General features: G+C 44.9%; 3 protein-coding genes across 8 annotated transcripts; 2 read left to right on the forward strand and 1 right to left on the reverse strand.

Moving 5' to 3' along the window:
• Positions 1-9,106: 9,106 nt before the first annotated feature.
• On the forward strand, positions 9,107-12,439 carry LOC309350585 (uncharacterized protein C4orf36 homolog). Its single transcript, XM_081877552.1, has 4 exons — positions 9,107-9,248; positions 10,441-10,573; positions 11,255-11,412; positions 12,136-12,439. The coding sequence occupies exons 2-4, from the start codon at positions 10,509-10,511 to the stop codon at positions 12,276-12,278; spliced, it is 366 nt and encodes a 121-aa protein (XP_081733678.1). The 5' UTR covers positions 9,107-9,248; positions 10,441-10,508; the 3' UTR covers positions 12,279-12,439.
• A 6,357-nt stretch (positions 12,440-18,796) lies between these two features.
• SLC10A6 (solute carrier family 10 member 6) lies at positions 18,797-24,249 on the forward strand (the record flags this gene model as incomplete). Its single annotated transcript, XM_081877524.1, has 5 exons — positions 18,797-18,958; positions 20,959-21,047; positions 21,402-21,577; positions 22,214-22,371; positions 24,059-24,249. The coding sequence occupies exons 1-5, from the start codon at positions 18,847-18,849 to the stop codon at positions 24,247-24,249; spliced, it is 726 nt and encodes a 241-aa protein (XP_081733650.1). The 5' UTR covers positions 18,797-18,846.
• A 1,445-nt stretch (positions 24,250-25,694) lies between these two features.
• On the reverse strand, positions 25,695-198,673 carry PTPN13 (protein tyrosine phosphatase non-receptor type 13). 6 transcript variants are annotated; one of them, XM_081876584.1, is made up of 47 exons: positions 198,232-198,673; positions 145,939-146,058; positions 126,350-126,519; positions 123,687-123,752; positions 120,514-120,699; positions 116,589-116,682; positions 111,592-112,152; positions 105,480-105,575; positions 104,131-104,227; positions 95,732-95,951; positions 93,794-93,868; positions 93,424-93,598; positions 91,370-91,523; positions 89,216-89,354; positions 86,744-86,896; positions 85,284-85,466; positions 82,642-82,804; positions 79,376-79,799; positions 77,215-77,312; positions 75,743-75,832; positions 75,255-75,362; positions 73,502-73,633; positions 70,137-70,600; positions 67,901-68,029; positions 64,491-64,584; positions 63,976-64,061; positions 62,701-62,863; positions 60,200-60,414; positions 60,009-60,107; positions 58,503-58,867; positions 57,124-57,298; positions 48,721-48,879; positions 46,788-46,959; positions 46,481-46,691; positions 45,584-45,654; positions 44,936-44,997; positions 43,826-43,937; positions 42,599-42,733; positions 40,807-40,889; positions 40,257-40,312; positions 38,948-39,051; positions 36,754-36,902; positions 35,211-35,301; positions 32,167-32,504; positions 30,279-30,494; positions 28,647-28,709; positions 25,695-26,668 (listed from the first exon to the last, which is right to left on the reverse strand). In XM_081876584.1, the coding sequence occupies exons 2-47, from the start codon at positions 146,051-146,053 to the stop codon at positions 26,588-26,590; spliced, it is 7,392 nt and encodes a 2,463-aa protein (XP_081732710.1). In that variant the 5' UTR covers positions 146,054-146,058; positions 198,232-198,673; the 3' UTR covers positions 25,695-26,587. The 6 variants fall into 6 exon arrangements, with proteins under 6 accessions (XP_081732710.1, XP_081732709.1, XP_081732707.1 ...); XM_081876583.1 differs by having other exon boundaries at positions 40,807-40,886; positions 67,886-68,029; XM_081876581.1 differs by having other exon boundaries at positions 67,886-68,029.
• Between the last annotated feature and the right edge of the window lie 64,730 nt (positions 198,674-263,403).

Raw genomic sequence — 263,403 nt, forward strand, 5'->3', positions numbered from 1 at the left:
TGCTTCCCCCACTCCAAAGTTTAAACCCGGGTTTCCCAAACTCTGATCTCCAGCTGTTTTTGGACTACAACTCCCATCATCCCTAGGTAGCAGGACAAGTCTTCAGGGATGATGGGAATTGTAGTCCAAAAAAACAGCTGGAGACCCAAGTTTGGGAAACCTTGGTTTAAACTATCCCCTATTTAAGGCAAAAAAAAATTCCTTCCAGTAGCACCTTAAAGACCAACTAAGTCAGTTCTTGGTATGAGCTTTCGTGTGCATGCACACTTCTTCAGATACACTGAAACAGAAGTCACCAGACCCTTCTATATAGTGAGAAGGTGGGGAGGGGTATTACTCAGAAGGGTGGTGGGAATGGGTGATTGGCAGATAGCTGTGATGAGCCTGTTGACGACTCTTAACGACTGCAATAGGTCTTACAGGAAGAAGCAAGGGGTGAAAAGGTGAAAAATGGCTTTGTCATGTATAATGAGATAAGAATCCAAGGTCTTTGTTCAGGCCAGGTTTCTCCATGGTTTTAAGTTTGGTGATACAGTGGTGCCTTGCAAGACGAAATTAATTCGTTCCGCGAGTTTTTTCGTCTTACGATTTTTTCGTCTTGCGAAGCACGGACTTTGGAAAAGCTTAAAAAATCACCAAAGTCTTCAAAAACCTCAAAAAAGACTACCACACCGCGTGCTATGAGTTGCTCCTCGAAGTGAATGCACGGTTTTAAGAAAAAGGAAACAAACTTGCAAGACAAAGGAAACAAACTTGCAAGACGTCTTCATCTTGCGAAGCAAGCCCATAGGGAAATCCGTCTTGCGAAGCAACTCAAAAAACGAAAAACTCTTTCGTTTTGCGAGTTTTTCGTCTTACGAGGCATTCGTCTTGCGAGGTACCACTGTAAGTTGTAATTCAGCAGCTTCTCTTTCCAGTCTATTTCTGACAAAGCCATTTGTCAGAAACCCTATTTAAGGGTTTCTCTTTTATGAACCCTATTTAAGGGTTTCTCTTTTATGAACTGGGAGGTGTGGGGAAGGAGAGAGGCTCTAATATGGGCAGAGTAAATCTGTTTTAAAACAAGCAATAAGAAGGTGGCAACTCTGCATTGAACATTAGCTGGTCTAAATAAACATTGTTTTTTGAAAGATGAGCTCAAAAAAGCAAACATCCCCGGCAGTGACAGATAATGTCACTTGGGTAATGTACATTACTGCTTCCTCCAGCTCCTGTGCTCTCCCACTGCTGGTGTTTGAAGCCAAGTGCGCATGACGTTTGCCACAATCCTTTTTTTTTTTTTTTTTTTGTTCAGAAACACACCTGGTTGATGCGCTTTCCCTCACAGCAACTTCCATCCAATTCCAAAATCTCAGCTGCGGTTAGGCTGAGGTGTGTACTTCTGAGGCAGCCATTGCACATGTGTGGATGTTTCACTGAATAGCAGTTTGGCTTTAGGAAATCAGGTCATGCGCATCAGGCAACAACTTCCCCACTCCCTCCCTCTCTGGTGCATGCAGGGGGCGAGGGAAAAAAAGTGACTTAAAATGCAGTGTGGGACAAGTAACACTTGCCCCAAAATGGAAAGAAGCAGAAGTCCCAGCAAAGGAAGAATGGATGGAAAAACTTATGGAATACAATGGTACTGTTGTGACGTGGGGTTTGTGATTTCAGCTCTCTTGACATAATATGCTGGAGACAGTTCTCTAGTAACACTTCTTTATTAAAGCAACAAGACTGAGACCTGAGGAGGGGAGAGCTACATTTATAGGGACAGGGAACTAGCTAGAAGGATACATTTTGGAGGGAGCAATATCAGGCAATCACAGTCCTGCCTTTTGGAGGAAACCAATAAGACAGAGGATCCAAATACAGCAGCTTAAATGAACCAATAGTAGCTGTACCCTCTGGAACCAAAAGGCAGTTACTTTACCCTAATGCAAATACAGACAATAATAATACAGATATAAAATCCTTTGACTCAATACACAACAGGTACCTCAGGTTGCAGACACTTCAGGTTACAGACGCTTCAGGTTACAGACTCCGCTAACCCAGAAATAGTACCTTAGGTTAAGAACTTTACCTCAGGATGAGAACAGAAATTGCACAGCAGCAGCAGTGGGAGGCCCCATTAGCTAAAGTGGTACCTCAGGTTAAGAACAATTTCAGGTTAAGAATGGACCTCCAAAATGAATTAAGTTCTTAACCTGAGGTACCACTGTATACAGAAATGGCGAAACTTACCGGAAGAATAAGAAACCAAGACAACAAACTTTTTATAAAAGAATGGAAATGGTTTGTTGAGTATTTAAAGACAAATTGTAAACAGATGAGAACATTGGCAGGATTATTGTAATAACCTGCAGTTTTATAAGAGTATATATTTAAAGTAGATGAATAAACAAGCAAATTAAGTTACTTTGGATATGAAGAAGGTATTAAATAATAAATGTAAGGAACTGCAGAAAGAGGGGGAAGGAAGTCAAGTTTTGAAAGGTTAAAATGATTGTGAAGTTGATAAGCTTCAAAAGCTTGAAAAGTATAAATAATTTTCTTTAAAAAAATGCAGTGTGGGAGGCAACCTTACTGCATTTTAAGTTGTTAATGTGCATAATAGAGTCAGAAGGGACCCCAAGGGTCATCTAGTCCAACCCCCTGCAATGCAGGGATCCCAGCTAAATAATCCCTGAGAGATGACCATCCAACCTCTGCTTAAAAACCTCCAGTGAAGGAGAGAGTCCACCACCTTCCTTAATCTCAGCTCTGAGCCTCATGAAACGCAGCTCTCCTAACAACAACTTGGAAGTACAGTGGTACCTCGAGTTACAATGCCTCAGGTTACAAACGCTTCAGGTTACAAACTCCGCTAACCTGGAAGAGTTACCTCAAGTTGAGAACTCTGCCTCAGGATGAGAACGGAAATTGGGTGCCGGCGGTGCAGTGGCAGCAAGAGGCCTCATTAGCGAAAGCTCACCTCTAGTTAAGAACAGTTTCAGGTTAAGAACGGACCTCTGGAACGAATTAAATTCTTAACTAGAGGTACCACTATATATACAATTATGTATTGTGTGTATACATGTCTGTTGGTTCAGGCAGAGGGACACCCAAACTCACTCTCTCTCACTGGGCACTTGGAAATGGAGTTGTGGCTATTTGTGTCTTAACAAACCTGGCCAAGTGAGTTATGGAGACTTGATTTATTGGTTGAATATCTAACAGTGCTTCCAAACAACATGTATCTTGAGCATTCATCCTGATTATTATTTTTTTGCAGGGAGATTAGACAGCTTTGGTTGTTTAACTAAAGTTCATTCTGATTTGTTTACAGGGTGGTTAGATGACCTAACAAAAATTAAAAACCAGGTGTTATCCCGCACTTTCCGGTGGTGTTTTCCCTTCGCATTCCTTATTGCAAAAGGTAACTGATTTTTTAAACTGTATTCTGCTTTTCTCTATAGGTGCATGAGAGGGAGAATGGCTGCTGAGAGATACTCCTTTGGATACTGCTGAGGACAGTCTGTGTCAGCATGATCTGTCTGAAGTGAAGCAGACAGAAGGTGATCCCTAAAATACAGTGGTACCTCAGGTTAAGTACTTAATTCGTTCTGGAGGTCCATACTTAACCTGAAACTGTTCTTAACCTGAAGCACCACTTTAGCTAATGGGGCCTCCTGCCGCTGCTCACAGCCGGAGCACGATTTCTGTTCTCACCCTGAAGCAAAGTTCTTAACCTGAGGTAATATTTCTGGGTTAGCGGAGTCTGTAACCTGAAGCGTATGTAACCTGAAGCGTATGTAACCTGAGGTACCACTGTAGGGAGAAACTTGTGCTCTATATAAGGAACAAAGTGAATAAACATGAGATTGTAGATGTTAAGTTGTGGGTGAACATATCAGATGACACAGCGATTCTTCAAACAGCTCTTGTTTATTCACAGGCCAGAACAGAACTGAACTGAAGGGTTCAGTCAGCCAGCTTATATAGAGCTCCAGTACAACGTTACTGTAACATGTTTCTAAAACTATCCAATCACTGAAGGTCACTTTCGATCCTTCATTTGCATAACTATCTACAGTATCCCCCTGCTGGCCCAGGGTGAGAACTTCAGTACATAACAGTAGATATGTTCTTCCCAGTTATATGTTTATGAAAGCAAAGTTCTTTTGAAAGTAAAGTTCTCTTGAATATAAAGAGTCTGGACATTGCATATCATCAAAATACACAACATCTACTGTATTTAAGGCAACCTGTTGGAAGGCTAGAATAGCTTCGGTATTTCCAAGTTAAACCCCCTGCTTTTAACAGCTTTCTTTTCATAGAGCCAGCTATGAAGAGATGCTGAAGGCAGCAATATTTTTGGGATGTGTCAACAGTGTGATACATAATTTAAAATGTGTGCTTGCTCAGAGCAGCAAAGTTACTCAAATATGTCTTCCGTTAGGAATTTCAGCCTCCCTTTCCAGCTGGGATGAGGCGCCACTTTGGACAATGTTATGCCCTTTGTTGGAACAGCACTGGGAACAAAACAAATCCATCTCTTGGCTTACTTCAAGATTTCACTGGCACAACTTCGGGCTGACAGAAATTTTGAACGTTCTGTTCCATTAGACTGACAGTCTCATTCTCATCTCTCTCTTTCTCTCCAGCACCCTCACCTCAAGCTATATGCATGCAGGGCAGCAGACTGAAAAGCAAAATGACAAAGCCGGTTTTGTGGAGATCAATCATAGGTAAAGTGACCCCTGACCATTAGGTCCAGTCGTGGCCGACTCTGGGGATGTGGCGCTCATCTCGCTTTATTGGCCGAGGGAGCCGGCGTACAGCTTCTGGGTCATGTGGCCAGCATGACTAAGCCGCTTCTGGCGAACCAGAGCAGCACACAGAAACGCTGTTTACCTTTCTGCCGGAGCGGTACCTATTTATCTACTTGAACTTTTTGGCGTGCTTTCGAACTGCTAGGTTGGCAGGAGCAGGGACAGAGCAATGGGAGCTCACCCCGTCGCAGGGATTCAAACCGCTGACCTTCTGATCAGCAAGTCCTAGGCTCTGTGGTTTAACCCACAGCGCCACCCACGTCCCAATCTCAATAATTTTTGTTGTTGTTGTTGAGTCGTTTAGTCATGTCTGACTCTTCGTGACCCCATGGACCAGAGCACGCCAGGCACTCCTTTCTTCCACTGTCTCCCGCAGTTTGGTCAAACTCATGCTGGTAGCTTTGAGAACACTGTCCAACCATCTCGTCCTCTGCCGTCCCCTTCTCCTTGTGCCCTCCATCTTTCCCAACATCAGGGTTTTTTCCAGGGAGTCTTCTCTTCTCATGAGGTGGCCAAAGTATTGGAGCCTCAGCTTCACCATCTCAATAATAGCAAGCAATAAATGGTGTGTTGTATGGGCACAACTGGCCACCCTGCTTGGCAACAGCTGGAGCTCAAACCTGTCTCAAAAGCATCAATCCATCCAAGCACAAGGGAAGTATCAGCAAAGCTCAAGGAGAAATTCTGAGGTTTGCAGAACTATAGAAAATCCCTGCAGGGGGAACCTGCAGCCCACTCACAAACCCCTTCCTTTAAACCTCCCCCCCCAAAAAAAATCACTCCATAAACCCACCCATCCAATCCCTTGCCAAGAAAAACAGGGCATTTAGGGAAATAAATTTTACATTAGCATTGCAGTCCTAGAATTTGCACACCCACCCATGGTTACCGATCACGTGCAAAATAGACTTAGCCTGCCCAATGTAATTAAAAAGTCTGTATATTCCTTCTCTTGTGTCTGGGGGGGGGATAACAAAAAAGCATCTTGCACTAGAGGAACAAAAATATAAACTGATTCAGGTACTTTGCAATAATGGTTCCATATCGTTGCTTCCCAAATGACACAGATCTTTTTTTTAATTTATTTGCTACATTTGTGCACCTCAAATGCTCTAAAATGCAGATGCATGCACACAACGCCCCCTGCAATAGATATTGCTTGTTTACCTGTAATTCTAAAACTGCTCTTGGGTCAAAATGCCATGGTTTTTGGAGAGGTGTTGTTTACAACCGTGAGTTAGCAACAAGGGCACTATCACCCACCCGCTTCCATGGGGTCACGAAGAGTTGGACACGACTAAACAACAACAACAACATTATTATTATTATTATTATTATTATTATTATTATTATTATTACAGTGGTGCCTCGGGTTAAGAACTTAATTCATTCTGGTGATCCGTTCTTAACCTGAAACTGTTCTTAACCAGAGGTACCACTTTAGCTAATGGGGCCTCCCACCGCTGCCGTGCAATTTCTGTTCTCATCCTGAAGCAAAGTTCTTAACCCGAGGTACTATTTCTGGGTTAGCGGAGTCTGTAACCTGAAGCGTATGTAACCTGAAGCACCTGTAACCTGAGGCACCACTTTATTATTATATAAAATGCAAGTAGCATAATGTGCTCCAGGACTAAGAAGTCATTCCCTCAGAGGGACTGAGGTGAATTTTGTGGGAGTGGATCTCCATCCATATTTTCTTTCATGTATGTGTTATGTGCTGATGACGGTACGTGTTAGAAGTGTTGAAGGGTATAAAAAGGGTTTTTGATAGGGAGTGGAATAGTCCGCATGGCTAGAACATTTTATTTAATTGCCTTAAGATCTCCAGAAGAGGCTCTTCCCCATGTCCTGCTACTGGGAGAAGTTCCCAGTGGGGTGTGTGTGTGTGTGTGTGTGTGTGTGTGTGGTGGGATACAGCCCTGTCACTTTGGATCACCCTTATTTCTATACTTTGAAGATTATTATTATTATTTAGAATTCAACATTAACAAAGAAAAAACTCCCCACAGTAGTTGCTACCTCAGTTCCTTTACAATTAACCATTTTAACAATATATAAATTGTAATAATTTTTTTTTACATAACATCACTTTTAACTCACTGAGGTTTTCATATTACACTCTTATCTCTTTATCTCTTTCTTAACATATCAAAAAGAGAAAGACCAAGATGGGAAACACTAATAAAAAAAAAGAAGAGAAAGAAGAAGAAGGAGAAGGACGAGGAGGGAGTGAGGGGAAGGGAGAGAGGAAAAAAGAAAAGAAGAAAAATAACACAAAACAAAACAAACACATTTGGCTTCCGATTAGACTCATTGTATTATTATTTCTACAATTTTTTCACACACAGTTCCAAATTACTGTATTTCTTTCTTTGTTTTTGTCAGATATCAAAAAACATTAAGTTTGTTGCTTTGCAGGGATCATTCTATTTCTGCCAGGAGATATTTGTTATTGTAATGCTTTTCCAAATACTCTTTATAGATTTTCCATTCTTTCTGTGCTTTCTGTTTTGGATACCCTCTAATTCTCCCTGAAGATTATCTTTTGAGGTTTACCTCTGCACAGGGCCGGCTTACCCATAGGCACTAGGGGTGCATGGCGCTCGGGCACCAGGCTCTCAGGGGCGCCAGGACAAGAGTCCGGGGTGGAGATTTGGAGTCCGGGGATTGAACAGCCAGGCCAGCCGATAGCCGCTGCCGAGTAGAGCAGAGCTCGTCGGCTGGCTCTGCCCTCCTGCGCACCTGGGAGTGGCGGGTCATCAAGAGGTCCGCCCAGCACACGCACACTGCTCACAAGAGGTGCACAGCTTCCCACCCAAACCTCTGCGGGGATTGTTCCTCTCCTCCCTTCATCCGCAGTGGCATGGGAGAGAGTTGCGTGCCCCCCAAAAGCTCAACAACTCTGAGCTGCCCCCCCCCAAAAGACGCTCAACAACTTTGGCCTGCCCCCCCCAAATGGGGGCGCTGGACAGTTTTTTGCACTCCAACGCCGCATATGCTAAAGACGGCTCTGCCTCTGCACTCCCACTATCGTTAAGGGAGTGGCAATGAGATACAGGACCTTCTCAGTGGTGACATCAGGCCTGGTCCACCCATGAGGCAAGGTGTAGCAACTGCCTCAGGCAGAAGGATCTACAGGGGCAGAAGGTCTGGCCTCCAAAGAATGTATCTGCTGCTGCTGCTGTTGCCACTGTGGCAGCAATGGCTGCCACACACTCTTTGGAGTCCATATTTGCTGCCTCCTCAGCAGCCCTTCCCCAATGGCGCCTTTAAAGCTAATTTGGAGGTGCTGATGGCCTCCTTTTATCCCTATGGGGGGAAATGGCAGAGGAACCCACCCTCTGTGATTCAGAACAGGCCCCCTTCTGCCCCGTGTACAGCCTTCCCACCTTAACTGTTGGGTAAGGTTGATTTTATTTCCCACCCACCTCTTATTCCCGGAGTATATCTTCACTCCCCACTTGTTCCCTGGTGTGGTAAAAGCCATTTTGTAGTTCACCTCAGGTGCCAAAATGTCTGGTGGGAAATCCAGACTATGGAATGCTCTCTCCAGGGAGATTGGCCCGGCGATTATTTTGTTATCTTTCTAGCACCAGGCAAAATCCTTTTTATTATCCTAAGACTTTTGTTAAATTCCTAATCCTTGACGTAATTAATTTCATGCTGCCTTTATCTGAAATGTGTGCTGCATATATTTTTATCTGTCTATCTATAGTTCGTGTATCCATTGCATTTTGCTTTTATGTGTTTGTAAAGCCGCTCGGAGGGAAAACTTTTTTTCTTCAGAACAATCCACAACAAACAAATAGACAAGCAATACTAAGATCAGACAGAGGATCCGGGTGGCGCTGTGGGTTAAACTACAGAGCCTAGGATTTGCCGATCAGAAGGTCGGTGGTTCGAATCCCTGCAATGGGGTGAGCTCCCATTGCTCGGTCCCTGCTCCTGCCAGCCTAGCAGTTTGAAAGCACCTCAAAGTGCAAGTAGATAAATAGGTATCGCTCTGGTGGAAAGGTAAACCGTGTTTCCGTGCGCAACCCCAGAGTCGGTCACGACTGGACCTAATGGTCAGGGGTCCCTTTACCTTACTAACATCAGAACACTATAAAACATTGGTCATTAAACATAAGTTGATTCCATTTATGTTGATTGGCAAAGTGGAGTCTCAAATAAATCTTGGTAACCTTGCCCCAGTTTTCTAGGGAAATGTATGACAAAGTAATAAATACACCAATATCAGTTTGTAGTATCGCCTCAGTTTATTTTAGCATATTTGCCTCCAGCCATATGCCTGACAAATACAATACTCTTTATTACATCAGAAGCAAACCTGTGGGAAATGTCAGAGGCAACAGGACAGGCTTGAGGGCAAAAATTAAGGTCCTCACGAGAAATGGACCTGTGAGGGGGAAGAGAAAGTTACTAAGCTGGCCATCATTGATTATGAAAAAAGTGAGTAGCAAACACAACAGGGAACCATTATTGCCAACCCAGCAGGAAAATTAATTAAGCTATTTATAATAAATGACAGACTTTTGTTCATTGTTTTATACAGACCCCAAGTGCCTTTATAATTACAATCCTAAACACACTTTAGGGAGCAATTTCCCCTGAATATAGTGTTATAGGAAAAATGGGGTTTGGCTTTTGCTGCCCAGCTCTTCAAGGGACTGAGTCCCCTAAGTCAAACAAGAACTTTTTAATAGTTGCCCAACCCCTTAGCCAAAGACCAGCCAAAGAGTCTTACACATGTCTCCTGTCTGCCAAGATAACTGACAATGTTTTACTGATTGCATTACCTGGCCACCTTTTTGATATGGTAAATAAATACTTTAGTTCTAGAATCCACAAAATACACAAAATACGCTCTTAAGACAGGGTCTGAAGGATTTGTAAGTGAAAAGAACTACTGGGAAAGGTTTTTCCAAGATATTTCCTTCACAGAGGAAATGTTTGGGTCATTAAGAATCAATATGGCTTCAGGATTGCTCTCCTGCACTATTTGAGACATGTGGTTTAGATCCTTATGCATGTGTGTTTTACCTTGAGCACATTTATTCTATATTTGAGACCTTAGAATTCTTATAACAATTGCATGATCTGCTTTTGAGTAAATATATTTAGGATTGCAGTGTAGGGCACCTACAAAGCTGTCTTACAACAGGAGTAGGAAACTGTTCTCAGTGTTAGAGCCACACTCCCTCATACTGGGGTGGGAGAGGGGCAACAGTTGAGACACACCATTCTCCCCCAACTCATTTAATATCCCCAGCAACACTGTGAGGCAGCTTAGGCCAAGAGGCAACAACTAGCCCAATGTCATTCAGTGAAATTCATGGCCAAGTGGGAATTTGAAGTGCCTGGCCTATATATTAATTTCCATTCTTTCTTGTACGTATTGTATAGCACAATGCTAGCTTCCCCACAACTTGCCTCTGAGAAAATTATAGTTCACCATGAAATGGACAGACCATGTAGGTCCTGCCATGTCCCAATACACAATTTGTTGAAAGCTTTTTCATTTGCAATGAAGTTGGGTGACTCTGGCGGGTCATTAACGCTGCAATCACCACTTACTAAAGCTAGTAGCAGCGTCTTTCCTGCCCTTGCATGGATAGATGTTCCACTTATTTTTCTATTACAGGTGAGCACAATAGGATATCCAGCTGTTTCTGAAGTGCAGGTGTAAACACACAGCACCTTCCACCCATCATGGAATTTGATTTTCACAGGAAGAAGAAAAGAGAATCTGTCTTGAAAGACAGTGGTTATAAAGTGTATGTATTTTTCACTGCATTGTTCAAATAGAGTTCCTTCTATCTTAAAATCTTCAGAGACATGTACAGATTAGAACAGGATCACTATCCTTTCCAGGCTGCTGGACGCATTTGGAATCTTGACAAATATTTGTGGGGACCAGTCACAAACTCGCTGCTGTGAGGATGTGACACAACCCAAAATGGGCGGCACACCTAAAAGAGCAGAAAAAGAGACAGGACCACAAAATGATGTGGGCAAACCCCTCCCATTAGCACACACCTCCATCAATGGGAAAAAGACACCTAGGTCAGTCACTGTTGCACTCACACACAGAAAAGGTTTTTTTGCAACTCTGTTCTGCTTGGAACAGAAGGGAGAATGGGTGTCCAATCTTGGCATTCAGTGAAATGTGTGTATGCTTTAAGGAGAGGTGTTCAGTGTGGACAAAGTCAAGCAAACAGGAATGGAACAGGGGGAGCAAACAGTCTTTCCGTCCTGTACATTATGGATTTTTGAGGAGATATTGAGTGAAGCCTTTTGCAGGTGCCATATTAGGTAACTGGCAGGGATTTCCCTCTGGTGGCGAAAGCAACAGAGGAAGAGGAGTGTTCTAAAACCAATTTAGGCACAATTTTATATGCACTTTTTGGAATTCCCTTGCCAAATGCATACCTCTAATTGTAATGCTGACATTTCAGGCACAACCGTTTTGAATTTGCTGAACTAACAAGGCGTTTGTTGCTAGCATCTGCAGAAAAGATCAGCAACCCTCTCCATCATGACATCTGTTGGGGCTCTCCCTTCCACCTGAGGCCTGTGAAAACTATTTTGAAAGCGCCCATCCCTTCTGTACGAGGTACATACAAGGACTTTGTGGACCGGAGGGTGCTGGGGTTTCCTTCTTAATTTAATTGCTTACTCAACACAGAATTAATATGTGGAATCTACTGCTAGGAGAGGGCCATTGGTTTAATTCCATAGTCTATGGACCTACCTTTAATCTAAACAAGCATTCAGTGACCTCTTCCTTAATTTTGTACCATATTCATTTGCAAAAGAACTTTAAATATTCAGTTACAGGCAGTGGTGAGAACCCAATGTTGTGTTTTTATCTTAGGGATAAGAATGTTTGCCAAACAAGAATGGACATTTTCTGTGATTCCCCTTTGTAGAATTCTGTCCCCAGGGAGACTCACCTGGCATCTTCATTACATATCTTTAGGTGCTAGGTAAAAATGTTTCTCTTCAATCAGGCGTTTGGCTGATTAACATCCTATGGCCTTTTAAATGTGTCTGAGGGAGGCTATGTGTTTAGTTTGGCTTAGTTTTTGTTATATTATTTTTTTAAAAAAGTTGTGAATTGCCCTGTGATCTTTGGATGGAGGGCAGCATACACAATTTGATGATGATGATGATGATGATGATGATTATGATGGATTGCCATCAGCCCTGTGTCCAACATAGCCAATAGTGAAGAACAATTAGAATTGTAGTCCATCAACTCCTGGTCTACATGTCTAAAGAATTGTGTTTCTATGAGAATCCTGTTCCATTCTTCTCTTTTGTTTCCTAATCTTAGCAATAGAATTCAACAGGATTTTGCAACGCCAAAGACTTGAGAAGATTGAACTTCACTGCAAGTTAGCACAGCAAGTGGAGTCCGAACTGAAACGCAGGATCTATTTGGCAAGGAGACCACTGCCACCAAGTGGTCCCAACTAGGTTTGACTCGTGTTTATGGTGGTTATATCAACAGTAGAGAAGCTATTCACCACATCAGTGCACAAAGTGAGCAGGCTAACAAAGGGCTTTCCGCAGCCTTAATAAGATCGTGTGTATCTAGTAACGTAATTCAAATTATTAAAAACCGAATTGGAAAACCAGTCCCGAATGCCTAATGGTGGTCAATGCAGGGAAGGCGGGACAAAGAACGATGCTATGGTCCTGGTCAGATGTAATGATAAATAATGGTTTATAAATGCATGCATGAGCTTTTGGCTCACTTGCTCCTTCTTCTGCTTCTCTTCCAGCTGCAAGGAAGAGATAGGAAGGCTTCACATACTATTTCCCCTAATCACAGTTAGTGGAATGGGCTGCTTCATGCAATCTTCAACAGCAGGGATGGGCAGGGGCATTTTTGCATTCCAAGGGCCACATTCCCATCTGGGTGACCTTATGAGGGCCATACGCCTGTGGTGGGCAGGGCAGAGGGGAAAGTGGGCGGGGCAACAGGTGTGAATTTTACCTTTGGAGAATAGCCTAGTTTGTACAAACACTCATTTACCCCCTTCATCCAGACAGGCAAGAGGCGTTATCAGAGTTCATCCCAGCCAGACAAAAGTACTTGGGGTGCAAAATGGAGCCAGTGAGAGATATGCCCTAGGGAAAGTTCTGAGGGCCACATGAAGAGAAGTAGAGGGCCAGATTTGGCCCCAGGTCTGACACTCCTTACCCCTGTTGGAACAGCAAACCGCACACCATAAAGAAAGTTGATCTGGTCTGGTCAGAAGAATTGCGTAGGGTTGGGGGTGATCCAGGGATGCCATGAAAACATTACCCACTTGATCATTTAAGGTCCAGAATTTATCATCACCGTATTGCCATAATTTTATTAGCTGGGTGTGCTGTGCCTTTGATTTAAACAATTTTTCTTATATCAATGACTTTAGATAGCAATACTATTAAAACAGGCTAATAATGATATTCAAAATATTAAAAGAGAGCGAGAACTTCAGTAAAACAGAGCCATATTTTCCTCTATTCAACTTTCTAAGGGCCAAATGGGCAGGGCCTGGGACAAAGTGGGAGCAATATAAAAGTCTTACCTTTGATACAAATAAATGACGCATTTGCTTTGTGTGGGCTCCACCTCCTCTTCCAGCCATCCCTGTCCTCCAGTCATGACCTTTTTGTAGTATGATATTTCCAGCCAAAACATCCATTTTTTGAAGCCCACCCCACAGATCCAGATCTTGCAATCATGATTAGGGCAAACAAGATGTGACATTTCCCCCATAGCTTTGCATTGCACAGCTGACCGACGTTAAAATAATTTGCTGTCTTGAGGAGCCTAAGCCAGATAGGGGATAGGGGCTTAAAAATGGACCCCCTACAATAATGGAAACTAGGCAGCTGCTACTTGCAATGGGAATAAAGGTCCCATTGGTGCCAATGCAAGTTTTCTTCCCATTGTGTGTAACAATTTGGGAGCCTCTCATTTCAATCAGGATCATGCCGGGAGTAAAGGATTAAAGTAACTTCCTACTGGGCCACAATCCTGATAGACCGGGACATTCGCAGGGAAAACAAAATGCTTGTTTACAAAGCTATTGTACTACCGACCTTATGCACGACCACTTATAAACGCCATCTCCAATTCCTCGAAAGATTCCATCAAAGGTGTCGCCGAAAATTTTTACACATCACTTGGGAAGACAGGCAAACTAATATCAGTGTAATGGAAGAAGCAAAGATCACCAGTGTTGAAGCATAGAATCATAGAATCATAGAGTTGGAAGAGACCACAAGGGCCATCGAGTCCAACCCCCTGCCAAGCAGGAAACACCATCAGAGCACTCCTGACATATGGTTGTCAAGCCTCTGCTTAAAGACCTCCAAAGAAGGAGACTCCACCACACTCCTTGGCAGCAAATTCCACTGTTGAACAGCTCTTACCAGTGGCGTAGCGTGGGTTGTCAGCACCCGGGGCAAGGCAAGTAATTTGCGCCCCCTAACCCGTGGATTTGCGCCCCCTAACCCGTAGATTTGCCCTAACCCCAGATGTTGCGCCTGGTGCGGCCGGCCCCCCCTGCACCCCCCACGCTACGCCACTGGCTCTTACTGTCAGGAAGTTCTTCCTAATGTTTAGGTGGAATCTTTTTTCTTGTAGTTTGGAACCATTGCTCCGTGTCCGCTTCTCTGGGGCAGCAGAAAACAACCTTTCTCCCTCCTCTATGTGACATCCTTTTATATATTTGAACATGGCTATCATATCACCCCTTAACCTCCTCTTCTCCAGGCTAAACATGCCCAGCTCCCTTAGTCGTTCTTCATAAGGCATCGTTTCCAGGCCTTTGACCATTTTGGTTGCCCTCCTCTGGACACGTTCCAGTTTGTCAGTGTCCTTCTTGAACTGTGGTGCCCAGAACTGGACACAGTACTCCAGGTGAGGTCTGACCAGAGCAGAATACAGTGGCACTATTACTTCCCTTGATCTAGATGCAATACTCCTATTGATGCAGCCCAGAATTGCATTGGCTTTTTTAGCTGCCGCGTCACACTGTTGGCTCATGTCAAGTTTGTGGTCAACCAAGACTCCTAGATCCTTTTCACATGTACTGCTCTCAAGCCAGGTGTCACCCATCTTGTATTTGTGCCTCTCATTTTTTTTGCCCAAGAGCAATACTTTATATTTCTCCCTGTTAAAATTCATCTTGTTTGTTTTGGTCCAGTTCTCTAATCTGTCAAGGTCGTTTTGAAGTGTGATCCTGTCCTCTGAGGTGTTAGCCACCCCTCCCAGTGGGTGTCATCTGCAAATTTGATCAGGATGCCCTTGAGTCCATCATCCAAGTCGTTGATAAAGATGTTGAATAAGACGGGGCCCAAGACAGAACCCTGTGGCACCCCACTAGTCACTCTTCTCCAGGATGAAGAGGAACCATTGATGAGCACCCTTTGGGTTCGGTCAGTCAGCCAGTTACAAATCCACTGAGTGGTAGCATAGTCAAGTCCGCATTTTACCAGCTTCTTTACAAGAATATCATGGGGCACCTTGTCAAATGCCTTGCTGAAATCAAGGTAGGCTACATCCACTGCGTTCCCTTCATCTACCAGGCTTGTAATTCTGTCAAAAAACGAGATCAGGTTAGTCTGACACGACTTATTTTTCAGAAATTCATGCTGACTATTGGTGATCACAGTATTCCTTTCTAGGTGCTCACAAACTGTTTGCTTAATGATCTGCTCCAGAATCTTCCCTGGTATTGATGTCAGACTGACTGGGCGGTAATTATTTGGGTCCTCTCTTTTCCCCTTTTTGAAAATAGGGACATTTGCCCTCCTCCAGTCTGCCGGGACTTCGCCTGTTCTCCGGGAATTCTCAAAGATGACTGCCAGTGGTTCTGAGATCACATCTGCTAGTTCTTTTAATACTCTTGGATGCAGTTCATCTGGCCCTGGAGACTTGAATACATCTAAACTAGCCAAGTATTCTTGTACTATCTCCTTAGCAATGATTCTTCAACTTCGTTGGACTGGCCATGTTGTGCGGATGCCTGATGGTTGTTTTCCAAAGCAACTACTCTATTTTGAACTTAAAAGCGTAATGGAAAGTGTAATGCTGGTGGTCAACTAAAGAGGTTCAAACACTCTCTCAAGGCAAATCTAAAAAAATGTAGTATAAACACAGACAACTGGGAAACACTGGCCTGCGAGCTCCAATGAGAGAACAGCCTTTACCAAAGGTGTCATGGGCTTTGAAGACACTAAAACTCAGGATGCAAGGGAGAAACGTGCTAAGAGGAAGGCACGCTTGGCAAATCCACACCGTGATCAACTCCCACCCGGAAATCAATGTCCCCACTGTGGAAGGATGTGTGGATCCAGAATTGGCCTCCACAGTCACTTACGGACTCATTGTTAAAACCGTGTTTATGGAAGACAATCTTACTGGGCTATGAGTGATCGCCAAAGAAGAAGAAAGAAGATAGCTCAGAATCCTCAGCACTGACCATTTCTCAAAAATCAGCTATGCAATGTCGTTATATGACAAATGTCAAATCTCATTTGGCCCTAAGTTAATCTGATTAGTAAGGGCTTGCTGAGGTAGTCAATGGCAACAGGCATTCTCTGTGTGTGCTGTTGTTACCTATTAATTCCCAGTAAAGGTAACCTGATGGGATGAACTTCAGCAGTTCCTAGCACTCAACTGCAAAGGAGAAGACTGGGACTAATGTGGAAAGAGGATGGCAAACAACTCCGGTGGCATCCCGTATACTAACAACGGAACAAGCGGCAATACAGACGGGCAAGATTATGGAAGTACAATATATGATCTGGTTTTTTCCATTGTGATAGCAATTATCACGGGTTTTATTCTGTTCTCCATGGGTTGCGCTACAGATATGAAGAAGATGTGGGGCCACATCAAGAGGCCATCAGGCATCGCTGTGGGGATGATGTGCCAATTTGGGCTGATGCCTCTGACAGCCTATATTTTGGCTATCAACTTCCCTGCGAAGTCAATCGACACGCTTGCCACCTTTATCATTGGCTGTTCCCCTGGAGGTTCCCTGTCCAACTTCGTCAGTTACTGGATGGATGGAGATATGGATCTCAGGTAGGACAACACAATACAATTTCTTCTGCACATAGTGAAGGAGAGAAGCATAACTTAGCAATTCTGTTTCTTGGCAGGCTGGTTGCCATGTACAAGTGGCTGGATCCAAACCATGCCTAATTTGTCCCATTGATTTCAACAATGGATTCCAACCCGACTCAATCTGGCCCTGTATCTAGCACAGAATGTGCTTTTTCTTTCCTTTCCTCATTGGGGAGCATTCAAATGTGCAGTCTTGCACCTGCAAGCTTAAGTGTCACAATCCAAGAAAAGTCATGCCACATGTTTCTGTTGTGTGCACATATCTGCTCTTACACTCCAGCATTCCTATGTGCTACAGAGACGTCTTTGGCCATGTTCGCCAACAGGCTTTGAAAGGGATTAGGTTGACATGGGATGTGCTTCTGTGCAGAACATGTGCTTGGAGATGTTTGTGAAGCAGTGGCCTCTTATTTTTAATATTGTGACTTTAAGATTATGTACCATATAATCAGGAGATGACGCTAAATGATTCTGGATTATTTGGCTGTATCAGTCTTTCTGTAGTAGTTTTATAGTTTCATAACTGATTCACAGAAGTGTGTTAGATACTGTTTGTTTTGCAGTGTAATAACCAGGGTATCTGTTTGCCTGTAAAAATGAAACAAACAAAAAAACAAACAAAATGCCCGGGGGGGGGGTGGGAATTAATGTCATTGAATGAATGAATGAATGAATGAATGAATGTCATTGATGTATAAAAATATGACCATGGCAAATATCTGGGAATTCTCTTTCTTTAGGCCTATATCCTTTCTCAATCTATTCATTCATTTCTCTAGAAGCTACTTTCCAACGTTCTGTCACACTACTGTGTGACCAAGAAACAGAGCTCAAGATGCAGATGAAGCTAGGATTAGTTTTCAGCGACTAAGGCCACCCCACCAGGGTTGAAAAGCAGGTTTACTCAATAGTACGCCTCTTTATTTTCTCCCATATAAGTGAATGATTTCAACTCACGCCTATAAGGGAAAGCGAAATACTGATAAAATATTGCAAGGTGGACAAAAGCTTTTACTGCTGACCTCTGGGTGGTGATACAGCCCTCAGAGGACTGCAATCCATATCTGCTTGCACAATACACAGACTGCACCCCCAGCAGTATAAACTCTTTTCTGTCATAACAATGCCTTTTGGAAAGGAGACTTTTGCCAGGATAGAGGTGTGTGTGTGTGTGTGTGTGTGTGTGTGTGTCTGTGTGGAGAGACCTTTGCATAGCACTCTTGTTGTACAATGGTAAGAATCACACCCAGTACTATTTTTCTAGAAAAAAAGGTGCTGGAACTCACCACAAATGCCTCCCTTGTTCTCTTATAATGGCAATGGTGCCCACCTGAGAGGTGCAGGAACTGAGTTCCGGCAAGTTCCGGCTGGAAAAGAATCCCCTGCGTTGTTCCACTAGCATTTGCCTCTGGTCCTGCCCACCTGCCAACTCCTGTGTAGGAAACCCATCACTTGGTAAACCACTTGGAAGGGTTTTTGTGTTTGTGTGTTTACAATCAAGAGGTGTATAACTTGAAAAAATAAGTACCTCGGGTTAAGAACTTAATTCATTCCAGAGGTCCATTCTTAAGCTGAAACTGTTCTTAACCTGAGGTACCACTTTAGCTAATGGGGCCTCCCGCTGCCTCCGATGCACGATTTCTGTTCTCATCCTGAGGTAAAGTTCTTAACCCGAGGTACTATTTCTGGGTTAGCGGAGTCTGTAACCTGAAGCATCTGTAACCTAAAGCGTCTGTAACCCGAGGTACCACTGTAATAATATGAATGGTACACACACACACACACACACACACACACACACACACACACACTCCTGTTGGGGAGCTTGTCACAATAGATTACATCATTAACTTGCCTGCAGACCACCTCTTGCTCCCACCCAAGTCTCTTTCACTCTATTACAGCATCAGCATGACGGCCCTCTCTAATATGGCTGCACTCGGAATGATGCCTCTTTGCCTTTTTATCTGCACACGGACCTGGGAATCTGAAGGTGACATCACAGTTCCATATCAGGCCATAGGTATGTTTCTTGCTCGCCTTAAAACGTAGGTGACAGAAGTTGGGCTATCCCTGCCCAGATAGGGGCGCAGCTGTGTCACCCGAAGGCAGGCTACCTGAGCCCCAAGCAACAGCAATGGACCCAGGAGGAGCCCCAAATTGTGAACTTGCTCCTTCAGGGGGAGTGTAATATTGGCAAAACCTATTGGTGTTTCGCAACTTTCTGACTAGTTGCAGGACCTTAGCCAGACCTAGCAGAGTACACGCAGAATCCATGGAATCAATTGGCGACTTGGCTGCAGACAGGATAGACGAAGCAGGAACCAGGAACTTGTGGTTAGGTGTTTATTATATACAGTGGACTATTTACAGGAACAGAACACGGGTCTTTTGCTAGCTCTCTCTGACACGTCTCACAATTCCTGCACTGACACACTGAACCACTGAACTCACGAACTCACACATTCCAGTTAGTACGTCATTAATTATCACTCCCTTGAGAGAGCTTAACCAATCAGGGAGCGGTCTCCATGTCTCTGTTATCACCAGGCAGACTTACTCCTTCAGATTGCCTTCTGGCTGTCTGCCAAACCTTAATTGACTCTGTGTGAGTAGCTGCATGTACACAGTTTCCCAACATGTAACTCCATCAGGAGCAGGCAACCTCCCGTCAATCCAGTCTAGCGAACCATGCACAAACAGGGCCTCCGTCTAATCTGGGTTGAGCTTCAGTTTGTTGCCTCTCATCCAGTCCACTACTGAGACAAGACAATGGTCCGGCACATCCACAGCGCCACCTGCAGATATAAAGGAGAAGCAGAGCTGTGTGCCATCGGCATATTGCTGACAATGTACTCCCAACATCTGGATGACCCCACTCAGGCGGTGGTTTCATGTAGATGTGAAACGGCATGGGAGACGAGGCAAGGTGAGGTGACTGTCTCAGGAGGCAGGATCGTCCCTTCTTTGCTGGCAGGGAGGGGCAACATTTTGTGGTTCACCTCAGGTGCCCAAAAGTCACGAACCAGCCCTGCTTAGGAAGCCCACATTGAAGGCTCCATGGGGCCAAATAGCTCTCTCCAAGCATCGGACTCTGGAAACAACCAACCAAGTAGCTCTGGAACAGGCGCAAAGTGGTGCCACCCACTCCTAACTCTGACTGCTACTTGGGAGGAATACCATGGTCAGTGATATCTAAGGTCGCTGAGAGGCTGAGGAGAATCAACAGAAACACATTTCCCCTGTCTCTCTCTTGAGAGAGATAACCTTGTAAGGTGACCAAAGCAGTTTGTGCCAAAACTGGGCCTAGACCCTGATCTAATCTAGATCTGGATCTGGTCCCAGGCCTGGATCTGGTCCAAGAACCTCACCCAAGAAGGGAAGATTGGCAACTGGCTGCAAATTACCTCAACTTTCTGAGTCCAGGGAGGGCTTTTTAAGCAGTGAACATCCTCTCCCGCGAGGAGGCATTAATCACCTCCCATGCCCAGCCAGCTGTCCCCCTCTCCCTGGTAGTTTTTATCAGCCAAGAGGGGCAAGGGCCCAGAGCGCAAGTGGTCTCTGAAAGCCCCTTCTGCATTACAGTGGTACCTCGGGTTACATATGCTTCAGGTTACAGACGCTTCAGGTTACAGACTCCGCTAACCCAGAAATATTACCTCATGTTAAGAACTTTGCTTCAGGATGAGAACAGAAATTGTGCTCTGGCGGCAGCGGGAGGCCCCATTAGCTAAAGTGGTGCTTCAGGTTAAGAACAGTTTCATGTTAAGAACAGACCTCCGGAGCGCATTAAGTACTTAACCCAAGTTACCACTGTACTTCCCAAGCACCTGAAAACCAGCTGAATAGATCTACATTTGACTCCTCTCTTTTTTAGGGGCAACTCTTCTTAGCCTTAATATCTACTGTTGGTGACATTTCTGTTAAATATACAAGGCGCCTGCACAGCACTTTGCAAATGCCCAACAACTAGCTGAGCAGACCTACATTTGACATGCACTAACCTTTTCTTCCCCTTTTTAGGGACAACTCTTTTCAGCTTTGCTATACCCATCGCTTGCAGTTTTGGGGTGAAGTATAGGTGGCCCAGGCAATCCCAAATCATTCTCAAGGTAAACTTGGGAGGCAAAATCCTGTTGAGGAATTAAAAAACGCCTGCACGGAACAAAAGCAAGCAAATATGTACAATGTATTTCACCCTATTTCCGCCAGTCCACTCAAGGCAATTTACAATCCAAATCAGTTGCCATTGATGTTATTTTCAAAAGGGGGAAAGGAAAGGAAAAAAGAAAATGGACGGGGTGGCAAATGCTAACTCAATCTCAGATGCCAACTCTTCCTGAATGATTACATAAGGATGAGGGTAGAATTGATGGAGATGGTTCTGGGAGGAGGAAGAAGGAGCCAAGTGATGAAAACCCAATAGAACGACATGCTCCACCTTTCTCTTTGTCCATTTGTAACAGGTCGGAAGCACCATTGGAGGCTTTCTATGGGTAGTCCCAACAGTAGCCTACTTACTGACATTTCAAGGTTCTTGGATTGTGGACTACTCTCTTCTGATAGTTTCGGCAGTGCTCCCAGTGACTGGCTACCTTGGTGGCTTTCTGCTGGCCCTTCTCACCTGCCAGTCTTGGCAAAGGTACCCAATAACTTGATTATTTATTTGCAGGAACTGCTTAGAGCCTGCCCTTTGATCAACACGAGTCCAGCCCAGGGTACAAGAAATAAGAATGCAGCCCGATAGTGTGGGCAAGATGCCTTGCTTCTTGGACTTCTGTGCTTCCAAGCTGATGTAGGGTGGCTTGGTGGCTCCAGGGGTGTTGTGAACACACCATCACATGTTCAGATGTTGTCAGCTGCCCTTGAAGAGGTGGTGTGGTGTGGGTTGCTCCTTAAAAAGGAGGCAGTGTAACAACTATTGGCCAGTCACCAACCTTCCATTTTGGGTAAAGGTGGCAGGAAGGGTGGTGGCAGGGATACTTAAAAGTGTTCCTGGATGACACTGATTATCTGGATCTGTTTCAGTCTGGGTTTAGGCCTAGAATGGAATCAGCCTTCATCACTTGGAAGGGTGACCTGTAGCAGGAGAGGGACAGGGAGACTGCAATCTTGTTGTGCTTACTTGAACTCTCAGCAGCCTTAGATACTGTTGACCATGGTATCCTCCTGGACCAACTGACTGGAATTGGCCAATTTTGGGAGAGGAGATTTTTTGGACCTGTTGAATCTTCCCCGAAGTGACCGTTAGAGAATTTCAAAATCTTTGTGCTTCCAGGTGTCGGACGATTTCTGTGGAGACAGGAACTCAGAACTTGAACTTGCCCATTGCTGTGTTCCAGCTGTCTTTCAGTTTCCAGCATTTCATCCAGATATTTCCATCCATTGTGATCTATAGCATGTTTCAGTTGCTAAATTTATCCCTTATGGTTTCAGGTAGGTAATTCCATTCAAAAACGTGCCCCGAGGAAAGCGAAAACAACTGGGGAGTACCAAAGACAGGTCTAATGTATAGAGAAGCAGTATTCAGAATAGGAAAAGGGCAGTTGTTGTTTACTGTTTTGTTGGATGAGGTCCAGATGTTCTTATTTTATTGCTGATCCAAAATGTTTAAATAAGTGCTCAAACTGATGAAATAATTGGTGGGGGATGCAATTAAGAACATTTATATTAGTTTTTTCCCCCTTTCTTTTAATGAAATCCCTTAGAAAGACGTCACACATTACATTTTTTAACGTAAAGTATAGATGTGATAAACACATATATTACTGGTTGTATAAGAATATAGTTTTGGCCACAGCTACCTATGCCAAGTTTACATTTGGTAGCAAACACAGGTGCTCCTCTGTATAACAGGGAAAACCAGTGTGGAGAGTTAAAAGCACAAAGTTTTATTTAGAAGTCCTTAGTGAGAACCGAAGAAGAGCTCAAGCTACTCATTCGGGCCAAAGGTCTATCTAGTAGAGCAGCCTTTTCTCAGCCACATGCTTCTGAGAAGCCCTGAAAGCACCATGTGCGTGCAACAGCCCTCTGCCCACTTGTGCATTGCAAGGGGTTGGGCTAGATGATCCTTGAGGTCCCTTCCAGCTCTGTGGTTCTTTGGTTCTACGTGCTCCCCAGTATTTAGCAGCTGGTTGCCCATGACGGTAGGGGGTGGTTACAGCGGTACCTCAGGTTACAGACGCTTCAGGTTACAGACTCCGCTAATGCAGGAAAAGTACCTCGGGTTAAGAACTTTGCGTCAGGATGAGAACAGAAATTGCACGGAGGCGGCACAGCGGTCCCATTAGCTAAAGTGGTGCTTCAGGTTAAGAACAGTTTCAGGTTAAGAACGGACCTCCGGAACGAATTAAGTTCTTAACCCTAGGTACCACTGTATACGTTTTCAATACTGTTCATGCCTGCAAAAGGTTTTGGGCAAACATACCGGTTCATTTCCAATTGGTGCACGTCTTGTAACTTCCCGTTGAAACCCTGTGACTTTTTATAAATGTTCTGAGGTGTGTGCATCTCGCTTTTGCTGCTCTATAGCACAGGAGTGCTCCTTCAGACAATAATGCAGTAACATTGGGCAAGTACTGCAGTACAATGAAGAAAGTGGAATTATGCATGGGTGGGTCCAGAATAAATCCAGCATGAATGTTGACATGTTGTTGCAGAATATGCCCACCCCCACCCCCCCACCCACAACCAGCCCAGTGTGGGAGGGCACTGAGTATTTCCATCCTTGACTATCACTCAAGCTGTCTCCTAAGGTAAAGGTAAAGGGACCCCTGACCATTAGGTCCAGTCACGGACTCTGGGGTTGCGGAGCTCATCTGGCTTTATTGGCCGAGGGAGCCGGCCTACAGCTTCCGGGTCATGTGGCCAGCATGACTAAGCTGCTTCTGGAGAACCAGAGCAGCGCACGGAAACGTCGTTTACCTTCCCGCTGGAGCGGTACCTATTTATCTACTTGCACTTTGATGTGCTTTCGAACTGCTAGGTTGGCAGGAGCAGGGACTGAGCAACGGGAGCTCACCCTGTCACGGGGGTTCAAACCGCCAACCTTCTGATTGGCAAGTCCTAGGCTCTGTGGTTTAAGAGACTCCTAAGTCATTTTATTCATTTGCTTTGCACGCAGGTTATCAGATTTATAAGAAATGTCTGGGAAGAGCAGCAGCAGCAGCAGCGGAAGACAATCTGATCCTCAGGTCACAATGTCAGGCAATTTGGGCGGTGAAATCAACTTGCGATTTGAAAAGGAGCACGAAGTGGAAACTAGTTTCAATGTTCTTTAGCTTCATCAGGAAACTATGTATGATGGCTGTGTGATTCGAATCCTATCTATTTAAAGCACATGATTAAATTTTCTGTTTTTACAATTGAAAGTACTTATTTTTACATCCTTAAGATATCAATGACTTCCCTTCTTCTCTTTCCATGGTTCATTTTATGTATCCTAAATCCCTGCATATTTCACAGAAAACTATACCAATCAGTATTCCATTATTACATCCATCACAACTTATTTACGCTGTTGAATTTATCTTAATGTTGCCACTGTTTTCAGCTGTACACAGTTATTTCCCATATATTCAATAAACATTTTCCAATCTTCTCTAAATGTACGGTATATTCTTCTTGTTCTCTTATTCTATATGTTAAGTCTGCAAGCTGCGCATATTCTGTCAACTTAAGTTGCCACCCTTCTTTGGTTGTAACCGCGCACGTTTTCCATTTTGGGGCTAACAAAACACAGGCCACAGTAGTGGCATACATAAATAACATTTTTTGACACCTGGGGATTTCAGTCTGAATTGTCCCCAACAGAAAGGACTCTGATTTTTTGGGAAAGTACTTTTAAACGTTTTTTTCAATTCATTATGGATTATTTCCCAATACTCTTTTACCCTTTTACAAGTCCACCACAATTCCTAGCACCCTCAACAAACTACAGTTTCCAGGATTCTTGCACCCAGGGTAGTTACGTGCTTTAAATGGATGGTGTGTACATATCCGTAACAAGATCTGCACTACTACATAGGCACATGAATGCATCTATCAAGCACTGTCCTTTTGTTTAAGTGTCCAGGATGTCAATTTGATGCCTCATCAAAGAGTAAAACACACACACACACACACACACACACACACACACACACACACATATGTGGTACCTCGGGTTAAGTACTTAATTCGTTCCGGAGGTTCGTTCTTAACCTGAAACAGTTCTTAACCTGAAGCACCACTTTAGCTAATGGGGCCTCCTGCTACTGCTGCTGCACCGCCGGAGCGATTTCTGTTCTCACCCTGAAGCAAAGTTCTTAACCCGAGGTACTATTTCTGGGTTAGCGGAGTCTGTAACCTGAAGCGTATGTAACTCGAGGCACCACTGTATTATGGTTGCCACAAGCCAGAGTGTGCAATGATTCCTTTCACAGTTATGATTAACGAAAAACATGCCATCTAAAAGGTCACTTCCAGCATTTTTCCTAGGCTGGATAGTTCTCTCTGTATGTTTCTCCAAGTCTTTCATGCTTGGTTTGCTTGTTCAAATGCAGAAAACTTGGGAAGGTTAACAGTCAGAGTTAGTTAGATTGCATATTTATCAGGTCAGCTTCTGTAGGGCAAAGCCATAAAAGGGAACAGAGTGTCATCTAGGCATGGGCGGCCTGTAAGGTCTGATGCCACCCCACCCAAAACTTGATCAAAGCAAGAAGGATCTGAGGCTGAAGAGAAAAACAGGTCAAATTGACAGAAGACGTATGAAAATGAACTCTCTTTTAAAAGTGTTTTATTTACACTGTGGAGACGTCCCAGCAGTTATAAGCTTAGACATCTGATAATTGAACTTTTTTTTGTAAAAGTATATAAATATATACACAAGACTCTATATAAAGTAAACATTGTGTAATACAGTAAACGTTTGCTATTTTTCCTTATGCTAGTAAGTTGTTCTGTAAAGCTTAAATACTGATTTCAAGTATTTTCTATAAAAAGCTCTACTGTATTAAAAATGCTGGGGGAAAAGGACTGCTCTGCTATAAACAAAACGCTTAAAAACAGACTAATAAAAAATTACCAGTAAGAAAGACCACCAGGATAAAATACTGTTTTCATTTCCCAACCGCCCATCCCTTGCGTCAGAAATATACTATAAAATAGTTGGGAGGGAGAGAAAACGTAATACTTCTTTAAAAATAGGAAGCAGGGCTCCCCCCCCCCGCTTTTTAAAAAAATGTGTCAATTGCTTATAGTTCGAAAAAGCTGCAAAAAAATTGCAGTGTTATTAAATATATATGGCGCACAAAGACCCCCCAACCTGTTGAAAAAAGAGGGGGTTATAGTGGTACTCGATAGAGATTGGAACTGGAATCCTATTGGCAGAGCTCACCTAGGACATAGCTACACTACACACGCACAAACGCACGCGTGCGCACACGTACTGGTTTCACACCAATTTAACTGCCATGGCTTCCCCCAAAAGAATTACTGGGACTTGTAGTTTGATCAGGGCGCTGAGTATCCCAGTCTCAAGTCACCAAACTACTGTTCCCTTAGGGAGACCTCACACAGACATATAACTTGTTTTAACTCTGTAGTGTAGATATGCCCAAATTATTCAAGAACCTCATTTCCCCCCTTAAATGCATATTTGACTTGTAACAGCTTAGTTGCTTCTTGGCTTTTCTTCCGCTTGGAGCCGTTTTAGGACGTACAGGATAACTTGATAGCAGAAAACGTACTGGTCCTGCAAAAGGAGGAAACGGCGTGTAAACTCACGGGAACACCAATTCTGAACTGCAACAAAGCAGCTGTAATAGAGTCCACTTAAACACAGCTGCATCCTAATCTTTCACCCCACAGATTACACTGGCGTAGAGCCTTTAACTGGGTCCATTCTCACAACCTCCAGGGCAATTCTGCAAGGCGGTTCGGAAGAGGGCTGAAGTCACAAATCCGACCCCGCAGTCCGCCCCCCTTGCCTGTCGCCAACCATCCATTCTGCTCGAGGGGAACACTGCAAGACCAGCATTATTAATCTAGTGCAAAAAACCAACAACAACAAATAGGAACCTGCTTTGTTCAGTCAGTGCCCTGCTAATGGGCCCAAACCAAGAGAATAGGAACTGTGAAGGCCTTATGCCATTTTGTATGGAAGCTATTTGAGGAGAGGGACCTAGCTCAACTGTAGAACAAGTTCACTCCCTTGTGTCTCCAGGCAGGGCTAGTAAAGACCCGTTTGACACGCTGGAGAGCTGTTGTCCATCAGAGTAACCAATTCTCAGCTAGATGTACTAATACTGTGACTTATTATAACACAGCTGACTCTGCTTCTATGTTCCTCTGTCCATGTGGCCTAGTAACTGGGACCCCAAACACCCACAGGTACCTGCAGGGGCCTGCTTCCAATTTTTGGTCTTCTGGTTTTGCTGGTTGCGGGAGCTTTCTTTTTGGGGTGGGGATACTGTCTGCTCTTTGTTTGCCTGTTGTTTTTTTGGGAGGTGCCTTTGTAGGTGCTTTGCTGATTTTTCTATGGGGGGGGGAGGGCTTGCCCATCAGCAGTCCCCTCCCCACCCCATGAAATGGATACATATATTTTTGTGGTGCCCACCCACAACTTTTTCTTAGAACCCCAAAAGGCTGGTGACTCCTGGTCTAAATGAATTAGCATTAGCTCTCCAAGGCTTCAGAAAGGTTGTTTTCACAGCCACCTGAAGTTGTTTTCATGCCCCTGGGTGCTTTATGCTCTGTTCTCAAGGAATTTCCTGTGTAGATGATTGGATAAGGATCTTCCTTCAACTGAAGTCATTTCCAGCCAATCTCTTTATGGTGTGTTCATTCTGATTTGTTTGCATGACTGTTACTGAGCATCCATCTGGATTTGTCTGCATGAAGGCTATACAACTTCCTATCAATTGACTGTCATAATAATAATAATAATTTATTATTTATACCCTGCCCATCTGGCTGAGTTTCCCCAGCCACTCTGGGCGGCTTCCAATCGAGTGTTAAAAACAACAAAGCATTAAATATTAAAAACTTCCCTAAACAGGGCTGCCTTCAGATGTCTTTTAAAGATAAGATGGCTGCTTATTTCCTTCACATCTGAAGGGAAGGCGCTCCACAGGGCGGGCGCCACTACCGAGAAGGCCCTCTGCCTGGTTCCCTGCAACGTCGTTTCATCTCACATCATGCATTTTTTGTCACTTTCCTTACCTGGTTGTTTTTTAAAAAAACTGGTTTTGTTGCACAAGAATGCTTAGATTGGAAAAAACAAAACTGGCTGGTATGCAGTTGAATCCCACTTGCAAAACAGAGGCAGTCTGGAGACAGGCTGAGCCAGCCAGTCCAAAACTGTCTATTCTAACAAGCTGCATCAACAGCTCTCCAGTTACTTTGGTGGAAGCTGTTTCCAGCATCACTACTCCAAATCCTTCAAGCAGCGATGCTAAGGACAGAACTTGGGCCTTACAAATGCATCGTGATCCTTAATTCCCTCCACATTCTGGTCTCATGGATTAAATGGCTCAGATTACACAAAGCACCTGCAAAAGTGCAAATGCACTCGTAGGTGCCAAACCTGCCTGCAGAAATATGCAGTGTATCCAAGTTCCTTGTTTTGAAATTTCCTCGCCTTCCTGCTCTTTGATCTGCCGTTCAGAGGGATACGTGGGAGAAAAGCTCCCAAAGAAACCAGAAGCGAAACTGAGTTAGGACACACGTACCTCCGTTTGCACCATGCCGTGCCTCTGCAAGCGCATTGTGCGCACCACGTCAGAGATGTCAAACTGGCAGAGGAAAAAGAGGAGAAGCTGTTAGGCACCACTGGTCTGGAAAGGAACCTGCTGAAGTGTTCTAGAAGAGTGCACCAGTGCGAGGGCTAAAACGAGGACTGCACACACGACATACAAATAAACCTCATTTACAGTACATGGCTTTCCCCATAGGATCCTAGGAACGGGTGCTTATCTCTCACAGAGTTACAGTTCCCAGCACTCTTAAGAAACTCTGTCTCCAAGGCAGTCTGTACATGTTCAGCAGCAGTCTTGGCTCTGGGCCTTTGCAAAACACCTCTAAGGCGAGGGGGAGATTTGCAACAGGGCAGTGGCAGGTGGATGCCTAAGCTCCACAGAAACCCATTCTTTGCCATGACCCCAGACCAAGGCACTGACTCAGTGGCTACAGGGACCCTAATGAGAAGTTCCATTAGGTTTCTGACTCTGAGGCAGTCAGTGGTGATCAAGGGCTGGCAGGAAGCTGCTGAATTAGATCTCCAAATCACCAAAGCCTATAGAACCAGAGCCATTACCCTCACCATCCCCTGAAGAACTAAGAGCCTCCCACAATGCCTTGCCAGCAGATTGGTCCAAGGAATACACTAGGCAGGAGGGCTATGGAGCAAACAGAAAGTGTCTTCCTTCAAACCAAAGGGCTGGCCCTTTAAGAGTTTGCAGTTCTCCAACATAGGAGAGGTGGGCTGAAAGCACAAGGCCTCAGTCCTTTTGGGAGCAAGTTGCTTACTTGGAACTCTCCATGGTGCTGTGGCAACTGGCCTGCTTTTATGTGCCCCAATGTGCTGCTCAGAATAGGGCACTCTAAATAGCCGCCTTCCAATGCAATAATGCAGAAATGTGCCAGTAACCCTGGGGTGGGGCAGGTGATTGCAGGTGAACATTTGCAGGTGGGGGAATGATTAAGAATCCCCCTTCCCATTTGCTGCTTCTCCACTGTAAGCTGCCCGCTCGCCCTGCTCTTTGCAGATGTTTGGCAGAAGCCAGTAAAAGTAAAAGGTAAAGGCAAAGGACCCCTGGACAGTTAAGTCCAGTCAAAGGCGACTATGGGGTTGCGGCACTCATCTCGCTTTCAGGCCAAGGGAACTGGTGTTTGTTTGCAGATAGCTTTCTGGGTCATGTGGCCAGCATGACTAAACCGCTTCTGGCGCAACAGAACACTGTGAAAGAAACCAGAGCGCGCGGAAACGCTGTTTAGCTTCCCACTGCAGCGGTACCTATTTATCTACTTGCACTGGCGTGCTTTCGAATTGCTAGGTTGGCAGGAGCAGGGACCGAGCAACGGGAGCTCACCCAGTTGCGGGGATTCGAACCGCCAACCTTCTGACCGACAAGTCCTTGGCTCTGTGGTTTCACCCACAGCGAATCTAATTGAAACATTAAAAGCTAGGAAGAAAATGCCACCTATGGTAGTTAACCTGTGAATTCTCTGTATATATCGAAATTGAAACTATACTTCCCATGGGGATGTTGTCTCTTTCGTACTCATTGCATTAGAAGAACGGTGGATGCAAAATAAGCAAGCTAGCCAAATAACTGTAGGAAGGAGAATGGATAGTCACTCACCTCAAGATCCTGGCTGATCAGTCCCAACACCACGTCTATGCAAATAAGCGTCCCTGATCGTCCAATGCCTGCGCTGCAATGAGTGATGATCGGCCCTGATTTGTGGATGTGCCTCATGTAGGATATGAAGGTGAGCAAATCATCTGGCTGAGAAGGTGTGTCATGATCTGGCCAGGCAGTAAAGTTTAGGTGGAAAATACGCCGGAGTTCGCCAGTCTAGATTTTAAATTAAAACAAAAAACCCCCAGAAAGAGCAAGAATTGAGGCTTCTGTGAAGGGTACCAAGTCTCTAAGCAAATGCAAAAAGCTGCCACTTTTCAAAAACCCAACAGGCAGCTATCTCATGTAGAGCTTTCTCCCTCCTCTATTTGAGTATTGTTAATGTTGTTCACTACCATTTATACAGCTGGAGTTTTTGTTTGTTTGTTTTTCCATGGACATTATGTTACATGAATATTACCGTATTTTTCGCTCTCTAACACGCACCTAACCATAACACGCATGTAGTTTTTAGAGGAGGAAAACAAGAAAAAAAATATTCTGAATCAAATGTTGTACTAAACTATTTAATAAACAACTGGTATATCAGAATCATATTACAACCATGTAAAGTGAACAGCAGTCAACAGTGGCATTAAGAACCATCATCACTGTCATTAACAAATGAAGAGAGACTTTAAGGTTTGAGTACTCTTCTAGTCTTCTGTGAACCCCAAGAACTAATCACTGCTAGAGTCAGAATTTATGAAGTTCAGTTGCTCACAATCACTGACATCACTTTCTTCACTTATCTTCATATAAAATGTCATCTTCTTTTGCATCCAAACCATTGCTAATGCCACATTTTTTGAATGACTGTGCAACGATTTCCTCCTTCACCGAGTGCCATGATGTTTTCACCCATTCACAAACTTCCTCCCTTGGAAGAGGGAGGGAGGGAGGGAAGAGAGATGGAGAACTCACATTTGTCCTAGGCAAAGCAGCCAACTCCTATGGGCCTAGGTGCCTTCACCCCCCCCATTAAATATTTGAGGGAGTCATCCCCCACCCCCCATTGTTGTATGTGAGGTTGGGCTTACCTGGCTGCCCCCCAATATTTTTTGAAGTTGGAAGAGGGAGGGAGGGAAGGAAGAGAAAGGGGGAACTCACATTTGTGCAGCTGCCTTGCCTCAGAGCAAAAAGAGGAGGAGGAGACTCAGGGACACGAGCCTTGTAAGCCGCTTTGTTTGAATTTACCGGTGAGGTGCTGGGGGAGGGACGGAAGGGGATGCCCTCTTTGTCCCTCCTTCTGGCTCATTGTAAAGAAAGCAGAGTAAGAGCCGCTTACATTTGTGTAAGGGAGAGCCATAGAGCAGGCAGACAGGAGAAAGAGAGGCTGTCTCCCTTTCCCCACCTTGGCTTTTACACGCTGCACGCAGCTCTTGCCGGCTTCCGAGCTGCCTCCCTTCTCCCACCTCGCTAAAAAGCCATAGAGCAGGCAGACAGGAGGAAGAGAGGCTGTCTCCCGACACTCAGCTGTTGCTCAGCTGTTGCCGGCTTCCCAGCGAGCCAAGCGGAGGAAGAGAGGCTGCCGAACAGCCAGCAAGAGCGGCTCCTCCCGCCTGCATTCGCTCCATAACGCGCACACACATTTCCCTTTACCTTTTAGGGGGGAAAAAACTGAGTGTTATGGTGCGAAAAGTACGGTAACTTATTATATTCCCTTTCCCTCGTGGTATTATGTAGTATATGTTTTCTTTGCTGTGGAGACCTTTGGGTGACACGCAACTAACACGTTCAATAAATAATACTAGGAAAAAACCGAAACAGCAAATCTGCACCTGGCACACTTCTCAGCTCCCCTCTCCCACAAAGCCATTCTGCAAAGTGTGACACCCTGATCCCTTACCTGAATATCCTCTAGCTCCATAACTCGAATGACAAAGCCTTTAAGCTGTTGCAGCCTCACCAGAGCGAGACGGAGCTTATCGCTGATCATCGTGGTTTTTCCAAGGATGTCGGGCCAGTACCTTTGACATTTGACCTTTTCGCCTTCTATTTCCTGGGTCATCATGGCGACGAGAGTGCAGTTCTGCTCCCAAGCCATTTGCCAGAAGTCCGCCACAGTGGTGGGGAGGGGTCCTTGGCAAGCAATGTAAACATATTCCTTACTCCCCACCAGCATCCGGATAAAACTGGCATTGATGTAGCCACCTTCGGCCCCCAGGGGTACCCTTGTGGTGTCATCTGCAATTCCAAAAACAGAAGAACCAGGAATTTAAAAGGTGTTTTATCACCGCTGCTCTTATTGCTGCTGCTATGACATCTATTAGGAGACATGGGTGGCGCTGGGGGCTAAACCACAGAGCCTAGGACTTGCTGATCAGATGGTCAACGGTTCGAATCCCCACGACGGGGTGAGCTCCCGTTGCTCAGTCCCTGCTTCTGCTAACCTAGCAGTTCGAAAGCGCGACAAAGTGCAAGTAGATAAATAGGTACCGCTCCGGCAGGAAGGTAAACGGCGTTTCCGTGTGCTGCTCTGGTTCACCAGAAGCGGCTTAGTCATGCTGACCCCATGACTGTACACCGGCTCCCTCGGCCATTAAAGCGAGATGAGCGCCGCAACCCCAGAGTCGGTCATGACTGGACCTAATGGTCAGGGGTCCCTTTACCTTTACGACATCTATTTGCATGAAGTTTTAGGAAGTTCAACGGGATAGGACTCTGTCCGCAAGAGTCTACAATCTTTAATTTGACACGGGGGGGGGGGGACACAACAGGGGAGGGAGGTGTAAACATGGGAAGAATAATTATTTCAGTTACATATACATAGGCTTAGTTACAGTACAGAGACTAGTGAGCTATGCCAAAGACTCACAGCATAACCTCAAACACAACAACACGAAATCACATTATTTCATAGCTTCTTCAAAATGCCTTAGCACAGCTGTGGACGCCATGCTAAAAAATGTGGGAAAGCAGGTGTGCAAGTTCCTTCCTAGTGTAGTCCAAAAGGCATGTGCATCTCCTCAGCAGTGAGGGCTCGAACTCCAAATATGGAGAGAGGTCACTTAATAGCAATGTTCTCCCCCCTTGGGACATTTACATGCATGAAAACTGCACACTCAAGTCAGATCCACACACCTGCTTCCTCCTCTTCTCTGTCAGTTCAGAAGCTGCTTCCTAGATGCGAGTCAGAATAAAGTGCATTGAGAAAATGGGGAAGAACGATGTAAGAAATGGCTTGCAAGGTCAAGCCAAAGGTCAGCTTTACTGAATCCTGCACTCTTGTCTCTAGCAATAGCTAACTGGACAGCCCTGAGAAGCTCTCAAGTGGGGCATGATAGAGAGTACCAGCCCCTGTTGGCTTGGCCCCAGCCAAATACACCACATGCAGAAAAACCAACATTTTTCAAGTACACCTCTGCAGTTCCTTGTTAGTAACTTGAGGCTATAGTCCTTCAGGAAGAACTTCAAGAACCTTCCTTTGGAGGTGGCTTCAGATCTTGGATCTCTTGAATCTGAAGCTCGTTATTTTGATGAGGATTTTCATACTTTTCGTGCATAAGGGGGCAATGATCCTAACACCACTTCATACAAGTAGGAATCACATCCCGGAAAATAAACATCTCAATATACTGCAATCTATAACACCGTACTGTTTTCTATTGGGAAATTTGATGGAGCTCTGCATTTCTGGAACTTGCCTTTCCCATTAAGTATCTCTTGGGAAATGAATATAGAGGGTGAGCAAGAGAACAGTGAGATAGTGTGTAAACTCTGCCCAAGCAGAACGGACACTGGGTAAAGGTTAGTAACCAGGACAGGATACTAAATTATTTGCTGTACAGTCCATGCATGTGTCACAGTGACCTAGCCTTATGTTTTCTTTGGGAGTCCTTTTCTTAAAGGGGGCATTGGCTCAAGTGAGATCTTTTAAATATATCTGAATATAGTGGCACATATTAACTGCTCTCAGGAAATAGACTGCATGGGATTCAGTCTCAAGAGACAGATAGGTAGCCGTGTTGGTCTGCCATAGTCAAAACAAAACAAATTCCTTCCAGTAGCACCTTAAAGACCAACTAAGTCAGTTCTTGGTATGAGCTTTCGTGTGCATGCTATGAGCTTTCGTGTGCATGTGTATCTGAAGAAGTGTGCATGCACACGAAAGCTCATACCAAGAACTGACTTAGTTGGTCTTTAAGGTGCTACTGGAAGGAATTTGTTTTGTTTAGTCTCAAGAGAGTTTACTTGGCACTTACGGTGTCAAACAGAATGCCGTTACCACCTAAACACCTAATAGTAGGCACGCAGGGCTTGCACCCCAGGGGCAAACTGGATATAATGAGGGCAGCAATATTTCTCGTTCATGTAGCTGCCTTGGTACGTCCCACAGAATTGTTGTCTTGGTGCTTAAACGCAGCTTTCCAATTTGGCACTTCTCCAGCCCTAAAGAAGCTTTCTTAATTCAAAATATCCCCCCAACATCCCAGCTGATATCAAACTACGGCTCTTGAAAGTAACCAAGCAGATTGTGACCCACTAAGCCACCATCCTCTATGGATGAGAAAAAGCGGGGGGAGAGAAAGGGTACCAAACCCCAAGCAGGAAGTGAAACAAGATATTTATCAAGTGTCAGGTGGGCTACTACTTATGCAGGGCTGGTGTACCGTGTTTTAGCTGGTTGGATAACCATTTTGGCATGCCTGCCACTGATCCAAGGTCCACATGCCGCAAAGGAGCCACCCTACTCATTCGCTTTCCCCTTCATCCTCAATTCACCAAATCCCACCTTGGGGAACATCCATCGCACCTCTATTGAAACAATCAATACAGATTATCTCCTAGCACAGAGAATTCATGCGCAGTTACCAAGCTGAGGGAAACCCTTCAGGAAAGGATAAAGAGACAAATTAAACTACAAATGGCCTTTTGGAAATCAGGACTTACAAGGCAGTATGTTCTTATATCTATTCTTCTTCCTGTTTTCCTTGGTTTGGCCCACCAAACACTGATCCAAGGGCTTTAGGTCTTGAAGATTCTGTAATGAGACGTCTAGTTGACTAACATCATTTAACAATACATGTAAATGAATTTTTTTAGAAAAACAACAACACCAGACTGAACCAGGCTTAAAGTATGTGTAAGCAGATTAGTTTTTATGGTGTGCGTGTAAGAAAACATGTAAGAATGTAGGGGAATAAAACAAAAGCAAAGGACCTGGGAGGGGTGGCTAACACCCCAGAGGACAGGATCACACTTCAAAACGACCTTGACAGATTAGAGAACTGGGCCAAAACAAACAAGATAAATTTTAATAGGGAGAAATATAAAGTATTGCACTTGGGCAAAAAAAAAATGAGAGGCACAAATACAAGATGGGTGACACCTGGCTTGAGAGCAGTACATGTGAAAAGGATCTAGGAGTCTTGGTTGACCACAAACTTGACATGAGCCAACAGTGTGACACGGCAGCTAAAAAAGCCAATGCAATTCTGGGCTGCATCAATAGGAGTATAGCATCTAGATCAAGGGAAGTAATAGTGCCACTGTATTCTGCTCTGGTCAGACCTCACCTGGAGTACTGTGTCCAGTTCTGGGCACCACAGTTCAAGAAGGACACTGACAAACTGGAACGTGTCCAGAGGAGGGCAACCAAAATGGTCAAAGGCCTGGAAATGATGCCTTATGAGGAACAGCTAAGGGAGCTGGGCATGTTTAGCCTGGAGAAGAGGAGGTTAAGGGGTGATATGATAGCCATGTTCAAATATATAAAAGGATGTCACATAGAGGAGGGAGAAAGGTTGTTTTCTGCTGCTCCAGAGAAGCAGACACGGAGCAATGGTTCCAAACTACAAGAAAAAAGATTCCACCTAAACATTAGTAAGAGCTGTTCGACAGTGGAATTTGCTGCCAAGGAGTGTGGTGGAGTCTCCTTCTTTGGAGGTCTTTAAGCAGAGGCTTGACAACCATATGTCAGGAGTGCTCTGATGGTGTTTCCTGCTTGGCAGCGGGTTGGACTCGATGGCCCTTGTGGTCTCTTCCAACTCTATGATTCTATTCTATTCTATGACCTGAGTTTTCAGAGGGGAAATGTCCACTGAGAATCAGAGGTGAGTGAAGCAGACCTGTTTGCATTCCCATGTTATCTCCTCTCATATTCCGAGAAGAGACATGACAGCCGTCCCTCAGGGCCTGTCACATTGAAGATGGAGAAAGCCGGAACCAATGGCTTCAAGTTACAAGGAAGGCAATTCCTCCTAAACCTCAGGAAGAACTTTCTGACGCTAAGAGCTGTTTGACAGTGGGGTAGTCTCCCCAGGGAGGTTGTGGGTTCTCCTGAACAGGAGGGTTCCAAGCAGAGGTTGGGTGGCCATCTGTCATGGATGCTTTAGTTGAGATTCTTGCCTTGCAGGGGGTTGGACTTGAGAACCCTTTGGGTCCCTTCCAAGTCTTAGGATTGTGTCCACAGCGCAAGAGAGTGTACACTCACCTCAATCTCTTTTGAAGGGACGCCTTGTTCCAATAGGCCTCGCAGCATCCGGATAGTTGACTTCAATTTGGACCCTGTATATTTGCCCGAAGGAAGGACTTGGACAATCGGAAGTGCAGCAAGCTCTTCGTCGGTGACTAAAGGGCAATCTGGCATGGGAAGGAGATGGGATTTATGAGCGCCTATAAAAATCCACCCAAATCCAGTCTTATGCTGCCACCCCATGAAATATAGCAGCAGTTGCCTGCCTGGCAGCACGTGCCACTTTCAAGTTGTCAGCGGCTGATGAAAACATATCATGATTATTGCTTTTGTAAAGGCTCCCCGTAAATAACTTGGGGGTGGTAAACAACCCCCCGTTTCTCATTATCCCTCCATGCTTGGTGCTTCAAAGGTTGCCACCGACAGCGCTTTTCTCAGATTTTTGTGAACGTCGGCTCAAATTTAACAGAAACTAATAAATAACCATCTGCATTGTTAGTGCTCCTTGCACAATGAGTGCAGTGCAGACCCTTTATGCCAGGCAAATTCGCTGCGTTTTGCAGACAAGGTAGATTGGTTTGTAAGCCGTAGTTTTACAGCTCAAACATTGGTGCCAAGTGGTTGAGGGGCAGTTCTTGAAGAGACAAGCACATTGTGTTTTAAAATCACATGTTTTACCCCAAAGGTTCCCAAGAACTGTGTTTGCGAAGAGTGCTGTGGGAGCTGAGCTCCAGTTTCCAGGATTCTTTGGGGGTATTCTATGTATTTTATTTATTATTATTATTTATTAAATTTCTATACTGCCCCTTCATCCGAAGGTCACAGCGCGGTTCGCAATATAAAAAAAACCAAAAATGCATACCATGATAACAAACAAAAACAATAACCCCTCCCAGTTTAAAAGGCTATAGATTGTTTAATTAGTCAAAGGCCTGGGAGATTAGCGGTTAGATTACTGCAACATATTATATGTGGGGCTGCCTTGAAAGACAGTTTGGAAACTTCAGCAGGTGCAGAGATTCAGCAGCCAGAGTTGCTCTCCGGAGTAAGATGTGTTGAGTATGTAACACAATCCTGGCCTACTGCACTGGCTGCCAATCAGTTTCTGGGCCCAATTCAAAGTGCTAGTTTTGACCTATAAAGCCTTAAACAGCTCAGGACCGCCTCTCCCCATATGAACCATCCCAGACACTGTGGTCATCATGTGAGGCCTTTCTTTGTGTTCCTCCTCCACAAGAGGTCTGGAGGGTGTCAACATGAGAACGGACCTTTTCTGTAAGGTGAAAGTAAAAGGTTTTAGGTAAAAGTAAAGGGACCCCTGACCGTTAGGTCCAGTCGCGGATGACGCTGGGGTTGCGACGCTCATCTCGCTTTACTGGCTGAGGGAGCTGGCATACAGCTTCCGGGTCATGTGGCCAGCATGACTATGCTGCTTCTGGCGAACCAGAGCTGTGCACAGAAACGCCATTTATCTTCCCGCCGGAGCGGTACCTATTTATCTACTTGCACTTTGACATGCTTTCGTACTGCTAGGTTGGCAGGAGCAGGGACCGAGCAACGGGAGCTCACCCCGTCACAGGGATTTGAACCACCGACCTTCTGATCGGCAAGCCCTAGGCTCTGTGGTTTAGACCACAGCACCACCCACGTCCCCTGCCTTTTCTGTGGTGGCTCCCTATTTGTGGAATGCTCTCCCTAAGGAAGCCTGCCTGTTGCCAAGCGAAAATGTTTTTCTATAACTAGGCCTTCTGCTGATTGAACATTCCATGGCCTTTTAAATGTGTTTGTGGGAAGGGGGGCAGGTTATTGGTTTGTTGTTGTTTTATTATGTACTTTATGTTCTCATTTTGTATTTTTATGTTGCGAACCACCCTGTGATCTTCAGAGGAATTGTGGTATACAAATTTAATTAATCATCATAATAACAACCACCCACTTTTTAAAGAAAGCCAGGTCTTTGTGATTAGGGAAGTGATAGGATAAGTGTGGGGTGACTGAATGATTGACAGAAAGACTTAAGCACCCAGCAAGGACATCGCTGTTCTATAACCGCCCCGTATAAGAGTCAGAACAATTGTTTAATAAAGATGGGACAAAATCTAACCTCTGTATAAACTATGTGGAAGCAAATCAGAATGAATACTGAATAAACAGGTAATCTGCAGAAGACCAAAAATATTGCGAATTGGCCCCTCTCTCTTTGATTGCTTACCTTTAACAGACTGATGCTGGTTTATTGATTCAATCGGTAACTCGTCACTTCCCCAGGTAATCTCATCGTCGTCTCCCTGACCCACCAGAGGCCGCTGGGGTAATCTTAAAAATACAAACATTTCCTTAAAAAGACCCAAAACTGTGTCCGCATTCCCCCACCACAAGGGACAAAAAATTATCTTGAGAAACAAAACGTTCCAAGCAATGGAAGTTCAAATGAAAGTAGGAATTACCAACTTAATTAGATTATATATGCCAATTCTTAGTATGATTCATGTGAGGAAGGTAGTTTCCATTTGCGTTTTTATGGCCATCTTATTCGACATTCTACGAGGGCACAGAAAATGAAGCATAATCTGCAGAAGGCAAAGGAAGCCTGACCTTAACGGCATGCCACATGAAATATGGAATGGAACATGGAAACATATGCCCATTATATCCGGCCCCACCAGCACGATACACTGGGTGGCTTCCCACAAAGAATTCTGGGAACTGCAGCTTGTTAAGGCTTCTTCTGAGAGTTGTTAGAAGACCTCTCTATCCCCACACAGTGCTAAAATTTCCAGAGTTTCCTGGGGAGAGGAACTGATCATTAAATCACTGAGAACTGTAGCTCTCTGAGGGGAATAGGGTTCTCCTAACACCTTTCAGAAAAAGGGATGCGGGTGGCACTGTGGGTTAAACCACAGAGCCTAGGACTTGCCGATCAGAAGGTCGGCGGTTCGAATCCCCGCGACGTGGTGAGCTCCCGTTGCTCGGTCCCTGCTCCTGCCAACCTAGCAGTTCGAAAGCATGTCAAACTGCAAGTAGATAAATAGGTACCATTCTGGCAGGGAGGTAAACGGTGTTTCTATGTGCTGCTCTGGTTCGCCAGAAGCGGCTTAGTCATGCTGGCCACATGACCCAGAAGCTGTACGCCGGCTCCCTTGGCCAGTAAAGCGAGATGAGGGCCGCAACCCCAGAGTCGGCCACGACTGGACCTAACGGTCAGGGGTCCCTTTACCTTTACCTAAAACCTTTCGGAAACCTTAACTAACTACAGTTCCCATGACCCTTTGGGGGATGTCACGCCTGTTTATAAAGTGGTATGATGCTGCTTTAAATGCACAGTGTAGATGGAGCCCAAGCTGTTGGGTTCCATGCAACAGCAAGAAACACCCATTTCAAGTATATCACTAAGTGTGGCTAAGACTATATTATCACACGGTATTTGTATTTCAATTTTTTGAGCTATCAAAACCAGTAAATATGAGCCAAATTAAGGAGGACTGGCCTTGTGTATATCTCCATTTTTTAAAAAACCTCACCTTTCAGAAATCCTTTTGTTATTACAATACTCTTCACAGCCATTTATTTGGGGTGGCTAAGGAGAAAAACAGAACATTTGTAAAATAAATTATAATTACATAGCAGGGAACTAGCAAGGTAGAAAACTTTTATGCAAAAAAATCTGTGCCTTATTCTATTCAGTTCTTTTCTTTGCAACGGGAGAACATAGAATAGTGTCACCTCCCTCTTTTTGCTGCCTACAGCCACCATTTTGTGCTGACAAAAAGACGCTGATAATACTATGCGAATTGCCAGACAGTCAATATTTTGGATGGCTTTCAGTCACATATCAGCAGATTAGGTTGCACAATTTTAATCATTTATATTTTCTTTTTGAAGCTGCCCTTTACCGTAAGGTCCCGGGGGGAGGTAAAATATACAATTATGAAAACAAATAAAACAATTACAGACAAAGCAAAAATAAAAAAGTGAAAACTATTAAAAATAGCTGCATATATACAACAATTACACATATAAAACCAGTGCAATTTTTTAATAAAAAAAATCCTGCTACCATATTTATTTTACCTCTGGGAAATCGTCAGGCAATGATGACCCATCACAGTCTGTGTCTTCTGATTTCTCTTCTGCAACTTTCCCATTTGCCTCTACTGGGAGAGAAACATGGCGTCAAAAAATAAGAAAAAAAACACACACAAATGATCAGGACCGATAGGCTTTAATCACTCACTAAATGCAAGTGTGTGCCACTATTTAACAAGCCTTTATTTATTTATTTGCGGCTATTAGCCCATAAAATATGTACAAGGTTAGGGCTGTGGGGGAGGGCAGGGGGCTGCTGGAGATTTCCCCCGGTTGAACATCTGCCTGCCACACAATTAATAAAAGACACAGGAGACCTGCCAGAAAAAAGAATTCCTTACTACATCCATGAGGCTAACTTTGAAAAGGTCCAGCTGCTGCTCCTTAAATGCTTAGCTATCTGAATAGTATTGCCAAGCACAATAATTAAGGGTAGGAAACAACTATCAGCAGCTGAAACACAGACACTAAAAGAACCACTTATTTCTTCAGCAAATCGTTTGAAGGGAAATAAGCTACCAACTTTGGTGAAGGGATCTATTTCTGACTTTCCTATTTCTGAGCCTTTTATACTTTCATTATGCTTCGTTAGTTTTTCTGCTTGTTTGCTGTCACCAGATGTTGGCCTGAGTGTGTGTGTGTGTGTGTGTGCGCGCACACACACACGAGCACTCTGACACCTATGTGACGTTAACATATGAGAGTGCTGGAGGTGAAATAGTTAAACAGGTTACCCAATCAGAACCCAGGGGGGTGGAGTCAGAGGGACTATAAAACCAGCTCTGGGGGTGTGTGTGAAGGGGAGTTCGTTGGGTGGTTGGTCGGAGTGGGAGTGAATTGGGATAGAGTCTGTGGGTAGGTTGAGTTAGTGTAGCGAAATAAAGTTGAGTCAGGAACAGTTAGGAGCTAGGAAGACAAGTAACTATCTGAGAGGTGATTTAGTGAGTGAGAGCAGGTAGTTGAAGTTATTGGTCTGGATAGGCACCCCATGATTGTAATTGACCAATACCATTTATGAAACCACACGCTTGTTAAACTGCAATAAATAAACAAAAGTTTATGTTCCAATATAACCCTGACTGGACTCAGTATTGTACCAGGTAGGGCCTGGGTGGTGGCAGCGAGAAATAAAGTGGTGGCACAGGGATCAATAGATGGTGAAACGTCCAGGGACCCTATGTGATCGCCACAACCTCTTCCTCCCAGCCTGCTCCCTCTTCTCCCTCATCATCGTCCTACCACCAATCCCCTGGCTCCGAGCCTTCTTCCCCTGGGGGTTTCCTTGGGGGTTCCCCAGCTGGTGCCTCCCACCAGTCCTCTGCATCTGGCCAGTCCATGACTCATCATCACAACTGAGGCACCACCACCAAAAAGCCCCTTCTCTCAAGGAAAAAAAATGTTGCGGTTTAGCAAGACTCACACAAACATTTCAAATACACAACACACCGGTGTTTATTTTCCAAGATACCCTGAAATGGAAGCCTCCAACTTTGAGCCTGAAACTACATCAGACAGAACTCTGCAACTGTTAAAGATCAACGATTTTGCCAACGGTTAAGCAATGCTTATCAGCAACTTCTGGCTGAGAAAGCTTCCCTGGAAGTTAATGAGCGTGCAGACCGAATTAGCACTAACAAGGCATTTGCATCACAGACAGCGACGACCTAGTAAGAAATGAGTTGCAGGCCTAATAAAATTCAATCTTGTGAAGTACATCAACTCTGGAATGGTCTCTTATTGGTGGGATTTTTTTCACCGATGGCTCATTTGACTGTACCTGGCAGGTGGTTCCCAGATGCGGCGTTACTACGGTTTAGCAGGTTCTGGGCTTCTTCATCTACAACATCTAAAAGGTACTGAATGACTTCGTTGTGATCGTCCACATCGTAAGAATCATCATCTTGCACCTCTGCTTTAAATAAAACAATGTCACATAGCTGTTGCTGACAGGGAGAAGAAAATGAGGAACATGTGGAGTTGCAAAGCCCCGCTCCCCTTGCTGAAAGGCAATACAATTTTTAGATAATCTCTTCTTTGTTTCTCAGTGCTAGGTAATCCTTGAAAAAGAAGCAAGCGGATTCACTCTCCCCTCCCCTTCCTCGGAAAAGAAGGAAATCATGATAGGACTGTGTGATCTATGCAAGTTTACTCAGCTACCATTGCTTGCGTTCATCTAATTTACCCTTGTCTCTGTTTCTCCATGTTTCTCACACCCTTCCTCTGGTGTAATCTGGAAATCTATATCGAAAGCTCCTTGAGGAAGAGGCCTCTTCACAGCAAAACACCCGGACAGCACTTTGGGTGGTAAACCCATTGAAAATCACGGACTTAACAGCCATACTGATTACTGCATTTTTCGCTGCATAAGGCGGACCTGACCATGAAGCACACCTACTTTTTTTTGGGGGGGGGGGTAATTCAAGGAAAAAAATATTATTTAAAGGGAGCGCTGAGCAGAGCCTGTATGCATCCGAGGCTCTGCTCAGTGCTCCCTTTCATGAGCCACACACACACTCCACACAGCTCTTTAAAGGGAGTGCGGCTCTTTGGGGCTTTTGCGGGAGGTGAGGGAAGTGAGAGCCGCGCTCTGTCCCTTCTCCCACCTCCTGCAAAAGCCAGGGATAGCCGTGCGAAGCCTCCCCAGGGCTGGTGGGGCTGGCGGTGGGGGAAGCCCAGCTCCCCCCCCCCTCCAGCCCCAGGGACCACACATTCGCTCCATAAGATGCACAGACATTTCCCCTTAGATTTTAAGAGGAAAAAAGTGTGTCTCGTGGAGCGAAAAATACGGTAAGTTCAACGGGTCAACGCTAAGTAAGACTTGATTGAATAGCATCCAAATAAATATACAGTTCTAACAACATTATTGTTCAAGAACATTATACTGAAGCCGGACAATACAACTTAGAATACTTAGGCACAGCACCCTCATTCATTTTACTGTTTCAGTGCACTCCTAAAAAGCTTTTGTAAGAGACACAAAACTGTCCCACTCTGTCATCCTTACCTGAGTTGTTACTGTAGCTGGAAAAATCAGAGGCCTGACTACTAACGTCTTTAGATACGGTGACATTCCCTGGCCCTTTTGGATAGTGGCTGTTGTTCATTTCACCATTAACCTAACAAAACCAAGAATCATAAATCAGTTTTCTCTTTAAGCATTGCTGGCAATTTGGATTTAGGTGTTTTGGCCCCACGATTCAGGGAAGTATACAGCTCGCTGCTGGAGCACACGTGTAGCTCGCAGAAGGCCCCAGATTCAATCCTTGTCATCAACCAACTAGGTATGACATGGTTCAGACAGCGCCAAACCATGGTTTGGCATTACATGAAAGAACCTTTCTCCAATCACATGCTCCATTTCCCACCCTTACTTGCTGACTGACCAATTAAAAATGGTTTGCTATTAACATCTGAACTAGGCAAACTGTGGTTCGTACAAACCATAGCCTATATCCACAAACCAGAATTGGGAACCATGGTTTGATAGTGGTTTCCAGTTCTGCTTTGCAGGCAAAACCTGCCAAGTTCAGGCCTAAGAGTCGACTATGGTTTCTCTCTGAATTCAAAAGCAGCGATGGTACAAGGAAATGAGGGAAGCTGCACTTTTAGGTAACGCTAAACAATTGATTGAATCGGTTTACAGAAAGACAGAAGAAGGAGGCTAGTCTGATATCATCAAACATGCAAATTTTAAATAAACTTTTCCAGGCACTTCAAAACTTGACTAATCTAATATTTTTTAAAATCCAGTAAATGGTATTATCTGATTCATGTCTACTTCTGCTTAAATACTGGGTATTTAATATTCATTAATAACTGAACAGTCAAAAATGCTGGGTGGGAAGGTTTTCTCCCACTGGCAGAAGGAATTTCCTCTGTCAGAAACAGATTTCATCTGCCAGAAGAATACGCTTTCTTCAAAAGGAAGGAAATCTGCTGGATCCAGCTTCAGCTGTTGACAAGCTGAAGACCATGTGAACAGCCAAGATCACCACTGATGTAAATTTGCCCTGCGCAAAGCTGTTCCCCTTTAAAACACAAACATTTCATTGTGCGGCACAATTCCTCCTGCTGCAGCAACAAGGGGAGAGAGTAACTGTTCTCAGTTACTTACTTTTGGTGCATATGCCTCAGGTCCTATTTCTGCTTTGCCATAGGGGTCTCCAAGTAAATGACCTATGAGAAGAGTGTAGAAATTGCATGATTTGTTATTTTCCAACAAACCAATAGGTATCAAATTATAACTTGAAATTTAGCCATCTTGCGATTAAAAGTTATTATCTTTCTTAAATGTAATTTTGAGGTTGTTGTTGTTGTTGCGGCTGCTTTTATTTATTTATTTATTTATTTATTTATTTATTTAAATTTAAATACCATCCTTTATCAGAAGATCCCACTGGTCGGTGTACATCATTAAAAACGCATTACGGAGCATCAATGATAAAAACATAATAAAAATAGAAAGCAAACTGATGGACAGCCTAATAATAATAAAATAGTCATCATAATAACACTCTTCTCCCCCACATTTTCACAAGTCATAGACTATTTAATAACCACAGGCTTGGGTAAAGAGGAATGTTTTTTCCTGGTGCCTAAAGACATGTAATGATGGCGCCAGGTGAGCCTCTCTGAGCAGAGCATTCCACAGTCAAGGGAGCCACCACAGAAAAGGCCCATTCTCTTGTTGCCACTTTTGAGAAACTATGCACAGCACAATAGGAAATCAACTTGTAAAACTTGTATACATTTATGCCCTTACCATTATGCTTTATTGACCTTGGACATGAGTTATCGGGGCCTTTGGACCTTGGAAACACTGGATGGCCATCCCTGAGAAAATAAGAAACTCTTAAGCACAGTTTGTACAAACGGTTCAAAATATACCTGAAATCTGTCTGTAGTCAAGACGTGCCATTCTTCACCACATTATTAACTGGGAAGAGATCACATGTGATCTCTGTGCTGGATTGACCAAAACTTTCAATATACATGCTTTAATTGATGGTTTGCTTTTAGCTGCATCCTTGCCTATGTTCTGGAACATATGCAAATATGAAACTTGGTTATTCTTATTTTCGTTACTCTTTTCTCTTAGCACTACAAAAAAGGGGCATTGTGTTATGGGGCCTCTGAAACATGACACAGTTTAAGGCCTCAGCATGTCTTAATCTGAGCCCAAAATATATGTACCGTAGATTCTGGCGTATAAGACGACTTTTTAACCCCGGAAAATCCTCCAAAAAGTCGGGGGTCATCTTATATGCTAGGAATGGGTTTGCTGGGCAGCAGCAGTGGATGGTGGGCTCCACGCCAGGAGGAAGCTGCCCAGAGAAGCCAGCTTAGCATCGCTGGGCAGCTTCGCCGGGCATCTTCCTCCTTGCGCGGAGCCTGCCGCCCACTGCTGCTGCTGCGTATAAGACTGGGCATATAAATCGACCCCCCAAATTGGCAGCTGCCAATTTGGGGGGGGTCATCTTATACGCCCAGTTGCCTAATATGCTGGAATCTACAGTACATTACTGAAATTAAGCCGACCGGGCTCTTGTCAGGTGCCTGGAAGGAAGACTGCATGTAGGCCACCTTGAGCTGCATCATGGAAGGAAGGCAGGAATAAAGAAAATAAACAGTACAGCATTTAGCCATTCCTAAGAAGTACCTTGTTGCTTTCAACACCACTGTTGGAAGCGACATCTCCAGCGTCCTCTTTGCTTCTTTCAAAGTCATGCCCTGGGTGCTGATCCCATTAATGTAATGGATGACATCCAAGGCATGAAGAGTCCCTTCTACGGCTGCGGCAGATTTTGGAGCGATATCGCTAATGTATAACACTTGATAAAGGCTGTCGTGACCACCTGCAAGGGAGATGCCTGGAGGGGAAAAGGAGAAGAAATAGCACCATACATATTTTGCTTTTGCAAAACAAAAGAGGACGGATGGGCAGATGCCATGAAAGTTTGGATTACCCAGTTCTTCTTTATGGCATGTCAAGGTAATGTCAGGCAGTAGATGTGGCAGCATGGGAAACTTGGGCGACTCCAAAACACGCCCAAGCACCAGCCTGACTGTTTTTGGAGCAGCTCGGAGGAAACTGACAGCATCTGTGTGGCTCATGTTAGTGACATCTGTATCATTAACCTGTGAAGATGAAGATCAAAGAAAGAGAGAGATCTGAGAGGCGGCAATGATTTAAACAACCTAAGCAGCATTTCCAGACAGTGAAATGATTGTCTGACACTATTATTTTACTTTTAAGAGACAATTGTTTAGGGAAGTTTTTAATGTTTGATGCTGTCATTGTTTTTAATATTCAGTTGGAAGCCGCCCAGAGTGGCTGGGGAAACCCAGCCAGATGGGCGTGGTATAAATAAATTATTATTATTATTATTATTATTAATGCCTGTCATGGTTGAAATATATAAAAAAATTGTCCAGTAGCACCTTAGAGACCAACTAAATTTGTTCTTGGTATAAGCTTTTGTGTGCATGCACACTTCTTCAGATGACTGTCATGGTGATTGGGGAGGGGGGGAGAGGGGGCAGACATGTTATTTATTTATTTATTTATTTATTTCACAAAATTTATATACCAACTGATTGTAGAATCAAAGCTGTTTACAAAAACACATGGGATTTGCACAAGGACCCCTGCAGGTGAGATAATCTCTCTCTCTCTCTCTCTCACACACACACACACACTGCAAGATACAAAGACTGAAGTTTGGAAGAGGGAACTACAAACAGTATGAATTAGGATACTAGCATCTTCTCGGTGAAAATCAGTTAATTTATATCCCATTTTTTCCTCATAAAACACATTCAAAGGAACTTGCAAGAAGCAAAATTAGAGAAAAGGTGCACGGCACTAAATAGTATGTAACGGCACCAAATAATACATAATAAAAACCAACATCAAAGCAAGCACTCAGAAGGATAACATAAAAAATGCATAGAGGCAAATCACCTTGAGAAAGTCTAAATGCTTGTTAGAATAATACTTTTGAAAGGAACCAGCAATGCGCCCTTGGAAAGGACGTGCACAACCAATGCGGCCGTCACAAGCTATTGTTAAGTAAACTGTTCTTGCACTGACAGCCACTGTAGCTAAATATAAACTAACAAGGCTATCATGGAAACTTTTAGGTTTGAGATGTTGCTCCAGCAGACCAGGCTATATGCACGGCCACTGCAAATCCTTTAGCCCACTGCAAACATCTTTAGTCTGCTGCAGCAACAGCCTCAGTGCTGCTGTTTTGCCTTTCCCCCAAGTTTTATCTTCTAATTTTATTTATTTATTCAATTTATATACTGCCCTTCAAAGATAGAAGGTAAAGGGACCCCTGACCATTAGGTCCAGTTGTGACCGACTCTAGGGTTGCAGCGCTCATCTCGCTTTATTGGCCGAGGGAGTCGGCGTACAGCTTCTGGGTCATGTGGCCAGCATGACTAAGCTGCTTCTGGCGAACCAGAGCAGCGCACAGAAACACCGTTTACCTTCCCGCCGGAGCGGTACCTATTTATCTACTTGCACTTTGACATGCTTTCGAACTGCTAGGTGGGCAGGAGCAGGGACCGAGCAACGGGAGCTCACCACGTCGCGGGGATTCAAACCGCTGACCTTCTGATTGGCAAGTTCTAGGCTCTGTGGTTTAACCCACAGTGCCACCTGCGTCCCATGCCCTTCAAAGAAACAGAGCATAATAACAAGAGGAAAGCTTTTGCCTGGCACCTAAAGATATGTAATGAAGGCGCCAGGTGAGTCTCCCTGGGGAGAGTATTCCACAAATGGGGAGCCACTGTTCTCGTGTTGCCACCCTCTGGACCCTTCGTGGATTTGTTTTGCAACATAACAGGAAACAAACCAAGCGGTCCTTTTTCTTCTGCTTCATCCCAACTCACCTTGATCAGTCGATCTCCGGGTTGTAACCTCCCATCACTTTTGGCAGGGTCTTGAACGACGTCATGGATGTAACAGCCAACGTTATCATTGCCTTTGGTCACAGTGAAACCAAGGCTACCCTTCTCTGATTTAGTCAGGACAACATGGAGCTCTACCTCCTGGAAAGAAGCACATTTTCAGCACGTATCAGACTGAGAACTAGCAACACAATACACATACACAGCTACATAGATCTGCATGTGTTATCTATCTATGTGGTGGTATTTGAGGAATGCAATTTCTGTGAACAAACCAATTTGCACCTCCTGGACTAACGTGCAGATCAGAACATAACTCTCCCTTAGATTTTCCTCTGAATTTTGCAATGCAGTTGTTGGCTCAAAAATGTTCTGCCACATTTTAAAAACAGTATACAGTGGTACCTCAGGTTACATACGCTTCAGGTTACATATGCTTCAGGTTACTGACTCTGCTAACCCATAAATATTACCTCGGGTTAAGAACTTTGCTTCAGGATGAGAACAGAAATCGTGCTCCGGCGGCTCGGCGGCAGCAGGAGGCCCCATTAGCTAAAGTGGTGCTTCAGGTTAAGAACAGTTTCTGGTTAAGAACGGACCTCCGGAACGAATTAAGTATTTAACCCCAGGTACCACTGTATTTTAAGCATAAAGAATGTTTAGAAATATGCAAATTGAGACAAAATGGATGGTATTCGGACTTCCGGTGGAGCGCGGAACCGTTCGCAGGCGAGGGTTCTTTCTGCGGAGGAAACCCTAGCTGTTTCGCCTAAAATAGGAGGTTTTTAGGGCGCCAAAACCTCCCGTTTAAGCCTCTGGTGGGTGTCCAGAGGTCCAGGTGCTCGGCAGTGCCAAGCAGCCGTTCGTCCGGTCGTCAGGTAACCTTTGGAAAAAGGTGAAGAGTGCGACGGAACGAGCGGTAGGCAGTTGAGCAGCCATTACAGCGGCGATTTCAACGGCGACTCAGCGAAGCCCCGAGCCTGCGTGGGATAGCGCTCCGCTCTCGATATAAAGAAACTCGGACTCGTAAAATAGATATTTATATTAATAACGAGTGGGTCAACAAGGAAGTTTCCGAGTGATAGGAGGGAAATTCGAGTTCGGCGGTGGTTTTGACTTCATTTAAAAAGACGCAGCGCGGCGAGCAGAGCCTAAAGAGAAAGTAAGTTGCCGCTAGCGGTTACTGTTTCCGTCTCCCTCAGGACTTATAAGTTAAAAGTTTAAAAAGAAACCCTTTCTTTCTAAAGGAAAGGGGGGAGTCAAGAGGGAGCAGAGAAGAGGCGTGATAGAGGGGAACCCAGTCTCTAGAGTGTAGGAGACCCCGGAAAATATAGAGAAGATCGACGTTTAGAACCCTGTGGAAAAGTTAAACAGTGAGAAGACTCTCCGACGCCATATTAATTGCGGAGGAAAGGAAGGCAGAAAAGGAACGGAGCTGCAGACGCCATATCTAAGTGGCTTTAAAAAAAGGAAAAACGTTTAACTTTGGGGGTATAAAACATCATAAAATAACCCCTAGCTTTGGGGGGCTACCTCACCCTACTACCTTATGTTTGCTGTGTGCCCACTCTTCTTCCACTTTTTTCTTCTTCTTTTTTTTTTTTTTTCGGAAAGCTAAATAAGAAACTCTCCTGGGGGCGAAAATAGACCATCTATCACGAAGGTAGGTGCTTAACACTGCACTGCCTTATTTGATAACTGAGGAAATTTCTAGCTGAGTTTCTCCTGGACTTTCTTTTTTTTTTTTGGACTACCGGTAAAGCGATAGCTTTGCAGAAAACTCACTTTACTTGCTGGACTAATATCTCTGAATACGAATGTTTATTAGTAAAGAATAGGTAACTTGAAAACAGTTAATATATTAAAATTGATATCTAAATTTGGACTATATATGAAGCTTTAAGTACTGCCGTCATATCGCTCTTTATCATCATTATTGGGACTGGCACGGACTCATAAATCCATAAAGAAGGTCCACGGTCATTAAGACCCCGGTTGGATTAGCCCGAATAGGGGCAAGAAGACCCCGGTTGGATTAGCCCGAATAGGGGCAAGAAGACTACAAACTGACTATTTTTAAGAATCAGCGATCATACAACTTGCCTTGACATTGGGGGGGGGGCAAGAGATAACAGACCAAATACTATAAATAGAGGGGAACTGGAGGTATTATCCCGCGCTCTGGCTTTTCTGATTTGGTTTTCTTTTTGACTTTTACTATTAGCAGTTATGTTCTCTATTATTGGCATATGATGGCAGATGTTTGAGATTCGATATATGCTCATTGGTGGTCAAATGTATTTGTAATCAGTAAGGATAAGAATATTAGACAGGTATAGTTTAGAGGAATATTTGTTATTCAGAGACCAGTGATAATGTCATACAATCAAAAAAAAGGGACGGAGGGGGGAACCCCAACAGATAGGAGAGCATCAAAACAAGAAACAGAATTTAGAACAGAAATATTGAGGATGTTTGCAGAAATAAAGCAAAGTGAGAAAAATTTAGAGACAAAATTAGAACAGGTAGACAACAAAATTGGAAAAATGGACAAGAAAATCGAGGAGACAGTAAGCGAGCTTAAAGGACAGATTAAAGAAGTTGCGAAAAGAGTAGACGAGGGATTTAAAAAGACTAAACAGGAAATGAAAGAAATGAAAAGAGAAGAAGAAAAAATGAAAAATGAAATAGCAGATTTAAGTAAAACACAGGAAGAATTAAAAGATTCTATCGCAATGAATGAATTAAAACAAAGAGAAGTGAACTTAAGATTTAGACAGATCCCGGAACTACAAAATGAAAATATAAAGGAAAGACTAATAAAAGAGATAGCACAATGGATGGAATTAGAGGAGGAGGAGGTGGCAAAGACAATACAAAACGCCTACAGGAGGAAAATTAAGTCAAGTAAAGTAAAGAGATTTCCTGGGGATTGCCTAATCACATTTAAAGATAGAGAGATGAGAAATTTGATTCTACAGAGGAACAGAGAGAAGAGACTGTACATTGACGGGAACTACGTAATTATTTTCAAAGATATACCTATAAGACTCTTGAAACGGAGAGAATCTTATAAACCACTGGTGCAACTGCTTAAAAAAAACAGGATAGATTTCCGCTGGGAATTTCCGGAGGGCGTCTCTTTTTTCTATAAAGGAGTCAAAAGAAGATTAACAAGCCCAGAGGAAATAGGAAAGTTTACCAGAAGATACAAAGAACTTCAACAAGGAGAGGAGGAACTGAAAGGAGCTGAAGGTGGAACAAGACAGAGGGAGGACTCAGAGCTGGGAGAAGAGGAAGAACAGATTAGAAGAAAGTTGGAGGAAGACGAAGAAGAGGAAGAAGAAGAAGAAACAGAAAGGCTTTAGCTAAAAACTTAAACTTAAACCCAAATCTAATTAGTGGTTAACACTTTAAAAAAAAAAAAAAAATGACACTAAAATTATGGAGTTGGAACATCAATGGGATGAACGATAAGAAGAAACGGAATGGTATTGAGCATATATTAAAAAAGAAAAACCTAGATGTCATATGCCTTCAAGAGACACATGTGGCTAAGAAACACAGGAAAATTTTGATCAATAGGAGGCTAGGGAATGAATTTATCTCCTCAGATAAAGAGAAAAAAAGGGGAGTAGTACTCTATATTAAAAATAAAATCGAAGCTCACCAATTATTTAAGGGTGAGGAAGGGAGAATAATTGCGGTGCGCATTCGCTGGCAAGGTGAAACAATGATAATAGTAGGGATTTATGCACCTAATGGAAACAAGACACAATTTTTTAGCTCATTGGAAGAAAAGTTATTTGAATATGCGGACCAGAAAATTATTATAATGGGAGACATGAATGATGTGACCTCTACTGAAATGGACAGATTAAGAAAATCAAAGAACAATGAAGGAAAACTTCCCAAGACCTTTTTTACGTTGATTAAAAATTATAACTTAATAGATATATGGAGGTTGAAACACCCCCTAGAGAAACAATTCACTTATCATTCGGAACCGAATCAGTCGTTTTCAAGACTTGACCAAATATGGATATCGAGTGAGCTGACACTAAGAATAAAGAAAATTGAAATTCAGGCCAAAGTTATATCAGACCATAACCCAATAGAAATGGAGATGAAGGGAGTAGAAGAACGGACTTTCAGATGGAGACTAAATGATAATCTATGGGATGATCAAAAATTTACTGAAAGAATACGGAAGAAATTAGCGGAATACTTTTTGGATAACTTAGATAAAGGGGTGAAAACAAGTACGGTGTGGGATGCAAGTAAAGCTGTAATGAGGGGCCTCTTCATCCAACAAAACGCATTGAAAAACAAGATTAAGGAAAAGAGGTCAAAAGAGATTTTGGGACAGATTATGGACTATGAACAAAAACTGATTAAAAAACCAAACAACGAAAAGATAATGCAGGAAATAAAATCCCTTCAAACGCAATTCGCAATGATAATTAATAAGGAGGTTGAGTGGAATATCAAAAGATTAAGACAAAAAAACTTTGAATATGCAAATAAGTCAGGAAAATGGCTTGCGTGGCAAGTCAAAAAAAGGAAAGAGCAAAATACAATTAGTAAAATAATAATAAATGGAAAAGAAACAACTGATTCGAAAGAAATTAGAAAAGGATTTCAGGATTTCTATGAGCAACTGTATAGGTTCAAGGAAAGGAACAATAAGAGAAAAATAGAAAGATACCTAAAAGAAAAGATGGTGAAGAAGATGTCATCAGATCAAAGAGAACAGCTAAATGTCCCAATCCGTAGAGAAGAGGTAGAAGAAGTGATAAAAGAATTAAAAAGAGGAAAGGCCCCGGGCCCAGATGGGTTTACTTCAAGTTACTATAAAGAAATGAAAGATACGCTAATGACGCCGCTAACTGATGTAATGAATAACATCTTGACAGGAAAAGACATCCCTGGCTCCTGGAAAGAGGCCCTTATCACAATCATCCCAAAACAAGACTCGGACCTAACTCAAATCAAGAACTATAGACCCATCTCCCTATTAAATACGGACTATAAAATATTCGCCGGAGTTTTGGCTAAAAGATTAAAAAAGATATTAATAAAGTTGATACATGAAGACCAAGCGGGCTTTCTCCCTGGAAGGTTTATAAGAAACAATACGAGAAATATAGTTAACATCATTGAATACCTTTCTGATAGATGTGACAAACCAGCAAGTTTAATTTTCTTAGACGCGGAGAAAGCCTTCGATAATGTAATTTGGGAATTTATGTTAAAGAATTTGGAAGCTATGGAGGTGGGACAAAAGTTCTTAAATGGGATAAAGGCAATTTACACAGAGCAGAAGGCGAGATTGATAATTAATAATGTGATTACTGAGGATATAAAAATATGTAAAGGAACGAGGCAGGGCTGCCCGCTCTCGCCTCTGCTCTTTATAACGGTTTTGGAGGTGTTACTGAATGCAATCAGACAAAACAAACAAATTAAAGGGGTAACTTTAGGCCTTAATGAGTATAAGGTTAAAGCCTATGCAGATGATGTGGTCTTAATGGTGGAAGAACCTATAGAAAGTATAAGGGCGTTTCTGGACGAGGTCGAACAATTCGGGAACCTTGCAGGTTTTAAGTTGAATAAGAGTAAGACTAAGATGATTATTAAAAATATGGAGCAAGATAAGGTTATAACACTGCAACAACAAACTGAAATTGAGGTTGTCAGAAAGATAAAATATTTAGGTATCTGGATTACCAACAAAAACATCGACCTATACCAAAATAACTATGTACCGGTGTGGAATAAAATTAAAAAAGATCTGACGCTCTGGACCAGGATGAAACTATCATTCTGGGGAAGAATCTCCATGGTGAAGATGATGCTGCTACCCAGGTTGTTGTTCCTGTTCCAAACACTGCCCATTTTAAAAGGAACAAAGGACTTCAAAGAATGGCAAAAAGCGATTTCTAGATATGTCTGGGAGGGGAAGAAACCAAGAATTAAATTTAAGTTGTTAACAGACGTAACAGAAAGAGGGGGCTTTGCCTTACCAGACATGAGACTTTATTACGAAGCATCATGTCTGTGTTGGTTAAAAGAATGGGTAAAGTTAGAGAACAAAGAGTTATTAGATTTGGAGGGGTACAACAACAGGTTTGGGTGGCACGCGTACTTATGGAAGGATAAAAAGAGAGTGCATAGGGGATTTGGTAGCCACATTTTTAAAGGACCATTAATAGAGGTTTGGGACAGATATAAAAATATATTAGAACCAAGAACACCACACTGGTTGTCCCCACAGGAGATGATAGGTGTAAAAAAAGTTAACATGAAGGAAAAATGGGGGAAGTATGAAGATATGGTTGTTTATGAAGGAGGGAAGTGGAAAGTTAAACCATACGACCAGGTCAAAATGCTCACACAAGGTTGGCTGCATTACTTCCAGATAAATGAGATGTTTAAAACAGAGGTGAAGGAAAGAGGTTACGTAGAAAAAGAATCAATATTCCAAAAAGAGATAATAAATAGTGATTACAAAAACCTCTCCAAAATGTATAAACTACTGCTGGAGTGGAATACGAAGGATGAGGAAGTGAAGTCAGTGATGGTACAATGGGCGAGGGATTTAAGGTATAACATCCAAATGGAAGATTGGGAAAAGCTGTGGAGAGTGAATATAAAGTTTACAGCCTGTACACTACTAAAAGAAAATGTAATGAAGATGCAATACAGGTGGTATATGACTCCTGTAAAATTAGCTAAGATGTATAAGATAGACAATAAGTGTTGGAAGTGTAAACTTATGGAGGGGACGTTTTATCATCAATGGTGGGAGTGCAAGAAAGTTAAAAGCTTCTGGGAGGACGTATATAATGAACTGAAAAAGATGTTAGGCTACACTTTTGTAAAAAAACCAGAAGCTTTTCTACTTTGTATTATGGGAAAGGACATCAGGAGAAAGGACTGTAAACTATTCCAGTACGCGGTCACAGCAGCCAGAATTGTGATAGCCCAGAGGTGGAAGCAGGAAGAAATGCCAACAGTTGCAGAGTGGAGAGCAAAACTGACAGAGTATGCTGAGTTGGATAAATTGACAGGGAAATTAAGATACCTAAAAGACCAAAAGTTTATTGAAGATTGGGGGAAATTTGTGGGTTATCTGGAGAATAAATGTTTTGTAAATACAACGCTAGTGGGTTTTAAAGAGGCACTGTAAAGAACTAACAAGTATTGTTCAAATCGAAATAATGTATAAAGGGAGATATGCATGGCAATATGTAAGGATGGAATGTGTTTCAAAGACTCAAATTCGAAGGAATGTCAACGTCGCTGAAGGAAGTCAAAAATGAATGGAAAGTTCTGTATTTCGGATATATTGTATTTAGAATGAAATTAATAAAAAACTGAAAATTGAAAAAAAAAAAAATGGATGGTATTCAACTAGTCTTTAATCAGAGAATACCCACTGAAACAAATGGCTCTAACTTAGTCATGTTAATCAATGAGAACATCAACCAATATTTTTAAATATGGGTTTCTGTTTGGATTCTTTAAAAAATTGCAGATTAATGTGTGGAAACAGGACGGAGAAGATCTATGAATGAATATGTGCAAAACTGACATGAGACAGAAATAGACTGATCCACTCGTTCCCAATACACAAGGATAGTTCAAGATAGCATGACACAAAGGAGGAGGTAACTGAGGTCAGGTATTCTTGTCACAGGTGTTTTTTGGGCAGTTTCTAAGCGGATGCACTAAAAATACAGTGGTGCCTCACAAGACGAAATTAATTCGTTCCGCGAGTTGCTTCGCCTTGCGATTTTTTCGTCTTGCGGAGCGCGGATTCCCCGGGTATTAATGGCTTTAAGAAAAAGGAAGCAAACCCGCAAGACGTTTTCGTCTTGCGAAGCAAGCCCATAGGGAAATTCGTCTTGCGAAGCACCTCAAAAAACGGAAAACCCTTTCGTCTAGCGAGTTTTTCGTCTTGCGAGGCATTCGTCTTGCGGGGCACCACTGTAGCTTCTGCAGTTTGTACCTGGAGCCCATTTGAAATCTACTTGCAGATATTTCTTTTTAAATATGAAAATTTGATCCAATAGGCAAGGAAACATCCCTGTTTGGATCACCTGGTGTTTTCACTTTTACCTAAAAGCATCTGCGATGGGGTAGGGGAGGTGCCAACTGACCAGAGCAGCAGCAGAGTATTTCAATAAAAATAAAACAACATGTTACAGTACACACAGAATGAAGTAGGGTATAGAGTTCTGATCTGCAAATTGGCACAGACGGCGCAAAAGTCCACTGGGCTGCAACCGGGTAAACTGTAGTTTTGCCGTGTCTGCACAAACCTAAAGAAACACGCAACCCCCCCCCTCAAACTACTGAGAAGGAAAAGTGTGACATTACTGGTTCATATTCATCGGCGTGTTTTTCAAGCTGGCTCAAAAGCGACGCAAGGCCTCCTGGCGCTGCCACGAGCTCAGAAACGGAGCAGCTGTATTTCTCGTCCGCTGAACCAGATGTGAAGGTTCGACATCTTGATATTGGTGGCAAATCCATTGGGAGAAGAGACGGTGGGTTACTAAAGGAAAAGGAAAAGAAGACAAAGAAGGGAATCAAAATTTAGGTTGGCTCCAATGCCTCTGGAGGAGGGTTGAAATTGCAACGGTGGCAATTTATTGATTATATTTTTAACCCATCTCTTGATTCTGAAATGGGATCCTCAGGGCAGTTCACTGGTTTAAAAGACCATCCACACGGCCAAAGCAGAGGAGATGGAGGTAGCCACACTGTAGCTATGTGTTTGCCCTGTTCACCTACATGGGAATGTAGGAGTCAGACCATTATCCATTTAGCACAGTGCTGTCTGCATTGACTGGGCAGGAGTCTCTCCCAGCCATACCTAGAGATGCCATGGATTGAGCTCAGGACCCTCTGCATGGAAAATCGGTGCTCTGCAAGAAAAGCAGGACTGGGACATTATTTTTCAATCAAAAGTGGTGTGTGGGTGAAGGGAGCTGAACCCTCAAGGGTTTGGTGAATATGTCAATTTTGGTTTCTCTCAGTTTCTAGCTTTTCCAGTCTTAAGTTGTTCAGCTCTCCATACTTCCACTTCAGTTTGCAAATTTATTTCTTAACAGTCCTTGTGAAAATTCACCAGTGTTTTCCTGAAAATAACCTCTAAAATACACACTTCTCTATATGCAATTTTACCAAATGCACACATTCTTGCAAACCAAATCCCCCTAATGGAATGCATGTATATCATTTCCACTATAAAATACACGTGTTTTATATTTACCCTAGTATATCTACTTTTGGACACATTACCTGGCCAGAGAGCTGCATTGCAAAATTCAGAGGTGCAAATTTTGAAAGGTGACTTTGTTTTGGTTCGTGTGTTGCTTTGGAAAGCATGATTTAGTAAACTCGCCTTCAGATGCAAATGGAGTCAAATTTCCCCTCCCTCCCTACCCTAGAGTTTACCTCTCTGCAGTTAATCGGCCCAGGCATTTTTCTCTTAAGTCAGTCCCTTTTCAGTTATCAGAACAGGGTTTGGAAGAAAGAGAGGAATTTGTTGCTCTCTTGCTGCAACTGCAATCCCACCCCCAACTGAAACGGATGCAAAAATTAGGATTTCACCTCAAACCCCATTTTAGACATGAATGGGGAATGTTAGGTGCACAGCAAACATGGTTTCCCCCTTCGAGTCTAGCAGGACTCACAACTTATCATGTTAAAAACAAAACTATATTAATTTAACGAAACGAGCCAACAGCACATGCCTGTTCTCAGTTTCTGGTTTCCCTGGTGTCTCATGCGGAGCACAATATATGGTGCGAATAGTTTCCTCTTGGCTGCAGGGCGTTTCATAAGGACTAGCTGCCTCCGCTGCTGATTTGTTGGGGTTTTGGTACAGGGCGGAGCTCCACTTTGTGCTCGCTATCTGGGCCGCATTCGCAGGAAGCTCCTCCCCTCCACTCCCGCTGCTGTCGCTGTAGCTGTCCCTTCGAGAGGGGGACTTGATCCGCTTCCTGCCCTTGTCCATGGCTTCGTTTTCATCAGAGCTGTCGTCTTGCTCCCCGTTAGGTTGCTGAGGGTTGCCTTTGCTGACATCAGGGAAAATCTGCTGAGGGGAATGGATAGGAGTCTGGAAGAAAAAGGACAAGGAAGTATGGCAGAAACAGGACCACACATGTCGGCTGTGGTTCCAGAGAGCGGGTGTCACTATCGTGTGTAATGCACATGTAAGCCCCCACTTGAAGCACCCAAGTTTTCATTGTTTGCATAAAGTACTTTGGAGGCTATTAAACTCCTACACCAGATTAGTAAAAACACTTTTTGTTTGGGTGAAGCTTAAAAGGACCGCCTCTCCCCATATGAACCAACCCAGACTTTGCGATAACATCCAAGACCCTTCTTCTAATGCCTCCTCGATGAGAGGTCTGGAGGGCGGCAACACAAGAACAGGGCCTTTTCTGCAGTGGCTCCCCGTTTGAGGAATGCTCTCCCCAGGGTGATTCGGCTGGCGCCTTCATTATACATCTTCAGGCGAAAACATTCCTCTTCAACCAGGCCTTTGGCTGATTATCACCCTATACCAGTGGTGTCCAAACCTTTTTCAAAGAGGGACAGATTTGATGAAGTGAAGGGCCGTGGGGGCTGACCGTGGGTGTTGAGCTTTTTTTAGGATTGAAGTTGAGGTTTTGTTTTAGGATTTTACCCCAGGAGGAAATAAACCGCCACAGGGACCGATTTAAACTGACTGACAGGCAGGATTGGGCCCTCAAAACAGACTTTGGACATGCCTGCCCTATACCCTTTTAAATGTGATTGCAGGAGGAGGGGATTATTGGTCTGTTTTTGTTTTTATTCTATATTTTGTGTTTTTTATATTGTAATTTTATGTTGCAAACCGCCCTGAGAGCTACGGATGAAGAACGGTATGCAAATAATAGTAGTAGTAGTAAAATAATAATAATAATAATAATAATAATAATAATAATAATAATAATAATAATACAGTGGTACCTCTGGTTACATACTTAATTCGTTCCGGAGGTCCGTTCTTAACCTGAAACTGTTCTTAACCTGAAGCACCACTTTAGCTACTGCCAAGCACAATTTCTGTTCTCATCCTGAAGCAAAGTTCTTAACCCGAGGTAATATTTCTGGGTTCACTGAGTCTGTAACCTGAAGCGTATGTAACCTGAGGTACCACTGTAATGGAATCTTTGATGCACCTTTTCATAAAAAGTCGCTAACAACATCCAATGTGCTACCATTCTTACCAGCAAAGAAGGGTCAATTTCGGGTAGTATCCCAGGAAGTGGCCTGCAGAGGAGAAGGGTGACTTCGGGAGATGTTCCCCTAAGAGCTGAAATAACCTCCTAGATGTAGAAGAGATTCAAAAATCAGGCACAAACGCTGAACAGGAAGGTGCGTCTACAACTGAAACAAGCGAACAGAAAGAGGTGCTGACCTGTTGGGACAATCCTTTTAGAGACGCTCCGTTCACTTTCAGGATGACGTCCCCAACCTCGATCTGTCCGCTTTCTGCAGCCGGTTGCCCTGGGAAGAGCTTTTTAACCCTGACTATGCTGGAACCTGGCTGCTCTGGAGAAACGCTGTCCTCTCGACAGAAACTGAAGCCTAGGCCCGAGCTGTTTTTCACCAGCTTCACCTCAAACGTGTTGTCTGCAGAAAAGAAATGCAAGTGTCATTGCGGCGCTTGATCTCACTCGCTGGTCATGCTTCAAACACTCTCCTCAGGCACCAAGATGCATAAGTACACATCCACAACAAATGGAAAGCAGAAAAATCGATACTCACGCAGCCTAAGATGCTCTGGTTGCTGCAGAAGTATGAGAACAGAACATTTTTATACCACTCGTTAGAAACTTGGGACAAGCTGTCCATCAAGCGAAAGCAGCCAGTACTCCAGAAATTAACTAGACAAGGCTACTTCCACACCATTCATTTAAGCCACTGTGATACAACTTTAACAGCCATGGGTTCACCCAAAGAATCTTGGGAACTGAAGTTTATTAAGGATGCCGAGAGTTGTTAGACCGTTATTACCTTCACAGAGCTGCAATCCCCAGAATTTTCTGGAAGGAGGGGTTGACTGCAAAACCGCTCTGGGAATTGTAGCTTCCCAAGATTCCCTTGGGGCAAGCTATGACAGTTGAAGTGGTACCATAGGGCTTTAAACATAGGTGTGGACGCAGTCCGAGCCACGTGGAAGAGTGCAGAATGGAGGGTGTCAAATGTGAACAATAACTGAACCTTCATAATTTAATTCCTTTGGAACATAGGGCAAGTGATAACGAAAAACCAAACCAAACAACCCAGGATATGAATAAACAGACGAATAGTTAGGAATTCTTTTCTTCACACAAGGGGCCTGGTTTACTTCCAATGGCAACAAAGTCTCAAGTGGGAAAACTGAAACGAACATCAGTAATGACAACTGGAAAGGTTGATGAGAGTTGTTAAGAAGTCCGCTATCTCCCCCACAGAGCTACAATGTGCTTTAACAATCAATCCTTCCCGGGGAACTCTTGAGAATTGTAGATCTGTGAGGGGAACAAGGGCCTCCTAACAGCTCTCAGCACCCTTAACAAACCCTTAACCCCCATCATTTAGCCCAGACACTGAGGTCCAGCTCCGAAGGCCTTCTGGCGGTTCCCTCACTGCGAGAAGTGAGGTTACAGGGAACCAGGTAGAGGGCCTTCTCAGTAGTGGCACCCGCCCTGTGGAACACCCTCCCATCAGATGTCAAGGAAATAAACAACTATCTGACTTTTAGAAGACATCTGAAGGCAGCCCTGCTTAGGGAAGTTTTTAATGTTTGATGTTTTATCGTGTTTTTAATATTGTGTTGGGAGCCGCCCAGAGTGGCTGGGGAAACCCAGCCAGATGGGCGGAATATAAATAAATAATAATAATAGTAATAATAATAATAATAATAATAATTATGGCGTTCCCAAGATTCTTTGGGGGAAGGCGAGACTGTTTAAAGTGGTGTCATAGTGCTTTAAATGTATAGTGCGAATGGGGCCATAGGAAGGGGGAAAATGGAGAACTGGAAGTGATGAAAACAGAGAACAGGTAGGTCAGGTAGGCAAGGAGAAGCGGGCTAATAATAATTACGGTCATTACTGTTTCATCCAAATGGTTTAATTGAGCTCATGAACCAGCCCTGTAGGGCCACTATTATGTTAATGGACTGAATAGAGTGAAAGATTATGAGTCATTGCAAGAAGGGGAGTGCGTGTGTGTAAACTTAATAGTGTTTAGTTTATTTTTAAAGTTATTTTGTTAATAATGATTCTAAATGCCCTAGTGATTTGTTAATCATAAACAGTGGTACCTCGGCTGTCAAACGTAATCCGTTCCAGAAGACTGTTTGACTTCCGAAACATTCGACAACTGAGGCGCAAAAGGCGGTCAGCAAAGTCAATGGAGAATTTTTTTTTTTAATGCAGAAGCCGTTTGACTTCCAAGGCACGTTCGAAAACGGAAGCAATTACTTCCAGGTTTTGAACGTTCAGGTTACAAAACATTTGGCTTCTGAGATGCTCAAAAACCGGGGCACCGCTGTACTATGACTCACACTGTAAGTGTGGTATTAGCCTATTTATTTATTTATTGTTACTAGTCTGTTACTAGTGTTTTATAAATGGCAATTGTTTTAATGATAATCTGTTAATTATATGATATGATTCACACTGTACTTGTGATATTCTATTCTATTATTGTTATTTATTCATTGCTTGTAAGCCACTTTGGTATTCATTTGACTGGAAACGGAATAGAAATACAATCAATAAATCAATAAATCAGGCAATTCTACTCAAAGGGCTGGACACTGCAGTCATTCTAATGTCATGTTATGCCTCGGTCCACTGGCCTGCCATTTTAGAGATAAAAATAACCAATTAAGGGTCAAGCCCACTTTGCATTCCGACAGAATCTCACCGTCAGTGACAAAGTTGTAGTCTCTGGCATGCGTCATTTTCTTCACTGGTCTCTCTGGGGCCCCACTGTGATTGGGCTGGTTTGGAGGTGTGCACTGTGGCGTAACTGGAGCATGGACTCTGGCGGCTGGAGGCTGGCCCTTTTCCAACACCAGGCGAACCTCCTGCAGGAACAAGCGTACAGACACTTAGCCGTGGAAATAAAAGAAAAGGTCAGCACAGGATGAAGTATGCAGCACCAGGGCCTTTTTAGTGGTGGCTCCACACCTGTGGAATGCTCTCCCCACAACTGAGGTGCATGTCGCCGCACCATTGTTTCCTTTTAGGAAACAGGAAAAGACACAACTCTTCTGACCAGCTCATGGATGAGGGTATCAGCAGATGAAATGATTTGTGAATAATTTTCTTGAATGGATAACCAATTCACGTCGCGAATCTCCTAAGAAATGAATGCTTGCATTTGAGTCTTGCCTCTGCCAGTTGTTGTTGTTGTTGTTTAGTTGTTTAGTCGTGTCTGACTCTTCATGACCCCATGGACCAGAGCACGCCAGGCACTCCTGTCTTCCATTGCCTCCCACAGTTTGGTCGAACTCATGCTGGCAGCTTCAAGAACACTATCCAACCATCTCATCCTCTGTCGTCCCCTTCTCCTTGTGCCCTCCATCTTTCCCAACATCGGGGTCTTTTCCAGGGAGTCCTCTCTTCTCATGAGGTGGCCAAATTATTGGAGCCTCAGCTTCAGGATCTGTCCTTCCAGTGAGCACTCAGGGCTGATTTCCTTAAGAATGGAGAGGTTTGATCTTCTTGCAGTCCATGGGACTCTCAAGAGTCTCCTCCAGCACCATAATTCAAAAGCATCAATTCTTCGGCGATCAGCCTTCTTTATGGTCCAGCTCTGACTTCCATATATCACTAACCTCAAATAAGGAAGTACCCCTGCATTGCAGAAGCAGCCAGAATATGTGGACGGCACCAGGATTAGCTTGACCTTTGCCACACAGTTCTGGAAGAGCCACCACATACCTTTGAAGATAGCAGCTGCACAGCCTAACGTTTCAAAAGCCACGGTTCCTGGGAATACTCTGGCATCTGCTGCTTTTGCCACACAGGGGAGAGCAGCGGCTGCCAGAATAAGCAAGCCACTTCTGCCATGACTGAGAATGGCTTGGTGGATGGTGGCAGAAGCAATAGTCGTTCCTCCTCCCAGGAACTTCCTGCAACTTAGAAATGCAACATAGGAATTGGCCCCAGAGAAACAAGGCTGTAAACCTCCTACCTGGCCGGTATTCCTCAGGATTTCCACAGCTTGTTTATGGGTAGCTCCTTCCAAAGTAACCCCGTTGACAGAAAGCACACGGTCACCTAGGAACCAACAACGAAGGGTTATAGCAATCCCGTAAGCAGAGGCTAAGCACAACCCTACGAAATATGTCTCCTCTCCTCCAGTCAACAGCCATTCACTTGAGAAAGACTTGTGCAGGATAAAGCACCAGTGGAATGAAAACATGAACAGAACCTTCTTGGCCAGGTCAAGGGTCCGTCAAGACCAGCGTCCTGTTTCCAATAGTGGGCAGCCAGATGTCCCTGAATCTGACCAGCCATCCCCGTCCCCAGCATCTGATCTCCAAAAATATGCTGCCTCTGTACACTGAGGTCCTAAACAGCTACCGAGGCTGGTAGGGTCTTCATAGGCCCAACTAAGTGCCCCCCTTTTCTCATATTCTCCAAGAATCACGGCTATTCAGGAAGCTGCAAAACCCCAATGTGAAAATAAAGGTTAATTATACTTGCCTTTTTGAATTCTACCATCAGCTTCAGCTGCTCCCTTAGGAATAACAGCTTTTACATACAGGCCTCCATGCCTCACGTTGGTGTTCACACCACCCTGCAGATTAATAAATTGGACGAATGTTACGACCTTAATGGAAAGTCAGATATCCGAAACCAAAAGCACCAACCCAATCCTTTAAAGGAATCCAGAACATACTCATGCAGGCTATCAGCAAGGACAAGCGGCAGCCGAAAATGAAACCCAGAAGGAATTATTTTCTTTTCTTTTCTTTTTTGAGCCCCATGCAAGCAAAGAGATGGTTTCCAAGGCTTCTTCTGGGTACAGAATTCTAGTTTAAAGTTCTGGTAACAGAACTATTGAGAATATTTGTGAAGGTTAACAAAGCATGAGTCTGAGGGTCCATCATGCATGTCATTCAGATACAGACAGACACAGAGAGGGGAAAACTAAGGTGCACTGCTTCTTCTTGAGTTGTGGAAAGCTGAGTTGGGGGGAAAAAGGAAACTTCAGTAGGCTAGGTGGTGGGTTTCTTCTAATGTCTGAAAATGCAGTTTGCTCACCATTTCCTGCTAAGTTTACTGTGCCTTTAACTGCTGCACAACAGGCAAGAATCCAACAGGTGAAGCTTTCCCTACTGCTGCATCTCCAAAAAGGGAAAAGCTCAATTGTTGGATTTCTTTTTGCGCAACATTGCAGAAAGCACAATCGGGGGAGGGGGGAACCTGTCCACTTTAAGAAATGTAGTTCTTGAGCAAGAAGGGGTCTATGAATCCCTAAACTGGAAGGATCTGAGGCTCTTCAGAATTGTTGGCCACCCACTCCCATTGACCCAGCCAGCACGGCCAATGACGATGGGAGGTGTACCTCAGTAACAACTGGAGGGCTACAGGTTCCCCATCTCTGCTTTTAGCAAAAGGCTACTCCTTCCTTAAGAGTGTCCACTTCCTATGCTTTTAAACTAGCAGGCTTATTTTACGTATGCTTAAAGGTAAAGGTAAAGGGACCCCTGACCATTAGGTCCAGTTGTGACCAACTCTGGGGTTGCGACGCTCATCTCGCTTTATTGGCCAAGGGAGCCGGCGTACAGCTTCTGCGTCATGTGGCCAGCATGACTAAGCTGCTTCTGGTGAACCAGAGCAGCGCACGGAAACACCATTTACCCTCCCACCGGAGTGGTACCTATTTATCTACTTGCACTGTGATGTGCTTTCGAACTGCTAGGTTGGCAGGAGCAGGGACCGAGCAACGGATTTGAACCGCTGACCTTCTGATCAGCAAGTCCTAGGCTCTGTGGTTTAACCCACAGCGCTACCTGCGTCCCTTTTTAATGCTTACTTTTAAATGTATGCTCAGTAGGTTCACTCCTATGTAGGTGTTAATAGGATTCCAAGCTGACAGCATTTAGTACAGGGCCAGCAAAACACATTTGCTTTCTGTTTCAGATTAGCACCAACGTGCTCACAATACTGTGCAAGTGTGCTACAGGGAAGCAGGAAATGTGTTTTAATTTTTATGGCAAACTGATTTACTTTGAAAAGGATGAGAACTCTAGATTATTTGGACAAATGCCTTGGGGAATATGCCTGAGCTGATCTCCTTGGGTGAGCCACAAATACCTCTTCTAGTGATCTGCATTTACTCAACTCTCCTTGTCCAAACTGCTTTCCAAAATTATGAGATGCAATCCTTCAATCTGATCTTTGGAAAGTGAACCAAAGATTGCCATTAAAAAAGCACTTTCAGACACCCCCACAAAAAGCAATAAACACAAGGACACGGCATTGTATACCCGCTTTCGGAGTTTTATCTTTAAAGTGACATTGTCAAGTAGTTGCAGCCCATTAAGTATGAATGATCATGTACAGAACTCAGCTTATGTTCTTATAAAATTGAAAAGGCATGCCAAAAACTGAGGTTACTGCTGCCAGCTTCTAACCCAGAAATGGTCAATATGCTGAGCAGTCAAGAGTCAATGCAATTGCAGGTTCTTCTACCCTGTTCCTTCTGCCCCCTCCCCAAAGTTACTGGGGTGGGGTGCAACTAAAACTCTGCTTGATACAACAGGCAGAGTGGGGTGTTTGCGCAAATGAAGGGATGGAGGCAGAATAAGGTGAAAGAAGGCATAGCTGTGCCACCTCCCTCAGCATCCATGAGTTACAACTCAGAGAAATTGTGCATAAATATAAATATTTGGTAGTATTCTGCTTCGCAACCAGCAGAGGGAACTCAGAGGATGTGTGACAAGGCTATATCGACTCCTCTGGCGATGCGGTCAGGTGCCAATAAATGGCAACAGAACCACATACAAAGTCAAGAGTTAAGCTTGAGAGGTAATTCACTGATTTCAGCTGTCTTTCTGCAGGGAGGAGAGTCACAACTGCAAGTCTGCAGTGTTCTAAATACAAGTAGGGAAAGTACGCATTTTTGTTGTTGTTGCTTCCACCCATGGTATGCATAGTAATACATTAGGAAACTCGATTCTGATCTTAGCCGTAGTTTACGCATGAATTAGGGCAGCTCTGCGCATCATGAGTGCTGTGGGAAATACTGGTATTTCACACAGGAAATACATAAAATGTGGATGCCCTACATGAGCATCTGGCAATAATGCTGGGTGGGAAAATTGTGGTCCTCCAGATGTTGGACTGCAACTCCCATCATCCTAGAATCTGGCAATTTTGGTTTTTCCTCAGTTTCTGATTTTCCAATCCTAAATTCAGTTGTCCACAAAAATTTGCATTTTTTTTAAAAAAATCACGAACTTTCACCACTATTTTTGTGAGAATTTCTCCCAATATACATGTTGGAATAATTTTTTTGCTGAATGTACATGCTTTAGAAAAGCAATGTCCTCTCAAATAATGCATGTTGAATGTTATTTCCCCTAATAAACACATTTTTATGGACACTTCACCCCAGTGTATGCGTTTTTGTACACATTACATTGCAAAAGTCGGGGAACTGCAAATTTCGAAGGATGGCTGTATTTTGGCTCCTGCATCATTTTGGAAAACGAAAACAGGGAGGTTTGCCTTTAACTGAGAACTCAACTGAATTGCTCCCCCAAACCTAGCTGGAGTCCAACAATATGTGATGCACAACATAGTTTGCTTTACTGTGATGTATGAACCAAGTCACTCTGTGTGTGCATTTTTTTCCGAACAAAACATAACACTCGGGTTTCTCTTGATGTGCAGAACTTGCCCTGAATCCTTCCCCTTTGCATGTAATGTCATGCAGAACCTCAGCCTTGAGAGTTGTTGAGAGAAGTTAAATATTAGCAGCAGGTTTAACTACTTGACAGTGCCTCTTTAAGGTCCACTGCTACCCTGTAAACCATACATTTTTAACAGGTCGCTTGGAGTGGAGGAAAAAAGAGAAAACAGGTAAAAACCTTGTCAAACAGTACCGTGACACTTATTCCCAAGCCGTTATCATTTTTGGCCAGTTCGACCTCAAAGATATCTCCAGGTTTAAGAGGCGGTGAAGAAAACTTTTTAGAATTCATTGAGTTGGCCAAATTCATGAAGTAAGGCTCCTTTACAAAAAAACAGACAAAAAAACAGAGAGAGAGGAAAAGACAAAAAAAAAAAGAGAGTATACCCTGTTAGAGAAGTGATTTGTGATTAGGACTGTATTACATATTCAGCAGGGATAGACAAAGGTTTGAAACGGGGGTAAAATGAGATTACACGAACATAAATATTTACACATGCACAAACACAACGCAAATAAAAAACAGGAAAGCACTCTCGAAATCTAAGCAGATATATCCAAATGAAACTACCATTTGATGCAGTGTTTCAGGCGACATTCATGATGTTATGGATCAAAGCGTCTTCAGCGACAGATCTCCCAGAATGAAGGAATCAATATGCCAATATTTGCTTGGGTCAGATACACTGCCAAAATTGCTTGGCGTGATGCAGCCATGTGTGGGCAGTTGATCTATAAAAGCATTATATGCCTGAGCAAGCGGTCAGCTGACCTACAGGACCCTCACGTGACCCAGTCACAGAAGGCACCAGGTGGGCAAGTTTTGGCTAAGGAGCAGGAGGGGTAAGATAAAGGATGTTAAAATGGGATTTTAACATCCCCCCGAGGGGAGCGGGATATTCCAGGATCAGACTAAGAGGGAAATAGTAAAGGTAAAGGGACCCCTGACCATTAGGTCCAGTCGTGACCGACTCTGGGGTTGCGGCGCTCATCCCGCTTTATTGGCCAAGGGAGCTGGCGTACAGCTTCTGGGTCATGTGGCCAGCATGACTAAGCCGCTTCTGGCGAACCAAAGCAGCGCACGGAAATGCTGTTTACCTTTCTGCCGGAGCGGTACCTATTTATCTACTTGCACGTTGACGTGCTTTCGAACTGCTAGGTTGGCAGGAGCAGGGACTGAGCAACGGGAGCTCACCCCGTCGTGGGGATCCGAACCGCCGACCTTCTAATTGGCAAGTCCTAGGCTTCTGTGGTTTAACCCACAGCGCATGTAAATAAGCTCCTATTTCTGCTGCCTAGGAAGGAGGCATAAAGCAAGGAGATCTCTGGGGTACTCCATACACAGGGGATGGAGAAATTCTCTATGTCACCCAAAGAAAGCCTTTGCCCAGACCACACCTACTCCACATGGACTTTCTTTCCACCCTTGGGTGTCCTTATCTGAATGGAATATAGCTCCATCACGAAAAACGGTCCTTGCCTGTAAACAAATTCTGTGACTTATAGAGGCAACAAAAATTACCCTGATAGGGCTGCAGCAGGGCTAATAGTCCAAGTGGGTGGGGGAGAAGTAAAATGAGAGGAAATAAATGTCGCATAAATGACTCATGTCTTGGCCTACTGAATTCGCCACGATTATCCCATAAGGCAGCCGTCGCCACCTGGAACAGCATCTAACTCTCTATAAAGCATTTAGCGTGCTGCTGTCCTGTTTACCAGCAACCCTCCTGTTGAGACCTCAATAAGCGGAGACATCTCAAGTGTCCATTTCCCAGGCAGGTGGGGATTTGCCGGGGTGGGGAACCTCACGATAAGTAGTGCAAGCGTGCTGAAATGGGCTTTCCAGAGGGCTCTTTTGAAACCAAAACCAAGCTCTTGTCTTCTCTTTTGCTGATCACATAGGCTAATATACACTTGCAAGGAATTTCTCCTTGGGAAAAAAAGCCCCCAAAGCGTTAGTAAAAGGTGCCAGAGCGGTTAAGCAATGGAAGCGCCGGTGGGCGATCCCCCCTAGTCCATCTCACTCCCTTGTTTTAATTTTGAAATAAACCGGTAATTATAGTAAGACCTCATCCACACCATGAATTGAAAGCACTCTTATACCACTTTCACAACTGTGGCTTGCCCCAAGGAATCCTGGGAACTGTTAAGATTGCTAAGAGTTCCTAGGAGACCCCGTCTCTCCTCACAAAGCTACCATTTGAAGAGGTTGAGCAATTAATCCTCTTTCCCAAGGAACTCTGGGTACCAGCAGCTCCATGAGGGAACTAGGGGTCCCCTAACAACTCTCAGCCCCTTAAGAAACCAGTTCCCAGAATTCTTGGGGGGGGGACCATGACTGTTTAAAGCAGCATCATGGCGCTTTAAAGGTATGGTGTGGATGGTATGGAGATAAAAAACACACAAAGTGGTGTAGAAATGGACTATGCCTTTTTGGCGGCTGCTGTTGCTGGTTCCTGGCTGCTGGAGTAAGTGGCTTCATCCATGTCAGAATCTCCTCGGTCAGAATACTCCACGGTTTCCGCCGCCCCAGACTTTTTGGCCTTTGCTGTGTTTGCCTCCGAAGATGCTCCGCTTCTTTCGCTGAATTTGGAAAGGGCAAGCTGGGAATCGATGCAATTCTGGTATTCCGGCTGCGGCTTGTCGCCGATATGGTTACCGAAACCACCATTTGTTTGGCTCTGGGACAGGCTGGCGCTCTCGGTCCTGGAGTCTTGGGAGCTGAGGCTTCCGTCCCGTTTACCCGAGCCAAGGCCAGATAAGCTCCCAGAGGTAGGCCTCTGCTGGCTCAGTGGCCGGTTGTGTTCCTCTGAAGACGACTCTGCCTCATTGTCTGGTGTCAGTGGCGGCCTTTTAAAATACCCCTTTGTGCCACTGAGGAGATTTGATGGTGCTAAGGAGAAAGGGAAATTCCCAATAGTAAGCATTATTTAAATAACCTAATACAGTCGTAAAGGTAAAGGTAAAGGGACCCCTGATCATTAGGTCCAGTCGTGTCCGACTCTGGGGTTGAGGCGCTCATCTCGCTTTACTGGCCGAGGGAGCCAGCGTACAGTTTCTGGGTCATGTGGCCAGCATGACTAAGCTGCTTCTGGCGAACCAGAGCAGCACACAGAAACGCCGTTTACCTTCCCGCCGGAGTGGTACCTATTTATCTACTTGCACTTTGATGTGCTTTCAAACTGCTAGGTTGGCAGGAGCAGGGACCGAGCACCGGGAGCTCACCCTGTCGCGGGGATTCGAACCGCCGACCTTCTCATCGGCAAGTTCTAGGCTCTGTGGTTTAACTCACAGCGCCACCCGCGTCCCACAATACAGTCATACCTTGGGTTAAATATGCTTCAGGTTGAGCGTTTTCAGGTTACGCTCCGTGGCGACCCGGAAGTAATGGAATGCATTACTTCCGGGTTTTGCCACTAGTGCACGCGCAGACGCTCAAAATGACGTCACGCGCATGCACAGAAGCGGCGAATCGCGGCCCGTGCATACGCAGACGCAGGTTGCGTTCTACTCAGGATGCAAACAGGGCTTCGGAACGGATCCTGTTCGCATCCAGAGGTACCACTGTACACTGGTCAGTTGAGACATACATATCTCAGCTTAATAATCCAAAATATGCACAGGTCTTGTGCCTGGGTGCTCCACCCTACAGCCAAATCCTTCCCTCTTTCCGTCTCAGCCCTACATGGGCCACTAGAAATCAGAAACGTGCCAACCCTACTGAGTTTCAGACAACTGGTAAAAACTGTCTTATTTCATGAGGCCTTTGCACCCAGAATGCTTCTCAGATGTTTCATGTTTTATTTGCTTTGGAGATTTAAATTTTAAGTTTCGGAGGTTTAATTTAGTTTTAAAATTTTCTATATTGTATGTTTTTATTGCTGCACACCACTGTGTCGTGAAAGGTGGGAAATAAAATTTCAAGCCAACAAGCAAATAAATAATAAATAAAATACATTATGCTGCAATTTCCTATTACATCTGAACTGAGAATCTGATTGCCAAGATCCTAAATCATGCTTGGAAGCTGGATTTAAGATCATTATCTGTTCTGATCTTGGTAATCCCACTTCAGATATAACAGGGAGCAATGGATTCTTGATGCGGGAAATGTTGGAACCACAATGCATCAGGATGAGACAAAGGAAGGTTCATCCGAGGATGGAATGTGCAGGTACAAAAATCCTGTGTGGGCCTCAGTTTCACCTCACATTTTTAGCTTTCAATACTCAAACCTGCCAGTATTAAAGGTAACGCTGAGAGGATTTACAGGCCCAAGAACAAATGAAAGACGAACTCCAACCAAACATGGCCAATGAGATGATTTGGAGGCTAGCATCAGCCCTGGAATGGATGGACATGTCAATTTCATTTTCTCTTCAGTTCTTAATTCTCCACATTTCTGCTACAGTTTGCGAATTTATTTTTGAAGTGCCCTTGTGTGTGGATCCAGCACTTTTGTGTGGATTTCTCCTGTATTTTTATAAACAATTTTGCCTCATACATGTGGTTTCTTCCAAAGCAATTTCCCCTAATATTTTTGTATGCTATTTTCACTAATATATGCATTTAGATGCACACTTCAGTATATGCATTTCTTTGTACAAATTACTTGGCTGGAGAACTGCATTGCAAAATTCCAAGAAGTGCGAATTTTGAAGTACTGTATGGTCAAGTTTCAGTTTGTGTGTTGTTTTGGAAACTGCGAATCAGGTTTAGTTCACTTTTAAATGCAAATTGACCTGAATTTCTCCTCCATCCCTAATTGGCACCCAGGTCAGGAAACTTTAGGCCAAACTGACCCTTTCCTTAATGGCCTTTTAAGCAGGTTATAAAAACATTTTTGCTTCAACAGGCCTTTAGTCTGGTTTCCCCTCATGCGAAGCCTTTTGGAGACTCCTAGCTCTCTGCTTTTACTACTTATAAGTTGTTGGACTTTTGCTTTTGGAATTTTACTGTCTGCTTTTAGTGACTGCAAGTGTCCTTGTGGGCCTATCTGGGCTGAAAGGCAGGGTACAAATATTTAGACAGACAAACAAACAACCCTGATTTAATGAGCTATGTCAGCTTATCAATTCCATCCACCCCCAGCGATCTGCAACTTTGCTCCAAAGCTGTCCCTTTCCTTCCACCCACAAGCTAATTTTATCGGATGATAAATTATGCTAGCTGGGTGTTAATTGGCAAGTTTTAGTGTTGCAGAACCCCTGGATATGTGGCTGAAGGTGTAGCCAATTCCTGCTAAAACCTGCTGCACAACAGTGCCTTAAGGGGAACATGGAAATTTCTTTCTAATTGCAACAACAAGAACAACTGCAACTGGGTTGAGCTATTGTGTATAGATGTATGAAAGGAGAAAAACTGAGCAGAATTTGCAGATTACACCAATTATTTGTCTAAGACAGGGGGGTGAGGAATTTCTGGCCAGTGGGTCAAATTTGGCCCAGCATGGCTGTCTTCCCTGAACCATGCCTACCTACCTCATATGTGATGTCAGGTGTGAGGCAGGTACAGAAGTGGCTGGATCAATCACACAGCTGATCCCTGCAGAAAGTAGCCTTGCTAGAGCTCTGCTCTGTGCTTTGGCAAGAATAGGTTTATAGCAAATCCCTTTGTGCTGTGGTTTCCAAGCACCCAACAACCAGGTGACTATTAGGCACTTAGGAAGTGCTGCACAAGGGACTCTGACAGGTGGGCGGGATAATGCCAATTGATTGACAGGTGGGGGGCAGACAGCAATCTTGCCCATCAGGCAAAGAAAGGTCCTCACTGCTGATAACACTTAGTGGAATACCTTTTGTATGCCCCTCCTTAGGCTGCGAGATGACAAGGGTCACTTCTTCTGGAGCATGCTCAATAATTTCCAGCGCTGTGTGATGGCGGACCCCTTCCAAGCTCACACTGTTCACTGATATCAAGCGGTCCCCTATGGAGAGAGATTGATTCAGAGATCAAAACAATACATTTTCAAGCTTTTACAGAGGGGCCATGAAGCAATCCACTGACTGCTGCAGATGTTCAACATCCATTTAGTGCTTGGTGCAATGCAAACGGTGGACAAATCTGGCAATTTCAGTTTCTCATTTTTCCAATATTAAGTTTGGTTTGGCTCATTTCTGCCTATATTTGCGTGAAAATATGGTAAAAAGGTAAAGGACCCCTGGATGGTTAAGTCCAGTCAAAGGTGACTATGGGGTTGTGGTGCTCATCTCGCTTTCAGGCCAAGGGAGCTGGTGTTTGTCCACAGACAGCTTTCCAGGTCATGTGGCCAGCATGATTAAACAGCTTCTGGCGCAACAGGACACTGTGATGAGTGCCAGAGCGCACAGAAACACCGTTTACCTTCTCGCTACAGCGGTACCTATTTATCTACTTGCACTGGTGTGCTTTCGAACTGCTAGGTTGGCAGGAGCTGGGACAGAGCAATGGGAGCTCACCCTGTCATGGGGCTTCAAACCACTGACCGTCCGATTGGCAAGCCCAAGAGGCTCAGTGGTTTAGACCACAACACCACCCGCGTACACACACACACACACACACACACACACACACACACAGAGTCTGCATGAAAATTCATAAGCATTTTCACCAATATTTTAAAAATTGTATGCAGTTCCCCTTAGCATATGCATTTTCCCAAGCAATGGCTCTCATGATGCCTTGAATGGGAAAGTCTTGTATCACATAAGTTCTTCACTGGTTCTTTTGGACCCAGATTTAAATCATCTCCACACGGCCATTATGCTTACTGTGCGACTATCTTGGGCTAGTGACTATCTCTCAGCCTAACCTACCTCACATAGTCATCATTTGGCTAAAATGGGTGCAGGGAAAGGTGGGATGAAAATATAATAAGGATAAAACAAGAGTGATGGGTATTTAGGATACCCCTTGTGGTTATGTTTTGGTTGTTGGTGGTTGTTGGTGTCTAAATAAAAAACTTCAAAGCAGCTGTGTGGGGCTGTTCATTTTCCCAGAGAAGGAGTTTTTTCTTCCTTGTCTCTTCCCCTACACAGCACCCTTCTGAAGTTGCTATTATTAGCCCCATTGGTTCTGGGGAGGGAGGGAGACAGGAGATAATACCCACCCCCTACAATGTTTCCCCAAGCAAATTAGACCCCACCCCGAGGGGTGTTTCAACAAAGGGAGAGAATGCTAATGGATCTCTCTCACATCACCGTCTAGTTTGGTCCTGATAAGAAGCACTGAAACTTTATTTTCCCAAGATGAGCTGTTAAGCTATAAACTAACAAACCAAACAACAGGCAGCCATCAATTGCAGATGGTTAGCAATATAGCTCGCCTACATAAAAAGTGTAATTGCCTGATAGGGCCATTCGATGCATTTCATTTTCCAAAATTAGCGGCAAGCGTGTCTTCCAATCACTTCTAATGTCATTGCCAATGGCAACATTCAGTATTTCAACATTAATACATATGCAGTAACTTTTGTTCATTATATTTGTTTTTTTAAGTCAGTGTTTTTAATATTCTGGGAGTATTTCTACTGCTTTCTTTCAACATACAGTAGCAAGCCTAAGATTTACCTGGTTTTAGTGATCCCTGCAAATCCGCTGGTCCTCCAGGAGTTATCGAGTGAATGAAAATCCCAAGGTCAAGCTTTCCAGTTTTCTCCCCACCAGTGATCTGAAACCCTGTTTAAAGCAGTCATTTAGTAAATTTTGTAAAACATTCATGGCAATGTTTCATGAGATTTTCAGAGACCCATTGACCATGGTTTACTAAGAATTTCATATTGGGTGTCCTCCAATATCTTAGATAAGGATAATGGTCAGTTTACCCCAATGGGGAATCTAGAGGTAGGGCATAAGACCATACTGATGACTTTATATCATCAAGTGTTAAGTCTGTTCCAATGTCTGATAGCTTTCTAAGTCTGGGGACATTTCATTCAAAAACAAAGGCATCTTCCAGACTGAACTCCACCACAACCTGCTCCACCTAATCAAGCGATATGCTCAATTTTTGTTCATTTCTGTCTTTACAGATGACGTTCAAAGTGACATCAACTCACCTAAGCCATACTTCTCATCTTTTTTCAAGTTTACCAAGCTGATCTCCCTTTCTGGCACCGACAGTGGATTTTGCTTTGTTTGTAGAACGTCTGTAGGGAAAGGGAGGTGGGGAAGTCACTGAGATACAGGAGGGTATATTTATTTCTTGGAACATGACATAACATGAAGGACTTGAAACCTTTCAAGTCAAGCTTCACTTGAATTTGCTGTGTAATTAAAAACAGCTCTTCTTGCATCTCAAGAGGGGCATTAATGATAGGGCTCAACACGGCTTCAACATTTTGGGGAAAGGAAGTTCTTCTCCTTCCTACATGAAACACATCCTTTAGGACATGCAATCTGGTGAACATTTAACAATTTTATCTCCACAAAGCAATCAGGCCCCGTTTTGAATATGTGTATATTAATGCATGCAGATTGCATCTAACTCAGCGCCTTTGCACGGTCTTCCAGAGTCAGATATTCCTCATGCAAGACAACTTATGGTTCTGGAAGTGATGCCACGCTACAGGGGCTTCATGTAGTGGAAGAACTAGCCAGGCCCATGCAGGGGGAGGGCAGCTGTGTCCACTTGCCCCGGGCCTTGGAGGGCTAAGCTGGCCAGCCCCCCCCCCCGCTAGACTTTCACTGTGATGCCAAGGCCAGTTCTGCATGGGCCTGCTTCCATAATATTCCATAATATAAAAAGGTAAAGGGTCCATTAGGTCCAGCCGTGACCGACTCTGGGGTTGCGGCGCTCATCTCGCTTTATTAGCCGAGGGAGCTGGCGTACGGTACCTATTTATCTACTTGCACTTTGACGTGCATTCGAACTGCTAGGTTGGCAGGAGATTCCATAATATAATGGAACTATATTAAACAGGGGCACAAGATGAGTGACTGGACCAGTGTGTGAAGTCCCCTGATCTCTCTATTTTAAAGGACTCATAGCTCAGTGGGAGAGCCACATGCTCTGCATGCAAAAGGCCACAGGTTCAATCCCCGACATCTCCAAGTAAGGCTGGAGATTGTGGAGTGCTACTGCCAGTCAGTGTTGGCAACACTGAGCTAGACAGTCCAGCTGTCCAACTGGTTATCAAGACAGCTTCTTACATTCCTAATCATTGCAGTGCAACTGTTCCTGTTGCAATGTTTATCTAGGAACAAGCTATCTGCTTTTTATAAAGAGGAGCTGTGGTACTTAAGTGCTTCAGTGGGGGGGGGATCAGTATCACCAAATATGACAGTATAGAATCACAGAATTGCAGAGGTGGAAGGGACCACGAGGGTCACCTAGTGCAATGCCCTGCAACACACCCAACAAGGGGCTCGAACCCACGACCTTGAGATTAAGAGTCTCATGTTCTACCGACTGAGCTATCCCAGGATTAAGTCTGTACACGGTTCAAGTTAATTACTAATGGACCTTTAAAAATCCAGTCACAAGGTCTAAATTTCATCGTAAAAAAGTACTGAATCAAACAATGCTGACCTACAACATAGGCTTGGCCAGTGTCTTCAGTGGATGAAGAATCAGATTCATTTTTCCTTCTTTCTAGGCTGGAATTTAAACCTGCATGAGAGTGTGAACTAAAGGTGGTTGGGAAACGGCGAAAGAGAAGCAGTGAAAGGGGAGTGGAGAGGAAAACAGAACATAGAAGGGAACAAAGGAAAAAGTAAAAAAATAATAACGATATAAACATGACAAACAAAACACAAACTGGTGTAAAGGTAACACCACTTCTGGGCGTTAAGAATGCACCAGTGGAAATCAGTGAACATGGAGATGTTTATTCTGTGTGTGTAGAATCAGAGCTCCATGGAGATGTTTATTCTGTGTGTGTAGAATCAGAGCTCCATGGGAATAAGTACGAAACAGCTGGTTGCGAAGAGATTTTAGGATGATGAAATGAAAATGAATCCTGCAGTTTTGCAAAACTGCAGTATGTACTAACAGACGGTGGCCCCTGACATCTGAGGCATGGGTCACTGAACTGTAAAAAGCTTAGGAAAATACAGTGGTACCTTGTTTTGAGTCCCGGACGCTCGATGAAAAGTACGCTCGACAAACTGCCACTCTGAGCACGTATGCAGAGCAGTTTGCGCTTCTGCGCATAGCACAATTTAGCTCTTCTGCACAAGCGGCAAACCTGGAAGTAACCTGTTCAGGTACTTCCGGGTTTGCCGCGGACGTTCACTGAAATGGACACTGGACTGGGCGAACTTATACGGAGGCACCACTGTATAACAAGGTGAAAATGCTGCAAAAATGCTCAGGAATTCACTTTCGATCCAAAACAATTCTAAAAATGGATCTCTGCTTACTTTTGGCCTGAAGACACCAACCGTTTAATATAGCCCAAGGATCCCAGCAAATTGACTGCAGGGCATTAGGAAATGCTGTAAATACAAGAGAGGACTTGGAGAACTTCTGTGGCAATGGTAACCACCCTCCCTAAAAACGGTGTACACACGTTAACCAGAGTTTGCCATGAGGACAGCAACAGAAAAAAAGACCACTTCAAATGCTGCAACCTCCATGCGAATGCCACTGAGAAATGCTTAGCCTGTGGCAGTGGCAGTGTGGCAAGGGCAAAAATGAAAAGCCTCTTATCCCATGCTTTGTCCCAGATGCACACACTGATTTCACTCCGCACAGGTGGCACTGCCTATGTTTCAGGCTATGCAAGAGAGACTTTAAACGAGGGGTGGGGAACCTGTGGCCCTTCAGATACTGATGGATCACAACTTCCACCAACCCCTGACCAATAGGGCCAAGGTGGCAGAGGCTGATAGGAGCTGGAGTCCCACAGCATGTGGTGGGCCACATGATATCAATTTCTACTTTAAACATTACACAGAGCACCTTCAAAGGGATGTACAGGTCAAATCTGTATCCAGGGCAGCTGTTTACCAGCTTCATCTGGTACGCAGGCTGAGACCCTACCTGTCCGCTGACTGCCTCGCCAGAGTGGTGCATGCTCTAGTTATCTCCCGCTTGGTCTACTGCAATGCGCTCTACGTGGGGCTACCTTTGAAGGTGACCCGGAAACTACAACTAATCCAGAACGCGGCAGCTAGACTGGTGACTGGGAGCGGCTGCCGAGACCATATAACACCAGTCTGGAAAGACCTACATTGTCTCCCAGTACGTTTCCGAGCACAATTCAAAGTGTTGGTGCTGACCTTTAAAGCCCTAAACGGCCTCGGTCCAGTATATCTGAAGGAGCGTCTCCTCCCCCATCGTTCTGCTCGGACACTGAGGTCCAGCACTGAGGGCCTTCTGGCGGTTCCCTCACTGCGAGAGGCCAAGTTACAGGGAACCAAACAGAGGGCCTTCTCGGTAGTGGCGCCCGCCCTGTGGAACGCCCTCCCATCAGATGTCAAAGCGATAAACAACTACCTCACATTCAGAAGACATCTGAAGGCAGCCCTGTTCAGGGAAGTTTTTAATATGTGACATTTTAGTGTATTTTTCATCTTTGTTAGAAGCCGCCAAGAGTGGCTGGGGAAACCCAGCCAGATGGGCGGGGTACAAATAAATAATAATAATAATAATAATAATTATTATTATTATTATTATTATTACTACTTCTGAGTAGCTACCTACAGGAACGGCCATGTTAAAACCAGTCTGCAAGAGATATCCTTACTTGTTGAGCTTTGCTCCTCCAGCCGCTGATTCGGCGTCAGATTTTGGCACCTGCTGGAAGATCTTCCCCATCATTTCCTCCATTCTCTGCGAAGAGGCGTCCACGGGGGCGATAACGTTTTTCCGAAGCGGGCTGACAGACACCTGGCTCTGGGTCAGGTCATGAAAGGATTTGCTCATGATTCTGGGCCTTTCCTCCCAGGGCAGCTTCTCGTTTTTGTCCCTGGAACAGCTCTGGGCAGACTGGAAGAGGGAGAGTTCGGAGTACGAGAGCTTCTTGAGAATATCTGCTTGCACCGACAACGGCCGGACGGCGAGCCTGTTCAGTGTGCTGCTGGCCAGGCTGCCGGTGCTGATGGCACGCCCCATGTTGAACCCTTTGACAGAATCCGTGTGGAGGTTAAGGCTCCTAAAGGACGCTCTCTCTGCAAGGAGATGAAAAACTAGTTTATGCACTTAAAAGAAACACACCTCAAAATGGGAACCTCCTTTTCTTGATGTATATCTTTTTCTTGATGTGTATTTCTGTCGTCTTTATGAGGATATACGTTTGATTTTTATTACACCTGTTTTGCAGAAGTCTAGGAAAGAATCGGAATACCATAGTTTAAAACTACTGCTAGAGGACAAGAATCCCAAGATTACATTAAATGCAGCTAAATTTTGTGCGTCTGCAATCAATCGCAGCAAGCAAGTGGTATCCCATAATGACCAAACCCCTAAATGTTAATTACAGGGGGTACGCTAACAATTAATTTTTAATTTTTATATTTAAATCCTTGTTATATTCATATTGTCTCTTGTATTTTTGATATTTTTTATGATCTGTGATATTGTGTGTGTTGACACTGGTCTGTGACCGTATTAATAAATTCATTCACCTCAAAATGCCTTCTGTGTAGAGTGGGAAATCTAGAAGAAATAAATATGGCAGCTGTGACTCTTAAAGCTCTACGGGGCTCCAGTGTTTACCAATTCAATACACTCAGTAGCCACAATCGAACAGTTACTCTAGATGGGTGATTTAAAGACTGTGACTTCCCCCAAATTAATCCTTGTAACTGCAGTCTGTTAATGGTGCTGGAAATTGTAGCTCTGTGAAGGGTAAGCTACAGTTTCCTGGGATGATTTTTTGGGAGAGGGATGCCATGCACTTTAAATGCATGGTGCACACACAGCCCTATGCGCACACACATACACTGAGTTAATGTTTTAAAAATAGCGTTTAGCAGTGGGCGCTGTCTTTTTCTAGGACAAAAACCAGTCACTGGGCCCCACAATCCAGGGGGAGAGGGGCTGCCATCAAAGCCCGTCTGAAAATTGGATGCTTGATACTATAGCTCAGCTGCGCACCAGTACAAACAACAGTGATGCTAATAATTACATTGTCCGTACTTAAAAGACCTACACTGGCTGCTAATTTGTGTCTGGCACAATTCAGAGCTGAATCTTCAAAGCTCTAACTGGTTTGGGACAAGGTATCTGAAAGCCCATCTGCTCTCACATCAGCCTGTCTGACGTTTAAGATGTTCTTCAGAGGACCTGCTGTGACTGGCTCTCTCTTTTGAGGTAGTAGTGGAGGAAACAAGAAACAGAGCTTTTTAGGTTGTGGCACCTCACCTTTGGAACGCCTCTCCATGTTTTTTCACCCCTGCCCTTTTAGGATAGAGGCTGCCATTTTAGATTACCCCAAATGCCTCACTCTCAAAGGTTTGTTTATTTTTTAAAGAGGGAGTGTTAGTGATGGCTGCTACAAAAAAAAAAAAAAGGGTGTTTCCATGCTTTTGTGGCTGCTAACATTCTCTGAATGAGGTACACTGGGAGATGTAAAATGGCAGTTTCAAGAACTCCAGCAGATTCCAGAACACTGCCACACCTAAATTTGCAAAGTCTCCTGAAATGCAAAGGAGGGGAATCAGTTTTGCCTCCAAACCCCCTCTCCAAATCTGAGCTGAGCTTTCAGCACCCGGTCCTAAAGTAACCCAACTTCACAATGCCATCCTGTTTTAGCACAGACAGAGGACTTCTGGCTGAGGCTAAAACTTCTGTGCATACTTTTCTTTGGACTTCAACCTCTGACTGAGCATACAGAAGTATGTGTCGTGAGGTTCTACACACCTTTCATTGCGTCGCCTCTCTCTTTTATCTAGCATGAAATGTCTTCAGCTCTTTGAAGCCTTTCGATGTAACACTTAATCTTCGTCTAATCTCTGCCAGTCCTCTTTTGCACTTTTCAAGAATTTGAATCTCTTGTATTTAAGCTCAGTGCCCAGCGCTGTACACAAGACTCGCCTTACAAAGGTTTTACATGAAAGAAACCATTATCTCTCCATTTGTAACTAATCCTCCTCCTCCTTAACCGTAAGACCTTGTCAGCTGGGTTTCTGGCAGACACCATGGGCTGAACAGTCTCCACCGAGCTATTGTCTCTTTGTCAGCTTCTCACAACAAATATGTACTATATACACAGGTGGCAAGAACTATTATTATTATTAGCAGTCAACATTCATGTTAATTTTTTTTGCCCATATATGCTTTATTGCTCCCTACATTTTTTTAAGCAATTAAATTTAACAGCTGTAGTTGATGGCAGTTGTATGCAAACACCCCAAGTTGTTAAGGGCCTTCTAAATTAATGCAAAGACTTTGAACCTGGCCTGGAGACCTAATGGAAGCTTTTGAGCATCTGAGTTAAGTGCTGTTGTTCTCAGAGTTGTTCCCAATTGCAGTACAATGGTCCCTCGTGTTACAGACGCTTCAGGTTACAGACTCTGCTAATCCAGAAATAGTACCTTGGGTTAAGAACTTTGCTTCAGGATGAGAACAGAAATCGTGCGGCGGCAGCACAGCAGGCCCCATTAGCTAAAGTGGTACCTCAGGTTAAGAACAGTTTCAGGTTAAGAATGGGCCTCCAGAATGAATTAACCTTATGGTTTTGACTTTTAAAATGAGGCTGTATTTTAAATTGCATTTTAACCTGCATTTTAAATTGTTTTTTATCTTTTTCTTTTTCTTTTCTTATCATGTTTTTACTGAAATTTATTGGTGTTAGCTTCCCTGAGCCTGGCTCTGGCCGGGAAGGGCGGGGTATACATAAAATTATTAATTATTATTATTATTATTATTATTATTATTATTATTTTCTTAACCCAAGGTACCACTGTAGCTCTCTCTTCTGCAAGCTGAGGTCCAACACACAGATTGTATACAGATTAGCAACAGCAGCAGGAGGAAGAGCAAGAGGGCAGCACCAGCCATTGTGTTTACCTATTTCCTGAGCATCTTGGTTACTTTGCCTGGCTCGCATCTGGAGCTGAAATTTATGCTGCGAAGAGCAAAGCTGCAGCAAGTACTGGCAGGTCTTGCTGGTGTCAGTTTGGAAGGCATGTTTTATACCATCAGATGTGTTCTGCAGAGTTATCTTCCTCTTCTGTAGCAGGAAAAACAGGTAAAAGGCAGACACATATATATGATACATTCCAGCTTTGGGGCGATGCAAATCATTATTCAAGAACATGCATGCAGCCAGGCCCTGTGACCAATAGGACTTTGCAGGACTTGGGCCTTCCTAAGTTTGTTCTGAAGAGGCCTCGCAGGTGAGGCCAATTGGTAACTCACAGCACCTGGTGGCAAGAGCCGGGAAGGGATATAAGTTCACCATTTCCCTTCGGCTCTTTGCCACAGCAACACGTTCCCTGCCCTGCTGCATTTGGCTTTGTGACTCCTTGCTTCTTGATCCTTGAACCCTTGACTTCATGACTCCTTGCTTCCTGACCCTTGGACCCTTGGCTTCTGGACTCCTGGCTCTCTGACCCTTGGACTCTTGGCTTCCTGACTCCTGGCTTCTGGACCCCTGTTCCTGCTCCCACCCCGCCATCTTGCCCCTGGTCCTGATGTCCCCAGACATCATGCATGCAGGTGTGCATATTCAATGACTGCACTGCTGTAGCGACACTGTACATTACTACAAAACCTGAGGAGCAGAAAATGCAATTATAGCTCAGCTAGGTATTATGCAAGGGTTATACTGCATGTGAAAGTATTCAAAGTGCAGACAAGCAAGATCAAGATCATGGAGTGGAGTGGAGGTTTAGCGCTCCTCCGGAGGTCCTTTTTATTGTGCATTCATGATGGTTTGTGCTCATGATTGTATCAGGGCAGTTATATGCAATTCCACTTTCAATATCATTTCCGCCTGGAAAGGTTTCAGCGTGGACACACTGCTTTGTTTCCAGCTGGTGACTGCTGAATTCCTCTCCTATTTCATACCACTAATGTTCTGGGTTTTGTTCCACTCTCGTTGCGCCACAGGGAATGTGGGACCCACCAGATGGCAATAATGTGGCAACCCTGGGGAAGTATCTCAGAACAAAGAATAAACCGGAATGGTGTGTGGACGGGCCCAGTATAAATCCACCATTTTTGTGTTAATGACATGTTGCAGAAAGTACCCGTTGCGCAAAACACCAGTTTGGAAGGATTCTTAGTCCTTTCCTCCAATCCTCTTTTTCCAAATCTGCTATTTGCTGCAGAAGTGAAGCTTATACTGATGCTAATAACAGGTTTTTCCCCCGGGGGGACTGGAGTGTACAGGGAAAAGACTACTCTCCCCTTCGTGTGACACATTCCTGCTCCTACCCACCCATCTCTGAGGCTAATCTCCAAATGATTACACAAACTTAACATCATATGTATTTCGGCCCCACAGGTATTGTTTTTCAGTATTCACCATTTGGTGCTCGGAATGAGGAACGGAAGAACGAAAAGGTAACACTAAATTGAGCATCTTTTCAACTCCATGGCTTGAAATCAATGAGATTCAAAAGTGCTATAATATTATCTGGATTCTGCTCTTTACACTAGAGAGAGTCAGAGCCAACCTACAGATTCAGGGCGAAAAACACACACCATGTCACACAGGTCTCCTGAGACTCCGCCACCTCAGAATACAGAGGGGGGCCCTGTATGTCTGAGAGCTCCTGCTAAAAGAAAAAGGGAAAAGCTTCCCTGCATATAGAATGGTAGCTTAGCGGGGAGAGAAAGGCCAGTCTAAATGCCTATCACGAAGAATTTTGGCAGTGGCGGAAAGGATGCAATTATGCATGCAACCCCCGTCCCCCCCATTTGCATTCTGAAGTGGTACAGTCTCAGAAGGACCATACCGTAAGGTTCCTCCCACTCCATTATCAGTCTTCAGTAGATGAGATGGCTCCAACAGCACAGTGGCAGATCGGCTAGCAAATATCCTCAACTTCTCTAGCATGATACGGCCTGGCTTGCTACTCATCTAGCTTTTATTACTAAACTATTTGCCACACACTATGGAGCACATGGTATCTTCCTCTTGTTCCCTTCTGGCATGCTGTCATGTGGACACTGTAGATACCGTATTGGCCTGAATATAAGCCGCACTTTTTCTCCAAATTCTGACAGCGAAAAGTTAAAACTGCAGCTTATAATTTGAGACCTTCCCTTTCCCCCCAACAGCTCTGGGGAGGGCTGGGAGCAGCAGGCGGGCTGCGCACCATTGCCCCACACTCCAGGGCTGTTCTCTTGGGGGCGGGAAGCAAGGCCGCTTTGCCAGCGGCCTCCCCCCCCCCGAGCAGCCCAGAAGCACGGGGCCACAGTGTGCAGCCCGCTTGCCACTCCCAAGCCTCCCCCGAGCCCCTGGAAAGAGGGGGGAAGGCCCCCGGCAAAGCAATGTGACCCCCCCCCAGAAGCAGCCCGGGTATTGTCTTTTTTTTCTTTTCCCTCCTTCAATTTTAAAGGTGCAGCTTATTTGTGGGTGCGTCTTATATTCACGACAATACGGTAACTGGAGTTTTGTGGGTGGGTGAGCAGGCATGGAGTTGTCCAGTCTGTGATTGTACCGGTGGTGGTGGTGGGAGGAGGAAATGTTACCAACGTACACTGAAGGATATTTTTTTTGTTTCTCTCCACGGGAAGCGGAGGACAGGTGTGCGGGCTCCATTGTGGACCTCAAAAATGAGAACTCCTTTGGGGCAAACTCCCAGCAAAATCCCAGTCTGAGATTTTTTCTCTGGCAACACACGGTGGAAATGAACGCCGTATTCTGTCAGCCTTTGGCAAATCTGCACAACGAGAAAGGAGGCACAGAAAGAAAGAAATGTTTGTGAGAAAAGTTAATTTGAGGATATTGGTGAGTGTAAAAATGATATTGTGGAGTTCAAAACAGAAAAATGTAGCCTTACAATCGGATTCACCCTCTGTTTTTGTTACTTTATTTCACATAAAAACAAATGTGAACATACAACATTGTACTTTAATCATGTTCAATAACAAAACTGTATGTATGTGTGTGTGACTTTAGTTCTACACCGATGAATGCATATTGAATCTGCAACAAATCACTTCAAATAGATAAATAAATAAATACATATTTTAAACACATCTTATTTCTTGGCTGTTACTTTGAAAAGTAATTGCTATGGCTACCTCTGGCCAGCTGCAACCTACGTGTAAGACGTCACTAAAAATCAGAAAGGATTTTCCGAATTGTATGATGTGGCTTTCCTATACTTCAGGAGTGTTTAACCTTTTCCAGTCTGAGGGCCACATTGCCTCATGGGCAATCTTCCAGGGGCCACACGCCAGTTGTGGGCAGGACCAGAGGTAAAAGTGGGCGGAGCAACAGTTGTGACCCTTACCCTTGTACAGCGGGCTGCGTTTCTGCTAAACAAAAGCCAGAGTTCTACATGCACACTTCTTTCCATCCAGGTGGCGCTGGCACCACTCAGGGACACACATTCCAGTCATTCAAAAGCAAATAAAGGAAGGCGAAGAGCAGGACCAGTATAGGGTGTGCTATGAGGAGCATTCAGCGCAGGTGGCGGTGTGGGTTAAACCACAGAGCCTAGGACTTGCCAATCACAAGGTCGGCGGTTCGAATCCCCGCGATGGGGTGAGCTCCCGTTGCTCGGTCCCTGCTCCTGCCAACCTAGCAGTTCAAAAGCACCTCAAAGTGCAAGTAGATAAATAGGTACCGCTCTGGCAGGAAGGTAAACGGCGTTTCCGTGCGCTGCTCTGGTTCGCCAGAAGCGGCTTAGTCATGCTGGCCACATGACCTGGAAGCTGTACGCCGGCTCCCTCGGCCAATAAAGCGAGATGAGCGCCGCAACCCCAGAGTCGGCCACGACTGGACCTAATGGTCAGGGGTCCCTTTACCTTTACCTATGGGGAGCATTCTAAGGGCCAGACAGAAAGAGCTGGGGGCCACACTGAGCTCTCAGAGCCTGAGGCTCCCCAACCTTGTTACATGCTCTTCTTTTCACCCCTTGGGTTTCATCTGCTTGGAAACCTCTAATGAAAACGAGTGTGGTGAGCTCCACGCTTGACTTCCCATACTAACCTTCAGAAATTCAAGTTCTGCCTCTTTTTCAGAAGCACCTGCGTAGTTGCTATGCAGTTTTGGCAATTCTTCTTTCACATTAGACAGGTCCAGATTTTCCAGCACTCTAGCTGGTAAATAGTGTTCTGTTCTGAAATAGGATAGGCCATGTACCTACGGAAAAAGAGGGAAAGAAAAGAAGTAGCATAAGAGCAAGGTACGAATCCACAGGCACGACCCAACCTGGCTGCTGGCTGGATGATGTGCCACCCTGGTAATGCCAGAAAAGCAGAGATGTGGATGATGAGGAACGCTGTGACGCACCTCCCTAGTTGCTAGCAGCAATCCTGTTCATAAAAACATTGAGCAAGAAGCACAGAATCCAGCAGGGAAGAAAGTGGCAAATGTAACCCCCTTGGCCCTCATGTATACCTTGACCCTCAGAAGACCCAAGACCAGGTGCAGGGAAACGTTGGCCTTCCAAAGGTTGCTGAACTACAACTCCCATCAGCCCCAGCAAGCATGGGAGTTGTAGAGTTCGGCAACCCCTGGAGAGATGAGGGTTCCTCACCCCTTGGCTCAAGACCTATGTGAAGACGACATATTGCAGTTACCTTAAACCAGGCTTCCTCAAACTAGGCCCTCCAGATGTTTTGAGACTACAGTTCCCATCATCCCTGACCACTGGTCCACCTCGCTTGGGATCATGGGAGTTGTAGGCCAAAAACATCTGGAGGGCAGAGTTTGAGGAAGCCTGCTTTAAACTGAAAGACAGGATATACCACTGCAAAATGAGAGAACTGCTAGTGGGCCACAAGAAATAAGAATGCCAAATAACTGGATGCTTCCAAGAGCCCTAAATAGAAGAGATTGACCACTGTACTTCCTTGAGCAGCAGAATCGTCCAACCCAGCTATGCCTGAGCATCACAGGTGATGGACTTGTTCAATCATGGTATGGAGATACAACATGACTGCCCACCCTCAGATGGAATGCTGTGTTTCCACACGAACCCCTGCTCTGGGCTTGCCTCCTGACCATACTGTCAGCGACATCTGATTTGGGAAATGGTAGTCCTAGTAGTCGGATGTGGCCTCAAGTTTGTCCTCCTGTGACATCAACAGGAAACCCTCCTCTGCTTTTAGCACTGAATGAAAGACCCAAAAAGAATTGGATCACTTTGACTTAAAGGCCTTGAATGGAGAAGACACTGGCCCCAATTTGCATGCAAACCCTAAAGATCACTGCTTCCAAAACAACAGGGATTTTATCTCCCGGCTGGTGGGTCGCTTTCACAGAATGGAAGATGGCAGCAGGATCCCCAAGGATGCGATCTATGGGGAGCTGGCTTCAGGCACCGGGCCTACTGGTGGACCAACTCTGCATCACAAGGATTTCTGTAAATGTGACATGAAGGTTGGCAACATCAAACCCACCATGTGGGAGTCCCTTGCAGACGACCGCAGTGCCCGGAGACAGACAGTCAATAATAATAATAATAATAATAATAATAATAATAATAATAATAATTTATTATTTATACCCCGCCCATCTGGCTGGGTTTCCCTAGCCACTCTGGGCGGCTTACAACAGAATATTAAAATACAATAATCTATTAAACATTAAAAGCTTCCCTAAACAGGGCTGCCTTCAGATGTCTTCTAAAAGACTGGTAGTTGTTTTTCTCTTTGACATCTGGGGGAGGGCATTCCACAGGGCGGGTGCCACTACCAAGAAGGCCCTTTGTTCCCTGTAATTTGGCTTCTCGCAGAGAGCAAACTGCCAGAAGGCCCTTGGCACTGGACCTCAGTGTCCGGGCAGAAAGATGGGAGTGGAGACGCTCCTTCAGGTATACTAGACCGAAGCCATTTAGGGCTTTAAAGGTCAGCACCAACACTTTGAATTGTGCTCGGAAAGTCAGGTTGTGTATCCACAGCAGTGACCCGAGGAGGAATGACCGCTGGGAGGAGTGCGGAGAGAAAATATGCCATGATGTCTCTGCATCAGCAAAACCGGATGCCTTCATCTGCCCCAGCTGCAACAAAACAGGTCTCTCCTTTATTGGTCTCTACAGCCACTGTAACTCTCCAACAGTCTGACTTCACCCCTGGGTGCAGTCTTTCATTGTCTACCTAGACAGACGGGATGCCAACCATGGCAGGTCCCTTCCGCATGCTTGACAGGATGGATGCAGCCAGCAGGCTAGCCACCCTTGCAACCAAACCATGGTTCAGCACCAGGTGCTAATGCAGCCAGCTCTAGTTTCTAGCTCCTAATCCTCGATTCTACGGCTAACACACGATTCATTCCTGAAAGCTTGTTTGTGTTCTCCCCCCTGCGCTTCAAAACAGCCGATCAACCGAACCAGTAAAAATCTGCATTTATATAGCCTTCTAGATTTTAAAACAACTGAGATGCATCAATCTACACAGCAGGCTCAAGAGCTGCAAAACAGAACCAGGAGGCTGCTCACAAATGAAATATTATCCTTACTTCAGCCTGGTAATCTCCATATTCTGCCTGGAGGGCCAACGAGGCCAGCAGCAAGGCTGTCTCCTCGTCACAGTGCATCTTCTCCTCCAGGATATCTTTCCTTAACTGCAGGTAATACTGATGGCACGTCAAAGTATGCCTAGTGGAAGAAGAAAAAGGAGATGGGGCACTTGAGCACAGTCCTTTCTCGAACCCCCATTTTAGAGCGTAACCTAACGTTACCAGATTTTTTTCAATGAATCTGGGGACACTTTTCAACTTCCTACTAAATAGATGGGTTTTGTCAGGGGACTGATTAGTAAATCCGGGGACTTGTTCCCAGGAAACAGGGATGTCTGGTAACTTTAGCGTAACCAAGTTCATAGAACACAGCCAGAGAGATGTGCATGGAAGATGGTTAAGAGATGGGAGAAGCTTCCACCAATATCACACACTGTTAGAATTTATTTGCATATCCCCTTTCAGCCAAAAAAGGGGTCCCAAGATCGCCAAAAGGAAAAGTGTGGATGGAAGAAGAAAAAGAAGAAGAAGAGGAAGAAGAAGAATGGGGTGGGTTTTTTGGGGAAGACGTCTGTGCTTGAATTTGTTTTAGGTGTGGAGATCAATGTATGCTGATCAATGCACAGTCTTCTCTGTAAGGCTCCATTCTGATGACAATATTATCATCATTATTACTATTATTATTAATATGCCGCCTATCTGACTGGGTTGCCCCAGCCACTCTGGGCGGCTCCCAACAAAAAAAAACAGTAAAAGCACAATACAACATCACACACTAAAAACTCCCCTGAACTGTACTGAAACAATACTGTATTTATTTATAAGCACACTTTTACATGGCCTTTTGGTTCTAAAGAAGACACCTCACCCACCACTGATGATTAAAAATCTCATTGCAATTCAAACAAGAGTGCATTTCTAAAAACCCAGATCTGCAACAGGCAATGTTAAAATGCACTGAACATGGATGGGGGTGCTTTTCCAGTTTGAGGGCCCCATTCCTTTCTAGGTAACCTTCTGGGGGCTGCTTGCCAGGGGTAGGCAGGGCCCGAAGCAAGAGTGCCTGGAACAACAGTGTTAATCTATGCACACAGCCTCTATTTTCCATCCAGGCAAGCAAGAATTCAAGGCTGCATCCCTAGCCTGACAAAAGCACTCAAGCAAGGAATTAAATAGGGCTGGAGAGGGGTGGCTTGGAGAGAAGGGGTGTGTGTGGCCTTGGGAGAGTCCCAAGGGCCAGACAGAAGGGTCTCAAGGGCCACATTCAGCCCCAGGACCTGAGGTGCCCCATCCCCGCACTAAACGTTTGTTGGAATGAAAGCATCTTAACCACCTGCTTAACAGATATCAGTTGGGTCCAGTGAGTTACCCAACCAGGGTTCTCATCATCAAAAATGTAGGCTCAACTCACACATAATGCTTCCAAACTTCCAAGCCACAACTTGTGAGGACTGGGAACAAATTTTGTATTTATGCCATCTCTTTGTGAGTTCACTTTGCCACTTCCATGTTTGAGCAAAGCACAGCAGCAAATTATGGCCGGTGCATGGAAGGCATAAGGAACCTAAGGCCTTGGGGGGTCAAGTGTGGCCCTCCAGGCCTCGCTATACGGCCCTCAAAACTCTCCCCAGGCCACACCCCTAGCTTTGCATCCTGAGTACTGTATTTTTGCGCAGCTAAAATGTGCCCTAGGACTCTGACAACCTCTCTTGCCTATTTTGATGGGAGGGTAGAGAGGTGCGTGCAGAAACCAGCCTACTGTAGGAAATTTAAGATCTGAAAACATTCTCAACATTTAAATCAATGTTATAATTATTATAATTGGTAGCCAAGCCATTGTACATCAAACATTACTGTTTCTAAGGGAAAGGAACAAAATAGAAGTTGTTCTGCCCGTTTTTGCCTCTGGTCCTGCACACCATTGGGAGGCTGAAAACAGTTTCTCCAGCCTTCATGTTCGACCTCCAAACCAGAATGGCAAATCAAGATCGGAAACCGATTTTCAATTCTTGGTTTGGAGGGCGGTTTGGATGTAACAGGAAACCATGGTTTGCCTGGGTGAGGGGTGCAAGGTTTTCAGGGAGAGCAGATGCACTTAGAAGCACACTGGATCCCTCAGGAGAATGCATGTATAGCAGTGTGGGTCATACTCACTGTATCAAGCTAATATCATCCACAAAGAACTTAATGCGGAAGAACAAAGTGAAGTTGATTGCATTCTTGCTCTTTTTCTTTGGTTCTTCTTTCCAGCCTTCAGGAGCTATTTTAGTCAGTTTCAACTCGGGGTCGATGAAGAAAAACTCATTTTCTGTCATGAAAAAAAAGGGGGGAAAGGAGGAAACCCTAAAATAATTAATAAGGAATTATTTTCACTGGCAGTTGTTCCTTTCACAGAACTCACGTTGGGTTTTCTCAATTTCCGATTGGTCATTGAGTAAAATATATGAATGAAGCCTGCATTTTACAGGCTTTCTTTGGGCTGTGTTCACCTGGAATAGGCACCTGCAGCCCATTCAGAATTGAACTCTGCCCTCCCGTCTATCAGCTGTCATCACAAGGCACTCCAGCTGATTGACAGGTGGGCATGGTGTGGGGGGAAAAGGCCTCAAGAGGCCAAACTGGATCCTCTGACAAGCCAAGACTGTCTTTTGGGAGTTGGAGGTTCTCCACCCTTGACTAGATCAGGGACATCCAACTACCGATAGACTGTGATCTACTCACAGTATAAAAAAACCCATTGTCATAAAAAGACTGGCAGTGATCTACCCAAGTTGTGGAGCTTTTTTTAGGAAGCCAAAGTTGGTGGGGGTTTTTTTGCTTTTTTGTACGGAGATCGCTGAGGAGCCAGAGGTCAACCAGGATCTACCAGGAACACCCCCACGATCTACCAGTAGATCATGATCTAGCTTTTGGGACATGCCTGACCTAGATCATCTGGGAAAATTTTTACTTGTGGCATCACACCTTACAGAAATTGTCCCCCCTGAACCTGTTTGTCTTGGTAACATCAGCACATGGCTTGTATCAGAAAAAAATTGTGCAGGAGGAAATTAGTCCCTGCCTTTGCACTATGGTCTCAATTGAGATCAGCGGCTGTTACTGGAATCTTTTAGAGTAGAGGTTTTCAACCTTTTTGATGGCTCTCTTAACCAACTGCACTCTTTCTGAGGCACCCCTCTGGGGCTGCGGAGCCCTGTCACCTGCAGAGCTGGCAGCCTCTCACCCTTTTCCCAACACCCTCCCTTGTGGAGTGTTCCCTGAGGCTCCTCTCCCGTCTCCTTGCAAGTCCTCTGGGCAGCTGCTACTGCTGTCCCAGGTCTCTTGAGCTGCGCCCCCCTGCCCCAAAGAGAGGTGCCGCCCAGAGGCACCATTCACCTGTGGAGCCAGGGCTGCTGCAATAAACAGCTGTGCAAGCCTTTGCGAGGCAGAGACATGAGAGGGCATCAGAGGAGGGAGGGAAGGGAAGAGGGACAGAGGCCAAGGTTGTCCACGGCCCCCCTGACCATCATTCAAGACACCCCAGGGTGCTACAGCACACTGGTTGAAAACCACTGTTTTGGGGGAGGCTAAGATGCTCTTAGGGGATGTGGGTGGTGCTGTGGGTTAAACCACAGAGCCTAGGGCTTGCCGATCAGAAGGTTGGCAGTTCAAATCCCCGCGACAGGGTGAGCTCCCGTTGCTCGGTCCCTGCTCCTGCCAACCTAGCAGTTCGAAAGCACGTCAAAGTGCAAGTAGATAAATAGGTACCACTCCGGTGGGTGGGAAGGTAAACGGCGTTTCTGTGCACTGCTCTGGTTTGCCAAAAGCAGCTTCGTCATGCTGGCCACGACCCGGAAGCTGTACGCCGGCTCCCTCGGCCTATAGAGCGAGATGAGTGCGCAACCCCCGAGTCGTCCGCGACTGGTCCCTTTACCTTTACTTTTAAGATGCATAGCTGGCAACGTTTCCTTTTTTTAAAAGGGAAATTCCCTTATTCCGAATAGGATTCCTTGCAAGAAAAGGGGAAAGTTGACAGCTATGTTAAGATGCTCTTACTCATGTACTTTATTAATGTGTAGTTTGGCTCTGAGATGATACGGAAATTCCATTTGTGATTACTGGTCTGTGGTTGCTCACTCGCACATGCAAGTCACCACTTGATGCTGCTGTCATCAAGTGATGAGTGCACACATGTGTTACACCCCCCCCCCATGAAATAATGCCCTTACCTTTTAAAGTGGCTAAGCCAAACAAATGATGCTCCACTAAGCCAATATGGGCCACTACCATATCAAACACGTCTTTGCATACTGTCTTGGTGTCGCAAGTCAGCTCCAGCCTCTGCCCACTTAAAAGCATGACATTTACTTTCCGGCGATTGTCTTCATTCTTCCCTTTCTTGTTCTGTATTTCATGAAACAAATTGCAAAGGACTGTGTATTTTTGGGTGCCAAAACAGAAGAGGACATTTTATGGGAGACTAAGCAATTTAACATGTTTTGGCGAATTGGCTTCTGGTTTAAAAGGTGTCTACACATTAGTTAAATAAATAAACAAATATGCCAATACAGTTAAGTGTTATTTTTGTTTTTAACTTACCAAAATTGACTTTGGCAGGTCCAAGGAGGTGAATGGATCAACAGTTGTTTTCACAAACTCAGGACCAAAGAAATTCTACAAAACACAGAAATTATTATTAGTAAATTGTTTTTGTTTTTTAAAAAAAGATGCATTAACAACGCAAAACTAAAGACTTGGTAGCAGAGATACCAGCAGCTATTGGTAGCAGAGATATCAGCAGCTAAATATGTGGGGATTGCAAATTAAAGAATAACACTTTATGTATCTGACAAAGCTTTCTGTTTGTCTCCAAGTTGCCACAAATGCTTATGTAGAGAACCGACAGCCTGGTTGGGCTACCTTAACATCCCAGTGGCGTTTCAAACCATCTACCTTCAAGGAACCATTTTCACATTGACATGTCTGCCATGTAAAACCCAGGCAGAGGGTTCCATTGGGTTGTCTGCCATGGAAAGCCTGGGCATTGCAGAGGACTCCAAGGCACGATGTAAGGTATACCGCTCAGTTCACACACAGCACCGCCCAGACTTTTTCTGCTCACCACCATTCTGTGCAAACTTAGCAGTACGTCCTTGGAACACACCCAATGCTCCTCTTTACGGTGGAGTATCAGTAGTAAGTTGCTTTACAGTGTTTTTAAAGTTGCGTTTTAATGCTCTAAACCGCACTGGGACCTCAGGGTAAAGGGCAGGCAATTAATAAGTACCGTATTTTTTGCTCTATAAGACTCACTTTTTCCCTCCTAAAAGGTAAGGGGAAATGCATGTGCGTCTTATGGAGCAAATGCAGGCCGCACAGCTATCCCAGAAGCCAGAACAGCAAGAGGGATTGCTGCTTTCACTGCGCAGCGATCCCTCTTGCTGTTCTGGCTTCTGAGATTCAAAATATTTTTTTTTCTTGTTTTCCTCCTCCAAAAACTAGGTGCGTCTTGTGTCCTGGTGCGCCTTATAGAGCGAAAAATACGGTAAATAATAGGAGCAAGCAAGTTGTATTTCAGGTAAGCTTGTCTGTCATTACTATCTCCTAATTGTGGAATTACTGGTAAGGTGTTTTTTTTGGGGGGGGGGGAATCGAGGCTTGAAAACCATATGCAGTCATGCATCTAATATACCAGGAAGTCATTTAGACTGTGCTCTCAGGATCCTTTGCATTGTCTCACGAGTTGCCTTGGAAGGCACTTGAATCAACAGCCGCAACAGGCAGTAGGCAGCCTGGAGACATTCTAGGAAAACACTGACTAAATAGCTCTCCCCATTTCTCAACATGCCGGTGTCAAAAAACCAGACACGGTAGTCCCAACCCATTTGCTTAATCACCTCCATTGCTGTTGGGACACGCAGGCCTCCCAGTAAGAATCTAAGGAATGCCTGTATGAATGATATTTTTTTTTACAGACAAACTTTAAGAGAACATAAGGTCACCAACCACCAACACATTTTTTTAAAGAAGCATATGTTCTCCTAAATGTGAAGCACTTATACAAGCACATTTAATTCAAAGAATGGAGAGAGTATAAGCATGAGCACTGGAGACACGATTACTGAAAACGGCCACTGAAGACTGAGCTGCTGTCCATGCAAGCAAACAATCACTTTGTAGCCCAACCTGAAGTCAAAAAAAGTGGTGAAATGGAAGTCTCTCTGTGTGCATTTTTAGTGACTTTGGACAAAGCAGGAGGAGAAATCCTGGTACTCTGTAGCTAGAGATTTGCACTTAATAATAATAATAATAATAATAATAATAATAATAATAATGTTTATATACTGTCCTTCATCATAAGATCTCAGGGCAGTGCACAGTATTAAATACAAGATAGAAACAAAATTAAAACAAAAATTAAAATTAATTAAAACAAAATCAAAATTTAAATTTTTAATTAATTAAAACAAAAATTAAAACAAAACAGTGACTTATGCGTCTGATGTTCCCTCAACAGTACAGATGCCTAAACATTACCCTTAGTTTCCTTTGGGTCATGGCTGTTTCCAATGCAATTTCTCTCAGGGGGTCCCTTGTCATGTCAAGCACCGGCGACCTCACCACTTCTCCAGGGTAGAGACTTAGTCGAGACTGACGGAGGGCCATTTTTGCCTGCAGCTGCATCATCTCCTCCTCTTGGCGCTTTAGCATTACTTCTTGGCTCACCAGGTTGCCTTCAAGTGGCGCTTCGTACTGTCTAATGATGAGGAAGAAGAAGTGGGGGAGGAACGTTGACTGGCCACGAAGAAACACACTCATCAGGCACGCTAGGAACATAAGACCAGCTTGATCAGGCCAAAGGCTCATTTGGCCCAGCATCCTGGTCTCCCAGTGGCCAACCAGAAGCCCATGGGAAGCCTGTACGTAGGACCTGAACGCAACACAGCACTCTCCCTACTTGTGATTCCTAACAACAGGGATTCAGAGGCATATCGGCTCCATTATGGGAGGCAGGACACAGCCATGAGGGCTGGTAGCCACTGATAAGTTTTATCCTCCATGAATTTGTCTAATGCTCTTTGAAAGCCATCCAGGTTAGTGGCCACCATGACTTTTTGCAGGAGCAAATTCCACAGTTTAATGATGCTGTCAGAGTCACCCGTGGTCCCAGCTCACAAGAGACCAAAGTCCACTCCAGCTTATGTACAAAAGCTTTTATTGAAGAACATTATTAGCTTTACATCCGAGCTCCGTGACTCTACGTCTGTTACGCTTAGACCGCTGAAGTCCCCTCTGAGTCAGTCCCGCCTCTACACCAGTTTAAGAGGCTTGTACTGGTCCACCTCTTTCTCTCTTTCCTTTTCCGCAGGGTCTTTCTGCCCCCCTGTGTTCTCTCCTTTCGGGACTCTCCAGAGGCTGAATCCTCTGCCGCCTCCTCCCCCCTCCTTCGGGCTTTGGGACCAGGCTCCTCCCCAGGACTCTCTTCATTTCCGCGCGCCTCCCATTCTGAACTTGGCGCGCGTACGTTGCTCCTGACCTTCCCTTCGACAGTTACACTGCCCTCGATACTACTTTCCTCCCCTTCCGGCAGGACGTTTTGCCCTGATCTCCTTCCCCTCTCTGCTTCCTGTTCTGCTCCTTCTGACACACTGGTCACTCCTCCCCCCTCACTCCGTTCCAGCGGAGCAGCCGGTCTCGCTCTCCAACTCCCACTGGGGGTTCCCCCTTCGTTTCCCTGCTCCTGACTGCTTCCCCCTCTAGCTCCCCTTGGCTTGACCAGAGGGGCTCCCTTTTGGGAGTCCTCCGATTCACTGGACGGACTCATGGACAATCTTGGGTCATTGTCATCCTCTTCCTCGTCACTCTGGAATCCTTCCCCCTCACTCTCTGTCTCCTCCCTCATCTGCGTCTCTCTCCCTGAACCCCTGACAGATGCGCTGTTTGAAGAAATGCTTTACTTTGTTTGCCCTGAATCTTCTAAAACACAGCACCAAAGATGCGTTTTTAAAAATGCACATTTTAGGATAAAATGCTTAGAAATGTGTATGTTTTTAAACACAGAGATAAAATGAATACAGTGGTACCTCTGGTTACGTACTTAATTCGTTCCGGAGGTCCGTTCTCGACCTGAAACTGTTCTTAACCTGAAGACCACTTTAGCTAATGGGGCCTCCTGCTGCCGCCGCCGCGCCACAGAAGCACGATTTCTGTTCTCATCCTGAAGCAAAGTTCTTTACCCGAGGTACTATTTTTGGTTTGGTGGAGTCTGTAACCTGAAGCGTATGTAACCTGAGGTACCACTGTACTTAATTGTGAATCCACAATATGTATTTATCTTATGTACATATTTATCATAAATACAAAGGTAAGTACATATTTAAACATGAACTTTTGTATACATTTCCATACAGGAAAACACACACATGCATGCAAAAACACAGAGAGATGAACTTGTAAACATGCAAAATTCAAATGGAGTAGAAATGGACTGACCCTTAGTAACTACTACACATGTGGCCAACTGTGGCTCCTGACACATTTGTCAATAACTTGTTTGTTTGCTTCAAGGTGGTGTACATGGTTCTTTTCCTCCCTATTTTATCCTCACAACAACCCTGTGAGGTAGGCTAGTCTGAGAGATGGTGGCTGGCCCAAGTCATCCAGTGAGTTTCACGGCTGAGCAGGGATTGGAAACTTGGTCTCTCATAGGTCCTTGCCCAACATGCTAACCAATATGTCAGTGCATAAAATCATCACAGATGACTACACCCAGACGGCATATAAATTATTACACCAAGATACCTTCTGTGTAGGAATCTCGTAACACATGAAGCAGTCTCTCAGTATAAAGAACTAAACACCCACTGTAAAAAAAACCCCGCTTTCAACTTTCTTCCATAACAATACCATCTATGGCCTCAAGGTCAGACCTAAATTTATAATGCTACCTCTGAACTTTTTGGCTTAGCTTCCGAAGTCAGACCATAGGAATTACTTATTAACTTAGTGCTGGTAGGATTACCAGTCAACTGGAAAATGGGATTGTGGTGAAGGTAAGAGCTGCAGCAATGCCTCTCGCCTGATGAACTTGCAGAGGCACTGCTGCGCATTAGGATGAAGGGAGGGAAGCCAGGGTCAAGGAAGGAGTAAAGCAGAACATTCAACCTATCATAATAAAACTGAAGTGACCATATCCCACAAGGGGGCTGAGGAAGAATGCTTCTGCCCCCCCTTTAAGAGCACTGAAGAAGACAGAAGTTTCATAGGTCCAGCATCTCCCACCACAGTTATCCCACCCTGTTATCACAGGGAACCACCAGAGCTGAAAACAGCCCTGTTTCTTGTGGAACAGGCATATTCTGAGCAGAAGCTCTCAAACCACACAGAGTTACTATGTGCTGAATCCATTATTTCTTTCCCTCACTGGTTGGCCCCATAACAGGCCAACGCTAAGAAGAGAGACACAACCCAAAACATTTTTTAGACTGACAGCAGTAAAAACACTGGCTTAAGTATCAAATGTTTCTGTTCATTTTCTCTGCCTTATAACTAGACTTCTTCCAGTTCGGAGAACTCCCTCAAAAATATACTAAGATAAGGGGGTGCAGCTAATTCAGGCATAGTGATAATATCTTCAAAGGGTTGTAACTGGAAAAGGGTGGGGGGAATCATTGCAGATGCTCAAAGGCATTAAAAAAAGGCAGAACTAGCCATTGGTTGTAGTCATCCTGATCTTGAACGGCAAAGAAATGATTAAGAACTGGAGGAAAGGTTGCAGTCAATAGGACTCTTTCCTGTGGGTGGATAAAGAAGGGTGGGGCTGTTTTACAACAAAATAGGGTGTAGCAGCTTGGTTTAAAAAGAAAAAGTATTACAGCTTCACTTAAAAGCTGTTTTTGTTGGTATTGAAATTTCAACAGGTAGATTATTGTAAATATGTTAAAATGGTTTCTCCTCTGAAAACTGATCACAATGCTGGAGGAATCAGAAAACATGTTTTGACAGACTCTCTACCATCCTTAAGGGAATGCCCATGTCCGTGCCCGCTGCACTGAAAATGACAACAATGTGGTCCTCCTTGACCCCAACGATCATTTATGTCCCAGCTGCAGTTCTTATAGTTTCACATAGCTTAATCAGTCACCACCTGCCTCTGTAAGGTAAAGGTAAAGGGACCCGACCATTAGGTCCAGTCGTGGCCGACTCTGGGGTTGCGGCGCTCATCTCGCTTTATTGGCCGAGGGAGCCGGCGTTTGTCCGCAGACAGCTTCCGGGTCATGTGGCCAGCATGACTAAGCCGCTTCTGGCGAACCAGAGCAGTGCATGGAAACGCTGTTTACCTTCCCGCCGGATTTACTGCCCTTCAAAGATAAAAGGTAAAGGGACCCCTGACCATTAGGTCCAGTTGTGACAGACTCTGGGGTTGTGGCACTTATCTCACTTTATTGGCCGAGGGAGCCGGTGTACAGCTTCCGGGTCATGTGGCCAGCATGACTAAGCCGCTTCTGGCGAATCAGAGCAGTGCACGGAAACGCCGTTTACCTTCCCGCTGGAGCGGTACCTATTTATCTACTTGCACTTTGATGTGCTTTCGAACTGCTAGGTTGGCTGGAGCAGGGACCGAGCAATGGGAGCTCACCCCATCATGGGGATTCAAACCGCCGACCTTCCGATCCGCAAGTCCTAGGCTCTGTGGTTTAACCCACAGAGCCACCCACGTCCCTACCTGCCTCTGTACCTCCTTCCAAATCAATTTATTAGAGGGACAGTAAACCACTGCACTCTTCAAAAGGATTCATAGCTGTGCTTCGTCTTGAGTACAGTCACTCAGCAGGGACAGAACAGAAGCTCACCTGTTGAATCCCAAGGAAACATGTCCCTTGGCATATTGGCCCAAAACAGTGCAAGGCATGATGCTCAACAGCAAGTACCTCTTAAATGAGCACATTAATAAATTGAGCTCCAATAAGTGCATGGATTGAACCAGCTACAGTCATACCTCATGTTACGTTTGCTTCAGGTTGAGCGTTTTCAGGTTGCATCCCGTGGCGACTCGGAAGTACCAGAATGGGTTACTTCTGGGTTTCGCCGCTCGCAAATACGCACACACGCAAATGACGTCACGCGCATGTGCAGAAGCAGCGGGTTGTGTTCTTTTCAGGTTGCGAACGGGCCTCCGGAAGAGATCCCGTTCGCAACCAGAGGTACCATTGTATTTGTGAAATGTTCCGATTCACAAAAAATTTATATATATATATGTATGTGTGTGTGTGTGTGTGTATATATATATATATATATATATATATATATATATATATATATATATAATATAGTATATATAATATATATATAATATTATATATATATATGTGTGTGTGTATATATATGTGTGTGTGTGTGTGTATATATATATGTGTGTGTGTGTGTGTGTGTGTATATATGTGTGTGTGTGTGTGTGTATGTGTGTGTGTGTGTGTGTGTGTGTGTATGTATGGCATGCACACATGCCAAGATTTTACTGCCACTGGAGTTTGGCTCCCTCCAGTTTCCAATTCAAGACTCAAGTGCAAGACTGGTTCCTGACGTCTACATGGATTGAACTGACATGGATTTCAAGTGAGACCGATTTCACTATGAAGCAGTGGAAAGGATCACTGCATGCAGAAGGTCCCATCATCTCCAACCTGTCAAAACCCCAGCCTGTATTGCCAATTGAAAGTATTGCTCCTGCCAGTATTTGAGGGGCACCAGGTTGGATATCCCTGCTGTGAACAATACTAAGCTAGATGGACCAATGGTCTGACTTGGTATATGGCAGCCTTGTGTATTCAGGTGATGACCTTTGGTCATTTGCTTCAGTGTCTCCACTCCTACACATCCTCTGACTTTTCTGGCAGGTGACCCAAGGCGACACCTACATGCTCACAAATTTTCAGACACGTATTTCTTTCCTGTAAGTGGGAAGATAAGTTTCTTAACCCCCCCCCCCATTTTTTTTATTTAAACAGTTGCAGAAAAGTTCATGTACGCCCACACGTTTCTTGGAGAATTAGTCAGAAATAATTCTGCCTCAAAATTTACCTCAAACAGATGAAACCTTGAACTGTTCCAAGTTTGGACAAAGGTGGGATATCAGACTGTAAACCATTTTGCAAGGGAAGAAATTCACTAATCTCAAATTCACTAAGACAAACTGGATGGTGCTCAATTAAATTTTACTCAGAGTAAACACGCTGTAATTCATGGACCTATGTCGCCGTGTTTATTAATTTAATGGATCTATGCTGAATGAAACTTAGTTGACTGCCACCCAGTAGTCCAGATGTAATGAGGTCACTCAATAAACCATGGTTTGAGTTTGAAAGGCCGATGAGCTTCTGAACTATACTCTCCAGCCACCTCCTCCTCACATGGTTGACTTTGGTAGAGACTCCATGATCTCTTAAATCAGTGTTTCCCAACCGGTGTTCCGCGGCACACTAGTGTGCCGCGACACGTTGCCTCGTGTGCCGCTTGGGAAACACTGCTCTAAGCGAGAGGGGACTCTGCTCAGGCTGCATCCGCCGTGCGCGAGGGAGGCGCTTCCTCTCGTGAGGGAGGCGAGAAGAAGGGAGGCGGGGCCGAGCAGGCGGATTGGCCCGGCAGCGGCCGTGACGTCACCCTGCGCGCGGCGGCAGATTCGAAACTCCTCAGGCGCAGGCGCGGCTGGAGCAGGAAGGCCGCTCTGCTTGAGAGGAAAGAGAGGGAGCCGCCGCCGCTGGGATGAAGAACACCGTTCCGCGGAGCACCGTGAAGAAGCTGCTGAGCAAGCACAAGCCGCACTTGCCTCAGGGTCTTACTGCCCACCCGCCTCTGTTTCCTTGCTGTGCTTGCTCAAACGGAACAAAGAGCAGGGAAAGCCCCTCCCCTCCAGGCAAGCAGGCAGGAGGGAGAGAGAGAGAGAGAGAGAGCGTGCGAGCTGGCTGGCTTGGGTGAGTAGGTGAGGGAAAACTTTTGCCTTCCTTTCCTCCCTCCCCGTTATACCCCTCTCCTGCATTCTTAGCCAGCTGCTTCTCTGCACACCCCTCTCGTGCTCCTTGTCCGTTCTGTGTTTTTCCTTCCCTCCCCACTTAAAATGTGGTTTAAAAGCATGGATCCACATGGATCCTCAGGATCTTTGCATTGGGTCACCCCAAATTCACCAACAGATCACATAGCATGTCCATGGCTACAGCCTGCCCTCCAAAAATCACGCACCCACTGTTGCCTGGGGCTGCAGTGGTGCAAAAACGTGGTTACAAAACATGGATCCACATGGATCCTCAGGATTTTTGCATTGGGTCACCCCAAATTCACCATCAGATCACATGTCTGTGGCCACAGCATGAAGCACAAAAATGATACATCATTAATATTCACTGCCCACGGCGGCAGCCAATCGGCTGCAGCAAAGGGCGGGCCCTCACAGGTTCACTGAATAAAGTATTTTATAATTTTTCATATTTCTGTTTACTTACTATTTCATAATAAAGTAATTATAAAATACTTTATTTGTGTTTATTTGATTCCTATTAAAGAGAGTTACTTTATATATAGTCAATATAGGCACAGAGTTAATTTTTTAAACATTTTCTAATGGTGGTGTGCCTCGAGATTTTTTTCATGAAACAAGTGTGCCTTTGCCCAAAAAAGGTTGGGAAACACTGTCTTAAATCACAGTAACCCATGATAAACAAACTAGAAAAGTGAGGTTCAAGGCCCTGTCATGAAGGATGGGAGAGAATTTAGTTTGGCCTGCACTTTTAAGAGAGCCAACCCTAATCTGCACCTCTTGGGATTACTGCTCGGATTCCGCACTTCTCTGAATTTTGCAATAAGAGTTTTCACGTCAAAAAAGTACCAAAATATAAGTTTTAGAAAAACATACAGTGACAAAAAGTACTCCTTTTCATACCATTGTATTTTATTTTATTTTTTAAAAAAACCCCACGTATTAATGCAGAAATGGGATGGAACAGACTTACAAATGAAGCTATGTGAAATTCACCTGAATTGGAAATCCATCCACTCTCCCTACAAAACCAGAATTACAAACCAGGAGACTAAGAAACCAGGAATTTCCCTCTACAACCGGGTGCATGAGAGGAGGGTGTGGGGCAGGAAGGTGACTGCTTACTCATGGCCAAACTATCTGTGCTTACTTCTGAACTAGGCCTGGAGATTCTGTATGGTTTTTGTTGAAACCACGATTCCTCCATTCTTCTCACAGTGAAGCACTTCTTCAGACAACGCATATTTAAACTATGGCATTCGCTCCCACATGATCCAGTGACATGTGGCTCGGATGGCTTCAAAAGAGGATTACGAAAATTCATGGAGAATAAGGCTACTGATGGCTACTAAGCACGATGACTTATGTTCTACCTTCACCACTGAAGGAAGTAAGTAAGGTAAAGGTAAAGGGACCCCTGACCATTCAGTCCAGTCATGGACGACTCTGGGGTTGCGGCGCTCATCTTGCTCTATAGGCCGAGGGAGCCGGCGTTTGTCGGCAGACAGCTTCCAGGTCATGTGGCCAGCATGACTAAGCCACTTCTGGTGAACCAGAGCAGAGGACGAAAATGCCGTTTACCTTCCGGCCGGAGCGGTACCTATTTATCTACTTCCACTTTGACGTGCTTTTGAACTGCTAGGTTGGCAGGAGCAGGGACCGAACAATGGGAGCTCACCCCGTCACGGGGATTCGAACTGCCAACCTTCTGATCGGCAACTGAAGGAAGTATATGCCTCTACATGCCAGCTGCTAAGAGTTAGCAGTAGGGAAGGTGATATTGTGCTTACCTCCTGCTCCTGGACTTACCACAAGCATCTGCTCGGCCACTGTGAGAACAAAATGGCTGACTACATGGGCCATTGCCTGATCCAGCAGACTCTTAGACTCTCATGCTTTTTTTTACCTCAGCCTTTGTCCATGTATTCGACCTGTTGAAGAAAGATCATCTGCTCCTGGGGAAGGGCCACTGGAGTCATCTCTCAATGCTTCAAACCTTCTCACTGGCATATGAAAAAGAAACAAGACCAAAAAAAAATGTCTCAAAGCTTGTTCAGGAAATCTTACTGCAGCATCAAAAATTTCACTGGATGAAGGTGTCCACTTTTCAAAGCAGTAGTACATCCATGTTACATCTACAGAGGCATGGTAACATTGGAAACTGGCATCGGTCATATTTTTAAGAGATTGTCCATTACTCTGTGGTTACCATGTGGTTACCTTTGGGCTTTGGAACTTTTGGGCTTTGGGAACTACAGGACCTTAGCAGGTAGTTCCATGCCACCAAGCTACAATTAACAGAAAACCTTGACAGCTGAACTGGAATAAAGCCAGTTTGCATTGTAGATTAAAGTACTCTGTTGCAACAAATATCCCTCCATATTTTTTTTGCGGTTCAGAAAGTGATTCGCTAAAAAGGGTGGCATGACGATCAACTGATGGGAAGATGTATAACCTCTGCGCAAAAAAATCAGGAGGAAAGCACATTGCCATTTAACTTTTTCACATCGAATCAGAAATTCTCAACAAAGAGCAGACATTGTAAAACCTCAACTGTGGGCAAGCAAATCAGAATGAGTGCTTAATAAACAAGTTGTCTGAGGGAGGCCCTTCTTGTCTCTTCTCTCTCTTTTTCTGTTGTTTATTTCCCCATGTAGCCTACCTAGTACTTTTCCCATAACCAATGATGTGGAAGGAGTAGACAATAGTATTAAATCAATGGTTTGCAATGAGGTGGGAGGAGCTTCAACACTAAATATGATTTTGACACCTTTGGTGATAAAAGCAGTGATGCTTTTGCTCAAGTCACAGCCCATTAGTTGAAGACCTGTGGTGTAGAAAAAACACAACCACACGCCATTTTTTGGCATTCATATAGCTCTTAAGGTAAAGGTAAAGGGAGCCCTCACCATTAGGTCCAGTTGTCACCAACTCTGGGGTTGCTGTGCTCACCTCGCTTTACTGGCCGAGGGAGCCGGCGTACAGCTTCCGGGTCACGTGGCCAGCATGACTAAGCCGCTTCTGGCGAACCAGAGCAGCACATGGAAACGCCGTTTACCTTCCCGCTGGAGCAGTACCTATTTATCTACTTGCACGTTGACGTGCTTTCGAACTGTTAGGTTGGCAGGAGCAGGGACCGAGCAACGGGAGCTCACCCCGTTGTAGGGATTTGAACCGCCAACCTTCTGATCAGCAAGCCCTAGGCTCTGTGGTTTAACCCACAGCACCACCTGCGTCCCTTCATATAGCTCTTACCTTGTCTGAAATCTGCCTCTGAAGAAATGAACGACGGGGTCTCACTTTCTGTGCTGTATATGTCACTGTGGTACGATTTGTATCTCTGCACATGTTCTGAAAGATTTTTTGAAGAAACACAGAAGGGTATTAACAATCAGCAGGGATATGGCACCCATTATACATCATATGACCATTGCACATGCTTTATAAGATGTGGGGGGAAGTGCTGGCCATCGATGTGCTGTTCTGGAACTTGTCGCCACAGAAAATTGCCGAGGCACAAATGGTTCTGCAAAACATTATCTTAATTCTGCAGTCCTCTCGGCCAATTTACCAATACAGAGTAAACAGGATTGTTTACTCTGTTCTGGTTCTGACAGTCTGTCTCCACCACCACCACCCTCACTTTCTCAAAGGGTTAGTGCAGATCTAACTCAATGAAAAAGAAGCTGTCACTGGTTGATGCTCAAATCTTCTGTTTAAATCTCCCCTGTTCAAGATATGGGATTTCTTCTGGCCATGGTTAAGGCTCCCCCAGTTCAGAAACTAAGTTTAAAAAATGGTATGTGTACTAGAATTTGGGAATTCCCTTTAAGGTAGTTAGCAGCAATCAGACATGTTGCAGAATAGGGGTCGGCAAGGTTTACGTCGCCTGGGCCGGTTCACTCCAGCGATTTCCGGCGTCTGTGCAGGCATGATTTCCGGAATCTGCGCAGATGCGATTTTTGGCATCTGAGCATGCGCAGACGTGAATTCCAGCACCGCGGAAGCAGGTCCCTGAGCCGTGCTGCACCGGTTTAGTGCAGCACGCAGGGATTCACCAAGCGGGCGGCTCGTGGGCCGGTTAAATGGCCCCCATGGGCCGCTTGTGGCCCATGGGCGTTAGGTTGCCTACCCCGTTGTAGAACCATAATGAAACTTGAGAGGGGTGGAGCCCGGGAGGGGGGAGGAAGCATGAACTCCTTTAACCTGCTCCCAAATTGCTCTGCTATGGTTAGCATCAGTGCAGGCCCCAAATGTCATTAATTATAATTGATGTATTGACTGAAGAAGATGAGACATGAACTCAGAGGAAACCATTTGCTATATCCATCAAGCAGTCAACAACGATTATTAACAGAATACAGATAAGGTGTTGTTTCAGTAAATATCGAAAACTTACTCTCAGTGACCTTCTGTAAAAAAGTCTAGTAAAACAAATCAAATTAAGATAGGTCTATTGTTCTAATGGCCTTCTCTTGAGCACCTATAGGCCTTTGGGTAACCATTATAGGAAACAGCATGTGGACCTGATCCAGTAGGACTCTTTTATGATCAAGTAAACCTTGACAATGGCGTATAGGTTTACACTTTTTTCTGTTGTAGAAATAAGCTTGTAGTATGGCAACAAAGAATGAACAACACCAATCATTATATCAAACACAACAGAGTGTACACTGATATCTTCCTTCTGTTGCTATGTTTATCCTTTATTATTGCATCTAGGGTGGAGCTTAGTAACATGTAGGACATCTCAACCTTTCCTCAGCTGCTATGGATCTACCTTGAATTAGAATTTCTTAGGATCAAGTTAAAACTAGCAAATGCTCACTGAATCTGTGAATTAAACCTACAGAGTGTTGTTAGCCAGCCAGGACTGACATGGACTAAGTAATGCGGCTGGAAAATCAATGTGTGTGCCAATCTATATTGAATTTGCACTTGCTCTGCCTGGTTGTCATTATCAGGAAAGCACGTGCTCCCAGAAAGTAACAACCTCGGCTGAAAACTAACAGAACACATCACTTATTGAAGGCAATGGATGTAAGCTCCAAAGTCGTAATATGGACAAGAGCTCAGTGCCGCCAAACACCAAGAGCAAAAATAACAAGGGCTATGTTTAATAAGGTTCAAATGATCTGTGCAGAAGTTCTCAAAAACATGATGTTATACAAATCACCAGTAATGCAAGTGTGTGTGTGTGTGTGTGTGTGTGTGTGTGTGTGTGTGTAAGGAAAGAAGATAATTAAAACAAGCAATACCAAAGGGGCGGGAGGGAATTGTTCTTTAAAAATGGGAATAACCCAAGTCTGTTAAATAATGAAAGCAATCTGTGCCTCAGTTCTCTAAAACCTATTTTTAGTTTTTGAGATGCCACAAGTTCTGCTTTGTTCCATTTATGCTGGTTTCCTCCACCCTCCCCCATGTTTTATGGTTTCATGCTTTACTTTGGATTTTGTTTGCTTCTTTGCTTCTTTATTTTTAACTGCTAGAATAACTTTATGTTATGGGGTTGGAATACAAACGCCATAAATACAGAAACAAAACAAGGTACCGTATTTTTCGCCCTATAGGATGCACTTTTCCCCCTCCAAAAATGAAGGGGAAATGTGTGTGCGTCCTATGGGGCGAATGCAGGCTTTCGCTGAAGCCTGGAGAGCGAGAGGGGTCAGTGCGCACCAACCCCTCTCACTCTCCAGGCTTCAGGAGAGCCGCAGCGCCAGCCCCACAAGGTCGGGGGACAGCGCTTCTCCCCGCTGCCTGCCCCGCAAGCTCCGGGGACAGCTGGGAGGCGCAGCGTGTCTTCCCGCTGTCCCCGGATCTGGTCTGCAGGCGGGCGGTGGGGAGAAGAGCGCTTCTCCCCGCTGCCTGCCCCGCAAGCGCCTGGGGGGGGGAAATAATTTTTTTTTCTTTATTCCCCCCCAAAAAACTTGGTGCGTCCTATGGGGCGAAAAATACGGTAAATGCTTTTGTGAAACAGTTGTTCGTATCTGTATATTTATTATTAATAATTTTGGTAATAAATGTTTGAAGTTTCCCACCCCACCCCACCTTTTTAAATAATCTGTGGTAGGCATTTTGGATCTAAATTAAGATTGGGAACAAGTAGATGACTGGGCCTGATGAGAAGTGGAGTACAACAACATCTGGAGAGAGACATATTGGCTACCCTACTGTTCTAGATTTTTTTTTTTTTTTTAAGGAGATGATTAAAAAGATCAGGTATCTTCCCTTCTCCCCCCACCTCCCGCCAATGTTGGTCAAAATATATAATGACATTAGCTAAAGCTTTTAGAAAACAACAATATAACATTGAGGTTCCTGGCTAGTATCATTTAGAAATCCTAATATCTGGAGCTAGGAGTGGCTTCTCCTGAAAGCCAATCCCCTCATGTTCTATCAAACCCATTCTGTCCCTGAAACAACAGTAGTCTGTGTTGCCAACTTCCACAGTCAGCAAAATACGATTAACCCAGTTCAAAAGACCACACTAACCACAAAAAAATATGCTTGGACCACTGCTGGATTTATGACTGTATTTAAAGGACAGGGATTGTGTGTCTCTTAACCAGTAACCGTTGCATACTGTGCCATACTTGCTCATGCATGAAAAACCCATGTTAAACTCATGGAGCCAAGCATTCCCCCTTCAAAACGACACAGAACAGAAACTTATTGGGATAAATGGTAATCACTCTATTTTACGCAGGAAATAACACAGCTACAGCTCAAGCAGTAATAGTTGAAACATGTGCCCCTGTTCTATAGATACCCTCACTGCAACACCGCAAGCCTAACCACACGTACAACTTTTACTTGAAGAAAATGCAATTTTGGGTGGTGAGCGAGCATCACAAAACATTACATGAAAGACCGAGGAGAAAATACGCTAGAATGGCATCCGATTTCAAACATGCTATACTGACAAATTCCAGATGCTAAGAATCATTGGTCTACCCCATTCCCCAACTGGTGTTTTCTCGTGGGTGTATTCTGCAATGTGTTCTTGACACAGTAATAGCACATTTGTGGTGGACCTATTCTGCTTTATTAGTTGTTCTGTGATGCTTCCCCAATGCTGGTGCTGTCTAGAAGGGCTATAGAGCATGAGTAGGCAAATTAATGCCTGTGGGCCGGATCTGGCCCAATCGCCTTCTAAATCCAGCCTGCGGACGGTCCAGGAATCAGCATGTTTTTACATGAGTAGAATGTGTCCTTTTATTTAAAATGCATCTCTGGGTTATTTGTGTGGCCTGCCTGGTGTTTTTACATGAGTATAATGTGTGCTTTTATTTAAAATGCATCTCAGGATTATTTGTGGGGCATAAGAATTTGTTCATTTCCCCCCCCCCCTTCAAAATATAGTCCAGCCCCCCACAAGGTCTGAGGGACAGTGGACTGGCCCACAGCTGGAAAAGGTTGCTGACCCTTGTAGAGCAACAAAAGTGGAACACACACACACACACACACACACACACACACACACATATAGGGCGGGACCATTTTAGGCATGTCCAATTGACGCATGATCGCTCACATGCAAATTTTGCAATTCTAAATTTCCTGGAAAGGAAACAAGCAAAATTTGCACAAACTGTTGAGGGTGTTGATAAGAAGGAAGAAGCTTCTCAAATCATAAGCTTGCCTCCATAGAATGTACTAAGATTCTAACATTATTGGCGGGCTGTGTGTGTGACAGCTGATTGTTAATTTTAATATTTCAGAACGGAAGCAGTATCCTGTGGGGTAGTTATTATATGACCAATTGCCATCTCGGCTCCTCCCCTTCCAAAACATTCCTTAAAGAGGTCATTCTACCTGTTTGTTATGAAACACCCATTGTGTAAAAGAACAAAAGTGTTGCACTTGAACATGCATACTCTTTCTTCCTTTTGTATCCTAAGTCTCTTAGATTATAAACTCTTATTTTTTCTCAGGTGTGAGAAACCTCCAGTTCACAGGTTGAATTCAGCCTTCAGGCCTCCCCACCCTATCTGGCCATCTGGTTTTGCTTCAGGCTCCTCCTTGGCCATCTCCCCCTGACTGGAATGAGTCCAGGAACTGTGAAAATCCTTCTTGTTCCCTTGCCTTGATGAAGGGTGGATAATTCTGCAGGATAATTCTGGGAGCGTTTCGGGGAAACAGATGTGACCATGTGCTTTCGGTATTTCAAACACTCTGGTTAGTAGGAATGATAATACTCTTCCCCTCTCGGTTTTCCCTTTGCAAGCATGGTACTACAGGCAACACGCTTTTCGTGTGACTGATATGTGCACAATCGCACACGCGTGCACGAAGCCAAACTGGAAGTGACCTGGAAACGTCATAAGAGACGTCACTCAAAGGGTAGGGTGGAACGGGGTATTTCGGCTGCACGCAATGGCACGGAACACAACCCCCGTGCAAATCGGGAGTTGCCTGTGTGCACAACAATCACACATTTCATTGAAGCTGAAATACAGGAAGAGGTTGCATTTTTCGCTCCACAAACAGTACGGGCACAAGAATAATAGGAGAAGGGAAAGAGGTGATCTTGGACTGGCAGGAATAAGCCTAAGATGGACTCATACTTATGTGTTACCACACCACTTCTTTCAAATAACTGAACACAGATTATTTCAGCAAGTCTTAAAACGACCAGTGGCCTATCTCCATAGTGCAGGTGGGAGATTGGTAACTGTGGCTTCCCTAAGGTCCCCTAAAGAGCTAAAGACTTGGTTGAGATTTGCATCAGGGACTTCCTGGCTTATGCCCTTATGGCATTTCCACACACAAAGCTTAAGCTGCCAAAATTGCCTCATAATGTGAAACCTAAAATGCGCAGTGTTCTTCAACCTTGGGTCCCCAGGGATTGTTGGATGATCACATTCCCAGCCAATGGTTCCAGATGATTCAAGTTGTAGTCCAACATCATCTGGGGATCCAAGTTTGAAGAAGACTGGGCTCGAGTACACACAGAAATGGAAAATGTCTCTCTTCCTGTGGTCTGCACTAACAAGGAAGCAAATGTGAACACAAACTACAGAGGGAAAGACTCCATGTTTAAGGTCACAACTACATCAAGACATTTAAAACACTTGTATACCAACTTTGAAGACTTATAGCTTCCCCCAAAGAATCCTAACAACCCTCAGAACCTTTAACGGACTACAGTTCCCAGGAACAGTTTATCAAATCAATCATACTTCCCAAGGAACCTCTGAGAATTATAGCTCTGGGGTGGGAATAAGGATCTCCTAACACTCAGCACCCCCAACAAACTACATCCCCAAAAGTTCTTTGGGGGAAGCCATGATTGCTTAAAGCGGCTTGAGACTGCTTCAAATGTGTGGGTGGAGCTTCAAATGTGTATGGCACAAAATTCACTGACCTTCAACATTCATGGCTCCTCTCAGCAACTGCAACTTCTTCTGCCTCTCTTTGATCCTGTCAAAGGCACTTGATAAGGCTGCTGATGTCGACGTCTCTGGCACATAGCGCCCCTGATCTAGTTTTTGAGGGCCAAATATATCGAGGGCTATGCTCCCGTCGGAGTATCTGCCCTCCTTGTTTCTCGTAGCTGCCGAAGTCCGTACTGGGATTGTCCCTGCATGATGATAGTTTTTGCGGGAATCCCCAACTTGGTCTTTCTGGGCAACTTTCTCAGCTGAGCAGAGCAGATCTGAGGAGGAAGCCCAGACTTTCCGCTTGGGGCCAGCATCTGCTTTCCTTTCCAAGTCACTAGCCCTACACCGGTAAGGGCAGCCGGCATCCATGTCATCTTCACGGCCAGAATTGTAATCGGAGGAAGCGCCCTGGCAAAAGTCTTCCTCGCCTTGAAGACCTCTGAGAGACAAGAACCCCATGGACTTACTAAGCCTTTTGCTAAGCATGGTCTGTTCAAAGAACGGAGCTGGGAGGACTTCTGGGCCATCAGCCACTAAGCTTCTTCCTGGAACAAGAAGAATCCATCTTGGATATGTACAGCTTTTTCCGCTTTTCAACAAACAACGATGCTTTAATTGCTTTTTGAAAGGTTGTACAGAGTAACAACGAAAGGTTTTCTTTACAAAGCAAGTGTGACAGCTTCATATATGTATGAATTCAATGGAAAGAAATGGCAATATTATGTTTTGCATTTATTTACTGCAGAAGTAGACTTAAAACACAGCTTCATGGACATACAATGGTAAACTCGGGTTACAGACACTTCAGCTTACAGACTCTGCTAACCCAGAAATAGTACCTCAGGTTAAGAACTTTGCTTCAGGATGAGAACAGAAATCGTGCAGAGGCAACGTGGCGGCAGTGGGAGGCCCCATTAGCTAAAGTGGTGCTTCAGGTTAAGAATAGTTTCAGGTTAAGAACGGACCTCCAGAACGAATTAAGTTCTTAACCTGAGGTACCACTGTATCTGCCATTTTTCTCAAGACGATGGAGCGGTAGTGAACAGGGAGCAAAAGTTAGCCTCTGCCTTGATAGCTACAGTTCTCTAAAGGAGTGAATGGCAAAGACTTCCACTTAACGGCACTGTCAAGGCCTGCAATCCCAAATCCATTTACCTGGGAGTAAACTCCGCTGAATTCAATAGGACTTATACATCAGAGTAAACATGGTTAGAACTGCGCTGTAAATCTGTCCTCTGCCATTAAAACTGGGACTTAGCAACCCAGCTACCCACCTCCAGGAATCCTACAGGTATTAGCATGAAATGTATGTCTGCTTAAAAAACAACAACACAACTATGGTGCAATGTACCCCACAGGGGTTCATGCAGTATGATGGACACTTTGGTTGCATATATAAGGTAAGATTAGTTGCCATATTCTGAATAGCAGAAACAGGTGTGTTCTCTCAGAAAGAACTAAATTGCCTCGAATATGCCACAACAAAAACTGTATTTTTAATCTCTTATCCCCCTCCCCCGCCAGAGAAATCCCTATGCTTCTCCCATGAGAAATCCTAAGTTTCAGTTGCTTCTCAAAGACACATATAGACATAATAAATTCCTGACAGCAATACAGTGAAACTTCGGTTGTTTCAACTTTAGCTCATTGTCTTTTCCTGTCATGAAATAAAAAATGCAACTTCCCTATAAAATCCTGCCCATGTACCTCACAAAGTGACCACAGAGACCAGTCAGTGGTAGATTGAATTTTTTTAAAAAATTCAGTTAAGCACTACCACAAACCACCAAACATTCTTGAACTTTATTCTGGGACAGCCTCCTGATTATTGCCAATGGCTCACAGAGATGGAAATTTCGATGGAAGTTTTGTGTTGTGAGCAGCAGGAAAATACATCTTGTTTCCACATGGAAACAAAAAGAAAAAGGTCAAAGGGTGCATTAGAAGGACGGGACTAGATTCAGTCCAAGAGATAAATATAGCCTCTATCCCCAAACTGTCAAAGATAAAGTACATCAACAGCATACGCAGTTATATAATGCTCAATCAATTGTCATCGCTGATGCAATCGCACTGCCAGCAAGCCATGGCCTTAAACCTCAGACCAGTTTCAAAGTAGTCACACTGATGTTAATGGATTTACACTTGAGCAAGTCTAATCCCTCTCTCTTCTGATGCTCTTGGGACTTTTTACTTCCTTGACATGAGATTGTTTTGTCTGTCAACTCCTGATTTCTTATCAAAAGTGCTCTCTTGATCCATCTTCTCTGCCATGCCTAATCATCACCATCCAATTTCCCTTAATTTATATTTTCTGCCAAATGTCTTTAACATTTACTCTCTTTCTCTCCCTGCGGAAAACCTTACTCCTTATTCACCGCAGTTGTGGTTTTGAATCCAGCTTCCCTCATTATCTTGACTGCTCTCAACGATAAGCTGCTAACGATATTCTCTTAACAAAAAACATCAAGGCTCTGAGTCTGCAGATTGCAGCAGCTGCTTCTAATACTGTCAGCCAGTCTCTTCTTAATTCTGGTTTTGGCTTCAGTTTCTGGAGTTCTCTTCTAGATCTAGTTGTCCATAGGTCTTTCCAGCTGCTCTCTTCAGAGCACCACTCCACCTCCTGCCCACAAGGAAGAGAGTGCTGTATGCTGAAACAGACAAGGTTTTCAGCTGCTGCCAAAAGGGCATCACTATAGTACCAGCCTCGTTTCACTTAGGTAGTCAGTTGCACATTCTAGTGTCCTTTGAAATATTCCATCCCTCTTTTGCTCTTTACCGGTGTCTTCCAAGAGAAAAGGAGGGGAAATGGTGAGACTGGAGAGGTGTTTTGGAGGGTAGAAGGCAGGACTGTCAAAACAGGCTAAGCAGGCACATAGTAGAGGGAGGATTAAATGGGGTTGGTTGAATGTGGGGTGGAGGGTGGGAACGGGACATGCAGAAACAGTGGAAAGTGGAATTGGAACATAACCTTTCCCCACTTTCATCCCTTCCTTTCCACAATTCCTTGTGGGTCCACACTCCCCCCCCCCGAAAAAGATGCCAAGTTTTTGGGATTATACTCTGAAGGGGCTTGTTTATAGAGTCCCTCATAAGATTTTCACTAAACAGCAGAGGAATTAAGTTATTAAGTTCTGTGTACATTATTAAAAGTAATTGTAACTATTGCTCTACTTTAATAGTGACACCCTGATACAAATTCTGCTATTTAGACACATGGGTCCCATTGTTAAGGAATTCACCATAAAGAATTAGATAAATATTTTAGCATCGCTTCACTCTGGAAGAAAAGTGGGGTGTGTGTGTATATATATTTTCATACTGAGTATCAGTCTAAGAAATTTGCAGCTAGCATATAAACCACTCACTATTCATCTCATGGTTACAAGCATTACACCACCAGAACAGCCAAATAGATCCTGCTTTTTATTGGTTGCTTAATCTTCACAGGGGAGAAGTGCCCTGAAATACTTGTTAAACACTGAAGATAGATGGCACATAAAGTAAGAGGAGGGAATTAACAACGTGGATTTAGTTCAGGGGGGAAGAAAAGGAAACACATAGGCACACACCCCAAATAGGGCCTTCACAAGACCTAGCTTATGCTAGGCCAGACTGGGCAAGGTGAGGAGCAGATTCTGCCTTCCTAGGATACTGAATTATGAGTCTCACAAACTCGAAAGCCAAAACGTGGGTTGTGTTTAATCCTGACTAGCTTTGAGCTTTCAGGCCTTTCCAGGAGCTATTTGCTAGGGACAAATCTCACAGAATCATAGAACTGTAGCCCAACGCCCCTGCAATGTGGGAATTTTTTGCCCAGTGTAGGACTCGGAATCATGGACCTGAGATTAAGAGTCTCATGACTCAGGTTAAAGTGTGGGGCGCCCACATGATTCTACATCTGTTCACCATCATGAGAAGAAGTGGGGGAGTCTATTCCAGGCTACAGCACGGCAGGTGTATTAAGGAGGAGAGAAGTGTGTATTTATGGGAGATAACTGCATTCAGATTAATCTATTCTTTTATGTATAACATTTCTATGCCTTCCTCTTCCCAAAGAACTGTAGAGTGGCCTATGCGGTACAGACCGGGAGGTAATTATTTTTCCCCCATCTGAGGATATGGTATGGAGCAGGCATAGACAAACTTTGGCCCTCCAGATGTTTTGGCCTACAACTCCCATGATCCCTAGCTAACAGGACCAGGGGTCAGGGATGATGGGAATTGTAGTCCAAAACATCTGGGGGGCCAAAGTTTGCCTATGCCTGGTATGGAGCATGTGAAGTACTAGGACTCTTATTGAACTGAGAATCAAACTAGATGTGGCACATACTTCTCTATTACAAATTAGCCGCCACAAATGTGTATGTTTGAGCATGGGTCCACACATGTGCATGGGGAGATTCCCCTCCCCCACCTTTCTTCTCACAACACAATTCAGCCGAGCCCCCTCCCGCCCCACTCTGAGCTGCTATTAGCTCCAGGGGAGTCTTAATTGGATTGTGGAAGGGAAAGCTACCTTCTCCGCTGAAGCTCCTATCATGATTGGCTTTTTTACTCTTTAAAATCGAGACACGCTAGTTGCACTCATGACATTAGCACTGCATCTAGTTTGGCTTCAAGATGCTTCCCTGACCAAAAAAAATATGTGTGAACATGTCTTGTACTGAAGTAGCCATGCAATCGCTCCTCCACAGCTCCAGAACTATGGGGCAGTATCCAATTGCGCTCACTACATCACTGCAAGGATTTACACTTGCGCCACAGAACTTTCAGATTTTTGCCACATCACCGGTGTGCCACTTAAACTGCGGCATCTAGCTGTGAGGTGAGCAATCTGCTTTCAGGGGCAAAAACCTGTCAAGCTGGTCACAGCACCAGGAGCAGCTCTGCTTCCTTCGTTGTACTTGTCTGCAAGGCAGATTAAAAAGCACTCTGCATTTCCCCAACATTAACACTCCCTTCATTGCTAAACACTCACCTGTGGGAAGTCCTTTCCCTCTCAGCCTCTCCCGGATGGCCTGGCTCCTGTCAGTCTGCACCTTTCTGTCCCCAGTGCAGGGAAGTTGATCCACCTGTTTAGAAAAAAAGAAGAAGCAATCAAGCAGATCTGAAAAAACCATACACATTATTTCAAACCATTTGCAGCATTTTATGCATTATATGCTTCCATGTTCCTTTCAGACCAGAACTCAGCCAGCTCTTCTAGGGTGGTTGAATATTGTGTTGTTGTTGTTGTTGTTGTTGTTTAGTCGTGTCCGACTCTTCGTGACCCCATGGACCAGAGCACGCCAGGCACTCCTGTCTTCCGTTGCCTCCCGCAGTTTGGTCAAACTCATGCTGGTAGCTTCGAGAACACTGTCCAACCGTCTCGTCCTCTGTTGTCCCCTTCTCCTTGTGCCCTCCATCTTTCCCAACATCAGGGTCTTTTCCAGGGAGTCTTCTCTTCTCATGAGGTGGCCAAAGTACTGGAGCCTCAGCTTCAGGATCTGTTCTTCCAGTGAGCACTCAGGGCTGATTTCCTTCAGAATGGATAGGTTTTATCTTCTTGCAGTCCATGGGACTCTCAAGAGTCTCCCCCAGCACCATAATTCAAAGGCATCAATTCTTCGGCGATCAGCCTTCTTTATGGTCCAGCTCTCTATTGTGCTGTAATGCATGTAAAACTCGTCAAAGACTCATTCTGCTTCCTATGCCTAACGTTCTATAGCACGAGGCAGTCATTAGACATTTTATTGCTATGGTTCTCTGCTTTGGCATATATTTTACAAAGTTTCTTTCTGAGTACTGGTCATTGACCTTAATATAAAGAGATTTCTTGGTTCTAGGTTCAATTCCTGACATCTCCAGGCAGGGTTGGGAAAGGCCTCCCGCGTCTGAAACATGAGAAAGCCACTGCCAGTCCGTGTTGACAGTAAAGGTAAAGGGACCCCTGACCATTAGGTCCAGTTGTGGCCGACTCTGGGGCTGCGGCGCTCATCTCGCTTTATTGGCCAAGGGAGCCGGCGTACAGCTTCTGGGTCATGTGGCCAGCACGACTAAGCTGCTTCTGGCGAACCAGCACAGCACACGGAAATGCCGTTTACCTTCCTGCTGGAGCGGTACCTATTTATCTACTTGCACTTTTGACGTGCTTTCGAACTGCTAGGTTGGCAGAAGCCGGGACCGAGCAATGGGAGCTCACCCCGTCACAGGGATTCGGACCGCCGACCTACTGATTGGCAAGTCCTAGGCTCTGTGGTTTAACCCACAGCGCCACCCGCGTCCTGTTGGCAACACTGAGCTAAATGGACCAATGGCTTGACTCAGTGTCAGTTGGCTTCCCGTGTTCTTAATATCACAGGAGAAATCACCAGATTGCAATTGACCTTGCAGGCCTGAGGCTGCTGAACAAGCAGGGAAAGCTGGTAATCAGGGCAAAACACACAGCCCTTTGCGCCTTGTAATTATTTGGTCAACAGAAATCGAGACGTGCTGGTCAGGAGCCAAGGAGAGGGCTAACACTGCGGAAGCCGCATCTTGCATTGACTCACAGCTTTTGTCAACATTCTGCATGACACACATCGCACATCCCTAAATGTCTCCTTGCTACATGGTTTGAGCCCTGACTGCACTTGCGAGTTTGTCACTCCCGAATTTAAACAAACAGAACAGTAAGCAGTGCAATTATTTGATCCTATCAGCAGCATGTCTCCAGCGTAATTTAAAAAGGCAAGATGCTGCAGGCCAAATTTTATCCTAGTTTATCTTTGGCGAGTTTTGCCAGCATAAATCTGAGGCATTGTTACACAGTAATAACAGGCCTACGAGATCTGATGAATGAATTGACTTACTGGACAGAATTTAGACATACAAAGGAGGATATAGGCTAATGTAGTTTGGCATCATTAATCTGTCAGGGATATCCATATGCTCCGCCTGCCAGGTTGTGCGTAGTCATGAGGTACTTATCAGGGTCAACTCGACTTTCTTCAGGGCTGGAACTAAGCTGAGTAGGTGTGCAGAAAAAGTACTGTATTTTTCGCTCTATAGGACGCACCGGACCATAGGACGCACCTTGTTTTAGAGGGGGAGAACAAGAAAATAATAATCTCCCCCTCTCTACTCAGTGCCTCTTCAGCGAAGCGGCAGGAGAAACAGAGCCCCTTCCATTTCTCCTCCCGCTTGGCTGAGGGGGCGCTGCGCAGCTCTCCCTCTCTGCTGAAGCCAGGAGAGTCTTGCTCTCCAGGCTTCAGCGAAAGCAACGTGAAGCCTCCGGAGCGCGGAGGGAGTGCTCCCTCTGCGCTTCAGAGGCTTCACGTTGCTATCACTGAAGCCAAGGAGTTTGCATTCGCTCCATAGGACGCACACACATTTCCCCTTAATTTTTGGAGGGGAAAAAGTGCGTCCTATAGAGCGAAAAATATGGTAACTTAAAGGCCATCTCAGTTTAAGGCAAAAGATTCCCCTCCTCAGACACCCTGTCGCAGCTGTGACTTCAGCTGATTAAAATGAGCAGCTGAAAAATCGGAGCGTGCTCATCTGAAGCAAACCTGGGAAGTTCCAAGGAAAGCAAACATGACCATTCTGGAGAAAGTCTAGAATATCTGTTGGCTCCCAGCCAGGTGAAAGGAAAAGTCTGAGGGAAGTTCTTGAGGGGGAGTGAGTAAGAGGGGACCCCATGTGTGTGAAGGCGGGGGGCTCCCACTTCAGAGCTTCACCGTCAAACTCTTGGAGGATGCTAACCTATGCAGAGGTGACATGAGATGAGGAGAAATTTGATGTCGTTTGCATTTGAAGGCAAACCTATCTGATCAGCACTTCCTGAAATGATATGAGAACCAAAACACAGCCATCTTTTGAAATTCTCCAAACTTCCCAGCCAACTAATGTGTACAAAAATGTATGTGCTGGGGTAGAGTGTGCATAACAATGCATATAATTGTGAAAATAACATTAAAAATCCTTTATATTAGGGGAAGTTGCTTTGAAAAAAATGTATATATTAGGAATACAAACATATACATAGGGGGAGAAATTTGTACTCAAACTCTGATGAATTTTCATGTGGACTTCTTTTTTTTTTTTTAATAATGCAAACTGATGTGGAAATATGGAGAACTGAACATAAGACTGAAAAGAAAAGAAAAGAAAAGAAAAGAAAAGAAAAGAAAAGAAAAGAAAAGAAAAGAAGGGAAACAAAAGCTGACAGAGTCACCGATCCCTAGATGTGAGGCAGGGGGCGCTTTGCACGCCCATCATTTCCCCCTCAAGTGAGGGCCTGAGAGCAGCAAAAACTGTCTCCTTCAAGTATGCCAAGGGGACAGAGAAGAAGGGTTGTATTTCTGTGTCTTTGTAACAGGAGGATTTGCATGTTACATGGGGCACTGCAGATGGCACTGAAGCTTACAGTAACATGTTCCTCAGCAAGTAATGACGGCTGTGGAGCATGGGATCTATAGTCTTACGTCGTTACACCAAGGAAGGAGGAAGAACTACAAATCCCATGATCCCATTCTAGACAATCCCAACCACATCTTAAAGGCAGGTCTTCAATACCTTTCCTGTGTCTAGCAAGTCTCCCCTATTTTGGGTTAGCTTCTCCCCTTTTGCAAAGATTTGGGGCATTGGCGATGAGCCTGGGGTGTGTGTGTGTGTGCTTTGAGCCTTCAGAAAGAACTCCAGGAAAAGGGGAATGGTTTTCAAAGCAACGTGTGTGTGTGTGTGTGTGTGTGTGTGTGTGTGTGTGTGCACGCGCTCTCCCATCACCAGCTCCCTTGCAAATCTATCACGAGCCCTCTGAGATCCTGTTCTGAAATTTGTGTTGAAAACTCTGTTGGATGTTTCTTTAAGGGAGGCTGGGAAGGTGACTTCACAGTAGCTCTGCCAACTTTCAACGGTTGCTCAACATGCTCGTAAACACTTACCCCAGACAAACTCCCCAGAACCAGTTTCACCAACTGTTTCACATATGAGAAGGAAGGGGCACAGCTGCTGTTCCGGATGTGAGCACTGCAAGCATCCAGAACCGTCCGCACAGAGACACGGGCATAAACAAGGTCTTCGCACATGCTAAGCAGTATGCTGTTCAAGTGATCCCCAAGTTTAATGGGCTGGTGGTGAAAAAAAAAGAGCAGAAAAACCTGGTTAGCATCTGCCTCCTCCTCGTTTTCATTCTCTCTTAATAGATCATGCCAATATCTGCCTTATAGTGACCCGACTCTCAGTCCACACTTGACCGGCAGTGGCTCTCCCAAGGTTTCAGTCAGGGTCTTTCCCAGCCTTACCCAGAGATGCAGCAGACTATTATTATTTATTAAATTTATATAGAGTGCTTCATCTCAGGGCGGTTCACAAGATAAAAATACAGGATAAAAGCACAATATAAATGGTTAAAGCACAAACAAAACAAAACTACTGCAATCTTAAGCCCTGTAAGAAGGATTGCACAAAAATATATGGAGGCAAGTCATGGAAATATGATGCCGATAAAATTGTTTATATTGCTAGGAAAATGTTTTTGGTAAACCAGTAAAAAACAGGAACTAGTAGTTCACACCTCTGCGGTTTAAATAAGTCCACAACTGTATGGTTTAAATAAGATGGGGTGATTATAGGCAAAGTGGAGATGAGGACTCTTGATAAGCTATAAAATATGAAGTTGCCCTTCTATTTGTCCACATAGGCTAGTATTGTCTGTGCTGACTGACAACAGCTTTCCCAGGTCTCAGATGGAATCTAACAGACCAGATCCAGGCATTTTTGGAAGAAACTAATTTTCTGGATCCATTTCAGTTGTGGTTTAGGCCCAGTTTTGGCACAGAAACTGTTTTGGTCGCCCTGTATCATCTCTGTCATCTCTGTTGAGAGAGAGATAAGGGAACCATGTCCCTGCTAATTCTTCTTGACCTCTCAGTGGCTTTTGATACCATTGACCATGGTATATCCTTCTGGAGCAACTGTCTGAACTACGGTTGGGTGGCACCGCTTTGCGGTGGCTCCAGTCCTACTTGGATGGTCGTTCCCAGAAGGTGTTGCTTGGGGAATGCTTTTTAGCCCCATGGAACCTTCAATCCTATCCCCCATGTTGTTTAACATCTACATGAAACCACTGGGTGGCGTTATCTGGAGGTTTGGTGTATGTTGTCAGCAGTATGCTGATGACACTCAGCTCTATTTCTCCTTTACATCTGCAGGTGAGGCAGTGGAAGTGCTGGACCAGTGTCTTGCCTCAGTAATGGACTGGATGAGAGCCAACAAACTGAAACTCTATCCTGATAAGACTGTGGCACTGATAGTGGGTGGTTCCCTAGACCAGATGGGTGTGAGATTGCCTGCTCTTGATGGGGTTACACTTCCTCTGAAGGAACAGATTCGTAGCTTGGGGGTACTCCTGGATCCTTTGCTGTCGCTCGAGGCTCAGGTGGCCTCAGTGGCCCAGAGTGCCTTCCATTAGCTTCGGCTGGTGGCCCAGCTAAGCCCCTATCTGGACAGGGATAGCCTAACTACTGTTGTCTTTGCTCTGGTAACCTCAGTGTTACATTACTGCAATGCTGTAGGGCTACCTCTGAAGACGGTTCGGAAACTTCAGCTAGTGCAGAATTCAGGTTGCTCACAGGAGCAAGATGGTTTAAGCATATTACACTGATCCTAGTATGACTGCACTGTCTACCAATTAGTTTCCAGGCCCAATTTAAAGTGCTGGTTTTGACCTATAAAGCCTTAAACGGCTCAGGACTGCAATATCTTGAGGACTGCCTCTTTCCATATGAACCTACCAAGACCCTGAGATAATCTTCTGAGGCCCTTTTTTGTGTGCCTCCTCCTCAAGAGGTCTGGAGGGTGGCAACATGAGAACGGGGACTTCTCTGCAGTGGCTCCCCGTCTGTGGAATGCTTCCCCCAGGAATGTTTGCCTGGAACCTTCATTATATGCCTTTAGGTGCCAGGTAAAAAAAGTTCCTTTTTAACCAGGCCTTTGGTTGATTTGATTGACAACCTATGCCCTTTTAAAATGTGGGGTGGGATGGGGGTTGATTGGGTTGTTGTTTTGATTCCGATTATGTATTTTGTGGTTTTATACTTTGATTTTATTCTGTGAACTGTCCTGAGACCTCCAGGTATAGGGCGGTATATACATTCAATAAACAACAACAACAACAACAACAACAACAACAACAACAACTCCATCTAACAACTGTTACTTAACCCCTTTAACTGGAGATCCTAGGGACTCCGCACAAAACATGTGGTCTGCTGCTGAGCTATGGCTCTTCCCTTGACCCAAACACTGTTGCTACATCTGTCCTGAAGAACAGAAACGGGCAGGTTCTCACAGACATGTTTTACCACTGCCTGCCATTCAGTTGCAAGTCTGCAAAGTGCAGCATTCCAGCTGACTTCAGGTAATAGGAAGAGTTCCATTTGCAGTAACTGGTTCGTTTGCACGTGGAAGATACCACTTGGCACTGCAGATAACCAGAAATGCGTGCAGATGTGTGAACCTGGACCTAAGTACGTCTGGATCTACTTGGCCGTAACACAGAAACATGATACGAAGGGAGTCAGAAGGAAGGAAGCAAACTGACTGGACAGCTGGAACCAGCCTAGTGTTGTAATTAGTGGACAACACCCAAACAGCTGGAAACTGCTTACATTTTTTCCTGTATTACTAGTTGATCATCTTGTATATTCTGTTGGAAACCCACACTCAAGGGTGTACACCCTCGGTTGATAGGCTGACTTCCCAGCCACCAAAGGCTTTGAGTTTTGTATTTCACTTTCAGGCTTTCAAAGTGGGTGGTTATCTTCTGATGAGATGCCCTGTCTAGCACTGCACACTATGACTATTATTTTACTCTGTTTGTTCATTGGCAGTAGCGTAAGTAAGAAAAGTAATACTCTTCCCATTTGGCACCAGTTCCTCCCATCTGTGGTCATGACATGCTGGGATGGAGGAAAGGTTAGGCATTCTACCTTCCGCTTTCTACTTCTCCCCAGCCGTTTGCCTCCTCCCAATACCACTTTGCAGCAAGAAAAGCAAATAGAAGTTGCCTGGTAACATATTATTACGCCCCCAATAACATCCCTTCACTACTCACCTGGCTTTCCGGGACATCATAGTCAGCTCCCCAATAAAGTGTCATTCCGAGAGAATAGATGTGGATCTGCAACACAAGAGACATGTGTGGAATTAATGGTGTAGCAAAGGCATCTAATTGTGCTTGCGATGCGCAGGGAAAAAAGAGAAAGGAGGGAGTTAATACAACATGGAGTCTTGCAAGACACTTGAGAAAAACCCCAAGATGTCTTATAACCACATGAGATGCATTTTATGTGAAACAGCTGCTGCAGAAAGTGATTTCTTATGAGAATTGGCAGTAATATATAAAACTCTTCAGTCTGAGCACACAGAACTAACAACTCATTTCTTAGAGATGTTTTTCCTAAAACATGTCTGGCTCTCTTTTTTACAAGGCAGGAGCGGATTTCAAAATCTGCACATCCCTCAAATGAGCTACAAAGCCGAGTATTCCTGGCAACAATAGAGTTAATGCAGTTGTGGGTTTGTTTGTTTTTTAGTTTGAATTTAGCAAGTGACCAACAAGGCATTCTTTTGTCTGTCCAGCAGCCTGCCAGAAATTTATCACCGAGTACATCATTTCTTTGGTTTAGGAATGAAGTCATAACCCAGAGGCTCATGCAACCCTGTCATTGTTTTTCAGGAGGTCATCATAAATGGGAATTTGCTTTGGCTTGTAGCACTTTTTGTGGAACATGCTCAGATTTCAGGAACAGGAGCTGAAAATAAAAACAGATTCCCACTCAGAAGCTCTCTTGATGAACTATAGCCGAAACAAAGCAAAATATTGAAAGCCATAAGTAATTAGAAGACACAGTGTGCTTAGCAGCACAGTATTATGAGATGGACTTGCTTTCTAATTAAAATAATAATATGTGCTTTAAAAGATTATTTTTTCACGCTCTGTTATTGACCTGAATCTTTATTTTACTCCGAACTAAGGAAAAAATTAAGAGGCAAATAAATTGAAGACACAACACTGATTTCCTTAGTTACTTGTCCTCAGATAATGATTCTGTTAACACAAAATGAACAAATCATGGTTTGCTCATCATTAACATGCCTCAGGCTTGCACACTCCCACCATCCTCCCTCTTAGGTAAAGGGAAAGGACCCCTGACCATTAGGTCCAGTTGTGGCCGACTCTGGGGTTGCGGCGCTCATCTCGCTTTATTGGCCGAGGGAGCCGGCATACAGCTTTCGGGTCATGTGGCCAGCATGACTAACCTGCTTCTGGCGAACCAGAGCAGCGCACGGAAATGCCGTTTACCTTCCCGCCGGAGCGGTACCTATTTATCTACTTGCACTTTGACGTGCTTTCGAACTGCTAGGTGGGCAGGAGCTGGGACCAAACAACAGGGATTCGAACTGCCGACCTTCAGATCGGCAAGCCCTAGGCTCTGTGGTTTAGACCACAGCGCCTCCCATTTACCTTCCTGGGTTGAGCAAACCCTAGTTTCTCAGTATGTCCAGTATGGTTCATGCAAACTATGGTTTGGCTTCAAAACAAGAAGCAGAAACCCAATTCAAGCCAGAGTTTCCAATTCTAATTTGATGGCAAAACTATGGCTCGCATACACCATAGTTTGTAAATAATGACCAACTGTGGTTTGCTCAAAGCAGGAAGTGGGAGAGGGAAGGAAAGAACAGAACAGAACAGGGAGAAAGCATACAAGCCTGAGGTACAGTTGTGATGTTCAAACCATGATTTGGCTACTATGCACCAGCTAAGTCAAAATCCTTTAAATTACTTGATTTTCTGGTTGTGGACTATATTTTGAAAAAACAAACGAATGGGGGCGGAGGAATGATGAGTGGCACGCGAAAGGGCTCCGGAGAGGGGCTGCTTTAAATGGCGCTGCTTGAGGGGGGCGCTCAGCCAACCGTGGCTCCTGTGTCTTGCAAGCGGCAGGGGCTGGCAGCGGTGGGACGATGAACGGTGTGCAAAAGGGCTCTGGAGAGGGGCTGGCAGCAACAAAGCCCAGCTCCCTTCCTCCTCTAGGCAGGGCAGGGAGAAGCCAGGAGGAGGGAGGGAGGAGGCGCCGCTGCTGCCCTGTGAGGGAGAGGGAAAGAACATGCACACTGGTAATCCACGCAGTGATTCCCGGACCATCCGTGCACCGGATTTAGAAGGCAACTGGGCCTGATCCGGCCTGCGGACCTTAGTTTGCTGACCCAAGTTCTACTCCACCCACCATGCATCTGTTTAGTGTATACTTTCATATTCCATCCTTCCTCCAGTCTGGAGTGGCTATCAGTGAATAAATAAAAGCAACATGGGTGGCGCTGTGGGTTAAACCACAGAGCCTAGGACTTGCTAATCAGAAGGTCGGCAGTTTGAATCCCCACGACGGGGTGAGCTCCCGTTGCTCGGTCCCTGCTCCTGCCAACCTAGCAGTTCGAAAGCACGTCAAAGTGCAAGTAGATAAAAAGGTAATGCTCCGGCGGGAAGGTAAACGGTGTTTCCGTGCGCTGCTCTGGTTCACCAGAAGCGGCTTAGTCATGCTGGCCACATGACCCAGAAGCTGTACGCCAGCTCCCTTGGCCAATAAAGTGAGATGAGCGCCGCAACCTCAGAGTCGGCCACGACTGGACCTAATGGTCAGGGGTCCCTTTACCTTTACCACCCACGAAACACCATTAAAAGGAAACACTACAGGTGAAGAGATCTGATCGCAGTACCTTTTCAACATCAGAAAGAGACGACAGCGATTGATTCTGGAGGACTTCTGGTGGCGTGAATGCTCGCAGGTCTTGGCTGGAAACATTTTCATCTGTGAAGGATACACTGCCGGATGGAAGAAGCAGGAGAGACCATGGGGAAATGATGAATCCCAGAGCAGTGGGATCAGCTGTAGGTGGAAGGAGGGAACCAGCGTTAATTAAGATAGCAGACACGTATTAAAAAAGGACTTTTCATGCATGCATTTAATTACCATTCTTGTCCCAAGGCACCTCTGGTGCACAGACCTAATTAGTGCCTCTAATTAGCCTCCTTATTTGGCTCGCAAGGTCATTTTGGCTAAGCCACACCCATCAGCCCTGTCCCTGATGCAGGGCAGGTAAGATGCAGCTGGGCTGAAAGGGGGTTTGCAGGCACTCAAATATCAGCTGCAAAGCCCCAGTGAACAACACTTTGAAAGCAACAATGACCAAGCTGATTGCCAGGGCTTGCAAAGCACTGTGAACTGGGCCTCAATATGCACTGCCAATCAGCTGATCATTGGGGCAACTCCCTTTGGAGAACTTCCAGGGCTGTGAGCGCTCCCAGGTTTTGGTTGGCCACAAGCACCCAGTTGACCACTGTGAGGAAAGGATGCTGGAATAGACAGGCCACTGGGCTGATCTAACAGGGCTCATCTTATGTTATTAGGCTGAGCCTTTACCTGCATGGCAGGTAAACAGCATAGGCAAAAACAGTTCACTGCGATGAACTGATGTTACTGCGATGTCGGGTGACTGACAGCTGCACACCCTTGCACACTTATCAAATGCCTAAGGTTCGGGCTCAACAGCTACTCATCCTTGTCCTATAGTTTTAACATCTTTCCTTCTGCTCCTGGTTTTTGCTGCTCTCCAATTACACAAAGGAGTTTGCTACCTTATTCAGATTCAGTTGCCCCAAAACAGGGTTTCTTTTTATCTGCATTACAGTGGTACCTCGGGTTACGTACACTTCAGGTTACATATGCTTCAGGTTACACACTCCACTAAGCCAGAAATAGTGCTTCAGGTTAAGAACTTTGCTTCAGGATAAGAACAGAAATCGGGCTCCGGCGGCGCGGCGGCAGCAGGAGGCCCTATTAGCTAAAGTGGTGCTTCAGGTTAAGAACAGCTTCAGGTTAAGTACAGACCTCCGGAACGAATTAAGTACTTAACCCGAGGTACCACTGTATTTGAGTGACTTTGCTAGCAGTCTGCACCCCTCCTTCCCCAACCCTATGAAGGCAGGAAATATTTTCATACGCTGTATTTTATACAGTGGGACCCAACGCCACCTTGAATAGATGAACTAATGTTTCTTCTCCTGTCATTTTGTGTGCGCAATTACTCAGAAAACATCAAAGCCAGAGCGGAACGCTCCAAATTGGAATACCTTTCCTCCCTCAGGTTTCCTTTTTCGGCTTGAAAAACTAATCCGTCAACTAAAAATTACTGCAACGGTGCCTGTCCGGACTAATTCTTAAAGGCAAAACTTAGAACCTAAATTGGTGTGCTGGTGGGAATCTGTGTGGCGAAGGCGAAGTGCTGCACTCTTCACAAGAACTTTCATTCATGCTCCCTGAATAATGTTGCCACGAAGAAAAGCAAACTCTGAGATGATTCAGCCTACACTTGACCTTTTAAGAGAGGAAACCTTCTACCCCCAGAAATGGCAAGCCTTGGAAACAATAAACTTCTCTGTAGAGAACTTGACCAAACTGTCAGCCACGCCAGTATGCGGTGTTTTTTAGTTATTGCGGAGGTTACTTCCTGTCTTAAAGGACCCAACACCTCTGGGGGGTGGAAATCGTCTTGTCCACTCTTGGGACAGGGTGGGACATTTTTACACCATCTTCATCCATTTTTAGAAACTGTGAGTTATCGCCATTATATAAGATGACAGGAGAAGAGGACATGTATAAACCCAAGTGGTAGATTGCACACAGAGTGGTCAATCATAGCTCCCCAAAACTTGTAACTCAGAAGAGGTTCATTGTATGCAGTAGGGGAAAAAATACATTTAGGAGTATCATTCTTCCATCAGAAATAACCGATACCGAGAAGGGCTAAGCTCAGTGACAAGAGCACATGAGCATATAACCGCCCCAGTAGTAGCATCATCCCAAGCACAACTTATCATAAATGCACAATAAGAAAAAGATGTCTAGAGGGGCCCCATTGTTGATCTGGAATAGTCAGGTTGGGCAGTTGTAGAGCAACTTGACAACTGGCTATAGAAGCTACATCGAAGGGCTTGCTCTCCCAGTCTGTTTCCTGCACAGCTTCTTTACTTTTGGGCTAAAAAGCAAGATCATGACATTTCACATGTCGGTATGGAACCTTAGCCATTGGAAAGTACCGTATTTTTCGCCCTATAGGACACACTTTTTCCCCCTCCAAAAATGAAGGGGAAATGTATGTGCATCCTATGGGGCGAGTGCAGGCTTTCGCTGAAGCCTGGAGAGCGAGAGGCGTCGGTGCGCACCGACCCCTCTAGCTCTCCAGGCTTCAGGAAGCTATCCGCAAGCCTTGGGAGCCCGGCCGGAGTGCCCGCCGGGCTCCCAAGGCTGCGGAGCACGCCCTGTGCTTCGGGCAGATGTCCGCAAGCCTTGCACACCCGGCAGGAGGTCCCACCGGGCTCGCAAGGCTTGCAGGCGGCAGCCTGTTCTGGGGGCTGGGGTCGGGGGAAGCTTGGGCTTCCCCCACCCCAGCCCCGCGGCTGGTGGGGGGAAAATATTTTTTTTTTAATTCCCCCCCCCAAAAAAACTAGGTGCATCCTATGGGCCAGTGCGCCTTATAGGACGAAAAATACGGTATCTGTAATCTTGAGAATCTGCCAGCCTCCACCTCCTGGCTCTGCTCAGATACTATTTTTTCTTTTTAAATCAGAAGTTTTGAAATTCATCAGTAAAGTGTTATCAGGATCTGCATCTGCACCATTTAAGTGAATTTGCTAACGGTCTGCACCCCTCCTTCTGCACCACTATGAAGACAGGAAATATTTTCATATGCCATACTTGGTGCAGTGGGATCCAACATCACCTTTAATAGATGAACTAATGTTTCCCCCCCGAACAGTCGTACCTTCGAAGTTGAATGGAATCCATTCCGGAATTCCGTTCGACTTCCAAAATGTTCTAAAACCAAATCGCAGCTTCTGATTGGCTGCAGGAAGCTCTTGCAGCCAATCAAAAGCCATGGAAGCCTCGTCAGACATTTGGGTTCCAAAAGAACAAACCAGAACAATCACTTCTGGGTTTGCGGTGTTCGGGAGCAAAAACGTCCTGAGTTCCAGGGAGTTCAGGATCTAAGGCACGACTGTATTTTGAGTTTGCAATTTCCCAAAACATACTATAGGACTGCGATGATAGGATGAAGGTCCCCAGTGCCATCAGGCAGTCTTTACAACTAGAGTTTCAATAGAGATTTTTTTTTTTTACTACAACTCCATCACCGTTTGCAACACTGGCTGGGTCTGATGAGGGTTGCTGCCCAAAAACATTTGAAGGGCACAAGGTCACAGAAAGAAAAGGTATACAAGGCCAATGCTTGCAAAGAAATATTTGAAGATCAAACTAGAGCTGCAGAATAGACTTTAATCTGAATCCAACCATGGCAAAAAGAAAATAAGAAGATGGGTTTTTCTTCCTCTTCTGGGGTAGCCTGCTAAATTTGCCAAACTGAAACCAGCCAAACACACAGACAAATGCAACTGCTTGCCAAATTTCTTGAGAAGCAAGCACAAAAGGAACATAACTGCGAAAATGTGAGTGGGGAGGTAGAAAGGAAAGTATGAAAACTAACTCCTTCTCCCTTGTTCACTCACGGACTCCAAGATAGTCACAAAAGAGACAGTTCCAACATTCAGAAAACAATAAGTGGTACAGGCCTCCCTGAAAGCAGAAAGTGAACTTCACCAGGGAGAAGACTAGGCTAGAACCATTAGACATAGCATGCTACTTTTTCACGTACAGGAAGATTTTGATGTGTGGCATCAATCAAATGTGTCATGGGCTCATCAACTTATGTAGACAGCTGCACCACATTCTGCTTCAGGTATGGGGAAGCACTGAAACATGCAATTCTCAACCACTTTCTTGATAGACGCTAAGATTACTGCTCTATGGAAACAGACCTGTCTCTTTCTATGCAACCCTTCTTTGGCTTCTTATATCTCTCTGGGCACACCTGACAATAATACTCCAGAACACATGGACCAAACTGCATTTCTCTCGCTGTGGTTCTAAATGTGCCCTGCTCTGACTGGGACCAGCCCTCCACTGGCCCCTGCAAAATGAATCAGGAAGTGGCTGTAGGTAAAATGGTCAACAAACCTTTCTTGGCTACTGACCTGGCTGGCTTTGTGCTAAGGATTTTACGAACACAGAAAGCCACTTTTTACACACAATTACCGGTAATTTAGTACCCCTGCTATGGCAGCTACATATTCCACCTTTGCAGCCCATGCTCTGCAGCCTGGATATTGCTGTATGATTTCTCACTTCCTCAAGGAAAGGGATAAATTCCAGGGTCAGCAAGCACAGAGGAAAAGTAAGTGTGAACAAGCCCTTAGATTTATTCCTTTATTTATTTGTGCTTGGTACTGTTGGGGTTTTTTAACCCATCCTGGGCAGTCAAAGTGAGGCTCTGAAACCTCAAGGTACCTTCAACTAACCCTCCACTCTCCCTCTGCCTTTCTGCCCAATTTAAAAATGCAAAGTAATGTTTTATTCGCCTGCCCCTTCCTAAGCGGTCCCATGTGTCATTTGTTACAGGGGACAGACCTCTCTTTGAAATGCTGTTCAGGTCTAAGGTAAAGGTAAAGGGACCCCTGACCCTTAGGTCCATTCGTGAACATTCGTGAACAATTCGGGCTGCATGCTCATCTCGCTCTATAGGCTGAGGAGCCGCCAGCTTCCGGGTCATGTGGCTAGCATGACCAAGCCGCTTCTGGTGAACCAGAGCAGCGCACAGAAACACTGTTCAGTCCTAGTCTAGTTTAAAGTCAAAGAACTGTAGGAGCAAGTGAGCAGGGCATATCACCCAAATAGCAGACCTGGTCGCAGACCTCCTCATTAAGGCGAGACGCGTTGTATATTCCTATTTAAATCACAGCAATTATTTCTAAATGTCCATCTCTATTCACAGAACTTCACGTATGCAATGTTTAGGCAAATCTGTGCCCTCTTTCCAGATGACACATTTCCTCTTTTTGGCGACCCGTTAAGTCACCATCATATTCTTCTCCTTAGTTCATGGTGGGGGTGGCTCTCTTTTAAAGCCCTGAAGAGAGATCTCTGGATATCAGGAGACCATGTCCCAACAATCGGCTCCCATCAGCCAAGTAAGCATTCCTAACAAAGGAATAGCTGGCAGGCAGCCATGTCCATGGCCTATGCTCCTGGGTCCTCCTCTCGCATGCTTGCCTGGTCTTCTTTTGCCTCCTACACTGCCTGGCCTCTCGCCCTGGACTGAGTCTTGCCCCAGATCAAAACCACCCACTGCTCTGTCCCTTGTCGAAGACTGCGAACAGGGCTGTGCACTCCTTAACTCAGCTAAATGTCAATTAAACAAAGGAAGTTGCTTGATAATATGCCCCAAGAGCCTCCTGTTGTTCCCCTTCTAAATACCTTGTACCGTTGCATCCTCCGCAGCAACAAGGGAGGAAAACAAAGTGGTTTTCCATTTGGGCCCTCCCACTCAGAAGTTCTTTGATGCAGTGTGTCCATGTATAAAGTGATTTTTAAGTTGAGTTGTGCTTTTTTAAATACCTCCCCCCCAACCCCCAAAAAGTCACTCCTCTCTCTGTCTCTGCACAGTTCCTCTCAAGTGACTCTCTCCTCCAAAGTCTTGCTGCTGCTAAATCTCCCTGCTCTCCTCACCCTCAAAATGCAGGAGTTCTTCCAGCGAAAGGGAATTTTAATCTTCTTTCCAGGACCACTGGAATTTTTGTTTTTTTTTTTTGTTTTTGTATGGCCGTTGGTCAGTTGTGTGTCATTTTCAGCAATTAGCTACCAGATCGGTGAGCTAATTCTAGAGCTATGCAGCCTGGTCACAGAAGCCTTGTGAGTTTTAATAAGCAGTGCCAGAAGACAACTAAGTTTGTTTGGTTGGGTTTTTTTAAGCGTATATTTATGAAGGCAACGCAGCCTCATTATTCCAGCAAACAAGGCAATGGCACAAAACAAAAAAAACAGATGATTTCTTGCAATCTGTTTGCATGTGCCACGAAAAGGCAACCATTTCACAATTCAAGAAAAGCCAGATTTATTTTGATCACGCTACTGGTGCAAAGCCATTCCCCTCGCCTCCCTCTGTGTCAACTCAATGACAGCATAGCAGTGAGCCAGTATGCTCTTGCTTAAGCTTCTCAGCCAGCCCCAACCCAAGAAAAAGTGAACTGGGTGAATTAGAGTCAGTCGCTCGCAGCCTAACCTACCTCGCAGGTTGTTGTGAGGGTGCTTTAAAATTTTTAGAAGAAGGGTGAGATGAAAACACAATTAAACAGTAACTGAGCATACCTCAGTTACTAAAAAGCAGAGACATCACCTTGCCAACAAAGGTCTGTATAGTTAAAGCTGTGGTTTTCCCAGTAGTGATGTATGGAAGTGAGAGCTGGACCATCAAGAAGGCTGATCGCCGAAGAATTGATGCTTTTGAATTATGATGCTGGAGGAGACCCTTGAGAGTCCCATGGACTGCAAGAAGATCAAACGTATCCATTCTGAAGGAAATCAGCCCTGAGTGCTCACTGGAAGGACAGATCCTGAAGTTGAGGCTCCAATACTTTGGTCACCTCATGAGAAGAGAAGACTCCCTGGAAAAGACCCTGATGTTGGGAAAGATTGAGGGCACAAGGAGAAGGGGATGACAGAGGACGAGATGGTTGGATAGTGTTCTCGAAGCTACCAGCATGAGTTTGACCAAACTGCGGGAGGCAGTGGAAGACAGGAGTGCCTGGCGTGCTCTGGTCCATGGGGTCACGAAGAGTCGGACACAACTAAACGACTAAACAACAACAACGAGCATACCTCTGCTAAAATAACCTGTGGCCACCCATACGAAACAGTGGGCAGATTCCGAAAATCTCTGCTTGTAATATCTTTAACAGAGTCATCTTTTTTGCTTTCATGCTAGACATGCAGTGGGCACTGTGAACCCACAATCAACCCACTCAGCCATGTAGACAGGACAGGGTGGGCGATGGGTGGTCCCAGCACCTGGCCTTGATATTCATGCTTTGGGTGCTGGTGGCCTGCTCCCTCTTTTATATTAGAAGCATGGCATGTACTCTACATGTGCAGATCTACTCCATCACAACAAACAGGTTGCCAGGATGTGCATTTACGTGGGCCAGCATGGTGTTGTTGTGCAGCAGTTCTCAAACTGTGGTCCACCAGTGGTCCGTGAGCTCCATTCAGGTGGTCCATGGCAGATCTGTGGGTTTGTGGTTGAAGATGAGAGACAGCACATCCACTGCATGTAATGTTCGTACTCATTTTTAACTGCATTTTTCCTGATCCTTTAATTTCCTACATTGTATTATTACTATTATCATTGCTTAAATTTGTATGCTGCCCTTACACCCACAGGTCTCAGGGCGGTTACAACATAAAGTCACAATACAAAAACACGTAATGGAAACAAAAACAAAAACAACTACGTATTCCAAAAGCACAACATAACAAAGATGCAATTAAAAATCACGCAGCATTTAGCACTGTGCATTGTAATTGCTACAACACGGAGAAAAGGAATTCTGCCAAGACCCTTCGCAATTTTCAAGAGGCCTTTGGGGGTGGGGACGACAGTTGGGAACCACTGGTATAGTGGTCAGAATGTCAGACAAGTCCTGGACAGACCCAGACCCAAATCCTTACTCAGCAATGAAGCCTAACCTACCTCATAGGGTTGTTGTGAAAAACACAATGGAGGAGGGAGTAATTTTGCACGCTTTTTCAGGTGCTCCTAAGAGGGGAAAGTTATAAATACAAAGGTGGTGCACTATCTTTCTAGGTCCTCTGATTCTTTAATTTTCAGAAGTAGGGAGCCCTGCACTGTAACCTTCCACTTAAATATGGAAGCTCCCACCGCCATGCTATGATCGCTACAACTCATTTAGGTTTCTTATACATACATATGCGCTCACTTACACAAGTTTGCAATTACTGGGTTACTGGTAGTGAGTACAAGAGGTCAAGTGGAACATATTCAAAGGTTTTATGTTGCTAGGTAAGCACGATAATTGTAAAGGATGGATTGAGTTGTCTTTATTATTCTTACATTCCCTAACAAGGACTTGACAGTTTGTACAGAACCTCCCTGTTTCGCAATACGAGTCCTGGACAAGGCAAGAGCACTCCCTTTCCTTACAAGAGTCGGCACCTCCCATCCACCTGTCACGGTGGCATGAATGTATAAGCGGCACCGTGAATATTTACTGATTCAGTGAATCTCCTGACACGTCACGGGCACAGAGTTGTGCGAGGTTGGTTGGCACTTGTATGTGTTCACGCAACAAGACTGACAAGATTTTGTCACAATTACCAGGTTCGCCATAGCTCAGGCAGACACACAGCGTACTTTTCTGTCTATAAGATGCCCCCATGTATAAGACGCCCCCTATTTTGGGGGAGTGAAATTTAAGAACATGGGGGGAAATGGCACAAAGTTGTTGAGCTTTTTAACAGAGGATTGCACAGAGTTGTTCAGCTTTCTTAGGCGGGGGGATTATCGAGGGTTGTTGAACTTTTTTAAGGGGGAGAAGCTGAAAATTGCTCTCCCGCACGCATTGCAAAATCTGCCTCCTGTCTGTCCCCTCACCGGCAGAAGCTGGCAGTCGCCCGCCCAATTGCCGCAGCGTTGGCCAATGAACACCACCCATTGACCCAGCAACCAATGACACGCACAATAGCAGCCGACAGCCACAACAGCAACCAATCAAACGTCCATCCTATGTATAAGACGGCCCCATGTTTTTAGCTTGATTTCTAAGGGAAAAAACATAGTCTTATACACAGAAATGTACGGCAATTCCTATTCAAATCTCCTATGCCCACAAAATTAAAATTCTGGAATACTAGGCATTAAATCTTTCTTCTTCTTTTTTTAAGCCATGGAAGGAATATCCCTCATTCATAACTCCAGGCATTTCCTAGCTGGAGGAACAGGAGGGTACTTAAGGAACGTGACAGCCACAGAAATGTTCTCAAGTGAAGCACAACCTGCTATTAGCTTGGAAGGGAAAACCCCACACTCAACTCTCCAACAACAGCGCCATATGACCAAAGGAGCAGACAAGGAGCTGCAAAATCGCTCTTAAAAACTTAAGATCAAACAGCAACAATGCCACTATAAACGGTAAGGGCAGAAAGGCTCCATTAAGAGTTGCCTTCTGCAGTTTTGGTAAGCTATCCTGTTTAAAGAGGCAACACCTAACTGACTTTTCAGAGGAACAAAATAAAGGAAAGACCTGCTCTTCTACCTACACCGATGCCCACAACACATAAAAGAAACATCACTGGAAAGACCTGTTATTTCTGACCTCATGCAGTATAAGCGTACAAGATACAGCATGAGTCTGCAAGACACAGCATACACCCTCTGAATGACAAGTGCTAATGCAGGTAATTAAACAGGTGGAATAATAGGACTGGCCCGGGATAGGCATCTTTGTGCAGATTAGCCTGGCATATATTTTGATGTTGAAATGGAGGTTAAAAATTGCCGGCCTTTCCCTCCCTGCTCAGAGACTAATGCTATGAATTAGGGCATGGAAAACTGTGTTAAATGGCTTGCTTTGCAGACCTGCCAAGGGGACCTTGTGTGCCTCCTGCAGATGCGCCTTCTTAGAATCCACATTTCTCATGTTGCGGTGATCATCAGCGGCTGAGATAACTTTGGAGCTGACAAAGGACAATGCTCAAAATCGTAGCCTCTGCATTCAGAGTCAGCATCCTATTCAAGTAACTGTGAACTCTGAGTGAGACTCCTGATGTAGATGGATCAGTACCTTCCACGCACAAATCCGAAGATTTCTGGGGAAGTGTGTGTCAAGGAGTTTAAAAACAGAATTCCGGGGGCGGAATGACATATCCGAAGAAGAGAGAAGGGGAGCACTCCATACTGCAACACTTCGCTGCAGGTCTCACTTGCATCTCTTGTTACCAAGCGCAAGAGACAAACCACAGGTCCGTAATGCTGACGAGCTTTTAGGCGCATTTGGCTGGCAACTGCTGGAGACAGCATTTTGAGCTTGATGAACCTCTGATCTTATTAAGCAAAGCAATTCTGGCGTTCTTATAAATGTTTCTTGAACGTAAGAGGCTGCCTTGAATCGAGTCAGACCACTGGTTCACTGAGCTTAGTACTGTTTGCTCTTGACTGGCAGTGGTCTTATAACGTCTTTGGCAGGAATCCTTCCACCAGAGACCCTTTAGCTGACAATGCTGGAATCGAACCTTGAACTCTCTGCGCACAATGTGGTTTAAAACTGAGCTGTCATCTAGTCCCCTCCATCGACAGTGGTACCTCTGGTCGCAAACGGAATCCGTTCCGGAGGCCTGTCCGCAACCTGAAAAGAACACACCCCGCGTCTGAGCATGCGCGGGTCACGATTTGCCGCTTCTGTGCATGCGTGTGACATCATTTTGCGTGTCTGCGCATGCGCGAGCGGCGGAACCCAGAAATAACCCTTTCCGGTACTTCTGGGTCGCTGCGGGACGCAACCTGAAAACGCACAACCTGAAGCAAACGTAACATGAGATATGACTGTACTAACGTAAGCAAGGAGGCATGTTCTGTTGGCTCACCTTCAATTTCAAGTTTCGACGTCACCCCAAATGCTGTTGGGTTTTGCATCATGATAAGTACTGAACTACACAACTATCCCGTAAGTCAGTGCATTAATTGCTCCCTTTCACAGATGACATCATGGAGGCCAGATTATCAAGACAACATAAGGAGTAGAATCATAGGGTTGGAAGGGGCCCTGAGGATTGTCTACCCAGTGCAGTGCAGGAATATGCAGCTGGTCCATACAGGGATCGAACCTGCAACCTCATGCTTTTAACCAACTGAGCTACCCAGGCTGAGCAACATCCACTGCCTGACCAAAGGAGACCACAACTCCTAATCTACTTTTGTTGCTTATAAAAACCAAGGACTATTAATTTAGAAATGTCATTCTTACAGCGGGGAGGGGATGGTGTGGAGGGTTGGATTACCTTAGTGGAAAGCACTCAGGGGCCACCTTCCAGCAGTGGCTGGGGCCTGACCCAAAAGTGGCTGGGGCTACATAAACACCGAACACACAATTCACACACAGGCGACATTTTTTCATCTCCGCCAAGCTAAGCAGTTGGCTCCTTACCGCTCTCGCCCTGACCTAGCCACTGTGATCCACGCGACGGTCACCTCCAGACTGGATTATTGTAACTCGCTCTACGTGGGGCTGCCCTTGAGACTGACCCAAAAACTCCAGCGGGTGCAGAATGCCGCAGCGAGACTCCTTATGGGGTCTTCGCTGCAAGATCACATTCATCCGGTGCTATACCAGCTGCACTGGCTCCCGGTGGAGTACAGGATCAGGTTTAAGGTGCTGGTTTTAACCTTCAAAGCCCTATACAGCCTAGGACCCTCGTACCTACGGGACCGCCTCTCCTGGTATGCCCCACAGAGGAACCTACGGTCTTCAAATAAAAACATCTTGAAGGTCTCAGGCCACAGAGAGGTTAGGCTGGCCTCAACTAGAGCCAGGGGTTTTTCGGCTGCGGCTCCAACCTGGTGGAACGCTCTGTCACAAGAGACAAGGGCCCTGCAGGACTTGACATCTTTCCGCAGGGCCTGCAAGACAGAGCTGTTCCGCCAGGCCTTTGGTCAGGGCGCAGCCTGACCCCCTCCTTTGGCAATCTTTACAAAACTTTAGTTTATGGTTGCCATCAATTTTGATTTTAATTGATTTTTATAATGTTTTTATAATGTTGCACTACTTTAGTGTTGTTAGCCGCCCTGAGCCTGGCTTCGGCTGGGGAGGGCGGGATATAAATAAAATTTATTATTATTATTATTATTATTATTATTATTATTATTATTATACACACACGCACCTCTTGATTACTACAACATGATGTACATCATCAATACTGGGCTAGAAGCCATGCTCTAATAGTTATACACCGAGTATCTGTGATGCCATTGTCTAGGAGTGTTGCCTGGGAATCCTAGCCAGAGCAAGAAATGGCTTTGTTGTTATCGCTTCGATCTTAGAAGCTGGTATTAAGCAAGCGCTCTGCTAGCTCGAGGGCACTCTCACATAAACATCTGAGGAATCATCTCCATCCTCCTCCTCGTTATTATTAAATATAATAAATAATAATAGTATTCTAATGAAACCTGCTAGAAATCTTGGGAGCAGGGGGTCTCAGCCTAGGGTGGTGAGATGCGCTCTTGGGGCTTCTTCAGATACTAAGGATTTCATAGAATCATAGAGTTGGAAGAGACCACAAGGGCCATCGAGTCCAACCCCCTGCCAAGCAGGAAACACCATCAGAGCACTCCTGACATATGGTTGTCAAGCCTCTGCTTAAAGACCTCCAAAGAAGGGGACTCCACCACACTCCTTGGCAGCAAATTCCACTGTCGAACAGCTCTTACTGTCAGGAAGTTCTTCCTAATGTTTAGGTGGAATCTTCTTTCTTGTAGTTTGGAACCATTGCTCCGTGTCCGCTTCTCTGGAGCAGCAGAAAACAACCTTTCTCCCTCCTCTATGTGACATCCTTTTATATATTTGAACATGGCTATCATATCACCCCTTAACCTCCTCTTCTCCAGGCTAAACATGCCCAGCTCCCTTAGCCGTTCCTCATAAGGCATCGTTTCCAGGCCTTTGACCATTTTGGTTGCCCTCCTCTGGACACGTTCCAGTTTGTCAGTGTCCTTCTTGAACTGTGGTGCCCAGAACTGGACACAGTACTCCAGGTGAGGTCTTTATTGCACACAGAACAGTTATTGCACACAGAACAGTTCCTTATAGGAAAATGCTCATAAACAGCATGGAGGTAATGACAAATGGCCATGCATCTATTTCCCTCCATGTGAAGCACATGTGTTAATTGCAGCAGAACCTGGTGCGCAAGTGATGGTTCTATGTAGCAATCTATTTTCCATGCAAGAGTTTTGTGATGTGTAAAGTGGCCCCAAGTCAAAATGGAATTCTGTGAGAATACACATCAGCATCAATGAAGGCATGACCTTGTATGTATGGAAGTTGGACACAATAACCGGATAGAGCCAATAGTTGCCATCTCAACCCTACCCCACTTATGGATCTATGTCTATTAAATCACCAGAGGGAGCCAGCAGTTAATCGCACCAGGCAAGCTGGTGTTAACTCTTTATTGGCAAAACAGGATCTGCACAGGAGTCTCAGGCCCAGTGAGAACAGCAACTCAGGTCTGGCCCCCGTGAAGCACTTGCCAAGACTAAATGTCCCTGCCTCCACACAACCAGCTATGTCTTCTCCTCTCCAGGGTTTCCCCAAGCAATTGGAGACTGTGCCTACATGTCTGCCTTTGCTCCTCCCGCTTCATGCCTCTTCTGGTTCAGTGGAGGGGGTAGCTTTTTGCAGCAGGATGGGGAGATACCCATGCCTCTACACTAGCCTGACTCATCTCTGCTTCTTGGCCTCCCTTCTCTCGTGTTTCTGGTTCTGCCTCTGGGCTTCTCTCTGCCACAGACTCTCCCAGCTCACTGTTACCTCTTCAGTATATACCGTATTGGCCCGAATATAAGCCGCAGCCAAATATAAGCCGCACCTTTAAAATTAAAAGGGGAAGAAGTCAATACCTGAATATAAGCTGCTCTCGTAAAATTCTGCAGGCACTCACACCCATTCCGTTTTACTGTATGTCTGTTTCAGCAGCGATATCGTAAAAGCCTACTTTTGTAAGGTCGCGAATTTAAGCCGCACTTTGTAACTTTTCACAGCCAAAATTTGGGGGGAAAGTGAGGGTTATATTCAGGCCAATATGGTAATACCTGGTTTTCAGGATTTGCACAGGCTGCCAATCTGCTACTGGGCCAAGTTCAAGGTTTGTGGCACTAACTTATAAGGGACTCTACATCTCAAGAGGGAGGTTTTCTGAAAGATCACCCTTCTATACCCAGTAGGCCACTGTGCTGTGCAGAAGAGGTGTGCTTTCAGTGTGGCTGCCTCTGTTCTGCAGAAAAAACATCCCCATTGAGAAATGAAAGGCACCCACTATCTGTACTTCCCGAGAACAGCTGAAGACATTTCTGTTTCAGCAAGATTTTCCAGCAGGATGAAAAGGTCTCTCTGCCTTTAGCTGTTCATTTTGTACCGTTTCTAAAGCGTACTTTGCAACTGCTTTTAACAGTGTTTTTAGTTGCTCTTTTATGGAGTGTTTGTAAATCACCTTGAGAAAAATGCAAAATACCATTCATCAATTACTAAACAACAACAGAGCATGCTAAGAAATGGCTGAAGGGATGACTGAAGGGGGAGGGAAGTGGATGGGTTGTAACATTTCCTGATTTCATGTTGTCAATAAGATATATGACCGCAGGCTGGCACTAGATGTGGTTAAAAAGTCTCCAGAATGACTAATCAATACCAAAAACATTGCACAAGACCTGCAATTCCTTCCCACTTTTCAAGAAAAGCATGTGCAATGAAAGGCACATTTGCACGGTGCTTTAACAGTCCCCATTTGGTTTGGTTTTACGACTTAATAATAAAACCCCTATTTATGGAAGATGAAAGGACAGGATACTCTTACTACATTGTCTGTGCAGTTCCCTCAAAGTGATCTGAAGACAATGCAGGAATCCGAAAGTAAGCGTGCAATTCAGAAGTGTGCAAGCAAATCAATAAAAAGGCTTTATTTGTGTGTTTGTGAGGATAGTATCAAGCTTGAGATCACCACAGAATTCAAGGACAGTAAATCTCATGAATCCCAGGCAATTCCCAGACTGCGCAACGGGGCTTTCTGAACAGGATTAGTCCTTGGAAGTTACTCGCGCAGGAGAAAACGAGGGATCTTTTTGGGTGAAGGTGCATAGGGCTGGTTTACAATTCAGGCTTCCTTTATACAGTGGTACCTCGGGTTAAAAACTTAATTCATTCTGGAGGTCCGTTCTTAACCTGAAACTGTTCATAACCTGAGGTACCACTTTAGCTAATGGGGCCTGCAGCGCTGCCGCCGCGCGATTTCTGTTCTCATCCTGAAGCAAAGTTCTTAACCCAAGGTACTATTTCTGGCTTAGCGGAGTCTGTAACCTGAAGCGTCTGTAACATTAAGTGTCTGTAACCCGAGGTACTACTGCAGATTGTAAAAAAATAATAATACAGGAGCTCTCAGAGCGCACAGAACTGTTCATCACCATTCCCTCTAAAAGCAAACTTGGGGGTGGTGTGCCAATCAATCTGGAAGCAAAACAGAGGCTCATGAAAAAGTCCTCATGAAAAAGCACCTGCATTTTAGTGTGGATTTCTCCTGATATACTTATTTTTTGCCTAATATTTTTAATATGTCATTTCCGCAAATATATGCATTCTGTAGCCAGTGTGGTGTAGTGGTTAAGAGCAGTGGACTCGTAATCTGGTGAACGAGGTTTGATTCCTTGCTCCTCCACATGCAGCTGCTGGGTGACCTTGGGCCAGTCACACTTCTCTGAAGTCTCTCAGCCTCACTCACCTCACAGAGTGTTTGTTGTGGGGGAGGAAGGGAGAGGAGAATGTTAGCCGCTTTGAGACTCCTTAGGGTAGTGATAAAGTGGGATATCAAATCCAAACTCTTCTTAACCATGCTTTACCCCAGTATATGAAATTTTGTACACATTACCTGGCTGGACAACCGCACTGCAAAATCTGGAGTATCTTGAAGGATGGCTGTGCTTCAGTTCTTATATTGTTTTGGAATGTGCAAATTAGGCAGGTTCGTCTTTAACGACAAACCAAGTCGAATTTCTCCCTCATCCCTGTGGGTATGGTAGGATATCTCACAGAACAGCCTAGCCATTGCATTCTGTGCTAGCTGCAATGTTGCCTTGAGCTCCCCCCCCCCTTAAAAAAAAGAAAAGAAAACTGGGGTAGAAACCTTCCAATCAAACAAGAGTGAGGGACTTCTTCCAAGCATCTAGGATCAGGGCTACACCTTCCATGAGACAAGGTGAAGCGACTGCCTCAGGTGGCAGGTTCCACAGGGGCGGCAGCAGCGCTGGCATGTTCCTTGGAGGCCAATGTTGCCACCTCTACAGCGGCCTCTTGGCAAATACGTGGCCCTGGTGGGTCTCCTCTCAACCTTGTCCCCAAAGTAGATCTTTGTTCTCCATTTCTTCCCGATGTAGATCTTCAGGCATTCCATCTTCCCTAGCAGGAGATGTCTTGGATAATCCCTGTCTAGGATTATCCTGAGATAATGCAAATGAAGTGGTCTGAAAGCATTCTAAAGCAGCCTTCACCAGCTTGGAGACTTCCAAGTGTTTCAGACCACAACTCCCATCAGGGGCTGATGGGAGTTGTGGTCCAAAACACCTGGAAGACACCAGACTGGCAAGGGCTCTTCCCAAAGTGTCAGGAAGACCCTAACTGTGCTGGGCCCAGGGGTAACCCGAGCAACGCGGTCCAGGTCCGGTCCCGAATCCAAGGGTTCCGTGAGGAGTCAGTCCAACAGGGCCAAGGCAGGACACGAGGCAGGAAACCAGGCAAGGTCAGGCACAGGATCACAGGCAGGTTCTGGCAAACAGCAATGTTGCTCCTGCAACCTGGGATGGGGTCCAGCAGTCTTTTATCTCTGTTGGGGTAACGGCCGGTCCTGATCCCCCGGCGACTCACCTCTCTGTCTCGCCCAAAGGCGAGCACTCCTCCTGCGAGTACTCAGGTCTCTCCTTCTCTCAGACCTTAGTCTCTGCAGCTTGGGAGATGTTGGTGGGATACTAGACCCAGGGGCCGCCTCAGCCTCTTCTGACCCAACTGGTAGTGGAGCAGCTGTAAGTGATGGACCAGCTGGAGGCAACAAGGTAATCCCCGCATCTGGAGCTGGTGTTTGTTGCAGGGGAACCTGGGCAGACCGGGGCTCTTCAGAATCAGGCCCCAGACTATGTTCAGCTGCCATCTGAGGCAAAGGATCCGGTGTGGAATGAGACTCCTCTGGCTCCGAGTCCGAGTCCCAGGCCATCACACCAACCTTAACATCAAGACAATAACTCTGACCTGCTTTGCTGAGCTGCCATAAGCAGAACTACAGAAAAATGTGTGGCTTTGAACATTCTTAAGTGCTATGGGAATACTAGGCACAGTTATTATTTCTATTACTGCAGTGATGATGGATATATGAATTGCAGTCAGCCACAGATTATTATTATTATGCTACCTCCTCTCCCTACAGTTCTACTCTCTCTATATATAGATGTATATTCCTCCTAGGATAAATGCAGGACAAAGTACAATGGTCCCCTATCTCCACTGGTGTGAACCACCCTCAACAGTGAACTGGCCTGCAGTGAGAATGAAAGCATTTTAAACGAATGTAGAAAGAGCAAGCAAAGGCAGAATAGAAAATGGGTTTTAATTCCCCACTTTTCAGAGACAGAAAAGGACGACAGGACGTGCACAACTGGGTTTACTGAGATAAAGTTTCCCCCAAGTACCTTGGCTATGCATTCACAGAGAGGGCGGTGGGTTCTTGTGGGCGTTGCTTTTTTGGAACGGCAATAAAACATGACCTTTGAGACTCATTTTTTTCGCATTAAGGAGTTTGGAGTAGGAGGAGAGACTGCCCCAGGCTTTTCTCCTTCTTGACACGGCGCCAAATGTGTCATCACAGAGCTTCAAGTGCTTGGGATGGGAACTTACAGAACAGCCATTTCTCCAACTCAACTTTTCATTAATGCTGATAAATCAAAAGTGGCTGACGCAATGGTCCACATTGCTGCAGCAGTATTCGTGCTAGCACCATGCACTCTGACCCGTAGCTTGTTGGTAGGCTATGGGAACATCCCCCCTGACCGATATCCTAGACCCCTTTCTAGAATGTTCATCTTTCATTAAATCATAAAGCAAGTCTCTAGAACGGCTGGCCGATATCTGGTTTTCAACATCAGGGTATATAACCAGCTGAACATCACAATATACTGATATATCACAATGTCTGATATAAGGATGGAACGATGTAGAGGTATTGGGCTGGCTTCATGGTTTTCCCCACATTGTGATTTTGTGTAAAACACACACACACACACACACACACACACACCATGATTTGCTATCTATTGCCAGGTCAAACATTATGAAATCAACATCATGATATGGATTTCAAACCGGTTTTGGATGATACGGTCATACCTTGGAAGTCGACCAGGTTAGTTCCCGAATGTTTTGGCTCCTGAACATCACAAACCTGGAAGTGACTGCCCCAGTTTGCGAACTATTTTTGGAAGCCAAACATTCCAATGGGGCTTCCGCGGCTTCCAATGCAGCCAATCAGAAGCCACACTTTTGGAAGTCGAATGGACTTCCAGAACGGATATATACGACTGTATATCGATCAAATCTGGTCTCTAGCCCTTTGGCTCATGAAGATAAGGAAAAAGAAACACGCAGGAAGTGCCATGCAACTAGCAAACTTGGGTGATGGGGATGACAGAACATAAAAGAGGTATCAGCGCCACTCCTCCGCCTGCCTCCTCCCCCCAAAAAACACCCCAACAACAGCACGACAAGGACTGAGCACCCTCATTAGCTAAAAAAAAACCTGGAAAAGAAAAATGTGAGTGGTGATGGAATGGAGTAGCCTCAAGAAGGACATGGCTGGCTAGCACCCTAAAGGGAAGCACACTTCTTAGGACGATGCACTGCAGTGTTTTGTTGCAGGTCCCTGTTATTCTATTCCATTCTCCAGCAAGAACATCCCATTGTTTTGTCCCAAAAAAATACAGAGGCCCTGGGATGACTAATGCCTGGCACTTATTTGTCATTTTACTAGAAATTTAATTTTGCAGATAATAAACCAAATACCGGGACACGGGTGGCGCTGTGGGTAAAACCTCAGTGCCTAGGGCTTGCCGATCGTATGGTCGGCGGTTCGAATCCCCGCAGCGGGGTGAGCTCCCGTCTTTCGGTCCCAGCTCCTGCCCACCTAGCAGTTCAAAAGCACCCCTAAGTGCAAGTAGATAAATAGGTACCACTTTATAGTGGGAAGGTAAACAGCGTTTCCGTGTGCTGCGCTGGTGCTGGCTCGCCAGAGCAGCTTCGTCACGCTGTCCACGTGACCCAGAAGTGTCTCCAGACAGCGCTGGCCCCCGGCCTCTTAAGTGAGATGGGCACACAACCCTAGAGTCGGACATGACTGGCCCGTACGGGCAGGGGTACCTTTACCTTAAATCAAATACCTTCTATTGTACTGGGCTACATTTATTCCCATTTTTGCCCTTATACAGGAATCCATGACAGTGTTCTCCAATACACACACACCAACCCCCAGTTATGCACAGGTCAACCACAAAATCCCCACTCGCTGCAAAGCTTCTGCTACAAGTCAGGACCTTACCTTTCCGGAACAACTCCTGAAGGCTTTCTGCGCTTTGATTCAATACAGCCCATATTTCTTCTTCATGCAGTGGTCCTCCTCGAACCTCCAGGGCTTCAGCTAGTGACACATGCATGTTATCTGAGGAATCAAGACAAGATGACACATGTTCAAGAATGTGCCAGGACTCCATTCAGGTCTTTCTGATGCGTACTATTTGCATAGAATTCGGGAAGAATTTTGCTCTGAAGGCAACAACAAGGGCAATTCAAACCTACCTCCAAAACATAGTATTTAGATTCCTGAAAACATCTTGAATGCAAAGGGCATATGAAGAGGGGCTGCTTCCAGTCAGAGTAGACAGTTTGGGACTCGACGGCCCAAAGGTCTTATTGGGACTAAGGCAGTTCCATAGGTTCTATTCTCACATTTAATGCACTAAACGGCATTTATTTACTTTTTTCCTTACAGAACTGCCCTGGCTAAGTTCTGCAACTTTAGGGTTAATTTTTGTGCTCATATAAATCTTCCTCTCTCACACATCAGGGCTAGTAGCCCAAAGGCAGGCAGGGAAAAATAAGGAGATGTTTTGTACTGTCTTATGCTGACTGACTCTCCAGACAAGGGTCTTTCCCAGCTCTCCCCGGAGACACAGAGGATTGAACCTGTGACCTTCTGCATGCAAAGTATGTGGGGCTTTGCCACTGAGCTACAACCCCTCCCCTAACGTAGTCTGTCTGCAATTCACCAACTGCAAGTTGCTCGGACTGAAGTGTCAGGACAAAATCCAGAGCTCCTGTAGGGCCAGTACACTCACCAGGGCAAGACGGTTTGAACATATAACTGCACTGGCTGCCAATTTGTTTCCGGGCCTAATTTAAAGTACTGGTTTTGACCTATTAAGCCTCAGGACTGCAAGACCTCATGGACCTCCTCCTCCCATATGAACCAACCCTGACCCTGCGATCATCATCTGGTGCCCTTCTTAGTGTGCCTCGTCCGTGAGAGGTCCAGAGGGAGGCAACACGAGAATGGGCCTTTTCTGTGGTGGCTCCCCACTTGTGGGGTACGTTCCCCATGGAAGCCTGCCTGGTGCTTTCATTACATATCTTAAGGTGTTGGGCTAATTAAAAAGATCTATGCCCTTTCAAACTGTAAGGGTTTTTGTTTGTTTGTTATGGGGTATATTTGTTTAGGTTTTCATAGTGTAAACTGCCCTGTGATCTTTGGATGAAGGGCAGTATAGAAATTTTAATGATAATGATAATGATAATGATAATGATAATGTGACGCAACTGGTTATTTGTGTCACCTGATCTCTGCTGACTCAGAAGCTGCAGTAGCACCACTTAGCCACTTGTAATGATGGCGCTACGGCACAGCTGAAAATAGACCAGCAATTCCCTCTGGGAAACCATCCCTAAACATAATTGGTGTCGCCTGTTTTATAAATCTTATTGCCCAAGACAGTGATTTACTAATGAGCTATTTTATGGGTAAGAACTTATTAAGTATCCAGCCAGCTGCTATCAAGAAAGCAGCTTTCAAGTTTCAACAGCTCCTCCGCTATCAAGACCTGTGTACGCTGGAGAAAGAGGCATCACCTCAAAAACCAACCCCAGAACTTCTGCAACAAGAATTTTAAAACCTTCAGCCTGGATAAATTGTGCAAATACAACACATTTGAATGAGTTCTTCCTTTCACACAATTCATTCTGTTTTTGGAAGTCGCAACGACAGATAAGGAAGCTATCCAGGACACTGAAGCTCTGCTCCTTGGAAAAGTTAGCCAGCGCTTCATTTAGCACCAGGCACAGTAAACACCGTTTCAAGCATGTATTTTCAACCATAAGGAATAGCAACCTGCTTTTAAAAAAGAAAAGAAAAGAGAAATGCTGATATTTTGCAGCAAATACTATACAGTGGAACCTCGATTGTCGAATGCTTCGGAAGTTGAACATTTTGGCTTTCGAACGGCGAACAACCCAGAAGCAAATGTTTCCATTTTTGAATGCATCTCGGAAGGCAAACAGCTTCTGAGGTGCTTTCCTCCATTTTTTCAATGGATTTTGTCGACCGGCAATTGCGCTTCGGTTGTTGAACATTTCAGAAGTCAAATGATCTTCCGGAACTATTTTCCGGAATCTTCCAGAATTATTTTCAACAACCGAGGTTCCACTGTATTCTGAAGCCTAACTTATATACTGAAAGCACACTCAAGTTTTCCAAGTGTGGAACCTTAAGTGGTCAAAACTGAACCATCCACGCACAAAAGGGAGGTATCAACACCAAAATTTCCAGAAGTACATAACACTTTTAGAGTAAAAGCTTAAGGGACAAACTGCAGAACTGCCTATTGAGGACTGAGCATGCATTCTTCTGAGAGTATCTGATGACTGCTGGGCCATGAATGCAATGAAATATATTGGAGAGGCTGTGGCTAACTGGAAGGAGCCCTGAGCAAGAAGCACTTGTGAGAGGGGCTCTAGAGTACTTCAGGTGGCACATATTAAATCCGACTTGAGTTGTGGGTTTCGTCCTCCTGTGCTGGTATTTCCAGGTTGAAAGTCTGAACCTTTGTGACTAAACAGAAGTGAAAGCTCATGTTTTAATAGCTTGAGTTCACTTGTACGCCTAGAGCCATTTCATACTTGCTTGTAATCCCATCATCATGTACTGCCAAGAATTATATGCCACAGATGTATTACTGGAGAAAAGAATGGTGCAGACATGAAAACTACCAGTTTGACAATGATGCTGTTTCTTAAAAGCCTTTTATTTCTGCCATAAAACTACCCTGACAATGTTTGCTTGATCTGATAATAGATATGAGAAAAGTGAACTCATACAACTTTTGATGCCCCACATGGCAAATTTGGCTATAATATTTCAGGGATGGGGGAAGAAAATTAAATAAGTTGCAGGTGTTTTGTTTTTTTAATTGAACCAAAGAACCATAGAATTTAAGAGTTGAAAAGAAATCCCAAGGTCATCTACTCCAACCCCTTGCAATGCAACACAGCTAAAGAACCCCAAACATCATCATCATCATCATCATCATCATCATATGTTATTTCTACCCCGCCCATCTGGCTGGGTTTCCCCAGCCACTCTGGGCGGCTTCCAACAAAAGATTAAAAATACATTAAAATATCAGTCATTAAAAACTTCCCTAAACAGGGCTGCCTTTAGATGTCTTCTAAAACAGATCTAGACAGATCACCACCCAACTCTGTCCATGAAAAGAAAGCCATGATAAGAAATTAATCAACATGATATAATGATAAAAGGAATACCATGGAAAATAATGGATCATCACAAACCAACTAGTGTTGGAAATCTATATAGCACAACTGAAAGAAACAAAGGTTTTCAGTCATGTTGCCCATACAGGCTGTGGCTATATGGGCCAATAATCTGAATAGGCAGCTTCCTATGTTTCCCTACATGTTTCCCATACTGGCAGCTCATTCAGCACAGTGTCACACACCGCTGAAAGAGCAGCCCCTTCAACGGCCATGCTTTGGCCTTCTGCCATACCTGCAGCATCCAAACCAACCTTGAAAGATGTTCCACATGCAGTGCATTGCCATAATCCAATCTGGAGGAGGTTACCAATGCCCGGACCAATGCCACAACTAAAGCACCCCAATCCAGGAACGCACACAACTGTTGGCACCAGTCAAAGATGGCAGAAGGCACTCCTAGACAATGCAACTACATCCGGTGTCAAACACGTATCCAAGAGCACCTGTCAAGCTATATTCCTTCAGAGTCAACCCTCATTCAAAACAGGCAATTTCCCTGACTTGAAAACCACTCACCCACATCACCTCCATTGTACTAAGATTCAAAGCTCAGTTTAATTACCCTCGTCCAACCCATACAGCTCCTGAGCAGCCACAACTGATTCGAATTTTATGGAGATGTAGAGTTACGTGTCCTTAGTGTGTTCATGACACCGTTCTTCAAACTCTGTTCCTAATGGCTTCATGTAGATGATAAACAGCAAGCGAGAGAGGAAAACTGTGCCCTGCAAACCCTACAGTGTAACTGACCAAGGTCTGAAGAGCATTCCCTAGATATCACTCTCTGGAACCAATCCTGGAGATAGGAGTGGAGCCACAACAAAATAGTACCCAGAATACCCATCCCACAAACCTGGTGTCAGGGAACTGCCATTGGAGCCAAGGGTGGTGGTAAGGCTCCCCAATGACGCTGGAGAGGGAACCAGCAAGGAGAGAGGGAGAGCTTCCGCTGGGGAAGGAAATAGACGTGATGCCAGGGAGGAAGGGGAGGCTGAGGGAGCTTCGGAGGGAAGGCTCCGGGACTGTTCCAGCGAGACCAGCGGGGAGAGCACAGGACCTCCCCTTGGGACGCCCACTCTGCGCAGAAAGCTTCCGCACAGGGAAGCTAGGCGGCGACTTGGTGTCAAAGAACTTTTATGTTGGAGGAAATTCAGGAAACGCCCACTGACGGATTCTGCCAGTGATTGAGACAGTTACGGAGTACTGACTGTCCAGCCAGGGGAAAGTTTTAACCAAACTACTCAGCTTGGAGCAGTTTGCGCCTTACGCACAAGCAACCCCAAACCCCATTACACCTGGTCTAGGAGGATACCATGGTAGGTATTATCAAATCCAACAGTGAAATCTATGAGAAGAAGCACAGACGCTCCCCCCCCCCCCCCGTCTTGTGCATTAACTAGCTTACCAATGCCAGGAAGTGTGTGTTATCACCAGCACAGCCTCATTAACTGGTCATTGTAATTATTTTGCTTTTATGTTATTACATCACTGTCTGTTCTTTTTGCATTTCATTTTTCTCCCAATGTTCCCTCCCACACAAACTCTCAGCTATGTGTATATATTGTTGGGTTTTTTAAGTGTTTGTTCGTAATTGGTTTAAAGGAATAAAAAGAATTCCCTGGATGCCTAGATCCAGGTTTGGGACAAACACTCTTTTGGTGAGAGCCCCAGCAGAACAAATCACAAAACATGCAAGAAAGTAAAGCTTGGAAATATAGGCTGATAGACCTTTAAGATATTCCCTTCTAAATTCTTTCCAAAATTCCCCTTACTTCCCTTAGCATAGAAAAATGGACAACATGCTTGGTCAGTTAAAAACGTTTACTTGCAAACTCTTCAAAGGTCAAATTTATGTGCTTTTCAATACAGCAGCAAGAAAAGACAGGCAGCAAAACAGTTTCAAAAAGGTAGGAGTTTCTTAATTATTTGTATAGGAACACAAATTATAGAAACACGGTCTAAGCTTGGAACAACTAACCCATACGTACTTTCTTATCAGAGTCACATGGTGGAAGAGAATGAACAAAGGCTTTGGTAACCCTTCCTCCCAAGGTGAGGGGCGTGACCTAGTTAAGTGTGGCAGAACATACTCTATTGTCTTAACCCTTTCACGCATTAACTAGAGCTAAGCATGCTCATTATATGAGACAGATATTTATCCCACATACTGTGTATGTCTGCCAATTCAGAATTACACTTCATGCGCTGGCAAGGTAGACTGCGGCCCACAAATGTTTATGCCACAGTGAATTTACTACTCTTAAAGCAGCCACAAGACACTTTGTTGTTTAAGCTTCAACAGGCTAACACAGCTACCCCTCTAGAAAAAAAAGGCAGTTTTAGTTAGCCTTAACCACTAATGTTTATGCAAGGAACAACAGCTAAAGCAAATGAAGGTTGTTAATAGCAATGGCATTGTAGCAGATAGAAGGAAGGCACACGACACATGCTAGATCTCCAAGCTATGCTTTGGAGTGTTGTGCCTGTACTGAACCTCTTGGAAGTAAATGCAGAAGTGGAGAAAGTCAGTCAAGGAAAGTCAGAATGCAAACAGATTAGCTAAAATGAACTTAACAATACTAGATGGTTGTTGGAGATGCATGAAGGCCAAAGGTAACTTTCCGTGCAAATGGTGGGGTTGCTGCTTAATAAAAGAATGCAGTTTTATTTCCAAGTAAATAAAATTATAACTGGTTGTCCTTTTACTCAGTTGACGCTGACAGAAAACCCCACATGTACACTATATAAAAGAATATAGAGTGGTACCTCAGGTTAAGTACTTAATTCATTCTGGAGGTCTGTTCTTAACCTGAAACTGTTCTTAACCTGAAGCACCACTTTAGCTAATGGGGCCTCCCGCTGCTGCCGCGCCACCAGAGCATGATTTCTGTTCTCATCCTGAAGCAAAGTTCTTAACCCGAGGTACTATTTCTGGGTTAGCAAAGTCTGTAACCTGAAGCGTATGTAACCTGAAGCGTATGTAACCTGAGGTACCACTGTAAACCTCAAGACCCCACCCTTCTTCTCCCCCCTCCTCTTCCCCAACCTTATACTGTAAAGGAAAAGGTAAAGGTACTCCTGACCATTAGGTCCAGTTGCGGACGACTCTGGGGTTGTGATGCTCATCTCGCTCTATAGGCCGAGGGAGTAGGCGTTTGTCTGCAGACAGTTTTTCTGGGTCATGTGGCCAGCATGACTAAGCTGCTTCTGGCGAACCAGAGCAGCGCACAGAAACGCCGTTTACCTTCCCGCCGGAGCGGTACCTATTTATCTACTTGCACTTTGACGTGCTTTCGAACTGCTAGGTGGGGAGGAGCTGGGACTGAACAATGGGAGCTCACCCCAACGCAGGGATTAAAACTGCTGACCTTCTGATCGGCAAGCCCAAGAGGCTCAGTGGTTTAGATCACACCTTATACTGTACTCAACACTCATGTCTAACAACAAATGTAACTGATTTGTACGAAAGACCCCACAACCTGAAAAAAAGAGACGAGGCATGTACTTTTGTAAACCAAGAAATTCTTCAAAAATATTAATAATAAAATAACTGGCTGTCCTTGCAGTCAATCTGGTAATGATTTTGGAATAGGTAAAACTTCAGGTGCAGAACAGTGCGTGGGAAACCAATAGAATGCCCTCAACAGAGCAAAGGCACAGAAAAATCTAGGGTTTAACAGCACTGAATAAAATGATATAACCAATTACAGGATGGAAGAATCGACTCAACAGAAACATTTAGAAAAACTGGCTTCCTTTTATCCTTCACTGGATGAGGCATCCCACAAGAGGGGTCTCTGTTGCTGGATCTCCTAAACATGATGCAATATATTTACTGAATGCATTTTCGCTTATGAATGTGATTATGAAAATGTGATTTTTTTATTTTAATTTTTTTTAGAAAAAGGAAGTCAGAACGAATAGGTGGTTCTTGGGGAGTTGGCTGAACATAGTGATAAGAAGATTATGCTGGTGGGAAACCAAGCAGCAAATGACATTAAAATGTGCATAAGCGCTTTTCAAACTCTAAGCATTAGCTAGATGAGCAGGATCAGGACTATAGTGTGTGCGGGGGGAAGGTTTAACCATCTCCATGAGTGCCAAAAATAGGAATGTTAAGGGGAACCCTGCTGAATAAGACCTAAGGCTCATCTAGCATCTTGTTCTCAAAATCGCCAACCAGAGGCACTTGGGAACCAATAACACAACAGCACTTGGTTTCCAGGAACTAGTATTCCATGTGTGTTGACTTCTGACATTACTAATGACACACAGTCATCATGACTAGCGTCCACTGACAGCCTTATCTTTCAGGAATTTGTCTAATTCCCCTTTAAAGGCATCCAGGTTGGTGAATATCAGGGGTCTGGGAAAATTCCGATGGAAACAGAAATGGGAGCAGAAATTGCCAACGTTTCCTTATTCATCCCATGTTCAGAACAGAATTCAATCCAGCAAATACAGTGGTACCTCGGGTTACAAACACCTTGGGTAACAGACTCCGCTAACCCGGAAGTAGTACCTCAGGTTAAGAACTTTACCTCAGGATGAGAACAGAAATTGTGTGGCGGTGGCAGCATTAGCTAAAGTGGTACCTCAGGTTAAGAATGGTTTTAGGTTAAGAACGGACCTCCGGAACGAATTAAGTTTGTAACCAGAGGTACCACTGTAAAGTCTTCACTGCTGCCGTTGTTTCCAGTTCATGTGAGATGTAACTGGGTATGTTTTCCTTCCATGTGAATTGTGTGTGCTTTCGCGGGGTAGCGCGGCAGCAAAAGATGGCGCGTTTTGCTGCCGCGGTGCCCAGCAGACCAGCTGACTGCAGCCAGGCAGGTGGAGATGCTAGGTGCCAAAAGCGGGCGCCCAGATATCTCCATCCAGTCGCAAAAGGCCAACTGCCAGTTGTGAAATGCGACTGGCGCCCAGCTAATTTCGAATGTTGCTTGGGACTACAACTCCAATCATCCCTGACTGCTAGCTGGCTGGGGCTGATGGGAGTTGTGAGTCAAGCAGCGTCTAGAGAGCACCGCAATGGCTACTCCTGTTGCTCTTAACCAATAGCTTTTGAAATATGAGGACCGCATCCCTAGGAAATGCTGGGAATACATGACATCAATTCTTACAACACTTCTTCACGACACTCCAGTTAATCACTGCCAAGCAGAGCGCTGCATCACATTCCTCTCTTTGCACACTGATCACAGAACTAGAGCATTACCTTTTCTCAGAAGTGGATTCACTAATGCCAAAGTGATTTCACAATGGGCAAACGGCAAGCTTCCCCCCCATGAAACACACCCACTTCTTTTTTTAATTATTATTTCCCAGATTCACCTGGGAACGAGACAAACTTGTTTCTGGACGTTTTGTGTGTAACCCAATGGCACGTTCTAATCCCAAACTCCTGTTGTTCTAATAACAGCCTTAAAAAAAAAAAAATAGTAGAAAGGGGTAGGGGGAAGGGGTATTTTGGAACACTCACTTTCGAGCATTGAACTTCCAACAATGCCATGTTTAGCCAACACACTGCACCTTATCCTAAATTGCTATTCAACAAACTGTATACAATTTCAACTACAAAGGCAAGTTTGATTCTTGTAAAAGCGAATTGCCCTTGTAAGTAATCACAGGGTTCTTGAATCAAATTAAGGGATGGATGCACCTCTGCAGGCCGTCTTATACCACCTCGGCGTTGCGTGCTCCCAAACGGCACGTCTTTCTAGGTTTGTCTGCCCCTTCCTCACAACTTTCATTTTTAATTGGCATATGATCCAAGCAACAGCAACCAAGGCTAATCCAATAAACGAAAGTGAGTAGCAGCATTTCAAAGAGTTCATTAGCACTGGTAACCCTACTTAAATGGGCAGATGAGCTCATTAGATCTCAGGAGTGGTTGCTATCAAGATCAGAAGTGCTGTTTTTCTCATCCCAAATTGCGCAAGTGTCAATTATTGTTAATTTATGGAACGAAGAACATAAGCAGAGTCCTCCTGGATCAGGCCAAAGCCCATCAAGTCATAGAATAGAGTATCATAGAATCATATAGTGGGAAGGGACTACAAGGATCATTTAGCCCAACCGGCTGCAATGCAGCAATCTTTTGCCCAACCTATGACCCTGAACTTAAGAGTCTCATGCTCTACCAACTGAGCAATACTCCAGTACACTGTTCTCACAGCAGCCAGCTAGGTGCCCATGGGAAGTCTACAAGCAGGATGTGACTGCGACAGTGCTCTCCCTACTTGCAATTCCCAAAAACTGGTGTTCACAGAGGCATACTTCCTCCAACAGCGAAGGCTGAGAATAGCTATTGTGGCTAGTAGCCACTGGTAGACTTATCCTCCATGAAATTGTTTGCTCTGCTCTTGAAGCCATCTAAGTGTCAGGAGTTCAGGCTTCACTCAATTGACATGTTCCCTCCCTCCTGGTTGATCATTCAGGAGCTTCATAAGCTTTCTTCAGCCCGAACATCACAGCAACCGATGCCAACCGACACCGGCACACTTAGGGATTAGCAGAGTTTGCGCATCATGCGTGTGACAGACCGAAGCAACTCAGCATTTTGGTTAATCTACTTTATTTACATATAAACACACACGGAGAACTGCAATATGGCTTTCTCTCTCTCTCTAGCATCAGACAGCAATGAGAAAAAACCCCCAAAGGACAATAGTCCCACTTCACGGAACACAGTAACACAAACATCCTGTTTCCATCACTTCCCACTCTGTGGAGTCAAAACATATACCGTCATGTGAAAGACAAAAATCCCATGACTGCAATCACAGATCAGGAATTCTAACACTAAGTTGGTGGCCACCACTACCCACTGCGGGATGCAACCTGGTCCACATGACAACTGCTCTGTGAGGCAAGACATTATGCCACACTCATAGTTTAGAGATTGATGCAAATGAGCCACACAAAGCCTCAGGTCACAAGGGTGATTTTAGAAAGCTCTGGCTTCCACTTTTGCTTCACCGCAGCTCACTGCGGCATCTGAGCTAACTAAACTATGGTTAACAAGCCAATCTGAAACCACTGTTTAACCATTAATCCAGGGATGGGGAACATGTTGCTGGACGCTTGCTCCCATCAGCCCCAGCCAAAATGGCCCTTGGTGAGGGATTATGTAGCCCAACAATATCTGGAGGGTCACAATTTCTCCACTCCTGCATAAACTAGAGTTTGCTACAAAAACAATGAGATGTGGTCAAGCAAAAAAATGCAAGTGAAGGCTTTCTAACTCCCCTCCACAGGCATGCTGGACAAACAGGGGAATGTGCAAGCCTGAGGCTTATTGCAACTCACTCGTCTTTTGCTAAACCATGGTTCAATGTGATGTCCAAACTGGGCTAACAACTGCCATGCTTCAAACTCTGGTTCTGAACTGCAGTAAAGCAGGAATTGCTGCTGGCTTAAATGTAAGCCTGGCAGGAAAAATGCTTAGTCCAGAAGGGATGGAGTGGCAGGAAGGCATACCTGATCTTGCCGTCTGCTCCCAATTCCTTAAGGGTAGTCATGAAATCAGCAGCACCCTGCATGCCCTGAATCCAAGCCCAAGGTTGCCTTAGTCTGTACATTTGCCCTTAGTTAACCACTAATCTGTGCACCACTAATGAAAGAAAGGGAGTGAGTCAGACTTCCTTGACCAAGCACACACACTCTCTAAACTTTATCCAGACAGACAGGAGGAGAGGCACTGTCAAATTTCCTGTGTTTGTGGCATTTCCCCAATCTAAGTTATTCCCCCAAAGCTGCTATTTGCCCTCTGGGATGAAGTATGCAAGCATCATCCAGGTGGCAAATCAACATGAGTTGTAAAACCTTTAACATCTGCAAATAAGCAATTAAATAAAATGTCATCTACTAGTCAAGGTGATTATTACACCTACTGTAGACAATATAGGTTAGCTATCTATTCAGTCTTAACTTGATATTTGGAGATAGGAATATCAGTGCAGTTACAAATATTTCTAGCTTCACTGATAATACAGAGGCTAGCAGAATCTTGTCTAAGTGTTATCATCTTCTGTTAGTTCAGCTGTGATCGCCTTTAATAGTTCTCTCTAGACATCCCAGTATTGCAAGACATTTCTGGAAGCCAAGTAGGAAAAACAGAAAATAGAAGCTGCAGAAATAATTACTCAACTTCCTTTCTGACCTATGACATTTGTAATTCAAAGCCTTAATGGCTGCTTAACAGAAAACAAATTGTGGCTAAAATACTGAGTCAAAACAGAGTTCCATAGAACTCGAATAATACTTGACACTGAATGACTCAAATGCCAAGTTGCTCAATAGGTTCTAAGGTCTCTCCCTGATAGTGCAATGCTGTGGTGTATTATGCAAGGCAAAGAATGGGCAGGATTGTGCTCCGAATGCAGCATCTTTTGTGGCCCAGCTCCCAAGCCCCTCTCATCAAGGGACCACAGGTTTTGGACGGCACCAGTTAGTTAGCTGCTTACTTGCAGTCTCCCCTCCTCCCAAGTCTTCTGCTGTATGCAGAGAATTCAGGAAAATGGACTACCCTGTCACTTTGTGCTAGGCAGATGGAGCAGCCTAATGGAATTACACCAGTCCTGATAGCTACATGGGCTGTCAGTGAACTAACGGGCCCAATTCAAAGTGTTAGAACTAGCATACAAAGCCCAAAATGGCTTGGGAATCCAATTACCTAAAAGAGCACCCGTGACAGAGACTTTTCAGTGGCTGCTCCCCATTTGTGGAATGCTTTCCCTAGTGAGGAGTGTCTATCTCCCTCTCACTGACTTTCATGAAGAACATACACATTCAAAAATAATTCAGGCTGGGAGACTCTGGTGTCAGTTGCAGCAAAAGCCTGTTCCCTCTTCAAATCCATGTAGGTATGATACACATTTTTCCAGAGCAACTTCCCCATACATAATGCAATTTTAATGCAATTTTCACAAATATATGCATTTTGATGCACACTTTACCACAATATACGCATATTTGTACCTATTACTTAGCTTGAGAACAGCACTGCAAAATTTGGAGAAGTGAGAATTTCAAAGGACGGCAGAGTTTCGGTTCGCATATTGTTTCAGTGTGAATGAGGTAGGATTGCCCTTAAAATATGAACCAAATTGAATTTCTCCCGACCCTTCACACACCCTTCCTAGAACTATATTGATCCTCTGATATAACCCTGAAAACTACTAAACCGGAAGCTGTACTATTGCCCAATAGAGGGTGGTGCAAAGAACAGCAGGAGACTTGAGTCTGGCTGTTGCAAATATGGTCTGAGATCTTACACAAAGAAAAAGTTTGTGTTCTTCAATGGTCTGAGATTTCCCCACTGATGACCTGCGATGAGTCAACAGCACAGACAAAGGCACACATGCTTCCAGGGAAGTTTAGGTGCATAGACTTGACTGGGTTTTACTTAATCGTGTGATAAATGGGAGCCACAGACCATTCATAGTTGATTCTTAGTTGGGAAATTTTGGAGCAGGAGGGCGATAAATTGAAATTGCAGAGTTATGAGAAACTTAAAGATAAGGTGCGAGATTGGTTACATTATTTTCAAGTAAGAGAGGCCTATAATTTAGATAAAAAGATTGGCTTCCAGGTGGAAAAATCAAAATTAGAAACTGAATTGCTAGAACCCAATGCTAAGATATTATCAAGAATGTATAACCTGCTGTTGAAATGGAATACTGTGGATGAAACAGTAAAATCTACTATGATCAAATGGGCACAAGATGTTGGACATAACATTATGTTTGCTGACTGGGAACAGTTATGGACCACTGGAATCAAATTTACGGCATGTAATGCCTTAAGAGAGAATATTATGAAAATGATGTATAGGTGGTACATGACCCCAGTCAAGCTTGCTAAAATTTACCATTTGCCCGATAATAAATGCTGGAAATGTAAAGAAACTGAAGGTACATTCTTTCACCTTTGGTGGACGTGCCCAAGGATTAAGGCTTTCTGGGAGATGATTTATAACGAAATGAAAAAGGTATTTAAATATACTTTCTTGAAAAAACCAGAGGCCTTTCTCCTGGGCATGGTCGGCCAACTGGTGCCAAAGAAGGATAGAACTTTCTTTTTGTATGCCACAGCAGCAGCAAGAATTCTCATCGCAAAGCACTGGAAGACGCAAGATCTACCCACCTTGGAAGAATGGCAGATGCAAGTAATGGATTACATGGAAATGGCAGAAATGACTGGCAGAATACGAGATCAAGGAGAAGAGCAGGTGGAAGAAGATTGGAAGAAGTTTAAAAACTACCTACAAAAACATTGTAAAATTTTTGAATGTTGAGGACATTGAAATGAAACGAAGGGGTTCTAGTGAATAAGATAAATAAGAGTATGAAAGAAGGGATAGATATTGGACGAAAATCTGAACAATACAATATGTGAAGGAACTTTTAAAGGATAAAACTAATAAAAATGAACTTGCTAAATTAAATTTTAAAGTGGAATACAAGAAAGGAGGGCGGATGGAAGTAGGAAAATAAGGGTATGAAGGATATGAATTTGAAAAGAGTTCTTTTTTTCCCTTTTTATGTTAAATTTTTCTTAAGTTCTTTTAGGTTTGTAATACTTTTCTTTTCTCTGTTTTTTGGCTGCGTTTTGATTGTTTGTTTTTGTTGCTTGAATGTTGGTGTTTGTTGATATTTTGATGTTTATTGTTTTATTGTAATTCTTCTTTTTTGTAAAATTAATAAAATATTACTTAAAAAAACCATAGTTGGCTCTTAGAAAAAACCTAGCCCCGCAATCTCTCTACAAAACCTTGAGTTCACAGCTTGAGACCACTTGCCCTACAAACTGCTTCTACTGAGATTTCCTGAAGGACAGGTGGAATTTTAATCTCCCGGGATTGTGCATCTATTTTAGGGTCCTGCTAGGGAAGGGTTGCCACTGTCAATAGAGGGGATCCCTAGAAATCTGATTAAGGTTTTGGAACAAAGGCAGCTTTGCAGCAGGAAACTGTGCATTTTAAAGTGACTTGGTCGCAGGCACCAGATGGGACCCGGTTGTGGGATCAGCTTTCGCTTTATCCCAGGGAACCAAGCTCCCAACCACCAGCTCTGTTCCACATGCTCTTCTTTAACTGCTTGTCATTGCAAGTTGGAACTAGCTTAATAGCTTAATCGTACAGGCATTTCTGTAATATTCATGAATGACTGCTTTCCTAAGAACATTCTACCGAAATCTCAATATCCGTAACCAGCCACAGGCAAGTCACCAAAAAAAGAGATGTCTCAAAGAGGAGTCTAATCATCCTCGATCCCTATCACACTGGCATCAGCTACAGCAAAATGAACACACACGGTTTTCCGAAAGCATTTGAAGAAAGAAAGAAAGAAAGAAAGAAAGAAAGAAAGAAAGAAAGAAAGAAAGAGGGGGGGGAACTTGGGAGGTATAAAAATAGAAACAATAAAAGTTCAAAGATGGAACTGCTTTGAAGGATGAACTTCAGAAATAAAAGATAAAAATATAGAAAGTTGTCTTGTACCAAGCAGCGAAGAACTAACCTTGGCTACAGCTCATAGTTAGTGAGGAGAGAGCTGAACCACAAATCCTGGTTTGGACAATGCACCAAGCCAAGCTCAATATGGAGCAGGAGTACAGTGGTACCTCGGGTTACATACACTTCAGGTTACATACGCTTCAGGTTACAGACTCCGCTAACCCAGAAATAGTGCTTCAGGTTAAGAACTTTGCTTCAGGATGAGAACAGAAATTGTGCTCTGGCGGCGCAGCAGCAGCAGGAGGCCCCATTAGCTAAAGTGGTGCTTCAGGTTAAGAACAGTTTCAGGTTAAGAATGGACCTCCGGAACGAATTAAGTACTTAACCTGAGGTACCACTGTAAACACAACTGGGGAGGAGGAAACTGGTTGCAAACTCACCTCTGGGAGCTCCCACACATTTGCCCGGACCTGCTCAGCCAAAGATTGGGTTTACTGTGTCTTGTGAATCAGGGATTTAAGATGGGACCTTTGGCATGCAGATGTCTGCTCTACAAATGAGCTGTGGGTCCTGCAGAGCATGAACCTTGTTCTCTCCAGGGATGGTCTGGCAAGTTTAACCATTACAGCACCACACACCCACTGCTATGAGAGAGGAACTGGCTGAAATCATGTAGACAAAGGCTATGTACACACCATATATTTAAAGCACATGAGCCCCAAAGAAAGCTGGGAACTGTGCTCTGTGATGGGTAAACCATAATTTTCAGTATTCTTTGGGGGCAAGCATGCGTTTTGAAAGCGTACTGCGTATGCAGCCTGAATCCTTACATGCATGTACTAAAAGAAGACAGATAATAATAATAATAATAATAATAATAATAATAATAATAATAATAATAATAAATTTTATTTATATCCCGCCCTCCCCAGCCGAAGCTGGGCTCAGGGCGGCTAACAACAATCAAAATAATCCAACATTCTAAAAACATTCATTATAAAATTAATTAAAATCAAATTGATGGCAACCATTAAGCAAAATTCTGTGCAGATTGCCAGAGGAGGGGGTCAGGCTGCGCCCTGACCAAAGGCCTGGTGGAACAGCTCTGTCTTGCAGGCCCTGCGGAAAGATGTCAGGTCCCGCAGGGCCCTAGTCTCTTGTGACAGAGCGTTCCACCAGATTGGAGCCGCGGCCGAAAATGCCCTGGCTCTAGTTGAGGCCAGCCTAACCTCTCTGTGGTCTGGGATCTTCAGGATGTTTTTATTTGCAGACCGTAAATTTCTCTGTGGGACATACCAGGAGAGGCGGTCCCGTAGGTACGAGGGTCCTAGGCCGTATAGGGCTTTAAAGGTTAAAACCAGCACCTTAAACCTGATCCTGTACTCCACCGGGAGCCAGTGCAGCTGGTATAGTACCGGCTAAATATGATCTCGCAGCGAAGACCCCATAAGGAGTCTCGCCACGGCATTCTGCACCCGCTAGAGTTTCTGGGTCAGTCTCAAGGGCGGCCCCACGTAGAGCGAGTTACAATAATCCAGTCTGGAGGTGACCGTCGCGTGGATCACAGTGGCTAGGTCAGGGCGAGAGAGATAAGGAGCCAACTGCTTAGCTTGGCAGAGATGAAAAAATGCCGCCTTTGTTATAGCTGTAATCTGCGCCTCCATAGAGAGGGAGGTATCGAAGATTACACCCAAACTCTTAACGGACGATGCTGGCACTAATTGCACCCCCGCAAGAGATGGGAGTTGCCCCCTCAGTCCCATATCGTCCCGTCCCAGCCAGAGGACCTCTGTCTTCGAAGGATTTAACTTCAACCGGCTCCCACGTAACCAGCCAGCCACAGCTTCCAGACATCTGGTCAGTGTGTCTGGGGCCGAGTCAGGATGGCCATCCATCAACAGATAGAGTTGGGTGTCATCGGCATACTGATGGCAACCCAGCCCAAAACTCCGGACAAGCTGGGCCAGGGGGCGCATAAAGATGTTAAAAAGCATCGGGGAGAGAATCGCACCCTGAGGCACTCCACACACCAAGGAGTGGCACGATGACAATTCCCCCCAAGCGCCACCCTCTGTCCCCGACCAGAGAGAAACGAGTGCAGCCATTGAAGGACTGTGCCCTGGATCCCCAGGTCGGCAAGGCGGTGGTCCAGGAGTTCGTGATCGACCATGTCGAAGGCTGCTGACAGGTCTAGAAGAATCAGCAGCCCCGACCCGCCTCGATCCAGCTGCCTGCGGAGATCATCTGTTCAGGCGACGAGAGCCGTCTCGGTCCCATGACCAGCGCGGAAGCTGGACTGGAATGGATCGAGAGCCGATGTTTCATCCAGAAACCTACCAAGCTGTTCAGCAACCGCTCTCTCAGTCACCTTACCCAGGAATGGAAGATTCGAAACCGGGCGGTAATTGGATAGATCTAAGGGATCTAATGATGTTTTCTTTAAGAGCGGACGCACCACTGCCTCCTTCAGTTCCCCTGGGAATATCCCGGTGCCAAGGGACAAATTGATGATATCACCCAGGGGGGCCCGCACCTCGTCTGGACACGCTCTAATCAGCCAAGACGGGCACGGGTCAAGAGGACAGGTGGTGGGCTTTCCAGCTTGGAGGAGTCTGTCCACATCGGCTGGGGATATCCAGTCAAAGTGGTCCAATACTGGACCCGAGGCCTCCAGTTCCTTTATTGTATCCAAATTGGCAGGGAGGTCATGGCGGAGCAACAGGACCTTCTCCGCAAAAAAGCTCGCTAATGCCTCACAGCTGTGTGTCAAATTGTTATTTAAATTTGGCTGTCCTTCAAGGGACGTTAAAGACCTATTATACTAAATAATTGCGCCGGGCAAGAGCTAGCAGAGGCAATGGAGGCCGAGAAGTAGGACTTCTTAGCGGCCTTCACTGCCATCTCGTAGGTTTTCATAAAAACCCTATAAGATGTTCTTGAGGCTCCATCATGGGCACCCCGCCATACTCGCTCTAGCCGTCTGAGGTCCCGCTTCATTTTCCGAAGCTCCTTGGTAAACCAGGGAGCCCGGTTTCTGCAGGGTCGCAGAGGGCGCCTAGGTGTGATCTCATCGATGGCTGCTAGGAGTTGGATATTCCAGCCCTCAACAAGCTCAGTCAATGAGTCGCCAGGGGGAGCAAGGTCCCGCAAGGCCTGACGGAATCTATCAGGGTCCATCAACCTCTGCGGGCGAGCCCAAATTGGCTCACCACCTAAGCAGGGTGGGGGTGGAAAATCAATCCTGGCTTTCAGAGCGTAGTGATCAGACCATGGCACCTTCATCGAAGGAGACATGATCACATCTATACCAACACCAAAGATCAAATCCAGCGTGTGGCCTGCTTGATGTGTGGGGCCCGAAACAAACTGGGAGAGCCCTAGTGTCGCCATGGAAGACACCAGGTCCAGAGTCTGTGAGGAGGGAGTGGCATCAGCATGGATGTTGAAGTCCCCCAATACCAATAGGTTAGGGAACTCCAAGGCCCAGCCGGCCACTGCCTCCAGCAGGCCTGACAGGGTGGCTGCTGGTGCGCTAGGTGGCCGGTACACCAGCCAGACAGCCAAGCTCACCTCGGAGCCCCACACTAGGCCAACACATTCAATGCCGGGGATCGATGGCGATGGTAGAGCCCTGAAAGAACAATCTTCCCGGATTAATAATGCCACCCCTCCCCCCCGGCCCACAGTCCACGAGGTGGAGGACGGAGAAACCCGGGGGCGCCATCTCTCGTAAGGTAACAGTTTCCCCTTCGCGCACCCAGGTCTCCGTCACACAAGCCAGGTCAACCCCCTGCGAGGTGAAGAAATCTCGCAGGGTGGCGGTTTTGTTGCCTATAGACCTGGCATTGCACAACACCAGTGACGGAGGTGAGTAATCCTTGCTCACCCTACCTTCGTCCCTCGGGATGGGGCGCAGATTGGAAGGGGTTAGGGTTATGACATCTTCGCCTATGACATCTGCCCCCACCGCCATACCTCCCTCGCCCCACTACGGTAGCAATCCCAAGCCTCAAACCAACCTCCATTTACAAAATAGAAAAACAAATCAAACCAAAAACAATTGTACCAAACAAAACCAATCCCCACCCCACTCAATATCCAACCCCAAACCAAAATAAAACGGAACAAAATAAAAATACATCAATAAAAACCACCGTTCACGGTGGTGCAACAAAGTAAAAAGTAAAACCCCTTTAAAACACTTTAAAATATATAAAAACATTTTTAACATTTGCTGTAGCAACACCAGTGTCCTTAAAACTGTAGCAGTGGCCAGTGTGGGCCCTGCCCCCTGGGCCAGGTGGAATTAGCCTGAGGAGGGTGCGGCCTTCCCCAACTCACAGTGCAGCAACAGCAGCGGTCAGCAGATACAGTATAGGAACTTTTCTTTTCCTTTCCTGCCTAGTCACCCAAAGGCTGTTCTTTCTTTTCCAAGGCAACAAGGCTACAACCAATTTACAAGATGTTTTAGGTTTAAAAATACTCAGTGTTGATTCTGAAGAGGCTTATCACAAGACTACGTTTCACTAATGTCCTGTCCACAAAAAATGTGTAGCAGTTCAAGTTTCAAGACAGTAAGTAATGCCCCTTGAGCTTCTTTAAACCTTTGACCTACCCTTCCTTCCTTTCACAATAATGAAAGCATAAGATGAGCTGGTATAGAGTTTCTCTCTCTAAATTTAAGTACTCTATAAAACAATATAATCAAAATGTAACGTGAGCAAAGCACGCTTTAGGTTAGATTTAAACAAACAAACCCAATACTTTTAAAGTAAATAATAACAGGCTTACAATAAACACTCCTATTATTTGATACCCAGCTTCTGATAAGCTGAAAAACTGAGCAACCTGGGATGCAAGGCATGCTCTTAACCCATTGAACTATTGAGCTTCCATTGCTTAGAATTGCTATACAGTGGTGCCTCGCAAGACGAAAATAATCCGTTCTGCGAGTCTCTTCGTCTAGCGGTTTTTTCGTCTTGCGAAGCACGGCCATTAGCGGATTAGCGCTATTAGCGGCTTAGCGGCTATTAAAGGCTTAGCGGCTATTAGTGGCTTAGCGGCTTAGAAAAAGGGGGGGAGGGAAAAAACTCACAAGACGTTTTTGTCTTGCAAAGCAAGCCCATAGGGAAAGTCACCTTGCAAAGCACCTCGAAAAACGGAAAACCCTTTCGTCTAGCGAGTTTTTCGTCTTGCGAGGCATTCGTCTTGCGGGGCACCACTGTACTATGTTTGTTATGGTTGCTGTAATATACTTCATAGGGCATCAAGTGGGTGCAGAAGGCAGAACGAGTAGACCATGGCAACACAAGCCAGAGGCAGGAGTGGGAAAAGTAAAGATATCCATTCCTTGCAACACAAAAGTCTGTCACACCTTGCCACAATAAATGTTAAGGCAACCTGAGCACTAGAAATACGATTCAGTTCCCATTTAAAGGCATTTAACTCAGACCTTCCAAAGCAGTAGGTATTTTGTGTTTTCATACTGTAAAGTGCTCTGTGATGAAGGGCATAATAAATAATAATAATATGAACTAAAACACAGAGATCCTTCAAAATCCACATGCCTCCAAATTCTGAAATGCAGTTCTCCAGCCAAGTAACCTGTATAAAAATGTATATGCATAAAAATGCATATATATATATATATATATATATATATGCTTTCGTAGATTTTCACGGGTACAGGAATGCAGGTTTTGGTGTCCTCGGGTGTCTTCCCGTGTAAAAGTTGGGGTGTCTAGGCCTAGACACCCCAACTTTTACACGGGAAGACACCCGAGGACACCAAAACCTGCATATATATATATATATATATATATATGAGAAAACAACAACATACAAAAATGTATTGGGGGTGTAAAAGAAAGGATGCAAGAACTGGATTGTATCAGGGGAAACTCCTTTGCAAAAATGTGCATACAAACATATGCATTTTAAGAGAAATATGTAATAAATGCTGGTGAATTTTCCCGAGGACTTAAAAAAAATAAAAAGATAGTAATCTGAAGTAGAAATATGGAGAATTGAACTAAAGTCTGGAAAAAGAGAGAAACCAAAATGGACAGATTTGTCCCTCCCTACTTCATGTCACCAAGAAAACAATGCTCTGCAATGGAAGGATCCTGACCACAAGAGGCGTGTTCCTGACTCTGCATCCTGAACTTCCTGGTTTGACCTTCAGGTTGCTTCTAGCCCTACGACTTGAAGATACAGCTGTCTCAGTCTAGAATTAATTATAGGGTTGTCTCATATGCAACAACAAAAAGGGGAAAAGAAAACAATGAAACAGGAGCAGCTCAGATATAATTTCCTCCCATTCATTTTGAAAGTGTCGCACATGTACCTTTTTTATTCCAGTGAATTACAGTGGTGCCTCGCAAGACAAAATTAATCCGTCCCGCGAGTCTCTTTGTCTAGCGGTTTTTTCGTCTTGCGAAGCAAGCCCATTGACGGCTTAGCGGCTTAGCGCTATTAGCAGCTTAGCGGCTTTTAGTGGCTTTTAGCGGCTTAACGGATAAGCAGATAAGCGGATAAGTGGCTTAGCGGCTTAGAAAAAGGGGGGGGAAACCCCCACAGGAACTCGCAAGACATTTTCGTCTTGCGAAGCAAGCCCATAGGGAAATTCGTTTTGTGAAGCGCCTCCAAAACGGAAAACCCTTTCGTCTAGCGGGTTTTCCATCTTGCGAGGCATTCGTCTTGCGGGGCACCACTGTATATTGAAAGGCTGTGCAAAAATTAAAAATCCCCGTAAGACTTTCCAACCAGGACAGGTTCCATCCACTTTGACATTCTTCTTTTGCCAGGTCTCGTATCTTTACAGTCTAAGCCAACATAGCTTGGTGGCAGAGCATATTCTTTGCTGGTAAGAGGTTGCAGGTTCAACTCCTTGGCATCATCAGTGATGGGGAAGGGCCATAGCTCAGTGGCAGAGAATCTGCTTTGCATGCAGAAGGTCCCAGGTTCAATCCTCGGCATCTCCAGGTAGAGCTGGGAATGTAGGAGTCTGGAAGAGCAGCTGCCAGCCAGTGTAGACAATACTGGCCTGACTCTGTATAAGACAGCTTCCTATGTTCCTACAGCCAGGTCACACGTTATGGAAAAGACCTTTGCCTAATGCCCTGCAGAATGACCTCAATTAAATTGGCTAATGGTCAATTGATGGGTCAGGACCCACAAATGGGTCGCACCACCAACTTAAGATGGGTCTCCTTGCTGTCACAGAATCACAGAATCGAAAGGGATCCTGAGGGTCATCTAGTCCAAACCTCTACAATGCAGGAATCTCAACTAAAGCATCCAAGACAGATGGCCGTCCAATCTCTGCTTAAAAACCTCCAAGGAAGGAGACGTCTGACACCTCTTGTTGGAGTCGTTCCATTGTTGAACAGCTCATAAAGTTCTTCCTGATGTTCAGTTGGAATCTCCTTTCTTCTAACTCGAATCCATTGGTTTGGGTCCTAGCTTGCAGAGCAGGAGAAAACAAGCTTGCTGTCAGAGGTGCCTTTCCCCGCAGAAAGGAGAATTTCAGCAGAATTTCACTCCTGCACAACAAGCAGCGGCTACCCAAAATCCTTCTTCTAGGTGGCATCTAGCAGCAGCCAATGTGGTGTCCTCTAGAGCTTGCTGAACTCCAGCTACCATCAGCCACAGCTAGCATGGAGAATGGTCCGAGAGTCATGGGAGTTGTAGTCCATCCACGTTGGGCATCCCTGAATTAGATGGTAAAGGAGTCTTGTCCTCCTTTGCATCTGGTCACCTTAGAAGCTGTGTTCCCCAACCTGGTGCCCTCCAGACATTTTAGCCTACCTGGAAGCAGGTTGGGGGAGGTTGCCCAAAAAGCAGGTAGGCACAAATGGCTCAAAGAACTGTGGGCTCCACGAGGTGGCTGAAAAACAGCTGAATGGGACCAGCTATCATTTGCTTTCCCACACACCTGTGAATCTGAGCACTCTGTCAATTTGTCACCTGGGTTGAAATCAATTCTCTGTCCACAGTGCTACATTTGTCTCGTTATAAACTTAGGGGTGTGGTTTTTGTTTAGTGTCAACAGATTCAGATTTGCAAGAAAAATATATCTGTACAGAAGAACAAATGTGGCGTAGACTGGAGGAAACAAAGACTTTCCTGAAACAGCAATTTATAATTTGCTGCACCAGACCATTAGTCCAGCTGTGATGCCTCAATCAATATATCAAACTACCATAGGGAAACACACCTTCATGTTAACTTTAGACAGGTATTACAACAGCACTGCAGACAGATAGCCTCAAATACTTGCAACACCGTGTCAATGACAATCTAGTCCAGCACCACAAACATTTCCTATAAACACTGTTCACTTATGGAGAGACAAACCCCTCCCCCCCTTTTTTTTGAGAGAAGCTTATGTTGTCTAGCATAAATCTTGCAATTAGGAGGGTTTAGCTCCAGATTAGCTGAGAAAGCTACTCGCACGACTATGGCAAGGAAGAAAGGGGTGTGTGTATGTTAGGAAGAAAGCTGGTGCACACAAGGGTATTTGCATTTTATACAATTGATTTTTTTAAAAAAAGTGGATCATATTTTAATAGAACATATATTCTTTTTATGTTATCTTATTTGTGCTATCTATTTAATAAAACCTTAATTTAATCTTTTTTCTTTTTTAAAAAAATCAGATCTCGCTTTTTGAATTTTCAGTTATGTTGTGTCACTTTCAAAAAGCAATTGAAAGTGGCCTGGATTTTTAATACAAACATGCTATATATGCACGCAACTCTTCAAACCTAATTAATAATCTGAACAAATTAAAGACTAATTTTTCTACGTTAAGAAAGGCACAAATATTGGTTGAAAATATCTGACATCTAAGGTCAAGTGCTATGAATCAGATATGATAGGTCTTGCGCTGAATTTCTCATTGTGGCCTAACAATGAATATTTCCAACTACAGTGATACCTCAGGTTAAGAACTGAATTTGTTCCGGAGGTCTGTTCTTAACCTGAGGTACCACTTTATATAATGGGGCCTCCCACTGCCGCTGCACGATTTCTGTTCTCATCATGAAGCAAAGTTCTTAACAAAGTTCTTTCTGGGTTAGCAGAGTCTGTAACCTAAAGTGTATGTAACCTGAAGCGTCTGTAACCTGAGGTACCACTGTATCCAGTTCCACATGCCACACATTAAGAAGGATGGAGACAAACTGGAACAGGTTCAAAGGAGGGCAACAAATATGATCACTGGTGTGGAAAACAGTCCTAAGAAAACTGGGTACGTTTAGCCGGGAAAAGAAGAGGGGCCATGATAGTATATAGAATTGAGATGGCTCAGATGGTAGATCATGATACTCTTCATCTTGGTCATGGGTTCCAGCTCCATGTTGGGCAAAAGATTCTTGCATTGCAGGGGGTTGGTCCCTTCCAACTCTACGAATCTATGATTCTGACTCTGAGAAAAGTGATGCTTTCTTTCCAACTGCTTGCATACACTCAGGATATTTTTATACTTCGAAAATCGTAGGATGCCCTTCAAACACTGTACGGTTGGCAAGAAAGAGCATGCGTTGCCAGAAAGTGAGGTGGCGGAAATCAGACCTCCTCTTATGACGGAAAGCCAAGTGTGCTACAGCCAGAAACCAGAGTTCATGGAACTTTCACAATGTGCAGACGATAAATCCTTTCATATTATTAGAATTACTGGACAAAGGGACGCATTATGCCCTCGGCTGCGCAGCAGGGACATAAAATAGCACAAACTCTTTTCTAAATGAACTTCCAAATCCGGGGTGGGGGGCAGGGAGGAACTAACAGACCATCTTCCTCCTTTAGAAGCTTCTCCAAGGAATGGGAAGGGACTGGTGGCAATGGCGGTCAAGGGCAGAAGAGCTTATGGCGAAGTTCCTAGCCTCTGTTTTATTCAGAGTACAGCAAGAGAGTCTCAAAAGAAGTGGCAAAGGGGGAAATGTCTAAAAAAACCTCCAGAGTTATTAAGAATTTGGGTGCCAATGATACGGCAGCTTCTGTGCAGAAAACGCACTAGTGACTTCTTTGTAGTCTGGTGCAACTGATAATATATACAGAAGTCTAATTACAATCCAGTGCATGTTTACTTAAATGTAAATACAGTGGTGCCTCGCAAGACGAAAAGAATCCGTTCCGCGAGTCTCTTCGTCTAGCGGTTTTTTCGTCTTGCGAAGCAAGCCCATTGACGGCTTAGCGGATTAGCGCTATTAGCGGCTTATCGGATAAGTGGCTTAGAAAAAAGGGGGGGGAGGAAAAACCCCCCGCAGGAATCGCAAGACATTTTCGTCTTGCGAAGCAAGCCCATAGGAAATTCGTTTTGCGAAGCACCTCCAAAACGGAAAACTCTTTCGTCTAGCGAGTTTTCCGTCTTGCGAGGCATTCGTCTTGCGAGGCACCACTGTACCACTGTGTTTAATAAGGCCTACTCTGAGGTAGCGGTGCACAGAATTACAGCCTAAAGAGCCCCCCTTCATACACCCACTGAGAAAGAGGACCACCCCAAATGAAATATCCCAGAATCCTCTTCTTCGTTTCCCCACAATTCCCTGCAAGCCAAGACCCAATTGTTACATCCCTCTGTTACTTCTCATTTCTTGATCCCAAAAGTATGCATACTGTAATTTTATGCAAGGGCTATTTTTGCTTTTTTCTTCAGTTGCAGCAAGAGATAAAACTCAGTGGTGTGGCCCAAGAAATTGCGAAGGCCCGAAGCCCTTGCTTTTCCTCTTTTTTTTTGGCACCTGCTGGGAACTCTCCCATTTGCTAAGGGGCAGCCGGCCAGTCAAAACAAAGCATTGCTCTGATGTAGGTCAGCGAAAAAAGGGGGTGCCAGAAAAGCTGATACAGTGTAAAAAGAACCCACATCACTTTAATACAACTTAAGTAAACAAAGCTGTGGCAGAGAGGGCAGCTTAAATCAAAGCAGGCCTCCTGCCCAGACATTGTGCGATGGTGCTGGTAGTGGTGATGAAGGGAAGGTTAATGTGAGCGTGTATGAAACAGCACATTAAAGTCAGCGTATTCAGGATTTTGATCAAATAAAACCAAATGTGAACATTTGCGCCAAGTGCTTGTCAGCAGTCCTAGTGGCTTCACGCTTAGTGGACGTTAAGAATCTGACTGGAAAATGAGAGTAGGTGATGCCCGGACCATGTATTTAATACACTTTCATAACACTTCAAGAGTCATGTAGAATCCCGGGAACCGTAGTTTAAGGGTGCTGGGAATTGCAGCTCTGTGGTGTCTGCACCCTTAACAAACTACAATTCCCAGGATTCTTTCAGGGAACGTGATAACCGTTACACTTGGTATAAAAACACTTTCAATGGATGTGACCCTGGGTTTACTTTTTATTGAGCAGTCAGGGAAAATGCTGCCTGCGTATTTTTCTTTACAGGCCACACATTAAAGCACCATGATGGCACTTTAAACAGCCATGGCTTTCCCCAAATAATTCTGGGAGCTGTAGTTTGTTAAGGGTGCCGACAGTTGTTAGGAGGCCCCTATTCCCTCACAGAGTTACAGTTTTTGGAGTTCCCTGAGAACAGGTCTTGGCTATTAAACCACTCAGAAATGTTTTTCCCTGAGGGAAACAGGGCCTTCCTAACAACTCTTAGGACCATCAACAAACTACAGCTCCCAGAATGACATTTGGTGCCAGGCAACTACCTTTCTATTTTTTCCAGGCTCTTTAATTCAAGACCTACTAATAATCATGATGGCCCTGTATTACCTTCAGAGGAGGCAAACTTCAGAAAACCAGTTTCTGGGGAACAACAGCAGGCGAGGGCAAGTTGTATTGCCCTCATTTCCAGCTTGTAGCTGCCCAGAGGCTGGGTGAGATAGCTCTTCGGTCTGATCCTGAGGGGCTCTATTTATGTTAACCTTGTTCTCTCCCGCCCCACTTGGTTGGGTTCCTTATGGTTTTATGCTCCTCCTGTTGATTTTGCTCTTTTTTCATATATTTTTAACACATTTTATTGCATGTTAAAATTTTGTAAACCTCCCTGCAAATTTTACTGAAGGACAGGCTATAAATCTCTACACTAAATAAATAAATTCTGGTTTGGAGGCAGACTGTGGTTTGTGCAAAGGATGGTTTGCTTGATTTGGATGTCATGGCATCTTGTAATTACCACAGGCCAGAATGCCTTATATTACACCACAGATCCGTCTAGCTCTGTGCTGACTACAGCAAAGATTGCAAACCTGTGGCACTTCAGAAGATGTTGGCCTACAACTCCCATCAGCCCACCTTGCCTGGCCAATGATCAGGGATGATGGAAGGTGTAGTCCACTAAAATGCTCTCCCCAGGGAACCTTGCCTGGGACCTTCATTACGTATCTTTAGGTGCCAAGCAAAAACATTTCTCTATAACCAGGCCCTGAGCTGATTAACATTGTAAATGTGCTTGTGGGAGGGCGGGCTTATTGGTTTGTTTTTGTTTTATTATGTATCTTGTGTTCTCATTTTGTATTTTTATGTCGTGAACCTCCCTGTGATCTCCGGAAGAATGGCAGTATACAAAATTTAAAATAAATAAATAAATAATAATAAATAACAAACTTTGGAGAGGCACAAGGTCCCTATGCCTAGTCTGCACTGAGACCCAATCAGTGTAGAGTCAGCTGTTCACAGGCTCAGGTAGGAGACTCTTCCAACACTTCTTGGAGAGCCTGGGGACCTTCTGCAAACAATGCGCTCCATCATCAAGCTATGGCCGTTCCAGTGCACAAAAAGAGAGAAGAAATTCAAGAAGTCCAAAAAAGTAACTGTGTCCAAACCATTCTGTGTGTACTGAACCGGCGCCTCCATATATAAAACCTAAAGAGTATTTTTTTTTAAAAAAAAAGAAGAAATGCTGGACAATGTGGTGAAGGAGATTAACTATCCCTAAGCGAAGTACAGCGTAGGAATATCTTTCAGATGGGCATAGGGCTGCAATGCAATAATAATAATAATAATGCCATATGCACACCATTTCCTTCCCCCAAATACAGTGGTGCCTCGCAAGACGAAAAGAATCCGTTCCGCGATTCTCTTCGTCTAGCGGTTTTTTCGTATTGCGAAGCAAGCCCATTGACGGCTTAGCGGATTAGCGGCTTTTAGCGGCTTATCGGATAAGCGGCTTAGCAGCTTAGAAAAGGGGGGGGGGAGAAAAAAACCCCCGCAGGAACTCGCAAGACATTTTCGTCTTGCAAAGCAAGCCCATAGGAAATTCGTTTTGCGAAGCACCTCCAAAACGGAAAACTCTTTTGTCTAGCGAGTTTTCCGTCTTGCGAGGCATTCGTCTTGCGGGGCACCACTGTAATCCTGTCTTTGTTAAGGGTACTGGGAACTGCAGCTATGGAGGCAAGCTTTAGTTCCCAGGGTTATTGGGGGGGGGAGTAATACGCTTTTAAATGGTGTGGATGTGACCCCCGTCTCAATATTTTCCTGCATGTTAAATCTGCACACCTAACAATAAGCAATTCTCCGAAAGAAATCTGAGATACTTTGCCTTTTCCCATTTTTGGCACTGAGCAGACCAGCCTTGGCATTGCTCCACCCTGAGTTATCCATCCATCAGACAACTCTTTTAAGATTTTGATTCCATCAGGTAAAATCTGACAGTTACAGAAGTCAAGCAGGAATGCAACAAGGGGAGTCAAAATTCGAAACCGATACCTTTGGCACAGACAAGCCCTTCTAATACTTGACTCTCCTAACCTGGCTCTTCCCATTAATACCCTGCCCTGTGTTTAAACCTCCAGGCTGATTTGGCGGCGCAGGGCATGTGATAGACCAGCCACAAAGCAGCTCAATAAATGACAATGAGTCTCTGTAGTTGATGAAGTGAACTTTCGGCACCGCTCACCAGTAACTCTTTATAAGGAGATAATCTTTAAAATTCATTATTAAGGTCAATCAAAGGACTGCACACCATGGTGAACAGCACAGCACGCAGCTATCCAGAACATGGAGTTTTGGACGATTAAATTGTTTACGGCAACTCAAATTGCAGTGCAGCGAGATGCAAGACATTCAGTGCCCACGCAAGGGGTGAGGAAGGGATCGGTTTCCCCAGAGTGCACTTTTAAGCCAGTCTCTGAACTCTTCTCGAGTTCTTCCACAGACTTTTATGCGCCTTTCATTTCCAGGAGAATTTTTAATCAGATTATCCCAACAGGATCTCTGGTTAAAATAACAAAATTCCACATTATTTGGGCATAAATCAAGGTGACTGGGAACATAATTCTTCCATGCCGTATCAAATGTGGTACTCTCTCTCTCACGGACAACAACACAGAAGCCTACACTCTTTGTATATCAAGCTCTTTTTTGGGGGAGGCACAAGAGGAGGAGGAGCAAATGTAATCAAAGGGCACAGAAAAACATGCACTGTCCCCTCTGAGGCCAAACTACATGTGACCTTAAATGCATAGTTCTGTCCCCATCCTCCAAGATCTGGCAGGGTTCTGGATCAGTGGTAGAGAATCTGCTTTGCAGATTCCAATTTCATTCCCCAGCATCTCCAGACAGAGCTGAAACAAAACCCAGTCTGGAGCCATGTAGAGTCCTGCCAGGACTGTTGACAATACTCAGCTAGAAGGACCAATGGTCTATCTCAGTACAGTATAGGCAGCTTCCTATGGCACCAAGTGATGAGACCAATTTATACAAGAATGTATGGGAATATTGTACAGTGGTACCTCGGGTTAAGTACTTAATTCGTTCTGGAGGTCCGTTCTTAACCTGAAACTGTTCTTAACCTGAAGCACCACTTTAGCTAATGGGGCCTCCCGCTGCCACCACGCCACCAGAGCACGATTTCTGTTCTTAACCTGAAGCAAAGTTCTTAACCTGAGGTACTATTTCTGGGTTAGCGGAGTCTGTAACCTGAAGCGTCTGTAACCTGAAGTGTATGTAACCTGAGGTACCACTGTATATTGCATTTTTGCTTCTTTTTTTGCATATTCTCGCTTTATATGTATCTGTTGTTGTTTTTTTTCTCCCTTTCACTTTTCCTTCTTTTTTTCCCTGTATCACTTTATATATTCTAACTGAAATTACCTTACAGATAGGTAGCCGTGTTGGTCTGCCATAGTCAAAACAAAACAAATTCCTTCCAGTAGCACCTTAAAGACCAACTAAGTCAAAGTAGCTGTTTTACTACAAAGGAATTTCAGAAATAGACTGGAAAGAGAAGCTGCTGAATTACAACTTATCACCAAACTTAAAACCATGGAGAAACCTGGTCTGAACAAAGACCTTGGATTCTTATCTCATTATACATGACAAAGCCATTTTTCACCTTTTCACCCCTTGCTTTTTCCTGTAAGCCCTATAGCAGTCGTTAAGAGTCGTCAACAGGCTCATCACAGCTATCTGCCAATCACCCATTCCCACCACCCTTCTGAGTAATACCCCTCCCCACCTTCTCACTATATAGAAGGGTCTGGAAACTTCTGTTTCAGTGTATCTGAAGAAGTGTGCATGCACACGAAAGCTCATACCAAGAACTGACTTAGTTGGTCTTTAAGGTGCTACTGGAAGGAATTTGTTTTGTTTTGAAATTACCCTAATAAAACATAAATATTTTAAAAAGTAACGAGACATGGAGTGATATACAAGCATGCACAAATGTACCTTCAAACTTGGAATTCCCTGTGTCCTTAACTAAAGGGCACTGTGGAACTGCTGGGATTGTTTTGTTTTTGCAGCCAATGAAAATCCTTTCAATGAAGGAACCAATGCATTTCTGCATACAGGGCCCTACACATGACAGAGCACTGTGTGTCAGCTGTGTTTATTCATATGGCACAGCCTCACATATGGAGCCTTCTGTTTAGGGCCACCAACATACCTTTTGCGCAGGGCTCCTATGTCTTTAACAGGATCGTGAGAAGCAGAAAAAGAAGTTGGCACCCTTCTTCTGCTATTTCTATAGTTCCACTGAAATGGGGCAGATTTATGGCCTCAATACATCGAAGGAATAGCCACAACAGGCTACATGCACCAGGAATCTTAATACATGCCCACTTCCTCAAATTGTTTCAAATATCAATTAAAGTAGTCTTAAATAAAGGTGGCTCAGCGTAACTGTGGCAATGAATCAGGTTGACAACTTTCATTATTTTCCCCTTAACACTGCAGGCTTAAACAAACAATGAATGCACAGAAAACGTTACAAATGTGCTATATTTCAAAAGCAAACCAGAGCACAGCTCCTGGCTTGTCAGGTTGTTATTTATTCAAGGTTCCACGTTAATTAGCCCCATTCGCCATCTGTATCAAGATGCTGAAGATCACGGTTTGTTTATCATTTAATCTTTCTATGCATCAATTATTGCTGCTGTTGTTTAACTAAATACCATACTGTATTCTGTACTGGAGCAAGCCTCCCAGATTCATCCTTCTGGCTAAAGGGGGGTGGGGAAGAGTCCATAATTGCATTAAACCTTTGCTAGAGTATAGAATTAATGGTTGGGAACAGGTTCTACTGCAAAAACAAGGAGTTGCAAATTAGAGCATCTATAATCTTGGCGATAATGAGATAAGTCACGTTCTATTTGCTTAAAGTAATAGCAGCCACCCATTGCAATGCTAGTACAGTGGTACCTCAGGATAAGTATTTAATTCGTTCCGGAGGTCCGTTCTTAACCTGAAACTGTTCTTAACCTGAAGCGCCACTTTAGCTAATGGGGCCTCCTGCTGCCGCCACGCCGCCGGAGCACGATTTCTGTTCTCATCCTGAAGCAACGTTCTTAACCCGAGGTACTATTTCTGGGTTAGCGGAGTCTGTAACCTGAAGTGTATGTAACCTGAAGCGTAAGTAATCCGAGGTACCACTGTATCCTCCCCCCCCCCCCAAGCAAAATTACAGAACTGGCAATGGACTTCACTCCTCCAGACTGCTCCTCCATATAAAGAACTCCCTGCAGTTAGGAAACTCACAGAGCAAAGATACAGGCCCTAGCCTAATTTTTTTGGCCAGCTGAGCTGGTTTACTGTTTGCAGGGGTGCGTTAAAAAATATGAGCACCCAGCTGCAGACTGAAGTGGTAAAGCCCATTCTGCAATCTCGTCCTGATGCAAGTCTAGACAGGCAATGAGTTCCTCAGCCCACCTCCTCAATGCAGACAACAGCAGAGGATTTAGTAGTTCTTTTTCTTCTTCTTCAGTATGGTTTGCATTTTGACGAGAAACTACCTAATTTGCAGTACAGTGGTACCTCAGGTTACATAGGCTTCAGGTTACATACCCTTCAGGTTACAGACTCCGCTAATCCAGAAATAGTACCTCGGGTTAAGAACTTTGCTTCAGGATGAGAAGTGAAATCGTGTGGCAGCAGCAGGAGGCCCCATTAGCTAAAGTGGTGCTTCAGGTTAAGAACAGTTTCAGGTTAAGAATGGACCTCCGGAATGAATTAAGTACTTAACCCGAGGTACCACTGTACTCAAACCAATACTGAAGCAAATTAAAACAATTATCCTTTGAAAATCACACATCTCTGAATTTTGCAATGTAGCTCTTCAACAGATGTGTACAAAAATCCATACATTAGGGGAAAGAGTGCATAAAAATGCACAAATTAGTGAGAGTGACATGCAAAAAAATGCATTATATTGGGACGGGGGCAAAAAGTTCAGCTTGGTCAAAACTGCAGGCAAAAATGTGTGTATTGCAAGAAACATAAAAACGAATATAACTGGGAAAGGTTGTGGACCACCGGTATGAAATTTACGGCATGTAATGCCTTGAGAGAGAATATTATGAAAATGATATATAGGTGGTACATGACCCCAGTCAAGCTGGCAAAAATCTATCATTTGCCCAATAATAAATGCTGGAAATGTAAGGAAAGTGAAGGTATATTTTTTCACCTTTGGTGGACGTGCCCAAAGATTAAGGCTTTCTGGGAGATGATATATAATGAATTGAAAAAGGTATTTAAATATACCTTATTGAAGAAACCAGAATCTTTCCTCTTGGGTATGGTCGGCCAATTGGTGTTAAAGAAGGATAGAACTTTTTTTATGTATGCAACAACAGCAGCAAGAATACTCATCGCAAAGTATTGGAAGACACAAGATCTACCCACCTTGGAAGAGTGGCAGTTGAAGACGATAGACTACATGGGACTAGCAGAGATGACTGGCAGAATTCGGGACCAGGGAAAAGAGACGGCGGAAGAAGAATGGAAGAAATTTAAGGACTATCTTTGGAAACATTGCAAAATTAATGAGTGCTAGACTGACGTGGGTTCAGAAATTAAGTGGTTTTCAGCGATATTGATTAAGAAAAAAGAAAGGAAAAGTGAAAATTACTTTGAAAATAAGGGAGAGGATTTGTTGAATTGATAATACAGAAATTGGAATACAGAAAGGGGAGGTATGAGGAGGTCGGGGAAGTTAGGTACATGAAAATAAGGGATTGAAATTATACTTGTTTGTTTGTTGTTTGTTTTGTGTTTTTTCTTGATGTGTTTTCTTTTTGTGTAATATTGGAAAATTTAATAAATATCTTTAAAAAACAACAACATAAAAACGAATATAAAATATTGAGCAATAATTGCAAATTGCTGCAGAAACAAGGAGAACTGAATGTAAGATTGAAAAAAAAAATGAGAAACCAAAGTTGATAGATGTGTATGCCCTTAGCTTATGGCAGGCTATGGGGCAGAGGAGAAACAAACAGCCATGCAGCAATAAAACTGCTAGCACATTTGCAAAGCTAAGTCTGGTTTCAAACTGGATTGGGGACCACGTGATGAGATTCCTGCATTGCAGGGGGTTGGACTAGATGACCCTAAAAGTACCTTCCAACTCTACAATTTTATGATTCAAACTAAGGGATATAGAAGGACATTCTGCCAGAGCCTCTGTTGCTCAGAGGGAAACTGGCAGCAGAGAAAGTTGGCCTTGGGTCAGGCCTGGCATCTAGACATCATGAGCTGAAACCTGGAGAGGGGCTTGGCTCATAAGGGCTCTGGGAAGGGATTAAAGAGCCCTTTAGCCTGGAAGTGAGCAGAAATGGCATCACAAGCTGTGATGGTAGGAAATTTTGGAAGTGCGGGGGTTGGAATACTAAGTCCCCAAGTTCAGAAATCCTTTACGAGCCAAGCTGAAACCAAGTTACAGCTTGACTCATAAGGCAGGAAAGGAATCAAAAAACACCGCCGCCAATATCAAAATGCCTTTATACAAATCTATGGTACCTCAGGTTAAAAACTTAATTTGTTCTGGAGGTCCGTTCTTAACCTGAAACTGTTCTTAAACTGAGGTAAAAACATCAAACATTAAAAGCTTCCCAATACAGGGCTGCCTTCAGATGTCTTTGAAAAGTTATGTACAGTGATACCTCGGGTTAAGTACTTAATTCGTTCCGGAGGTCCGTTCTTAACCTGAAACTGTTCTTAACCTGAGGTATCACTTTAGCTAATGGGGCCTCTCGCTGCCACCACGCGATTTCTGTTCTCATCCTGAAGCAAAGTTCTTAACCCGAGGTACTATTTCTGGGTTAGCGGAGTCTGTAACCTGAAGCGTCTGTAACTCGAGGTACCACTGTATTGTGGAGTTGGAAATGGTTCAGAAAAGGGCAACCGAACTCATCAAGTGGGTAGAGTCACTCCCCTATGAGAAGTTATGACATTTGGGGATTTTTAATTTAGAATATGCAACTGGGAGTTTATGGGAGGGTGATAGAGGTGTATAAAATTATGCATGCAGTGGTGGAAGTGGACTGGGAGAAAAAAATATCCTTCTCATAAAAATCTATTTCCCAGATTCGCTTTAAAAACAACCATATAGCACCTGACTAGTAGCTCGGCCTAATCGCCAACAAAAGTGTGTGACAGTGATGGGGAACCTGTAAGGTCTTCAGATGTTGCTGGACTTCAACTCCCATCAGCCCCAACCAGCATGGCCAATGGTGAGGGATGATGGGAGTTGAAGTCTAACAACATCTGGAGGACTACAGGTACTCTGCTCTTGACATATATGCAATGTTGTTTGCGGACTGTCTCAAGGCAAATCTAAAAAAAAGGAGTATAAACACTGACAACTGGGAAACACTGGCCTGTGATCGCTCCAGTTGGAGAACAGCCTTTACCAAAGGTGTCATGGGCTTTGAAGACACTCGAACTCAGGACACAAGGGAGAAACGTGCCAGGAGGAAGGCATGCTTGGCAAATCCACACTGTGATCAGCTCCTGCCCAGAAACCAATGTCCCCACTGTGGAAGGATGTGTGGATCCAGAATTGGCCTCCACAGTCACTTACGGACTCATTGTTAAAACCGTGTTTATGGAAGACAATCTTACTCAGTTACGAGTGATCGCCAAAGAAGAAGTTGTTTGCAGAGGCTAAAGTTTCCTGGTTAGCTACTGTAAAGCCTATTTACTGTGTCCAATTCTGGGCACCACAATTTAAGAAGGATGTTGACAAGCTGGAACGTGTGCAGAGGGGAATGAGCAGGACTTATGAAAAATGGTTGAAGGAGCTGAGTATGTTTAGCCTGGAAAAGAGACTGGGAGGAGATAGGATCTTCAAATATCTCAAGGGCTGTCACATGGAAGATGGAGCAAGCTTGTCTTCTGCTCTGGACGGTAGGACTCAAACCAATGGCTTCAAGTTACAGGAAAGGAGAAGAACTTTCTGACAGTAAGAGCTGTCTGTCAGTGGAACGGTCTCCCTTGGGAGGCTGTGGACTCTCCTTCAATGGAAGTTTTTAAGCAGAGGTTGAATGGCCACCTCTCATGGATGCTTTAGCTGAGATTCCTGCATTGCAGGGGGTTGGCATAGATGACCCTTAGGGTCTCTTTCAACTCTACAATTCTATGATTCAGCTTTTAACAATAGGTGCTCTTAATTTGTTACGCAAGTGTTAGCCATTTTACAAATGCACAAGCCTTTTTAGATTAAAGCAGCATGCTCAGATCGCACATCCATGATCTCCTCTCCACTGGGAGAGATGAGAGTTAAGTTTCAATACAAACCCCAGAACTGTGGTGCTAGATAAGATTGCATAAATGCACTTCATTGTTCTCTGCACCCAACCCACCCTTTTAACAGAGCTGGGAAAGAGACTTAACAAGGAGAGAAACAGCTGTGTATTCCATTTCCATTTTACAGCATATCATCAGTTCACCTGTAATTGTACACAGGCAGCTTAACCACCCAGGTTGCCTTTCGACACAGGACAGTTTTATACAAAATGCCAGACACGTTCAGACATGCTTTGATTTCTCTCATTCTTTCCCTTTCTCTATGAAGCAGAAATGAACCATCTATACTGTGATTCAGTTTTTGATGACCACGTCATTAGTGATTCAAGGCCAGGTTCAGGTTATTTCCTGAAACGCATCGTTACGACTAATAAGTCTTTCCTCGTCTCACCCAAAGCAACACATTTAGTCTTCACCCTTCGCCACTTTTCCTAAGAGCAAAGTCGCATGGTGTTGCATCTTCATAAGTGACCATTCCCAATTTTCAAAGTTTGGTTTGGCCTTTTATCTGCATTGGCTCCCAGTACGTTTCCGAGCACAATTCAAAGTGTTGGTGCTGACCTTTAAAGCCCGAAACGGCCTCAGTCCTGTATACCTGAAGGAGCGTCTCCACCCCCATCGTTCTGCCCGGACACTGAGGTCCAGCTCCGAGGGCCTTCTAGCAGTTCCCTCACTGCAAGACGTGAGGTTACAGAGAACCAGGCAGAGGGCCTTCTCGGTAGTGGCACCCGCCCTGTGGAATGCCCTCCCATCAGATGTCAAGGAAATAAACACCTATCTTATCTTTAAAAGACATGTGCCTTGTTTAGGGAAGTTTTTAATAGTTAATGCTGTATTGTTTTTAACATTCGATTGGGAGCCACCCAGAGTGGCTGGGGAAACTCAGCCAGATGGGAGGGGTATAAATAAATAATAATTATTATTATTATCTGATTGGGACTGTTCAGGGACAACGTCATCCTGGGGTGGCGAATGAGATACTATGGAAATGGGAGCAAAGGCACCCAACCACTATGACAGCTCACACAGAAAAGAAACTGCTAGTCTGATCCCTACGGGGCTGATGCCCCTCTGCTGCAGATGGCTATAGGGTGGTACTACAGCTTCCGGCCCAACAAAAGTCATGTGACACAAAGAGCCAATAGGATCTCAACTTCCCATATAAAGCTGCCAACTCTGGTCTCACTCTGAGGTTCCTTGTCCATCTGCTCACCTGTTGGCCAACAGCTTCCAGACCCAGCGGCCGTGATCAGTGAGGGAAACAGATGAGGAGGCACATAAGCCCCTCCAACCCAGTTGCAATTTCCTTTCAAGGAAATATATGGCTGTCTCCTTTGAAGGAAGTTTTAAAGGCTTACCAGGTGTCCCTTAGCTCTTAAGGAAGGGCTCAGTGGTACAGCATCTGCTTAGCAGGAAGACGGCCCCAGGTTTAATCCCTGACACCTCCAGGTATGGCTGAGAATGTCCCCTTATCTGACATCCTGGAGAGCCACTGCCAGCCAATATAAACCAGGCATGGGGAACTCAATCTGGTCAGGCCAAGTCTGACAGCTGAGCAGAACCACCCACCTGTCAATCACCCGATGCCATGACTGGTGACTGTTGAATCTTAAGAAGCCCCTTTCAAACTGCTACCATCTTGTGACATGATTTGCTGATTGGTGGTGCCGGCAAACCTGATTTAAGCTTAGCCATCTTTTTACAGGGGCTACACCTGATATCCTAATTGCTCGCAAGCCAAATGAGGAGGACTGATGGGCTTAATTAGGTTCACAAAGTGAAGGTTCCCCATCCTTGGTGTGTGGACAATACCAGGCTAAATAGACCAACAATCTGGAAGCTTCCAGTCTTAATTGAAAAGTTTTATTGCACAGACTATTGCTGGGTTTTTCCATTGGGGTTTATTTACTTTTTATTGTATCAAGTTTATTTAAACTAGTTGTTTTAGCATGATCTGAACTGTATACCTCTTTTTAATTAAACTGTGTATTTGTTATTAATATATGTTGCCTTGGAGAAAACCTGAAAGTCAGCTTAGAAATATCTGAATACAAAAAGCCCAATGTCTCTTTCCTACCTCACTCAAGTGACATAGTAATGTCTGATAGACCACCAGCAGAAGGAACTAGCTGTTTAAGAAGACATGCACAACTACTTTCTTGAGCACATGAGCACGGATCCCTGCCAATCTCACTTCTATGAACAAAATGCCCATATAAAACATCTTTGTCCAACTTCACTACAAAGGAGAAAAGCACACTTCTGAGAAGTTCCAACTTCCTTTATCAGTTGGCTGTGTTAATGATATGTGTGCTGTGCTGTTCGTTAACTAACAATTAACTTAAGGAATGCCACTTCATTATTCCTGCTCTTTACTTACACTGCAGTAAAGAAGAACCAATTAGCCTATGTTATGCCAGTTCTCCCACTACCATTATTACATGGTTCCATTTCCTTGATTCTCATCTGCGATTCTTATGAAATTACAGGTAAGGGTTTAGTAAGAGTTACTTTGACATATATGAAGACAGGTCTGGACATTCAAAGCTGATTTGATGAAAGTACTGTATTCCCAGAGTTAAGACTCAAACATAGTTTCTCAAACTTATGTTTCCAGCTGTCTTTGGACTACCATTCCTGACCACTGGTCCTGCTAGCTAGGGATGATGGAGTTGTAGTCCAAAAACAGCTAGAGACCCAAGTTTGGGGAAACCCTGCTCTAACCATCCAAGCCAGCAGCCACTGTTGAATATGAGCAAAGTACTTTTTAATTAAGTACGAGTCACACCATAAGGAGCTTTTGCCCCATATTATTATTCATTATTCTTATAACATTTATATCTCACCTTTCTTCCAAGGAGGGGGTCACCCTCTCTCCACTTTGTTCTCACAACAACCTGATAAGGTAGGCTAGACTGAGAGATGGCAACTTCCCAAGCTCACACTAAGCTATTTTGGTTGTCAAAACAGAGGCTAGAGTATGTTCCAGAATTCTGCAACTGTGGTACCCACTGCCGGGCTCAGAATTCAGCATCCTGTGAATTTCTGCATTCATCTTAATACGGCCAACACAATTTTGATCCTTAAGACTGCAAATATAGCCTTGAAAATGAATGAGCACTACATACTTAGTTTGATAACCCAGGTGGATTAATTCAGTAATGTCTACACAGACAGGCAGTCACTCTGCAGGATTTCAGATGAATGACAAACAGTGCAGACAATATGGTTTTTAAACACTTTATGTGCTTTGACCTTGTCATACCACAAGTATGCATGCCATCCAAAGACATTGTTAAAACCTTCCAAGTCCAAAATGTCCGTGTTTTCAAGAAGCAGCCATTCTTTCAGCCAACAAAATGCAGCTGATTCATAATAAAGCCTGAGGTCTGGCAGGGCAAATCCACCTCTTTCTTTAGCATCAGTTAGTATCTTAAATTTTATTCGAGGCTTCTTGCCCTGCCAGACAAATCTAGAAATATCTCTCTGCCACTTCTTGAAACAATCCACTTTGCCCAAAATTTGCAGTGTTTGAAACAAAAACAATATCCTTGGCAATACATTCATCTTTATCACAGCAATTCGGCCTACAGCGTTGACAGATTTAAACCTTACTGGATCTACTTTGGTTTGTTTAGGCCAGTGTTTCCCAACCGGTGTTCCGCGGCACACTAGTGTGCCGCGAGAGGTTGCCGGGTGTGCCGTGGGTGGGAGGCGGGCGAGTCGGGCTGCTTTAGCCCCGTGCGTGCTCTCCCAGCTGGAGAGGTGACGCGCGCCTATGGAGGCTCCTGCCATAGGCGCGCGTCACCTCTCCAGCTGGGAGAGCACGCAGGGGGCTAAAGCAGCCCCCCGCGACCCTCTCCCGGCTGGAGAGGTGACGCGCGCCTATGGCAGGAGCCTCCATAGGCGCGCGTCACCTCTCCAGCGGGGAGAGGGTCGCGCGGGGCTAAAGCAGCCCCCCGCGACCCTCTCCCCGCTGGAGAGGTGACGCGCGCCTATGGCAGGAGCCTCCATAGGCGCGCGTCACCTCTCCAGCTGGGAGAGCACGCACGGGGCTAAAGCAGCCCCCCGCGACCCTCTCCCGGCTGGAGAGGTGACGCGCGCCTATGGCAGGAGCCTCCATAGGCGCGCGTCACCTCTCCAGCGGGGAGAGCACGCAGGGGGCTAAAGCAGCCCCCCGCGACCCTCTCCCCGCTGGAGAGGTGACGCGCGCCTATGGCAGGAGCCTCCATAGGCGCGCGTCACCTCTCCAGCTGGGAGAGCACGCAGGGGGCTAAAGCAGCCCCCCGCGACCCTCTCCCCGCTGGAGAGGTGACGCGCGCCTATGGCAGGAGCCTCCATAGGCGCGCGTCACCTCTCCAGCTGGGAGAGCACGCAGGGGGCTAAAGCAGCCCCCCGCGACCCTCTCCCGGCTGGAGAGGTGACGCGCGCCTATGGCAGGAGCCTCCATAGGCGCGCGTCACCTCTCCAGCTGGGAGAGCACGCACGGGGCTAAAGCGCGACCGTCTCCCGGCTGGAGACGCGGGGCTGGGGCGGGGGAAGCCCGAGCTTCCCCCTCCCCCAGAACGGGACCCAGAGCTCTGGGAGCTTGCGGGGCTGGGGGAGGAGGAAGCCCTCCGCCAGCCTCCAAACCATGTCGGGAGACAGCGGGTGGGCGCGCTACGCCTCTCCCGCTGTCTCCCGAGTTTGCGGGGCTGGCGACGGGGAGGAGCAGGCTTCTCCCCCCCGCCAGCCTTCTAACCAAGTCGAGGGACAGCGGGATGGCGGCGTTCCTTCGGAGGACGCCCGTGCTCCGCGCTGGTGTTGGCCAGCCTTGCGCACCCGGGGGATCTCCCCCCAGGAGCGCAAGGCTTGCGGGCGGCGCAGAGCACGGGGCGCCCTTCAGAGGACGCCCCGTGCTCCGTGCTGTGTTGGCAAGCCTTGCGCACGGGGGGCGCGTGGGGCGCCCTGAAACAGAGGGTTCCCCATGCTGCGGACTGTAGCCTGCCGCCCGATGCGCGGGGCGCCCTGAAGCAGAGCGCCCCTCGCGCCAGGCAGACATGGGCCAGCCCCACAAGCTCGGGGGACAGTGGGGAGGCGCAGCACCGCCATCCCACTGTTCCCCGACCTGGTTTTGGGGGGGGAAATAAAGGAAATTTTTTTTCCTTTATTTCCCCCCCCCCCCCCAAAAAAAGTAGGTGCGTCCTATGGGACGGAGCGTCCTAAAAATACGGTACTTACTATTTCATAATAAAGTAATTATAAAATACCGGTACTTTCTTTGTGTTTATTTGATGCCTATTAAAGAGAGTTACTTTATATATAGTCAATATAGGCACAGAGTTAATTTTTTAAACATTTTCTAATGGTGGTGTGCCTCGAGATTTTTTTCATGAAACAAGTGTGCCTTTGCCCAAAAAAGGTTGGGAAACACTGGTTTAGGCTAGGAACCTGAGGCCTTACCATCTGAGGTTAAGTGCAAAGTAGTGGCTTTGAGAGTCCGAGGCAATTACCTATTGCACTCAAACCATATGAGGTACAGAACTACATTTCAGAACTCCTACAGGTGACCTGCTTATAAGTGCTCCTCTCCATTTGTTTAAAAGCCTGGTCCTTTGCAGAAGTGGGTTTCTTGCACAAGGCTTCCCAATCAACTATAATTGTACGGTCTGAATTTGCTGGTATGTGACTGAATCCCATCCAGAAACAGGGAAGTGTTTGGAAATGGCTGTAGTCACCACAGATCAGAAATTCTAACAGCAACATTTTGTGAAGTGGAGGTGTTTGGGTTTTGCTGAGAAACACATGTAAATCTACAGTGGTACCTCGGGTAACATACGCTTCAGGTTACATATGCTTGAGGTTACAGACTCCGCTAACCCAGAAATATTACCTCGGGTTAAGAACTTTGCTTCAGGATGAGAACAGAAATCATGCAGCGGCGGTGCAGCGGCAGCGGAAGGCCCCATTAGCTAAAGTGGTGCTTCAGGTTAAGAACAGTTTCAGGTTAAGAACAGACCTCCGGAACGAATTAAGTTCTTAACCTGAGGTACCACTGTACTAGTAACTCCCAATTTACCTTTTGCCCTGTTCCCTGCACCACAAGAAACTACTCTCATGTGAAAAACCCACTTGATATTGAAGTACCTCCTAATTTCACAGTGACCTCTGGGCAGCCGTAACCTTACACAGAGCTGCATGGAAGAGCAGCCCTCTTCAGGTGTTCAACCTAAACAAAGGTGAGGGCAAAAGCATGCAGGGCGCTTAATGGGGCGCATACCTGCCCCAGCCCCCCATTTCCCATGCATGACCACTGCTGAACTTCCTGTTCAGCTGAATAGCTTATAAGCCCCTTCAGAGACAAAGGTCAGAAGTGGAGAGAGCAAGGACAGCACATGGCGGCCCGGCATATGGCAGGGGCTATGCATGTCTTCCTTGGCAGGAGACTGGTCCATCAGGATGAATAGGGCACTGCCCCAGCAATCTCAGTCTACCTTTAGCCAGCACACACCTGTCTGCCTTCTTACTTACAAGCAGCCCAGAGAAGTGGCCTTAGCTGTCCCCCTTTCTCCTCCTTGGTCCCAGTTTTGCACTTGCAGAATTCAGCAGCAGGTAAGATGGGGGGCACATTAGTTGGCTCTGAATCCACTTACTGTTGGTTTCCCTGCTTTTGATTGTACCAGCTCCAAATGGTACAAGCCACCACTATCTGACTCCTTAATGGGTTCACATGTCCAGGCTGGACACCTAAAGAGGGCTTACTGTCTTACAGAAATAGCTTGCCACCGGTCCCACAGCTCAGCACAGTCAACAAAATACAGTGGTACCTCGGGTTACATACACTTCAGGTTACATACGCTTCAGGTTACAGACTTCGCTAATCCAGAAATAGTACCTCGGGTTAAGAACTTTGCTGCAGGATGAGAACAGAAACTGGTGCAGCAGCAGCAGGAGGCCCCATTAGCTAAAGTGGTGCTTCAGGTTAAGAACAGTTTCAGGTTAAGAACGGACCTCCAGAACGAATTAAGTTCTTAACCCGAGGTACCACTGTATGACTCGGCAGGTGGGCACTTGTTGAATTTTTTCACAAGGATAGGTTCTATACAGTTTTGACACACAATCAGGTCAGATTCATAATCACTCGTTCGCTTCTGAGGTATTCCAAGTGTTACATTTATTTATTAGAAATATAACAAATTATTTTCCAAGTGTAAATGTGATCAGCAAGTGAGGGCAAATTTGTATTCTGGAAAAGTGTGTATCAGAGTAGGGAACCTTTTTCAGTCTGAGGGCCCCATTCCCTTCTGGCAATCTTCTGAGATGGGGTGGGTGGAACCAGAGGGAGGGAAATGTGGGCAGAGCAATGAATGTAAATTTCACTTTATGCACACCTCTCCCGGTCAAGTGAGAGGCATTAAGGGAGGTTAAGTGTTATGTACTGAGTAGGATTCAGAATGCAGCAGTCTGATTGGTCCTAGAACAATAGGACCCAGAATGTAGCAGTCTGATTGGTGCACAGGAGCCACCCAATCCAGCTCCAGGTGGAAGTGAATCCGCAACCTGATTGGCCTACAGCAGAATACTGGAATTAGCCAATCACATGGGGCTCATTGTGTAAATAATGTATATAAAGCAGACATTCTGGGGGAACTTCCATTCTTCCTCACTACTATGAGCTGAATAAAGAGCATGAAATCCACACTCGACTCAGAGTATATTTCATTAAGGAAACATTGCAACCAGTCAAAAACGTTTAAGCACAGTGCAAAGCCATACTGAGAGGGGTTGTGGCCTGGGGAGAGCCAGCTAGAGAAGCTTGTGGGGGCACATTTGGAACTCCCACCTGAGGCCTAAGGTTCCTCACCCCTGGTGTACATCACATACACCAGCATCAGGGTCAGGCCATGGGCAGTGGTCCAGGGTGCCAGGAGTGAGGAACTGGGAGCCAAGAGAGAAAGCGGGATATGAGGCCAACCAGAAGGCAAGGTCAGAGAATGAGCTCAGAGTCAAAACCAAGAGGAAGACTCATGAACATTTAAGTTGAGTGCATTCAGCTTTACATTGTTGGCAAAAATTAAAATTAAAATAAGGTGGAAGAAAGATGGCAGGCATCCAGGAAAGAAAACTTTGGCAATCCCACCCGCCATTGAACCTCATGTGTTTAGACTATATGCAATGTTGGCTTTAGGTGCAATCCCCGGAAATTTGCCCTCACATAAATTGTGGGCTTACTGTATGCTAGCACTTCAGTAGACCTTGTTTTGCCAAGGAAGGTTCATCTAAAAAATTAAGTCCTTCCCCCCCTTCCAATTCCTACCCATGGAAGAGCCAATGGCCAGGCTGGACAGGTGGAACTAGGTCAGATCAGGAGGAATTTCTCCCAGAGAAGCTACAGGTACAAAGTTCAACACATAGAGAAGTGTTGAGCAGTTCCTGACAAGATTGACACCTAACAAGAAGTCAAGATTGGCTGTGGCTCCATGTTATTCAGTGACACACCTGAATTTGCTACTATATAATGTGTAAAAAAAAAATACTTTCAGAAGTCACCTTCCAGCAGGGAAACAAGTCGTGTCAGTTTCGATTTATATTTCTCTCACAGAGCTGAGACCAAGAAACACCTTGCTTCAAGTTCTACCTTAAGGCTTTATATCTTAAGGCAGATCTGCCATATTTGTAAATAGCTAGAGACTCTACAATCTGATATGGAGAGAAATGCCTTGCAGAATAAAATTCACCCTGAATAAAGAAACACATTTCGCTTGCAAGAAATATCACTTGGGTTGCTCAATACCATACAAGAAACTGATAAGGCAGTTGCAAGGTTTCTTTTATCATTTCCCCACCTCAAATGAGACACACTTGCTTGGGAACACACTATGGGAATTTAATAAACTGATTTTCATTAAAAATCAAAAGGGAAGGCCAGTTCCCGCACAACATTTGGTTCCATGGCACAAACAGGTGGAAAATGTTATGCTCGAACTGGTCATCCCTAAGGACTCTTTCAGCATGCTCATGTAAGGAGGAGCTGTCAGAAGCATTCCTGAAAAATCTAAATGGAAGGGCAGCTCCAATTAAACATTTTCTGTTTATGTCTCCATTCAGAACTTGCTTCAAAGCATCCCATGGAGCCAATATTATTTCGGAAGATGCCTGGAGTTAGGAAACTGCCACTTCCGCCTTTCATAATTCTTGCTCCTTGTAATTATTATTTTTAATCAGGTTTCAAGTCCTCATGATAGTGAAGGTCACCTTCAAGCGTTAAGTAATGTCTAAAAAAAGTTTATATATAAAGGCTGAAGTGTTGATTAATAAGCATATTTGTGTATCTTTGTAGTCAGTTACTTCTACCTCTACAAATCCTATACAGTGGTACCTCGGGTTAAATACTTAATTTGTTCCGGAGGTCTGAATTGAACTGAAACTGTTCTTAACCTGAAGCACCACTTTAGAGTCTATACAGTGGTACCTCGGGTTACATACGCTTCAGGTTACAGACTCCACTGACCCAGAAATAGTACCTCGGGTTAAGAACTTTGCTTCAGGGTGAGAACAGAAATCGTGCTCTATTGGCGTGGCAGCAGCAGAAGGCCCCATTAGCTAAAGTGGTGCTTCAGGTTAAGAACAGTTTCAGGTTAAGAATGGACCTCCGGAACGAATTAAGTACTTAACCCGAGGTACCACTGTATTTGCCAGTAAGTACAGCTGAACTCAAGTGGGACTTATTTCAAAGTAAACATGCATGGGATCATAACCTCCTACCTAGACTCCTCCATGCTTTCCTACTGAGAATGGCTTCACCCATTATGAAAAAAACCACACATCATGTTTACCACAGCTGTATCAGCACCTAATATGTCAAATTGAAAGATCAGGCCCTGGTCCTCACTTCTAAATTAAAGAAACATAGATTTGTAGAGCTGGAAGGGACCGCAAGGAGCATCTAGTCCAACCCCCTACAATGCAGGAATCTTTCACCCAACATGGGACTCAAACCCACAAACCTTGAGATTAAGAGTCTGGATTGCCCACATTTTTTCCAGCGAATGTCTACTACATCTTTAGGGGAAAGCATCTTCCATTCATGCTTTTACTTGTTTACAGAAAGAAAAGCTGATAAAACACGAGCAAAGAACACTAAACTAGTCTTATGACGCCTTAAAGATCAACAGATTTACTGTAGCATAAGCTTTCATGAACACTTCATCACATTCATAAGTCACTATCTTCATATGGCAAATATTAAAAATGGGCATATAGTTGGGGAACATAATATATACAGGAGGCAAAATGACCAGGAAAGGCAATAGGTATGTATTCTGTCACAATTCTATGCAAAGCTCAAAAGTAAACCAGATACACACAGCCTTATTAGCAGCAGATAACATAATCACCCTAGGTCTAACACCTGGAGTGAGAGGAAAAACACCATTGTCTCAATTCAGACCTAAGCAAATAATATCAAGCTCCCTGATAAGTTCTCATTGACAATTTCATGGTGGAGCCTCCCTTTGAAGTTCCTTTGTTGAAGGATCCTGGGAAACGAAAATATTTTCCTATTGGTTTCTGAATGCTGCCAATTGCTGTGTTAGATCTGTGTCCATTTATTCCTTTGCACAGAGATTGATCTGTTTGCCCTCCATCGGTAGGACAGAAGGGCATTGCTGGCAGGTGATAGCACGCATCAGCCTGGATAGCTCAGTTGGTTAGAGCATGGTGCTAACAATACCAAGGTTGCTAGTTCGATTCCTGTAGGGTTGGACTAGACCATCCTCAGGCTCCCTTCCAACACTATGATACTATTCTGGAAGATGAAGATGAACAGGTGAAGCAGACCCTGACATGGCTGATGGTATTGCAATAAGAAGATACAGGGACAAAGCTGACCACTGGGTTCGCTGCAGGGTCTGGTCCTGCGCTCATGTAGCCTGTTATTGCAAGCAGCTATTTTCAGCAGCATAGGCAAACTCGGCCCTCCAGATGTTTTGAGACTACAGTTCCCATCATCCCTGACACTGGTCCTGTTAGCTAGGGATGATTGGAGTTGTAGTCCCAAAACAGCTGGAGGGCCGAGTTTGCCTATGCCTGAGTTAAGGGGATATTTGTAAGACAGGAGGCCTGATGGACTCTTAAGTCATGAAAGCTTATACCATAATAAACCGTTAGCTACAAAACCATCCTGGAAAGTATTGCCATAAAGAAAGTTTCTCTCTCATCTGGGGCCACCACAGCACATCTTACTAAAACAAACAAACAAACAAACAAACAAACAAACAAACAAACACCACACCCCTCTTTTGGAGCCAAACTACATGTTACACTTTGGAAGAAGTCAAACCATTGGTCCATGTACAGGTAGGTAGCCGTGTTGGTATCTGAAGAAGTGTGCATGCACACGAAAGCTCATACCAATAATTTAGCTGGTCTCTAAGGTGCTACTGGAAGGAATTTTTTTGTTTTGTTTTGACATTGGTCCACATACAGTGGTGCCCCGCAAGACGAATGCCTTGCAAGATGAAAAACCCGCTAGACGAAAGGGTTTTCCGTTTACGAGGCGCTTCGCAAGACGAATTTCCCTATGGGCTTGCTTCGCAAGACGAGAACGTCTTGCGAGTCTTGTGATTTTTTTCCGCTCCCCCCCCCTTTTCCTAAGCCGCTAAGAGCCGCTTAGCCGCTTTGCCGCTAATAGCCGCTAATAGCGCTAATCCGCTAATAGGGTTGCTTCGCAAGACGAAAAAACCGCTAGACGAAGAGACTCGCGGAACGGATTCTTTTCGTCTTGCGAGGCACCACTGTAGTTCAGTATCATCAACCCTGGCTGATAGCTGCTCACCAGAGTTTCAGGCAAGAATCTCTCCTAGCCCCACCTGAAGATTGAACCTGAGGACCGTCTGCTGGCAAGGCAGATGTTCTGTCACTGAGCTATTGTGCATCCCCAACCATGGGCATAGCTAGGATTTTTGTCAGCGGGAAGGACGGACCTTTGTTGCAGGGGCAGAACTGTTGTGATTAGTCAGTTAGTTAAGTATTTCTACTGTTTTACTTGATGTATGGGGGCGACTGCCCCTCCCTGCCTACGCTCATGTCCTTAACCACTTAATAAGTAGTATGCAACTGCAACTTGTGCTTTTTATTATATGTGCCAGGGAGTGGGGAGTGGAACACGGCGATATTATTATCCTGACCACAGTGCAGAAGGGTTTAATCCACTCTATCCTGAGACACGGTGGAAATTCGTTCCTGCTCAGCCAATGGGAACTTTTTTCCTAAGCTGCAAAATGGAGCTGAACCCCCAGTTTCCATCCCAGTTGCAGCTGGAAAGGGACACACTGTTGTGATCAAGATAATAACCCCCTGGCGCCTTTATTTATTTAATTTGTTTATTTACATTTATATCCCGCCTTTTCTCCCAAATGAGCCGAGGGCAAGAAACACATCTGCAATAAAAAAATATTTTAAACATTTCAAAACTTTAAATAAATTCAGGAAAAAAACAGAAGGCATGTGCATTGAACATACTGTATACTTTGATTCTCAGAACAGAAATTGAAAAACTGAGCAAAGTCAGGGACAAAGTAAGTTGTGCACAGTATGTCCTGAGTTCTAGAATTCCTTCTGAACATGGAACTGGGGGCAGCCCATAAACACTGGATGCAAAATATCAATATAAAGAAAGGATGGGGAACCTGCGGCCCTCTGTGTGTTGATGGACTACAACTCCCATCAGTACTAGTCAGGAATGATGGAAACCTAGCAACATCTGAAGGAAACACAGATTCCTTGTTCCCGAAGTAAAGATTGGCACTCTGCGTTTCTCTAATAGCAGAAATTAGATGATTATTAACAGCCAAGTGTTGTGACTTATTTGCAACTGTCTAACCTATGTTTTCACTATGGTAATGATTATGGATCAACATTCCACAGCATTTTGTTTCTCCTGCCTTCTTGTTTGATGTGCAAACTGCTTGGTGAAAAAGGAAAACAACCACCACCTTGGCAACATGCAAGCGGTATTTTTGTGGTTAAATGACAGCCGGTCTTGAGCAAGGTACGATCAAGCATGTGAAAGGAGCAAAGTGCTGTAAATAAGAAATGTCCAAAAAAAAGATGGTTGACCTGCACTTTCTAGGCATGAGTCTGAGATGTTTCCCCTTAGCCTTGCTGCTTTTCCAGGTCAAGCACACACTTTAGCTTTCAATCGGAGCAAACATCAATCCAGAGAAAACCCGAATTTTCTCCGATCGAGTGCTAAAGAATCCTCCCACAGCAGGACAATAAGAAGTGTGGCTAAGCACTTAGCATTCCTTGCCTGCTCCTTTTCCCAGTTCAAACTAAGTGATCCTGAACCCTTTAGTTTCTGTTCTGTTGCGGCTGAAAACTCTGAATCGAGTCGGAAGACAAATACAATCCCATTCACCCATCAACATCACGTAAGTAAACAAAATGCTAGGATGAGGACAGAAATATTTATATTTCCAATGTTTGTGCTACTGGGCTGAAGGTACAGATGAGGCACATAAAGCAAAGTGAAATTGCACACTGTGGTGGCAAACGCATAGTTCCACATTTTCTGAGATAAGGGCCCCATCTGCACTAGACATTTAAAGCACTACCATACCACTTTAAATAGCCATGGCGAATAATTATGGGAACTGTGGTTTCTTAACGGTGCTGAGAGTTGTTAGGATAGAACCTGGTCTGAACTATGGTCTCTTCCTGCCCCAATTATGCCTAAGGGAAATTCAGGGATCTTTTGTAATGCCAATTTGAGGGGGGGGAGGGTGGCACTTGCAGGTGGAGAAGCCTTTGGGCTGAGTCCCCCCTTATACCCAGACCCACTTAAAAATAAATAAATTAAACACTGGCCCCCAAGCAAAAGCATATATGGCCAAGAAGCCTCAGGATCCAAGGAGCTGGATGGAGAGAGGCTGCCATGTGAGAGCTGGCCACCAATTTCACCAATGGTGCCCATATTCTAAGCGTAATTAAAAGTAGATCTGGCAGATCCATGCCACACATTCAAAGCACATGACTTACCCCAGAGGTTCCTGGGAACTGTCGTTTGCTAAGGATGCTGGGAATTTTAAATTCAGAAAAGATCCGTAATTGATGAGCTCTATTTGGGCGTACAGGGATGCGGGTGGCGCTGTGGGTTAAACCACAGAGCCTAGGACTTGCCGATCAGAAGGTTGGTGGTTTGAATCCCCACGACGGGGTGAGCTCCCATTGCTCGGTCCCAGCTCCTGCCAACCTAGCAGTTCAAAAGCACGTCAAAGTGCAAGTAGATAAATAGGTACCGCTCCAGCGGGAAGGTAAACGGCGTTTCCGTGCACTGCTCTGGTTCGCCAGAAGCGGCTTAGTCATGCTGGCCACATGACCCGGAAGCTGTACGCCGGCTCCCTCGGCCAGTAAAGCGAGATGAGTGCCACAACCCAAGAGTTGGTCACGACTAGACCTAATGGTCAGGGGTCCCTTTACCTTTACCTATTTGGGCGCACAAGATTTTGGCCTCATGCCGGGCACCATATTATGAAAGATTACCAAAGCCCACCCCTGTTATAACTTTGATGGGGGGAAACTAAGCTGACAAGATTCTCTGGGGAAAGTGAGTGGGCTGTAAATGGGATGATGTGGATCTGGCCCATGCAGATCTGAAGCCTACCAAGGAACGAAAAACAATACACCACATTTTCTTGTCAATCAGTCCTGTGGGATTAAAATACTGTAGTTGCTTAGTTAAGTATGCCCCAAATTTCTCCAGATGCAAACAGTCAAAACACCAGCAGAAAATCCTACCCCCAGCCCACCCGCTTCCTCTCTTTCCAACAAACCCAGCCAAGCTGCAATCACAATCAATGCCATATCTCAAGAACAGGAGAAAAGCGGCCAATTTGTGCCGTGAAGAAGATGCTTTAGGTACACCAGTTGTCAACAGCCACCTGTGGCCCCACAGTTTTGGATGCCATGCCTTTAGTTCGGGATCCACCCAACACACAAAACCGGTTGCGCCGTTTCAATTCCCAACCAAAATCAGACTGCTCCAGAGCAACTCCTGGCGGTTCTCTATGAAGTAAGTCCTGCCTTTGTTGTTTTTAAAACATGCAATTTAGGGAGAATGACACACTCGCCAATATGAGAGGAGAGATTACGCTGTGGTTTTGCGGAGGTGTTGATTACAGGTAGATAAATATCAAAAATGAAACCCATATTATTTCTCAGCACTCCCCAGCAGATTTCTCCCTCGATTTCCAACTTTTCTCCCACAAATCTCCTCCTCCTCCTCTCTCCCAATCTCACCTGTATGGCAACAGGATTATTACCTCAGAGTAAGCGTATTGAAGGTGAGCAGGCCAAAGTCCTCAGAAAAATACTTCACAGAAGTGACTGCGGATCATTCTCTCAGGAAAAATTTTGTATCAGGGCACTAGCATCTTAACTTTCAAAGCTCAAGTTTTATTCCAAATGTCTTCTCCATCTGCCAGTTTGTGAACCTCAAAATTTCTGCTCTGTGCTGAGGTTTTGGGACAGGAAATTGTGGGAAACTTTAACAGCAGCAGCAAAACAGCTTGCATCAATATTCTCTTTCCTCCCTTGCATTCTTCTGATGAGACACAATTTTTCCACAATTATTTAAAAGGGAGAGAGACGGGCAGGCAGGCAGGCCTGCTGAGTGAAAAAAGACACACATACATACAGAGCAGGGAAAGAAAATGTGCCCTGTGAAATTTATCCTTTCCCTTCCAACAAATCCATCTGTACCAAAGTCCCACATCTCTCTCACACTCACAAATGCTCATCCCAACACCAAGCAAAGACATTTATCTCCATCCTGACCTCCCAGTCCAATTATATATGTTCCACGTGGGGGGTGATCCATGTAGAAAACAGATTCTTTACAACTCCAAAACCACACCACTTTGATGGCTTTTCCCTTTGGTGGTTTACAAACGTGGGAGAAGTTTGATCCTTCCGACACACACTTTCACTGCAGCTGATGCCTCCACACCATCACAATTTCCCAGCGACTCTTTTAAAAAGTACAGAAAGCAAACAACAAAAAAGGTCTGCTTTAGGAATTTCTTCCAGGGGTGGGGAAACCTTCGGCATGCTGGACGCTGTTGAACTGAAAGTGCCATCGACCCCGGCCTGCGCGGCCAATAGTTAAGGCTGATGGGACTTGTAGTCCAATATCTGGAGGGCCAAAGGCTCCGTGCCCCTGCTGCGCCCTATCATCCACAGCAACCCCACCACCAGCCTTCCCATCCCCCTCCTGCACACAGCACGGGGAGGGGAGGGGGGTCCGACGCATACCACCCTTCAGACGTTCACTTGCCCCCATCAGCACGCAGCCCAACTCCGCATCATGGTCTCAGTAGTCCTTATCAGAGATAGCCAAGTGCGCACACACGAACTAAAGACTTGGGAGTACTTGTGGGGAGGGGGGGTATTTTGGAGCTGGGGACAGACCCACCCCGCATTATAGCGCTCTCGAAAGAGAATAGTTGGCTGCGAAAGGGCAGGACGCCGACGCCGCCTCCCACCCGTCCAAGGCAACATACACCGACTTCACTTACCGGCCGCGTTGAGTTCAAAAACAACACCGCAACACCTCGATCCTGGAGCGCCTGGGCACGGAATGGGGAGCTCTCTCTGCTCCCCGGCGATGGCGCTAACTGGAACCTGCAAAGGAGCCCGGAGAGGGGGAGCCGATGGATCGGGGCTTCGGCGTCGCCAGCATCTCTTCCCGGGCTGCTATTTTGACCGGCCCGAGCCCCCCATCTCTCTCCCCCCAGCCCCCTTCCGGCTTGTTTGTTTGGCGAAAGAGGACGCAGCTCAGGGCGCAAAGTTTCCCTGCAAGTTAGCGGCGGTTTCCAGAGCCCGAGCGAGCGGGCAAGGCTACGGGGCTTTGGGATCTTTCTTCGGCGCCTGCCTGCGCCCTCCTCCTCCTCCTCCTGCCGACACCAGCCGAAGCGGCTGCTCCGGGAGTGCGTGCGTGCGCGCTTGTTGTGTCGGTGTGCCTGCGCGCGCGTCCCTAACGCTGCCTCTCCAGGGCTGTAACCATTGTAGCCAGCCGCGAAGCAGCCTCCCCCGCGCGCCTCTCAGCCACTCACGCCCCTCGGGGAAGCTGCTGACACAAGCTCGATGGGATCCCGTCTCCCGCTCGCTCTCTCGCTCCTGTCCCGCCCCGTTCTGGGGCCCTGGCAGGTCTAGCCGCTCTCTGGTTACTAAGCCAACCTCCAGGCCTGCTTGCTGTTGTTGCTGCCGCCGCCGCCAAGAGCAACGTGGTTTCTTCCTCTCCTTTAACTTTTTCAAAACGCTCCAGAAAAGCCGCCCATCTTTCCAAGATGATAAAGCTAGGTTTTTTTTAAATTTATTTTCCTATACTTCGCACTCGCTCCTGGACATTATTTTATCTTCCATTCTTTGCAATGGCTTGTGCACAAAATAAGATTTAACGTCGTTTAACATAATATCTAATATATTATATTTAATATAATACGAGACTTTTTCCTGTGTTTTGCGTTGGCTCCTGCATATAATAATAATAATAATAAGTATAATACTTTCTTTTCTATTCTTTGCATTGGCTCCTACATACAATATAATATGGGTTTTTTCTCTGCTTTGCCTTGGCTCCTACTACTTTATTACCACCACTAATGCTGTAAATATATATATATTTACAGGAGCCTATGCAAAGAACAAAAAGGAATAGCTTATTGTTCTTGTTGTTGTTTTTACTCGCTATTCTTCACATTGGTTCCTATATGTTATTTATTATTATTGCTAAATATTATTGTTAAAAATACAGTCTGAAACAAAAAAACCTCTGGGTATTAGCTAAGAAGCCTCGCTGAATTCAGTGGGATTTACATTGGCAAAACCTTGTTGGTTGCACACAGTAAATGAAGAGACCAGCGATGTGGAGCAGCGACTGCCACATTTTTCATAGCTGGGACTATGATGTCATCCTCTGGGTGCTGTTTGCGACTATTATTATTATTAATTACATTTCTACACCACCCTTCATCTGAGGATCACTGGGTGGTTTACAATATAAATCTGCATGCCAAAGAAATAACTTTTCCTCAGAGAAACTCACCAAAGTAAACACAACCAAAGGGAGGTTACACTTATCCTCTCCATTCCTTTAAGATGCCTTCTCCCCCATCACTTCCTGACTCTCCTCACTTTGCAGGTTCTTAAAAGGAGATAGCATCTGTTGCACACAATGTTCCTCACAGACAGTTTGGGAACCCCAGATGTAGATTGTTGGGGGGAGGGGAATTATTACAAGATAAAGGTAAAGGGACCCCTGATCATTAGGTCCACTTGTGAACAACTCTGGGGTTGCGGTGCTCATCTCGCTTTATTGGCCGAGGGAGCCGGCGTACAGCTTCCGGGTCATGTGGCCAGCATGACTAAGCCGCTTCTGGCGAACCAAAGCAGCGCACAGAAACGCTGTTTACCTTCCCGCCGGAGTGGTACCTATTTATCTACTTGCACTTTGATGTGCTTTCGAACTGCTAGATTGGCAGGAGCAGGGACCGAACAACGGGAGCTCACCTCGTTGCGGGGATTCGAACCACCGACCTTCTGATCAGCAAGTCCTAGGCTCTGTGGTTTAACCCACAGCACCACCCGCGTCCCTTTATTACAAGATACCACCTTACAATAACTAACTATAGCTTTGCAATAATTGAAGTGTGTGTGTGTGTGTGTGTGTGTGTGCGCGCGCGCCTAATATTCTCTTGTTTTCATTCCCCTCCCAGTGTTGAATTTGGAAGTGTTGGAGCAGGGAGCCTAGCTCTTTTACTTTGCACTGCACAATTCACATGGATGGTGCTGTTATTTACTACAAGGAACCAGGCAGAGGGCCTTCTTGGTAGTGGCGCCTGCCCTGTGGAACGCCCTCCCTTCAGATGTCAAGGAAATAAACAACTATCTGACTTTTAGAAGACATCTGAAGGCAGCCCTGTTTAGGGAAGTTTTTAATGTTTGATATTTTATTGCTTTTTTATTGTTATTAATATTCTGTTGGGAGCCGCCCAGAGTGGCTGGGGAAATCCAGCCAGATGGGCGGAGTATAAATAATAAATTATTATAATATTATTATTATTACTACTTTATTATTTGTACCTATGAGCCACCTAATAAAATACATTCTGTAGGTGACATACACCATCAAAACAAGATTGAAAACACACCATTCAACAATTCCAGTGAAATAACTGTAAAACCAGCAAGAGCTCATCAATAAAATTCATCATTTTTCAATCCAGTTATTATAGTGATTGCTAATAATAATGATAATAATAGTAACCACAATATACATATTTTTCTAGCTCAGTTTACATTGCACTGCTTTGCATACACAACCTTAGTCATTCTTACCGCAATAAAGTAGAACTGTGTTATAGCCTCAGGATGAAGGTTAAGAAGGGGAACGGACGTTCTCTTTCCAGGACTACCTGAGTGGCTGGAATGAAGGACAGAAGCCTGATATTACAGAGGGGCAAGAAAGGGTTGTGTCTACAAGGCCGTTGTGGGTCCTGGGTCAATGTGAAGGGTGGGTGGATTCGCAACACTAGCCTGCTAGCACCCAGAGCAGATGGGAGAACAGGTAAAATCTTACTGGAATAAATGACCCATGTTTTGCACCTCTCTGGTGTGGTTTCAGGATTGGAAGTGTGCCACTTACTGTAACAACTTCATGGTAAGTACCGGCACCTATTTTTCTACTAAAAAAAAGCACTGGATGTATCTGTCTTGGATGCTTTAGCTGAGATTCCTGAATTACAGGGGAATGAACCAGATGTTCCTTCCTTTTAGAAGACATCTGAAGGCAGCCTTGTTTAGGGATGCTTTTAATGTTCAATAGACCATTGTATTTTTATATTCTGTTGGAAGCTGCTCAGAGTGGCTGGGGAAACCCAGCCAGATGGGTGGGGTATATTATTATTATTATTATTATTATTATTATTATTATTATTATTATATTCCTTGGGTTCCTTCTATGGATCTCTAGAGTCCTGAGGATGCAGAACACCAAATATGAAGAGGCCTGGAAACAAAACACTTTCCTAGCCCAAAGGAGATTGAATATCAATATGAACCAAAAAAATACAATCTTTTAAAAAAAGAGAATGTGGAATTCTATGAAGGCATCTTTCTACCAGGCCCACTGCTTGTAGAACTCTCTCTGTTCTGCCACTTCTACCGTTATCTCTCCCCCCCCCCCCCGTTTCTTTCCCCTAAAATAGAGTTTAAAATAACCTGTTAGAAATGCCTAAAAACAATTACCTACCCTCAAACTAATCATTTCAGGGTTGCCAGAGGCAGAGCTTTTCAGCCATGCCTGGGTAAACATGAGAGTTTTTAACAGTGAGGGCCTAAATTGATGTTTTCCAGTGGCAATGAAGATAAACTTGGAAAGAATGAACTCCTTGGATCAGAAAAACAATAGTGGGAATGACTGGAGCTCTTCCAAAGAACTTGTCTCCAAATTAAGATAACAAAGACGCTACAAAGAGTCGTGTGGCTCCTTCGAGACTTAAGGAGACATTTATTAAGGCATGGAGCAGGGGTAGGCAGAAGATTGTCTGAGATCTGCTGGTAGATCCTCAAAATCCCGCTATCTGCTTTCTGGAAACAATTGAATATATTTTTGTTCCAATGAGCATGGAATGAATGGGTCTTTCTGCCTTGGGTGTCTCCTCTTTCTGTTTTTAAACTCATCTGTTTATGTTTTTTTTAAACGTTTTCCACTGTTTTTATTTCATTTTGTCCATCACCTTGAGATGCGTGTGCACTGAAAAAGTAATAAGAAATATTTTTTAAAAATATCCTTATCTACTCAAAGAAGAACTCATGTGGTATCATTGCTTTGCTTGGTATTCTTTTGTCGCACCTAATATAATTTTTGCCAAAGTGCTTTGCTTTGAATTGTTGTCAATAATTCACAATGTGTTGTTTCTTTCCAATCAGGGGGATGTGCATGTAGCAGACTTGATGCAGCAAACATAATGCAGACTTTGTGTTTTTGGGGAGCGAAGCTGCAGCAGGAGAGTGAGTAAACAATTACAAGCTTCAGTGCTCCAGCTTGGAAAGTTGCTGTGTTTACTTGCAAAACAGTCCCTATGGAAGACCCACAGGCATATAGCTTTCAGGAAACTTCCCTACCAGGCATTCTGAGGAAAAATGAACTGCCAGCATCCTGTCACAGCAAAGTTTCTAAGCATTTGTCTCAATCCAGTGAAGATTATCTGTGGGCGAAAACCAGCCTTTATTGTTCTGGTCCTCATCTTCACCATACATTTAAATCAGCATTATATCAGTTTAAACAGTTCAGAATGGGGGGAAGGATCATGAGCAGTTCAAAATGTTTTGCTGCCCAGAACAAAGGGCAGTATGATACACGTCTCCTCCCAAATTCAACATACTGGTTTAGCAAAGCCTCTCCTCCTCCAAGAGGGGAGGGGTTGTGAGCGGGAGCAGCCTCCCGCGGGGGCAGAGAGCCGTATTCAGCTCCCTGCTCCTGATTGGTTCTGCTGTCGCGGCCAAGCCTCCCAGCCGACCAATAGGGCTGGCTGGTGGGCACGGCTAAATGCGTTTAAACAGCTGCGGCAGCCCTCTTCTCTCAGTCTGTTCCTGCTTTGACCTTGCCTTCAGGAAGAGTGTGGACTTCTTGTCGCACATTAAGAAGGACTTTGATGAACTGGCTGTATTATTCCCAGAAACCACTGTGTTTTGGTCCTCCCTTCTAAAAAGAAGGGTGTGGCTTGGCAGTCATAGCACTATAGCTATTGACAAATCCAGGAAACTTCTGAATCGTGTGGTGGCCCCGCAAGCTGCTATATATGAATGGCCATGTGATTGCACACCCTGACAGCAATGTGTTTTTGTTTCGTGACGATGGCGTCCATCTTTCTGATCAAGGAAATGATGTGTGGTTGGCAGACATCATCAGAAGAATTAGGAATTGGTTGCAGCTGTGAGGGTATTGGCTGCGAGCCTTTTGGCTCGGGTGGCGGTTAGGCATTGGAATGTGTCTGCTGTGTTGGAGGATTGGGTATGCGCCATCATCTACCCCTCCTCTTTTGGGTATTCTGTTAAAGGAATCCGGCGGTCGTGGATCCTGTCCGATGCCCTGCAAGTGGCTAGGGCCATGGCACGACCCCCGGTGACGTCATGGGGTTGCTTCCAGTTGTATTTGCATCAATGAGCTCCTCTCATTGGTTGTTAACCCTGATATGACTCCTGGCTGTGTGGAGTGGAGTCTTGTATTGCTGTTTCATCCAGTGCCTAAGCCAATGCTACTCACATGCTGTAACCAATAAAAGTTGTGGCCTAATTTTGCCCATTAACCATTAATCTGTGTGTCTTATTATAATCCTATGCGGGTGGAGGGTCCTCGACTCACAGTCAAATCTTACTTCACTGGCTCCTTCCACTGCCGCTGGGAGCAGGAGGCTAGATTAGGGTGTGCAAACACCTCTAAGACCTTGCTGGCATTCCTTGTTCCCCAGCATTTGCCGCCTGAGGCACCTGCCTTGCTTTGCCTAATGGTAGGACCTGCCCTGTGCAGAGTGTTATACAGTCATACCTCGTTTTGCTGCCGGGATCCGTTCCAGAGCCCCAGCCGGTAGCTGAAAAGGACGCAGGGCAAAGTGCCGTGTCTGCGCACATGTGCGGAGCGGTTTGCGCTTCTGCGCATGTGCGAGTGGCAAACCTGGAAGTAACCCCTTCTGGTACTTCCGGGATTGCTGCGGACATTCGCCGGAATGGATGCTAGACAAGGCGGACGTTCACGGAGGTATTACTGTATATGCAATGGTTCAGAGGCCTGTCAAGGTCACTGTTTTATTGACGAACAGATGGCACTTGTTAGAAGTACAGTTTGTGACCCATCGCACATTGCTGCAGGGCTCTAATGAGAAGAACACAAGTTGCATGGCTTGCAATGAAATAGGGAAATGAACCATCATCGAACACTGAAGTGACTCACGGCATAAGGGAGGTGGCAGAATTATGCAGCAAAAGGTATGGAAAGGAGGCAAAGTATTTCCCCAGCGGCTATTCAAAAATAAGAAGGCCAAGGGGACACAAAGCAGCTCTATATGCAATAGGGAAGAAGAGGCTCGCGTGCCAACAATGCACCAATTGTGCCCAAGAGTCAAATGGGTGTAGACAACTGCAAAAGGGTGATATTTGGAAAATACTGCTATGCCACTGCCCTAGAATCCCATCAGTGGGGAGCTGAAATCGATGCTTTGAAAAGGAGGTGGTGACTTGGGTTTCCCATCCCTCTAATTCAAACGTTTTCGTATTCAAAATAAGAATATTACACAGGTCTGTATTCCAGCCAGCAATTGAAGCATCTTCTACCAGTGGCAGAATCCAGGCTTCAAATTGGTCCCTAAACCTTAGGGGAATAAGCAAGACTTGGAAACCAGCATGCAATAGGGTATATTTCACGCTCGTCTTGAAAGTCGCAAGTAAATTAACACTGCTGCTTCTCAATCCAATGCCAGCAATTTGGTAGAGCAGCCCAAGTTCGCATCTGCCAAGTGTGATGCCACAGTAAAGTTGTTTTCATACAAATGAGGCAGAGGTGATTTCAGGCTTGCTGGTGAGTATACATTTCAGTAGCTCTCTGACTGACTGCTGTGCCAGTATGATGCAGCGAGTTTGCAAACATGCGTTTAGAGAGTCACCGTTTATGGCATCAGCTTTAAGTGTATTCCTTAAAAGTTACCGTACTTTTACATGTATAACACCCCCCCATGTATAAGACGCCCCCTGTTTTGGGGGACTAAGAATTAAGAAAATGGGGGAAGATTGCCCAGAGTTGTTGAGCTTTTTTGGGGGGGGGGATTGCTTAAAATCACTCACCCACCTGGCCGACACTAACACACGGAAGCCTCAAAAAAGCCTCCTAATGTCTGTCCGCCTGCCAGCAGAAGCAACCTATTGCCCGCCCAATTGCTGAACCAACACCCAATCAATACCACCACTGGCCGCAGACACCAATAACACGCATCAGCCAATCCCACGTCACCCCATGGCACTTCTATAAGATGACCCCCCCCCCATTTTATACATAATTTTAAAGTAAAAAAACCCCCTAGTCTTAGACACAGAGAAGTACGGTAACTTGTGTGGTGCTACTCAGTTCTGGCTTAAATGATGTTGCAACCTGATGTAATGCCTTATCATTGCGTGATGGAGGAAGAGTAAGCCAGTTAGCCAAAGTGAGGGTAAATACTGGACAGTGGAAGCAGCCCCTTGACTATTCCTCTGAAGGACAGAGGTACCACCATTTCCTAGACTGCAGGGAAAGGATGCTGTTCTCCAAACTGGCCCTTCAATTAAGGCTGCAATCCTATACATACCTAGGAGTAAGCCCGTTTGAAATCAATAGGGCTCCTACTTATCAGTGGGGTTTACTTCTTAGTATACATGCATAAAGAAGGCTGATCGCCGAAGAATTGATGCTTTTGAATTATGGTGCTGGAGGAGACTCTTGAGAGTCCCATGGACTGCAAGAAGATCAAAACTATCCATTCTGAAGGAAATCAGCCCTGAGTGCTCACTGGAAGGACAGATCCTAAAGCTGAGGCTCCAATACTTTGGCCACCTCATGAGAAGAGAAGACTCCCTGGAAAAGACCCTGATGTTGGGAAAGATGGAGGGCACAAGGAGAAGGGGACGACAGAGGACGAGATGGCTGGACAGTGTTCTCAAAGCTACTAACACAAGTTTGACCAAACTGCGGGAGGCAGTGGAAGACAGGAGTGCCTGGCGTGCTCTGGTCCATGGGGTCGCAAAGAGTCGGACACGACTAAACAACAACAAATACATACATAGGATTGCCCTTTAAGTTAGTTTTCAGAAACCTTTCTCCAAGTGAAGCAGGTGGAAAGAGAACCTTCTCTGTGGTGGCATCCCAGCTTTGGAATTCCCTCCCCAGGCCAGGACGTTCACCTGGCACCTTCACAATTATAATTTAGATGTCAGGCTAAATCACCTGTTTCCACACCTTTGGAACTCTCCAGGGAAATACGAATGTATGGCTTTCTGTATTTTTAATGAAAACTCTGGAGGCCCTTTTATTCCAGTCTGTACTTAGAATATGTGCTGTGCAAGTATGATATTTAAATGCTGCTGGGTTTTAATTCAACTCTTACGTTGTAATCATTACATTTTTAGGTGCTTTAAAATGGTTTGCAAACTGCCTTGTGAGGGCAGTATGAAAGTCAGTTAGAAATCCTTTACAGAGACACACACACAAATAGGTCTGTGATCAATCTTATTGTGTGCAGAATTGTATTTGTGTAGCATGGAAAGTCCAGAGAGGGTTTAAAAATGAGAGTGGGCCTTTTCACTGCTGGCCCCCTGTTTGTGGAATGTTTTCCCCAGAGAGGGCACCATCTTTGTTTATTTTCAGCACCAGGCAAAAATCTTTCCTCTTTACCCTCCCCCCCCCCTTATTTTATGGCTTTAAAGTAGTCATGGCCTCTTTTAATGGGGTAGGATCTGTAAGCAGCAACTTTTTTTTTTTACAGATCAATATTGCCATTCCTGCAGTTTGGGAGAAAAGGCCGCCTGAAACAAATGTTTCATGCCCAGCCTCTTCCTCAAGCCTCTGAGAAAAGAGAAAGCAATGGAAACTGACTGACATAAGCAAGTTTATGGCTTGTACGTATCTGTCAGGGAACTGCCATCGGAGAGACAGGTAGTGGACAGGCTACAGGAGAATAGGAGAGAATCTGCAGTAGAAGAGGGAACCAGCAGGGGGAGTGCAGGAGTCACAGCGGAGGGGAGGCTCTGGGATGCTTCCAGTGAGAGTAGTGGAGAGGTAACGGGACCCCCGTTGGGAACGCCCACCCTTCGCCGGAAACTGTCACGCAGAGAGTCTCGAAAGCGCATGTCTGTCAAAGAGCTTTTATGTTGGCGTAAATTCCGTAGACGCCCACTGTCAGATTCTACCAGCGACTGACGGAGTCATGCTTTGGGGGCTCCGTTAGTGCATCGGTTTGGATGACCAGCCAAACCCCAGAGGGATCAAGCTTTTACGCACAAGCAGCACACTATCCCACCACAGCAATCTGACAGTCTTTGAAAGCAGCTTGTGCAAGCAGAAGGCATCATGAGCGAACCATCCGGAACCGGAGGAGCAGGAGCGGGAGCTGGCGCAGATCCAAGCCTGGAACAAAGGTACAGGGCGTTGGAGGTCCAGCTGGCACTGCAAACGGCGAGGCTCGAGGAGAGGAGGGCTCAAGATGCAGATAAGGGGAAGACCACCCCACTTGCCAGACGGGTGCCTGGACTGGTGCAGAAATTTGGGGGGGATCCCCGGAACTATCAAGCCTTTAGGACAGAGATGCAATATGCACTCAATCTACTGTTTGATGACTTCCCCGACGAGAACTCTAGAGTGGCGTACGTGATTGGCCATCTAGAGGGAGGGGCGAGGGACTGGGTTCGGCCCCTGATGGCAGCCAATAATGAAATCTTAAAGGACACAATGAAGTTTTTCCGCGCCATGGACTTGATGTTTTCCAGCGAGATCGAGCAGGGAGTGGTGCGCAGGCAGTTAATGGCGTGTAAACAGGGGAGCCGATCTGTACGTGAGTACTGGACTGAGTTCACCATGCTGATTCATAGACTTGGGTGGGACCTTGCTAGTGAACCTATTCAAATGCTGTTTGAAGAAGGTCTCTCTCCGGCAGTGAAAGATGAACTTTCCCGGGCGCCTAGGGCGGAGTCTATGGATCAGCTGACTAAATCAGCGCTGTCCATTGGGGCACGCCAGGAAGCTAGAGCTATGGAAAAGCGGGAAGGAAAGGGGGAACGTTGGAAGGACTTCCGCATTCCAGAGATTCCGGAGCAGCCTTTCCCGCCAGCAGAGCCGATGGAACTTGGAACAGCGCGCGCGCGCGCAGTTTCAAACACCAGTGAAGGGCGGAAGAAGGAGGGAAAGAGCGGCAAGAGATGCTATCTCTGCCAACAGCCAGGTCACTTTGCCAGAGTCTGTCCGCAAAGGAAGGAATGGCAAGGGATGGCGGGAACTGTTGGGGGGAAGGAGGAAGAAGAAATCACGGAGCCAGTAAAAGCCAACGCCTGGTTGCCAACATCAGGGCACAGCAGCCAGGCCAGGGAGTAATGAATGTGCCCACGCCGGAACCTCCAAGACCAGCGCTTGTGATAGAGGTGTTGCTGGAACTGGCAAACGGACACCCACTGAAGATAAAGGCGCTATTGGATTCAGGTAGCTCATGTAATTTCATGAGCAAAGAGTTTGCAGCTGCACACCAAATACAGACTATCCCATTGAGTAAGCCTTTGCAGGTTACCACGATTGATGGGAGGGAGCTGTTGGGAGGAGAAGTGAGCCAACAGACTGTACCAATGATAATGAGGGTGGCACGACACACCGAACTGATAGCGTTTAACGTAGCCACCTTGGGAGGAGCTCCTATTATCTTGGGTATGAGCTGGCTGGCGCTACACGATCCGCTAGTAGGCTGGCATCAGAGAGTGGTTTCCTTTGGATCAGCACATTGCCTAGAACACTGCAAGGAGGGAGAGGCTCAGGCAGGCGCCAGGGGCACTCTAGCAGGGATGGAAGTGATGGACAAAGGGAGGGTGCCACCACAATACGCTGACTTGCTTGACGTATTCAGCGAAAAAGAAGCAGATAAACTGCCCCCGCACAGACCCTTTGATTGTCAAATTACCTTACTCCCAGGAGCACAATTGCCAGTGGGCAAGCTGTATGCAATGTCAGACAGTGAGATGCAGGAGTTAAGGGAGTTCATTGACAAGAATCTCAAGCGAGGTTTCATCAGAGAGTCACGAGCAGTGGGGGGCAGCCCAGTGTTCTTTGTGGACAAAAAAAACACAGGCTTGTATGTGATTTCAGGGCCCTAAATGCAGTGTCAGAACCAGTGACTTTCCCTATGCCCAGAATTGATGACATTCTAACACGGGTGAGAAAAGGGAAAATTTTTACCAAGCTGGACCTTAGGGGGGCATATAACTTGATACGTGTGAGAAAGGGGGATGAGTGGAAGACCACTATGTTCACCCCCTTGGGGGCCTTTGAGTACACCGTTATGCCTTTCGGATTACAAGGGGGCTCCGCCTGTTTTCAATCATTCATGAATCACGTCCTGGGGCCACTGCTCTACAAGAACTGCGTAGCGTTCTTAGATGACGTTCTGGTGTACTCAGACAATGAGGAGCAGCATGTGCGAGATGTAAGAGAGGTACTGAGCAAGCTGCGAGAAAACCGGCTGTGGGTGAAACTGGAGAAGTGTCAGTTTCATACCAAGGAGGTGGAATTCCTGGGGTACCGGTTGTCTGACAAGGGATTGGCCATGGATCCCAGCAAGGTTCAAGCGGTACTGGAATGGAAAACACCAAAGACCAAGAAGGACGTGCAAAGGTTCCTGGGCTTCGGAAACTTCTATAGGAAGTTCATCAAAAACTTTGCCCATTTAACAGCGCCCATCACGGATTGTCTTAGTAGCAAAAAGAAATTTGTTTGGACGGGAGAAGCGCAACAAGCGTTCGAACGCTTAAAGCAGGCGTTTGCGTCGGAAGAGCAACTCTTGCACGTGGATCTACAACAACCAATGAGAGTGGAGACTGACGCGTCAGACCGAGCGGTGGGGGCCGTTCTTCTCCAGCCGGGAAAAGATACGTCTGAATGGAGACCGTGTGCATTCTTCTCGCGGAAGTTGAACAAATCAGAGAGGAACTACACAGTGTACGACCGAGAACTGCTCGCCATTCATGAAGCATTCCGGAAATGGCGGCACTTGCTGATTGGGGCGCAGCACAAGGTTCAAGTCCGAACTGACCACAAAAATCTGGAATACTGGAGAACAGCCCGAGTGCTGAACCAGAGACAAGTGAGATGGGCCCAGGAGTTCTCCAAATTCCACTTTGAGATTCGTTACGTGCCCGGCTCCGAGAACGTGAGGGCGGACGCTCTTTCCAGGAAACCTGAGTACTTAGAGGGGGAGGGAGCGCCTGAGGCAAGGCATGTAATCCCTGAAGACCGCTGGGTGTGTGGGGCGGCATTGGTGGGGCAGAGGGAACTGATAGAGGGTACGGAGAACGATGAATACGCCCAAGAGAAACTCAGAGAGCTCCGGAGGACAGAGGAGAACACAGGGGGGTTCGAAGAAAAGAACGGGGCGTTGTATTACAAAGGGGCACTGTACATACCCGACGGGGAACTGAGGGGCAGAGTACTCAAGCAGTTGCATGACAGCCCCACAGCGGGACATTTTGGACAGCACAAAACCATGTGGTTGGTTACCAGGGAGTTTTGGTGGCCCAAGGTGAGGGAGGACGTACGGGAATATGTCAGGGGTTGCGACAGGTGCCAGCGAGCGAAAGGAGAGAGGGTGGCGCCAGCGGGGCTATTACAACCCTTACCCACGCCCGAAAGGCCATGGGAGGCAGTATCCATAGATTTTATGACGGACCTGCCAAAATCCAAAGGCAAAACAGCTGTCATGGTGGTGGTAGATCAATTAACCAAGATGTGTCATTTTATAGCTTGTTCACATGCAGTCACAGCGGAGGAAACCGCCAAGTTGTTTGTAGAACATATTTTCAAGTTGCATGGCGCCCCCTTGAGGGTGGTCAGCGACAGAGGGAAACAATTTACTTCCAGGTTCTGGAGGAAACTTATGAGCTTACTGCACGTAGAACTCAATTTCTCAACTGCCCGGCACCCAGAAACCAATGGGCAAGCGGAAAGGGCAAATGGGGTTTTACAACAATACCTGAGGTGTTATGTAAAAGACAGAGAAAATGATTGGGTGGATAAGTTACCTCTAGCAGAATTTGCCTACAACAACGCGGAGAACGTGTCCACAGGGATGAGTCCCTTCCTGGCAAATTATGGGTGTCACCCCCGGGCATTCCCAGGAGAGGGAGGGGAGAGGTGGAGCGTGCCGGCGGCGGAATATTTTTTTGAAGAGATGGAGGCGATCCACCGTCAGCTTCAACTTAACTTAGAGAAAGCCAAGGAAGAATATAAGAAGCAAGCAGACAGAAATAGGAGGGAAGGTGAAACTATAAGGGTGGGGGACCGGGTGTGGTTGTCCACCCAAGGGCTACCGTTCAAGGGCGGGAGTAAGAAATTGAGGCCCAAAAGATTGGGACCCTTTGAGGTCATACAGCAGGTCAACCCAGTGGCATTCAAACTCAGGCTGCCCAGTCACATGAAATTACACCCAGTATTTCACAGGTCATTACTGTCGCCGTACCGAGAGGGACGCGAGTGGGGGGAGCGTGAGAGAGAGGCCACCCAAACGCCCGTGATAGAAGAGAGAGAGCGCGACATGAACGTGGCAGGAATCATTGATTCCAGGTGGAAGGGGAATCAGGTGGAATATCTGGTAGAATGGGAGGGGGAAGCAGAGTCGGAAAACACTTGGGTACCAGCAGAGGTAGTCAATGACGAGGTTTTAATAGAAACATTTCATCAGCGTTTCCCAAGAAAACCGCAACCCGTGGCTCGATTTAGAAGGGAACACTTTGGGACCACCGATGAGGAAGGAGAGTTTGAAGGGTTCCCAGAGTCAGGGGTGGGTGAAGAAGCCGACTCCGACGAAGAAGAGGAAGACGGGGAGAGAGACGGTACGCCGTGGCTGGAAGTGTTAGAATCCTCGGACGACGAGGAGAGTTCCTTCAGGGGCTTTCCGCCCTCACCGCCAGTGGGAGAGGAGGCGGGAGGGGGTGAAGGGGGCCCTGGGGGGGAGGTGGATGTCAGGGAACTGCCATCGGAGAGACAGGTAGTGGACAGGCTACAGGAGAATAGGAGAGAATCTGCAGTAGAAGAGGGAACCAGCAGGGGGAGTGCAGGAGTCACAGCGGAGGGGAGGCTCTGGGATGCTTCCAGTGAGAGTAGTGGAGAGGTAACGGGACCCCCGTTGGGAACGCCCACCCTTCGCCGGAAACTGTCACGCAGAGAGTCTCGAAAGCGCATGTCTGTCAAAGAGCTTTTATGTTGGCGTAAATTCCGTAGACGCCCACTGTCAGATTCTACCAGCGACTGACGGAGTCATGCTTTGGGGGCTCCGTTAGTGCATCGGTTTGGATGACCAGCCAAACCCCAGAGGGATCAAGCTTTTACGCACAAGCAGCACACTATCCCACCACAGTATCTATGTAAATATGTTGGTTTGCTGTCAACATATTCACTTGGCAACAGAAGAAACGTGTTTGAGTTGATCTCGCTTCTACTTTTACAGGACTCTGTTAAAAACGTTAGTACCTGAAACAATGCGTTCTGGTCAATATATTCCCTTCCTCGTTCTTTTTCACCCTTCCCTGTTGTTCTTGATCAACCATGAAGGGGGATGTGGAAGGCTGGAATGTTGAAGGTGTAATTTTTTTTTTTAATGCTCATCTTTACTTGTCTAATGTTGTAATTGCCTTCACAGCCTTCTTATGCTCAGAAACTGGAGATGTTAAGAAGGGCAGCCTCTTAATTATAATTGACTTTTAATTAAGAGGCTAGGCTTGCATCTCTGCTTTCTGGGCCCTGGAAAGCTATGAAAGGCATCAAGGTAATTTTTCAGCCAAGTTTCAACACATGTAAGTGCTGCTAATTGCAAACTACATTTTTTACAGGAGGAGGGGGATTTTTTTATTTTTAGCTTATTTAGCGTTTTTATTCTTGGGAAATAATTTGATAGGTTGATATGGAGCGATTTATACTTTCCAAGCTTTCATATTTCCATAACATTAAACTCCTATCTTAAACTAATGGCAAGCGTAGAATTCTTCAGTCACCAGAGGAAGCAATATAGACTCAACAACTTCCTTTCCAGCTGTTAAGTGAAGCATTGTCTCAGTGCCTTATCAGACGAAAAGGCACACACACACACACACAAATCCCACCAAAGACAACGTAATGTCCATATTCCACAACTCTGAAAGTCTTTATGGTTTAGTAGTAGGTAATATTGTTTCCCCACAAAATGTGCCCAGACCTCTCCCATTATTTCAGCTCAGAGGTTTTCCCTTGGTGATGCTGAAAGCTGTAATTTATCATACCACAACATTATTATTATTATTTTCCTTTTTTTGTATTTGACTTTTATTTGTGATATTTTAGGGCACTGTAAATCACTTATGGATTATCTTTGAAATATGGAGCTGTATATACATTACCTAAATATAAATAAAGAATAAAGTAAAGTAAAAAATAAAGAAACGATGAGTGGTTTTCCTCCTCATAGCAACCTATCCTAGCACTATGATGGGGAAGAAAGCCGTTCCAAACTCCTTTGTCTCTTCTTAACTTTGAAAAGTGCCTTCTGATGTGGTTTCATTTTTACAAACTCTTAGAGGAAACAGGAAGGGACATTGTTTTCCCCTGGAAAAGGTTGGTGGGTCACTAAAAACAGCTTTGCAGGCCAGGTCTGGCTAATGGGCTGTTCCCCACCTTTTCTGTAAGCTATATAGATTCTTTATGGAAGGGAACCTGTGGCCCTCCAGATGTTTGGACTCCAACTCCCACCAGCCCCTGCCAGTTGTGATGGCCTGGGACTCGGGCTCGGACTCAGAACCAGAGGGGTCTCAGTCTGCACCGGATCCTTTGCCTCCGGCATCATCTGAACCAAGTCTGGGGCCTGATCCTGAAGAGTCCCAGTCTGTACAGGTTCCCCTGCAACAAGCACCAGCTGAGCCGAGTCAGAGGCTTGAGCCTGCCCTAGCTCCAGATGCAGGGATTACCTCGTTGCCTTCAGCTGGGCCATCACTTACAGCTGCTCCACTACCAGTTGGGTCAGGAGAGGCTGAGGCGGCCCCTGGGTCTAGTAACCCACCGACGTCTCCCGAGCTGCAGAGACTAAGGCCTGAGAGAAGGAGAGACCTGAGTACTTGCAGGAGGAGTGCTTGCCTTCAGGCGAAACAGGGAGGTGAGTCGCCGGAGGATCAGGACCAGCCGTTACCCTGACAAAGATAAAAGGCTGTTGGACCCTGCCCCAGGTTGCGGGAGCAACATTGCTGTATGCTAGATCCTGCACCTGCCCTTGCCTGGTTTCCTGCCTTGGCCCCGTTGGACTGACTCCTAGCAGAACCTTCAGATTCTGGACCGGACCTGGACCGCATTTCTCAGGTTACCCCCAGGGCCAGCACACCAGTGTAGCCAGTGGTGATGGGTAAGTTGCAGGGTAAGTGGCAATCTCACAACGTGAATGAGAAGTCAAGGAACAGATTTACCAGGGACACTTTGAATTTCCTGCATGAAGCAGGGTCTGGATGGTCTACAAGGCCCTCTCCAACTATATGATCCTACTTGCACTGCCACTTTACATGGTGAGAATATCAAAGCCTAGGCACGTGTCTCTACACCTACGTCGTCTGCCTTCCACAGGGAGTTGAATCATGCCTACTTCCTTTCTATTTTAATGAAGAAAGTGGTGGGAATAATGCTAATAAAGTAGCTTGTGCTACATTTCAGTCCATAAAAATGAAATTACCCATTTGAGAACTGTCAGCATGCAAACCATAATTTTAATGAAATGACTGGCTTCTTTTTTTTTAATCATTTACGTAAAAAAAAAAAATCACCATCCCACCCTCTGGTTTGTATTTGAGCACTCATAACAATTAATTGGTGGATAATTTAACAACGTGACCTAACTTTTGAGCTGTAGCCTTCACATTATGAGGCATAATAATCTTTTTTAAAAAGGTGAAATTTGTATCCAATGAACATGGGGCAGGGGGGAATCTTTTATAGTAGCAAAAACAACCATTCCCCATGGTGAGCTCTTCTATACAAAAGTAAATCTATTTGATTAGCAAAATAATCCCTGTATTCTTGGTTCTTGGGCTGTCTTCTGGGGAAATGAATACGAACATTCCACTTTGCTTTAACAAACACATTACGGTTAGGAGCTTCCTGTAATCAGCATCGCAATTTGCGCAGAACTCAATAGGATATCATCTTATCACAGTCACTTGGCATTTCAAAAAATGCTCTTGCAGGGATACCTGGAAGCAGGGGAGAGGAATGTCTGGAGGGCCAATAGGAAAATGTGTGTGTGAATATTGGCTTGTGTACGTGCGGGAACATGAATATTACTGAAGTACCTAATGTTCTTGGAGGGTAATTCAGCCCTTTTACTGACTAGAGATTATATACAGTGGTGCCTCGCAAGACGAAATTAATCCGTTCCGTGAGGCTCTTCGTATAGCGGCTTTTCGTCTTGCGAAGCAAGCCCATTGACAGCTTAGCGGATTAGCGCTGTTAGCGGTTTAGCGGCTTATCAGCGGATCAGCTGATAAGCGGCTTAACGGCTTAGGAAAAGGGGGGGAGGGGAAAAAACCCGCAGGAACTCGCAAGACATTTTCGTCTTGCGAAGCAAGCCCATAGGGAAATTCGTTTTGCGAAGCACCTCCAAAACGGAAAACCCTTTCGTCTAGCGGGTTTTCCGTCTTGCGAGGCGTTCGTCTTGCGGGGCACCACTGTACTGTACACCTTACCCCTTCTCTGGAACAAGCCCTGCTGTGCTTGGAAGATCCTACAGCAAAGTAGCTACTGGGGTTTTGTTCTCTAAAGAAAAAAGAAAAGAAAAAAGTACTGTATTTTTCGCTCTATAAGACGCACCAGACCAGAAGATGCACCTAGTTTTGGGAGGAGGAAAACAAGAAAAAAAATATTCTGAATCTCAGAAGCCAGAACAGCAAGAGGGATCACTGCGCAGTGAAAGCAGCGATCCCTCTTGCTGTTCTGGCTTCGGGGATAGCTGTGCAGCCTGCATTCGCTCCATAAGACGCACACACATTTCCCCTTACTATTTAGGAGGGGAAAAGTTAGTCTTATAGAGCAAAAAATACGGTAATTTGCAAAAGCTGAAGGCAGAATGTTCTTTACATAGCTTACCCTGCCCCAAGTAGTGAATTTCTGAAGATAATCCGTCTCTTGGTTTGAATTTTGACAAGTTTCACTTGGCTAGTTCTTTTCTTTTTTCTGTCAGTTGATTTCTTCTCATAGAAGAGATTAATGTTTTCGTTCTTGTGTGTTTTACCTGCGGTCACAGTGGCTGCACGCAGACATCACAATAGGCGATGCATTACTGCGATGACAAAAAGCCTAGGAGAGCCCCAGGCTCTCACACACTCCCTTTCCCTCCCCTCCAACACAACCGTGAGGAGATCACAAAATTCTGCTTATGCTTTGGGCCAACCACAGTTTAGCATTATATCTGAACCCTAAAACTCTGGTTAAGCTGAAGCAGGGTTTGTTTGAAATATGACCCTCCTGCGCATTGCAGTCCTCTCCCTGCTGCACCTGTGTAAGTGCTATCATGGATTGAGAGAAACACAGCATCTCCCCTCATTGCTAAACTTTCCAGATTCTGCAACACTGCAGAAATAACAGCACTAATTGATTCAGATTTGATTACAGGCTGCAATCCTACTCACACACACACCTGAGAGTAAGACCTCTTGAACTCAATGAGGCTTCCTGAGTGCAGGACTGCACCATTAATCATGTTTCATATATCTGTAAGCAGTTTTAGTTTTATTGTAGTTTATTTTTTTGCTAGCAGCCTTGTACCCAGTGTTGCTTGGGGATTTTAAGAAACCCAGCAACTCGGTGTAGTTTGAAAGGTTCAGTCCACCATCTTCATTCAAAATGTCACCCACCTGCCTCTTGATCTCAGGAACAACCATGAAAAATCCAGATGTCCAGATGCACAGTGAACAAACAGCTTTTCAAAATGTATAGTAAATGTCATTTCCATTTATGTTCCTCTGCAGAAATGTTCAAGAGGGAATCTAGAGGTCATTGCTTTGTTCCAAGAACTGGAGGAGCTTGCCCCATCCTTGTTTTGCTGTGGTTTCATAATAATCATTCCTAATTCTTTTTTCTTCAAAATTCTCTGTAGACGAGATCCACCCCACATGCGTAAAACTTGGTACAACCCCCACACACTCAGTCTGCTTGTCTCATTTTTGCTTCCTTTTAACCCAGCAGGGACTTGCTTTCATCCGTTTTGGCCCACCACCACTTGGATTCTGCCTACTCTGCCCCTCGCATAATTTTTAAAAACCTTAGTGCCTCAAGTTTTCTCTGGTGTGCATTTTTGCATTTTTGTCAGTGTCAGCTACTCCCACATTAGAGTGTGCAATGAAAAAACAGAGGCCTGACTGTGAAGGGGGGGGGGGAGAGTTTCTAGCAATGCGTGTTTTCTTACTGAAATTATTATTATTCATTTAATGATGAAAACAGCAATGAAAGCTACGTGAATGTGATTGACATGTTCATGCTGGGATTAACTAACTTGTGGACTGCAAGAAGATCAAACCTCTCCATTCTTAAGGAAAGCCCATTCTTAAGGAAAGCCCTGAGTGCTCACTGGAAGGACAGATCCTGAAGCTGAGGCTCTAATACTTTGGCCACCATGAGAAGAGAAGACTCCCTGGAAAAGACCCTGATGTTGGGAAAGATGGAGGGCACAAGGAGAAGGGGACGACAGAGGACGAGATGGTTGGACAGTGTTCTCGAAGCTACCAGCATGAGTTTGACCAAACTGCAGGAGGCAGTGGAAGACAGGAGTGCCAGGCGTGCTCTGGTCCATAGGGTCATGAAGAGTCGGACATGACTAAACGACTAAACAACAACAAGCATAGAGCTATACATCAGGTTCAGGGATAGGCCTTCTAGATGAATGGGATTGTTAAGTTGTGGGTGAACATATCAGACGACACAGCGATTCTTCAAACAGCTCTTGTTTATTCACAGGCCCAGAACAGAACTGGACTGAAGGGTTCAGCCAACCTGCTTATGTAGAGCTCCACTACAAAACAACAGTAACAACTTTCTGTAACTATCCAATCACTGAACGTCACTTTCAATTCCTTATTTGCATATGTGGACTTGAGTGAAAACTATCTACAGTATCCCCCTGCTGGCCCAGGGTGAGAACTTAAGTACATAACAGGGATAGGCCTTCCAACTCCCATCAGCCCTTGTCACCGTGGCAACTGGTCAGGGATGATGGGAGTTGGAGTCCAGCAACATCCGAAGTGGCTAAAGGTCCCCCACTCTTGCAATACATATGTAAATACATATGGGATACAGTAAGCCCACAACGTACCCACATTTGATTTGCACACATTCAGCGTTACGCACTTGGAAATTATTATAATAATTATTTTACAGATCGGAAAGGGGGCGGACTTCCAGGAAAAAAAGACTTCGGCAATCTCACCCAATGTTGGCGTGTTCCCCTGGAAGGTAACCTGCACATAAATTATGGGTTTAGAATCATAGAATCACAGAGTTTTGGAAGGGAAGCCAAGGATTATCTAGTCCAAACCCCTGCAACGAAAGGGCTGACTGTACCCAACTATACACTACATAAGTAAATTCCACTGTGATCACTAGGACAGCCTCCTAGTTAAGTGTATACGGGAATATAGCCCGATATTATACTGTAAACTATAATAAACAAGAGCCGAGGGGAAATTTCATTGCACCCTAAGGTAGGGCAGTCCCAGCTACACCTGCTAAGATTTCCTCTTCCTCACATCCATTAAAGGTGCATCATCCTTGCCCTCTTTTGCCTCTAGCAACCCTATCCTAAAGTAACCACAGTGCATTTGGAATAGCTATGACTGGCCTCTTGTCATTTCAGTCCTCAGTTGCAGGGGGGTCTCTGGTTTTCATAGCAGTGCCAGGGAAGTGCGTGTTTATATCAATTTTTCTATCTTAATTCTCTCTCATCCTTGAAACTGCTGTAAAGAGACTGTGGAAAAGATATGGGCACAACACAGGTGCTTTTGGGTTTGGTTTGGTTTTTCCAATAGCAGCTTGGTAGGCAATTTAGATCGGGGAAACGGTATGGAGGGCAGAAAGCAGAAATATCCCCCTGTGCCAGCACACATGGAATAGGTGAATACAGTGGTGCCTCGCAAGACGAAAAGAATCTGTTCCGCGATTCTCTTCGTCTAGCGGTTTTTTCGTCTTGCGAAGCAAGCCCATTGACGGCTTAGCGGATTAGCGCTATTAGCGGCTTAGCAGCTTTTAGCGGCTTAGGGGCTTAGCGGATCAGCTGATAAGCGGCTTAGCGGCTTAGAAAAAGGGGGGGGGAGGGAAAAAAACCGCAGGAACTCGCAAGACATTTTCGTCTTGCAAAGCAAGCCCATAGGGAAATTCGTTTTGCGAAGCGCCTCCAAAACGGAAAACCTTTTCGTCTAGCGGGTTTTCCGTCTTGCGAGGCGTTCGTCTTGCGGGGCACCACTGTATGTCCTTTTAGGTTTCTCTCAGTTTCTTATTCCCACCCCTACCCCCCACACACTTAAGGTCAGTTCTCCACATCAGTTTTCACATTATGATCTGAAGAAGTGTGCATGCACACGAAAGTTCATACCAATAACAAACTTAGTTGGTCTCTAAGGTGCTACTGGAAGGATTTTTAAAATTTTGTTTCCACATTATTATTATTATTATTATTATTATTATTATTATTATTATTATTAGAATTTATATACCGCCATATACCCAGAGGTCTCAGGGAGGTTCACACAAAAGATCACAATGTATAAAGTCAAAGCAAAAACAACAACCCAATTAATACCCCCACACCCCATATGGACACAGTATTCCAGGTGTGGTCTGACCGAGGCAGAATAGAGTGGTGCTATTACTTCCCTTGCCAACAAAGGTCCGTATAGTTAAAGCTATGGTTTTCCCAGCAGTGATGTATGGAAGTAAGAGCTGGACCATAAAGAAGGCTGATCGCTGAAGAATTGATGCTTTTGAATTATGGTGCTCTTGAGAATCCCATGGACTGCAAGAAGATCAAACCTATCCATTCTGAAGGAAATCAGCCCTGGGTGCTCGCTGGAAGGACAGATCCTGAAGCTGAGGCTCCAATACTTTGGCCACATCATGAGAAGAGAAGACTTCCTGGAAAAGACCCTGATGTTGGGAAAGATGGAGGGCACAAGCAGAAGGAGGCGAGATGGTTGGACAGTGTTCTCGAAGCTACTAACACGAGTTTGACCAAACTGCAGGAGGCAGTGGAAGACAGGAGTGCCTGGCATGCTCCAGTCCATGGGGTTACGAAGAGTCAGACATGACTAAACGACTACACAACAACAACAAATTACTTCCCTTGATCTGGACACTATGCTTCCATTGATACAGCCTAGAATAGCATGTGTCCAGCCTCCACGTCACATTTGCAGACATCTTTGTGAAGCAGAGTTGGTCTGCCAACAGGCTTGGTGTTTGAAGCCAGCTCCCCGTAGAGAGCGTCCTTGGGGATCCTGCCATCTTCCATTCCATGTACATGACCAAGCCAGCATAGACGTCGCTGAGACAGAAGTGAGAACGTGCTGGGAACGTGGACTTGGGAGAGCACACCTTTGTTTGAAACTCTGTCCTGCCATGAGATGCCGATAATCTTCCTGCTGTAGTACATTTGGAAGGCATTGAAGCGACGCTCCTGATGAGTGTTAAGTTGCCCACGACTCACTTCCATAAATAAGTGCTCAGCACACAAGCCTGGTAGACTTTCATCTTAGTACTAGGCCAGTAAATATACTTACTATCTAGTACATGTATTGGTGTTGGTGGTGGTGGTATCCATTTGTTTTGAGAGACAATGGCATACACCACGAAGAGTAAAGTCAAACCACTGCTTTAGCAGCACCAAAGTAACCTCTTTGGGATGCAAGCCTGGGCTGTGTGTATGGAGGCCCTGGGCTGCCCAGAAAACAAGACCCCACTCTTGGCCTCACTGATGTGGGTCCAAAGGAAAGCAGAGCAATACATTTGGCACCAGCTTGGCTACAGGAGTTGCCAGAAGGAGGTGAACAAGGCGCCATCCAACCATCTTAGGGTCGGGCCTTCATCTTATATTTTAACTTGACCCTTCTACTATTAGGTCTTAGAGGCTAAACACTGAAAATGACTATGATTTTCATCCATCTTGATGGCAGTGTTTTCTTCCTATGAATGTCGGCTGTGGTTTGGCACATATTTCAACCCAAGTGGGCGAGCTATACATGAAGGCAAATCTGAAACTCCGGATGGTTTTGTTAATGCAATCTTGTCTGTGCTGCAAGGCCAAACTGTGTTCATTACACATGAGGGATTGTATTTGAATGCACATCTGTTCTGCTCTAAAAAATAAACAAAGGAAACCCTTTTCACCCTTGGCTCTTTTCCTTTAGATGTTAAACCAAAGAAGAATGAACAAAGTTGTACAGCTGAGAAATAAAACTGTGCACGTACTAAGTCTTTTGCATGCCCTTTTGGTGATTTTAAGCCTTTCTGCCAGCGGACAGTGCCAAAAATATTGGTGATGGGTCCATAAACATCATAAATTTGCTCATGTGGTGACAGGATAAGGGGAAACTCTGGACTCAACATGCCTATATACCAGTTAGGCTAAGCGCCCCCAGCTCATATGTATATGTTTATACATAATTCCTTTCATAGCTGTTGCTTTTCTGAAGTCATAGGCCAGGGGTGAGGAACCTCAGGCATGGGGTCCAAATGCAGCCATTCTGGCTTCTCTCTCAGACCCCCAGGACCCTCCTGAGGCCACATCTCCTCTTCCTACAACACATCCTTTACTGGCTCTGCTTTCTGCCCTGCCCAAGTTATTTGCCTGGCTCGAACATGTCATTGAATTCTAATAATGCCTCTTGCTTGCATGGCTGAAGAATGGTTTTTCTCTCTGGTTTTTAAACAGGGAGTCAGGGTGCCAAATCCTGTATCCTGAACTCAGTCCCTTGCTCGCACACTGGCAATGCCCAATTCATGCCCAAGGTGCTTTGTGCCAATGTAATATTGGCGCAGCTGCAACCTTTCACTGTCTTTCTCTAAATGAGGGAAGACCTATGCATGGAGGCTGGTAGTTGATGCTGTCGCTGCATTTGATCAGGAGTAAAGCCCCTTGTCCTGGGTTTCTCTTTGCCATATCTGCTCATGTTTTAACAGTACTGTACTAGTAGCCTTGTACTAAAGTGAGGTGGTATTGGGATCAGATGAAGGTGAAAGCCACTATCCCTCTAGGACACCCTCTTTGCCTCTCACAGCCATCTCAAGGTGACATACAATAAAGGAGAAAAATAAATCATAGAATTGTAGAGTTGGAAGGGACCAAACCCATCCCAAGTCTAACCCCCTCAACTAAAGTAGGGTTGCCATGTTTCAAAAAGGGGGGGGGGTTGTCCAAAGAATTTTTGAACTATTTTTAATGAAATTCACCAAAATCTACACTTCTGACACGGGCTGCCATACACCTGGGTTTCTTCAGACATTTTAGCGATTGCCGCCATACTCTGTTTACGAGGGCCAAATGCAACCCTGAACTAAACCATCCAACCTCCGCTTAAAAACCTCCAAGGAAGGAGTTCACCACCTTCTGAGGGAGTCCATTCCACTGTCAAACAGCTCTTACTGTTTAGTAAAAAAACAATTAAGAACACACAAAACAACTGATACATTAAAGCAAACCTAAATGATATAAAATACACATCCGTAGCAAAGGATTGTTTATCTGAAATGTCTCTTTCAAATGCTGCTGAGGTACAGCACCCAATAGCTCCAGCCAACATGTCCAGTGGTCAGGGATGATGGGATTTCAGATTCTAACCACACCTGGAGGGTGATGGTTTCTCCAGCCCCACTTTCCAACTACTAATTAAGTAGGGGATGCCATAGCTATGACCTTTCCTGACCATGCCTTCCTAATACTTTCACCATCTATCACCATACAGTGGTACCTCGAGTTAAGAACTTAATTCATTCCGGAGGTCCGCTCTTAACCTGAAACTGTTCTTAACATGAAGCACCACTTTAGCTAATGGGGCCTCCTGCTGCTGCTGCGCCGCCACCAGAGCACAATTTCTGTTCTCATCCTGAAGCAAAGTTCTTAACCCGAGGTACTATTTCTGGATTAGCAGAGTCTGTAACTTGAAGCGTCTGTAACCTGAAGCATCTGTAACCCAAGCTACCACTGTATTAGCTTTCTGGTGTTATCAGGAGTCTTGCTCTCTACTGCAGTGGGAGATGGTATGGACAAAAGGCAGTGGCAGATCGCAGAAGCAACAGCAGTTCCATCTCCTGTTTAAGCCAGTAGTTTTAAAGGGGCAGAGGGAATTTTACCTGGCACCCTGTAGACAGACTACTTTTTAAGAAGCCGGCAAAGGTCAAAAGTTTTATGACCATTTTCTTAAGAAAAAAGAGTTGCAAACCATCCCAAAATCACAACAGCTGTTTCATCTCTGCACCACGCTATTAATTTAAGTGTTGAAACAACATCTGGCATTTTTCTTGCATTTGTTGTATACTGCATGATTTCTATTAAATGTTACAATTTTAACAGGGCATTTATCAGGGACAATTCTGACAACACATTTTTCCTAATCAAAACCCCAGCATCTACAACCATTGCTGCAAAACTCCACATTCCTAGCTGCCACCAGTACCTAAAAAAGATAGACAAAGAGTCAATGAACCAGGTTTCTTTTGCTCCCGTGTGTGCTGTTGTGTACTTAACCAGTTTCCTCCTCCTTGGACAGAGCAGTGCAATACTCCCATTATGCTAGGACCAGAAATTCTCTTTTGGTTCTAGCTCACATGCCTCCAGCACGTGGGGAGCTTTCAGACTGTTGCTGTTTTGGGGTGAGATTCAAGCATATACCAGCAAATTCAATTTGTGCAATTACAGTTGATTGTGATAAGGAAAGTAACAGGGAAATGTACTGGACAGTGTGGGATAACACTTGCATTGGTGCAACTTACTCTAACCTCCCAATAAACAAATTGGAATGAGAGTTCATTATGTAGTCAGCATTGCCTAATCTCCCTGCAAACAAATAGGAGAATGGCTCATTAAAGAGGTCATCTGGAAGCACTCGCATAAGAAAATGATGGGGGCACGCCCTCAGCACATGCTCCTGGAGCACCACACATGCACACACAAGGTGACGCCAAACTGCCTCCACTCCCCAATGGCACACCCAGCAATGGCCTCAGGTTTCCAGGTATCCCTGCAGGTTCATATCCCCTTACGTGCCTCACAAGGACTGTTTTATAAGGACAATACATACAGGAAGGAGGAGTAAGAAGACACAGCACCCATCGAGAGTGCTTTGGTCAGGAGGCCTGCAAATAGCACACACAGTCCTTGCAGGGCAAAGTTTCAAGACTCATGCAGAGAAGGAAAAACTGCTTTGAGAAACGGCCAAGCGGTGGAGCCAGGACAGACAATGAAGGCAGACAGCAGCAACCTCCAGGGGTTCACTCCACAAAGTTGGAAAAACAAGAGATGGATTTTGAGCCCCATCAGGGGGAAAGAGGGAAATGGCCCATTCACCTTTTGCATGTGCAGTGTCTGCTGGTGCTGGTTGCTCGTGAGTAACCAGGCAAGACGCTGGCCTGTCTTTTAAAGGCTTTATTGGTGCAAACTATTTACAGTGCTGAACTACAAAGTTCATGTCCATCTTAGTCACTTGCAGATTCCGGGAGTGGCCCCTTCCGGTTTCTCCCCCAACATAAGAACTTAGACACCCCAAATCTCCAGCTTCCCTCCTTACATTTCACCCCTCTGTGCAAGCTGGGCAACGGAAACGGCGTGTCTGTTTCCTGGCCAGCCAGGCTAGGTGAGGCGCTTGGGCTCTCAGTAGCATCTTTGAGCCCTCCCCTCGCTTGGCTGCCCCCTTCCCCCTCTGCTCCACTTGAGGTGTGGCTTTCCCCACTGCTGGACAAGGAGCTGCTTCTCAGAAGCATCAGAGGCTCTCTGTATCCCCCTGCCTCCCTCCCCTGTTCCGATGGCAGTCCCCTGATATGCAGCAAAAAATAAAACAGAAGTAATATCAAGAGCAAAAGAGAAGGAGATCCTAGGGCTCAAGCTCACGTTGTGAACACTAGCAATTGCCCATCCACTCAGCCACAGCAAAAGTCAGGCATGTTATGGGGAATTTGCCTTCTCACCCAGCCACAGACACCAGGAGCACAGGAGTTGCGGGAGGAGCCCTAGGCAGGTGGAACAACTTAAGGGTTTTACACACCTGGAATACTGTGTCCAGTTCTGGGAGCCACAATTTGAGAAGGATGTTGACAAGCTGCAACATGTGCAGAGGAGGGCAGCCAAGATGATCAAGGGTCTGGAAACCAAGCCTTATAAGGAATGGTTTAAGGAGCTGGGTAGGTTTAGCCTGGAAAAGAGGAGCGTGAGAGGAGATATGATAGCCATCTTCAAATCTTGAAGTGGTTGTCACACGGAAGATGGAGCAAGTTTGTTTTCTCCTGCTCTGGAGGGCGGGACTCGAACCAATGGATTTAAGTTACAAGAAAGGAGATTCCGACTAAACCTCAGGGAGAACTTGATGAAGGTGAGAGCTATTCAACTGTGGTACGGTCTTCTTCGGGAGGTTGTGGACTCACTTTCCTTGGAGTTCTTTACACAGAATTTGGATGGCCATCTGTCATGGATGACATAGTTGAGATTCCTGCATTGCAGGGTGTTGGACTAGATGACTGCTGCAGTCCCTTCCAACTCTACTCTTCCCCTCGTATGGCTAAATATCCCATCCATGACTCTGCCTTGTTCCAGCTATTCCACCAGTGTTATTTATCATGGCAGTGGTGTATTGGGGCAACTGCCAAATCCTATAGTCCAGGATTAGGTTCCTTTTTTTAGCTGGAGGTCCTCATACCTTGTGGGCAACCTTCTGGAGGCCACATGCCAGTGACGAATGGGGCAACAGGGCTCTTAGCTTTGTACTGCAGGCTGCATTCCAGCCACACAAAGACCATCCTGCAAGAGGCATTATCACAGTTCAAGGACATATTTCAGCTGGGCAAAAGCACCTAGGGAGAGTGCAGAACGATGCTGGTGAGAGGTGTAGCCTGGGGAGATTTGAAGGGCCAGAAAGAGATTCCCGTAGAACACACCCCTGAGGTTCCTCACACCCTGCTATAACCCTTCAGCCACTGGATCTTCTACTTCTCCTTCCAGTTTTTGAAAAAAGTCTTTCTCTGCTATCTCATTGTTTTTGGATCCTGATCATATGGGCCCATTGGTATTCTGGACCCAGAGTCTGCAGTGAGAGCCATTGTGGTCCTTTTCTTAAGCTGAGAGAGAGAGAGAGAGAGAGAGAGAGAGAGAGAGAGGGAGAGAGAGGGAGGGAGGGAGGGAGGGAGGGAGAGGGAGGGAGAGATCCCCCAACCTAGTCACTTCATTTAAAGTAAAATTAACCCAGCATAGCAAGGATACAGTTGTTAGATCATTGCTATGGTCTGATGGTTTATTGCAAAATTTGCAAATGGACATCTCTCTAGGCCATCTCAACTAAAATGTAGTAAATGAAAGCCACCCTTACTATGAAAACTCCTTAATTTTCACTGTGGTCCACAAAAGAGCAAGTAGTTGGTTTTTTGGACAGCTTTAAGATTTTGTAATACTATAAATACCCAGAGATTAGACTTACCAGTCCTGAAAAGTTTCAACTAAGTACTGCCTGGAAGAAAATGAGGTTTAAGACGAATTCAGAACACTGCTCTTACTGACATGCTCAGGTTCGTATCTCTGCCTCTTTTCATGCCGGCTTCTGAAATGGGCTCCTAAGTTTTGCAAAATATTTTGCATCCCAGCTCCTGATAGAGACGCATAAACATGCGCTACAGGATAATGCATTTGTGAACTGTTACAATGCCCGAGGGATACAAATTATTGCAGGGAAAATATTCGCTGAGGCAGAAAGTGTGACAGAAAGTGCAACCAATCTTTCTCTACCAGGATTTTCAGATATACCTTTACTTCCCTCTAGTGGGCCCTACACAAATTACAGATATTTCTGACTACCCCCAACAAGACAATGGCCAAGTTCAGACATTCATCCTTGAAACCACCGTTTATGAAGCTGTGGACAGGCCTATGAATGCATGGACTTCCCTTTCCTCTTCCTTCATCTCTGTAAGCAGCTTCTGCAAGGAGATGGTGGCTTGCATTAAGCCAGAGTTTCTCAGTTTGGACCCAATGGGCAGGGATGAGGAACCTCCAGTTTGTGGGCCTTTGGGATTCTCCCCAGGTAACAAACCCCTGGCACAGGTTGCATCCTTTATTGACATGGCCTTGCGTCTACCTTGAGTGTTTTTGCCCACCTTGAGTGTTTTTGCCTTGATCTCTGATCATCCTTCTTGTTTACACATATACAGGGGTATGTGTGAATGAATGTGTAGAAAGAAGCCTACATTACAACAGTAACATTCACATTTATCGCTCTGCCCGCTGCTTCTGGATATGTCCGGAAAATTCCAGACGTAGGTCAACCCTATTAAAGCAGGGTTAAGGAAACTTTTCAAGCTGAGGGCCACTTTTCTTCCTAGCCTACCTTCTGGGGGCCACATATGCATGGCGCAGCAGGGACATATCTAGAACACTGCCACTGGAAGCAGTGTTTGGGCAGAAATCGCTAAAAAATTATGGGAAAATCTGGACGTATGACAACCCATGCCGTCAGTGCTGTTTTTTTGATTTTCTTTAAAAATAACTCCAAAACTTGGGAGCCCCCCCCCCAAAAAAAAAAATTGTCAGAAAAGCTCAACAACTTTGGCCCAAAAAAGCTTTTCCGTCCGGAATTTTCACTGTTTGAAATATAGCAACCCTAGGTATGCATGAATAACATGCTTACTTATGACTTCATAACTGTGGTTTATAGAACCATGGATGGAGGTCTGAATGCAACCACTGTGCAGTAACCAGTGAACACATAAGCAGCTGAAGGGGGGTTTGTCGCTTGATTGTGGTGGGTTTCTGAAAAATGGCACCCTGATGACTTTGAGGGGAGTGGGTGCACATCGGATAGAGGCCCCGTATGACCACTGACAAGGGGCCTAAAACTGGGAAAGCTGATGGACTATATGCAACTGGCCGAGATGACCGGCAGAATCCGTGATCTGGGAGAAGAGAAGATGGAGGAAGACTGGGAGAAATTCAAAATGTATTTACAAAAACATTGTAATTTGGTTGAATCTTAAGAAGGATGCTGGATTATAAAAAACTGCTCACCACTAAATTAGATCTAAATTTGATGATAAGTGAGACTAAAGAAAATATAAAATTTTTTGGGAAGAAGTGCTAGATTATATTTGAATGAATGGACATGAGATTGAAAACAAGTTGATAATTTGTGTGGAAAAATTTTTAACAATGCAAATGGGAGCGGGAGACGTGAGGGAGTCCAAAGAAGTGATGAAATTGTCATGACAGAAATAAGATTGTTTATTATGTGTGCATTTATATTTTAAAATCTTAATAAATATTTATAAAAAAAAAAAATAAAACTGGGAAGGCAGTCCATGTGAGTGTTGACAGAACGTGCTGACACATTTCATCTTGTTAAACTCTGCCAGCGCGTAAACTGAAAACTGCTTACAAGAAAGGTGTTCAGAGCAGAAAGCTATTATTGTTTTGATACTGTAATGAGCCTGCCACAGCCAATGTAGGGGGGAGCAAGATGGAGAAGAGGCCTTCTTATGCCAATTAAGCAAGCAAAGAGGTGATTCCAGAAACCACCTGATGGAGTCTCCCTCTGTTTGTGTGTGTGTCCATTTTCCAGCTCCAGTGTTGCTTCAGTTTCTGGCAAGCATCCTGAAGGAGATGGCAATAAGTGCATCCATGCTCTGAAGGAGTGCTCTCAGCTTAGATGCTGCCCTTGCTGTTGCCTACAGGGCTGTACTGGGTTTGTGGACCATGGTGGGGGTGACTGATGTGGGCCCAGGTTTTCCATGGTGGGAAGGGTGGGGATGAGGTAAACCAGGCTTTCTCAACCTCAGCCCTCCATATGCTTTGAGACTACAATTCCCATCATCCCTGATCACTGGTCCTGCTAGCTAGGGATCATGGGAGCTGTAGGCCAAAAACATCTGGAGGGCCGAGGTTGAGGAAGCCTGAGATAAATAATGGAATCCTGAGGTAAAAGCCAATAGTGAACTCTTGCCTTACAGGTCTCCTAGGCCTTCAGTACCTGCACAAGAAGATATTCGACATTTGAAATGTTTCCTGTCATTACAGCTTTATGGTTGGAGTCTCCCAGGCTGCTAAAATTATTTTAACTCCTGTTGAAACTCTCTCTCTCTCTCTGTTGTTTTAATGCTGCTTTGATCTACCATTTTTATTTGTTTTTCGTGTTTATTAGTAATCATTCTTTGTTTTCATCTGCTGTGAAGCCTTCATCCTGGTTTTGTTTATTAGGAAGGGGGGGATTTATTTTTTTTAAAAAAAACCTTTGACAAACAGAAAAACAAACCAGCCTGCTCTTGTTGGATTCTTATCTGCCTCAGAGCTATTAAATACATCTGAGAAACTTGCCAGCAATTAGTTGGCAAGCCTAAATTAACACCTTTTTTTCCCTCCGCCATTGGTTATTGCCATCCATATTTGGCTAGAATTCGTTTATTTTCTTTTTTTAAACAAAACACTGGGATGGTTGAATGCTTTGAAACTGCCCCCCCCCCAAAACAAGGTGATTTCCCCCCTTCCCTCCAAAAACCCATAATTTCTGCTATGTGTTTCTATCAAAAGAGCTGTTTATTCCATCCATTCACTTTCTTGGTGTCTGGTTAGATCTGAATAGGGCTGGGAGAGTTTTAGTTGGGTTCACCTCTATATGAAAACCTACCAAATTGCACTTTCCAAAGCAGTAAGCAAATCAAAATACTGCTATACTTCAAAATTCTTAAAAATTCGCAGTGCAGTTTTCTAACCAGTTTTATTCAAAGAGATGTGTATATTGGGGGAAACCGTACATTAAAAAAACCAGATATTATTGATAGCAATGTACAAAATGCATTTGGCTAGGGGAACTTGCTTACAAAAATGGATATATTAGGCAAAATTTCATACAGAGGTGCATATAGTAGAAGAAATGCTGATGAGTTTTTGTGAGGCTCCATTAAAAAACACACAACCAAAATGCAAATTGATGCAGAAACGTGATGTAGCAAACATAAGCTTGCAAAAATGTAACTGAAATTGAACGTTTTGTCTGGGGAATCCTTGGCTCTGTGCACCATTGCCACCAGGAATAAAAAATTCAATTTGCCAAGGGTCAGAAATGGGGAATAAATAACAGAGAAAAATACAGGAAGAAGAATAAAAGATTCTTTCCTTCTAGCCAGAACATGGGAGGTCCCATTTAAATTATTTAATTTGGAATGTATAATTGGCTTTTTAATTTGGAATGTATTATTATTTGTGTTATGATTTGGTATTATTATTTGTGTTATGATTTGGTAGGATTTGATATGTTATTAATTGGAATATTTTTAATGGGCAATTAATAAAAATTATTTAAAAAACAAACAATTTGCCAAGGGTCTGATAATAAACCTCTTGCATTTGCTTCCTTCCCACAAAAAAGGGGATATGTGAAGTTCAAAGTGGTGCTTCAAAGATTGTACAAACTTTAACATAGCCATCTAATAAACATCTTTCTCCTTTCAGTAAGTTAACAAGGAACAAAAGTCTAGGGTGTAAAAGCAATTGCATTATTTATTTTATTTTATATAAAATCTAAAATTTATGAATTCATCCATAGCCAAATATGCAGTGCTTTAAAAAGACAAATCCTACTTCCATTATGTAAAAAAAAAAATTTGAAAGAAAGCTTCTGCTCAAGAACCATGCATTGATCAGAAATCTATTGCCATACACCTTCTGTTTAATATTCATACCCTTTATGAGCATATGCAACCCACCAGTAATTGAATTCAACTGCAGTCATTTGGAAAATGTGCTCACTTTCTCCTGTAACTGCTGCACAGCAGTTGCTCTCCCCCCCCCCTTTTTTTTGCCTTTAGTGAGAAAAGTAGGGAAACCATGGAAAAACAATTTTCTAGAAGGCAGGGTTGTGATCATGCAGACTCACAGAAACTGATCTCCAGTAAACTTGGTAGGTTTCCAAGGTCTCTCAATAGGCTTTTACAGGCCTGAAAAGCTTCTCCAGTCTTCTCACCAAGAATATACTGTAGTGCTTATCTCCTAATGTTTCCTCAGTGCCCCCATGCGTTTCAGTCCACTTGCTAATGGCCAGCAAATTATACTTGTGCACCTAGTGTGCATGTAAAATCAGGATTTGATTGAAACTACCAAAAGGCAAACCCAGTGCATCGTGAGCCACATAGTATCTATGAAACACTACCAAAAGACTTGCTGTGTGCTGGGAGTTACAACCAGATGTCAAGGAGATAAAAGAACTACAGTGGTACTGTACCTTGGTTCTCAAACTTAATCCGTTCCGGAAGTCGGTTCCAAAACCAAAGCATTCCAAAACCAAGGCACGCTTTCCCATAGAAAGTAATGCAAAATGGATTAATCTGTTCCAGACTTTTAAAAACAACCCTTAAAACAGCGATTTAACATGAATTTTACTATCTAATGAGACCATTGATCCATAAAATGAAAGCAATAAACAGTGTACTGCAGTCGCACAGTCAATCAATCAGTAGCTGAACTGGGTTCCACACAGTCACAAAAACAAAACAAAAAGAGCCATAAAAACAAAAATACAAAATAAATAGCAAAAACAGATAGTGTAACACTCAAAACGGAAGTGTGGCACTCAAATCGGAAGTGTAACACCCAAAACGGAGCACATTCAGCTTCCAAAAAAAGTTCGCACATCAGAACACTTATTTCCAGGTTTGCAGTATTTGAGTTCCAAGTTGTTTGGGTACGGTACCAAGCCGTTTGAGAACCAAGGTACCTATTTAAATATACCTTTCAGAAGAAACCAGAGGCCTTTCTCCTGGGCATGGTTGGCCAATTGGTGCTAAAGAAGGATAGAACTTTTTTTATGTATGCAACAACAGCAGCAAGAATACTCATCGCAAAGTATTGGAAGACACAAGATTTACCCACCCGGGAAGAATGGCAGATGAAAGTGATGGACTATATGGAACTGGCGGAAATGACTGGCAGAATCCGAGACCAAGGCGAAGAGTTGGTGGAAGAAGTTTGGAAGAAATTTAAAGTTTATTTACAGAAACATTGCAAAATTAAGGAATGTTAGAAGGATGTTGGAATGAAGTAATGTGGTTTTAGCAGAAATGATATAAAGGATTAGGTAAAAATTGTTTTTTTAATTGGAGAAGGACGAGAATGTAAAATTACAGTATATTAAGATAAATTATTAGGATAAAAACAAAGCTAGAAAGGATTTGCTGAAATATCTAATTGAACTAGAATACAAAAAAGGGAGGTGTGAGGAGGTCAAGGAAATAAGCAAAGGAAAGAAAGTTATGTAAAGGTTTGAGCTGTTTTTTCTCTTTTTTCTGTTTGTATTTTTGTATTGTATTTTCTGTATCTTTTTATTTTTTATTTTTTGTTGTTTGTTTTCAAATTTTTCTCTCTGTAATTTCTAAAATTTGAATAAATATTATTATTTTTTAAAAAAGAGAACCAAGGTACCAACGGTACCCAACTTTTAGAAGACATCTAAAGGCAGCCCTGTATCAGGAAGCTTTTTAATGCTTGATATTTTATTATGTTTTTATATGTGTTGAAAACCATCCAGACTGGGCGGGGTATGAATGAATGAATGAATGAATGAATGAATGAATGAATAAATAAATAAATAAATAAAAGAAGACTCCCTGGAAAAGACCCTGATGTTGGGAAAAATTGAGGGTACAAGGAGAAGGGGACGACAGAGGTTGAGGTGGTTGGACAGTGTTCTCGAAGCTACCAGCATGAGTTTGACCAAACTGCAGGAGGCAGTGGAAGACAGGAGTGCCTGGCGTGCTCTGGTCCATGGGGTCACGAGGAGTCGGACACGACTAAATGACTAAACAACAACAACAAAAATATAATAAATAAATAATACCTTGGTGGTACATGTATACAACCAGACGTGGGCCTGAAGTAGCTGGAAGTCAGCAGGAGAAATACAACTTCCTGCAGCAAATTGTCAGGGTTTCTGGTTGCAGGGGCGCCAATTTGGGGTTCAGGTTATGGGTGCCCAGCACGTGCGACATGACGTCATGACAACACATGCCCGGTGCCACCAGAAGTCAGGTTCCGAGGTCTCGCAAGGCCCCAGACAGCATCTCCGAGGTCTCACAATGCCTCAGACATGACTTCCGGTGCTTCACAAGGCACCAGAAGTTACAATTTTTGTGGGGGTTTGAGCCCCTGTCTGGTTGTGTCCCAGAATAGGAAAGGCTGCAACTTTACCCAGCACAACATGCTGACTCTAGTCACATCCCTAATATATATTTAAAGCACATGGCTTTCCTCACAGAATCCTGGGAACTGCAGTGTACCCTCTCAGAGCTACAATTACCAGCACCCTAAACAAACTACAGTTCTCAATATTTTTGGGGGGGAGCCATGTGCTTCAAAGGTATCTATGTGACCTCTCTTTGTGGCTCACAGCCTTTGCTTAAATGCACCTCTTGACTTGGTTTGCCATGTGCTGTGAAATACCTGCTTCCCTCCCCCATGTGCCGCAGAATGCTTTTTTTTTTTCTTAAAGGACACTGTATTGTGCAATCTGACAAATTAATTAGATGGCTGTCAAGATATGGTCTGTCTAGAATCTGGAGCACTTGCGCTGGAGACGCAGAATTGTGGGATTTGGATGCAAATTTCTGGTGAACCAAAATGATCCACTCCAGCAGCGTCCAAGCCAGCACATAAATCCTAAATGTCAGTGCACCACAATCACACAGTTCCAGCTGTCTCCCATGAGTGGCCTTGACCTCCATCCTTTTAAGAGGATAGCAGTCTTCCTTTCCCCCCTGCAGCAGCCACTGCAACCCAAGTGGGGTAATAATAAACAAAAACACTGAGAGACCGCCCGCCTCTGCCAGCATCCTTCGCACAGAAATGTGGCAGCATGCTGTTTTGCATTTGTTGTAAAGGGCCCAGATCTCGCTATGATGGCTCTGCCATCAATTAGTATTTTCAGTGTTTCCAAAGCAGCCTGCCATTCTATCCCCATGAATATGGATAACTCCAAGGCTGCTGGTTTCCACCAAGCAGTATTCAGCTCATCATCCATTTGTGGTGCCTCTGTAGGGAATTGCGATTCTCTGGTTTTTGTGCTTGCTTAGGGCTTCAAACACTGGAGGGTTGTCAAACACCTGGCATGACTGGTGGAAGGCTACACATAGCTAGTTGGGTGCAGTGCATGCCAGCAAACAGGCTCAATTTAGTTCATGTTGTCTCTTCCCTTCCTACAGCATAATACAGTACTTCTACTAAAATTGGTAGTTTCTATGCAGACAGATTTCTGATACAGGCAAGATTTTTTTTACCTTCCGTAAAGGGTGACATCCAATGATGTCTGCCAATGCAAAGGGACTTCTGGTTTCTCCTCTTCTTCCTCCCCACCCCAGCCCCCCGCATGTCCTCAAAAGCTTCTCAAGAGGGACGTCCAGCCCTCTAAAGTGAATTCTGAGGGCACATGGGGGTCTGCAGTGGGGAGGAGATGACGTTTAGGCCCAGTTATATGAGCAGTCACCTGTTCTGTCTCGTTCACTTCCTTGATTGCATATGATTAAGTTAAAGCACATATGCATTGCATGATATGGAACAGGGCATTGGCATTGGCTATCCCTCTCAGTTTGGTGTCATCTGCAAAGTTGACGAGAACCCCCTCAAAGTTGACGAGAACCCCCTTGTGGGCTTATAGCCGAATAAAGTATTATCTATCTATCTATCTATCTATCTATCTATCTATACCTTCATCTGGGTTATTTATAAGTGTCAGTTTGCATTTCTTAAAGGTGCATGAAGTCTTGATCTGAATCGTAAGAGATATTTCCTATTCTACTTAATTCTGGAAGCTTCTGGAAGCTCTCTATGTGAAAGGTTCATGATGTTTCAGTTATTCCTTCAGAGAAGCTGAGCAACTAGATTTCTTATGGACAGTGCCAATCCTGAATTTATTGGATTTGTGACCATTATGCTCATTTGCCTTCAGTAGCAGTAAAGCTCTGCTGGATGAAATACAATGGCCTCTGGTCTATCTTTTGGGAATCCTGCAAGGTGTTTAAGTTGTTACTCTACTCTGGATCAATATTGAGTAGAATTCCATGACATTAAGGACGCTGAACAACAATGAACCAGCTTGAGCTCCTCAGAGCTCCTCAGGTGGTGGAATATAAATGCAATAAATAAAAGACCCAGTTTTAACTTCTCCATCTTTCTCCTCTCTTGTTCTTCAGTCTTCTGTATCACTCTGACCCTGTTTAGATGTCAACAGACACCCAGGTCATGGTTCATCAACATAGGAAGTTGAGCAGACACAGCACCTCAGCTCTGCTTCCCTTAAATCTTGATTACATCATCTGGGCTTGATCAGGCATGTGACCGTCACCTGTCCTGAGTCTAATCCACCTGAGGAATCGCACACCTCCTCCCAGAGGTAACAAGCCCCATCTGGCCAGCTAGTGTCACGGTCCGGTTCACGGGCGATCAAAGTCCTTTCTGGGGACATCAGGACCAGGGGCAAGATGGCGGGGTGGGAGCAGGAACAGGGGTCCAGAAGCCAGGAGTCAGGAAGCCAAGAATCCGAGGGTCAGAGAGCCAGGAGTCCAGAAGCCAAGGGTCCAAGGGTCAGGAAGCAAGGAGTCATGAAGTCAAGGGTCCAAGGATCAAGAAGCAAGGAGTCACAAAGCCAAACGCAGCAGGGCAGGGAACGTGTTGCTGTGGCAAAGAGCCGAAGGGAAATGCCACCAGGTGCTGTGAGTTACCAATTGGCCTCACCTGTGAGGGCTCTTCAGAACAAACTTAGGAAGGCCCCAGTCCTGCAAAGTCCTATTGGTCACAGGGCCTGGCTCTTGCATGCACACCTGACAGCTAGTGAGCTGGGCTGTGGGTCCTTGGCTGTCTCAGCCTCCTAGGGTGTACCTCCCGCTACTCCCTATGCCCCAGGGCCGGTCATGTTCATGGAGATGGGGGTCCCTGCTCCTCTGGTTCCTATGCACTGACGCCTCCCCATCCCCACCCCCTGTGAGAACTTTCTCTGCCCCAACGTCTCCTTCTCCATCCCCAGCCAGCCCCATTGAGTACCTGTAGGGAGTAAATGCAAGCTGAAGCATTGACTCAACAATCTGCCCTCCCTACCTCTTCCTCCCTTAGCCTGGTAAACGATAGGTGCCTCTGACTTAGGCAAGGAAACAGGCACTTCTATGATTGGGTGGGGCCTGTAAGGTTTGCCAGCACCTCCATGGTGCTGGGGTCACCAGCTCAGCACCCAACTTGCTCTCAGTCTTGTCCTCTGCAGGAGGCTCCCTGCTGACAGGAGTGACAAGCAGGGTCTTAGCAGTGGTGGCCCTTCAAATCGCATGAGTCAAAAGCCACATAAATGACACAATGGCACTCAAATGGCAGTGTCTTTCAGCACCAGATCGCAGGAATCAGTTTGAAAAACAATGAACAAACCTTTTTGGGGGATGGGGGACAGTGTGAAGATGCTTGCAAATGGCAGAAAGTAATGCAATATTGGGTGCAATTGTGGACCAGCCCTGTCACAGCCTATATATGGCCCTATATATCATAGAATCATAGATTTGTAGAGCTGGAAGGGACCCCAAGGGTCATCTAGGCCAGCCCTCTGCAATGCCAGAATGTTTTTATTTAGTTTTACGAAAGTAGGTGTCGAAATTATGCCAATCTACCATTTATCCTTAAAAAAAGTCTACATATCCTTAGTTAGTTAATTATTATTGCACTGTCACTTTCCTAGCAAACGTCTATTGCAAGAGGCCCTGAAAGAAATGGACCAGGGACAAAGGAACAGAGACTGAAACAGGAAACCCCCCTGCCCCCCCCATTTCAGTGCTTTGACAGCCCAGTCAAAATGGAGAATTGCCTCAGGCCACTGTCCCCTTTAACCCCAACTGACTGGCTCTCTGAAACATAGATGGCTCACAAAAATACCTACAAAAATCTCATAGCTACAAAAAAAGAAAAAAAGAATCTACAGCAAACGGAAGGAACAGATATGAAAGTACAAGTGTAATTGCAGACAATGAAAGTTTGTAATAGGTTTCGTTTCATACCAAGCACACAATTAATTTCCTGCCTTATCTTTTTGGTGTGCGTGCCCCTTAGTTATACGCCTGGGAGGGGAAATGGGGAGAGTTCTTTAGAAGATGCTGATGAGAGAAGGCTCCGAGCAGAGCTGGAACATTCAGCCTTGGCAAACCCACACCAGTCGAACCACTTACGAACCAAAGTGTATTTACCTGAAGTGATTCCCATGGCAGATAGGTACCAACTCCTCATCTCACCTTCTGCTGGAGGGCCAACCCAGATGGGACAAGAAATGGATGTGAATGTGAGGCATTTTTTTAAAAATGCAAATAGCGTAAACTCTCGTGTGTGAGATAAGGAGCAGAGCAGCTGGGAGGAGAAATTTAACCCCGTCCTCACCTGCTAGGGAACTGATTAAAAAAATAAATCCCTCATCTGAAGTTGGTATTTACTTTGGAGGCAGGTGGGAATCCCCTGTGGGTGCCAATGAGGATTTCATCCCCATGCAAATAGTGCCTTCGGAGACTGTAGTAGGGAAGAGAAGGTTTGAATCTCTTCCCATGCCTGCTGCAATCTCATTGGTTATCAGCCCTCCCATTGATGGTATTTGCATTTGAAACCAGAAAACAGAAAGCCCTGCACTTTAAATGGTAACACACATTTAATGTCACATCCGGTTTGGCTCTGAGAAACTTCGCCTTTTATCCATAGATCTCAGTGCACTTCACAGAATAAAATGCAAGATAAAAACACAAAATGCATGATAAAAATACAAGAAAGCAAACCAATAACCCCTCCCGTACCCACCCAAATAAGGTTGCAAATCAGATACAAATAATAATAAGAAGAACAGTTTGGATTTGATATCCCGTTTTATCACACGAACCCGGTTCACCAGATTACGAGTCCACTGCTCTTAACCACTACACCACACTGGCTTTGCATTTATTTGTATCCTATCTGGGCCTCCCAAAGACATCTGGTTGGCCATTGTGTGAGAAAAGGGATGTTTAACTGGATGAGCCTTGGCCTGATCCAACAGGACTCCTCTAATCTCCTTAATACCATCCCAACATCACTTGTGGCCATCCTGGTTGGGGATGATTTGTCTTCTATCCAAGCATTGATGCAAGTTGTCACTTTGCAATACTAGAGCTCTACAAGACTGGGCTGCTACTAGTCCCCATGGTTTTAGTAACCCGGCAGCCTAATTTTAAGATTAAAGTAAAGGTAAAGGGACCCCTGACCATTAGGTCCAGTCATGGCTGACTCTGGGGCTGTGGCGCTCATCTCACTTTATTGGCCAAGGGAGCTGGCGAACAGCTTCCGGGTCATGTGGCCAGCATGACTAAGCCGCTTCTGATGAACCAGAGCAGCATACGGAAACACCGTTTACCTTCCCACTGGAGCGGTACCTATTTATCTACTTGCACTTTGACGTGCTTTCGAACTGCTAGGTTAGCAAGAGCAGAGACTGAGCAACAGGAGCTCACCCCGTCATGGGGATTCGAACTGCCGACCTTCTGATCGGGAAGTCCTAGGCTCTGTGGTTTAACCCACAGTGCCACCCGCGTCCCACAATTTTAAGATTACTCCCATTAAAAAGAAACTGGCCTGACAGGTATCCACCCCCTACCTCTGCAGGCACAGCCTTTTGCTTTGGGGAGCTGGCGGAAGCCATTGCAGAGTGAGAGTCGTAAGTCTGTTTGCTATCACAAAAACAATGTCTGCTGAAAGTTGTAAAACAAATTAGCTTCTCCATTGTTAGGATAAGAAGCTAATTTAAAATCCAGACACTCTCTGAACTGTGTGTGAAGATGAGAGGGAAGAGAAGAGGATTAACCTTATGTAAATTCATCCCTCAAGAGTTCAGAACTGCCGAATTTTGTACTCAGCAGCATCCCGGTTTGTAGCCCTTTGGAAAAGCTTCTGCCTGATGGGTCCCTGTCTTGGCTGTCTCCGGATTAAACTGGTTCACTCACAACCACGCACAGAGAAAAATCAGAGGCTATCTTCAAGTGAGGTCGAAGCAAGGTTGTTGAAGCCCATTCCAAAATGCTATACTTATGTATATGGCTAAATTCAGACATAAGAGTTTTATCAGCATGTAATTATAATATTCATGTGGGAAGCTCACTGAACCAGAGATCTGCTCCCCCACCCCACCTTAAAACGTAATAACACCAGAAGAGCCTGCTGGATAAGGCCAATGACCCATCTAGGCTGGATCTAGACACATCAAAGAAGTGTTTCTGTTAAATGCGTTGCAAACTTTGTATGAGAAATCGGGTTAGCAAAAACGGAACTCCACAGTGCCATCTGGTGTTACAGTGTTAGAATGCATAAACAACACATATAAAAAGTGGTTTTTCTTTGCCAATGTAGCTGAGTCCCTAGTCCAGCATCCTGTTCCCAATGTGGCCAACCAGATGCCACTGGGAAACCAGCAAGCGGGACACAAACACAACCACACTCTCTGTTGAGTTGTGGGCGAACATAGCAGATGACACAGCAATTTTTTAAACAGCTCTTCTTTATTCAGATGCCAGAACAGAACTAGGCTGAGGAGCTCAGTCAGCCTGCTTATATAGAGCTCCAGAACAATGCAACTGTTGCCATTTTCTAAAACTATCCAATCACTGAACGTCACTTTTCAATCCTTCATTTGCATACAAAACTATCCAATCACTGAATGTCACTTTTCGATCCTTCATTTGCATAACTATCTACAGTATCCCCCTGCTGGCCCAGGGTGAGAACTTCAGTACATAACACTCCCCTCTCCTGAGGTTTCCAGCAACTGGCATTCAGAAGCCCTACTGCCTATGACTATGAGAGCATAGCCACCTATCCTCTCCATCCATGGTCCTAGTCTTGTTTCTAAGGGCTCCTCCCCAAATTTTTTTGCTTACAACTATGGATATAAGGGGACGCGGGTGGCGCTGTGGGTTAAACCACAGAGCCTAGGACTTGCCGATCAGAAGGTCGGCGGTTCAAATCCCCATGACGGGGTGAGCTCCCGTTGCTTGGTCTCTGCTTCTGCCAACCTAGCAGTTCGAAAGCACATCAAAGTGCAAGTAGATAAATAGGTACTGCTCCGGCGGGAAGGTAAACGGCGTTTCCGTGCACTGCTCTGGTTCACCAGAAGCGGCTTAGTCATGCTGGCCACATGACCTGGAAGCTGCACGCTGGCTCTCTCAGTCAATAAAGCGAGATGAGCGCCGCAACCCCAGAGTCAGCCACGACTGGACCTAATGGTCAGGGGTCCCTTTACCTTTACCTTTATGGATATAAGAAGACTTCTTTTTCTGTTCTGTCCTGCATTTGTTGCATGCAGCACCGTATCCATTTCGCTGCAGTTTGCCTTCTGCCAAGATCCACATTATTTGTCTCGCTATCAGCTTAATTACGTAGGTTGCATTGTCATTTCATTATCCCACCCCAAAGGACATGCTATACAAATGGGGGGGGGGGGATCGTAATAATCTATGTAACATTTGCAGACTGAAAGCAAAGCCAACAGCAGGCATAGGCAAACTCAGCCCCCCAGATGTTTTCGGACTACAACTCCCATCATCCCTAGCTAACAGGACCAGTGGTAAGGGATGATGGGAATTGTAGTCCCAAAAAACGTCTGGAGGGCCAAGTTTGCCTATGCCTGACCAACAGTGAATTAGATTAGATTAGATTAGATTAGATTAGATTAGATAAGATAATTTTATTGTCATTGTCCGTATATACACAGTATACACAACAACGAAAATCAAACACCCAAGACCGGATTCACATACACATTTGCACGTATCTCCAACACTCTCATCCTATTCAGACATAATCTATTAAAACATACATAATCCAGAATATAACACAACCTATTAAAAGCATAGCATAACCTAAAACCTATCTCATTCCTTACTACTCACTGCTTGCTATTTCTTACAACTGGCCCTGAGATCATTATTTAGTGCAATCAGAGCTCTTGGATAGAAACTATTCAGAAGGCGTGTGGTTCGTGTTTTCATTGTCCTGTATCTTCTGCCTGAAGGCAACAGTTCAAAGAGGTTGTGAGCAGGATGGGTGGGATACCCATTGATATTCCAATTACAGACACGGAACAAATAAGCAGACTCCCAGCAATTTCTGCTCCCATTTTCATCAGAATTCTCTGGCATCTGTACCTACTGAGAAGGATTAAAAACAAACAAGCCATGGGGAAGCATTCACAAATGACACCCCTACCTGCAGCCTGAAGTGGTACAGTCCTTTCTACCCTGTTGCATGTGTAGACTAACCCCTAATTTCTTTATGGTTCTGCACTACCCTAAGGGAGCGAATGCCATGGAAAGGAGCAGGCGACACCCATGTCTCCGTCCCGTCACTTGATGCCTATCTCATAACGTCGGAAGGATAATGGGAATGTAAACAAATACTTCACCTTGTCATAAATCGGCTCTAATTACAGCGCCATCACATTATATGTGCGGTGGAGATCTAAGAGCAATGATTATGTTGGATCTGACATTGGAAATCCTGATCGTTGTGCTTTATACTGTTCCAAGGGGAGCGCTGAAAAAGAAAGGCCATTATTAGGAGGATATGCACATCAGCCTGTCAGCTGGCAAAACGGGCAGCACAACAATTTAATGACCCTCCTCCATATAAAGGTATAACTCCTTATAAATCTTGCTTAGGGATATCATTTTAATGAGGTCAATAAATCTGAGCTGTGCCATCCAGCATGCAAAGTGCCAAGCTAGGAGAAAGGGATAAATTCAGCCGCACTGCCAGAATTAGCCTTTTGGAATTCCATGGCCAATGTCCAACAACTGCTTGGCCAGATGGTAATCATTGCTAGAGCAGGAAACAGGTTTTTGGTTTTGCATATTCCACGTCGCTCTTAAAAATTTGCCCTAGGACTAAGAATTATGGCATCTGAGAAGTGGAATGGCTGCACCTGCCAATAGAACATGGACATATGGGGCACTTCTGTTAAAGGCCAGAAAGTTTCTAAGTTCCCCTTTAACTAAGCGCTGCTGGCAGCCAGCTCCATAACTCTGTGCTGACCTGCTCTGTTGCATGCAGAAGGCATTGTGATAGTGGAGATGTGTGTCTATATTGTATGAGCATCTCCACCACACTGGTTTCTCAGTGGCAAATCGACTTGAAATTTTAGCTCTGTCATGTATCTAATTTATGACGTTATCAGGATTACATAATAATTTTTGTTGTTGTTGTTGTTTAGTCGTTTAGTTGTGTCCAACTCTTCGTGACCCCATGGACCAGAGCACGCCAGGCACTCCTGTCTTCCACTGCCTCCTGCAGTTTGGTCAAACTCATGCTGGTAGCTTCGAGAACACTGTCCAACCATCTCATCCTCTGTCATCCCCTTCTCCTTGTGCCCTCAATCTTTCCCAACATCAGGGTCTTTTCCAGGGAGTCTTCTCTTCTCATGAGGTGGCCAAAGTATTAGAGCCTCAGCTTCAGGATCTGTCCTTCCAGTGGGCACTCAGGGCTGATATCCTTCAGAATGGATAGGTTTGATCTTATTGCAGTCCATGGGACTCTGAAGAGTCTCCTTCAGCACCATAATTCAAAAGCATCAATTCTTCGGTGATCAGCCTTCTTTATGGTCCAGCTCCATACATCACTACTGGAAAAACCATAGCTTTAACTATATGGAGCTTTATCGGCAAGGTGATATCTCTGCTTTTTAACATGCTATCTAGGTTTGTCATTGCTTTCCTCCCAAGAAGCAGGTGTTTAATAATAATAATAATAATAATAATAATAATAATAATAATAATAATTTATTACTTATACACTACCCATCCGACTGGCCCCAAGACACACTCAGTCCAGGTCTAATCTCAGCCTTGACACATCTCCATATGCACACTCTCCATTAAGTTGAAACCCTTTCATGCTCTAAGTCAGTGTTTCCCAAACTTGGGTCTCCTACTGTTTTTGGACTACAATCCCCATCATTTCTCACCACTGGTCCTGCTAGCTAGGGATGATGGGAGTTGTAGTCCAAAACAGACACCCAAGTTTCGGAAAACCTGCTCTAAATTATTATCCTTTCCCATAGATACTTTAGGCACTAGGTGAAAACATTTCTCTTTAACCAGGCCTTTGGCTGATATGATGTCCTTTTCAATGTGTTTCTGGAAGGGTGTTCATAGAATCATAGAATCATAGAGTTGGAAGAGACCACAAGGGCCATCGAATCCAACCCCCTGCCAAGCAGGAAACACCATCAGAACACTCCTGACATATGGTTGTCAAGCCTCTGCTTAAAGACCTCCAAAGAAGGAGACTCCACCACACTCCTTGGCAGCAAATTCCACTGTTGAACAGCTCTCACTGTCAGGAAGTTCTTCCTAATGTTTAGGTGGAATCTTTTTTCTTGTAGTTTGGAACCATTGCTCCGTGTCCGCTTCTCTGGAGCAGCAGAAAACAACCTTTCTCCCTCCTCTATGTGACATCCTTTTATATATTTGAACATGGCTATCATATCACCCCTTAACCTCCTCTTCTCCAGGCTAAACATGCCCAGCTCCCTTAGCCGTTCCTCATAAGGCATCGTTTCCAGGCCTTTGACCATTTTGGTTGCCCTCCTCTGGACACGTTCCAGTTTGTCAGTGTCCTTCTTGAACTGTGGTGCCCAGAACTGGACACAGTACTCCAGGTGAGGTCTGACCAGAGCAGAATACAGTGGCACTATTACTTCCCTTGATCTAGATGCTATACTCCTATTGATGCAGCCCAGAATTGCATTGGCTTTTTTAGCTGCCGCGTCACACTGTTGGCTCATGTCAAGTTTGTGGTCAACCAAGACTCCTAGATCCTTTTCACATGTACTGCTCTCAAGCCAGGTGTCACCCATCTTGTATTTGTGCCTCTCATTTTTTTTGCCCAAGTGCAATACTTTACATTTCTCCCTGTTAAAATTCATCTTGTTTGTTTTGGCCCAGTTCTCTAATCTGTCAAGGTCGTTTTGAAGTGTGATCCTGTCCTCTGGGGTGTTAGCCACCCCTCCCAGTTTGGTGTCATCTGCAAATTTGATCAGGATGCCCTTGCGTCCATCATCCAAGTCGTTGATAAAGATGTTGAATAAGACCGGGCCCAAGACAGAACCCTGTGGCACCCCACTATTCACTCTTCTCCAGGATGAAGAGGAACCATTGATGAGCACCCTTTGGGTTCGGTCAGTCAGCCAGTTACAAATCCACTGAGTGGTAGCATAGTCAAGACCGCATTTTACCAGCTTCTTTACAAGAATATCATGGGGCACCTTGTCAAATGCCTTGCTGAAATCAAGGTAAACTACATCCACTGCGTTCCCTTCATCTACCAGGCTTGTCAAAAAACGAGATCAGGTTAGTCTGACATGACTTATTTTTCAGAAATCCTTGCTGACTATTGGTGATCACAGTATTCCTTTCTAGGTGCTCACAGACTGTTTGCTTAATGATCTGCTCCAGAATCTTCCCTGGTATTGATGTCAGACTGACTGGGCGGTAATTATTTGGGTCCTCTCTTTTCCCCTTTTTGAAAATAGGGACAACATTTGCCCTCCTCCAGTCTGCCGGGACTTCGCCTGTTCTCCAGGAATTCTCAAAGATAACTGCCAGTGGTTCTGAGATCACATCTGCCAGTTCTTTTAATACTCTTGGATGCAGCTCATCTGGCCCTGGAGACTTGAATACATCTAAACTAGCCAAGTATTCTTGTACTATCTCCTTAGTTATTCTGGGCTGTGTTTCCTCTGCTGAATCATTTGCTCCAAATTCTTCAGGTCGGGCATTGTTTTCTTTATCGGAGAAGACTGAGGCAAAGAAGGCATTGAGGAGTTCAGCCCTTTCTGTATCCCCTGTTTACATTTCACCATCTTCTCCTCTGAGTGACCCCACTGTTTCTTTGTTCTTCCTTTTGCTACGAACATACCCATAAAAGCCTTTTTTGTTGCTTTTAACCTCTCTATGTTGCTTTTAACCTCTCTAGTATTATTAGTTTTGGTCCTTGTTCTCGTTTTCATTGTATATTTTGTGTTCTCATTTTGCATTTTTATGTTGTGAACCGCCCTGTGATCTTAGGATGATGGGTGGTTAATAATAATAATAATAATAATAATAACCATCCTAAATTATGTATCTCCCTTAATCTCCTGTGAGTGGCATCCACTGCCATTACTGCCTGGTCCATTTAGTGGTTTGATGATGTCACATTAAATGGATTAGAAATCAGACGTGATTAGGTTTAGTGCTAAACCCAAAGCGGAAGCAAAACTCAGCCTTGTTGCAGAAGGGAAGGTCTAAAAGTGGGTCAGGGCACGTTGCCCATACCTTTCACCCCTGGGTTGCAGATAGGCAAACAGTAGGAGTCAGAGCCAATGGCAGACGGAGCCAACTAATTCTGCTTCTTCTGCCTGCAGAGTTCTACAAGGGCAAATAATCAGGGAAGCATCACTGTGCAGATCTCTGCAGGTTACCTTTCATCTAGATCTACACCTTTGTGTGTGCGTACATACAGGGGCAAATTTATTCATTTATTAGTTATTTCATAAAAAATTTACATCGCTGGGTTGTAAACACCTCAAAGCGCTTTACAAATGATAAAATAGCAAAATGAAGATGAAACAGCAAAATCAAGAAAAAAAAACACAACCCTACTTTTAAACATACAAAAGTTAAAATACTAAAACAGATTGAAATTAACTCAACTTTCTAAGCCTCTAGGTAAAGGTAAAGGTAAAAGTAAAGGGACCCCTGACCATTAGGTCCAGTCATGACTGACTCTGGGGTGGCGACGCTCATCTCGCTTTATTGGCCGAGGGAGCCGGCGTACAGCTTCTGGGTCATGTGGCCAGCATGACTAAGACGCTTCTGGCGAACCAGAGCAGCGCATGGAAACGCCGTTTACTTTCCCACTGGAGTGGTACCTATTTATCTACTTGCACTTTGATGTGCTTTCGAACTGCTAGGTTGGCAGGAGCAGGGACCGAGCAACGGGAGCTCACCCCGTCACGGGGATTCGAACCGCCAACGTTCTGATCAGGTTTAACTCACAGCACCATCCGTGTCCAAGCCTCTAGGTAGACCTGTCTAAACAGGAATGTTTTTAGCAGGTGTCGAAAAGATTACAGTGAAGGCGCCAGCTTGATTTCAATAGGCAGGGAGTTCCAAAGGGACTGCCACACTAAATGAATGAGTTCTTACAGACACGAAAAGGGTGTCATGTGGCACCTGCGTCATGTGACAATTCCGCCAATCGAAGTGGTTGAATGGGCGCATGTAGGGTAAGGTCATTTAGGCTGGATCTACACTGACTTGTTTAACGTTATTAGAACGTTATTAGATATATCATTTTAAAGTGTCACAGGGCATACTTGTAAATTAAAGCGTTTCTTACCATTGTTTTTTCCCTGTCAAAACTCTGTCTCCCTACTGCTGCTTGGTTGTCACATTTTAATAACACATTATGAATGTTAAAAGTAGGACATTGTGTGTCCATTTGTATTATCAAAACCACCCCTTAACCCTTCCTTAACGTTAAAAAACTAGGAGCGCAAATCCACTCTTAAAGGTAAAGGGTAAAGGGACCCCTGATCATTAGGTCCAGTCGTGACCGACTCTGGGGATGTGTCTCTCATCTCGCTTTATTGGCCAAGGGAGCCGGCGTACAGCTTCCAGGTCATGTGGCCAGCATGACTAAGCCGCTTCTGGCGAACCAGAGCAGCGCACGGAAACGCCGTTTACCTTTCCGCCAGAGCGGTACCTATTTATCTACCTATTTATCTATTTATCTACTTTGATGTGCTTTTGAACTGCTAGGTTGGCAGGAGCAGGGACCGAGCTCACCCCGTCGTGAGGATTTGAACCACTGACCTTCTGATCAGCAAGTCCCAGGCTCTGTGGTTTAACCCACAGCACCACCCGCGTCCCTCTTAGAGGGCTATAATACAGTCAAACCTCCAACGACTCCATTTTCAAACGTTCCGACTCCTGAACGCCAAAAACCTGGAAGTAAATACTCTGGTTTTAAAACGTTTTTGGGAACCCAAACGTCCGATGTGGCTTCCGCTTGAGTGCAAGAAGCTCTTGCAACCAAACGGAAGCCATGCCTTGGTTGTCAAACGTTTCGGAAGTTGAATGGTCTTCCGGAACAGATCACGTTTGACAACCGAGGTTTGACTGTATCTTCTTTCAAAGGGGTTGTGTTTTCTGTGAAGTTCACTTGTGCATTACAGAACTTGCACTCCATTGTCTTGAACCTGAACCGCCTTGTGTTTTCAGTGTCCCTGAATGCTAAGAGGTTGTAAGACATTGGAGACCCTGCTGCAGAAATAGTAAGAAAGAGGTCTCTGATAGGCCTAGGCGATGTATCGATACACCATCCACGGCTGGTTTGAGGGCCAGATTGTGATGGCATGTTGACCTGGTGGTATATCGTGTGTGGGACTTGCCTTCCTTCCCCAGCAAAGCAGTTGGTCTGTCTCCTTCCTCCCTGGGGGTGGCTGGGGTGGGGGGCAGCTTCACCCCAGTGCCTTGTGGGGCCGGTGCGCCTTCCTCTTCAACATTGTGATGTATCACTGTATCGTGATGTTCAGCTGGTGATACACTGCAATGTTGAAGACCTCATATCGCCCAGCCTAGTCTCTGACTCCCTGTGACCCTGGACCACCACACGACAGGGCCTGAGGTTCACCAACCTGATGCTAGACAGCAACCACATGTCCCTTCTTTTGAACCAGGCCCCGAGCATGATAGAGCGCAGCAAGGATAATTAAGCAGCCATTGAAAAAGCACTGTTTGTTTGCAGCACAAAATGGTGCATAATTACTTAAGCACTGTGGAGTTGTCTGCAGTCTGCATCTTATATCAAATGTCTGAGGACACGCCTACGCCTCTCGCTCGAGCTTAGTAAACATGCAATGATGGGGAAAGAAGTCAGATGGGGTAGGTGAGTCATTAGCATGCGTGGTTCTGGTAAAACACCTTTCTGCAAAAATCAGGTTCACTTAGCAAATTTCACCACAAATACTTCTCTTGCTCCTGTCTGATGTTTGCCTTGAGTGCCCTCAAACAGGTACCTTTAACCTTTCAGGACCCACTTTGAACCCAAACATTCATCCGGGAACCCATTTGCGGTGTAGTGGTTAAGAGCGGTGGACTCGTAATCTGGTGAACCGGGTTCGCATCTCCGCTCCTCCACATGCAACTGCTGGGTGACCTTGGGCTAGTCACACTTCTCTGAAGTCTCTCAGCCCCACTCACCTCACAGAGTGTTTGTTGTGGGGGAGGAAGGGAAAGGAGAATGTTAGCCGCTTTGAGACACCTTCGGGTAGTGATAAAGCGGGATATCAAATCCAAACTCTTCTTCTTCTTTTATCATATTTTGCTTGGTGGTTGAGTTTCTGTTACGACCCACCTTGGATCAGGCTGAAACACACTAGCAGGTCTTGGACCACCAGATGAAGACCAGTACCCTAGAGAGATGGAAGTATCTGAAGTTCAACAGTTCATGAGAGTGTTTCACTTCTTTTTTTTAAAAGACCATACTCCTATAGAATTTACTTCCATTTCTTGAATATGTGTAGAAGATAAAACTTTTTAAAAAATCAATGTTATTAAAGGATTTCAACATATAATGCAATGAAAATCAAACAAAGCTAATATCTAAAGAGAACAAAATGATAAAAAAGGGAAAGGGGGGGGGGAGCAACACAACTGCACAAACACAAATTTTATATGCTATCTTTATCTTCAATTCTCAAACAAAGATCCATATCTTCTCAGCTCCTACCTGGGCCAGCTCCCATCTTTCTTAGCCTCACACCCTGAGAAAAATCACTCTATTCTGTCTCTCACACAGATTTCTTCTATCAGTCTTCTCTCTGCATGTATACTTATAAGCAATAGTGCCCCTGCCCACCACGGGAGTTGTGCCATTGTGGTGGTCTATTCCGGCGAGATCTCGCGAGATCTCCCGGGAAGCTGCTGCCACCGCCACGCGACCTCAGTAAATGAGGCTTTGGAGGGGGTGGCACCTTCCCATTTCGCTGTGGGCGGCAAGGTGGGGTGGGCCTCCCCTAAATGATGCCTGCTTTATTTATTCATATCCTGTGAATCTTAGCTAACATGCATATCCTTCACATTGTTTGTAAACCATCCCGGGAATATAATTGTAATGTAAAAATACTTACAAGGCTAAGGATCAAACCTAATAATAATAATAATAATAATAATAATAATAATTCATTATTTATACCCTGCCCATCTGGCTGGGCTTCCCCAGCCACTCTGGGCAGCTTCCAACAAATTATTAAAATACAGTAATGCATCAAAAAGCTTCCCTAAAGAGGGCTGCCTTCAGATGTCTTCTAAAAGTCTGGTAGTAGTTGTTCTCTTTGACATCTGGTGGGAGGGCGTTCCACAGGGCGGGTGCCACTACCGAGAAGGCCCTCTGCCTGGTTCCCTGTAACTTGGCTTCTCACAGTGAGGGAACCGCCAGAAGGCCCTCGGCGCTGGACCTCAGCATCTGGGCAGAATGATGAGGGTGGAGATGCTCCTTCATGTATACTGGACCGAGGCCGTTTAGGGCTTTAAAGGTCAGCACACTACACAAAACCAGAACGGAGTCCCTAAGACGGCTGGATGGCATTTTGTACGTCTCCTTCTGGCAGTTCCTATAGCCAAGCTGGTTCCAAACCTATTGTTCTGCTGTCCTTTGGGCCACATCAGTAAGGCCAAAAGGTGGTCTTGTGATGTGAGGAGCCCAGGACTTCCATACATACTGCCCAAGCTTGTTCATTACTTTAGTGGTTTGACTTCACCCCTGGAGGCGCACTCCATTGTCGCTTGAGACAACCAGACGCTAAGTCTTCAAATAACTAGGCATCGTCGTCGTTGTCCCCCCCCCCCACTTTGGCTTCACCATGTCATCTATTTGTGGAAAGAGAAAAAGAGAGAGAAGGGAACATTTATTTGTCCCACTACATCATAAGTTATTTGGATTCTCTCCCCTGCCCTCCCAGGAGCTCTATATGAAACAGTGTGGGAAGATTTATCTTCTGAAAACGAGCTGTCGTGCCTTAGTGCACAAACCTTATCACAGATCTAACGGCGGAATAAAACTATTGGGAATGCTGTTGCTTTTCCAAGGCTGCTGAAAAGAAAATTAGCAGGTAAAGGTGCTGTGATTATTTGCCACTCCAGTTCGATCATTTGGAGCATTCGAAAACCTAATTTTTAATTAAGGATTTACTTATTCATGAGCACACTAAGGATCAAAGAATAACTAGCCGGTGACAAAAGAGGGAAATTTCTTCACGCCCTGAATCATTCACGCTCCTCTGGAGTTCTTCTGACCAAAATTTACTTCCTCCACAAACTCTTACAAAAAAGAATCGCAAATCCAATGCATCTTACATTAGCACCTCCATAAAACTGATCGAGATGTCAGAATTATTTACTGGAAAAAAGTGAGGCAAGAGTTTTAACTACTAGGTCAAGCCCAACATCTTTGATTTAATGCTGAAGGGGACACCTCTATTTTCATAGGGTAAGTGTTGGAGGGCATGAACTATACCTTTAAAGCACATTTGAAGCGCGTTCCAACCCTCAAAAGCATTCTGCGCACTGTAGTTGCAATTCGCACAGGAGTTGCAATATGCAGCAACCCTTAACATGCTACAGGGCCCAGAAAACTCCGAGGGAGAAAATGTGTTTCAAATGTGCTGTAAAGGTATAACTGTTTGCCATGCAGCCTTAACACAGCTGTTCCTCTGGAAGTTCACGCTCTGTGGGGAATTCATATTATTAGTTAGAGTTAAACACGACCTTGAGCTTTTCTCTCCATCGTTCCTTTCAATATTTGCACATCTAAAACAGCATATTAATTACTATGTAGAATACAAACAGGATTAGGGTATCCCCCCCCCCATAAACTTCAACAGGCCTTAAGAAGCTTCGCAGTAAATGCTACGCTTCGTACATTTCTAGGCTTTTAGTATATTCTTGTGCGATATTTGTGGAAGGAAATGGCATCACTCTCTTTTCACATACAGTGGTACCTCAGGTTAAGAACTTAATTTGTTCTGGAGGTCCGTTCTTAATCTGAAACTGTTCTTAACCTGAGGTACCACTTTAGCTAATGGGGCCTCTTGCTGCTGCCGCCGCACAATTTCTGTTCTCATCCTGAAGCAAAGTTCTTAACCCGAGGTACTATTTCTGGGTTAGCGGAGTCTGTAACCTGACGCGTCTGTAACCCGAGGTACCACTGTATATCTAATGGCCCATTTCCCCTCACCCTGGGAAGCAGAAGAAGTGTATTAGCACATGCATGGCATTCCAAAAGGTGGACAGCCTCCAAGCAGGGCTGCAAAAGAAATTTGGAAAGCCACTACCACGTCAGCGTAGGCAATTTTATTTATTTATTACAGTGGTACCTTGGGTTTAGTACTTAGTTCCTTCCGGAGGTCCGTACTTAACCTGAAACTGTTCTTAACCTGAAGCACCACTTTAGCTAATGGGGCCTGGTTCTGCCGCCGCGCCGCCAGAGCACAATTTCTGTTCTCATCCTGAAGCAAAGTTCTTAACTTGAAGCACTATTTCTGGGTTAGTGGAGTATGTAACCTGAAGTGTATGTAACCCGAGGTACCACTGTACATTGATATTCCACCTTCCTTCAAGAATGTGGCTCTGCCCCTCTCCACATTATCCTTACAACAACTCTGTGAGGTAGGCCAAGGGACAATAGCTGGGCCCAAGGAAAGCCAGCGAGCTTCACGACTGCAACGAGACTAGAACTGGCATTCCACGTCTTAGTCCAGCGTGCTAACCACTATGCCACACTGTCTAGTGGGACTGAGAGTCGATGGCGGAAATGGCTGGCAGAATCTGAGACCAAGGTGAAGAGCTGGTGGAAGAAGATTGGAAAAAATTCAAAGTTTATTTACAGAAACATTGTAAAATTAAGGAATGTTAGAAGGTTGTTGGAATGAAGTAATGTGGTTTTAGCAGAAATGATATAAAGGATTAGGTTAAAATTGATTTGTTAATTGGTGAAAGACGAGAATTACAATATATTAAGATAATTTATTAGGATAAAAACAAAGCTGGAAAGGATTTGCTGAAACACCTAATTGAACTAGAATACAAAAAAGGGAGGTGTGAGGAGGTCAAGGAAATAAGCAAAGGAAAGAAAGCTATGTAAAGGTCTGATCTGTTCTTTTTTAATTGTTTGTGTGTATTTTTTATGTCTTTGTTATTTTTCTTTGTTATTTTTTTTGTAACTTTCAAAATCTGAATAAATATTATATATGGAAAAAAAAGAAACTAAAAAAAGAGAGAGTCGTGCTCTGTGCTAAGCAGCTTCCTATGTTCTGAAATACATTGTTTTCATTAACAACAACAACAACAACAACAACAACAACAACAACAACAACAACAACATTTTTATTATTGATATGCTGCCCATCTGACTGGGTTGCCCCAGCCACTCTGGAAGGCTTCCAGCACAATATATAAAAAAGCAACTTCTCTCTACAGCCAGGTGATGGCAGCATTTTGGAATAGTATTTCAACAAGCTTACCGTAATTCTGTGCAGCCAAGTCTTTGATATTCCCGGCTAATTCTTTCTTGCCAAGGTTGAAAATTCTCCACAGGTATTGGGATAGTTAGGAAAACCACGGCTGCTTCCTATTCACTTCCTGTCGGTAAAATATTCTCAAGATCTCTATTTGTAATTGTAATATAATGGGGATTCTTAAGCTATCTATGTGGCCCCCTTCTCCTGCCACACACAGAAAGAGAGAGATTTTAAAGTCATGACATTAAATCTTGTTGAGAATAAATCAAAATAAAGATTTATGTCATGACTTTCTTTCCACAAGGTAAACCGAAGTGGCTAAGAGCGTATCGCCATTCCTTCTATTTCCAATGTTCTGCCTCTGAGTGACGTTGCTGCTGCAGTCAAAATGGCAGCACCCACATTTTAATCTTTCATGATAGCAGGCAGCAGAGGGTGGTCTATAACAACATCATCATCATCAGCAACAACAATTTATTAGGGCAAATGGGGTACTCCCCTCCCCCCCGCCTGCCTTCTTACTTATAACAAGGGTGGACTTTGGTCTTTCAAATTTTGGCAGCACCCTGTGCGAGGCCAAAATTCAGCAGCCACCTGCCTCTTTCCCCCCATTTTGCTCAATCCGCTATGTCATAGTTGCAGCGCCCACAGTTACAGCACAGCTCCCAGTGTGGTGCAGCCAGTCATGCTACCCTAAATCCACCCCAGTCCTGTGGGGTTTCCACTGGCTGTCACCTTCTTCCTCCTTAGTCCCAGTCTTCCTCTTGTAGAACCCAGCCGGGAAGAAGACGAGTACAGTGGTACCTCAGGTTACATACGCTTCAGGTTACAGACTCCGCTAACCCAGAAATAGTACCTCAAGTTAAGAACTTCGCTTCAGGATGAGAACAGATATCGTGTTCTGGCGGCGCGGCGGCAGCGGGAGGCCCCATTAGCTAAAGTGGTGCTTCAGGTTAAGAACAGTTTCAGGTTAAGAATGGACCTCCAGAACAAATTAAGTACTTAACCTGAGGTACCACTGTACATAGTTAAAAAATGGAGCCCTTAGCTCTGGCTTCACCTAATGTTGGCCCCTCTGTTTTATGCCTCGCCTCCTTTTGCCTTGGGCAGATTTTCTGCTTTCTGTTCTTATCGTCCCTTATCCCTAAACTGGACTTCGAATGGGCAGCCTTTTACATACAGAGGGCTGTCCTCTGGCATCACTTCAACTAGAGGACTGCATACCGTCCAACAATTTCAAGCCCCAAACCAGGATGCACATTTTCCAGAACATTTTCCACACCTTGTTCTCACCTCCCAAAAGGGCTCTTTTTTTGGGTGGGAATGCTGCCTGAGAGTGCAGCGTTGAGAATGCAGCTCCCAAAATGGCTGCCGTCATGTCATGTGAAAATACGTGATGTCCCGCTTTTTTCCTGGGCACCTGGCAGGTATGGGACTGTTCTCTGTAAAGGGGGATACATGGCCACCCTAAAGTTGTTCACAATAAGGTCAGTAAGCCTGACCTTTGCCTGGGGCTACTAAAATAGAAGGCTGTCCATTTAAGCTTTCTGCCCTGTCCAGTAAGCTAAGCTGTTAGCTTCACAGGAGATTAAAGAGAGTTCTCCAATTTCCCCCCACCATGTTCCAGACATGAAACTGAGGCAGCAAGCGCACCTAGTGCTGAGGATTTTGAGGATTTTTGACGGTGGTGTTTCCTGATTCTTGACAATGCTAAACCCTATGAGAAGAAGGCAACTTGTAAAGGGGAAGCTCTGGAGTGTGGAGAACATATTTCAGCCTTGAGTGGTGAGCTCTGAAAATACATCCAGGCCATTGTTGGCTTTATAAAAAGACCACTGTTGACTCAGCACAGTTAGGTACATCTGTGAAGGAAATGAATTCTCAGGCAGTGGATTCTATATGAATAAAAGGGCTTAATATTCTCAATTCCTCTAAGAGGTAGTCATCTCTGCCATACAAGTAAACATCCATTCTGCTTACTATTTGCTTATAAGGATTGCTTTTTTACTCTGTGAACTGCCCTGAGATCTTGTGATGAAGGGTGGTATATAAATAAAATAAGTAAACCAATTGTGTGTGTGTGTGTGTGTGTGAGAGAGAGAGAGAGAGAATTATTATTATTATTATTTTCAACCAGAAAGATTTCGTAGCTCAAACTATGTGGAAAAATAAGATGTGTCTGAGGGTTGATAAAAAAAACTACAAAAAACCGACATCACTTCCAAGTGTCAGGAGTGCATGCAGGAGCCGGGCCCTGTGACCAATATGACTTTGCAGGACTGGGGCCTTCCTAAGTTTGTTCTGAAGAGACAAGGTGCAGCCTCACAGGTGAGGCCGATTGGTAACTCACAGCACCTGGTGGCAAGAGCCGGGAAGGGATATAAGGTCAGCATTTCCCTTCAGCTCTTTGCCACAGCAACACGCTTCCTGCATTTGGTTTCTTGCTTCCTGATCCTTGAACCTTGGCTTCTTGACTCCCAGCTTCTTGATCCTTGGACCCTTGACTCCTTGCTTCCGGACCCTTGGCTTCTTGACTCCTGGCTCTCTGACCCTCGGACTCCTGGCTTCCTGGCTTCTGGACCCCTGTTCCTGCTCCCACCCTGCCATCTTGCCCCAGGCCCTGCCAGGACTTTGATCACCTGTGAACTGGACCCTGACACCAAGAAGTCTTAAAATGGATCATGACTTTATTAGAAATAAATGCAGGTGGCACTGTAGTCTAAATGAGGCTCCTGGGCTTGCAGATCATAAGGTCAGTGGTTTGAATCTGTGTGATGGGGTGAGCTCCCGTTGTTCTGTCTCAGCTTCTGCCAACCTAGCAGTTCGAAAGCATACCAGCGCAAGTAAATAGGTACCGCTGTGGTGGGAAGGCAAACAGTGTTTCTGTGTGCTCTGGCTTCCATCATGGTGTCGTTTTGTGCCAGAAGCGGTTCAGTCTTGCCGGCCACATGACCCGGAAAGCTGTCTGTGGACAAATGCTGGCTCCTTCGGCCTGAGAGAGGAGATGGGCACTGCACCCCATAGTCAAATTTGACTGGACTTAGCTGTCCAGTGGTCCTTTACCTTTACTTTAAACATTTCTGAGAGTCTATGCAGCAGGATAGGGAGCATTAGACCAAACCAGAGCAGAAATTAATTCACTCCCCCTTAACGGAAAAAAAAAAAAAACTTCCTTAAAAGTTTCTTAAAAGTAAGGAGTTGTTGGTGTGGTCAAGGTTTATAGACTTAACAACATGCTCTAGATTTGGTTCTTAGAAATGTAAACCCCTGACAAGTCAGGCTATTTCCTCACAACATTTATTTTACTGCTCTCGGAGTTGAAAGTGCTACTTCAGCTGCAGCTGACTTTCTGCTGTTCTCTTTTTGAAAAGGACAGTTTCATTCGCCCTGATAGTTTCAAAAAAACCAAGCAACTTCTGTTCTCTTGCCTCCCCTCTTAACTACTGACGCTTTGCCCATAATAATGCATGCTTTCCTGAGGAACAGTTTGCTGTCAGTGCTGTTTAGCGCTAGCCTGAGGACTGGAGAATGCTTCTGGTACCACAAAGGCATCTCTCCACTGACCAACATCTCTGCCCCAGAGACTCAGGGGAACCGAGGCTGGCAAATTGGAATGACACGAGTGAAGCGTGAGGTATTGACAGCCTGACAGCTCATTTCTCTCATCCTGCCAAAGCTCCTCATTCCCAGCTTAAAGAGGGGGCCCTGAAACCATTAACCAACTGCTCTTCCTTTCAGCCCTAGTGATTCCAGAGCTGTACATCCTTTCTAATTGGTGGATGCGAAGGCTTCACTAAAATGTAAGCCCAAGGAAGGAAATAAAAAGGAATTGCTGTTCAGGAACAGCATTTCCTTTTTCTGACTCCCCCCTCCCCACAAAGTTGAATTCCTTGCGGAAGTTTTTATCTTTCCAGAAGTCTGTGTGTGTTGGGGATGTGTGTCAATATTATCCCTCTACCTTTTCCTTCAAGAAGCTCAGGGCCCCTGTAATATTGACCCTCTAAATGGTTTCCTTTGCAGGATGTGGAGAAGTGAGTGGAAAATAGTAACTTTGTAAATCAGACTTGTTAAAACAAAAACTTATATAGTACTGTAGTATACCCAGAACCCTGTGGGTTAAACCATAGAGCCTAGGGCTTGCTGATCAGAAGGTCGGCGGTTCGAATCCCTGTGACAGGGTGAGCTCCCGTTGCTCTGTCCCTGCTCCTACCAACCTAGCAGTTTGAAAGCACGTCAAAGTGCAAGTAGATAAATAGGGACCGCTCTGGTGGGAAGGTAAACGGCGTTTCTGTGTGCTGCTCTGGTTCACCAGAAGCGGCTTAGTCATGCTGGCCACATGACCCGGAAGCTGTCTGTGGACAAACGTCAGCTCCCTCGGCCTATAGAGCGAGATGAGCGCGCAACCCCAGAGTCGGTCACGACTGGACCTAATGGTCAGGGTTACCTTTATACCCAGAACCATCAATAATTGGTTCTGTTTCTATATTCTCTACTTAAAACGCCTAATTCGTTCTTTGTGTACTGTATTAAAAACCCCCTGAAAAGGGAAAACAGTCCAGGGTGGCTCTCATTTTATTCTCACATTTTATTTTCACAACAACCCTGTGAGGCAGGTTAGGTTAAGAGAGAAGAAGAGTTCACATGACACAGACACCCCCAAATACATTGAAAGCTCACATTAGCTCACCCCACCCTCTTTCTTTGTCAGTAAACCAACAACCTTTTTGTAGCGTTGTGAGGCAGCACTATGTATGGTTCTCAGTCAGAGGTGTAGTCATCTGGGGTCTTGGGTGTCATACATGTGTTACATTTTGGGAGCAGGGTTCTACAAGGGTCCCTATGTCAGTGTCTAATGAACCCAGCTCCCCAAAAGTGACGATTTGCATTTACTTATGCTCTGCTGTTGCAGTGTTCTGGTGTTTTGCAATTTTGGTTACCTGAAGACTCTGCTCTCGTCTTCCCTTCGCCTTCTGTTCTCTGGATAAGTGCCAGAAATAGGCATTGTTTGAAGGCAAGTTGCTGTGGCTGTGGAAAGCATGGTGGAATTAATGCTACCAATTATAGTATTTCTACTCTCAGTAGCCAGTGAGAGGTTTGTATAAAGGGGCAGGGGGTTAGACATGAATCCATCACATTCTAGCTTGTCCATTCTTCTCAGTAGCACAGCAAAAAAACAAAACAAAACAAAACAAAAACACACACACAAAAAACCAGGAAAACCACCAGCACCTTCTGCCTTGAACAGTGCAATTTCCATGTGCGATCGCAAAATGACAATTGGTTCGTGCTCTTGATCGACAAGCCTGCTTCTCCCCCAAGCAGGTCATTCCTGGAGTGAGGCAGATGACTGCAAAATAAATGTGCTGGAATGTGTAGGATAACAACGGCTTGGCACAATGTTGTACAAGCTCCTCGAAAACAAATGGTAACGAATGCTAAATAAATAGATGTCACCTAAACTCCCTTCAGACTTCTGACACTCTTTAGTGGTTCAGATTGATGAATTTGCTGTTTTTAATTGTTGAAAATGCAAGCTAGAATCTGGTATGCAAAAAAGGAATCAGAAAAAGATGCTATTTGCCAGAGTCCGGTGGCATCTGCAGCAGTGGAATTGGCCACCCCCTATATTAAAAAAGCAGTTCTATTATAAATGCTAACTAAAAACAAAATACTTTGCCCCGATTTCACTTATCATTCATTGCCAGCTGGCTTGGTGTAATCGACAGGTGAGGTTTCATAAATTATCCATTCCGCACTGTTTTTAAATTGACATGTCTGCTAATATGCTGTATTGAAGGAGTCAGCAAATAATGCTAGCTAGAATAATCATATTCATGCCATTTTTCTCCCCAAGCAAACCGGTCTCTTTAAATTGTTTTGTTTCGGGTGTGTAGGGGAGGAAGTCATAGCAAATGACAGAAATTTGGACATTCTCCCAGGAAGACCTTGTTGGTAGAATTTAGATGTTAGGTGAAAATGTTTTCATTTGCACAGGCATTTTAAAATTGACCTGCTGGGACAAACTGCCATTTTGCCATTTGCTTGTTCCAATGCTTAATTGCAGTGCTTTTCAAATGGTTTGGAGAGGGCCCCACCTGTAAATTGACTCCATCTTTTGGATTCCATTTTCCCTCTCTGCAATGGGGCCCACAAGTACATTCCATCAGCACCCAACACTGAAAGACTTTATTTTTAATTTGGCACATGTATGGCGATATCCAACATTAGCCATACTCCGAGTAGACCCTTTGAAATCAACAGACTTAAGTAACAAGGGCATTTATTTTCTACCTGAAAGGAGGCTTTTCATGGAGTGGGACTAGTTCTTTGGAACGCTGTTCCTAGCAAAAGCAAACAAGTACCTACAATTTTTTATATCACCTGCTCATGAAACATGGTGGATTCTCCTTCCTTGGAGGTTTTTAAGTAGAGGTTGGATGGCCATCTGTCATGGATACTTTAGTTGAGATTCCCTCATGGTCCCTTCCAACGCTACAATTGTATGATTCTATACTCACCCTGTTGTCTTTGTCCATGGAGTTTTCTTGGCAGGGATACTGGAGTGGCTTGCCGGTTCCTCCTCCAGGTGGATCACGTTTGGTCAAAACTCTCCACTATGGCCTGTTCATCTTGGGTGCCCTGCTTGGCATAGTTCATAGCTTCTCTGAGTTATTCAAGCCCCTTCGCCACGGCAAGGCAGAGACTCTTGAGAGTCCCATGGACTGCAAGAAGATCAAACCTATCCATTCTTAAGGAAATCAGCACTGAGTGCTCACTGGAAGGACAGATCCTGAAGCTGAGGCTCCAATACTTTGGCCACCTCATGAGAAGAGAAGACTCCCTGGAAAAGACCCTGATATTGGGAAAGATGGAGGCCACAAGGAGAAGGGGATGACAGAGGACGAGATGGTTGGATAGTGTTCTCGAAGCTACCAGCATGAGTCTGACCAAAGTGTGGAAGGCAGTAGAAGACAGGAGTGCCTGGCGTGCTCTGGTCCATGGGGTCACGAAGAGTTGGACACGACTAAACGACTAAACAACAACTACAAAATACTCGCCCTCCTTCAGGAGCCTTTTCCCAGCATGATTTTATGTATCTCAAAAGAAGGCTTTCCTAATTCTTTCTCACCTTTGTACGTCTATCTCCATCCCTATCCCTGAGCGTCTTCAAAACCCACCCACCCCCATTCAAGGGGTTTTCAGGAGGCTCAGGGAGCTGCAGGGGTGAGGCTATGATTGCAAAGCTCCCTTTAAGATACATATCACCATGCTGGAAAATCAGCACTTTTCTAATCTTGGAAACAGATGCCTGAAATATTTTTATCGATGGTAATTGAGGGAGGGGGAAGAGAGAGGCAAATTGTATCCCTTATGTCATTATGCAAATATTAAAGAAAGAAGTGCTAAATTTACGATCAAATAAAACTGGGATTTTATTGCATGCTTTTCCAGCTCATTACCTTTGGTTTTGCAGAATTACATCTATGTTCTGTAATAAGATGGGAATTCCAAAATAAATGATTGTCCAACATACATGTATTATAGGCCCAGGAAGCAGAGAGGAGAAGGGTGCAGTTGTTATGGAGTAACATCAAGGGAGGAGTGTTTGCAGCTGCCTCCTCCTTCCGCCTTTGGAATCCTTATAACAAGCTGCTACCTGAATAGTGATGCAGTACGACGGACTAAATTCAAGCCACACAAAAGCCATTGGTTTCTGAACTTACACCTCTCCATCCAGGTAAGCACTGCCACAGTTAAGCACTCAAGAACGGGGTTGAACAAGGCTGGTCAGTGTTTGGCCAGAGAGGAGGTTGTGGCCTAGGGAGAGGACTAAGGGCCACACAGAGAGGCCCAGATGGGCACATTCATCCCCAGGTGGTCCTTACCCCTGATGTAGGTGGTCCTTTTAAGCAACTCTCAGACCCCATTTTCCAGGGGCAGTCCCGGAATTATGAAAGGCACCCTGGCTTCTTTTTTGATCCTGGAATGTCCCTATTTTCCCCATCAGTGCCACAGCTGCCAAGCTCAGGGAGAGGGATGAGCTGGTGCTTGTGCCAAGTGATGACAATGGCGGCGGAGGAAGCTGCGAAGAACCATCTTCTCTTGGACAGCTGATTGTCAGGTGTGCGTGCAGGAGCCAGGCCCTGTGACCAGTAGGACTTTGCAGGACTTGGGCCTTCCTAAGTTTGTTCTGGAGAGGCAAAGCGCGGCCGTACAGGTGAGGCCGATTGGTAACTCACAGCACCTGGTGGCAAGAGCTGGGAAGGGTTATAAGGTTAGCATTTCCCTTCAGCTCTTTGCCACAGCAACACGCTTCCTGCCTTGCAGAGTTTGGCTTCTTGCTTCCTGATCCTTGAACCTCTGCTTCTTGACTCCTTCCTTCCTGACCCTCGGACTCTTGGCTTCTTGACTCCTGGCTCTCTGACCCTCGAACTCTTGGCTTCCTGACTCCTGGCTTCTGGACCCCTGTTCCTGCTCCCACCCTACCATCTTGCCTTCGGTCCTGACGTCCCCTGCTGGGACTTTGATTGCCTGTGAACTGGACCATGACAGCTCAGAGCAGCTGCTGGATAGCAGAAGAGGAGGAAGAAGAGAGGCTGCCCATTGCCAAGGCCCAGCCCCAGAGGAAGCTCCAGCTCTGAGAGGAGGCAGAAGGCAGGACCGCCCTGGGCAGGAAGAAACTGGGAGCGGAGCGCAAGGAGTCTTGATTTTTTTTATTTTATTAAAAATGTTGTGAGCATCCATGTCTAATCTAGCCCCTTTCTAAAATTTATTTTTTAATTTTTGTATCTACCAAGGAATGAAATAAAACAGAAGAGGAATCAATGGGTTTTCTCAAGACGGTGGAGGGCTTGTGTTGGTGCTGACCTTTGAAGCCCTAAATTGCCTCAGCCCAGTATACCTGAAGGAGCGTCTCCACCCCAATCATTCAACCCGCACACTGAGGTCCAGCTCACAGGGCCTTCTGGCTGTTCCCTCACTGCGAGAAGCAAAGTTACAGGGAACCAGGCAAAGGGCCTTCTTGGTAGTGGCGCCTGCCATGTGGAACGCCCTCCCATCAGATGTCAAGGAAATAAACAACTATCTGATGTTTAGAAGACACCTGAAGGCAGCCCTGTTTCGGGAAGTTTTTAGTGGTGATGTTTTAATGTATTTTTAATCTTTTGTTGGAAGCTGCCCAGAGTTGTTGTTATTATTAGCTGTGTCCCATTGTTATGGTGGTGGTGGCCATTGCCCTTCTCCTGATAGAAAATGCTCTACAGGGTGGGGGGGAAACAGAAAAATGAGTGGTCAAGGAGGGTCCATTGTGGGGTGGGGGGCATGGAGTGATAAATGCCCCTACAGTGGACGCTCGGGTTGAGAATGTGAGCTATGTGGGAGGCACATACGCAACCCGCAGTGCTGCGTCTGTTCACATGCAGATCACAATTCGATGCTTCTGCGCATGCGCAAAGCGCAATTTAGTGTTTCTGCGCATGCGCGAGCACCGAAACCTGGAAGTAACCTGTTATGGTACTTCCGGGTTCGGCGCAGTGCACAACCCTAAAACACGCAACCTGAAGCGCCTGTAATCCAAGGTATGACTGTATTTTAATCTGAGGAATGTTGGAGGGCATGAAATGGGTTCTCCCTTTCAGGGCTCTTGAAGGTCAAATCCAGCCCTTTGAACCAGGCCTAGACCCAAATGGGCAGCCTGGGCAGCTGATGTAGAATGGGTGTAATACAGTCTGAATACTTCCTACCTACCCACCGCCTGCCTACATTGAGGCAGCTGCAGTCTGCATCTAGCCCGGGCCTCTGAACCATGGCGCTATGTTCCACACCGCATTCAAACTATGAATGGGGATTTTAACTGGAGAGCAATCACATGACGTAAGCATCATGCCCTGGGAATATGTGCTATTCCTCGCAACTGAAGTGCTGCCTTGAGCAAATTCGCTGAGGGATCTTGTGCAACAAATGCATGACAGTTGCACAATGATTGTATTATAACTTAATTGCCTGGGAAGCCTCACATTCAAGGTTCTTGTCACCTCTGAATAATATGCCTTGCTACGTAACCACGAAGCCGGAAAAAGCTGCTTGGAGCCGGC

The sequence above is a fragment of the Podarcis erhardii genome (assembly GCF_964252035.2).
Source record: "Podarcis erhardii genome assembly, chromosome: 9".
In the NCBI taxonomy this organism is placed as follows: domain Eukaryota; kingdom Metazoa; phylum Chordata; class Lepidosauria; order Squamata; family Lacertidae; genus Podarcis; species Podarcis erhardii.

Coding starts and splice junctions, on each gene's coding strand:
- LOC309350585 (XM_081877552.1), top strand. CDS start 10,509: ATGGAATTTGATTTTCACAGGAAGAAGAAAAGAGAATCTGTCTTGAAA. Junction 10,574..11,254: donor AAAGACAGTGGTTATAAAGT/GTATGTATTTTT, acceptor CTGACATTTCAG/GCACAACCGTTTTGAATTTG. Junction 11,413..12,135: donor GCCCATCCCTTCTGTACGAG/GTACATACAAGG, acceptor TCCTAATCTTAG/CAATAGAATTCAACAGGATT.
- PTPN13 (XM_081876581.1), bottom strand. CDS start 146,053: ATGCATGTGTCACTAGCTGAAGCCCTGGAGGTTCGAGGAGGACCACTG. Junction 82,805..85,283: donor CAAAAAAAATATCCTTCAGT/GTACGTTGGTAA, acceptor TTCCTGCTACAG/AAGAGGAAGATAACTCTGCA. Junction 45,655..46,480: donor GTGGTGTTGAAAGCAACAAG/GTACTTCTTAGG, acceptor TTATTTTCTCAG/GGATGGCCATCCAGTGTTTC.